This window comes from Mytilus edulis, chromosome 7 (genome assembly GCF_963676685.1).
Source record: "Mytilus edulis chromosome 7, xbMytEdul2.2, whole genome shotgun sequence".
Classification (NCBI taxonomy): Eukaryota; Metazoa; Mollusca; class Bivalvia; order Mytilida; family Mytilidae; genus Mytilus; species Mytilus edulis.
This window is the reverse complement of record NC_092350.1, coordinates 77,703,449-77,940,966: the sequence shown is the minus strand read 5'-3', so window position 1 is coordinate 77,940,966 and position 237,518 is coordinate 77,703,449. Positions and strand designations below refer to the sequence as shown.

Genomic DNA, 237,518 nt, shown 5'->3' with positions numbered 1-237,518 from the left:
GGGTAATTTTTATACGACCGCAAAAATTTTAATTTTTCATCGTATATTGCTATCACGTTGGCGTCGTCGTCTTGCGTCGTCCGAATACTTTTAGTTTTCGCACTCTAACTTTAGTAAAAGTGAATAGAAATCAATGAAATTATAACACAAGGTTTATGACCACAAAAGGAAGGTTGGGATTGATTTTGGGAGTTTTGGCTCCTACAGTTTAGGAATTAGGGGGCCAAAAAAGGGCCTAAATAAGCATTATTCTTGGTTTTCGCACAATAACTTTAGTATAAGTAAATAGAAATGTATGAAATTTAAGCACAGGGTTTATGACCATAAAAGAAGGTTGGGTTTGATTTTGGGAGTTTTGTCCCAACAGTTTAGGAATAAGGGGCCCAATGGGTCCAAAATTGAACTTTGTTTGATTTCATCAAAAATTGAATAATTGGGGTTCTTTGATATGCCGAATCTAACTGTGTATGTAGATTCTTAATTTTTGGTCCTGTTTTCCAATTGGTCTACATTAAGGTCCAAAGGGTCCAAAATTAAACTTAGTTTGATTTTAACAAAAATTGAATCCTAGGGGTTTTTTGATATGCTGAATCTAAAAATGTACTCAGATTTTTATTATTAGCCCAGTTTTCAAGTTGGTCCAAATCGGGGTCCAAAATTAAACTTTGTTTGATTTCATCAAAAATTGAATAATTGGGGTTCTTTGATATGCCAAATCTAACTGTGTATGTAGATTCTTAATTTTTGGTCAAGTTATCAAATTGGTCTACATTAAAGTCCAAAGGGTCCAAAATTAAACTAAGTTTGATTTTAACAAAAATTGAATTCTTGGGCTTTTTTGATATGCTGAATCTAAACATGTACTTAGATTTTTGATTATGGGCCCAGTTTTCAAGTTGGTTCAAATCAGGATCCAAAATTATTATATTAAGTATTGAGCAATAGCAAGAAATTTTCAATTGCACAGTATTCAGCAATAGCAAGAAATCTTCAATTGCACAGTATTGTGCAATAGCAAGAAATTTTCAATTGCACAGTATTGTGCAATAGCAAGAAATTTTCAATTGCACAGTATTGCACAATAGCAAGAAATCTTCAATTGCACAGTATTGTGCAATAGCAAATATTTTCAATTACTCAGTATTGCAATTTCAATTGGAGTTATCTTTCTTTGTCCAGAATAGTAGTTGAATCAACTTAAAATCTTTGTTTTATACAATATATATAATTAATATTTCAATTGGAGTTATCTTTCTTTGTCCAGAATAGTAGTTGAATCAACTTAAATCATTGTTTTATACAATATACAATGTATATTCACTTTTTCTACCAACTGATAAATTAAAACAATCTTTACCATTCAGTGATAACAAGCACTTTATTTTACATTTTAATATTTTATGATGTATTTAAATGAGTAGTTATTGTTGCAAACTCCATTAGAAATTTGAGTTGAGATCAGTTTTGAAAAAGGGAAAGGGGGATGTGAAAAAAACATGGGGGGGGGGTTAAATTTTTCTCATTTTAGATTTCATAAATAAAAGAAAATTTCTTCAAACATTTTTTTGAGAGGATTAATATTCAACAGCATAGTGAATTGCTCAAAAGTAAAAAAAATATTTTAAGTTCATTAGACCACATTCATTTTGTGTCCGAAACCTATGCTGTGTCAACTTTTTAATCACAATCCAAATTTAGAGCTGAATCCAGCTTGAATGTGGTGTCCATACTTGCCCCAACCGTTCTGGGTTCAACCTCTGCAGTCGTATAAAGCTGCGCCCTGCAGAGCATCTGGTTTTACATAAATAAGGCCGTTAGTTTTCTCGTTTGAATTGTTTTACATTGTCTTATCGGGGCCTTTTATAGCTGACTATGCAGTATGGGCTTTGCTCATTGTTAAAGGCTGTACGGTGACCTATAGTTGTTAATGTCTGTGTAATTTTGGTCTTTTGTGGATAGTTGTCTCATTGGCAATCATACCACATCTTCTTTTTATAAGATCTACAATTAAGTCAACATGACCAAAATGGTCAGTTGACCCTTTAAGGTGGTATTGCCCTTTATCATATGTTTAGTAGTAAATACAGTAGTTTTGAATATTTGATAAATATCCTGCTGTTTAATCCATATTTGGTGATGGTGATGTGTTTGTACATCTTACTTTACTAAACAGTCTTGCTGCTTACAATTATCTCTATCTATAATAAAATTGGCCCAGTAGTTTCAGTGGAAAATGTTAATTCAAATTTACAAATTTTATGAAAATTGTTAAAAATTGACCAAAAAGGACAATAACTCCTTAGGGGATCAATTGATTTTGGTCATGTCGACTTTTTTGTAAATCTTACTTTGCTGAACATTATTGCTGTTTACAGTTTATCTCTATCTATAACATGTATAATAATATTTAAGATAATAACCAAAAACAGCAAAATTTCCTTAAAATTACCAATTCAGGGGCAGCAACCCAACAACTGGTTGTTCGATTCATCTGAAAATTTAAGGGCAGATAGATTTTGACCTAAAAAACAATTTTACCCATTGTCAGATTTGCCCGAAATGCTTTGGTTTTTGAGTTATAAGCCAAAAACTGCATTTTACCCCTATGTTCTATTTTTAGCCGTGGAGGCCATCTTGATTTGATGGCCGGGTCATCGGACACATTTTTAAAACTAGATACCCCAAAGATGATTGTTGCCAAGTTTGGATTAATTTGGCCCAGTTGTTTCAGAGGAGAAGATTGTTGTAAAAGATAACTAAGATTTACGAAAAATGGTTAAAAATTGACTATAAAGGGCAATAAAACCTAAAGGGGTCAACTGACCATTTCGGTCAGGATGACTTATTTGTAAATCTGACTTTGCTGAACATTATTGCTGTTTACAGTTTATCTCTATCTATAACTAGAGGCTCTAAAGAGCCTGTGTCGCTCACCTTGGTCTATGTGACTATTAAACAAAGGAAGCAGATGGATTCATGACAAAATTGTATTTTGGTGATGGTGATGTGTTTGTACATCTTACTTTACTGAACATCCTTGCTGCTTACAATTATCTCTATCTATAATTAACTTGGCCCAGTAGTTTCAGTGGCTAATGTTAGTAAAAATTTACAAATTTTATTAAAATTGTTGAAAATTGACTATAAAGGACAATAACTCCTAAGGGGGTCAATTTACCATTTCGGTCATGTTGACTTATTTGTAAATCTTACTTTGCTGAACATAATGGCTGTTTACAGTTTATCTCTATCTATAATAATATACAAGCTAATAACCAAAAACAGCAAAATTTCCTTAAAATTACCAATTCAGGGGCAGCAACCCAACAACAGGTTGTCAGATTCATCTGAAAATTTCAGGGTAGATAGATCTTGACCTGATAAACAATTTTACCAAATGTCAGATTTGCTCTAAATGCTTTGGTTTTTGAGTTACAAGCCAAAAACTGCATTTTACCCCTATGTTCTATTTAGCCAAGGTGGCCATCTTAGTTGGTGGGCCGAGTCACCGGACACATTTTTTAAACTAAATACCCCAATGATGATTGTGGCCAAGTTTGTTTTAATTTGGCCCAGTAGTTTCAGAGGAGAAGACTTTCGTAAAAGTTAACGACGATGGACGCAAAGTGATGGGAAAAGCTCACTTGGCCCTTCGGAGCTAAATATACAAAACACACACAAAAATACAATTATAAAATATTTTTTAAAACAACAGCACGCAAATATAAGGTAACCTAGGTGCTTTGGATAAGTAATTGAGCAGTTCTATTTAGGCTTTTAAAACAAGACAAAAGTAGAACTGAAGGTTACCCAGTGCTATGGATCAGAAAACAGTTCGTATAATATAACTCTCCTGTTGAAATATATGATAAAGCGTATAAAACATGGCAAAATCTGTATCACATGCTGTATCACCCTCGACCAATATCATCCCTCGGGCCTGAAGGCCCTTGGGCTGATATTGGTGTCTCGGGATGATACGGATTTTGCCATGTATTATTCTCTATTTTATTGTTAATTTTTATCAATATTTCGTAAATTTTTGTAATCTTACAAAAATCTCTCTGAAACTACTAAGGTAAATGTTACCAAACTTGTCCACAATCATCATTAGGGTATCTAGTTTTAAAAAAATGAGTCTGATGACCCCGCCCGCGAATCAAGATGGCCGACATGGCAAATAATAGTACATATTGGGAAGGAAGATCTATCTGCCATGAAATTTTCAGACTAATCGGGCAACCCATTGTTTCTGCCCCTAAATTTGTAATTATAAGAAAATTTTGCAGCTTATGGTTATTATCTTGAATATTATTATAGATAGAGATAAACTGGAAACAGCATTATTGTACAGCAAATTAAGACTTACAAATAAGTTGACATTACCAAAATGGTTAGTTGACCCCTTAAGGAGTTATTGCCCTTTATAGTCAATCTAAACAATTTTCATAAATTTTGCAAATTTAAAATAAAAATTACACAAAATATTTTCCACTGTAACTACTGGGCCAAGTTCATTATAGATAGAGATAATTGTAAGCAGCAAGAATGTTCAGTAAAGTAAGATCTACAAACACATTACCATCACCAAAACACAATTTTGTTCTGAATCCATTGTTTAAAAGAGGGACGAAGGTACCAAAGGGACAGTCAAACTCATAAATCTAAAACAAACTGACAACGCCATGGCTAAAAACGAAAAAGACAAACAGAAAAACAATAGTACACATCACACAACATAGAAAACGAAAGAATAAACAACACGAACTCCACTAAAAACTAGGGGTGATCTCGGGTGCTCCAGAAGGGTAAACAGATCCTGCTCCACATGTGGCACCCGTCGTGTTGCTTATGTGATTACAAATCCGGTAAATAGTCTAATTCGGTAGGTCACATTCATGAAAGGGAAGGGGATTGTAGTTACGACGTAAGGAACATATCCGATATCATTTGTGAAACGGTTATTCCATAACGGTCAACCAACTCGTGATGGCGTCCGTAAAATTTACGAAGGGATGATTTCAACTTCACCATTTGGAACTCTTGGTTTAATAGCTTCCTTGTGAGCAGTAACCCTCTATCAAGAAAATCATTATAGGAAATGCAAGCACGGGAATATCGTATCAATTGCACATAGACCAAGGTGAGCAACACAGGCTCTTCAGAGCCTCTAGTTAATTTATACATGATCATGTTACCAGACACAAGTTGTTTCCTTTTTCCTTTTTCCTTTTTCCTTTTTCCTTTTTCGATATTCAAATTTTCAAACTGAAAAGTCCAAACTGAATTTGTTTTTCCCCTCAAAATTTTTTTTCACAATTTTTTTTTTTCTCAATTTTTTTTTCCTTAAAAATTTTTTTTCCTTAAATTTTTTTTCCTTAAAATTTTTTTTCCTTAAATTTTTTTTTCACAAAATTTTTTTTCCTCAAATTTTTTTTTTTCAAAAATATTTTCCTCAAAAACTTTTTCCTCAAAAATATTTTCCTCAAATTTTTTTTTCCTCTTTTTTTTCGTTTCCTTATTCGTTTTCTATTTCCTTTTTCTATTTTCATTTCCTTATTCGTTTTCTATTTCCTTTTTCGATTTTCATTTCTTTATTCGGTTTCTATTTCCTTTTTTGATTTTCATTTCCTTATTTGGTTTCTTTTTCCTTATTCGGTTTCTATTTCCTTATTCGATTTTCATTTCCTTATTCGGTTTCTATTTCCTTTTTCAATTTTCATTTCCTTATTCGTTTTCTATTTCCTTTTTTGTTTTTCATTTTCTTATTCGGTTTCTATTTCCTTTTTTGATTTTCATTTCCTTATTCGGTTTTTTTTCCTTATTCGGTTTCTATTTCCTTAATCGATTTTCATTTCCTTATTCCTTTCCTTTTTCGATTTTCATTTTCTTATTCAGTTTCTTTTTCTTTATTCGGTTTCTATTTCCTTATTTGATTTTCATTTCCTTATTCCATTTTCATTTCCTTATTCCATTTTCTTTTCCTTATTCGGTTTCTTTTTCCTATTTCAATTTTCATTTCCTTTTTCGGTTTCTTTTTCCTTATTCGGTTTCTTTTTCCTTACTTGATTTTCATTTCCTTATTCGGTTTCTTTTTCCTTATTCGATTTTCATTTCCTTATTCAGTTTTTTTTTCCTTATTCAGTTTCTGTTTCCTTATTCGATTTTCATTTCCTTATTCGGTTTCTATTTCCTTTTTCAATTTTCATTTCCTTATTTGGTTTCTTTTTCCTTATTCGGTTTCTATTTCCTTATTCGATTTTCATTTCCTTATTCGGTTTCCTTTTTCCTTTTTCGATATTCAAATTTTCAAACTGAATTTTTTTTCCCTCAAAATTTTTTTTCACAAATTTTTTTTTCCTCAAAATTTTTTTTCACAAATTTTTTTTTCCGCAAAATTTTTTTTCCTTGTAAATTTTTTTTTCAAATTTTTTTCCTCATTTTTTTTCGTTTCCTTATTCGTTTTGTATTTCCTTTTTCAATTTTCATTTCCTTATTTGTTTTCTTTTTCCTTTTTCGATTTTCATTTCCTTATTCGGTTTCTATTTCCTTTTTCGATTTTCATTCCCTTATTCGGTTTCTTTTTCCTTATTCGATTTTCATTTCCTTATTCGATTTTCATTTCCTTATTCGGTTTCTTTTTCCTTATTTGATTTTCATTTCATTATTCGATTTTCATTACCTTATTCGGTTTCTATTTCCTTATTCGGTTTCTTTTTCCTTATTAGGTTTCAATTTCCTTATTCGATTTTCATTCCCTTATTCGTTTCTTTTTCCTTATTCGATTTTCATTTCCTTATTCAGTTTCTTTTTCCTTATTCGGTTTCTTTTTCCTTTTTCAATTTTCATTTCCTTATTCAGTTTCTTTTTCCTTATTTGGTTTCTATTTCCTTATTTGATTTTCATTTCCTTATTCGGTTTCTTTTTCCTTATTCGATTTTCATTTCCTTATTCAGTTTTTTTTCCTTATTCAGTTTCTGTTTCCTTATTCGATTTTCATTTCCTTATTCGGTTTCTATTTCCTTATTCGATTTTCATTTCTTTATTCGGTTACTTTTTCCTTATTCGGTTTCTTTTTCCTTATTTGGATTTCTATTTCCTCATTCGGTTTAAGGGAGAAAAACATTTTGATGAGTTTAGTTTCTTTTCCCTTATTCGATTTTCATTTTCTTATTCGTTTACTTTTTCCTTATTCGGTTTCTTTTTCCTTATTTGGATTTCTATTTCCTTATTCGGTTTGCGGGAGAAAATCGTTTCGTAGTGCCGGGACACTACAACTACCATGGCATGCAGTCGTTTTGTATACTCGTTTTTCAATTATATTTGTACAAAACAATTAACAAGGGTTAGTACCATGTAATTTTCAGTATGTTTTTATCAATGTAATATTGAGTTGATATCAATTACGACACAATTTGTCCACTACGAAACGGTTTTGTAAACTACTAAACTCATCAAAATGTCCACTAAGTAGCATGAGACTAACTCATCAAAATGTCCACTAAGTAGCATGAGACTGAGTTGTTTCTTCGTATGTAAAGTACTGTCTAATACCGCAGTCCCACTAGGCCACGATCGCACTACGATCTGTGAAAAAAATGCAAATTTTGATGATCGTAGTACGATCGTGTAGATCGTAGTAAGGTCGTATCACGGTCGTGGTGAGGTCTTCAAGATCGTGATGAGCGTGGACAAGTTTGAACATGTTCAAAACAATCGTGTTGCGGTCGTGGCGAAATCATGTCGTAGTAGAAGCGTAGTGAGAGCGCGCTAAGCTAGGTCGCAATAAGATCGCAAAGGTCGCTGTACCATCGTAGCGAGAGCGTAGCGAAAGCGTGATTCTATTCGGAGAGAATGTGCTACGATCTCACAGCGACGTTATTACGACATCACTTCGACCATCACGTTCTCACGGCGACTACACCACGTTTACACCACGCTGTTCAAGACCATAGTACGATTATAGCACGCCCTTGTCGTACTCACCACGCTCTTCTTACGACCTGACTACGTGCATACTATTACCATCAATCTCGTTGTCATTTTCCCATAAAATATATTAAATCTCTCCCGATTTTGTTTGTCCGTATGTGATTAGGACTTCTTGTCCATTTTCTCTAACGGCTCAACCATGCTTCTCGTTTCTATTTAGATAAGACCGTTGGTTTTATACTAGTAATTTTTGGGGCCCTTTATAGCTTGCTGTTCGGTGTGAGCTCAAGCTCCGTGTTGGACACCGTACCTTGGCCAATAAAGGTTTACTTTTATAAATTGTTACTTGGATGGAGAGTTGTCTCAAACGCACTCATACCACATATTCCTATATATATTGACACATCTGTGTCATCTCTGGTATCGTTCACTAAAATATCGTCATTTGAGTTTTATGGACCAGCAATAGGTTGTAACTTGGGTTGGATTGGTCGGTCCGACATCTCTGCTGGATCAGGATTCGTTACTATTGGCAGAGACATGTATACTAAATGTATTTATATGTCTCTGCTATTGGAGCTTCCTCTGCCTCTACATCAACCCCTACCACCACGCCCACGTGTTCTAGTAAATTTTGGCGGCATGACTGTATTGTTTCCGCGAAATCTACGTATTAATCAGAAATAGAAGGAATGGAACTGTATTGATATGGAACACGATGTTGACGTTATTGCTGAGAACTTAGTAAGATCGCGGCATGAGCGTAGTATAATCGTGGTAAGAACGTGCTATAATCGCAGTAGAAGCGTGGTAAGATCGTGTTGCAATCGGATAACTCGTGGTATGGTCGTAGTGAGAACGCGATGAGCGTAGAAAGATCTTGATAAGCGTAGTGAGGTCGCAGAATAAGCGCGGTGAGAACGTAGTATAATCGTAGCGGGATCGTTGTAGAAGTGTAATGAGGACGTAGTAGCATCGTGAAAGCAACGGAAATTTACATTTTCATGCCACTCATACCGCGACCTCACCACGATCTGAATTTATTTTAGATCGCGGTGAGCGTGATATGGGATCGTGGTCTAGTGGGACTGGGGCTTAATCTTTATCGTTTAAAAATGGTTCTCCAATTCAGAAAAAAATTAGATCTTTCTAGTATACAATGAAAAACGACATGGAAAGTCTATATGAGACATTAAAATGATATATAAGATGTGCATTTAGAAGTTTGCCTCAACAAAATGTTATGAAACTTATACACAATCCGTATTACAACAAAATACATATCACATTTGATTTTGATGGCGTCATTTATACCATTCTAGGGTTATGCGCCTTAACAAATAAAAAAAAAATACTGATTTTTTCGTTTCCGTTTTCTTACCTAAGTTTGCCCGACACCAAAATCAAGACATATACAAAATAAATTTGCAGCAAAGAAACAGCGTCTAAGACGTTATTGCTGCCCTTCATCTTGACAAAATACAGTGGGATCTTCAACACAGAGAAATCATTCTCGTCTCAATAAAAGTTGCAAGACAGCCTTAGCACCGGTTTGAGCAGAATTGTTTGCTAAAGTCAATATCGTCACAGTTGTACGTGGCATAGAAGACACACAGATTTGAGGTAATACGAACAATTTAATATGAACAGCTGACAAAGAAAGACTAACAAATCTGTCATAGATTGCCCGACAATTTTACTTATACATTAATATAAAACGAGACACACTTAAGTGAAATACAGGGTAAGTTACTAGAGGTTGTATATATATATATAATCCCTCAAAAATGAAGTTTTATATGGTATGTATATATGATTAACCAAGTGTGTTCCGTCCTGCTTGTCGATTTGTCCATAGATCTGTAAAGTACTAGTAGTTACATTATGTAGGTGGTCTTTTTACCGAGCACAGAAAAAAAATCCATCATACATGTCATTTTTACCGCGCTGAAGTACGTCCATTATTCATTTTTCATTATTCAAAATTTAATAATGAATAATGGAATAGTTCACTATTCACTATTCAATGTAAATGAAATAGTTTAGGTTTCATAATTCAAGTTGGAGCGGTGAATAGTGAAATAAAAAAAAAAAATAACTGACACTATAGCTAAGTTCCGTATTTCTAAATTCGTCATTTTGGTGTTATCAATCGAACATTCAAATTATTATAAGAAAAAAATAAAAACACTGTAAATCTTTTATTTTATTTATCTATTTAGTTCAGGAGGATAAACTAATGGCTTTTCCTTAACTATTTTTAACAGAAATTAAAATTGAGAATGGAAGTGGGGAATGTGCCAAAGAGACAACAACCCGACCATAGAAAAAAAAACAACAGCAGAAGGTCACCAACAGGTCTTCAATGTAGCGGGAAATTCCCGCACCCGGAGGCGTCCTTCAGCTGGCCCCTAAACAAATATATACGAGTTCAGTGATAATAAACGCCAAACTAATTCCATGTATGGACAACCTTAATACCTAAACATATATATCAAAATACTCTACGTTGTCTTTTTTATTTCCCCTGGACCTTTGCTATTTTTCATCTTCTGATTAAAGATATAACAAGTTGATTGTGCAGCAATGACCTTTCGAGGGGTTACGGTGGACCTAAATACCAAAACACGCGTGAAAAAATAAGAAATAGCCAATTTTGAATAATGAAATGGATATTTTGAATAATGGAATGGACAAATACCGCATCTTCTTTTTTATATTAATATCGAAATACGCGTGAACGTTGAGAAGTAGCTTATTTGGAATAAGGAACGGACTGCTGCAACCCGTCAGCTCCTAATTCAGGAAAAAAATATACACCAAATTAAAGGTTATTGATAGAGGAATACATTGAGAATAAACGATATGTGCCGCAATGACAATTAGCTGGATTGCGGAGGCCTAAATACAAAAATACGCGTGAAAATTAAGAAATAGCAAATTTTTAATAATGAAATGGACTGCTATGACCCTTCAGCCCGTAAGTACAGATAAACCTTAGCTTATACCTCACTCGAATGCTTATTAAGAATGGAACAAAAGGTATATAGTCAATATGTTCCGCAACGCATATTAGAGGAGTACCGACGTGAACATTGAGAAATAGCTTAATTCCAATAATGGAATAGACTACTGCAAATCGTTTTATGACCCCTTCAAGCTGTCGTTAATTCTCTTTGACCTCGAATTTAAGCCCTTATATAAGTTGATTATTTGTCTTTATGTAGTATAGAACTTTATCAATAAAACGACATCAAAGATTCATCAAAGATGTAATTTAATATATGATATATAAAGAAACGTCGCACGTTACTGGTGTTACTTTGCTGAAATCACGGACAAGTCGCATTCATCGTATTAATTTTTCAACATAAAAATTGATATTATAAAGTGTTGTATATCATTTTAAAGCTTTTAAACTCTTCTTTCAGATTATTGCAATTTTGTCTATGTAACAGACCATTTTCATTTATTAAAACTCAATAAAACCTTTATTTTGCAATATGATTTCCTTGTCCCGCGTTACACTTTTAGTTTTGTGAAATTCTGAATACCGTAAAAAACATATAATTTTTTTTACCAAACGATATAAAAGTTTGTCTATAGAACAAGCAATTCATAATTGGCCGATGACATAATGTCGATTTTTCTCTCTCGAAAAGACGGAAATATAAAAAAAAAAGGGATCAAGATGATACAAATTTTGTGTCCCATGAACGAAACGTTGCCGTAATTTTTTTTAAATTGTCCCAAAAAATGGAATTTCAGAGCAATCCCCATGTCGAAAGTAGATAATTTTTATACTTGTATTTTGTACAAAGATCACACTTTCGCCTCATGCAATAATCAGGAATTTTTAAAACAAATTCTTTTTATTCGAGTTGAATAGCAATGTCCGACATTTTGTCCCCTTCAAACCAAATTAAACGTAGGGTTACGTTTTCTGTTTTTTCATGATGTTTATTTAATACAGTGCCATTCGCTACATAATTTTTTTTATAATGGATAAAAGTACACAAAATTATCTCTATTTTGATATTAAATTCCCATAAATTAAAACTAATATACGAGATATCAGATAAAACTAAAATGTCCGATACAATGTCCCCACATACGATTTTGACGTTATTTAATAAGATATACAGAACGTTCCGTCTAGATGTCATTATTGCGGTTTTCACAGACGATTTGGAATACGGCTTTTTAAATTTATTTGCTTAATAAGAAAACTTTAAAATTAAATATTTTAATGTTGAAGCTCTACCGATTCATAGATGAGGGGTGGGGAGAGAGATTTCCTCGCGGAACTGTAGTGTTTTGCGGACTATGATAGTTGGATCCGCTATAATACAAATTAATAGAAAAAAACAGCTATATAATGATTGTTCCCGCTAATTCCCTTGCATATATTTGTGCAGAACTGCCATGCTAGATATGCCGTAGTCCTTTCGCCTTGACATTCTGGAGTGCAAAAATTAGTGCATAGTTTATCCATAAAAAAAGAAATCGATTGCCTTTATAATTAAAATGTATATAAAACAAATGTTTTCCTTTTTTATTTTTAATTTGTTAATAAAACTAAAGCTTAACATCTTTTATCTAAGAACAAAAATTAATCCTTTCTTAGGAAAAAAAAATCAATCCTTTAAAATTTATTGTAAAAAGCCATCCGAACAACATGCATTCCAACGTTTTTATTTTGGCTTACATCTTTGAGTGTGTAACGTTAGGTAACACCAGTATCGTGCGACGTTTCATAACAAAAACAAATACCGATCACTCCAGTGACATTTAGAAATATAAATAGAAATATTTATGAAAAGCCAAAAAAGAAATGTACAGTGAAAACCTACCGCTTAGGACCGCTTAAATGATGTTGAGACCCCCCGGTCTTTCAATGTCCTAAATTTGACGAAATAATAGACTCTGTAATATATAAAACTTATACCAAATGGATGTAGATACACACGTGATTAAAAAGGAACTTGGGTTCTGGGTATTGTATTTATGTTAAAGAGCAACTTTGAACCTCTGTGGTGGCCAGACGGGCCCGGATCTCAGAAAAATATCTAAGTGGGAAATAGCCTAGGTCAATACCTTTGAAATGAGCTAGGTCCGGTTCAAAACTTTGATGTAGGGATATGCCGAATGTGTGGTTAATACGGAAAATTACGTTAAGGGTCACCTTTGAACCGAGCTCTGTGGTGGCCAGACGGGCCCGGATCCCCAAGAAATATTTCAGTGGGAAATAGCTAATGTCAATACCTTTGAAAAGGATTGACACAAGCTATTTCCCACTTAAATATTTTTCTGGGATCCGGGACCGTCTGTCCACCGTATTGAAATAAAACCGAATACGGAAACAGAAACCAAATAAGGAAAAAGAAACCGAATAAGGAAACAGAAATGCAAAAGGGAAATGAAAATCAAATAAGGAAATAGAAACCGAAAAAGGAAATGAAAAAGGAAAAAGGAAAAAGAAACCGAATAAGGAAATGAAAATCGAATAAGGAAAAAGAAACCGAATAAGTAAATGAAAATCGAATAAAGAAATAGAAACCAAATAATGAAATGAAAATCGAAAAAGGAGAAAGAAACCGAATAAGGAAAAAGAAACCAAATAAGGAAATGAAAATCAAAAAAGGAAATAGAAACCGAATAAAGAAATGAAAATCGAAAAAGGAAATAGAAAACGAATAAGGAAATGAAAATAGAAAAAGGAAATAGAAAACGAATAAGGAAACGAAAAATTTGAGGAAAGAAAATTTTTTGAGGAAAATGAAATGAAAATCGAAAAAGGAAAAAGAAACCAAATAAGGAAAAAGAAACCAAATAAGGTAATGAAAATCAAAAAAGGAAATAGAAACCGAATAAAGAAATGAAAATCGAAAAAGGAAATAGAAAACGAATAAGGAAATGAAAATAGAAAAAGGAAATAGAAAACGAATAAGGAAACGAAAAAAAAGGGAAATGAAAATCAAATAAGGAAATAGAAACCGAAAAAGGAAATGAAAAAGGAAAAAGGAAAAAGAAACCGAATAAGGAAATGAAAATCGAATAAGGAAATAGAAACCAAATAATGAAATGAAAATCGAAAAAGGAGAAAGAAACCGAATAAGAAAATGAAAATCGAATAAGGAAATAGAAACTGAAGAAGGAAAAAGAAACCGAATAAGGAAATGAAAATTAAATAAGGAAATAGACACTGAATAAGAAAATGAACATCAAATAAGGAAAAGAAACCGAATAAGGAAATGAAAATCGAATAAGGAAATAGAAACCGAATAAGGAAATGAAAATCGAATAAGGAAATAGAAACCGAATAAGGAAAAAGAAACCGAATAAGGAAATCAAAATCAAAAAAGGAAATAGAAACCGAAAAAGGAAATGAAAAAGGAAAAAGGAAAAAGAAACCGAATAAGGAAATGAAAATCGAATAAGGAAATAGAAACCGAATAAGGAAATGAAAATCGAATAAAGAAATAGAAACCAAATAATGAAATGAAAATCGAAAAAGGAGAAAGAAACCGAATAAGGAAAAAGAAACCAAATAAGGAAATGAAAATCAAAAAAGGAAATAGAAACCGAATAAGTAAATAAAATTTCGAAAAAGGAAATAGAAACCGAATAAGGAAATGAAAATCGAATAAGGAAATAGAAACTGAAGAAGGAAAAAGAAACCGAATAAGGAAATGAAAATTAAATAAGGAAATAGACACTGAATAAGAAAATGAACATCAAATAAGGAAAAGAAACCGAATAAGGAAATGAAAATCGAATAAGGAAATAGAAACCGAATAAGGAAATGAAAATCGAATAAGGAAATAGAAACTGAATAAGGAAAAAGAAACCGAATAAGGAAATGAAAATCAAAAAAGGAAATAGAAACCGAATAAGGAAATGAAAATCGAAAAAGGAAATAGAAAACGAATAAGTAAATAAAAATCGAAAAAGGAAATAGAAACCGAATAAGGAAATGAAAATCGAAAAAGGAAATAGAAAACGAATAAGGAAATGAAAATAGAAAAAGGAAATAGAAAACGAATAAGGAAACGAAAAAAAAGGGAAATGAAAATCAAATAAGGAAATAGAAATTGAAAAAGGAAATGAAAAAGGAAAAAGGAAAAAGAAACCGAATAAGGAAATGAAAATCGGATAAGGAAATAGAAACCGAATAAGTAAATGAAAATCAAATAAAGAAATAGAAACCAAATAATGAAATGAAAATCGAAAAAGGAGAAAGAAACCGAATAAGAAAATGAAAATCGAATAAGGAAATAGAAACTGAAGAAGGAAAAAGAAACCGAATAAGGAAATGAAAATTAAATAAGGAAATAGACACTGAATAAGGAAATGAACATCAAATAAGGAAAAGAAACCGAATAAGGAAATGAAAATCGAATAAGGAAATAGAAACGGAATAAGGAAATGAAAATCAAATAAGGAAAAAGAAACCGAATAAGGAAATGAAAATCGAAAAAGGAAATAGAAAACGAATAAGGAAATGAAAATCAAAAAAGGAAATAGAAACTGAAGAAGGAAAAAGAAACCGAATAAGGAAATGAAAATTAAATAAGGAAATAGACACTGAATAAGGAAATGAACATCAAATAAGGAAAAGAAACCGAATAAGGAAATGAAAATCAAAAAAGGAAATAGAAAACGAATAAGGAAATGAAAATTGAAAAAGGAAATAGAAAACGAATAAGGAAATAAAAATCGAAAAAGGAAATAGAAACCGAATAAGGAAATGAAAATCGAAAAAGGAAATAGAAAACGAATAAGGAAACGAAAAAAATGATAAAAAAAAATTTGAGGAAAGAAAAATTTTTGAGGAAAAAAAATTTTGTGAAAAAAAATTTGAAAAAAAAATTTTTAAGGAAAAAAAATTGAGGAAAAAAAAATTTGTGAAAAAAAATTTTGATGGGAAAAAAAAATTCAGTTTGGACTTGTAATATTTTTCAAAATTTGAATATCGAAAAAGGAAAAAGGAAACCGAATAAGGAAATGAAAATCGAATAAGGAAATAGAAACTGAATAAGGAAATAAAAATTGAAAAAGGAAAAAGAAACCGAATAATGAAATGAAAATCGAATAAGGAAAAAGAAACCGAATAAGGAAATGAAAATCGAATAAGGAAATAGAAACTGAATAAGGAAAAAGAAACCGAATAAGGAAATGAAAATTGAAAAAGGAAATAGAAACCGAATAAGGAAATGAAAATCGAAAAAGGAAATAGACAAGAGGCTCTCAAGAGCCTGAATCGCTCACCTTAATTCTTTTGGTTAAATCTCTCATCAATGATTATTTTGGCTTTTCAATTTATTTAAATGTTTTTTGGATCGTCCTATTTTCTTCAAAAGCCAAAAAAAATAATCATTTTCTCCTATGTTCTATTTTAGCCATAGGAGCTATGTTTCTTGACATACAAGGAAATAAAATATAAAATTTATACTAGATACTCTGAAACTCATTTAGCCTAAGTTTGGCTGAAATTGATACAGCAGTTTCAAAAGGAGAAGATTTTTTAAAGTAAGTCAACATGATGAACAAATTGTGAAAAAAAAGTCTTTAAAGGGCAATAACTCCTTAAGGGGTCAATTGACAATTTTGGTCAAAATGACTTAATTGAAGATCTTACTTTGCTGAACATTATTGCTGTTTACAGTTTATTTCTATCTATAATTATATTCAAGATAATAAACAAAAACAGCAAAATTTCCTTAAAATTATCAATTCAGGGGCAGCAACCCAACAACAGGTTGTCTGATTCATCTGAAAATTTCAGGGCATATAGAAATTGACCTGATAAACATTATTACCCAACGTCAGATTTGCTCTAAATGCTTTGGTTTTTGAGTTCTAAGCCAAAAACTGCATTTGACCCCTGTGTTCTATTTTTAGCAATGGCGACCATGTTTGTTGATAGATCATAACTTCGGATACAATTTACAAACTAGATACCCTAAGGAACATTCAGTTAAAGTTTGGAAGTATTTGGTCCAGTAGTTTCAGAGGAGAAGATTCTTGAAATAGTTTACGACGACAGACGACGACAGACGACAGACGACGGACGACGACGGACGACAAGTGATGGCATAAGCTCACTTGTCCCTTCGGGACAGGTGAGCTAAAAATATATATGGGGTATACGTCAATGAGACAGCAACCTAACAAGAAAGGTAAAGCAATGAAATCTAGAGGGCAACATATTCTTTTATAAACAGCCTTTAAATATGTACAAACACAATGGAGGGCCTTGTTGGCCAAGTTGTCTTAGTAGTTTATCTACTGTATCACTGAGATTGTGATTTCGAACCCTGCACATGGCAGATGTGTGTGACTCGGTGTGACTCCGATCTTAATTCACTAGGAATGTCACTTTTCTGGGCTCTCGGGCTTCCTCCACCAATAAAAATTGACTGCAACAATATATATATAGTACTGCAGTGCCGTTAAACAGCAATAAATCCATACAACTTGTCAAGCTTTAAATTTTCTCTAAAAGTTATGAATAAATTAAATAGATAGTATCAAAGAGCATCCACATACACCAATTCTCACATTAAAATGATTAACAAATAAAAAAACATTGAAATATGACATTATCCTATAGTCTATATTCTTTATTTTCAATACAATTGTTTTGATGCATACCAAAGAGCCCTTAGTTCATGATGTTCATACTAAATAATTACAAAACTACAGGGAACAACACTATTAGAGTCTACTACCTAATTAGGACATCAAAGTCAATGTTTCACCTGGTGGTATACCTTATTGAATAATTGACATACCTAGGGGACAGGTGAGATGATTGATCTTAAGGACTGTTGTCATACTTTACACTTAACTAGGGAGACTTCATTTATAATAGTTCTACTTTATCTTTACTGATAGGGGATAATAGCTACAGCTCATTTCTCCACTGTCTTATTTTCCCACTTATCCACAAAACCCTGATAATGGTTAAATTTATTGCTACAATTCAATGACTTAATGTCAATTTTTGTCACTACTTGGCATTATCTATAGAACATGTGTAAATAGCCCTTGATGAATGCATTTCAAATCTTACAATGAAAATTTGTCTTAGGATTTATTCTTTGTGTGAGACCCTCATGGGTAGTCAAGGTCGTTAAACACCCCCTCAGTAGCAATAGAACATTTATCCCTATGCCATTGAAAATTAACAACCCTTTCCCCCTCCAAAATAAGACCAAACAAAAATCAACACCATATTTGAAGTCCCCTTCTAAAAATATTCAATTGTCAAAGATGTTACTACGGTGACACTTTCATCTTTAAAATTGATTAATTGTGTGTCTCCACCTATTTCAAAAATGTACACAGACTTGAGTCACAAATATTTGGCCAATTTGAGGACAAACAGATTTTTTTAATCACAGATAAAAGGAATATTTTTTATTTTTAGGAGAAAATTATCTTTGTTTATTTATTCAGTATTCTACTAACAGTCAATTTATCTTGTACACAACTTCTAGAAACTGCAGTCAAATCTTGCACAAAAGTCCAACATTTAAATATTTAATTAGGTCTCTTTATTATAATCACAGATGCGACACTTCCACAAATATAATTCAAACACCATTTTAATTTTCCATATTTTGTCATGACGCTTATTGTATATATCATTAAGTACTTTACACTGAAAATATTTTTTCCATCAATTCACTGTACCAAATAGACCAAAAAATTCTGTTTCGAATATTGCCACACAAACATGACTACATTACAACCAGTGTGGTACTAACTTGATGAGTCCTAACGGTGGTGAATCCAGAAGGGGGAGGGAGTTCTGGGCTTGGAACCCCCCTTTTTTGGACGATCAATGCAATTGAATGGGGACATATGGTTGGAACACCACCGTATCCTGGGTTGGGAACACCCCCTTTTGAAAATGACAGGATCCGCCCTTGGACAATAAGACTTACTGGCATCTATGGATTATTAAAATATAGCACTACATTCAACCACAATATTGGTCTAGCTTAATACTATATTGCTCCATTAATAAACTTCAAACAAAATCGTATAACACTTTCTTTTCCTTCAAAGTACATCTTCTTTTTCAACATATTTTAAGACCTAGTGTTAAGTTGTATATAGATTTACAGATGCAAGTGACTACACTTCACGAATTAGAATGCAATATAGAATTATCAGATATAGGAAGTGTAATAACAAGAGGCTCTCAAGAGCCTGAATGGCTCACCTTAATTCTTTTGGTTAAATCTCTCATCAATGATTATTTTGGCTTTTCAATTTATTTAAATGTTTTTTGGATCGTCCTATTTTCTTCAAAAGCCAAAAAAAATAATCATTTTCTCCTATGTTCTATTTTAGCCATAGGAGCTATGTTTCTTGACATACAAGGAAATAAAATATAAAATTTATACTAGATACTCTGAAACTCATTTAGCCTAAGTTTGGCTGAAATTGATACAGCAGTTTCAAAGGAGAAGATTTTTTAAAGTAAGTCAACATGATGAACAAATTGTGAAAAAAGTCTTTAAAGGGCAATAACTCCTTAAGGGGTCAATTGACAATTTTGGTCAAAATGACTTAATTGAAGATCTTACTTTGCTGAACATCATTGCTGTTTACAGTTTATTTCTATCTATAATTATATTCAAGATAATAAACAAAAACAGCAAAATTTCCTTAAAATTACCAATTCAGGGGCAGCAACCCAACAACAGGTTGTCTGATTCATCTGAAAATTTCAGGGCAGATAGATCTTGACCTGATAAACAATATTACCCAACATCAGATTTGCTCTAAATGCTTTGGCCCAGTAGTTTCAGAGGAGAAGATTCTTGAAATAGTTTACGACGACAGACGACGACAGACGACAGACGACGGACGACGACGGACGCCAAGTGATGGCATAAGCTCACTTGTCCCTTCGGGACAGGTGAGCTAAAAACGAATAAGGAAATGAAAATCAAAAAAGGAAATAGAAACTGAATAAGGAAATGAAAATCGAAAATTGAAAAACGAAATAGAAAACGAATAAGGAAACGAAAAAAATGAGGAAAAAAAAATTTCAGGAAAATATTTTTTGAGGAAAAAAAAAAATTGAGGAAAAAAAAAATTTTGAGGAAAAAAAAATTTTTAAGGAAAAAAAATTTGAGGGAAAAAAAAATTTTTAAGGAAAAAAAATTTGAGGAAAAAAAAAATTGTGAAAAAAAATTTTGATGGGAAAAAAAAATTCAGTTTGGACTTTTTCAAAATTTGAATATCGAAAAAGGAAAAAGGAAAAATGAAACAACTTGTGTCTGGTGATCATGTTTGGGGTTCAGATTAGCAACTATCATTTTTATTTTTAATTAGATAATCATCTATTTTAATTATTCCATCACAATCCAAATTCAGAGCTGTTTTAAAGCTTACATGTTGTGTCCATAAATGCTCAACTGTTTAGCATTTGACCTTTGCATAAAAATCCTGTTTGCTGTCACTTGACAAGCAATAGGTCAACTATTATTAAAGTACTTGGTGTATGGAATTATTGTAAGGTGTACATGTATGTTCAGTTTAGTTTATCTGACCTTGACTTCATTTTTTTTCGGATAATGTTAAGTTTATGTGATAGTTGTAGTATAGCTTTATATTAAGGACCAACAGCATTAAATCAAAGGTTAGTAAAAGAAGGCAAGACATTTCAGCCTGTGCACTCTTGTTGACATTTTTACCTATTATGTCTGTTGTTTTGCTCATACATTATTGTCAATATAATGTAATTCTATATGACTGTCAAACAAGTATGAGGTTTAGCTAGCTATAAAATAAGATTTTATTCATTCACTCTTTTCTACATAAGGGAGCGCCTGTTTCAAGTCAAATATATGACAGTTGTTTTCGTTTGAAGCGTCTGAGCTTGTGATTTTGCAATTTGACAAAGGACTTTCCATTTTGAATTTTCTAGATGTTACCCAATCTTTATTTATAGTCATATCAGTAAAGACGGTTGGCAGGCAAGAACATCAAACATATTTTTGAACTCATGATGATAATTGTAGTCTGAAATCAGGTTGCAAATATATTTTTGAATAAATATCAGGAGAATTTGCTAAAGAACATAATACAACCAAAGTTAACCATTTAACCACATTAACTGTTGGAACCAAAACTCCCAAAATCAATCCCAACCTTCCTTTTGTGGTCATAAACCTTGTGTCAAAATTTCATAGATTTCTATTTACTTAAAATTTGCATTAAGCATTATTCTTGGTTTTCGCACAATAACTTTAGTATAAGTTAATAGAAATCAATGAAATTTAAACACAAGGTTTATGACCACAAAAAGAACGTTGGGATTGATTTTGGGAGTTAAGGTCCCAACAGATTAGGAATTAGGGGCCAAAAAGGGGCCCAAATAAGCATTATACTTGGTTTTCGCACCATAACTTTAGTATAAGTAAATAGAAATCTATGAAATTTAAACACCAGGTTTATGACTGTAAAAGGAAGGTTGGGTTTGATTTTGGGAGTTTTGGTCCCAACAGTTTAGAAATAAGGGACCCAAAGGGTCCAAAATTGAACTTTGTTTGATTTCATCAAAAATTGAATAATTGGGGTTCTTTGATATGCCGAATCTAACTGTGTATGTAGATTCTTAATATTTGGTCCCATTTTCAAATTGGTCTACATTAAGGTCCAAAGGGTCTAAAATTAAACTTAACAAACATTAAATCTTTGGAGTTCTTTGATATGCTGAATCTAAAAATGTACTTAGATTTTTGATTATTGCCCCAGTTTTCAAGTTGGTCCAAATCGGGGTCTAAAATTAAACTTTGTTTGATTTCATTAAAAATTGAATAATTGGGGTTCTTTGAGATGCCAAATCTAACTGTATGAAGATTCTTAATTTTTGGTCCCGTTTTCAAATTGTTCTACATTAAAGTCCAAAGGGTCCAAAATTAAACTAAGTTTGATTTTAACAAAATTTGAATTCTTGGTGTTTTTTGATATGCTGAATCTAAACATGTACTTAGATTTTTTTATTATGGGCCCAGTTTTCAAGTTGGTTCAAATCAGGATCCAAAATTATTATATTAAGTATTGTGCAATAGCAAGAAATTTTCAATTGCACAGTATTGCGCAATAGCAAGAAATCTTCAATTGCACAATATTGTGCAATAGCAAATATTTTCAATTGGAGTTATCTTTCTTTGTCCAGAATAGTAGTTGAATCAACTTAAATCATTGGTTTATACAATATACAATGTATATTCACTTTTACTACCAACTAATAAATTAAAACAATCTTTGCCATTCAGTGATAACAAGCACTTTAATATTTTATGATGTATTTAAATGAGTAGTTATTGTTGCAAACTCTATTAGAAATTTGAATTGAGATCAGTTTTGGAAAAAGGGAAAGGGGAATGTGAAAAAAAGGGGGGGGGGTTCAATTTTTCTCATTTCAGATTTCATAAATAAAAAGAAAATTTCTTCAAACATTTTTTTGAGAGGTTTATATTCAACAGCATAGTGAATTGCTCAAAGGCCAAAAAAATATTTTAAGTTCATTAGACCACATTCATTCTGTGTCAGACACCTCTTCTGTGTCAACTATTTAATCACAATTCAAATTTAGAGCTGAATGCAGCTTGAATGTTGTGTCCATACTTGCCCCAACCGTTCAGGGTTCAACCTCTGCGGTCGTATAAAGCTGCGACCTGCAGAGCATCTGGTTGGTTATTATCTTGAATATTATTATAGATAGAGATAAACTGTAAACAACAATAATGTTCAGCAAAGTAAGATCTACAATTAAGTCAGCATGACCAAAATGGTCAGTTGACCCCTTAAGGAGTTATTGCCCTTTATAGTCAATTTTTAACAATTTTTCGTTAATTTGGTTATTTTTTTTAAAATTTTTACAAAATATTTTCCTCTGTAACTAAAAGGCCAAGTTTATTATAGATAGAGAAAATTGTAAGTAGCAAGAATGATCAGTAAAATAAGATCTACAATTTTGTCATAAATCCATCTGTGTCCTTTGTTTAATATGCACATAGACCAAGGTGAGCGACACAAGCTCTTCAGAGCCTCTAGTTTTTATGACCTCAGTAAATGCATTTTATCAACACTGGTCAGCATGATGGGTTCCACTGGTGAAAAACACATGCATTCCAACTATGAAACAGTCTTCAGTTTCTATGTGCAATTAATTGCAATTCTGTCCTTGTGCTACTTCAACATCTAACTTTTTGTTCTCATCTCTTCAACATTAGCTTTTGAGCTAATTATGAAAATGAGTTTTCCTTTCTGTTTTTAGACATTTTAGCATCATAATATTGTGAAATTTGGTATTAAATTGTGTAGTTGTAAACAATTTTTATAACAGTCCTAGAACTACATAAAAAGGCCATAAAAAATGGTAAGATGGTGCATATGTAATTAATTTGTTCATCAACTGCTTGATAAACGAATTAAGTATTGACAATTCACTTGGAAACTCAAAATATACCCTCACGACACTTACCAAAGAGGAAATCCTGGATAATCATAGGTCTGTTCTATGTTCCTTTGGGATTTCAAGCAAAGATGAAGAACTGGATCTTCCATCACTGTATTGGATACATAAACTACATAAGTGTCCTTACAAACAACGGTATATTGCTGGGTCTTCCAAGTGCTCCACGAAACCTCTTTCTAAATTATTAACATCTATTTTATCAGCAATCAAAGACGGGCTTCAAAGTTATTGTGAAACTGCCTATTCTAGAGGTGGCGTGAATCAGATGTGGATACTTAAAAATTCAAAAGATCTTTTAGAGTACATACAATCTAACTCTCTTTCATTTTGTAACAGTATTAAAACATTTGACTTTTCTACCCTGTACACAAGTATACCACATTCCAAACTAAAAGACAAATTGAAAGAGTTGATATTACTTTGCTTCATAAAAAAGAATGGCCAACGTAGATACAAGTATATTGTCGTAGGGAGGTATAAATCCTACTTTGTAAAGAATCACTCTGATTCAAACAAAAAATTCTCTGAAACTGATATTATCAAGATGCTTGATTTCTTGATTGACAACATATTTGTTACGTTCGGAGGACGTGTTTTTCAACAGACTGTCGGCATTCCAATGGGAACAAACTGTGCCCCTTTACTCGCCGACTTGTTTCTTTATTATTACGAGGCTGACTTCATGCAGGAACTTCTTAGGAAGAAAGATAAGATGTTAGCAATATCCTTTAACTCTACTTTCCGCTATATAGATGATGTTCTTTCACTAAACAGTTCACAATTTGGTGACTATGTGGAACGCATCTATCCAATCGAACTAGAGATAAAGGATACTACAGATACAGTTAAGTCGGCTTCATATCTTGACTTACATCTAGAAATTGACAATGATGGTCGGTTGAAAACAAAACTTTACGACAAACGAGATGATTTCAGCTTTCCAATTGTGAACTTTCCATTTCTAAGTAGCAACATTCCAGCAGCACCTGCATACGGGGTATATATCTCCCAATTGATACGATATTCCCGTGCTTGCATTTCCTATCATGATTTTCTTGATAGAGGTTTGATGCTCACAAGGAAGCTATTAAACCAAGAGTTCCAAATGGTGAAGTTGAAATCATCCCTTCGTAAATTTTACGGACGCCATTACGAGTTGGTTGACCGTTATGGAATAACCGTTTCACAAATGATATCGGATATGTTCCTTACGTCGTAACTACAATCCCCTTCACTTTCATGAATATGACCTACCGAATTAGACTATTTACCGGATTTGTAATCACTTAAGCAACACAACGGGTGCCATATGTGGAGCAGGATCTGCTTACCCTTCCGGAGCACCTGAGATCACCCCTAGTTTTTGGTGGGGTTCATGTTGTTTATTCTTTAGTTTTCTATGTTGTGTCGTGTGTACTATTGTTTTTCTGTTTGTCTTTTTTATTTTTAGCCATGGCGTTGTCAGTTTGTTTTAGATTTATGAGTTTGACTGTCCCTTTGGTATCTTTCGTCCCTCTTTAATCATTTCAATGTCCAAAATGAAACAGCTCCTCTTCATTTATCCCACTACTAAATTCGACAGAAAAAGTTATACCTAGGTCTCCGAATAAAACTGAACCCGAAAAAAAACCTGATAAACATATCTTAAAAGAAATATAATGTCTACTATCTGAACACATTAATATTCCACTTTAAATCAATCCTTTATTCGTAAATATTTTTTCTTGGCCATTCTTATAATATCAGTCATAGGTTTTTCACTTTCGTTATTAACTTTTGGTATTCTCAGAGCTCTTCGGACCTTTGGCTGCTGAATAACCATATACTGTACAACACCATACAAACTTGATGTACACCAATACACACACAAACCCTGAAAACATAAAACATATGTATAAATTATATCTTGATAAAATATTCAGAAGTTCAATGTCAGCTAAGTATCATGATTTCATGTGCCTAACATTTCTTATTAACTAGTGTAAATTCAAAAATTATTGCATGCATTTATTATTGCCATTTTGTCATTATAGACCAATATGCGATTTTAATTTTTGCGATATTGAGAAAAATCCTATGAAAGTCATAAACTAAGTTTCAAAATGCCAGTTTAAATTATTGCGATTGTAATCCTGTCTCAATTTTCGCAATAATTTCTGAATTTACAGTATAATAATTAAACCTTGTCTGTTCATAATGATTAAACCTTGTCTGTCCATAATAATTAAACCTTGTCTGTTCATAATGATTAAACCTTGTCTGTCCATAATGATTAACCCTTGTCTGTCCATAATGATTAACCCTCGTCTGTCCAGAATGATTAACCCTTGTCTGTCCATAATGGTTAAACCTTGTCTGTCCATAATGATTAACCCTTGTCTGTCCATAATGATTAAACCTTGTCTGTCCATAATGATTAATCCTTGTCTGTCCATAATGATTAATCCTTGTCTGTCCATAATGATTAAAGCTTGTCTGTCCATAATGATTAACCCTTGTCTGTCCATAATGATTAACCATTGTCTGTCCATAATGATTAAAGCTTGTCTGTCCATAATAATTAAACCTTGTCTGTTCATAATGATTAAACCTTGTCTGTCCATAATGATTAACCCTTGTCTGTCCATAATGATTAACCCTTGTCTGTCCATAATGATTAAAGCTTGTCTGTCCATAATAATTAAACCTTGTCTGTTCATAATGATTAAACCTTGTCTGTCCATAATGATTAACCCTTGTCTGTCCATAATGATTAACCATTGTCTGTCCATAATGATTAAAGCTTGTCTGTCCATAATGATTAATCCTTGTCTGTCCATAATGATTAACCCTTGTCTGTCCATAATGATTAAAGCTTGTCTGTCCATAATAATTAAACCTTGTCTGTTCATAATGATTAAACCTTGTCTGTCCATAATGATTAACCCTTGTCTGTCCATAATGATTAACCCTTGTCTGTCCATAATGATTAAAGCTTGTCTGTCCATAATAATTAAACCTTGTCTGTTCATAATGATTAAACCTTGTCTGTCCATAATGATTAACCCTTGTCTGTCCATAATGATTAACCCTTGTCTGTCCATAATGATTAAAGCTTGTCTGTCCATAATAATTAAACCTTGTCTGTTCATAATGATTAAACCTTGTCTGTCCATAATGATTAACCCTTGTCTGTCCATAATGATTAACCATTGTCTGTCCATAATGATTAAAGCTTGTCTGTCCATAATGATTAATCCTTGTCTGTCCATAATGATTAACCCTTGTCTGTCCATAATGATTAAAGCTTGTCTGTCCATAATAATTAAACCTTGTCTGTTCATAATGATTAAACCTTGTCTGTCCATAATGATTAATCCTTGTCTGTCCATAATGATTAATCCTTGTCTGTCCATAATGATTAATCCTTGTTTGTCCATAATGATTAACCCTTGTCTGTCCATAATGATTAACCCTTGTCTGTCCAGAATGATTAACCATTGTCTGTCCAGAATGATTAACCATTGTCTGTCCATAATGATTAAACCTTGTCTGTCAATAATGATTAACCCTTGTCTGTCCATAATGATTAACCCTTGTCTGTCCAGAATGATTAACCATTGTCTGTCCATAATGATTAAACCTTGTCTGTCCAGAATGATTAATCCTTGTCTGTCCATAATGATTAACCCTTGTCTGTCCATAATGATTAAACCTTGTCTGTCAATAATGATTAACCCTTGTCTGTCCATAATGATTAACCCTTGTCTGTCCAGAATGATTAACCATTGTCTGTCCATAATGATTAAACCTTGTCTGTCCAGAATGATTAATCCTTGTCTGTCCATAATAATTAACCTTTGTCTGTCCAGAATAATTAATCCTTGTCTGTCCAGAATGATTAATCCTTGTTTGTCCATAATGATTAACCCTTGTCTGTCCATAATGATTAACCCTTGTCTGTCCAGAATGATTAACCATTGTCTGTCCAGAATGATTAACCATTGTCTGTCCATAATGATTAAACCTTGTCTGTCAATAATGATTAACCCTTGTCTGTCCATAATGATTAACCCTTGTCTGTCCAGAATGATTAACCATTGTCTGTCCATAATGATTAAAGCTTGTCTGTCCATAATGATTAATCCTTGTCTGTCCATAATGAGTAATCCTTGTCTGTCCAGAATGATTAAACCTTGTCTGTCCATAATGATTAAACCTTGTCTGTCCATAATGATTAACCCTTGTCTGTCCATAATGATTAATCCTTGTCTGTCCATAATGATTAAAGCTTGTCTGTCCAGAATGATTAATCCTTGTCTGTCAATAATGATTAATCCTTGTCTGTCCATAATGATTAACCCTTGTCTGTCCAGAATGATTAATCCTTGTCTGTCCATAATGATTAATCCTTGTCTGTCCAGAATGATTAATCCTTGTCTGTCCATAATGATAAACCCTTGATTGTCCATAATGATTAAACCTTGTCTGTCCAGAATGATTAACCCTTGTCTGTCCATAATGATTAATCCTTGTCTGTCCAGAATGATTAACCCTTGTCTGTTCATAATGATTAATCCTTGTCTGTCCATAATGATTAATCCTTGTCTGTCCAGAATGATTAATCCTTGTCTGTCCAGAATGATTAATCCTTGTCTGTCCATAATGATTAATCCTTGTCTGTCCATAATGATTAATCCTTGTCTGTCCAGAATGATTAACCCTTGTCTGTTCATAATGATTAATCCTTGTCTGTCCATAATGATTAAACCTTGTCTGTCCATAATGATTAATCCTTGTCTGTCCATAATGATTAATCCTTGTCTGTCCAGAATGATTAACCCTGGTCTGTCCATAATGATTAATCCTTGTCTGTCCAGAATGATTAAACCTTGTTTGTCCATAATGATTAACCCTTGTCTGTCAATAATGATTAACCCTTGTCTGTCCATAATGATTAACCCTTGTCTGTCCATAATGATAAACCCTTGATTGTCCATAATGATTAACCCTTGTCTGTCAATAATGATTAACCCTTGTCTGTCCATAATGATTAACCCTTGTCTGTCCATAATGATAAACCCTTGATTGTCCATTATGATTAACCCTTGTCTGTCCAGAATGATTAACCATTGTCTGTCCATAACGATTAACCCTTGTCTGTCAATAATAATGATTAACCCTTGTCTGTCCATAATGCTTAACCCTTGTCTGTCCATAATAATAATGATTAACCCTTGTCTGTCCATAATGATAAACCCTTGATTGTCCATAATGATTAAACCTTGTCTGTCCATAATGATTAACCCTTGTCTGTCCATAATAATTAACCCTTGTCTGTCCATAATGATTAAACCTTGTCTGTCCATAATGATTAACCCTTGTCTGTCCATAATGATTAAAGCTTGTCTGTCCATAATGGTTAACCCTTGTCTGTCCATAATGATTAACCCTTGTCTGTCCATAATGATTAACCCTTGTCTGTCCATAATGATTAAAAAATGTCTGTCCATAATGATTAACCCTTGTCTGTCCATAATGATTAAACCTTGTCTGTCCATAATGATTAACCCTTGTCTGTCCATAATGATTAAACCTTGTCTGTCCATAATGATTAACCCTTGTCTGTCCATAATGATTAAACCTTGTCTGTCCAGAATGATTAAAGCTTGTCTGTCCATAATGATTAACCCTTGTCTGTCCATAATGATTAAAAAATGTCTGTCCATAATGATTAACCCTTGTCTGTCCATAATGATTAAACCTTGTCTGTCCATAATGATTAACCCTTGTCTGTCCATAATGATTAAACCTTGTCTGTCCATAATGATTAACCCTTGTCTGTCCATAATGATTAATCCTTGTCTGTCCATAATGATTAATCCTTGTCTGTCCAGAATGATTAATCCTTGTCTGTCCATAATGATAAACCCTTGATTGTCCATAATGATTAAACCTTGTCTGTCCAGAATGATTAACCCTTGTCTGTCCATAATGATTAATCCTTGTCTGTCCAGAATGATTAACCCTTGTCTGTTCATAATGATTAATCCTTGTCTGTCCATAATGATTAATCCTTGTCTGTCCAGAATGATTAATCCTTGTCTGTCCAGAATGATTAATCCTTGTCTGTCCATAATGATTAATCCTTGTCTGTCCATAATGATTAATCCTTGTCTGTCCAGAATGATTAACCCTTGTCTGTTCATAATGATTAATCCTTGTCTGTCCATAATGATTAAACCTTGTCTGTCCATAATGATTAATCCTTGTCTGTCCATAATGATTAATCCTTGTCTGTCCAGAATGATTAACCCTTGTCTGTCCATAATGATTAATCCTTGTCTGTCCAGAATGATTAACCCTTGTCTGTTCATAATGATTAATCCTTGTCTGTCCATAATGATTAATCCTTGTCTGTCCAGAATGATTAATCCTTGTCTGTCCATAATGATAAACCCTTGATTGTCCATAATGATTAAACCTTGTCTGTCCATAATGATTAACCCTTGTCTGTCCATAATAATTAACCTTTGTCTGTCCAGAATGATTAATCCTTGTCTGTCCATAATGATTAATCCTTGTCTGTCCAGAATGATTAAACCTTGTTTGTCCATAATGATTAACCCTTGTCTGTCAATAATGATTAACCCTTGTCTGTCCATAATGATTAACCCTTGTCTGTCCATAATGATAAACCCTTGATTGTCCATAACGATTAACCCTTGTCTGTCAATAATGATTAACCCTTGTCTGTCCATAATGATTAACCCTTGTCTGTCCATAATGATAAACCCTTGATTGTCCATTATGATTAACCATTGTCTGTCCATAACGATTAACCCTTGTCTGTCAATAATAATGATTAACCCTTGTCTGTCCATAATGCTTAACCCTTGTCTGTCCATAATAATAATGATTAACCCTTGTCTGTCCATAATGATAAACCCTTGATTGTCCATAATGATTAAACCTTGTCTGTCCATAATGATTAACCCTTGTCTGTCCATAATAATTAACCCTTGTCTGTCCATAATGATTAAACCTTGTCTGTCCATAATGATTAACCCTTGTCTGTCCATAATGATTAAAGCTTGTCTGTCCATAATGGTTAACCCTTGTCTGTCCATAATGATTAACCCTTGTCTGTCCATAATGATTAACCCTTGTCTGTCCATAATGATTAAAAAATGTCTGTCCATAATGATTAACCCTTGTCTGTCCATAATGATTAAACCTTGTCTGTCCATAATGATTAACCCTTGTCTGTCCATAATGATTAAACCTTGTCTGTCCATAATGATTAACCCTTGTCTGTCCATAATGATTAAACCTTGTCTGTCCAGAATGATTAAAGCTTGTCTGTCCATAATGATTAACCCTTGTCTGTCCATAATGATTAAAAAATGTCTGTCCATAATGATTAACCCTTGTCTGTCCATAATGATTAAACCTTGTCTGTCCATAATGATTAACCCTTGTCTGTCCATAATGATTAAACCTTGTCTGTCCATAATGATTAACCCTTGTCTGTCCATAATGATTAACCCTTGTCTGTCCATAATGATTAACCCTTGTCTGTCCATAATGATTAAAGCTTGTCTGTCCATAATGATTAACCCTCGTCTGTCCAGAATGATTAAACCTTGTCTGTCCATAATGATTAAACATTGTCTGTCCATAATGATTAACCATTGTCTGTCCATAATGATTAAACCTTGTCTGTCCATAATGATTAAACCTTGTCTATCCATAATGATTAATCCTTGTCTGTCCATAATGATTAAACCTTGTCTGTCCATTATGATTAACCCTTGTTTGTCCATAATGAATAACCCTTGTCTGTCCATAATGATTAAAGCTTGTCTGTCCATAATGATTAACCCTCGTCTGTCCAGAATGATTAAACCTTGTCTGTCCATAATGATTAAACATTGTCTGTCCAGAATGATTAATCCTTGTCTGTCCATAATGATTAACCCTTGTCTGTCCATAATGATTAAAGCTTGTCTGTCCATAATGATTAACCCTCGTCTGTCCAGAATGATTAAACCTTGTCTGTCCATAATGATTAAACATTGTCTGTCCATAATGATTAACCCTTGTCTGTCCATAATGATTAAACCTTGTCTGTCCATAATGATTAAACCTTGTCTGTCCATTATGATTAACCCTTGTCTGTCCATAATGATTAAAGCTTGTCTGTCCATAATGATTAACCCTTGTCTGTCCATAATGATTAAACCTTGTCTGTCCATAATGATTAAACCTTGTCTATCCATAATGATTAATCCTTGTCTGTCCATAATGATTAACCCTTGTCTGTCATAATGATTAACCCTTGTCTGTCCATAATGATTAACCCTTGTCTGTTCATAATGATTAACCCTTGTTCTTGCATACAATTAATAACTGTTATTTGTATGTTTAACCCCAGAAAGAAGGCTTTTAAATTGAATCCTATTAGATAATCTGTACCTGTGCAAAGTTGTTTATCTCCAAGTATTAACACTAACTTTGTAAGTACTTACACTTGGTAACATTGATGAAATGTACATCAAATATATACTGACAAAACGGAAGAAAAACTTCATCAATTTCATAGGCAATGGCTCTGCTTCTAGTTTACTTTGTAGTGATAGCAAATGCATCTGAAAAGAAACACCTTTTCAATCATAAAAGAACTAAGCCTTTGTCTATTGTCAACATTTCTTTTGCTTATTTAGAGGAGCATCATTACATAATAACATTCTCCACAGGTATCAGTATGAAAACAGGCAAGATCAAGTTATTTTAGATATCCATATTTGAACCTTGACATTATTTTACAATAAAATGCAGGGTGCAGCTTGATAAAACCACTGAGGTTGAACCATGAACAGTTGGGGAAAGTATGGACACAACATTCAAGCTAGGTACCGTTCTGAATTTGGATTGTGATTAAATATTGAACACAGAATAGGTCCTTAAAACTAAATAAAAGTGGTCTAAGAGCTAAATAAGTAACTTTATAAAGGAACATAACTCAAGAACTGTAAAAGTGATAATACCTAATTTTGTACTTGATCTGACATTTGTGGTAATAAGCATTGTGTATATGTTTCATAACATTTAGTTGAGGCAAACTTCAGTTGGAGAACAGAAACTAAAATTTCAGCAATGCTTCCTTTCATAAAGGGAAGAACTATAGAAAGGAAAAATTGACACCACCAAAATTCAAAATCAATTGTGTTTTTAGTAATTAGTTTTGTGTATAGGTTTCATAAGATTTGGTTGAGGCAAACTAAAATTAGAACCAGATGCTCCGCAGGGCGCAACTTTATACGACCGCAGAGGTTGAACCCTGAACGGTTGGGGCAAGTATGGACACAACATTCAAGCTGGATTCAGCTCTAAATTTGGATTGTGATTAAATAGTTGACACAGCATAGGTTTCTGACACAGAATGAATGTGGTCTAATGAACTTAAATATTTTTTACCTTTGAGCAATTCACTTATGCTGTTGAATATTAATCCTCTCAAAAAAATGTTTGAAGAAATTTTCTTTTTATTTATGAAATCTGAAATGAGAATTTTTTTTTCTTCACATCCCCCTTTCCCTTTTTCCAAAACTGATCTCAATTCAAATTTCTAATGGAGTTTGCAACAATAACTACTCATTAAAATACATCATAAAATATTAAAATGTAACAAAATGTGCTTGTTATCACTGAATGGTAAAGATTGTTTTGATTTATCAGTTGGTAGTAAAAGTGAATATACATTGTATATTGTATAAAACAATGATTTAAGTTGATTCAACTACTATTCTGGACAATAAAGATAACTCCAATCAATTAAAAAAAAATTGCTATTGCACAATATTGTGCAATTAGATATTTCTGGCTATTGCGCAGTACTGTGCAATTGAAAATATTTGCTATTGAACAATACTGTGCAATTGAAGATTTCTTGCTATTGCGCAATACTGTGCAATTGAAAATTTCTTGCTATTGCACAATACTGTGCAATTGAAGATTTCTTGCTATTGCTGAATACTGTGCAATTGAAAATTTCTTGCTATTGCACAATACTTAATTTAATAATTTTGGATCCTGATTTGAACAAACTTGAAAACATAATCAAAAATCTAAGTACATGTTTAGATTCAACATATCAAAAAAGCCCAAGAATTCAATTTTTGTTAAAATCAAACTTAGTTTAATTTTGGACCCTTTGGACTTTAATGTAGACCAATTTGAAAATGGGACTAAAAATTAAGAGTCTACATACACAGTTAGATTTGGCATATCAAAGAACCCCAATTATTCAATTTTTGATGAGATCAAACAAAGTTTAATTTTGGACCCCGATTTTGACCAACTTGAAAACTGGGCCAAAAATCAAAAATCTAAGTACATTTTTAGATTCAGCATATCAAAGAATCCCAAGGATTCAATTTTTGTTAAAATCAAACTAAGTTTAATGTTTGACCCTTTGAACCTTAATGTAGAACAATTTGAAAACGGGACCAAAAATTAAGAATCTACATACACAGTTAGATTTAGCATATCAAAGAACCCCAATTATTCAATTTTTGATGAAATCAAACAAAGTTCAATTTTGGCCCCTGATTCATTAAATGTTGGGACCAAAACTCCCAAAATGAATCCCAACCTTCCTTTTGTGGTCATAAACCTTGTGTTAAAATTTCATAGATTTCTATTCACTTTTACTAAAGTTAGAGTGCGAAAACTAAAAGTATTCGGACGACGACGCCAACGTGATACCAATATACGACCAAAAAGTTTTCAATTTTTGGGGTCGTATAAAAAGGAAAAGAAAGTTTCAGCAATTTATGTGGTAATAAGCATTGTGTATAAGTTTCATAACATTTGGTTTAGGCAAACTAAAGTTAGAGAATGGAAACCAATTTTGGGATGTATGGAAGGACGTAAAGACTGACACGGGTAAAACTTAATGCCCCTCCTCTATAGCGGGGATATAAGGTAGGGGCATAAAAATTTGAAATTTGTCATTTACCTCATATGGTCCAATAACCAAAATCAAAATACATGGTAAAATTCAGCATATTAAAGAACCCCAAATACTGTAAATTCAGAAATTATTGCGAGGTTGTTATTATTGAGAAAAATGCGACAGAGTTGTAAACGCAATAATTTAGGTAAACTCGCATTTTGACGTATTTTTTAGGAATTTTTGATCCTCAATGCTCTTCAACTTTGTATTTATTTGGCTTTTTAACTATTTTGATCTGAGCGTCCCTGATGAGTCTTATGTAGACGAAACGCGCGTCTGACGTATAAAATTATAATCCTGGTACTTTTGATAACTATTTACACCACTGGGTCGATGCCACTGCTGGTGGACGTTTCGTCCCCGAGGGTATCACCAGCCCAGTAGTCAGCACTTCGTGTGTTGACATGAATATCAATTATATGGTCATTTTATAAATTTTCTGTTTACAAAACTTTGAATTTTTTGAAAAACTAAGGATTTTCTTAACCCAGGAGTAATTACCTTAGCCATATTTGGCACAACTTTTAGGAATTTTTTATCCTCAATGCTCTTCAACTTTGTATTTATTTGGCTTTTTAACTATTTTGATCTGAGCGTCACTGATGAGTCTTATGTAGACGAAACGCGCGTCTGGCGTATAAAATTATAATCCTGGTACTTTTGATAACTATTATATGAATTAATCAGGATTTTTCTCAAAATCGTAAAAATGAAAATCGCATTCAAGTCTAAATTGACAAAATTGCAATAATAAATGGATGCAATAATTTCTGAATTTACAGTATTGAATTTTGGATGAAATCAAACAATGTTTAATTTGGGACCCTTCGAACCTCATTGTGAACGAACCTATTTGATAACGGGAGCTAAATCTAAAATCTAGACACAAGGTTAGATTCAGCCCTACAAAGAACCACATAAATTCAATTTTAAGTTTAATTTTGGACCCGTTGGAACTTAATGTGGACCAATTTAAAACAGGACAAAATATTAAAAAACAAAATACATGGTCAGATGCGGCATGACAAAGAACTCCAAGAATTCAATACTTTAAATTAATCAATTTGATCTTTATTTGGATAAGTCAAGAAATAAGCAATTTAAACAAAGTATTAGAAAAGTGTTGTTTTTTACCTAATTTTGGTCAAAATTCCAAAACAGTAAGAGCCATAACCCCAAAAATCAATCCGAAACTTCCTTTTGAGGTACGGAATTTTGCGATCCAAACACTTATATACAAGTTATTATTCTGAAACCAAAAAAAAGGTAGTTTTTTGCCCCTTTTTGGTTCCTGATTTCTAAACAACCTTTTTTCTTTTGTGATATGAAACGTTTTGATATAATTAGTGTTGTCAAATCGTACACTATTGCCTAACCGGTTATTCGGATAATCGTTCGACCGATTAACCGGTAGTTTAAGTTGGTGTTTGAAAGCCTTATATCTTTAGTACCCTACACATAGCTATAAGATGTGGTGACAACCTTCCATCAAAGTCATAAATTTTCGCTTTTTGTCCTTTAGCATTATAAGGCTTGTTTGTGAGGATTCTTTGCGAAGTTTGACTTTTAATATTCATATACACCGTATCAACTATGGCGTTTGTATCAACTTCAGATTGAAAAATAGAAAAAAAAACTTCTTGATATCGTAGACGCGAATATGTCTGAAACCGATAATTTTTTCCTTTTCTCTTGTCTCCGATATTAATGTGGAGTGTTTCAATTTGAAATGATTAAGCATGTTACTCGTACTATCACGTATACCTTAGTACATTCACATTGATTTGCATTTCACAATATTTTAGTTAACATTTCGTTTAAAGTATATCAAAGTCTTACACGACGGAGGTTGCACATTTAAAAGTAGGTCTACACGCTTTTAGATCAAAAATAAAATAATGAAGTAAATCGTAAAATTTAATCGTATTCCTGATTTAAAGTTACTGTTAAAATAACAAGTATACTAATTATGTTTCATTAAGATCTTGCCCCAAGCTGAGCGACAATTTCTAATTAATTTTATGTTTTTCGGATTAACAATAGCAATCAATAGGCTGGACAATTGATCTGTCAAATTAATTACCGCGACGACATTTTTTAAATAAAACATAACTATTTAATGATTTCGATACAAATTTATATCATATCTATTAAAATTGATAAAAATGTCCGGTTAACCGGTTAGTGATTTTGGTATTCGGTCGTTCGACCGGTTAACCGGTTAATCGTTGACAACATTAGATATATTATAATATTGTACATAATGAGGCATTATCAAAATAAAAAGAACAAACGATCTTCTCCTTTAACTAACATCTAATCAAACCATAGGTGGATCCAGGGCGGCCCGGGCCCCCCTTTCGTGGGAAAACTTTGGTTGATTATATAGGGAATTATTGAAGCATGACTGGAGGGAGCACCCCCTTAGATCAGTCAGCAGCCCCCCCCCCCCCTTTAGGAAAAGTTGTGGATCCGCCACTGCAAACACATCATTTTCTGTCATTAAATTGTGATTTTATGATAGATCTGACAGGTCTGTACATGCATTAATGCATGCAATTGATTGAGGTTACATGTATACAATAGCATAACTGATGAACCATTGATTGAGGTTAAATGTATACAATAGCATAACTGATGAACCATTGATTGAGGGAACGTGTATACAATAGCATAACTGATGAACCATTGATTGAGGTTAAATGTATACAATAGCATAACTGATGAACCATTGATTGAGGTTACATGTATACAATAGCATAACTGATGAACCATTGATTGAGGTTAAATGTATACAATAGCATAACTGATGAACCATTGATTGAGGGAACGTGTATACAATAGCATAACTGATGAACCATTGATTGAGGTTAAATGTATACAATAGCATAACTGATGAACCATTGATTGAGGTTACATGTATACAATAGCATAACTGATGAACCATTGATTGAGGTTAAATGTATACAATAGCATAACTGATGAACCATTGATTGAGGGAACGTGTATACAATAGCATAACTGATGAACCATTGATTGAGGTTAAATGTATACAATAGCATAACTGATGAACCATTGATTGAGGTTACATGTATACAATAGCATAACTGATGAAACATTGATTGAGGTTAAATGTATACAATAGCATAACTGATGAACCATTGATTGAGGGAACATGTATACAATAGCATAACTGATGAACCATTGATTGAGGGAACATGTATACAATAGCATAACTAACTGATGAACCATTGATTGAGGGAACATGTATACAATAGCATAACTGATGAACCATTGATTGAGGGAACATGTATACAATAGCATAACTGATGAACCATTGATTGAGGGAACATGTATACAATAGCATAACTGAGGTTACATATATACAATAGCTTAACTGATGAACCATCTATGTGGTTACCGCTGTAAATAACATGTGGTAAATAAATTGCTTTGCTGAGCGCAGCCTGACACGACTGCAGAGGTCAAACCCTGAACAGTTGGTGCAAATTTGGACACAATATTCAAGCTTGATACTGTCTGAATTTGGATTGTGATCAAATTTTTGACATGATATAGGTTTCTGACACACACAAAATGTGGTCAAAGATCTTACAAATCTATTGCGCAATACTATGCCATTGAATGCTTCTTCTTTCTTCTTGAAACTTGAAATTTGAAAAATTTTGAAAAAGATATGAATCCCTTAAAAAAATCAACCCCCCACCCCCCAAATATTGGATATATATAAAATTGAATTCTTTGATTTGTCGTTTTTACCCCATGACGGCTGACAAATTGGAACTCGTTATTTTAGTATTATAGATGTTCCTTATGATATAATCTTTTTAATTTTAATGCCAAATTAGAGTTTTTACTCCTTTCACCTGATAAATGTTTAACCGAAGAAAGCTACAAGTCAAACTTATATATAAGGGTATATATACTTGATAGGATCAGAGGCGGATTAAGGAGGGGGGCGGGCCCCCCTTTTTGGGAAAAAATTTGGTTGCTTATATAGGGAATCACTGGAGCGGCCCCCCCTCCCCCTTAGGCAGTCAGTGGGCCCCCACTTATGAAAATTTCTAGATCCGCCAGTGAGGATATACTGAAAATTTCACCCCATTACATCTAGAATGGTAAAAGTGACGCCAACAAAATTCAAACTTGACTTGTGTTTTGTGGTTATAATAATTTCTACAACACTTATCTTTAGCTTGATCTCGGTCTTGATACACTGAACTATAATATTCTAAGAAGTAGATGATTTATATAGTTTCAAAATGAAGTTTAATTCATCTGAATTGTCGGTGAACATTCATTCCTTTTTTATTCAAGCTGAAATCTTTTCAAAAGAGTAGCAACTCAAAATATCCAAGAATCAGAATTCGATCACTAGTACTACATTATCTTGGAGCAGAACATTGCGATAGTCTGTCTCAACGGAAGATGAGACTGACGCCTAAGGCAGCAACCCAACAACGGGTTGTCCGATTCATCTGAAAATTTCAGGGAAGATAGATCTTGACCTGATAAACAATTTTACCCCCATGTCAGATTTGCTCTAAATTCTTTGGTTTTTGAGTTATAAGCCAAAAACTGCATTTTACCCCTATGTTCTATTTTTAGCCGTGGCGGCCATCTTGATTTGATGGCCGGGTCATCAGACACATTTTTTAAACTAGATACCCCAAAGATGATTGTGGCCAAGTTTGGATTAATTTGGCACAGTAGTTTCAGAGGAGAAGATTTTTGTAAAAGATAACTAAGATTTATGAAAAAATTGACTATAAAGGGCAATAACTCTTAAAGGGGTCAACTGACCATTTCGGTCACTTGACTTATTTGTAAATCTTACTTTGCTGAACATTATTACTGTTTACAGTTTATCTTTATCTATAATAATATTCAAGATAATAACCAAAAACAGTAAAATTTCCTTAAAATTATCATTTTACGGGCAGCAACCCAACAACGGGTTGTCCGATTCATCTGAAAATTTCAGGGCAGATAGATCTAGACCTGATAAACAATTTTACCCCTTGTCAGATTTGCTCTAAATGCTTTGGTTTTTGAGTTATAAGCCAAAAACTGCATTTTACCCCTATGTTCTATTTTTAACCATGGCGGCCATCTTGGTTGGTTGGCCTCGTCACCGGACACATTTTTTAAACTAGATACCCCAATGATGATTGTGGCCAAGTTTGGTTTAATTTGGCCCCGTCGTTTCAGAGGAGAAGATTTTTGTTAAAGTTAACGATGACGGACGACGCCGGACACCGGACGCCGGACGCCGGACGCACAGTGATGGGAAAAGCTCACGTAGCCCTTTGGGCCAGGTGAGCTAAAAAGAATGCTAATTAATTGTTAAAAAACTAAAATTTGCTGAGGGGCTGCTGAATTTTACTTGAAAGAAGAAAAATATAACACATAGAAGCAAATTATTTCTTACATGAAAATTGTGGAATAAAATTACAAAAACAGTGTACAATTAAAGACAAAAGCAAAAACTTGGAAATGATCACTGTAATGTAAAAATGAACACTGTAATGAGGAAATGATCACTGTAATGAACACTGTAATGTTATCTTTAATACAAGCTTCTTTTGAGAAACAGTGACACCACAATTGATCAAGATATAGAGTGGACACAATTTGTTAAGGACGGACGGACGGGTAGACAGAGTGATCACTAATTCACTTTAGGACAACCTGCCACTAGGTGGGGCCCAAAACAATAATTTGTTACAGCTCAACATTATCAAGCTACAGACCAAATACCAAATCATCCCATTTCATAGAAAACAAGAAAAGTGTGAAAGGGTGAAAGTTTTCCTTTGAACAGATGGACAGATTGAGAGACAGGGTCAAGCAATTACTTGCAGTGCTTCTGCCTTTGGGAACACAGGTAAAAAACAAGCTATTACATTATCAGCAAAAATATTATACTCTTATAGATAATCATACTCATATTTTATCTGAACAAGCATTCTGAGAGTATTGCATGGCAATACATAGTCCCCTTCCGGTTAAGAATTCATTGTACTAGAACAAAATGCTAACTTGATCTATAACCTGGCATGGTGTAAACAATACAGCAAATATCAGGTCATTTTCTTTCAGCATGACGAAAAAAAGTGAGGAAAACGGATTATTTCAGTGAATTTTCCAAGTTCAAGGACCATAACTCTACACAAAATCATCAGACTGAAACAAAATTTTACCTTGATCTGTAACTTGTCATGATAAAACTATAAACCAATTATTAAATTAATATCTTTGAGCATTACAAACTAGAGGCCCTAAAGAGCCTGTGTCGCTCACCTTGGTCTATGTGAATATTAAACAAAGGAAGCAGATTGATTCATGACACAATTACGTTTTGGTGATGGTGATGTGTTTGTATTTCTTACTTTACTGAACATTCTTGCTGCTTACAATTATCTCTATCTAACATGAACTTGGCCCAGTAGTTTCAGTGGAAAATGTTAGTAAAAATTGACTATAAAGGACAATAACTCCTTAGGGGGTCAATTGACCATTTTGGTCATGTTGAATTATTTTTATGCGACCGCAAAAATTTTAATTTTTCGTCGTATATTGCTATCACGTTGGCGTCGACGTCGTCCTGTGTCGTCTTGCGTCTTGCGTCGTTGTCCGAATACTTTCAGTTTTCGCACTCTAACTTTAGTAAAAGTGAATAGAAATCTATGAAATTTTTACACAAGGTTTATAACCACAAAAGGAAGGTTGGGATTGACTTTGGGAGTTTTGGTCCCAAAATTTTAGGAATTGGGCCCAAATAAGCATTTTCTTGGTTTTCGCACTATAACTTTAGTTTAAGTAAATAGAAATCTATGAAATTTTGACACAAGGTTTATGACCACAAAAGGAAGGTTGGGATTGATTTTGGGAGTTTTAGTTCAAACAGTTTAGGAATTAGGGGCCAAAAAAGGGCCCAAATAAGCATTATTCTTGGTTTTCGCACAATAACTTTAGTATAAGTAAATAGAAATCAATGAAATTTAAACACAAGGTTTATGACCACAAAAGGAAGGTTGGGATTGATTTTGGGAATTTTGGCTCCTACAGTTTAGGAATTAGGGGCCAAAAAGGGGCCCAAGTAAGCATTATTCTTGGTTTTCGCACCATAACTTTAGTATAAGTAAATAGAAATCTTTGAAATTTAAACACAAGGTTTATGACCATAAAAGGAAGGTTTGGTTTGATTTTGGGAGTTTTGGTCCCAACAGGTTTTTAGGAATAAGGGGCCCAAAGGGTGCAAAATTGAACTTTGTTTGATTTCATCAAAAATTGAATAATTGGGGTTCTTTGATATGCCGAATCTAACTGTGTATGTAGATTCTTAATTTTTGGTCCCGTTTTCCAATTGGTCTACATTAAGGTCCAAAGGGTCCAAAATTAAACAAAAATTTAATCCTTGGGGTTCTTTGATATGCTGAATCTAAAAATGTACTTAGATTTTTGATTATTGGCCCAGTTTTCAAGTTGGTCCAAATCGGGGTCCAAAATTAAACTTTGTTTGATTTCATCAAAAATTGAATAATTGGGGTTCTTTGATATGCCAAATCTAACTGTGTATGTAGATTCTTAATTTTTAGTCCCGTTTTCAAAATGGTCTACATTAAATACCAAAGGGTCCAAAATTAAACTAAGTTTGATTTTAATAAAAATTGAATTCTTTGGCTTTTTTGATATGCTGAATTTAATCATGTACTTAGATTTTTGATTATGGGCCCAGTTTTCAAGTTGGTTCAAATCAGGATCCAAAATTATTATGTTAAGTATTGTGCAATAGCAAGAAATTTTCAATTGCACAGTATTCAGCAATAGCAAGAAATCTTCAATTGCACAGTATTGTGCAATAGCAAAAAATGTTCAATTGCACAGTATTGTGCAATAGCAAGAAATATCTAATTGCACAAAATTGTGCAATAGCAAGAAATTTTCAATTGATTGGAGTTATCTTTCTTTGTCCAGAATAGTAGTTGAATCAACTTAAATCATTGTTTTATACAATGCACAATGTATATTCACTTTTACTACCAACTGATAAATTAAAACACTCTTTACCATTCAGTGATAACAAGCACTTTTGTTACATTTTAATATTTTATGATGTATTTAAATGAGTAGTTATTGTTGCAAACTCCATTAGAAATTTGAATTGAGATCAGTTTTGAAAAAAGGGAAAGGGGGATGTGAAAAAAAAATGGTGGGGGGGGGGTTTAATTTTTCGCATTTCAGATTTCATAAATTAAGGGGGGATTAATATTCAACAGCATAGTGATTGTTCAAAGACAAAAAAAATATTTTAAGTTCATTAGACCACATTCATTCTGTGTCCAAAACCTATGCTGTGTCAACTATTTAATCACAATCCAAATTTAGAGCTGAATCCAGCTTGAATGTTGTGTCCATACTTGCCCCAACCGTTCAGGGTTCAAACTATGCGGTCGTATAAAGCTGCGCCCTGCGGAGCATCTGGTTAGGTCTTGCTTTGCTGTACATTAATGCTGTTTACAGTTTATTTCTATCTATAATAATTAGAAAACGGCAAAATTTCCTTAAAATTACCAATTCAGGGGCAGCAACCAAACAACCGGTTGTCAGATCCATCTGAAAATTTCAGGGCAGATAGATCTTGACCTGATAAACAATTAAACCCCATCAGATTTGCTCTAAATGCTTTTGTTTTTGAGTTATAAGCCAAAAACTGCATTTTACCAATTGTTCTATTTTTAGCCATGGCTGCCATCTTGGTTGATTGGCCAGGTCACCGGAAACATTTTTTAAACTAGATACGCCAATGATGATTGTGGCCAAGTTTGGTTTAATTTGGCACAGTTGTTTCAGAGGAGAAAATTTTTGTAAAAGTTAACAACGACAGACAATGACGACGGACGATGGACGCAAAGTGATGAGAAAAGCTCACCAGGTGAGCTAAAAAAAGTGCGAAAAACTGATTTTTTGAGTGAATTTTCTAAGTTCAAGGACCATACCTCTGCACAAAATCATCAGACCAGAACAAAATTCAAACTTGACCCTGTAACTTGTCATAATAAAACTATATACATATTATTAAATCAATATCTTCAAGCATAACAAAAATAAAATGCTTCGCTGAGCGCAGCCTGATATGACCGCAGTGGTCAAACCCTGAACAGTTGGTGCAAGTTTGGACACAATATTCAAGGTTGATACTGTCTGAATTTGGATTATGATCAAATTTTTTACATAACATAGGTTTCTGACACAAAAGAATGTGGTGAAAGATCTTAAAAATTTGAAATGGGTTGAAATATTTCTATATATTTTCTATAGAAGATTTTTTGCTATTGCACAATACTGTGCAAAATAAGATTTCTTACTTTGGTGCAATGTTGTGCTCTTGCACAATAGTGTGAAATTGAAGATTTTTTGCAATTGCGCAATACTGTGCAATTGATTTGAGGATTTTTTGCTTATGCACAATATTGTGCTATAGTGCAATACTATGCAATTGAAGATTTCCTGTTATTGCACAATACTTTATATATGATTTACATATCATAGTTAGGGGGTAAATCCTGCCATATCAGTATTTTTTCCATTCATATATAAATAAGAACAATAAATCATTGGAAAAACGTAAAATTTTAAGACAAAAAACAAAATTAAAAAAAAAAAATTTACCCCCCCCCCCCCATTTTAAAATAAAAACTTTCAGTAATTACCCACAAACTCAATCCCAGCTTTCCCTTTGTGGTATGGTAACCTTGCTGTACAATTTCAGAGAGATCCATACACTTGACCTCAAGTAATTGTCTGGGAACTAGAAAAATGCTGGTTTTTTTGCCCCCTAATTCCTGAACGTTTGTGGCAATTACCCCCAAAATTCAATCTCAGCATTTCCTTTGTGTTGGGATACCCTGCATTACAATTTTAGAGAGATCCATACACTTCAACACAAGTTATTGTCTGGAAACTAGAAAAATTGCTTGTTTTTGCCTCTTTTTTGCCCCTAATTCCTGAACCATAGGGGCAATTACCCCCAAACTCAATCCCAACCTTCCCTTTGTAATATGGAACCTTGGTACAATTTCAGAAAGATCCATACACTTAAACACAAGTAATTGTCTGGAAACTAGAAACATTCTTATTTTGACCCCTTTTGGGCCCCTAATTCCTAAACTGTTGGGACGGGACCATAACCCCAAAAATCAATTCCAACATTCCTTAAGTGGTTATAAAATTTGTGTTAAAATTTTATTGCTTTCTATTTACATATACTAAAGTTATTATCCGGAAACCATCTGTCTTCAGACAACGCGATACTAATATACGACCAAAAAATTAAATTGCGGTCGTATAAAAAGTACGGAAAACTGATTATTTGAGTTAATTTTCTAGGTCCAAGGACCATAACTCTGCACAAAATCATCAGAGTGAAACAAAATTTGAACTTGATCTGTAACTTGTCATTATTAAACTATAAACCAATTATCAAATCTGTTTTTAAGCATGACAAACAAAAATGTGGAAAACTGATTATTTGAGTGAATTTTTTAAGTCCAAGGACCATAACTCTGCATAAAATCATCAGACTGGAACATAATTCAAACTTGATCTATAACTTGTCATGAGAAGAGTGCACACACTGAAATGTCTCGCCTTCTTTACTAATCATTGATATTATGTTGATACTCCTAAATATAAACCTTTATTGACTGTCACATAAACTTAACATTAACCAAGAAAACTAAACATTTATCAATGAACCATGAAAATGAGGTCAAGGTCAGATGAACCATATGCCAGGCAGACATGTACAGCTAACAATGCTTTCATACAACAAATATAGTTGACCTATTGCTTATAGTTTAAGAAAATAGACCAAACACAAAAACTTAACACTGAGCAATGAACCGGGAAAATCTGGTCAAGGTCAAATAAAACCTGCACGACTGACATATAGATCATAAAATATTTCCATACACCGAATATAGTTGACCTATGACATATAGTATTAGATAAAAATTAAAAAGACCAAAACTCAAAAACTTAACTTTGACCACTTAACCATGAAAATGAGGTCAAGGTCAGATGACATCTGCCTGCTAGACATGTACACCTTACAATCATTCCATACAACAAATATAGTAGACTTATTGCATAAAGTATGAGAAAAACAGACCAAACCACAAAAACTTTACTATAACCACTGAACCATGAAAATGAGGTCAAGGTCAGATGACACCTGCCAGTTGGACATGTACACCTTACAGTCCTTCCATACACCGAATATACTAGACCTATTGCTTATAGTATCTGAGATATGGACTTGACCACCAAAACTTAACCTTGTTCACTGATCCATGAAATGAGGTCGAGGTCAAGTGAAAACTGTCTGACGGGCATGAGGACCTTGCAAGGTACGCACATACTAAATATAGTTATCCTATTACTTATAGTAAGAGAGAATTTAACATTACAAAAAATCTGAACTTTTTTTCAAGTGGGCACTGAACCATGAAAATGAGGTCAAGGACAATGGACATGTGACTGACGGAAACTTCGTAACATGAGGCATCTATATACAAAATATGAAGCATCCAGGTCTTCCACCTTCTAAAATATATAGGTTTTAAGAAGTGAGCTAACACCACCGCCGCCGCCGTAGCCGGATCACTATCCCTATGTCAAGCTTTCTGCAACAAAAGTTGCAGGCTCGACAATAAAACTATATACCAAATTTCAAATCAATATTTTTAAGCAGGAAGAGAAAAAATCAAAGAGCTGATAGCTCTGAGGTGGAAGAAGGTGAATAAAAGGTAATTTGAATTACCATAAAGGCAGCCCCACTAAACCAGGCTGCTTTGTTCCATTATCGTTATGATGTATTTTTTTCTTCAAGAATGTGTAATAAGTACATGGATTTCCCATCCGTACAATCATTTTCTATGTTCAGTGGACTGTGAAAATTAGGTAAAATCTTTAATTTGACAGTAAAATTAGAAAGATCATATCATAAGGAACACATGTGTACTAAGTTTCAAGTTGATTGGATTTCAACTTCATCAAAAACTACATCGACCATAAACTTTAACCTGAAGCAGGACGGACAGACAGACCATAAATATAATGCCCATAAATGGGGCATAAAGATAGTAAGACTTGTTACATACCCGCCAATGGGGTATTTTAGTGCGCAACAACAATTTCAAACATTACAATTTTTAGCAAAGTATTTTGCACGATCTGGATTGTCTAGAAAAAGTGTCATATTTGTATGATGAACTTACATGCCTTTTTCTTAAGTCTGTTTGCATGATTCTAGTTATTTAATCGGTAGAAAAGATGAACAAGAAGCTAGCAGATCAGGGTTTATTTATTCGTGTAAGAATATTAGATGCTTGTTGAAATTTCCAATTTTGAATTATGCACAAAGATGGACCTTTAACAGGTTGGGAACAACACACCAAATGAGGGGTAACCCTCATTGGAAGAACATTACAACCCACTGTAAAAAATGAGCACCTTTATATTCATATTATTTGATGAAACTTTTCCCTAAAAACTATGCATCTATTAAGTATTAAATGGGGGTAAATCCTGCCATATCAGTATTTTTTCCATTCATATATAAATAAGAACAATAAATCATTGGAAAAACGTAAAATTTTAAGACAAAAAAAAAAATTAAAAAAAAAAAATTTACCCCCCCCCCCATTTTAAAATAAAAACTTTCAGTAATTACCCACAAACTCAATCCCAGCTTTCCCTTTGTGGTATGGTAACCTTGCTGTACAATTTCAGAGAGATCCATACACTTGACCTCAAGTAATTGTCTGGGAACTAGAAAAATGCTGGTTTTTTTGCCCCCTAATTCCTGAACGTTTGTGGCAATTACCCCCAAAATTCAATCTCAGCATTTCCTTTGTGTTGGGATACCCTGCATTACAATTTTAGAGAGATCCATACACTTCAACACAAGTTATTGTCTGGAAACTAGAAAAATTGCTTGTTTTTGCCTCTTTTTTGCCCCTAATTCCTGAACCATAGGGGCAATTACCCCCAAACTCAATCCCAACCTTCCCTTTGTAATATGGAACCTTGGTACAATTTCAGAAAGATCCATACACTTAAACACAAGTAATTGTCTGGAAACTAGAAACATTCTTATTTTGACCCCTTTTGTGCCCCTAATTCCTAAACTGTTGGGACGGGACCATAACCCCAAAAATCAATTCCAACATTCCTTAAGTGGTTATAAAATTTGTGTTAAAATTTTATTGCTTTCTATTTACATATACTAAAGTTATTATCCGGAAACCATCTGTCTTCAGACAACGCGATACTAATATACGACCAAAAAATTAAATTGCGGTCGTATAAAAAGTACGGAAAACTGATTATTTGAGTTAATTTTCTAGGTCCAAGGACCATAACTCTGCACAAAATCATCAGAGTGAAACAAAATTTGAACTTGATCTGTAACTTGTCATTATTAAACTATAAACCAATTATCAAATCTGTTTTTAAGCATGACAAACAAAAATGTGGAAAACTGATTATTTGAGTGAATTTTTTAAGTCCAAGGACCATAACTCTGCATAAAATCATCAGACTGGAACATAATTCAAACTTGATCTATAACTTGTCATGAGAAGAGTGCACACACTGAAATGTCTCGCCTTCTTTACTAATCATTGATATTATGTTGATACTCCTAAATATAAACCTTTATTGACTGTCACATAAACTTAACATTAACCAAGAAAACTAAACATTTATCAATGAACCATGAAAATGAGGTCAAGGTCAGATGAACCATATGCCAGGCAGACATGTACAGCTAACAATGCTTTCATACAACAAATATAGTTGACCTATTGCTTATAGTTTAAGAAAATAGACCAAACACAAAAACTTAACACTGAGCAATGAACCGGGAAAATCTGGTCAAGGTCAAATAAAACCTGCACGACTGACATATAGATCATAAAATATTTCCATACACCGAATATAGTTGACCTATGACATATAGTATTAGATAAAAATTAAAAAGACCAAAACTCAAAAACTTAACTTTGACCACTTAACCATGAAAATGAGGTCAAGGTCAGATGACATCTGCCTGCTAGACATGTACACCTTACAATCATTCCATACAACAAATATAGTAGACTTATTGCATAAAGTATGAGAAAAACAGACCAAACCACAAAAACTTTACTATAACCACTGAACCATGAAAATGAGGTCAAGGTCAGATGACACCTGCCAGTTGGACATGTACACCTTACAGTCCTTCCATACACCGAATATACTAGACCTATTGCTTATAGTATCTGAGATATGGACTTGACCACCAAAACTTAACCTTGTTCACTGATCCATGAAATGAGGTCGAGGTCAAGTGAAAACTGTCTGACGGGCATGAGGACCTTGCAAGGTACGCACATACTAAATATAGTTATCCTATTACTTATAGTAAGAGAGAATTTAACATTACAAAAAATCTGAACTTTTTTTCAAGTGGGCACTGAACCATGAAAATGAGGTCAAGGACAATGGACATGTGACTGACGGAAACTTCGTAACATGAGGCATCTATATACAAAATATGAAGCATCCAGGTCTTCCACCTTCTAAAATATATAGGTTTTAAGAAGTGAGCTAACACCACCGCCGCCGCCGTAGCCGGATCACTATCCCTATGTCAAGCTTTCTGCAACAAAAGTTGCAGGCTCGACAATAAAACTATATACCAAATTTCAAATCAATATTTTCAAGCAGGAAGAGAAAAAATCAAAGAGCTGATAGCTCTGAGGTGGAAGAAGGTGAATAAAAGGTAATTTGAATTACCATAAAGGCAGCCCCACTAAACCAGGCTGCTTTGTTCCATTATCGTTATGATGTATTTTTTTCTTCAAGAATGTGTAATAAGTACATGGATTTCCCATCCGTACAATCATTTTCTATGTTCAGTGGACTGTGAAAATTAGGTAAAATCTTTAATTTGACAGTAAAATTAGAAAGATCATATCATAAGGAACACATGTGTACTAAGTTTCAAGTTGATTGGATTTCAACTTCATCAAAAACTACATCGACCATAAACTTTAACCTGAAGCAGGACGGACAGACAGACCATAAATATAATGCCCATAAATGGGGCATAAAGATAGTAAGACTTGTTACATACCCGCCAATGGGGTATTTTAGTGCGCAACAACAATTTCAAACATTACAATTTTTAGCAAAGTATTTTGCACGATCTGGATTGTCTAGAAAAAGTGTCATATTTGTATGATGAACTTACATGCCTTTTTCTTAAGTCTGTTTGCATGATTCTAGTTATTTAATCGGTAGAAAAGATGAACAAGAAGCTAGCAGATCAGGGTTTATTTATTCGTGTAAGAATATTAGATGCTTGTTGAAATTTCCAATTTTGAATTATGCACAAAGATGGACCTTTAACAGGTTGGGAACAACACACCAAATGAGGGGTAACCCTCATTGGAAGAACATTACAACCCACTGTAAAAAATGAGCACCTTTATATTCATATTATTTGATGAAACTTTTCCCTAAAAACTATGCATCTATTAAGTATTAAATGGTCAAAACATGTCGAAAGAGTTTTGTGATGTTTCTAAACTTATAATATCTTCTTTATTATTTTGACCCCTCATTTAGAAAAGTTGTTCCAAATATAATGAATTTTCCCACTTTTGAGTTAAAAATCTTAAAAATTTTCTTTCTTTATGGTAGTACAGTAGACTCCGGCCAATCGGATACCCAAAATGTCAGCTAAAAATATCTGAATACCCGATATATTCAATCAGACGATGAATGTATATTCATTGAATATTCTGCAATAATAAGTAGATCTATTGCTTAATATGTGAAAGGGCTGGAGGATTGATGGAGTGATTTTTATCAGTTACATCACCACGATGGTTGCGTAAAAAATTATCAGCTGATTAATGATTAAATTTGTTTGCACTTGCAGTTTTTAAATCCTATATTTATTAAAATAAATCAAATGTCATGAAATATTTATGTGAATTATTATCTTCCATACATAGTTTGTCTTTACTTGTTTAGTAAACAAATTAATGTCCATTATTTACATTTTCACACAGGTAAACTAATTTGGCTATAAATAGATCAAAGCATGTCTGTGAGAATCTCTAATCTAAAATCGTAATTGTTATAATTTTATTTCTTTAAATAATCAAATTTAAATTTATGAAAATAATCATGATTGATAAAATAGTATTGCATAAAGTTTACGTTTTCGGAAGACTATTTATGTTTAGGTCATGGTTCTAGAGGCTTCTTATCAAATTTGTAAACAAACCAGTATGGCCGCCACACATGATTACCTTTGCACATGTGAAAAAAATATTTCTGACAAAAGTCAGATTTCTCTTGTCAAAAGGGATTTATATTTATATTTATATTTTATATTGCAATAAATTATTCAGAAGGAGGTACATTCAGTTTAGATTATATTTCTTATTCTATGAGCATTTAGAGTTTAATCAAAATTCTCCCAACAGCAACTTACTGCTCTTGTCAACTGAGTCTTGAATAATTTTATGAATAGATTCAAACCATTTGAAGTATAAGGGCATCTACTTCACATGACAAAGGAAAACAATGAATATTAAAAGACAACAATTTAATACGAAATAGATCCTTTTTATTTATCAAAAACAAAATCTTCGTGTCTGCAAAATTCGCAAATTCGTAACTTCAAGGGCGAACATGTAAACAGGGCGAGTTGTCCCGGTACCAAATTCACGCATGCGTACTACAAATATCTACAGTAAAAACATCCGGTTACAAGTAAACAAATAATTTCATGTAGATGAGATGAAATCTAATAATTAACATAAATAAAAAGGTACATATTTACGATAGTGAATGTTTTTCAATCCTAATTTACAAATTAAATGATTCAGATGCATAATAATGTGTTAAAATCGGTGTCAGGAATCAGAAGTTGTTATGAAATTGTAATACACAGAAACGAATGCGGCATACGGAGGATTAATGATTTTAAAGTCGGCACCATTGGCCTTCAGAAGACTTGGTCTTCTTCCACCAAAAAGTCTGGAAAACTGATTTGCGGGACAGATGGACAGACAGACAGACAGACAGATGGACAGAGTGCAAACCTAAAGTCCCCTTCGACTTATTTGGTAGGGGACTAACCGAACTGTAGGACTGAATTTTTGTTTCATTATAACGTTCAATGAGTTTCCAATCATTCAAGCTATTGGAATAAGTGTGTATTATTCTTAAAGTTTACCTCAGTTAGTAAAAGATTACTAATGCCAATCATGACAGGAAGTATGAAGAATGGATCTGGAATTGTTAAGTCTGTCAACCACAGAATACCACCTCCACTGGTAAAACCCTCGTAGATACTTGTTGGGTCATCTAAAACATACAATACCAAATTATCACAAAGTTTATGTGTGTCATATTTTCAAGTGGATTTAAAATCAAAGTGCTTGTAAGCACTGAACAGTGAAGATTGCTTCAATTTATCAGCGGGAAGTAAAATTAATTATTGCATTGGTTGTAGTTGATTTAACAGCAATTCTAGACAAAGGAAGATGACTACAATTTTTTCAAAGATGATTTTAACAATGACATCATTCTATTTTTAGAACAGATATTAGATTTCTGCACCTTGCAAAAGTTATGTAATTTTCTTGACAAGTGTAACATCATTTTGTGCCTTGAATATCTGAGCATATATTACATTGATAAATTTTTGATAAATTTCTGGAAATGTTCATGGATAGGATGTATAGAATGTTTTGATCAATGCACTATATTTTGTGTATCAATAAAGGTAGTGATAAGTCTTGGAACATTTAGATATCAAGTCAGTCCCACAAGGTTTTGATTGCATTTCATGCAAGCTTTACCTAAAAAAAATGTTGTCTATAATTTTTTAATCCAAATTATTTCAGCTCAGTCGTCCATAATTCTAATTCAAATTTAAAACCTAAAGGGAAGATTCACACAACCACTTTCACTCACTCACTCTGACCTCAAATATTCTCCATCTAAATAAAAATGTACACATTGGCAATATATATATAATTCAATTTGTTTCTGATAATTATAGATTATCATTGATCATCTCAACAAGATTGATTTTCTCGCTTGAGCCAGTACAGCAAACAGAAGAAAAGCAATCGACTTAAGATGACCAAAGATAATCTGTTTATCGCTATTTTACCTATAACAACGTTGCTAACTTTATGTTAATTTCATTAACAATGGCACATATGCTCCCTTAGTTTCTAGCGATAATTTTTTATATCACTCGACTGTGATGAGAAAGAAAATTATGAGTCAGTATGATCAAAGGAAAATGTCGTAAAATAGCAATAACAATTGTATAATACAATGTAGTATTATTTATTATGTTTCACCAATTTTTTGGGATATTTTCATATTTCTTGAGCGGTGTCAGAAAAATATTTCTCCTCACTAGTGACATATCTGTTCTCAGCAAATATAGTTAGTCCAAATATTTTAAATTGTGTTGTTTTTGTTGGATTTCTCCTGAATTCCCTATTCTGACATCATGAAAAAGGGCTACCATGTCTGATGACATCACACATAAAGAACACAACTTTCTGCAAATCTTTGAAAAGGAAGGATAACAAGCATTCTGTGAGTATTGCATAGCAATACATAGTCTCAGACCTATTAAAAATTCATTGTATTGGAACAAAATTCAAACTTGATCAATAACTTGTCTTGGTGTAAACTAAACAAATTTCAGATCAAAATCTTTAAGCATGACGAAATAAAGTGTTGAAAACTGATTTTAGGTGAATTTTGTGTAAGTCCAAGGACCATAACTCTGCACAAAATCATCAGACTGGAAAAAAATCCTAACTTGAGCTGTAACCTGTCATGATGTCATGAATGTATATACCAATTTTTAATCAACCTCTTCAATCATGACAAACAAATCAGCGGAAAACTGATAATTTGAGTGAATTTTCTGTCCAAGGACCAAAACTCTGCACAATAACATCAGAACAGAACAAAACTCAAATTTGATCTGTAAAAGAATACACCAAATATCAAATCAATATCATCAAGCATAAAGAAACAAGAATGTGTCCAAAGTACACGGATGCCCCACTCGCACTATCATTTTGCATATTAAATGGACCGTGAAATTTGGCATTAAAATTAAAAAGATCATACCATAGGGGACATGTGTACTAAGTTTCAAGTTGATTGGACTTCAACTTCATCAACCAGATGCTCCACAGGGCGTAGCTTTATACGACCGCAGAGGTTGAACCCTGAACGGTTGGGGCAAGTATGGACACAACATTCAAGCTGGATTCAGCTCTAAATTTGGATTGTGATTAAATAGTTGACACAGCATAGGTTTCTGACACAGAATGAATGTGTTCTAATGAACTTAAAATTTTTGTTTTCTCTTAGAGCAATTCACTGTGCTGTTGAATATTAATCCTCTCAAAAAAATGTTTGAAGAAATTTTATTTTTTATTTATGAAATTTCAAATGAGAAAAATTGAACCCAATTTTTTTAATCACATCCCCCTTTCCCTTATTCCAAAACTAATCTCAATCAAAATTGCTAATGGAGTTTGCAACAATAACTACTCATTTAAATACATCATAAAATATTAAGATGTAAAAAAACTGCTTGTTATCACTGAATGGTAAAGATTATTTTAATTTATCAGTTGGTAGTAAAAAGTGAATATACATTGTATATTGTATATAACAAAGATTTAAGTTAAGATATTTCTTGCTTACTATTCTGGACAAAGAAAGATAACTCTAATTTAAAAAAAATTTGCTATTTCACAATATTGTGCAATTAGATATTTCTTGCCATTGCGCAATACTGTGCAATTGAAAAGACTTGCTACTGCACAATACTTAATATAATAATTTTAGATCCTGATTTGGACCAACTTGAAAACTGGGCCCATAATAAATCAAAGAGCTGATAGCTCTGAAGTGGAAGAAGGTGAATAAAAGGTAACTTGAATTACCATAAAAGCAGCCCCACTTACCCAGGCTGCTTTGTTCCATTATCGTTAAAATGTATTTTTTTTCTTCAAACAAGAAAAGGTCATAAGTACATGGATTTCCCATCCGTACAATCATTTTCTATGTTCAGTTGACTATGAAAATTAGGTAAAATCTTTAATTTGGCAGTAATTAAGAAGATCATATCAAGAGGAACACATGTGTACTAAGTTTCAAGTTGATTGGATTTCAACTTCATCAAAAACTACCTCGACCATAAACTTTATAACCAGAAGCAGGACGGACGGACAGACTAGAAAACATATTGCCCATAAATGGAGCATAAAAATAGTAAGACTTGTTACATACCTGCCAACTTTTGAAAGTTCCCATATGGGTTTTTACTGCACAACAATTTTAAAGGTTACAATTTTTAGCGACATATTTTGCAAGATCTGGATTGTCTAGAAAAAGTGTCATATTTGTATGATGAACTTACATGCCTTTTCCTTAAGTCTGTTTGCATGATTCTAGTTATATATTAAATCGGTAGAAAAAATATACATGAAGCTAGCAGACCAGGGTTTATTTTCCAGATTAAGAATATTAGATGCTTGTTGAAATTTCCAATTTTGAATTATGCACAAAGATGGACCTTTAACAGGTTGGGAACAACACTCCAAATGAGGGTAACCTAACTGGAAGATCATCACAACCCACTGTAAAAAATGAACACAAAATAGAATTTTGCAATAAAATGCTGAAAATAGGCTTTAAAGTATTAAAATGCATTGCAAAAAAACAAATATTTCATTAAATAAATTTAAGTAGAATATTCCTATGATATTCCTTTTCATATTGGATACAAATTTTATTGAGTCTACTGCAGACACTTTGTAGTCAAAGTGTTTCAACTGAGGTACTACACAGGCGTCAAAAGGCGTCATTATGGAGTAAAGGGGGTGGCGTCAAAAAGCGTCATTATGGAGGAAAGGGTTAAGTACTGAATGGTCAAAACATCATGTTTTTTTATCGACATAAATGTAACCAAATGATGTAGAAATTGTGTTTTTTCTTCAAATTTCCATCAAATTGTAATGTTTATAGTTCCATTATTGCCTCTCTATTTGAATAAAATAAATTAATAAGAAGAATCTGTTTCTTGTTTTGTTTTGTTTTGTTTTTGACAAATGATTGTTCACTGCTAGCAAATGAATCATTATATTTATATATCTTATCTGTATATATTTTTATTCATGTCTTCATCTCCTTATCATTTGTAAATGTATAGACAAATAAGAAAGAAATAAGCTCCACATATATATTTGCAACATCGTAAATTAATTAAAAAGAACATTCTGTTGTAAACAAAATTATGATATAAACTTCAATTTAATCCTTGAAAGGAGGTCTAGATTGCTAAAATAATTTATAAATTTTAATTTTTTTATTTGTCCAAAATCATTTAAATTCATTTAATCAACATCCTGTTATGATTATTTGATTAAAATATTAATCATTTATAGTCTTTTTACAATTTATATTTTTAAAAGCAAAATAACTGAAAACAGGATAAAACAAAGGGAAGTAACAAAAAAGTATTTCAATATTCCCAATACACATCGTTTTGATAACACAACGGCAGTTAGCCGGAGGTAAATATCGTTGATTACCAGTATGTTTGACACCCAAGCTGTCAAGTGAAGCCATATAATTATAAATCTTCTTTGATGTTCAGGTAAAATTTAACACAGGTGTCAATTACACCCGTACAGTAGTAAGAAATGATCAAATATGGCGTCTGAAAAATTTCATACACGGGAGTTTTTTTCTCCTAAACAGGAGGTTCACATGTATGTTACGAAGGGCATCTAATTCACATGACAAAGGAAAACCATGAATAAAGACAACACTTTATATATCCTTTTTATTTATATAAAAACAAAATCTTCTTGTCTGCAGGATTGCAAATTCGTAACTTCAAGGGCGAACTTGTAAACAGGGCGAGTTGTCCCGATACCAAATTCACGCATGCGTAATACAAATATCTACAGTTAAAACATCCTGTTACATGTAAACAAATAACGTTCATGTGGATGAGATGAAATCTAATAATTTACATAAATAAAAGGGTCATATTTACGATAGTGATTGTTTTAAAATCATAATTTACAAATTAAATGATTCAGATGCCTAATCATGTGTAAAAATCGGTGTCAGGAATCTAAGTTGTTTTGTTATTGTAATACACGAAATGAATGCGGCATACGGAGACTCAATGCCAATGGTCAGCCCCTTAAGTCTTCAGAAGACTTGACGTCTTCTTCCACTAAAAATCTAAGTACATTTTTGGATTCAGCATATCAAAGAACCCCAAGATTTCAATTTTTGTTAAAATCAGACTAAGTTTAATTTTGGACCCTTGTTATATATTTAGCTATATATTATATGTTTATGTGTAATTCAGTTTATATGTTTTACGGAACTGTACAAGTGATGTCCGGAAACGCCTTTTTGTTTTACTCTCTCTTTTATTATAAAATGTCGTCAACGTAAGACGTGTTTTTATTGCTTGAGCTAGTCCCAACCCAAAACTTATAATTAAAACGAGGCGATATCGTTACATGGTGGAGTGACCCTAAAAAGATTAATAGGAGACTTTTAACAATTTTATGAGAATATTTGCTGTTTTTAAAAGACATTTTAATTATTTTTGAAAATGTGACTCCCGTTGATAATACATGTAGACCCCATACACGAGGACGACACACGTGGTTGATTCGTCAATATGGATACATTATGAGAGCATTAGACTAGTGAATTATTCGAACAAATATTTATTTTAAAACTATATATCCAAACAAACATAGAGACATTTATTTTAATACATTGAATCGTCATTTATACATAGTAGATGATTCTTCCCCGTGTCAGAAAACATCATGGACGACCGTGGGTATATTCAAATATATATATATGGTCTTCTATAGACGGAATAAATTGGAATAATATGAGATTGCAAAAATAAAGATTTATTATAGTATGCATTGCCTGTATTTATTTTCGTTTACGTAGAATGTGAGATTTATCTCATTTCTGCTCGTCTACTTACAGCTGAGCGTACAGTATGTGAGATTTTTCTCATTACTGATTTTTCCGTGTGATATATATAAAACATTGTATTTTTATTGGGTAAATGTCGGAATCTGACAACGAGTCTGTATTTACAGACGATTTTCTATTATATAACCAAATAACAGACGACATAGAACCCGATATTGGCTATTTATTGCAACCACCGGCTTCTCCACTACAGTTAAATACTTCGTTTAGTCTGCCAAATGTAGAGACACCAATTACCCCTGCCTGGACACAATTTGATAAATTTCAAACCTCAGATTTTACCAATTCTAGTACGCCAAATACCGTAGTTTCTTCAACACTTGACGACGAAGTTCAACCTTCCACATCAAATTTTAAACATAAATCTTTTCACAAAATGGAAAAGTTAGCCAATTGCCGTAAATTTGGGGGATACCCACATGAAAATGCATTTCAGTTTTTGAGTGAGTTTGAGTCTTATGCCGTGTTACATCATATATTACCGGAAGAGGATGCTAGAAAAATTGCCGCTTTTCATTTACACCTTTGTGGCCCAGCTCTTACTTGGTTCAATACTCTTCCAGCCGACAATAAGCAATTATGGCAAACTTTTGAACAGGTTTACAAGAAGCAATATATTGATATTGATTTTCGAAGTCCAACTATACTTCTTGAAGGTGAAATATTTGAAACATTAAAACTTTCAAAAGGGCAATCAATTGACGATTTTTATGCTCAACTACTTGAAAAAGCAACAATTTTGCACAAGAGTGATCACGAAATATTGATTAAATTTATAAAGGGTTTGCCTGATCAACTCGCCTTTTTTGTTCGGGCAGGTCACCATAGTGATAGCGCAAATTGCCTAGCAGCTGCCAAAATGGGCGAAGCTTACGGTTATCGAAAGGACGAAGCACCACTTGTAGCTGCTGTTACTAAATCTGCCAATAACACACCCGCTGCGGTGAAAGATTTAAACAATTTCAAAACCGATGTAGTTAGTGAATTACAAGGACAAATAAACAGTCTAACCCAAGCCGTGTCAAAACTTGCCACAAACTTTTCACAGCAACTAGATAATTCTCGTGATGTAAAAGAAAACGATCGGTTTTCTCTTCCACGAAATCGAGATCGTCAAGTATATCAATATGACCGTGGACTGTGCCGTAAATGTCAAGCGCCAGGACACTTTGCACGTGCCTGCAATTGGAATGAACAGGGTAATATAGATTCCTCATTTATTTGTCATATTTGTGGCCAAACGGGCCATAAGAGTCCACAGTGTGTAAACTATTCGGGAAACCGGAGGAACCCGGGGTTCACAGGGCAGGACCCCCGGGGCGGCATCTAGATAAAATTTCTGTACACGCGTCTGCCCATGTTAACATTTCTGATAAATCGGTAAATTATTCAGAATCAACTGAATGTACAAGTGACGACGATTCAACATTTGTTTGTAAATTTTTGTATATGCCTGTGCGAATTGCAAATCAGGAAATTTCAGCATTAATTGATACAGGTAGCTCAATAAATGTCATGTCTTCGCAACTTTTTAATTCAATACCCGATTCCATGAAGTCCGAGTTTAGTGCTACGAGTGACAAAATTACTTTAGCGAATAACCAAACAGTGCAAATTTATGGAACTGCTAAGGTTAAGATTACTGTGCCTCAAGGAAAGCACTGGATTCATGTATATATTTTAGCGCAAACATCGCATCCTTTAATTTTAGGAACGCATTATTTGTATTCCAAGAATATCGTTCTTGACTTTAGTGATTGTCGCATAAGATCTAAACATTTCAAGGTTTTAACTCAAAGTCCCGCTTCTATACCTCCGAATTCAGAAGTCCTTATTTGGGGACACGTAAATGGAAAAGTGCAATATGGAATGCAAGGTATATGTACTTCTAAAATATCTAAAGACCGAGGAATCATAATATCAAAAGCTGTAGTGACAGTAAATCGAGAGAAACAAGTCCCGATTAAAATTTTGAATTTTACTAATGAAACTGTACATTTGAATAAAGGACAGATTTTAGCGGAGCTTGAACCATTTTCTAAGGATCATGTATGTATGCCTTTGAGTGAAAATAATGACACTCATTTTGTTCAAAATATTCAATTGTCGACTGAACCGGTGAATAAAGATACTGAGATCGACTCTAAATTTATCTCTTATTTTAATATTCCTGAATACTTAACTGAAGTACAGAAATCGACATTGATGGAATTTTTACATTCTAATAAAGAATTATTTGTAACCGAGGAAAACCCTGACTTAGGCTTTACCAATGTTGTTCAACACCAAATATGTTTGAAGCCCGACTTTAAACCGAAACACCAACGTTCATATCGTTTAACTCCTGAAAAGAAGGATATTCTAAGACATCATTTAGATGAACTTTTGAGACAAGGTGTAATTGCACCGGTAGACGAAACAGAAGATGTCCCTATTACAAGTCCGGTTGTACTTGTGTCGAAAAGAACGTACCAAAAAGGCAAAGCAAATGCTTCATCGAAAGAGACTAGTTTGTCAAAATTTCGTTTCTGTTGTGACTTTAGGTATTTAAATTCCATGACTCAACACTTTTCTTATTCAATTCCTGATTTACAAGATCTCACTGAATCGTTTTCTACAAAAACACCGAATTTTCTAACTTCAATAGACTTATCATCTGGATTTTTTCAGTTACCGATTTCAAAAGACAGTCAACGTTACACAGCCTTTAATACCTGTTTTGGTACTTTTAAATTTTTAAGATTACCGATGGGACTGAGTTCATCTCCAGCATCTTTTCAACTGTTGATGGATAAAGTACTTAAAGGATTAACTTTTAAATCATGTTTGTGCTATCTTGATGATATCCTTATTGCATCCGAAACATTCGATCAGCATATTGAAGATTTACGGAACGTTTTTCAAAGACTTTCGAATGCTGGTTTAAAGCTGGGACCCAAAAAGTGTACCTTTGCTCAGAACTCTTGTATATATTTAGGTCATAAAATTTCAAATAAAGGAATTGAGCCGCCACCGGACCGTGTTCAGGCCATCGTTGATTATCCTATACCAAAAAATGTGAAAGAGTTACGCCGCCTTGTTGGTTTATTTAATTGGTTTCGGAAATACATCAAAAATTTCAGTGCTGAAATGGAACCTCTGACGAGACTTTTAAAGAAATATGAATGTTTTATCTGGACCGATGAACAACAACGTGCATTTCAGAATGTTAAATCACTCCTGCTAGATTCTCCTATTCTAGCCTTTCCAAACTTCAATTTACCATTTAGACTTGCTGTAGACTCTTGTTGTAAGGGGATTGGTTACGTGCTATATCAGAAAATGAGCGAAACTGATGAAATTCGTGTTATACGATTCGGTTCTAAGGCACTTAGTAAATGGCAGAAATCATATGGCCCAACAAAGCTAGAATTACTTGGCATGGTTACCGCCGTTTTAGAATGTTCATCATACCTACGTACACAGCCGTTTGTTATAGAATGCGACCACCAAGCGTTGAAACCGCTATTTAGCAACCAACTGAAAGGCGCCATTTATGAGCGATGGATTGCTATTTTGCAGCAATATAATTTTGAAATTCAATACAAACCTGCGAGGGAAATGCAAGTTCCGGATGCTTTGTCACGATGTACGCAAGAGACTAATAACGCCTTTGAAAGTCCAGACGAGCAAGATCCGTACTTCCCATATGAACCGGAAAATACAGGTCAAATAATTGTTCCAGGAGGTATTCAATTGACCACTTTATTACATGACTCGGATACTAGCGACAGTAAAAATTTACAATTGAACAATATTTGTCTGCCTGCGCCAGTTCCGATGTACACCGTCGATAATAGTGTTCCACGCAAAAATGTATTGTCACAGGCACAAAATGAATATGATGCCGACACTGAAGACATTGATCAACAGTTTGCACGTGTAGCAAAGAAACGTAAACCGCGAAAAACGATACAACTTTACCCACGAAAGAAATATAACGTAGTGAAAAAATCAGAACCTTTTAATAAACTGACCGATTGTGACTCAAAGCATACTCAAATATCGATTTCTGATCAGTTGAACCAGTTTGAAAAAGTTTATCAACAAATCAATCAGTCGACTAATTTACCAAAATCGGATCAAATATTTGATCAAAGTACTGATAGTGCTACTTCTCAATGTGATGCAACATTTTTCAATCAAAGCACTGAAAGTTCTCAAAATGAAGAGCCAGACAAAATATTTAATCAAAGCACTGCAAGTGATAATGTACAGGATTCGGACAAAATATTTGAGCAAACTACTGACGTTAATGAAACGCAGGTTACTTATATAAGTGAAAATGAAATCACGAACAATTATACCAACAAACGAGACTCTGATACTGGTATTGATAGTGATCCAAATGTAAATATTTTGAAATCGATTGACATTTTTAGGGAAAAAGGATTTAGTATAGAGTCGATACATGAATTGCAGCGCAATGACACAAACTGCAGACCTTTAATTCAGTATCTTGAAAGAAACGAACTACCAAAGCTGCAGAAAGAAGCCCGCAGACTTCTTTTATTAATACCAAATTTTCACTTGATCAATGGAATATTATTTCATACACGAAATAGGAAATCAGTGCGTGCAAAAACAATGAATAATTTTCAGCTAGTTGTCCCGGAAATTTCATTGAAAACAATAATTGCATTACATCATGATTCGACATTAGGTGGACATTGTGGTATACAAAATACTCTTGATTTAATCCAAGAACAGTACTATTTTCCGAATTTGAGTGAAAAAGTAACTGATTATATTCGTTCATGTCATGAATGTCAAAGCAGAAAAAATACCACTCTAAAAACAAAAGCGTCCATTACGTCATTTCCTACGCCATGTGCACCATTTGAAGTTTGGGAAATGGACCTTCAATATGGACCCGTTCCTGTCTCTCGAAGTGGCAATTCTTACATTTTTACTGCAATTGACTTATTTAGTAAATACATGTTTGCAGAGCCGATACCTAACACTGATCCGTTAACAGTCGGAAATTCTCTTTTTAGATTAGTCACGCAATTTGGAGTTTGTCGAACTATCGTTAGTGATCAAGGATCGGAATTTATTGGTAAATGTTTCCGAGAAGTTTGTCGTTTATTGGATATTATTCAGGAATATACCCCTAGCTTCGCTCATCATTGTTTGGGAGCATGTGAGAGACCTCACAGAACTTTATCGGAAAGACTAACACCGTTTATTGTAAAAGGAAAACCATGGGAGGACGTATTACCGGGAATAATATTTTCGATGAACAATACGCCAAACCAAAGTGTTGGATTTTCGCCTTTTGAAATAGTGTTTGGGAAAAGACCCCAATTTCCGTTGTCTCTACATATTAAGGACACCGACTTTTCGTCTGTACCTAAAGATTGTCATTCGTATCTGAAACAGCAATGTGAAAAATTAAACATTATACGTACTGAAGTCGAGAAAAATGCTATCAATTCAAAAGTTAAAATGATGGACCGAGTAAATAAGGACAAAATATCAAATATTTCATTTAATGAAAACGACTATGTTTATTTGTTGAAAGAGCCAACCGGGTCAGGACAAAAATTTAAGAATAAATTTGCCGGTCCATATGTGATTTCTGCAGTAAATAGCCCTCATATGTACACCCTGAAGGACCCACACACGAACAAAATTCTTTCAAAGCCAGTGCATATCAATAGACTGAAATCTGCGTATGTGAGAAAACCAAATCCGTCAAAATATTTTATGGACCCTGTTCATACGAAACTAGACGATGTTGAAGTGCAAGATTATACATCTATGGATGAGGATAATACGCCTGTTAAGGACAACCAGTACACCAGTTATGACAATGTATCTGAAAATACTCCCGATTCTGATAATACAAGAAAATCAGACAATATTTTGATTGTTGAAAATAGTACAGCCATGTCTCGCCCAAAGCGCACTAAGAAATTACCCGCTAGGTTCAAAGATAATAATTTCATTCATTTTAGTGAGGTTGACGTATCTAGCGAATCAACGTCTGCAAGTCAGTTAAAAGTGAAAAGATTTCTAGCGCACAAAATTATGAATGGAAAAAGAGCGTATCTTGCTCATATAGTTGGTGAACCAGCCCAACACGCTATGTGGCTTCAAGAACATCAGCTTGGACCGAAAGCAAAGGCCAAATTAAAATCTCGACCTCCGCCAAAAATTTAAACATTTTTATTGTCATAGCATCATCTTTATTTAATTAGCGTCCACCATTTATATACTCGTTAGATTTATCTCATGAGTACATGCGCGATACAACTGTATATATATATATTCACAAGTAGACTATTTGTCTGTGAGAGTTTTCTCATGGCTACATGCGCAATACAACTGTATATATTCACAAGTTGCTATTTGTCTGTGAGATTGATCTCATGACAATTTAATGAAGTAGCTATGTACAACGTAACATTTATCGAAATTTGGAACATCGACTCATGATATTAATAATTTGTCAAGGATCTGTGTTTGCCGTCTGTATTTTATTCTTTCGCAAACTTACTTGTGAGATTTATCTCATAGTAAGATATCCGTTATACTGAATATCCGTAAACATGGTAAATGAAGACCAACAGGCAAAAGAAAAGAGAATTGTGAACATTTATTGTGTGTTCCCTATTATATTTTGTATTATTATGCATTGATGTTTTATTATATCATTCCGGCATCACTTACATATATGATTATTGCAATATTTTGTATTGATTATTGATAACATGAATAATTTTGTTTGATAAACATGTTTTTTTTTGTAATGAAGCTTTTATTAGAATTTAAAGGCAGTTAGCCTAAATTACTTTTGAAAGGCAAATTCATTGACTTTAGAACATGTAGTTAAAAGAAGGGTTTTTTTTGTGGTTTTTTTTTTCATTTTGAATATAGGATTTTGCGTATCGTATAAAACTTTTGTTTGTAATTTCGAAAGTTGCAAGGATTAGTTAAAGACTTAATCGTATTGTCAAAACTTTATAAAGAAAACTACACTTTATTTTAAGAAATGAACATTGTTTTTTCTGTAGTGCGAATTGTTAGTGAAATAAGTTTAATACCCCCAAAACATGGAAATTGGAATAGTAAGGCATAGATAACCAAATGAGATTGTATGAATACCTGTCAGTGACTTTTATATGTTAATCACGAATAACCTGAGTAGTATTGCTGTGAATAGTATGGTTCACGAGAAATTCAGAGTGCATGAGAGTTTTATGATCTGGTCTTATATTGTATTTTTGTGTGAGACTCTTTGAAAGTGTGCATATTTTATCACGTTTAGCATTTATCTACAAAATAAGAGTAAGGTCTCTGGTGATTTCATAGTAATTTTTATCATATGATATTAACTGTCACGTTTATGACGAACAAGATATTTTCTATACATGTAGTACTCTGCAATTTGTTACAAGATGCTTATTCCACAAAATTATCCATACCAGTTACTTGTTTGTTTTTATATATTGAAAGTTGAGAGAATTTTGAATATTATGAAAGTTAGAAAGATATATTGGTATTATTGATCATGTATTTTATTTGATTATGGTATGAATTCCACATATGCAAAAATTCATTGGGAATTTTCTTTCTGCCGGGGGATGTTATATATTTAGCTATATATTATATGTTTATGTGTAATTCAGTTTATATGTTTTACGGAACTGTACAAGTGATGTCCGGAAACGCCTTTTTGTTTTACTCTCTCTTTTATTATAAAATGTCGTCAACGTAAGACGTGTTTTTATTGCTTGAGCTAGTCCCAACCCAAAACTTATAATTAAAACGAGGCGATATCGTTACACCCTTTGGACTTTAGTGTAGACCAATTTGAAAACAGGACTAAAAATGAAGAATCTACATAACCAGTTAGATTTGGTATATCAAAGAACCCCATTTATTCAATTTTTGATGAAATCAAACAAAGTTTAATTTTGGACCCCGATTTGAACCAACTTGAAAACTGGGCCAATAATCAAGAATCTAAGTATATTTTTAGATTCAGCATATCAAAGAACCTAACTGATTCATTTTTTGTCAAAATCAAACTAAGTTTAATTTTGGACCCTTTGGACCTTAATGTAGACCAATTTGAAAACGGGACCAAAAGTTAAGAATCTACATACACAGTCATGACAGTTAGATTCGGCATATCAAAGAACCCCAATTATTCAATTTTGATGAAATCAAACAAAGTTTAATTTTGGACCCTTTGGGCCCCTTATTCTGTTGGGACCAAAACTCCCAAAATCAATACCAACCTTCCTTTTATGGTCATAAACCTTGTGTTTAAATTTCATAGATTTCTATTTACTTATACTAACGTTATGGTGCGAAAACCAAGAAAAATGCTTATTTGGGTCCCTTTTTGGCCCCTAATTCCTAAACTGTTGGGACCTAAACTCCCAAAATCAATACCAACCTTCCTTTTGTAGTCATTAACATTGTGTTTAAATTTCATTGATTTCTATTTACTTAAACTAAAGTTACTGTGCGAAAACCAAGAATAATGCTTATTTGGGCCCTTTTTTGGCCCCTAATTCCTAAACTATTGAAACCAAAACTCCCAAAATCAATCCCAACCGTTCTTTTGTGGTCATAAACCTTGTGTCAAAATTTCATATATTTCTATTAACTTAAACTAAAGTTATAGTGCGAAAACCAAGAAAATGCTTATTTGGGCCCTTTTTGGCCCCTAATTCCTAAACTGTTGGGACCAAAACTCCCAAAATCAATACCAACCTTCCTTTTGTGTTCATAAACCTTGTGTTAAAATTTCATAAATTTCCATTCACTTTTACTAAAGTTAGAGTGCGAAAACTAAAAGTATTCGGACGACGACGACGACGACGACGACTCAGACGACAACGACGACAACGACGACGACGACTCAGACGACGACGCCAACGTGATAGCAATATACGACGAAAATTTTTTCAAATTTTGCGGTCGTATAAAAACTACCTTGACCAAAAACTTGTACCTGAAACTCCCATTTTCATTTTCTATGTTCAGTGGACCGTGAAATTGGGGTCAAAAATCTAATTTGGCTTTAAAATTAGAAAGATCATATCATAAGCAACAAGTGTACTAAGTTTCAAATTGATTGGACTTCAGCTTCATCAAAAACTACCTTGACCAAAAACTTTAACCTGAAGCGGGACGAACGGACGGACAGACTAACAGACCAGAAAACATAATGCCCTTCTACTATCCTAGGTGGGGCATAAAAAGTGTGGAAAACCGATTTGCCTGACTGAAACTGACAGACGGACGGATGAATTTTGGTCCAGGTGAGCTAAAAAGGGGGAAAGGCACATGTCATGAAGACTCACCTCTCCTACTAATGGTAAAACCACATAGGTTTCTGATTCCATATGACATAAAAATCCAGGCAGGAAACTGCACTGCTACAACAAGAGTTCCTCTGGCTGGATGACAGTTATGTTCTTCTATCTTCTTTTTCAGCTGTTTTCTCACCTATGAAGTATTAATTATATAATTTAAAAATAACATCCCTGATATGTTACCAAATTGATCGTTTTTTATAGTTTTTAATTATTTTTTTACAATTCTAGTCTTGCTCTATAATTTTTGCTTAATTTGTCTTTCTTTTATAAATTTCAAGATAACTGTAGGCAAAAACACTAAGGTATAAGGCAAAACAATGCCAAAATTTGTATAAACATCTTTATTAAAGGTCAAACCCTCCAGTCATTGGAGGATTTTAAAGTTTCTATCTATCTATATTAGTTTTTCCAGATAAAAGGTAAAAATTAAAACCAGATGCTCCGCAGGGCGTAGCTTTATACGACCGCAGAGGTTGAACCCTGAACGGTTGGGGCAAGTATGGACACAACATTCAAGCTGGATTCAGCTCTAAATTTGGATTGTGATTAAATAGTTGACACAGCATAGGTTTCTGACACAGAATGAATGTGTTCTAATGAAATTAAATTTTTTGTTTTCTCTTAGAGCAATTCACTATGCTGTTGAATATTAATCCTCTCAAAAAAAAATTTGAAGAAATTTTATTTTTTTATTTATGAAATTTCAAATGAGAAAAATTGAACCCAATTTTTTTAATCACATCCCCCTTTCCCTTATTCCAAAACTAATCTCAATTAAAATTTCTAATGGAGTTTGCAACAATAACTACTCATTTAAATACATCATAAAATATTAAGATGTAAAAAAACTGCTTGTTATCACTGAATGGTAACGATTGTTTTAATTTATCAGTTGGTAGTAAAAAGTGAATATACATTGTATATTGTATATAACAAATATTTAAGTTGATTCTGGACAAAGAAAGATAACTCCAATTATTAAAAAAAAATCTTGCTATTGCACAATATTTTGCAATTAGATATTTCTTGCTTACTATTCTGGACAAAGAAAGATAACTCTAATTAAAACAAAATTTGCTATTTCACAATATTGTGCAATTAGATATTTCTTGCCATTGTGCAATACTGTGCAATTGAAAAGACTTGCTATTGCACAATACTTAATATAATAATTTTAGATCCTGATTTGGACCAACTTGAAAACTGGGCCCATAATAAAAAATCTAAGTACATTTTTGGATTCAGCATATCAAAGAACCCCAAGATTTCAATTTTTGTTAAAATCAGACTAAGTTTAATTTTGGACCCTTTGGACTTTAGTGTAGACCAATTTGAAAACAGGACTAAAAATGAAGAATCTACATAACCAGTTAGATTTGGTATATCAAAGAACCCCATTTATTCAATTTTTGATGAAATCAAACAAAGTTTAATTTTGTACCCCGATTTGGACCAACTTGAAAACTGGGCCAATAATCAAGAATCTAAGTACATTTTTAGATTCAGCATATCAAAGAACCTAACTGATTCATTTTTTGTCAAAATCAAACTAAGTTTAATTTTGGACCCTTTGGACCTTAATGTAGACCAATTTGAAAACGGGACCAAAAGTTAAGAATCTACATACACAGTCATGACAGTTAGATTCGGCATATCAAAGAACCCTAATTATTCAATTTTGATGAAATCAAACAAAGTTTAATTTTGGACCCTTTGAGCCCCTTATTCTGTTGGGACCAAAACTCCCAAAATCAATACCAACCTTCCTTTTATGGTCATAAACCTTGTGTTTAAATTTCATAGATTTCTATTTACTTATACTAACGTTATGGTGCGAAAACCAAGAAAAATGCTTATTTGGGTCCCTTTTTGGCCCCTAATTCCTAAACTGTTGGGACCTAAACTCCCAAAATCAATACCAACCTTCCTTTTGTAGTCATTAACATTGTGTTTAAATTTCATTGATTTCTATTTACTTAAACTTAAGTTATTGTGCGAAAACCAAGAATAATGCTTATTTGGGCCTTTTTTTGGCCCCTAATTCCTAAACTGTTGAAACCAAAACTCCCAAAATCAATCCCAACCGTTCTTTTGTGGTCATAAACCTTGTGTCAAAATTTCATAGATTTCTATTAACTTAAACTTAAGTTATAGTGCGAAAACAAAGAAAATGCTTATTTGGGCCCTTTTTGGCCCCTAATTCCTAAAATGTTGGGACCAAAACTCCCAAAATCAATACCAACCTTCCTTTTGTGGTCATAAACCTTGTGTTAAAATTTCATAGATTTCCATTCACTTTTACTAAAGTTAGAGTGTGAAAACTAAAAGTATTCGGACGACGACGACGACGCAGACGACGACGACGACGCCAACGTGATAGCAATATACGACGAAAATTTAAAAATTGGTAAAATTTGTCATTTCAGGCAAGAACTACTATAAAAACTCTTTTGACAGTTTTAATGCCAAATGGACATTAGGTAGAACATAATGTCATTTTTAGCAGTTTTGCCTACATCAGATTTTCTCTATTTATAGTGTATTTCAAGATAGCAGGTTCTATTAAAAGCCATGTTGGTTGAAGGAGTGGGGGTTATTTAACACTTTTTTATAAATAAATACTCCATGATGATTGTGGCAAAGTTTGGTTAAATTTTTCCTCGTAGTATCAGAAAACTTCAATACACTATCATTATGCAAATTTTGCCTTTTTTTTAGCAAGAAAACAAGTTTCTTATAAAGACCTCATTTTTCTTTTATGTTCAAAAAGCACATTATATAATGCATTATAAAAGCTATCATCTCATATCATGCATATTCTATTTTAAAAAATTTACACAAAAATATTGTATCTGGCACAACCTGAAGCTTGGAAAAATGCTCCATGACCTACAATTTTCATTTCATTTTTTAAAATGCATATTATATATATAACTACATTTTTGCAATGTATTAACAATGTACCTTAAAATCTAAAAGATTGTGTTGCTCTTTTATAACTCAGTTGTAATGTCAACACAAGAAACATTTAAATTAAATTTACATTTCTAGCCAATAACATCTTGGATTCATTCTGTGTCAAGTTATGCTTCCTGCTATAATGAAATACTTCTCCTCTCAAGGTCTTGGCTACTTCTCCCATTTCTTGGTTGACAGCAGCATATCGAGCCATGTTTCTCTGTGATACTATAAACAGGGGCAGCGTTAAACATGTTCGCAAAAGAATTGTACTTAGTATAATGGTTGCCCACCAGGGCAGGCCAGTATAGTGATGAACTGATATTATATAGTCAGAAGCTACACGAACTGGGGCAAATTCAGTTGATGTGTAATAAGCCCAACTTGCTTGAGAAAAGCTTCGTGTATTAGAAATTGCTAAACCTGGAAAAATATTCCTATTCAGCAGACTTTTGCTGAATTTAGGATTATTATGACCATCTAAATGCCTTGGTTCATTAAAAACTGAAAGATATCTAAACTTATTGACATAACAATATTTGCATCTATTTAGCTGGTAATTTTTTTGGATGAATGAAAAGCCTTTCTGTTGGTAAGCAATGCAAGGTAAAACAGCTGACATATTTCTGCAGCCAACTTGTGTCCATTTAATTCTTTGCACATTTAGAATATGATCAATTGACTGTGAAGACCTTTTAAGAAATACCATTCTCATCTGTAAAATATCAAAGAAATTACTGGTATTACAAAATTACACAAATCGAAATGGGAAAGGTTAAAGGTTATTTACATGCAGGCGCGTAGCTACATTTACGCCAAAACGCCAGGGCGTACACTTGAATTTTGATTAAAAAAAAACAAATCTGAATAAAATCAAAAGAACTTGTTAAATGCACATCAGCCGCGCGCGTACATTTCTTTCTTCAAATGCTTGTAATACTGTATGCGAACAAAAGGGACCAAATATACATTTTTTATCCAAATGATATCGTATCATATATATATTTCTTCAAATTCTGTAATACTAAAAGTATGAAATTACTGTGAGTTCGGAGTACTTTTCTTTTGTTCAAAGAAATGCATTATATGGGTTGCGTTCAATATCGTAGCAGCTACATAAATCTGCGTAGAGATACGTGGATTTTTAAATCTTGACAGCAGCAAGGTTAGCTACACGTTCAGTAGTCAAAAATGTATGTAGCCCTTATACATGTATGTTACTGCTACAAAATTGAACGCATCCCCGATGAGATTCGATAATTTATGTGGTTTGAACTTTTGTCCAGCCTTTGATTTATGTCACGAAAAGGGAAATTGGCGACACTAAATTTTCGCCGGCGGCGTCAGTTTAGTTTCAGTATGTGGTTAAAGTTTTTTAAATATAAATAACTTTGTAAAATTTTTGTGAAACTTTACGGAAGTTGCACAGAAACTGTTTATGATCAAAAGATTATCCAGAGCTTAATAATAGAATTAATGTTTAATTTTCCCGTATTTTATTGAGAAAAGAATTTTTTTGCAGGTAAAAAGTAGTTACATTTTGGGGTTAATGTTTATTATACATCAATTACTGTGTCAATTTTGGAAGAAGCTTTATTATGATTTTATGATTAATATTTAAAGCCAAAATTTTGAAAAATAATCGTACATTTTTCAGTACCAAACTGACAGACTTATCTTTACGCAATTAACAAACGTCTCGGATTTTGTTAAGGGAGCTACAGTTGATTTTTAGGGGGAAAAGGGAGGGGGGGGGGGGTGCTAGGATGAAAAATGTTGTCCTGTATTTTTTTTAGTCGTAATCTCTGTCCTTCATTGTATTTTTCACTTTTTCTACAGAACTCTTAGAATGCGAATCATAGTTAATATTGCACCAGAAAAGTTCTGAAAATTAATTATTTCAAGTTCATTAACGATTTTTTGGTTGTTGATAGAATGCTTGGCTCAACAGCCCCTTTTACTTATATTTGAAAGTAATTGGTTTGGACGATTTCTCTAAAACCAATGACCGTTAGATTCTAAATTAACACGATGAATAGATTATACGTAAAAAAAATCATTTAGATTCTGAGCACAGTATAATAATATTGATGATTATTTAGTGACAGGAATGGTATCTCATTCTCGATACAATATTGCTTTCGTGGGCTTTGTCCCCTCACTTGGACCGACTACCGGCAGGTCCTTAGACTCCTCGCCGAAGTTCGGGCGTACACGTAAAAATGACCTAGCTACGCCACTGACATGTACGTGTAAGTATAAATAACTGCCCTATATATCTTGTATATCAAAATCATGCAACTTAAACATGTATATCTAACACATCAAAAGAGGTTCAAAAATCAAATTTGTCTGCTGACAGAATGATTTTTTTCAGATTGTATATTCATTTTCATCTGTTGATGTGAATGCTTTACTTTTTTCCACAGCTTTGCTGTGTGGAAATTTTTTTTAAACTTTAATACACAATTTCCTGCATTTTATGATGCAGTCTTGTGACCTTTTCATATTCCTCCTATGGAATTAACTAGCAATTAAATAGTGTAATTTATTATGTCGCAGAATCTCGTCTTAGTGTTAAAAAGGAGGGACGAAAGATACCAGATACATGTATAGTCCAGGGGCGGATCCAGCCATTTTAAAAAGGGGGGTTCCTAACCCAGGACAAAGGGGGGTTCCAATTACATGTCCCCATTCAAATGCATTGATCGTCCAAAAAAAATGGGGGGTTCCAACCCCCGGAACCCCCCCCCCCCCCCTCTGGATCCGCGCCTGTAGTCATATGAAACTTTAAATTTAAAAAACAACAATTTTCAGGACATTTAAGATGTTGATTTAATAAAGCTGACAAAATAAAAAATGAATTTTCAGTGTGTTTTGAGTTTGTCTGAATGTTGATTGTCTATGAATCAGATATTTTATATATGTACAGGTTTAATAGTATTCTTGTAAAAGAACATGACACAGTTATCAAAATAGTCATATTTTTTGTTTTAAATCAATTATTTGTTTTATGATCTTCTGTGAAAATAATCTACCTAAAACTAAAGATAATAACAGTTTTATCCAAAAATATTCTTGTCATTATAGGGCAAATTGACGTAACACATTCAATGGTACTAGTTTCAAACACTATAAATCATGTTGATGGTATTCTGAAAATTAATGTGAGCCCTCAACCACATCTGTATGTCAAAAATATGTGAATGATTTAAGACTTCATGTAAAATATATGTCTAAAAATTGGGCTTCTCAGAATGACAGTAAATAATTCCCATACGAAAATTTCAACAGGAGTTCAACTGGACTTCAGCTGGACTTGAGACGTATTCCAGTCTGACTTTGAAAAGTCCAGTCTGACATCAGCAGTACCCGTACTTTTTCTTATACTTCGGTTATTTGCCAGCCGGTATTTTCTTAAAAGTCCAACCGCACTTTTTGTAATTCTGACAAGAAATAACCACGGCTGGAGTTTTGAGGAAAATTATCCCTTCTGTAGAATATCAGCAGGATTTTTGTCTTAGAAAATTTTACAGTCATTTATGAGCAGGAATTCAGACTTAGAAAATTTTTATCAGCCAAATCTGCCCTTTATTATAATACAGAAATAAAAAGTTTGCCACTAGGAAAGTTTAATTTTGGAAAAAATTGAATCCTTGGGGTTCTTTGATATGCTGAATCTAAAAATGTACTTAGATTTTTTATTATTGGCCCAGTTTTCAAGTTGGTTCAAATCGGGGTCCAAAATTAAACTTTGTTTGATTTCATCAAAAATTGAAGAATTTGGGTTCTTTGATATGCCGATTCTAACTGTGTATGTAGATTCTAAAATTTTGGTCTCGTTTTCAAATTGGTCAAAATAAAAGTCCAAAGGGTCCAAAATTAAACTTAGCTTGATTTTAACAAAAATTGAATTCTTGGGCTTCTTTGATATGCTGAATCTAAACATATACTTAGATTTTTGATTATTGACCCAGTTTTCAAGTTGGTCCAAATCAGGATCCAAAATTATTATATTAAGTATTGTGCATAGCAAGAAATTTTCAATTGCAGAGTATTCAGCAATAGCAAGAAATCTTCAATTGCACAGTATTGTGCAATAGCAAGAAATTTTCAATTACATACAGACTTGGGGTAATTGTAATTGTAATCGTTAATCAGCTGTAATTGATTACAATTTTTCAAGTAATCAGTGTAATCATTAATCAGCCAAAAATCTGATTACATGTAATTTAATTTAATCAATTACTTTTCAAAATACCCTGTAATCCTGATTACTTTTTGATTACATTCTGATTACAATGAAAAAAATCTTAAACTGTGTTTATGGTCAATAAATGAACCCTTTTGTTATTTTTATTTTATAATTATTTAAGATAGTTTGGTCTACTTTAAAAAGCATGTTAATGCATTTGTATACTTCAGTAAAAAATAAACTGTTACAGTATTGAAAAGTCATCATTAATATTCTAAGAATATATATATATATATGTACAATAATTGTATTATATGTCTCCCTTAGTAAAATATATTGTACATATATTCACAATTTAAAGATGAACATATATTTATTTGATAATAACTGTTTTCAAGTTATACTTTTCTGTTACCCTGAATTTTAATCTTTTGTTATTAATATTGTGATTTTTGTCAACTTTAAATTGACAGGTTGGAAACCAATTAAGGTTTGTTTTTATTGCAATTACCAATTGAGTATAGCTGTAGGACAATATATTTGATAAAAGATTAATCAGACATGTGAAAATTTATCTAATTAGCACAAACTAAATCAAAAGTTGGACACATATCTTGTTTTAAATAAGCAAATTTTTGTATGTATTTGGACTGGACATGAAAAATGCAATGATTTTTAGTACTTGTATTTTGTTTACAATGTGAATCACAATCTTATTAACATTTTACATAGTTTTTAACTGGTAACTTTATTTCATCCATATTTTAACTTCCATAAACTGCACCTTGAAACACATATAAAGTCTGGAATAGGTTAGAAGACAAACTGCAAACTTTTTATAGAGCTATATTCAATTGAAGTCAAAATAATTCAGAGATCAATGATCATTATGATAATAAAGTGTAATGGGTCATGATAACCAGTGACACAATGTTCATGTATGTATGTAGTGAACTTTTGTGGTTTATTAAATAGATGAAGTTTGTAGTTATCATTTTATAATATATCAAACAAAATCCTTTCTGAAAAAATGCTATAGTAATATTAAACGTTTATTCATTCACATCATTCGAATTGTGTGCTTTTTAAACAAATTCATTGTAATCAGATGTAATCATGATTACTTTGCCAATGTAATCATTAATTTAATCAGACACTTTCAGAAATGATGTAATCATTAATTTAATTTAATCGTACAAATGACAAAGTAATTGTAATTTAATCAATTACATTGAAAGTAATCAGACCCATCTCTGATTACATAGTATTGAGCAATAGCTAGAAATCTTCAAATTGCACAGTATTGTGCAATAGCAAATATTTTCAATTGCACAGTATTGCGCAAAAGCAAGAAATATCTAATTGCACAATATTGTGCAATAGCAAGAAATTTTCAATTGATTGGAGTTATCTTTCTTTGTCCAGAATAGTAGTTGAATCAACTTAAATCATTGTGTTATACAATATACAATGTATATTCACTTTTACTACCAACTGATAAATTAAAACAATCTTAACCATTCAGTGATAACAAGCACTTGTTTTACATTTTAATATTTTATGATGTATTTAAATGAGTAGTTATTGCTATTTCTTCAATTTTTTTGAGAGGATTAATATTCAACAGCATAGTGAATTGCTCAAAGGCAAAACAAACATTTTAATTTCATTAGACCACATTCATTCTGTGTCAGAAACCTATGCTGTGTCAACTATTTAATCACAGTCCAAATTTAGAGCTGAATCCAGCTTGAAAGTTGTGTCCATATTTGCCCCAACCGTTCAGGGTTCAACCTCTGCGGTCGTATAAAGCTGCGCCCTGCGGTGCATCTGGTTGTGTATTGTAATATATTCATAAAACGGAAATGAAGATCAATTTATTAAATATTTAAATTTTAAACAGTTGTGAATAAAAATACTTGTGTTGTTTTCAATTCAAAAAGCATGATTTTAAATCCTTGCAGCTCACAACAACCGTTAAAATAATTTACAATAATCACAACTAAATTTAATTTCAACCATAATGTTGATTATTTTATACTGTTAGTATGGATTTAGAAGTCTTTGCTTATGTTTTGTATAGCAAGTAATATATTCACATAGTAGAATGTTAGAATTTAAAAAAATATTCATTCGATAAATAAAATGTCCATCCGTAAATACTTGACGTTCGTGTTTATTGATATTACTAGAACACACCCGTGATATCACGGGTCCGTTACTGAATTAAAGTATAGAACTATGCGTATTATCTGATAAAGTCATGCCAATTATAAGATGCACAGTTTTCTCTGCTTTAAAAAGCTTTCTGTTTGAACCCGTCGACTTTTAACTTATCAATTATTGGTAATATTAATTATTTGGAAAACAAAAGTGCCTGGAATGGAGTATTTTTTAATCAACAGCATTGTCCTATATTAGTTATTTGATCTTTGATTCGCTGTTTTACGTCATTCCGGCTAACAAATTGAAATCTGTACCTATACGCCTTAATTTAAGTCCAAATTTTTAGTATTCGTATTGTCATCTTAGAAAGTCATACTGATTAAAATACTACAATAGGGAACAATGTGACAATGGTTGAATTAAGTAGTGTCAACCCTGTGGTTATGACCCGTGTATATAGCAAAATCCTAAATACACAAATTGGACCTCGTCATTTTAGTATTATAGATATGTAATATTCAAAAGAATTTGAAAAAAAACAAACAGGAACGTTAATTTATTATAAAATTTTAATTCGATTTTTGTTTTTTTTGTTTTAATAGTTTAACCTTATAGCATCTACATCTTTGTACTATCATGGTACGATTTTGAAAATTGTATTCATTGTGTGTTCAACTATCCTACACGTCTTGATTCATTTGCATTATAGATCACATTTCAAAAGCACACTATCGGTTTGCGTTCTCAAAAATTCCGGATAAAATGTCAATGAATCCGGAATCAAAACATTTAATGTAGGCCGTTTGACATTCGAATTCAATATTAGATTAAGATATGTGGACGCAAATGCGTATTCTTTTCCTGAGTATCAGTGAGATGCTTTCTATTTACAATTTCGTGCGCTAAAATACTACTTGCATGTAATACTATTAAATTCACTCGTGAAAGCTTATTTTCGTTTTTGTTATCTAAATTCAGGACACGGCAGAAAGAGCTTTACATGTGACTTTCAAGCACGGTCATCATTACTAACGGTATTCTGACCTCGAGTTGTTTCTCTTTTGTTTCCTTTTTTAGTCACTGTCCTATTATAACGTTTGACCTTTTCGAAAAGCTAAGGGTTGTCTACCCAAGGAATAGATTCCGAATAGATTCCTTAACTTTGTAATGTATTTAGCCTTTTAACTTTTTTCATTCGAGCGTCACTGATGGTTTTTTTTGTGAACGAAACTCATGTCTGTCATTTTTGATATCTACATACCATACCTTTTTATATACATTGGTTATTTTGAAAGTGTGTACAGGTATTCATAAACTTCTGAATTAAGAAATTCCATGGCAAAACTAAGTTTCCCTGTATAACGTTTGAATTGATTTCTGTAAAATCAGGAAAAACTTAAAATTTGAGATGTTTTATGAATCCAAAATAAGTCTCTTCATAAGAGGTCCCAATCAATTGCATGCCAAGACAGCTTCACAGTGGCGTAGCTTGCCTTCTGTTTATACCGAGGCAGTGGCGGATCCAGAACTTTTCCTAAGGGGGGGCCCGCTGACTGACCTAAGAGGGGCCCCGCTCCAGTCATGCTTCAATGATTCCCTATATAATCAACCAAATTTTTCCCACGAAAGGGGGGGGGCCGGGCCCCCCAGGGTCCCCCCCTGGATCCGCCTATGCAGCAGCCCCCCTGAAGCTATAGAGGTTTTTACAAATTGAACAAGAAAAAATCGTTAAAAACAGTTGCTGTTCAATGTTATTTCATCATAATAATGTTAATTATATGCCTTAAGCTTACTATCTATACTCAAAGCTATATAAAACTAGAGGCTCTAAAGAGCCTGTGTCGCTCACCTTGGTCTATGTGACTATTAAACAAAGGAAGCAGATGGATTCATGACAAAATTGTATTTTGGTGATGGTCATGTGTTTGTACATCTTACTTTACTGAACATCCTTGCTGCTTACAATTATCTCTATCTATAATGAACTTGGCCCAGTAGTTTCAGTGGAAAATGTTAGTAAAAATTTACAAAAATTGTTGAAAATTGACTATAAAGGACAATAACTCCTTAGGGGGTCAATTGACCATTTCAGTCATGTTGACTTATTTGTAAATCTTACTTTGCTGAACATTATTGCTGTTTACAGTTTAACTCTATCTATAATACTATTCAAGACAATAACCAACCAGATGCTCCGCAGGGCGTAGCTTTATACGACCGCAGAGGTTGAACCCTGAACGGTTGGGGCAAGTATGGACACAACATTCAAGCTGGATTCAGCTCTAAATTTGGATTGTGATTAAATAGTTGACACAGCATAGGTTTCTGACACAGAATGAATGTGTTCTAATGAACTTAAAATTTTTGTTTTCTCTTAGAGCAATTCACTATGCTGTTGAATATTAATCCTCTCAAAAAAATGTTTGAAGAAATTTTCTTTTTTATTTATGAAATTTCAAATGAGAAAAATTGAACCCAATTTTTTTAATCACATCCCCCTTTCCCTTATTCCAAAACTAATCTCAATTAAAATTTCTAATAGAGTTTGCAACAATAACTACTCATTTAAATACATCATAAAATATTAAGATGTAAAAAAACTGCTTGTTATCACTGAATGGTAAAGATTATTTTAATTTATCAGTTGGTAGTAAAAAGTGAATATACATTGTATATTGTATATAACAAAGATTTAAGTTGATTCTGGACAAAGAAAGATAACTCCAATTAAAAAAAAATCTTGCTATTGCACAATATTTTGCAATTAGATATTTCTTGCTTACTATTCTGGACAAAGAAAGATAACTCTAATTAAAAAAAAATTTGCTATTTCACAATATTGTGCAATTAGATATTTCTTGCCATTGCACAATACTGTGCAATCGAAAAGACTTGCTATTGCACAATACTTAATATAATAATTTTAGATCCTGATTTGGACCAACTTGAAAACTGGGCCCATAATAAAAAATCTAAGTACATTTTTGGATTCAGCATATCAAAGAACCCCAAGATTTCAATTTTTGTTAAAATCAGACTAAGTTTAATTTTGGACCCTTTGGACTGTAGTGTAGACCAATTTGAAAACAGGACCAAAAATGAAGAATCTACATACACAGTTAGATTTGGTATATCAAAGAACCCCATTTATTCAATTTTTGATGAAATCAAACAAAGTTTAATTTTGGACCCCGATTTGGACCAACTTAAAAAACTGGGCCAATAATCAAGAATCTAAGTACATTTTTAGATTCAGCATATCAAAGAACCTAACTGATTCGTTTGACCCTTTGGACCTTAATGTAGACCAATTTGAAAACGGGACCAAAAGTGAAGAATCTACATACACAGTCTTGACAGTTAGATTCGGCATATCAAAGAACCCCAATTATTCAATTTTGATGAAATCAAACAAACTTTAATTTTGGACCCTTTGGGCCCCTTATTCTGTTGGGACCAAAACTCCCTAAATCAATACCAATCTTCCTTTTATGGTCATAAACCTTGTGTTTAAATTTCATAGATTTCTATTTACTTAAACTAAAGTTATTGTGCGAAAACCAAGAATAATGCTTATTTGGGCCCTTTTTTGGCCCCTAATTCTTCAACTGTTGAAACCAAAACTCCCAAAATCAATCCCAACTGTTCTTTTGTGGTCATAAACCTTGTGTCAAATTTCATAGATTTCTATTAACTTAAACTAAAGTTATAGTGCGAAAACCAAGAAAATGCTTATTTGGGCCCTTTTTGGCCCCTAATTCCTAAAATGTTGGGACCAAAACTCCCAAAATCAATACCAACCTTTCTTTTGTGGTCATAAACCTTGTGTTAAAATTTCATAGATTTCCATTCACTTTTACTAAAGTTAGAGTGCGAAAACTAAAAGTATTCGGACGACGACGACGCAGACGACGACGCCTTACTAAATAAACGTGATAGCAATATACGACGAAAATTTTTTCAAATTTTGCGGTCGTATAAAAACAGAAAAATTTCCTTAAAATTACCAATTCAGGGGCAGGAACCCAACAACGGCTTGTCCGATTTATCTGAAAATTTCAGGGCAGATAGATCTTGACCTGATAAACAATTTTACCCCGTCAGATTTGCTCTAAACGCTTTGGTTTTTGAGTTATAAGCCAAAAACTGCATTTTACCCCTATGTTCTATTTTCAGCCATGGCGGCCATCTTGGTTGGATGGCCGGGTCATCGGACACATTTTCAAAACTAGATACCTCAAAGATGATTGTGGATAAGTTTGGATTAATTTGGCCCAGTAGTTTCAGAGGAGAAGATTTTTGTAAAAGATTACTAAGATTTACGAAAAATGGTTAAAAATTGACTATAAAAGGCAATAACTCCTATATGGGTCAACTGACCATTTCCGTCATGTTGACTTATTTGTAAATCTTACTTTGCTGAACATTATTGCTGTTTACAGTTTATTTCTATCTATAACAATTTTCAAGATAATAACCAAAAACAGTAAAATTTCCCCCGATTTATCTGAAAATTTCAGGGCAGATAGATCTTGACCTGATAAACAATTTAACCCCGTCAGATTTGCTCTAAACGCTTTGGTTTTTGAGTTATAAGCCAAAAACTGCATTTTACCCCTATGTTCTATTTCTAGCCATGGCGGCCATCTTGGTTGGATGGCCGGGTCATCGGACACATTTTTAAAACTAGATACCCCAAAGATGATTGTGGATAAGTTTGGATTAATTTGGCCCAGTAGTTTCAGAGGAGAAGATTTTTGTACAAGATAACAAAACTTCAAGAAAAATTGACAAAAAATGACTATAAAGGGCAATAACTCCTTAAGGGGTCAACTGACCATTTTGGTCGTGTTGACTTTTTTGTAGATCTTACTTTGCTGAACATTATTGCTATTTACAGTTTATCTCTATCTATAATTATATTCAAGATAATAACCAAAAACGGTGAAATTTCCTTAAAATGACCAATTTTGGGGCAGCAACCCAACAACGGGTTGTCCGATTCATCTGAAAATTTCAGGGCAGATAGATCTTGACCTGATAAACAATTTTACCCCATGTCAGATTTGCTCTAAATGCTTTGGTTTCAGAGATATGAGCCAAAAGCTACATTTTACCCCTATGTTCTATTTTTAGCTGTGGCGGCCATCTTGGTTGGTTGGACGGGTCACGCCACACATTTTTTAAACTAGATACCCCAATGATGATTTTGGTCAAGTTTGGTTAAATTTGGCCCAGTAGTTTCAGAGGAGAAGGTTTTTCTAAAAGTTAACAATGACGGACGACGACGGACGACAGACGACGGACGACGAAGACGACGGACGCAGGACGCAAAGTGATGGGAAAAGCTCACTTGGCCCTTTGGGCCAGGTGAGCTAAAAAAAAGATATGTGAAGGTATCACATTAGACAACCAATGAAAAGTCAGTTTACTGACTTGCTAGCAGTTACAGAAAGCAGGAACATATATATATACATTGACATACTGTTCCCAGCAGAAAGCCAGCTCAAATGCTTAATGGCTCCCAATATATTCCCAAGCCGTAGTACACTCTAATATAGTTGGCTGTACCTCACACGTCACTCATATCACAAGAAATCATGACCTTGCTCGGTGGATTGAAGAAACCTGTACAAAATGTTCACTACAGAAAAAAAAACCAAACGCAAATATTAAGGTTTATTTGTAAAAAGTTTTGTGATGATCATTTATTTGGTCGTAGGTCACCCATCAACGAATTATAGATAATCACCACAAAATGGCAGCTGGATTGAACAAACGAATTTCAGGATAAACTAGGAGAAAAACATATGCTACATCATCATGTAAAGTGTAGCACAGCACTTGTTTTAGTGGTGTATTCCTTCGAAGGTCTTGAAATTACATATTGAATGATTTTTAACTTTTTTTTCATTAACGATGAACATGACAACCGGCGAATAACTAACATTTACTTTATTCTGAAGTCTTCATTATAAATGAACAGTATTTGGTTGATATTTTTTTTTAATATAAACTGACATTATGTATTAACTAACTTAGTTAGTAACAGACATATTTCTCTGGAATTAGTGATTCCTTTAAATATTTTAAATTCCCTGCTTGTGAAAACGTACTATGAATTTAAAATAGCGAGAATAAAACTTGAAAACCACAACATATAAATTATTTTCTGTGCACTATAATATATAAATGCATATTTTGTTTTGTTTAGTACTAAAGTCAATGAACATAGTCGTAGGGGAACATGTCAACGGTTATAAATGAGGGTTTGAATGCTAAGAATGGGATTATCAAATATTTATTTTTTAATCATTGTCGCTCATAATTTGATTTTCCTTTATTTTATAATCTAGCACCATTTTAAATCCATATTCTTTTAAATTTAAATTAATTTCAGGGCCGATTTTTCTGTTTTCTTAAAACCTCACCCAGGCCCTCATATACTAGAAATTATTCTGACACAAAATTAACTAACTGACCTAAGGAGTAGGTTCAGTAAGACCCCTTTTTGGCCCCAAAATATAGCAGTTTTACAAAATTGTTAAAATGTAAACCTTTAGTTATTTATTGGACAGTAGAATGCTTCTGCTACATAAAGATGGGCTGTTTTTGACAATACAATGCACATATATCCGGTACTAGCACCATTTAGTCATGCTAAATTACTGAAATCCTCATAATTCTAGCATTTTAGTTAAATTTTAGACTGTTTTCGTGTAAAACGAAAGCGGCCGCATTCGTGTTCATCCTTAATATTGAAATGTAAGTTGTATTTTATGATAATACATAACATATATAAAGGTTGAGGATGAACACGGATGCGGCCACTTTCATTTTTACCAAAAACCATCTGAAAAGTGACATTTTTCGGCATATTAGGTAGATTTTTCATATTTGAGCTTGAATCGGATCGTTTTTAATGACTAAATCTGTTAAAATCTTTCACATAAACTAATTAATTCAAATAAAATAGACACTTAAGTGTTTAAAAAGTGGTCAAAATCTTTCGTCAGATGAACCTGAAATTTGAGGCCAAAATCGGTCCTTACCGGACCTACTCCTTTAATGGTAAAGTGATTTGATCGGTGACTCGTGAGTTGCATCCTCATCTATTCTACTCGCTGTTTTCGCTTGCAATGGGGTAGGACAAAATAAATATGTTGTCCGATTTCCTTTTACTCTGACAAACTTGAAATACAGAAATCTACCGTAAAGGGTATTTACAAGTAGAGGAGGGAAAACTAATTCAAATGTTCCCATAAGTCTTGAATAATTCGTAAAGGGTATGAATCAATAACCGCGCCAACAAGACATAACAAGTTGCTACATTATAGTTTAGTAGCCAGTTTGCTGCAATAATCATTTAAAAGAAAATACAGTGAAGGAAAATATCTTCTTTTTTTTTTACCGAGGCAGTTAGTTGCCTCGGTTGCCTCAACGCAAGATACGCCCCTGTAAGTAAAAACAAATATACACATATAAGTAAATTTGTAGGATACTTATACAAGTGAATTTTATTTACTTGTATAGGTAAAAAAAAAATTGGCTTAGTTATGTCTCTTAGGCATTCAGAATTTTTTACTTGTATAAGTAAAAAAATCATCCTTTCTTCTTTTCTTGAATTCTTAAGATTTCTTTGCTCTAATAAAATTTTCAATTGTGTACCCTTTACAGATGTCTTTATTAATCATTTAAGGTTCATCATAACAAACGGACAAATATGGCTGTATTTACATGCCAAAAATTACTCTGAGTACAGACTTACCTGTGAACGTGGAAAAGTTTTAATGCCTGGCATCCACTAGATATAATAAAGTTAAATGCATTTTGAGTTTCAGAAAGATAAAATCTCTTTTGGATTTTGATGGGCATTTTTTTTCCTTCATGCAGAAGGTGTGAAAATTAACTAAGTTGTGGTACAACTATGAGATACACCCTCAGGTAAAAAGCTGGTTTGTATTGTTTTGATTGTCCTTAATTGACATGGACAAGAGGTATCTTCACATTTATAGGTGAGTTTAAGAGTTTATCTGAGTCAGCTGTGAGTGGACAGTATCAAAGTAATTCAGGTGTTTGTTTATTTTTGCACCTTCTGCAGAAAGGGAAAAAAATGCCCATCAAAAACCAAGAAAGTTTATCTTTCTTAAACACAAAATGGATTTAACTTTTATATATCTAGTGGATGCTAGGCATTAAAACTTTCCAAACAGCACAGGTTAGTCTGTACACAGAGTAGTTTTTGAGGTGAAAATACGGCCATATTTGTCCATTTGTTATGATGAACCTTAAGTGTAATTTCAATCATGGACAATGAAAATCCCATTTGTCTAGCTGTTATCTTCATAACACTGCTCATTTGCAAGCCTCAAAGGAGCAATTTTTGATTGCCTTGCCTAAATATACAAGATCTTTGCTCAATCAGTTTCTTTGATGAATTAATGAGATGAAACATTGAACTTTAAGGTTCATCATAACAAATGGACAAATATGGCCGTATTTTCAACTCAAAAACTACTCTGTGTACAGACTTACCTGTGCTGTTTGGAAAGTTTTTATGCCTAGCATCCACTAGATATATAAAAGTTATATGCATTTTGGGTTTAAGAAAGATAAAATCTTTCTTGGTTTTTGATGGGCATTTTTTTTCCTTTCTGCAGAAGGTGTAAAAATAAACAAACACCTGAATTACTTTAATACTGTCCACTCACTAACTCAGATAAACTCTTTAACTCACCTTTAGTTGTGATGATACCTGTTGTCCATGTCAATTAAGGACAATCAAAACAATACAAACCGGTTTTTTACCTGAGGGAGCATCTCATAGTTGTACCACAACTTAGTTAATTTTCACACCTTTTGCATGAAGGAAAAAAAAATGCCCATCAAAATCCAAAAGAGATTTTATCTTTCTGAAACACAAAATGCATTTAACTTTATTATATCTAGTGGATGCCAGGCATTAAAACTTTTCCAACTCCACAGGTAAGTCTGTACTCAGAGTAATTTTTGGCATGTAAATACAGCCATATTTGTCCGTTTGTTATGATGAACCTTAAGGTTCATGTGGACCCAATGGCTAAAATGGCCGTATTTTCACCTCAAAATTTACTCTGAGTACAGACAAACCTGCACATCTGTAAAAAAATTCAGGCATAGCATGCCCTAGATAAATGACTTTTAAGTATGTTTTATGTTTTAGAAAAATAAAAACTTACCAGGATTTTGCTGTGCACTTTTTTTCATTCCTCCAGAAGGTGCCAAAATAAACTAAGTTGGGAAACAGGTTTGAAAACTTCCCCACAGGTAAAAATTAAAGTGAGCATTTTTAATTGACATGGACATTAGATGGACAATAGATACCTGACAATAATTGGTTATTTAAACTGTGTACCTGAGTGGACCATATCAAAGTTAACTCAACTAATTGTTAATTTTATCATCTTCTGCAGAGACGAAAAAAAGTGTACGGCAAAATCCAGTTAAGTTATGAATTTTCTAAATCATACAATGCATTTGAATTCTATTTATCTAGGGCATGCTATGCCTTAAAACTTTTCCAGATGCACGGGTTTGCCTGTACTCAGAGAAAATTTTGAGGTGAAAGGCCATTTTAGCCATAGGGTCCACATGAAAAAATTTGAGCAAACCTGGGAAAAATCTTAAAAGGCATGATTTTACATCTCAAAACTTCTTCTTTCACGTTATAAACAGTATTGAGTCTACCCATTTATTTCTCACTACAGTTTGTAAAGAATAAAATAAACCATTGTCTTCTAACCATAAACTTACTTTGTTTTTGAGGGGAGAATTCAAGTCGGGGGAAAGAGACCAATGTTATATTCTTCAATATGTATTTCCTTCCAATAATGGAACACCTCCTCAACGGATACGAATCGCCGTTTTATATAAGTGCACTTCTGCATAGTTTCTCTGTTTATAATGAAAATAAAACGGCATCTTCGATATACTGTTCCCAGATACCTCCCAGATAGAAATAAAAACAAATACACCAAAATAAAATCAAAATAAAATCAGTTATCTTTGACGGACGCGCAAGTTATTTTTTAGGGTTAAAGAAATAAATATTAAAGTTCGATCGTAATTATATATAACAAGAAGGGCCATAATGAGGTTTACAGAACATAACTTGAATCATTGGCAAACAATGAAGAAAAACAGCTAAAACTTTGAAATAATAAGAAAAGGTGCGTTCAAAACAAGCTAGGAAATAACATGAATAATAAGGTGGTAAAATATAAAGAAAAGAGAAAAATAGGCCAACTCAGTTTTACTGGTTTTTCCTATTGTATGTATTGGTACAATGTATTTCTTTTTCTTCCTGCGCATGCGTAAACTATTTGCCACTGGAAAACTATACAAATTAAACCGATTTATCAATCGTTGTAGCAGTTAAGGAAACACTCTTCATGATAAAACATTCCAAATCAGTTATTTTCAGTGTATGTTCAATTGTGTAAATTTGCCCTTTGAGTTAAGCCATTTTAATTGATACTTTATAATGTTAAATTAAGAAATTGACGGAAATGGGAAATATGTGTCTTCCTATGTTGTGGTGTTACACTATTGATAAAAGCCCTTAAACCCATATAGCATTTCTTTGCACATGTCCGCATTCAGGAATGTTCAGAAGTTCTCGTTTCTCTGGGTTTTTTTTTTCATTTTTGGACAGATGAGACCGATGATATGATTTTCCCGTTTGAATGGTTTTCTTTAGTCATTTTTAGAACCCTTTATAGTTAGCAGTCCGGTGTGAACCAAGGCTTCGTATTGAAGTATGTACTCTGACAAATAATGGTCTACTTTTACACATTTTGACTTGGATTGATAGTTGTCTCATCGGCGCGCTCATGCCACATCTTCTTATATATATTTTGTCGCATATATTTGTACTGTGACCAGTCAATCTATATTCACGTTGAGGAACCACAAACTTTGGGTGACTAGGGAATATAAATTTGATCCGACTTTGTTAAGACTTCTTCCGATCGTAACTTAAGTAAAACCCTTGACAAAGTAGGCCTTGTAAAGAGAGTCCAAGTCTCGCTGCAAATTAAGGACCCTAAAGTTTAAATTTCCTTGCATATCCAATTTTACCCTGGTGTTTCCATTGGAAGACCAAATTTCCATCATGGTCGACCCCAATTACTGGACTTTTCTGTTGTATGTGTTTTCATTATGTAATTTGTTCTCGTCCTGAACATGCGTAAACTATTTGCCACTGGGCATTCAGCAGCCATATAAACAAGTAATAAACAACCTTCTTTATATCATATAAATGATAGTTCATGAAAAACATCATGATTTTACGGAATCGAATTTTTTTTACTAACAACACAACTTCTAGGTTATCTACGTGCATAAATAAACGTATTGGTAATGCCACTACAGGCAGATTATTTAACAAAAATGCACGTGGATATCCACAAATGTTCCCGTGCAATGCCAAAAAAATGACTAACCTGTTTTAGATTAACTTCTCAAAATACTATAAGGTCAACACTGAACGGGATAACCTTTTCGCTCTCTTTTTCTTGTGATATTACCTGAAAAACTCAAAACCTAATATGTTTGGTAACTTGAACCCAACCTAAGTGTGGTATTGAATATGTGGGACAGACGGGACGAGAGTATTACAGAATAAATCATGAACATCTCTACCGCTTTCGTAGACCCCAAAAATGCAAAAGTTTTCTCTAAAACCAATGACCGTTAGATTCTAAATTCTAGGTCATTTTTACGTGTACGCCCGAACTTCGGCGAGGAGTCTAAGGACCTGCCGGTAGTCGGTCCAAGTGAGGGGACAAAGCCCACGAAAGCAATATTGTATCGAGAATGAGATACCATTCCTGTCACTAAATAATCATCAATATTATTATACTGTGCTCAGAATCTAAATGATTTGTTTACGTATAATCTATTCATCGTGTTAATTTAGAATCTATCGGTCATTGGTTTTAGAGAAATCGTCCAAACCAATTACTTTCAAATATGAGTAAAAGGAGCTGTTGAGCCAAGCATTCTATCAACAACCAAAAAATCGTTAATGAACTTGAAATAATTAATTTTCAGAAATTTTCTGGTGCAATATTAACTATGATTCGCATTCTTAGAGTTCTGTAGAACCCTGGTTCTCGCCTGGGATTTCCTGCAGCAAAAAGTGAATCCATTTATCGGTCCTTTACAGCAGTTAAAAAAGATCGATCATTATTTAAGATATTTTTTCTTAATCTGGAATATTGACCTCTGTACAAGTGTCATTACCATCTATGCAGGTTTCAAAGTTAAGGAAGCTACCATTTAAATTATAGACAGGACAGGGGTTTTGAGTAAACAAAAAGGTAGGATGATCAACTAGGCAAAAAAAGAAAACAAGAAAACAGCATGTCAATTTATGTAAAATAAAAATTAAAAAACCCGGTATACTAATAAAAAAGGCAGGACCGAAAAAAAGTGAAAAATACAAAGACAGGACAGAGATTACGAATTAAAAAAAATACAGGACAACATTTTTCATCCTAGCACACACACACCCCTTTTTTTCCCTCTAAAAATCAACCGTAGCTCCCTTAACAAAATCCGAGACGTTTGTTAATTGCGTAAAGATAAGTCTGTCATTTTGGTACTGAAAAATGTACGATTATTTTTCAAAATTTTGGCTTTAAATATTAATCATAATAAAGCTTCTTCCAAAGTTGACGCAGTAATTGATGTTCTATTATTAAGCTCTGGATAATCTTTTGATCATAAACAGTTTCTGTGCAACTTCCGTAAAGTTTCACAAAGATTTTACAAAGTTATTTATATTTAAAAAAACTTAAACCACATACTGACACTAAACTGACGCCGCCGACGAAAATTTAGGGTCGCCAATTTCCCTTTTCGTGACATAAATCAAAGGCTGGACAAAAGTTCAAACCACATAAATTATCGAATCTCATCAGGGTTGCGTTCAATTTTGTAGCAGTAACATATAAGGGCTACATACATTTTTGACTACTGAACGTGTAGCTAACCTTGCTGCTGTCAAGATTTAAAAATCCACGTAGCCCTATACGCAGATTTATGTAGCTGCTACGATATTGAACGCAACCCATATAATGCATTTCTTTGAACAAAAGAAAAGTACTCCAATCTAATTAAAAACCGATCTCTCATCGCTCCTGTTTCTGATATGTCGCGGTGGGAGATCTAACGAAACCGGCTTTGAGGTCACATGTGAGTGAACTAAAAGTCATGAATTTATAAAGATATGCAAATGAGTTGACGACCTATTAATAAGCCAATCAAAAAAGTTTATGAATTATTTTGACTGACGATTTCGTCGTAAATAAAATGAGTTACATCCCTTTGCCTTACGTTAAACTTCCAAGATCGTGGAAGACTCAATTTCATTGGTCGAAAAAGACACACCTACGAGGTCACTCACATGTGACCTCAAAGCGGGTTTCGTTAGATCTCCCACGCGACATATCAGAAACAGGAGCGATGAGAGATCGGTTTTTAATTAGATTGAAAGTACTCCGAACTCACAGTAATTTCATACGTTTAGTATTACAGAATTTGAACAAATATATATATGATACGATATCATTTGGATAAAAAATGTATATTTCGCCCCCTTTATTCGCATACAGTTTACAAGCCTTTGAAGAAAGAAGTGCACGCGCGCGGCTGATGTACATTTAACAAGTTCTTTTGATTTTATTAAGATTTGGTTTTTTTTAATCAAAATTTAAGTGTACGCCCGGGCGTTTTGACGTAAATGTAGCTGCGCGCCTGACAATGTTGATAATGAACAAGTCTCATTTTTAAATGATAATGTAGATCCTAGTAAGCTTAGAGTTGTATCTGCTTTAAGACGGGTGAGCACTAAACAGTCCCCTTACTTTAAGGCATTTTATAAACATTTCCCGCTTGAGCTAACACTAGATACGGGTGCTGAGGTGAGTATGATAAAAGCTTCTTCCGCGGATTACATCGGCGTAACAATCAAGAAAAGCAACCATTCGGCTTTACAAGCTGACGGTGTTACCCCGTTAAATATGGTTGGTGAATGTCATTTCACACTTTCGAGAGACGGAATCGAGTTACAGTTAGAGGCCCTAGTAGTGAACGACTTGGACGTTGATATACTCGCCAGTATTAATTATATTCCTTTCATGTCATCGAACGACATCGCGATTTTCCCTAGCAAACATAAAATCGTAATACGCGACAAGGTAACTGTTATGTATGGTACCCCAAACGAGGAACTTAACTCTAGTAAAACTCGCGTACGTAGAACACAGGCCTTTCTTATTCGGGCTCCATCAGCAAGTTCAGTAGTTTGGCCAGGATGTTACGGCGAATACGACATCCCATCGGAAATAGAATCGGATTGCATTCTCGCGATCGAGCCTCACACTAACGCTTCTCGTACGAAAGATTGGCCCAGTCCCCAAATTGCTCAGTCCGTCGAAGGCAAAATACGCATCGTGAATAACACGTCGGTACCGCAGTTCATACAACGAAATGAACATTTTTGTCGAGTACGACTTGCGACTACCATAGACAACGCACCAGAGGCTCCGGACAATATCCGTGACATAAAAACAACAAACTACATAGACTCAACACATACTTCCCAAATTTTCAAACAAGTCTCTGTAGACCCAGATAATTTACTTAGTCCAGATCTCCAAACCCAGTTTAATGAACTTCTGCGAAAGTTCAGTGAAGTTTTTAGTCCTAACTTTTGAAGGATATAATGGGGAAATAGGTCCTTCTGACGCATCTGTTAATATGGGTCCTGTCCAGCCTCCCCAAAGGAAAGGTAGAATGCCACAGTATTCAAAAAATAATTTGGTAGAACTCCAAAACAAATTTGACGAATTGGAATGTTTACTAGTTTATTAGAGAAAACTCAACCGCAGAAGACTGCGTAACAGGAGCATATTTATATACACAATATTAATTACAACATAGTTCATAATACAAACAGAATACATTTTTAAATTATACATCTTCAGAAATAAGTTTGTGTTTATTACAGTTTTAAATTAGACAAGCATCTTTTCTACCTTTTGAATAAAAATTGACAGCTTAGACAGCACATTACTATTACTATATTTAAGCATGCCAAGTACTTTTTTTTCATTTGGATATTTTAAATAATATGGAGGTATGAACTTCCCCCTTAAATCCTTAACTTCACAGTTGGTACATTTACATATATAGTGGTATACATCTCCAAGACCAGCTTTACAGAGTGGACAAATCCTATCATTTCGTGGTACATTTCTCCATCTTCCTGTTTCGATGGGAAACTTTGTATTACATACCCTTAATTTACATATGTTTACTCTATGCCCCCGTCTTAATTTTAACAGATATGTTTCCAAGCAAAACTCTTCTTTAAAGTGTAGATAAAACTCCCCCCTTGATGAATTGTTTATATCTGAGAACCATTTTTGAATAAATTGGTCCTGGAGACGCTGCCTTACATTAATTTTAATATAATTATAATCAACTTGCTCCGGAAAATTATATAGTTCACAAAAGCCACAATCATTGAACATAGATTTTACATAGTTAAACCACTTAAAATTACTATCTTCATGCTCATGCATGTACCAAAGTAACTTATAAAGTTTACCCGATAGTTTTTTATCATTTGTTGCTAGCTTGTGCCAAAAACATACCATTTTTAACTTGATCTGCAGTTCAAGTGGAAATCTTCCAAGTTCCTCATATACCATAAAATTTGGCGTAGATGATCGCACACCCAAACTGCGCTTACAAAACTGTAGATGTAACTTTTCAGTATTGTTTTTATTTTCAAACCCCCATATTTCCGAGGAATAGGTCAAAATAGGAACCACCAACGCATCAAATAATTTTAGCTGTAGATCAATCGGAAGCGAGATATTTTGTATCTTCTTGTAAAGAGCATAAAGTGCTTTTTGAGCTTGGTCTACCAATTTTTTACGAGCTTGAAAGAAATTTCCGTTGTAATTAAACAGCAGACCAAGATAAACATATGAATCTTTAATTTCAATTATTTCATTACATAGTTTAAAAGTAACATTCTTATTATACTTTCTCTTTGAAAAAATTACAATCTTTGTTTTTGTAACATTAACAGTGAGTTTCCACTCAAAACAATATTGCTCAAAAACATCCAGAGCTTTTTGTAACCCTTCTGCCGACTCCGCAAAAATAATTGTGTCATCAGCGTACAGAAGAATAAATAACTTGATGTACAAATCAAGATTCTCTGTAAATTTTCCATTAATAAATTTTAGACCATCCACAGCGTTTTCATCCAGATATTCCCCCAAGTCATTAAGGTATAAGGCAAAGAGAAAAGGTGACATTTTTTCTCCCTGTCTTACACCTACCTCACACGGGAAAAAATCTGTTTTCAGTTCTCCATTTTTAACACAAGACTTAATATCTGTATACATGCTCAATATAACTTTAAACATTTTCCCACCAATATTATATTTTAATAGTTTTTGCCATAGTCCCACCCTCCACACTGTGTCAAACGCTTTTCTAAAATCTACAAAAGCGCAAAATAATTTCTTTCCCGAACTTAAATATAGTGAAATTAGAGCATGCATGATAAACATACTATCTTGGACAGAATACCCCTTACGAAAACCACCCTGGCATCAGTTATAATCCCGATCTCGTCTGACAGAGCATTAAGTCTTGAATTAAGTATAGAGGTGAACACCTTTCCTAAATTCGATGTAAGACAAATAGCTCGGTAATTATCCAAATTATTTGGATCCCCCTTGTTTTTAAATAACGGCTTAATGATACCAATAAGCCATGAATTTGGAACGATTCCAGAATCAAACACTAAATTGAATAACTTAGTGTAAATAGGCAAACATTGATTCACCGTGCTTTTTATATATTCGTTGACAATCTCATCTTCCCCTGGGGCTTTCCCATTACATAACTTTTTAACAGCTGACAGTATTTCGTCCTCTGTAATTTCCTGATCTATAATTTCAATAAAACCCTGATTTTTTATACTATTAGCTAAATCCTCAAAATCAATATCATCATCTGGAACATCGCTTTTATTTAATGACTTAAAATACTCATATAATTGATCAATGTAAAGGAGTGTTCCGTAAACCCGAAGACGTCGGAATTTCAGTCGAGTATATTAACCCTTCATTTCTTGTCAAGAAAGCTTCCGGTGGTTTCCGACTTGTAACAGCATTTGCCGATGTTGGCAGATATAGTAAGCCGCAACCCTCTCTTATGCCCGACGTAGATTCCACACTCCGTACGATCGCACAGTGGAAATATATAATCAAGTCTGATCTTACGAGCGCATTTTACCAAATCCCCCTGGCAAAAGATTCGATGAAGTATTGCGGTGTCGCGACCCCTTACCGTGGAGTTCGCGTATATACACGTTGTGCGATGGGAATGCCTGGTTCCGAAACGGCTCTTGAAGAACTAATGTGTCGTATAGTAGGGGATTTCTTACAAAAAGGTTGCGTAGCTAAGTTGGCAGATGACTTATTTTGTGGCGGTAATACCCCGGATGAGCTTTTATACAATTGGGAGTGCGTTCTTCAGTCGCTACAAAAATCAGGAATTTGCCTATCACCTAGCAAAACTGTTATTTGCCCAAAATCGATAACAATCCTAGGTTGGATTTGGTCACAGGGTTCAATTTCCGCTAGCACACACAGAGTAGCAACACTAGCCTCGTGTCCCGCACCAGAGACTGTGCGGGGTCTTCGCTCATTTATCGGTGCGAACAAGATGCTAAGCCGCGTCATTCCGAATTGTTCCAACTTAATAGCACCATTAGAAGAGAAAATAAGTGGTATGAAATCAGCTGACAAAATTATTTGGTCTGACATGCTAAGAGAACATTTCGAGTTTGCCCAAAAGTCTCTGAGCTCCCGTAAAGCCATCCCGCTACCTAAATGCAATGATCAACTGTGGATAGTCACAGACGGATCCGTCACTAAACGCAGTATCGGAGCGACCCTATACATAAATCGGGACGGTAAAGTGTACTTAGCAGGATTTTTCAGTGCTAAGTTGCTTAAACATCAAGTGTTGTGGCTACCGTGTGAAATCGAAGCGCTTTCCATTGCCGCAAGTGTCAAACAGTTCAGTCCCTTTATTATTCAGTCAAAACTGCAAGCTAATGTGTTGACAGACAGTAAACCATGCGTACAGGGATTTGAAAAACTATGTCGCGGTGAATTTTCGGCCAGTCCGCGTGTCACATCGTTTCTTTCCGTTGTAAGCCGATACCAGGTCAGCGTCAACCATTTATCCGGTCGTGCAAATATTCCATCCGACTTTGCAAGCAGAAACGCACCCGTTTGTACAGAGCCTAATTGTCAGGTTTGTTGCTTTATATCGCGTACCGAAGATTCTGTCGTTCGAGCCGTAAGCATTCAAGACGTTCTCAATGACGAATTTCGCTTACCTTTCACCACCAGGTCGGCCTGGATTAATATTCAATCAGAATGCCCTGATCTTACACGTACTCATGCTCATTTAAAACAAGGCACTCGGCCCTCCAAAAAACTGACAAACATCAAAGACGTCAAACGTTTCCTGAATGTTGCATCAATCGCCAAAGACGGTTTGTGAGTTGTTCGGCGTTGTGATCCTCTTGCTCTACACAACGAATTGATCATTGTTCCACGTAGCGTTCTTGATGGACTCGTCACCGCCCTACATATTAAGTTGGACCATCCGTCAAAACACCAATTAAACCTCATCTTAAAGCGCCACTTTTACGCTTTAGATATGGGGGGGGGGGGGGGGCAAGGGGGGTCCCCATAACAGCAAAACAGTGAATTGATTTGGTTAAAAACAGATAACAAGGAATTGAAAAGGGATAATAACAGATAACAGTAATGAAATATGAAATTAAATCCAGTAGATGACTCGTAGATCTTAGTATAAAACTTGTGGTATGGACCTAGAAAATTTGTGTAAACAAGAAGTTTCGGCCGTTGAGGCAGTTCTGCCTTGTTTGATTATTTTCCGTAATTTGTGCAATAAGTTATAGTATGGATGTTGAATTTTTCTGAACGAAATTACTAGTTTCTGATTTTGATATAGGGATATTTTTAATCTAGGGCATTTGAGGGATCAATGTTTCAGTAATGATTTAGGTTTTTTTATTTCATTTTTGAAAATAGTGCAGCCAGTGACACTTTATTATCAATTTGATTTTTAGATTATTTTTTTTTCTGAAAAGCAATATATATACTTTACAAGTAATAAAAATATCATTGATGCACAATATATTTTTTTAATTTAATGACCTCATGATAAAACTTACTTATAAAATACAAAAATACCCAGATCAGTGGAGACAGGACATGTAACTGAAACACGCATGCCAGTTGTGGTTATTCTGATAATAGAAATTGACTCAAGTGACAATTCTGATAGAATAGAAATCGGACCTAGTGAAAATTGGATGACACCAAGTGAATCACCAATCATGTATCTTATGTGAAATTATAGAATACGGAAAATTTGGGTACAGCATTGGAGAAGCTGTAGGATTTTATAAAGGGTATTTGTCGAAAAATTAAACTGAAGACACATCTGTATTTGCATCAATGGTTTCTGAGTTTCAGTCAATTTTCGCCATGTGAAGCAGCTAAAAAGCTTTTAAAAATATGGTGATCAGGGTTCTCTTTCATGTAAATGAAAAGAGAGGGAGTAGCACTTATAATATAAATGCTAAAAGAAAAAGATGTTGTATAATTCTCAAAGCCATAATTCAAACCCACACCACTTAGTAATGTAAAACAATTCAAAGGAGAAAACTAACTGCCTAATTTATCCACAAAATAGTGAACGAGAAACTTAATAACACAGTAACAAACTACAACCACTGAATCCAGGCTCCTGACTTGGAAATAGGCACATACAGAATGCGACTGCATCAACTTTAGCATGCTAGTTGGTGTCCAATCCTCCCCTAATCAGGGACAGTGGTGTAATAGTACAACATAAAGATTATTATGTGGTCATTGAATAAAAAAATCTATAGGGTGTACCAATGCCTTTTTTATAACAAAATCCATACTATAAGTTATTGTACAAGTAATACGTGAATTATAATTTGTACAAACTGCTACATGTTCACAGACGATGGAATTTATTACAAAGGATAATAATAATATACACTGGAATGGTCCTGGGTCCAATTGATTTTATATGTTTATGTGATGTATGTTACTGAAATTCTTCTGCAAATACAGGGCCACCCGATATTACCAGTAGAAAGACCCCAATAGATATACATTGTAAGAAGATGCGGTAAGCGTGCCAATGAGACTATTATCCATTCAAATCACAATTTTCAATTATCTTCAATTTCGACGGAAGATTGGCTGTCAACAGTTAACAGCAAATAGATTCTCACAATAACAGATAACAAAATAGATAATAGTCCTATAACAGCTAACAAAGAATAAGACAATAACAGCTAACAGTAAATATATTTTCAGAATAACAGATAACAAAGAATTAAAATGCGCCATAACAGCATAACAGTTAAACCCCTTGCCCCCCCTCAGATATGCCTAAGGCGGCCGAACAGGCTAGTGATCCCTGTCACACATGCGCGTTTTTAAAACGGTTCCCTAAGAGCCTCGTCGAGCAGTCTTCAGAAGACCCACCGGACTTGGTTGGCATATCTTACGTGGCCGACGTTCTTAAGAGCAACCGTCAACTCATACTGGTCGTCAGAGAAACTGTAACGTCGTACACTAGTACATGCTTTAACAAAGACGAAAAACTGGGTAGCTTGCGAGATGGGCTAATACACTTATTGATACCTTTAAAGCCTTTAAACGGTCCCAGTGTTGTTGTTCGAGTTGACCCGGCCCCGGGTTTTCGCCCTTTATGTGACGATTCATACTTAAAGCAACTCAACATATCAATTGAAATTGGCCGTGTTAAAAATCGGAACAAAAATCCAGTTGCCGATAAAGCCATCGCTGAGCTCGTAGACGAGTTACTTCGTGAGGAACGCGATCATTCTCCTCTATCTGAAAATACACTAGTTATTGCTACTACGAGACTTAATTCTAGGCTTCGTCAGCGTGGATTGTCCTCCCGCGAACTTTGGACTCAAAAAAGTCAGTTTACTCATGAACAATTGCCAATTTCTGACATGAACCTTATTCGCGCACTCGAAATAAAAATCACGGATTTAGCGAAAATTCTAAATGCAGTCGACCCGGTCGTCCGACCCCTGTTATTAATATAGGGGATTTGGTTTACCTTTATGCCGACAGGTCAAAGACCCAATCGCGAGATCGGTACCTTGTTGTAGCCCGTGATGGCGAATGGTGTTTCGTCAAAAAATTCTCAGGCAATCAACTCCGCGCCTCGTCCTACAAAGTAAAACTTTCGGAATGTTATAAAGTTTTAAACACTTTAAGTGCCCAGCAAAATCCAAGATATTCTCAGAATGTGTACAATCAGGAGTCTGATTCAAATGACCATGACGAAGATAGCCTTCCTGGGCCTATCCGTGACCTAACACCAGATCGCGCGGAGCCCCCACCTATTCTTATTTGCGAAAATATCGACGATGTCAAGTTGAAAATCTGGACGAGCCGACTGCGGAACATGCATATGATAATAGTCTCGAACATGACTTGACACTTAGTAACTCGAGCACTGAGCAAGATAATAAGCGCGTTCACCGTAAGCGCTCCGAATTGAAAACGCCAGCGCGGTTTAAAGATTTCATTTCCTTTTAAATTTAATGCTCACTCGTCACCTTGGGTTAATTTTTTACTTAGAGATACGTCGTATTTCATTTACTGCTCATTTTAGGGCCCCCCCTTTTTTGGAAAAAAATTGGTTGCTTATATAGGGAATCACTGAAGCGTGACTGGAGCGGGCCCCCTCTTAGGTCAGTCAGTGGGACCCCACTTATGAAAATTTCTGGATCCGCCACTGATATTACAATGTATATGCACAGTATTTTAACTACTTATATAATAATATGCATTCGATGAAGATATATAGAGACTTTAAAGGAGAAAAAAATGTCAGAATTCTTTTGTTTCTTATTGATAGTTATGTGTTTAGTTTATGCATATTGATAACATTTATTTTCATTCATGTTCTTACAATAACAGAGATTATTAGTTGACAATTGTAAAGAGAGAGAGACAGAGAGACTTTAAAGGAGAAAGAAGTTGCGCGAATGTATTGTATTGATTGTCACATGTATTATTCTGTATTATCTCCCTTACTCCATGTGTCATGATTATACATGTATGATTGATGGGTTATTTCCCTTTACTGTTTGCCGCCTCACGATCATTATTAAATGTGCCTCTCTAACGATCACATGTGTTATGTTTTCTCTGCTTACTGGCGTATAGCTTAATACCTGCATATTATAATATAGAACAACCTATTATTTCGTATTCTTATTAAAAAAAAAACGAGCAGACATTTGATTTTAATCATACGTCGATTACAACAGACGTCAATATAGAAAATTATGTTCCTTGCTTCCACTTGAGACTTTTACGAAACATCTAGTTTTAGATATATATGTTCCCTTTAGTCATGTTATTACAGGAGACCTCAACATCGTCGAAGACCGTGAGATCATAACTTTTCCAAAGAAAGGAGAGAAATACCGTCCTCCACGAATGACCGAACAACACTTATTATCCGAATAACACATGTAATGACCGAATAACTCTTCAAATATCAATATTAACACATTTGAGTGACTTTTAAACATATATTATTGAATAAAATTATAATAGAAGTGTATTTTATAACTTAAAAATAATTTACAAGTTGCAGGTAAGTTAATATTGATCATTATAAATTTATGGATATCGGTGTGTATACTTCCAAGATGGCGACCAAGGAAATCGTATAAAATGAATAAAAGAAAGATTGCATACAATCCCTCAACGTGTCCATCTTAGACCACCAAAGTGGAGCCCTCACGTCAAGGCAATGAACAATGTGAGGGTGGGCCTTTTTAAAATAAAATATGGAATAGTAAACTGTTTAAATTAGTTTTTGTTTTAATTTTAGTTAGTTATTAAAACAAGAGTGCACACGCTGAAATGTCTCGCCTTCTATACTAATCATTGATATTATGTTGATAGTCCTAAGTATAAAGCTTAGTTTTATTACAACTGTCTCATAAACTTAACATTAACCAAGATAACTAAACAAAGACCAATGAACCTTGAAAATGAGGTCAAGGTCAGATGAACCATGCTAGGCAGACATGTACAGCTAACAATGCTTCTATACAACATATATAGTTGACCCATTACTTATAGTTTAAGAAAAATAGACCAAAACACAAAAACTAAACACTGTGCAATGAACCGTGAAAATGAGGTCACGGTCAAATAAAACCTGCACGACTGACATAAAGATCATAAAATATTTCCATACACCAAATATAGTTGACCTATGGCATACAGTATTAGATAAAAAGACCAAAACTCAAAAACTTAACGTTGACCGCTGAACCATGAAAATGAGGTCAAGGTCACATGACATCTGCCCGCTAGACATGTACACCTTACCATCATTCCATACAACAAATAAAGTATACCTATTGCATATAGTATGAGAAAAACAGACCAAAACACAAAAATTTAACTATAACCACTGAACCATGAAAATGAGGTCAAGGTCAGATGACACCTGCCAGTTGGACATGTACACCTTACAGTCCTTCCATACACCGAATATACTAGCCCTATTGCTTATAGTATCTGAGATATGGACTTGACCACCAAAACTTAACCTTGATCACTGATCCATGAAATGAGGTCGAGGTCAAGTGAAAACTGTCTGACAGACATGAGGACCTTGCAAGGTACGCACATACCAAATATAGTTATCCTATTACTTATAATAAGAGAGAATTCAACATTACAAAAAATTTTAACTTTTTTTTCAAGTGGTCACTGAACCATGAAAATGAGGTCAAGGACATTCGACATGTGACTGACGGAAACTTCATAACATGAAGCATCTATATACAAAGTATGAAGCATCCAGGTCTTCCACCTTCTGAAATATAAAGCTTTTAAGAAGTGAGCTAACACCGCCGCCGTAGCCGCCGCCGCCGCCGGATCACTATCCCTATGTCGAGCTTTCTGCAACAAAAGTTGCAGGCTCGACAAAAATTATTATCTTTATCATATTATTATATTTTTAATTTAGAAATGGATGTTAACCAAGCCCCTTTTAAACTCTAAAATTACAACTACTAAGATATCCTGCACAAGGCACGGGCTTATCTGACATAGTCCGCGAAAATACTTTATTTAGAATTTATTGTAAAAAATTTATAACTACTAAGATATCCTGCACAAGGCACGGGCTTATCTGTCATAGTCCGCGAAAATACTTTATTTAGAATTTATTGTAAAAAACACAGGCACAGGCTTATTAACAAAATTATAGTTACTTGTAAAAACATTTATATTTGCCAATGAAAATCTTTAATTTAGTTTTGAGAAAATTTTATTAGAACAAACATACGAATCATACATTCAGAAGCTTTGTTTTTATTAAAACAATCAAGTATAATATTTTTTTTAATTAAATTAAATTTGAATTGAATATGTTATTCGGTCATTACATGTGTTATTCGGATAATAACAGTGTTATTCGGTCATTCGAGGTACCGCTCCATCTATAATAGATTGGAAACAGTGTCGTCAGGTCATTAAAGACGCTCTGCTCTGTCTGCCTACTGTAAAAATTGGTACAAACGTAAAAAATCTAATAAAAAATCTTTAGACAGTTATTTGAATAAAATTATGAATACTGTTAATATTTAAATATCTCATTTAAAAAAACCAATATTGAAATTAATAATAGAAACCATCTATTCCCATTTCTAGAATAAAAAATTAACTCAAGGTACTCGCAGAGCGGTTTGTGTTCGTACCGGCAGACAAGACAGCCAATAATGGAGTGGTGGTGTGACGCAAATACTACACGGAAGTTCTTCAAAACGAAATTATCAATTCCTCTACATTCAGGTCAGTGCGCACCACAGAGAGTCAAATCGTTAACAAGCATACCACTGCCTGGCACTACCCAGCTTAAAGCATCTTCAGAACAATTAAAAGTCCCTACCATGTATTGGTTACCAAAATTACACAAAAAAATGTTTAAATTCCGTTTCATCTCCGCTTCCAGTAAGTGTTCTACTACTAATCTATCAGTGCTTCTAACTACCTCCCTTACTACTATTATTATTCTGGTTATTAATTTTTGTAATATTAAAGCTTATGAAAATAATGGTATTAATTATTTTTGAAGTGTTAAAAATTCTTTAGAGGTTTTAAATAAAACACATGCTTTTGGTGGCAGTTATGATTTTTCTACTCTGTACACTACACTTCCACACAATCTTATAAATGAATTTGTTTTCATCATTATGATCCTAGACAGTCTTTGTTTATTCTCATTTCGCCTTAGCTGTCAAAATTATTATATAAAATTAATCCCAGTTTGCCTTAGTATAACTAATTAACTAAGGCAAAATGGGAGCTTCTATATAAACAATGTAATTAAGTTATGTTTTGTTTTTATTGCAATTAGTTGATATTTGTTATCTGATGTCAAATTCTACCATGTAATACTATTTAAAAGAAGATATTTTTTTTTATTTTTTGTGTCCCACTTTTTAAATATTTTTTTTTAAAGTTGCTCTTCTTTTTCTGAAATTGTATTTTGTTTTTACTCATGTGTTATATTTTGTAAATAAAGTCTTTTTAGAGATGATAAATTGGCTATGGATATTTCATATTTTAATAAATAAATAAAGACAAATATCAAAATATTTTATTTCTGAATCAGCACTGAATTCAAAGCACAAGTTATAAATAATACCATGAGAATAAGCACTAAAACATAAAACTTAAGAATTATTTCAAAATTGCTATGGCGTAGTGGAACAAACAACCTTTGAGTTCTGCGTTTGGAAAGACATGAGAAACTGCATTTATTGATGCACATTCAAAGTCGAGGCTAACTCTGTCTGGCTGAAAGTTGAGGTTATGTTGGTTGGTGATGTTTTTCAGGAGATTGAAGAATCTTATATAAGTGTAAGCATCTCGCTGTCGAAGCAAAGAATACACCAATGGAATCATGGCTGTGCCAACAAATACATGAAAGAGTGATGATCTCTTACTTTCGAATGTAGGCAGTTTTGGGGCAGTCTCCAGGGTCTGGGCATCCTTACTTTCGAATGTAGGCAGTTTTGGGGCAGTCTCAAGGGTCTGGGCATCCCATGGTGCATCTCTGAGTTTTGTTATTTATTCATCATAAATTGATGGTATAGGTACCGTGTAGTTTCTGATCTGCATCTAGATCTAATTGATTCTAATATCTTTCTACTATTGACTGAATCAGATGCATGGTCTGGTAGGTGATTGTGTGGTTGGCCAATCTTTGAAGGTATGTCATTTCTTGTGCATATTGTAGCCCTGCAACTTCTGTCTATGGACTTCCAACAGATCCAAGTATCTCTTTTGTTGTTCTGGTGGTGTGTGTAGCCATTGCATTTCAGATGGTTTGATGGGAATACATTTTTTTTTTAACTTTTTGTGTTGCACGATGGGAAGGATAATTGAATTATTAAGAATTTTCTAATTGCATAAAATTCATACAACTGAAACTTTTATGAAATGAAGGGGAAAAAAAACTTTCCTACTGACTAATGTTTTATTGTAGAATTTGTTTTGATTTCACAATTTTTTAAATCATAAAAAGTGTATTTTTATAAATAAATATTAAATGGTAATCCAAGAGAATAAAAATCCCTGATTACATGTTGTTTATATTGTTATAAAACACAGAGGTTTAACTTGTTTATTTAATTTTTTCATCTAATTCACATTTCGCCTTAGTACAATTCCCATATCGCCTTAGTATTTTTTTACCTTTTTTACCTGGAATTCACAACTAAGGCGAAATGGGAACACACCCTTAGCAGATGTAAGTACATTAGGTAATTACATTTAGTTTCCATAAAAAAAAGTTTTATGGCACCGGGTCCCGAACCTATAATCAAACTTTCAGAAAATTAGGGTATGAATTGTACATATGCGAGCGCTTAAAATGCAGTTCTCAATATAATTATATTTCTAAGGAGCACAACTCTTTAAAAATTAATTGAAAGGCACTATTTTTTTTAAATCGTACAAGACATTGCTAATATAAACCTATGATGTAAGTTTCATAACATACTGGCAATAGTTGTAAATTTTAGAGTGCTAACAATAAAATGTTTAATATAACTAATGTTTCCAAGGGGCATAACTCTTTTAAAAACAAATGATCGGCACTGTTTCCCAAACTAGCCCAAATTATTACTAAAAACTATGATCATATAAATTTCATAAAAAAATCCGACAAGAATTGTAAACTGGAGGGATGAACGCACAGACGGACGGACGAAAGGACAAATAACCAATATTTCTATTGACCCCTCAATGCGTTGAACGTGGTACAAAAATAAATAAATGTACGTTTGTCCGTTTTCACCCATCAAATTTGGTCAAAAGGCATTTTTTTTTCTCTTTAGTCAATGATCGTCAATTGTGTTACTTTTGTTTTTCACAATCGCCTTCACACAAACTATCAATATTAAGTGCCACAATCCATGACAAATGTAATCAAAACCAGGACGAATTTCTAGACTCTTAACCGAACCATACCAATTTGGATATTTTGGTTATCCTGCGTTAAATTCTTTTAAACAACAATTTCAATTTAGACAGTTTGACTTACAATATATATTCAAACATTTACTTTCCTTTTTATTTGCTCATTTGAAAAGAACTAATGCAATCGTTTTGGGAAGTAACATAACTTATCCATGACCAACTAATCCAAACTATTACAAAATCACTGTACTAAACGCTCCTCTATATGACGACCTTACTACCCGTGAATATTATATGAAACATGGCTGCCAAACTAGCATACCAATTACAGTAATCCCATACACCACATATAGTTATCCTACAGGTTACAGTAATGACAGTATTTGAGAAAAGGAGGATGTAGAAAAATTTGGCGGTAAGTTTTCTCCCTGAATTGTTTTATACATGTCATTTAGTGGCCTTTATTAGCTGACTATGCGGTATGTGCTTTGCTCATTGTTGAAGGCTGTACGGTGACCTATGATAATTTCATTTTTTTGGTGTCATTTGGTCTCTTGTGGAGAGTAGTCGCATTTGCAATAATACCACATCTTTTTTTTCTTTCTCACAAACATTCCCGACATGTCATTGCCATATATTACAATTAATGTTTTAACATAGTTTAATACCCGCATGAACTCTCATACATTCATGACATTGTCATATCATAATAAATGTTTTAACATAGTTTAATACTCATTGTTGAAGGCTGTACGGTGACCTATGATAATTTTTTTTTTTTTGTGTCATTTGGTCTCTTGTGGAGAGTAGTCGCATTTGCAATCATACCACATCTTCTTCTTTTTTCTCACAAACATTCCCGACATGTCATTGCCATATATTACAATTAATGTTTTAACATAGTTTAATACCCGCATGAACTCAACATAGTTTAATACCCGCATGAACTCTCATACATTCATGACATTCGGTCCTACTAAAAAGCGCCCGGGAGCGCCCGGAAAAAGAAAAAGCGCCCGGGGAAAAGAAAAAGCGCCCGGAGAAGGAAAATTAGCGCCCGGAGAAGAAAATTAGCGCCCGGGAGAAGAAAATAATAATATTTTATAACAATTTTTTTTTTCCTTAAAAAATAACTAATCATTGCTTGTTTTGTCCTTAATATAAATGGGGATATGTACGATGCTACATCTAAAGTGTTGTTGCACTTTTACATTTTAGATTTCAAAATTGTATACAAGTTAGTAAATAAATATAAATAAGAGTATATAGAAGAATCATGAAAGACATTGTCCTCGATCAAAATGTATATTTTGTTATTTAAAAATAATCGGTGCCTGAGGTCTAATATTTTCGCAACTGCATGGTGAACACTTTTTTATACAGATGCTGAGCTAGATTTATTATATCATTTTATAAAACTAAAACTGCTTCAACATGTTCAATGGCTATGCTTATCAGGGTTTTAATGCTTAGACTTAAATTTAAACCAAACACCTGTTTTTTACCCCCTTGTTTTAACTACGGTACATGTATAGTACTGCTTTTTTTCATGTGCTGATTTATTATGTGTACCTCTTTTAATTTTTGATTAAATTAATATTTATCTGTGAAATTTGGGTTGTCTTATACATTTTTTTATTTTGATATCGTTTTTGAAAAACATGTCTTTTGATGTCTGACATTTTATAAATCTTCCGCATAAACTGTGATCCATTGTTATCAATCTTTCGAAAAGTATTCATATATTATTGTTAAAATTGAAATATTCATACTTGTTTTTGTGCTTTATTACAAATGTCTATTATCTGAATTTGCAAATTAATTGTCTAAAATAAAAAAAAAATCAATTTTCATATCTTAACAAATTTGGCTCATGCCAATAAAATATCTATATATTTTCCCCGGGCGCTTTTTCTGTTCCCCGGGCGCTTTTTCTTTTCCCCGGGCGCTTTTTCTTCACCCGGGCGCTCCCGGGCGCATTTTAGTAGGACCCATGACATTGTCATATCACAATTAACGTTTTAACATAGTTTAATACTCGGATGAACTCTCATACATGCATGACATTGTCATACCACAATTAAAGTTTGTACATAGTTTAATACCCGGATGAACTCTATCATATATTCATGACATTGTCATACCACAATTATTGTTTTAACATAGTTTAATACCCGGATGTACTCTCTCATATATTCATGACATTGTCATATCACGATTAATGTTTTAACATAGTTTAATACCCGGATGTACTCACTTATATATTCATGACATTGTCATATCACGATTAATGTTTTAACATAGTTTAATACCCGGATGTACTCACTTATATATTCATGACATTGTCATATCACAATTAATGCTTTAACATAGTTTACTACCCGAATGAACTCTCACACATACATGATATTGTCATATTTCAATAAATGTTTTAACATACATGTAGAGTTATACCCGAATGAACTCTCACAAGGAGTTTGTAATCCCAAACTCCATACTCCGATATTTTTCCTGGTGTAACACCAGGAAACTCCGACATCCCTCCCAAAATTCTCGGAGAAATTTGGGAGTATTCCCTCCGACTTCCGCGTAAATCCGCTACCTTTTGTTTATTGTATTAGCGACATCTCTCCCAGTCTGGTGTGACACCAGGTAATTAATTGCCCTAATCCGTCTGATCTATGCCGGCACGCGACAGTCAAGGTATGAGAGATTTCTAATGTAATTAAACAATTGTATTTCCTGTCTATTGATTATCAGGTTATATCTGATTGCTTGAAACAAATGAAAGATTAAAATAAAAAGCAAAACGTTGTTGTTAATTCTTTCAATTACTCTGTACATTAAAATCGAGTTTTTAAACAACTATATTTGATTTTGACTTCCGTTTTTTTTATCAGTAAATAAATATTTAATTTACTAAAAGAGATATAATTGTGCAACAATAAACGGAGACTAACGCTGAATAAATCAGGGCAGTTTAAAGAAAAATTACAAGTCTCAAAGTTTTTTATACTACAAGTAAAAAAGAAAATATTATTCCTTATCTGTTATGCTAATAATTCTACGCCATTTCCATTTTACGATTACAAAATAAAAGTTTTAAAATCCAAAACGTTGTTGTTAATGCTTTCAATTGCATTAAAGTTTTATAAAAAAAAAAATTTATACTTGATTATGACCTCGTTTTTTATTTATCGGTAAATGATATAACTTACGAAAAGAGACATACTTGCGTGAAAATAAACGGAAACTAACGCTGAAGGTATAAAATGTGAGCAGTGAGTTTAATGAAAATTACGTGTCTTAAAACTTGTATATGCAAGTAAAAAAGAAAATACTATTCACCATTCGTTATGCTTAAGAAGTCTACGGCATTTTCTCTTCACGATTAGCATTACTTTAGGATATAATACATTTCGGCTACAACAGGAATACTTCTATAGCTGCATCAACTCGTCGTTGCATAATATTCATTTACGCACAATGAATGTAAACCTTTGTGTTGTATTTAGAACAGTTATCTTTAAATATTTTTAAAACAATTAATTGCCGTGGGAAGACGACACGCATCTCAGTGATCAACAGTGCGTGGTTGAACTTGACTTCGCTCACACTATTGAATGCTAAAAATAGTGACATCAATTTTGTCCACGAGATTTTTATTTGGCGGGAAATAGTATCATGTAACAGTAAACTCAGGTGACCTTTCTGGATAACCGTGGGAAAATTCATGTAATGATTGACATTTGTATGCGTTAAGATTGAGGCTCTAGAAGGTCCTTTTACAATTGATTAACCGGATTCTAAATTTTATTCCTTTTCTGAATAAACGAACATCCGCCTTTTATTTATACGTTTCTCAGTCAACAGAGGACATAAACCTGGACATTATTTATACTTCCATAGTCAACACTATACATTAATGGTAGATGAAAACAGGATGCATGTCGTTCAGTTCCTGATGGGCGTTGGTAGAGATCCTCTGTGAAAATGTGTCGATCGTAAAAATCCGATCCACATTTTTTTTTACATATTTCTTTCTTGTACGATATAATTTCATTTTAATCTTCTATAGTATAAATTGTTGAAATACTTCTTTTTATATTTCGCCGAGGACTTTTAACAGCAGTAAAATACGGATTGCGCCAATCCAATTTTATTTTAAATAATAAAAGATCAATAACAGATCATAACAGATAAAAAACACATGATTTTATTTCTTCATATAATTAAATAAGGTTGTGATTATTGTGTTGTGTCTTGGCGGGGAATTATCTCAGTATTTATGAATATAGGGCTGCCACATTGCATACAAAACTATTTGTCACCTTTCTTCTTTCTTGTGTATTAGCTTCCTATCTAAGGAACACCCCGCAATGGGTAATCAGGAGTATTTACATTAGTGGGTTAATCGAAGATTTATTTTATATTTTTAAAAGTTAATTACAATAGGGTTAAAAAGTAAAAAAAAACAAAAAAAGGTAAAAATAATCGACAAAATTAATAATGTAAAAAAAAAAAAAAAAGGGCCAGTAGACGTGCTCTGTACATATGGTGGAGAGGTTAACATGGTTAAGAGATAAAAATACAAATAAATTTGGGATGGAAAAATATTCACAGGATTAGAAAAATAAAATGTACATGTTTGGAGGCATAAAATCTAAAACCCAACTTGTCCATCATAAGTAAAAAAGTAAAAATTGCTTAGGTACAAAAGTTACTAAAGTACATTGTCTATACTAATCATTCCTAGCATTCACATATTTCCATTTGAATTTCACTTGTTTTCTAAGTTCTTAAGAAGCTGTAAGCGGCAGATATGTATTTTGTAACAGAAGTCTCTAGTCAGTGACTCGACATTCATCTTCTGGGTTTTACTGAGGTTTTGCATACTGTGGAAAACTGAGAAATCTAGCAAAAGTGCTACAATGTTTTGGTTAATGTTAAAAAGTTGTTCCCATCCTTTGCAACCTATGATATTTGTGACCAGGATTTTGAGAGGAAGGAAATACTTCATACGAGTTTCCCTTAAAGCTGGACAGAATGTTAAGACATGCGTTAAATCTTCGTCCTCCCTCTGACACAGCAGGCATGTTGCATTTATCTTGTGCCTTACAGTTTCTTTTTTAAATTCAAATATTTCAAGTCGGTAATCTACCGAGGTAGTGAAACATAATATTTTACATTTCAAAATAAATTGAAAGTAACAGAGTTCACTTGTTGGTCCGATAAATTAACTCTAGGGTTTGATTTAGATTGGACAAATTACCGTAAAAACAACATTTTGTTTTAAGCCAGTTGATATTAATTATATAATATTGAACTATTAATGAACCGGATATTCACTGAGTAGGTCATAAAAGGTTCTAATTGTGGTAAAATCATCTTTGTTGAAACTTTGTTGAAAAAACAAAAATTATGACCTGATCGGACTATAATGAAAATACTAAATAAGTGTTTTATTCGTATTTTTATACGTTTTTACGTTTTATTTAATATGACAATGACATGGGCATATACATACAAGAATAATTATCTTATTTTAAATAAAAATGTCACACTTTTATCTGACAATGAATGGACATTTAAATAACGTATTTTAAAGCACACAGGTGCAATCAAGATCGATTAAATGTACAAAGGTAATAAATCTGGCTAATCCGATTATGTTGTCACGCGTCATTAATTTTCAGTTCATCCGATGGGCAATAAACCAATTAACAGCCACGCGGTGTTGGGAGAGAATCTTTGGAGGAAATTGGGAGTAGAATCCGTGATTCGCGGTGTCACACCGCTACACTCGGAAATCGGTGATAAAAGTTTGCGATTACAAACTCTCTGGGCGTACTGTACATGACATTGTCATACCACATTTAATGTTTTAACATAGTTTAATACCCGATGAACTCTCATACATTCATGACATTGTCATATATCACAATTAACGTTTTAACATAGTTTAATTATTACCCGAATGACTCTCATACATTCATGACAGACATTTTCATACCACAATTAAAGTTTTAACATGGTTTTATACCCGAATGTACTCTCTCACACATACATGACATTGTCATATTACAATTAATGTTTTAACATAGTTTAATACCCGATGAACTCTCATACATTCATGACATTGTCATATATCACAATTAACGTTTTAACATAGTTTATTACCCGAATGAACTCTCATACATTCATGACAGACATTTTAATACCACAGTTAAAGTTTTAACATAGTTGGGGGTCATAGTTTATTACGATGAGAGAGTACATCCGGGAATTAAACTATGTTAAAACATTAATTGTGGTATGACACTATCATCAATGTATGAGAGAGTACATCCGGGAATTAAACTATGTTAAAACATTAATTGTGGTATGAAAATATCATCAATGTATGAGAGAGTACATCCGGGAATTAAACTATGTTAAAACATTAATTATGGTATGACAATATATTCAATGTATGAGAGAGTACATCCGGGAATTAAACTTTAATTCCCGGATGTACTCTCTCATACATTGATGATATTGTCATACCACAATTAATGTTTCGCTATAGATAAATTCACACTGTGACAGATGAACAAACTTTCACGAATATAATCCTTAAACAAATAAATAACATTCATTTGGTAAACAATATGTTATAAAATACAGTTCAACTTTTATCCTTTGCATTATCAAATATTTATACATGTACATGTAAATCACTTCAGAAGGGTTAGATTCTAATGAGTGCATCCACTACATATATCACAGTTTAAGGACTATCTCTATGTGTCCTATATATCTCTAGGTGTTCTTATACATTTCTAGATGTTCTATGAGTCATCATTTCGAATAATGTTTGGTCCATAATTTAAACCTCACACGTACAGAACTGGGGTATATAGATGAAAGAGTCTGTCAGTTCCCATTATCATACAAGTTCAACAGTCTCCGGGACAAGTTTGCAATTCCGCTGAGTGCAAAAGTTGTCACCTTAATTTTTGGAGTTAAGTCAAAACAAAGTTGATAACTTGGTTGGTATTGGTTCCCTGATATTTGTCCTAAAATTTTTTGGATCTAGCACCACTGTTGAAAAAGTTATGCCCCTTTTTTCAACAATATTTCCTCAGAGGAAAAGTACTTTTCCTCAAGGGAAATCAAATTTCCCTGAAGGAAAAAGATTTTTCCTCAAGGGAAATTGTTTTTTCCTCAAGGGAAAAAGATTTCCCTTAGGGAATTTGCTGCATAATTATTTCCTTTGAGGAAATTCTATTTCCTTAGAGGAAATTCTTTTTCCTTAGAGGAAATTCTTTTTCCTTAGAGGAAATTCTTTTTCCTTAGAGGAAATTCTTTTTCCTTAGAGGAAATTCTTTTTCCTTAGAGGAAATTCTTTTTCCTTTGAGGAAATTTGCAGCTTCAAATTTTCCTTGGAGGAAATACTTTTTCCTGTGAGGAAATTTGTAGCTTCAAATTTTCCTTGGAGGAAATACTTTTTCCTGTGAGGAAATTTTTGACAAACACTTTTCCTTGGAGGAAAATTCAAGACAACAAATTTCCTCTAGGGAAATCATTGTTCTTCAAATTTCCTCTAAGGAAATTTCTGAAGATCAAATTTCCCTTAAGGAAATGTTTTCCCTTATTTTTACTTGTTGAACATTTCTTCACTACACCATGTATACAAACAGTATGAATATAATTATTACAAGACTGTATAATTGATGCAAATGATATTTAAAACTTTAATAAATGTTTGACTCAACATTTTAATGACATTGAAAATAATACAGTCTGACTGTTTAGATCTAGGTATTGTTTATACTTTTTTTTATAAATTTAACTTTGATTTATAATTTTTTTTGGAGCAAATGCTTCTATTTTCTTTGTAATTGTTTCAATGCGATACATTAATAAGCAACCAATTTGAATGTCATACCATTTGTGGTGTTCTAAAGAATTTGTTTATATATTTGCAGATTAAATAATAAAATAAACACTTTTCGTGTTATTTTAAATTAGAATTTCTTCTGTTTCAGCTTGTGTACAGTTATTCAATCCACTACGTAAGAATTCAGTGAATACATTATTCCATTCACTAAACAATTCCCTTCAATTCTAAGAGAAATCATTTTTGCAAATTGTTCTTCAATGATCTTCTTCTGTATATTTGATATGAGGGAGCGAAGTAAATGAGTGGATAAAACTGGTGTTCCTTTTTTCAACAACAAAATAGTATTTGTTCAGCATTCTCCTTTCTTTTGATTAAGATATGTTGTTGCTTTTATGCAATAGTGTTTTTGTGTATCTATGATAGAACTCCATTTTGTTTATGGTCATTATCATGTGATAATGTTGAAATTTCCTATTTCTTTTTTGCAGGAAAGCACACATTCCATTTCAAATTAATCCAATTATGCACTATGTAAATAAATTTCAACTATAAGTTTCCTCTTCAGTAATGACCTATTGATCATGAAAACCAAGATGTCTGATCACCTATAAATACACAAAATAAACAAATAAAATTTTATAAATGGAGAGAGAAACAGCAATAAATGTTTTTCATGTGTATCTTTCCTTATTAAAATACATTAAGTAAACTTGAACTCGAGAAAAATAAATAACTGCGATGTAGACTAGAAAGTATAAAATGCCAAATAAAGTATTCACGAAAAATTAGTTGATTTACAGAAGTCAAGTCCGTGTTTGCATGAAATTTACATCATTGGTTGTCTGGTGGAGAGTTGTCTTATTGGCAATCATACCACATCTTATTTTTATATAACCTTGCCATATTCCTATTGTGCCTGTCCAAAGTTCAGAGCCTGTAGCTTTTGTCAGTTTAGTCTGACACTAAAATTTAGTGGTTGTTGTTGTTGTTGTTTCATACCGGTCATATTTATTTTTTGTAATTTATTTTGTTATAAACTAGGCAATTACCATGATTAGTTTTACAGTTTGGATTGTTTCAATGTTTCATCTTTAGGTCTTTTATAGCTGCCTACTTTGACTATAGTATAGGGTATGGATTTTCTCATTATTGAAGGTTGTAACAGGCCTACAATTGCTTTCTCAAAGCCATGATAGTTTTCATATTTAATATACCACATCTTTTAATTTTTATAGTAATCATGATACTAGTAATCATCTTTCAAGTTCAATAACTTTTTTAAAATTAAAAGGTGCCTTACCATTTAGGTTTAGTTGGCTTCTGCAAATTTTACATTGCCTATCATTTCTGCTGTATATAATTTCTCTGTATCTTCTATAGTTCTTGTCCTATACATAAAAGAGTAAAAGTTGAATGACATCTTGCATCAATTTTTTTTCTCTGTTTAATGTACATTATGTATATTAATGTGTGTTTAATAAAAATCTAAACCATGAGTGCTTGATAAGCTTCTTGCCCTTATAGCTGGTCTTTAAGCTTTAAATGAATTTTAATGATCGACTAAAAAACTATGAGCACTGTGCAAATAAGACCCCTGCCCTCCAAAAAAAACAAAACATGCACAAACAGTGGTATTTATTGACATAGAACATGTATATAATTTGGCTCCATTTATAGATATATATCTCAAGTGACTATAAGTTTAAGGCTGTGATTTTTTTAACAAATCCATAAATTTCTAAAACCTTTCAAAGTTTTTGAAAATGGACAATTTTAAAATAACTTTGCAACAACTAAAGTTCCTTAACTCTGCATCTTATAAAAAAATATACATGATAAATAGGGAATGATACTCCAGCTTGCATATTATTCAAAGTTTTAAAGGGGCACTAGCTGTCAAATTCATTGTAACCGATTTGACTCAAATTCTCATATTTGGTTTATAACAATGTAAAACATTTATCCAAACTATCAAAAGTCTAAAATAAACAGTTTACAGAGCATGGGGTAGATTATATATAGGTTCGTTTCGTGTGTATTTTAGTCCAGACGCCATCTAATTAACTATCGATTTGACCTCAGATGACCATATAAGCGATGTAAACAAAAAAAAAGATACGAATAGATTAAACCAACACGTGCAATTGTATTTTTATAGGTCTGTTTGATTTTATTTTATAGATTAAAAATAGATGTTTCTCATTCTTTTTAACCATATAAGAATGATTTTATGTGCATCGAATTAGTAATCAAATGGTTTACCGTAGTTTCACTTTCGTTGTTGACATTCTTTTTCTTTAAATAACCTGTACACGTACAATGCATGCGTTGTCAATCTCTAGTTAGGGGTTAACTTGAAGTTCACATGAATACCGGTTAGCATGATGATGACGTTTTCACTTGCAAGTGAATCAGTCAAAAATTATGTTTAATCGCTTATTTCAACAAAATTAAAGGAAATTGATTGCTAAAAGCAAATTATTATTTCATTATTCCAATTTGATTAATGATTGATCTAAAAAAAATCATACTTTATTTTTTTATATATATCGTAGCTAGTGCCCCTTTAAAGGAACATAACTGAAGAACGGTAAAAGTTTTACTACCAAAATTTGAAATTGATCTGATTAAAATTGTGATAAAAAGTATTTTTTTAAAGTTTAATAAAATTTGGTTGAGGGAAACTCAAGTTAGAAGGCCGAAACATTTTTTTCCATTTTTAAAGAACATAACTATAGAATTTAGTAAAAGAGACACTACCAAAATTCAAACTTAATCTGTATTTTGTGATGATAAGCATTGTGTATTGATTTCATAACATTTGGTTGAGACAAACTAAATTTTAGAGAACAGGAAACCAAAAATTCAGCATATTTTCCCCATTTCTAAAGGGGCATAACTCTGATACTCTAGTACAGTAACACTGACATCACCAAAATTCAAACTTGATATGAGAATTGTGATAACAAGCTTTTGTAAAAGTTTAATTGAATTTGGTTGAGGCAAACTAAAGTACTGTAAGAGAACAAAAAACAACTTTGGGACAGACGGACAAACGATCTGACAAGTGTTAAACATTATGCCCCCTCCACTTTGGGTCATAACAATAAAAAGGGAGTTTGTCAAGATATAAAAACAATTCACCAAAGTTTCATAAAAATTTGTGAAAGCATTCTTGAGACTATCCTAATCCCAAGTCATGATAGTACAATGACATAAATCAGATTTTTTTTTAAATTAAAAGGAAAATTATCATGTTTTTGTTATACAAAAATAATTCACCAAGTTTCATGAAAATTGCTCAAAGCATTATTAACAGTATACGTACTGGAAAAATCCCCCCTTTTATGAATAAAATCCCTAACTTTAAATTAAAAATTTAAAATCCATAAAAATTAAAAAGGAGCTTAATTATCATGATTATATCAATAGATAATTCACCAAAGTATTATGAAAATTTTATGATTAATGTATTCTAATTCCAAGACTATCTAAGACATGGTTTGTTTGAATTAAAAAAGTTGGAATAAAGTACCTGCTAGAATTCAGGAGAATTAGACCAAACAGACTATCTTCTAGATTATCAGACAATTGACTGTACATAGAAAAGGAATTTTCTTTTTTCTTTTTTCTTATTTAGCTATTTGTTATCTCTGTCCTTAATATATACTGAACTAAGCCATTTTTTCACATATTTTTTTTGTTTTTTCTCTCTTGTGACTTGTTATTTAACATAACAAAAAAAAAACAAAGGCAATGAAAGAGAAACGGACAATGCCAAGGCAAAACATAAGATGCAGAAAAGAAAAACAAAACAAAACACTAAGCAACACCAACATCACCAAAAAACTAGTGTTGAATTCATGTGCTCAGTCAGTCAGTGAGAGTTCGCAGATCCTGACCTACTATATCTATGCTTAAAAACCTAAAAATCATATAGTTCTTAACATATTTTGTAAATTTATACTTGATTAAAATGTTGTCATAAATAGCATAGACACCTCTGAGTTTTGAGAACCACATGTGTTAATTGTGCGAGTATAATCATTGATAATCATGCACAAGATTGACTTTTAAAAGCCTATATATATTGAAATTTTCTGAAAATATTGCATGCATTTATTAATATGACCAATTTCAAGAAATGCACAAAGATGTGAGATGATTTATATAATTGTAATTTCAGGAATTTACAGTAAAGGCTTTTATCCTCACTGCATTTTGCACTTTTCCTAATTCAGGAGCCAGAAGTTATGGCCTTTGTGACCTTTGTATGATTTTTATTTTAGTTTCTTTTTTTTATATTGAAGAGTTTAGTATGACGTCCATTATCACTCAACTATTATACATTTTTGTTTAATGGCAAGCTAAAGCTCACAGGCACGGATCCAGGGGGGGCTGAAGGTTGGACATGTTGGAACCCCCCTTTCTTTATTGGACGATCAATGCATTTGAATGGGGACATGCAGTTGGACACCCCCCCCCCCAAAAAAAAAAATTGTCCTGGGTTAGGAACCCCTCCTTTATATGACTAGATCCACCCCAGTCTCAGGTTGCGGAATTTCTCGTTGCAATGAAGACCCATCGGTGACCTATGGCTGTTATCTGCTCTTTGGTCATGTTGTTATCTCTTTGATACATTCCCCATTTCCATTTCCATTTTCTTTTCGGTTCTATTATAAATATTAGAAACGAGTTTGGCGCCTTTACAAAAATATAATTGTCTGTGCTGATAGGGGAGTATGTGTGCATACCAATATTTAAATTTTCTAGGCCTTCTTTTTGAATATTTTGTGCATTTCTTGGTAAAATACTGTCAGACCTCGAGTGCTGTTGTTTTACAAAAACGGTCAAGTAATGTAGGGGAAAGAAACTAACTAAAAAGACCAAAATAAGCCACAACTAATGGGGGTCTCATTGGGGGTTCTGTTCACGGATCCCGCTTAGTTTCTACTTATTTTTTTAGATTCTCGCATGATGCCATCCCGCGTACACTATGTAAGTGAACAATTCTGCTATTTTTGTAATTTCCCATGTCCCGCTAAACTTCATTTCGCGTTTTCACGACACAATAATTTGAGGGAGGATAGGACCTTTATCGGGACTGCGGGGTCGGGTGTTTTTAAGCTCTGGATTTCGGGATTGACCCTTTCGGGATACGATAATTCTTTTTTTCGAATTTCGGGACCTCTGGATTTCGTGTTTTTTAAGCCCGGGATTTCGGGATTTCGTGTTTTTAAGATCGGGATTTCGGGATCAGTACCCCTCCTACCCTCCCTCATAGTGTCACGTTTACAAAAAATACGTCTCGACAATCCCGAGTCCCGCTCAGACCCCCATTATAGGTACATAATGAATAGTTTTACTATGTAGTCAGTAGTCGGGTCAAATACACATGTATACACTTTTAGACGACCTTAGATTCATTTCACAGCGAAAATACTCATTAATGTTGAACATTTTAGATCACTGTACATTTAGATTTTATAACTTTTAAAATAAAGACCATATAGATTTAAGATCATTTAATCGAAAGATTATAATTTGTCAATGCGCAACTGTAACCAGGTACTGCATTTTTGTTTGCATGCGTTAAGTTAAAAGTGCCGGGAATAGAAAAGCAAGTTAAACTTCTCATCTGGACTTTTTAATAAGTCTGTATACCGGACCTCTTCTCTATTTTGGGATTGAAAAAAAATCTAAAGTTAAAAATGCGGTTTTGAGCCTATTTCTTCTTTTTAATTTGGTAACACGTTAAGCCATTAGTGACACTAATATGGTATATTACCAATAATAAGGCCATATATTTCGGTGTGTAGAAATACCGCAAAAGATATCTTAGTGCACTAAGAAGAAAGTTTTTTCATGAAGGACACTAAAACGATGTTTTAAGATCACAGCGAACATGAATATAAGAGGATATGATTAAATACCTCAAATCTATAAAGTTAGGTATCAATAGATTTTGTAATTTTGAAGTTAAATGACTTTTTAATCAACGCCTGCCACTCGCCACGTGACCAACGGTTTATTGCAGATTCCCGAATCATCATGTTCAATCAACCTAATCCAATAAACAATTGTCTTTTGATCGTTACTTATTGATTAATCAATGGTTGTTAACCTAACGATTTAGCGTGGTATAAATTCAAGTTTATGAAAGAAAAATAAAAAATAAATTTTGTGTTTTAAAACTTTGCCTTTGTTATATATATTTAGTTTTTAAGGAAATTGCTATGCAAGCTTTTTTTTTTTATTTAAAGAACCCTATTTTGAGATAAAAATTGAGAAACAAATGCTTTTGATATTTCATTTCCTTACTAACAACACAAGAGTTTACATACTATCATTATTCCTTGAAAGACATTTGAGAGTATGTGGTGTCCATGGGGTTCTTCAAAATCCGATTACAGAAGTAACATATAGAAAAACTCCAAGAGGTAAAATTATATTACGTTTTAAAAAGAGAATTATAGAATAAATCATAACTGTAATCTATGAACGATAACTTTAAACTGGTGTCAATGCTTTTTTTTTTTAACAATTCATCTTTATTTCAACAATTGAAGATGAATACCATTTTATTTTATAATGTAATAAGCACTATGGGCAGGCGCGGATCCAGAGCATGAAGTGGGGGTTTGGGGAGGGGTTATGTGAGAAATGTTTAAAACACTAGAGAAGTTTTCATGTTATACCAAACCATATGTTTTTCAATAAATGGCACACTTTTTGTTCATCCGGCATATGGTTACTCTAAATAAAATTTTAAGTATTAATTTTATAAGGTTAATTATTTGATTACAGATCGTATCTACCCGTTTTGCAATTGTTGTATCACTCTAAGGGAGGCTAATAAAGATATATATAATAAAATATAGAGATAGCAGCCTTGGATTGTCTTAATTAAATCCTTTGGTCCTCTAATTATCAAGTTACCCTCTGGCCAATGTTATTATGACTTGTGTATATTTAAAGAAGTGTAGCGACAACGTGTCACCCTATTCAGTGCTAGATATTCAAATTATAGTAAAGATAACATTAAAACAAGAAGTGGTTAATACAAAAAATATTTTAAGATTTTCAACCGGGGGTGGGGGGGGGGAGGCTCGCTTTAACCCCCTAAATCCGCTAATGATGTGGGAAAATTAAATTAATTAGTTAACTTAATCATATGACTCTTAAGCCCGTTCTGCCATTATTAAGAAACGCTAAAGAACGGAAATGTATGATTTTAAGATTTGGAAATAAATGAAATTGGTGTCACAAATGGTATGTCTGCTTGTATTTAAAATATTTTATAAATAGATATAATGCTCATATACATAATTATTAACGGTTGTTTTACTTCGCTTATTTATAGCATTTAACAAATAACTTCGTATTCCTATTTTCGGCATCAAATAAAAATAATGGAATAAATATATTTTAAAAGACAAGGAAAGTGAATTAAAAAATATATACAACAAAAATAAGCGAAAGGAGATGTGGTACGGCTGTCAATGAAACACCTATCCACAAAAGTTAAAAATGAAGAAGATGTCAGAAATAAATTGGTCATAATTTATTTACAGTCTAAAACATCGAAGGGACTAAACATCAACCTATACATATTTATACTTGTAATGCATTTGTATATAAACATCGAATCAGAAATATGTTCCTTTCCTAAACATGTTTAAAAACATTGCTGTGATAGTTATCAAAAGTACCAGGATTATAATTTAGTACGCCAGACGCGCGTTTCGTCTACACAAGACTCATCAGTAACGCTCAAATCGAAATATTGATAAATGGCATAGTTCTTAACATTAGAAAAATGAATGAAGTATTGGCAACTGGACGTTAAGCAACCAAATATCAATCCTCACTTTTCCGTGAAGTGTTCACAATTATTTGTCTTTTTAAAATTAAAAGGATGAAAAATCCCAAACTGAAAAGAGTTGAAAATACGCTATTAATTTAGAAGTAAAAAATATAGCAGACAGAATAAATACGGCAAAAACAAACAAATGAAAAAAAAATAGAGAACAATTTGAAATACCATATACATGTTTAATCAGTATACTAGTAGATTATTCACGGGCCAAGGTTGAGCGAACATGAATTGCTATTGATTATACTAAAGGTGACAATCAACTTTTTGAGGCACGTGTCGAGAAAACATTAGAAAAAATATAATTTAAAATTATGAAAGGAGTAGGTCCTTAGTGCACATTTTTGTTCTTAGTGCACTAAGGAGGTCCTTTGCCACTGGTATTAAAGAGATAATAGTAACTGCAATTACGATTATCCCAATATGGCGACGGTAGATATAGGTAAAATCTTTACACTCATTTTTCTTAAATGTAGTATGCTTTTGTCAATAGTTACTCAGCTGCAAGGTTTATCTATACCATTACATCATATTTGAATCGTAACGGTGCACTGGAATCGTCTGAGCGCTTTGAAAATTGCCGTTGAAAAATTCGGTATGATAATCGTAACTCTATGGTATTTTTCTTCTTTGATAATCGTAATTTTCTTTATCGGATAATAGTAACTGAAACATAATAAATGTGTCTTTCAGCATTTCAATGGTATTTTGTGTGTTAAAAATGCAAATGTCAAGTTTAACGATGACATAAACGCATATAAAAATAAATGAAGAAACTTATGTACAGGTTAATATCTAGGACAAATTTACCTATATATATATATATATATATATATATATATACAGTCATGGGACTAAAGTGAGTTCCCAGTAAAAAAAAGTCCTATCATTTCAACTTGTATATCTATTTATAACTGACAACAATATGCATAACCTTTTAGTTTAAACATATTTTACTTGCAAAAGTAGCAAAAGGGATTGGACACAAGTTATAACAACATTAGAGACGTCCTCTCCCAATATAAATATAAACACAAAGTACATTAGATAATGGCGAAAAAAACACAACATAGTAGTAATGCATGTAATACATACTTCAAACAAAAATTAGAAATAAAAAGAAAAAAGAAAAAAAAAATACAATATAATAAGGAATAATAATGAAACAACTAGACTGAAGTGAAAGGTTGTAAAGTAGAAATTTAGAATGTTAATTGACTGCTTTAAATCTTTGTGTTATTCTGATATAAGATTGTACGGACTCAAAATGTCTTTGTTTTGCTGAAAAGAAAGGTCACCGTCACCAGCTAAAAGAAGCTCAATGGATATAGCATAACTTTCTAATTTTGAAAACAGTATTTCTCTGGCTTCGTTGTGAAGAGCGCACTGTAAAAAATAGTGTATACTATCCTCAACAGGGTGGCCACAGCTGCATGCGGGACTGGGTTTAATATTAACACGATGTAAATCTGAATTTAAAGAACTGCACATATTTCTCAAACGTGTATGAATGATATTAATTTTCTATCCCCACAACTAAAATAGGAAGGTGGCTGTATCAATTTGGACTTCATCTTTCGTTTAAAAATATTTATGTTTTGGACGTACGTATGTCGGGGGGAAGGCTATTCCATTCAAAAGTAGTGGATGGGAAAAAAGGATTTTCTAGTTATGTCTAGTCTATAACCGGGTACTACATAATTATTACTGTTTCCCAAATCGTAGTTAGATACTTGACCAAAAAGCGGGGGCATTAAATCACAGAGATAATCAGGGGCAGTCTCATTATGTATAGAATAGAACATATTGAGCATTCTGGATTTTCTTCTGTTCACAAGCAATTGCCAGCCAGTTTCAAAATATATAGCTTCCCGACTAGCAAACACGGGCAACCCAGTTACTAACCTCCCTGCTTCTAACTGAACATGTTCTAAATTGTCGGCTTCTTGTTGAGTACAACCATCCCATAACTCACATGCATATTCCATAACGGGTCTTATAAAAGTTAAATATATACGAGCAAGATAATTTCTATTCAATACATATTTCAATTTTTTAAGAACATTTAATCTCGTGCTTGCACACTTTAAAATATTTTCTATATGTGTATGGAATTTATCATTGGAATCAAAAGTAATCCCTAAGTGTTTATGACAGGAGACAAATTCTACTAATTGGTTTTGAAATTCTATTTCAATATCGTCTGGGGAAGTATGACAGGAGAATATCACAGCCTTTGTCTTATTAGGGTTAAAGTTAATAAGCCAATCTTTAGACCATACTGAAATTTGTTCTAAATCGCTATTTAAGACATCCTCTATAGTGTAAGGGTTATTGCTGGAATAAGAAAGAGATGTATCATCAGCAAACAATCGAGTTAGACTTGTCAAATTATCAGCTATGTCATTTACATAAATATGAAATAGTAGGGGACCTAATACAGAGCCTTGCGGAACTCCTGCATTAGTATTATCAAAAGGCGAATAGGCATTTGAAACGAAAACGCTTTGTTTTCTATTTGAAATATAACTTTCAAACCATTTATACAGATTTCCATCAATACCATACGCTTTTAGTTTTATTAAGAGGCCACTATGCCATACCCTATCAAAAGCTTTCGAGGTATCACATAATATAAGAGATGTTATACAGCGATCATCAAGTGACATGCATATCCTATAATAAATTTCTATTAGCTGGTGAACCTTTTGATATATACATGTACCTGTTAAAGATACGGAAAATGAAGCAGCTGTCGAGACAGCTATTGTGGTAAGTAGATATTTTGATTTTTTTCAAAGTTTCAATGTTGTGTGCGCGTTTAAGTCCGTTTTTGTTTGTTTTTTTTAGGGGGAGGGGGAGGGGGATTAGCTATATCCCATATCCCAAAAGTGCAATCCTTTCAATTCATTGCACAAAATGAAAGTCACGTATACCACATTTTCATATGTCATATATATGTTTTGCCTCCAATATCACGTTTATATTAAAATTCTGCGCGAAATGAACAAAAGTTTCCGTCAATAACTTTATAACTGCATTATCGGATTTAACAGTTGATACCTTTATCGGTAGATATGAGTGTTCATATTTCCCTTTTCCTTATAATTCAATAAATATAGCCGTCCATTTTTTCCCCTTTGATTCCCTTTTTTCTATTTTATACTGATATAATATATGATTTTAAAAATTTACTTCAAATGTTTTGATCAAATACCCATGTATTTTAGGACGTTTCTTTAAACAGTGTGTATGGTAAAGGATCTAAAATAGTTACAGTTTATTGTTACTATTGTTTATTGTGACTTTTGTTTATTGTTACTTTTGTTTATAGTTACTTTTGTTTTTTTGTTTTTTTAGCCTTACCTATAGTCTTAATACGAAGCACTTGACGGACTGAAAAAAACACACACAAATATGTATATTGATAAATTACATCAGAAGGCATAACATGTACATCATCACAGTCGGAACTTGTTTAATTACAAAGATTTTTATAGATTTTACAACAAATATTTTGTGCTTCAGAAAAATACATGACATTTAATAGAAAATAACTTATTGTATGGCAAGTATGCAAATACAAAAATGTTCCTTGTTTAGTACCTTCAATATTTGTCTCTACAATATCTTCCATGCATATGTATGCATCATACTTTTCATATACCGAGTATTTAAGAATTTTCAAATTAGTTTGTTTCTAATATTGCGGAATATGCGTTATTTTATTCTCCACTTTGCAGTCATTCTTTGAATAAGTATTCCTTGTAAGACAATTTAAAGCCACATCAACTTCAATTCTTCATTTTCGGGCTTTTGGCCAAACTATAAGAGAACACAAATCCATGTTTGTCAAAGAACTCCACATTACTTAATTTCATAATACACAAAAAATCCCAACCTTTCTCTATTCTTATATAGCATTAACTGTTTAAAGGATGTCATATTGTTATAATTCAAAATTAAATTTGTGTTGTTTATAGTTATTTTCTGAGATATCGAAATTTCAGTGACAGTCATGAAGTAGCTAAAATGCCAAAAAAAATATGGTATGATTAACAACGAGACAACTTTCCACAAGAGACCAACATGACTCAGATATTAACAAAAATAGGTCACCGTACGGCCTTCAACAATGAGCAAAGACCATACGGCATAGACAGCTATAAAAGGCTCCGAAATGACAATGTAAAACACTTTAGACGAGAAAACTAACGGCATTATTTATTAAAAAAACTAAATTTTATGATATACTAGTATGTAGATATAGGAAGATGTGGTGTGAGTGCCAATGAGACATGCAACTCTCTATCCAAATAACAATTTATAAAAAGGTAAACCATTATAGGTCAATGTACGGCCTTCAACACGGAGCCTTGGCTCACACCGAACAACAAGCTATAAAGGGCCCCAAAATTACTAGTGTAAAAAAACAATAGCATAACATCACAACATAGAAAAACACACGTTAAAATATCAATTGGCAGACTTAACTCAATCAAAAAACATAAATTAATACACATATGTAGCTGTTTTCCTAAGAACTGTTAATAATATATGCATAAAAAGAAATGTCATAAGATGTTGGAACGTTTCGTAAATAATTCATCGACATAACTTCATTATATGCTATTAGATATATGTTTTAAGTGTCAATATCAATAAAACACTTTCCAGTTACGATTATCTTTCCATTTTTAAATACCATAATTACGATTATCTTTTTTTCCGAGTTACGATTATCATCCCGAATTTTTCGACGGCAATTTTCAAAGCGCTTAGACTAATCCAGTGCACCTTTACGATTCAAATATGATGTACTGGTATAGATAAACCTTGCAGCTGAGTAACTATTGACAAAAGCATGCTACATTTAAGAAAAATGAGTGTAAAGATTTTACCTATATCTACCGTCGCCATATTGGGATAATCGTAATTGCAGTTACTATTATCTCTTTAATACCAGTGTTTGCGGTGTTTCTACGGACCCCATATATTTGAAGCTGTTCAAAATTCTGTACATTAAAGGTACGTGTATCAGATCGGACAATAATTTTCATATATATAAAAAGAATTACTGTATAAGTTATCTAGTATGAAATATGTCCACTGGACCGACCGTGTAAGTGCTATATATATTATATCATGTATATAGCCAGTCAAAAAGATGTGGTATGATTGCCAATGAGACAACTATCCACAAAAGACCAAAATGACACAAACATTAACAACTATAGGTCACACAAGGTCGTTAAAAACTTCCATTTGTTGTTGTCCACTGAAAATAAGCTCATAAAAACACGAATCCCCGTTTACTCAATTCCACCTTTATTTGTTAATATTTCTTTATCTTTTTCTTTTGATTTTATCATATCTTTTTTGTGAAATATTTTGTGTGGTCGAACATGAAATTGCCTCCGATGCTACAAAGAAAATTTGTTTAATGTCATCTGTTGCAATATATGCTAAGTACTACACGTGGACAGGATGTTCCCCAGAAAATAAGTTATACACACCCCGATATAACCCCGAGGGTACACGCTACTGTCATATGGAAAATTACTGGGTCACCTGTAAGATGGTAATCAGCCATGCAACTAATTAGGTTACTGACCATGTCACTTCAATTTAAAAAGTTTATCGTTAGATATCAAAATGATAAATTCATTTTAATTAAAAATTTAAGAACTAAAGGATTTATCATTAAAATGAAGTGAAATAATTCAACCAAATCGTATATAGATTATATACATATTTTTTTTTTTATCTATGCCGGAAAGAATTGAAAAACTGTATTTATAATTTTTGATTTGTTTTATAGAAATCTGTGTAGGTCTCATGAAATGGAACTCACGCAACGCATGCCTAATTAAGATTTATAAATTTATTGAAAAATATAACAAAAATTTAGTTTTGATATTAAATTAAAGTTATCTTTCCGCGCTGTAATTTATTTGATATGACATGAATCAAGCAATTTTTGTTGAGGGATTTATGGGTTTGTCCATACAACGTATAAAAAAAGAAGTGTATGTTATTAGTATTTCACATGCCTTGTTTTCGTCTTGAAGCTCATTATTCAGAGTGTTTCAGACAAGATGATGAAAATAACGTGCAAGATACTTTTTTCGATCATCGTGAAGAGACAATTTTAATTCCCATTCCTCGATGCACTCTACCCCTGTTGAATTGTATATTTATAATTCCTCGTGCTTTTAATTAGCCCCACCCCTTTCGTGGTTACCGTTATGCCAACAAATACCCGGGGCTTGATTTACATGTAAAATCATGGGCGGATCCAGCCATGATAAAGGGGGTTGCAACTACATGTCTCCATTAAATAAGGGTTGTCGTTGCCGCTGGTTTTCTGTTACCCCACCCTTTTCATATAATTTAGATTTCAAAAGTGTATACCTTATTCATATATTGTGTAGGTTAAAATGTTATCTTTTCCCATATTGTTTGCGTTTTGATAGGTGTGTAATGCAACAGTGCAATACCTAAGTGTCAAAAGAGAGTTTTTCCCGACCTATTCACATATTTTTAAGGTTCCTATATACAAGGTGATAGGACGTTCGGTTCCGTTGGAATAGGTTACCTTTTCACGCTATGCCTTAAAACTTTTCCTGATGCACAGGTAACCTATTCCAACGGATTGTATATAGGAACTTGAGAGGATTCCCGAGGTTATCATTTATGCAATGATTGCTCACAAAATGCTAGGGGAGGCCAACCCCGGATTCCATCCCCTTCGACCCGCCACAGAATACAGATATAATTGATAATTGTTATTTAAAAGTCATATACTATAGCCACTATATAGTACTAGAACCGAACACCTGTTTTCGGATATATATATATATACATACACTATATACATACACCACATCTTCCTATGTCTATATTGCTGATTTACCGTAAATAACTGCGAGAAAATGAATAATACACAAGTTGATAATTGTCTCTTCTCTGCTAATTTTAATGTGCATGCAATATTCACTCTGATTTACTTGTGAGACCACCGACACTAATAATAATTACCTACAAAATAATAGGTGCTCCTTTACTGGGAAGAACATTTCGGATCCGATCAATTTATTGGTTCCATTCCCCCATTCTACACTTCTCCTTAGAAAAAATGCCTTGCAATGCGTCATAATTATCTGGACTACTAACTTACTTCCATATAACTTCGAAAACAGACTATAATCTATTTCACTGGATGAGATTGGGCTCACGGATTTTTTAATGGATTGGTAATTTTTATTTATAGCACAAGTTTACAAAGCAAGATTAATCACATTTTTCACCCGGCCTACAAATCAAATGGTTGCCTCCTTACTGACTTACACCTACACAAGCTAAAAAAACATATTCATGGGGGGGGGGGGGAGTTCAGATGGGGGATGCTTGCCTCAGTCATGTTTCTGTGATTCCCTATATAATCAACAAAATTTTTCACACAAAAAGGGGGGCAGGGATTTCTCCTTAATCATGTTAATAAGAAATCTCTATTTTCAGCATAAGCTCATATAAATTTGCCTTTTGAAGAACTGAAATAAATATGAGACGGCTAATGATTTTTCAGATGCTTTACATTAAAATACATCCATGTGACATTCACAATTATATATAGATCCAAATTTAAAAAGCTATTTTTTTCAATATTTAAATAATGTAGGATCAAATCTTGATACATGTATGTACATTGTAGTTGAAATTGTTAGCCTTAAACATGTTAAACATTATAAAATGAACACCCAAAGTTTAAACCACGTTTAAACATAAGAATGACCATGTAGTCTTAATGTATGCTATTGCTATGAAACTAGGTCATTGTAGGTAAACTGTCATCTATTCCCTTAAATCTTTGTTCCCAGTCACCCCAAGTTTGATTTAAATTAGTCAAGTATATCTACTCTATTAGGTCTCTAGTTTGGATAGTTAATAACTTGCAAATTACAAATGAATTAAAATCATACTCCTCCCAAATTTATTTCTTTAAATATTATGGATGAAATACATGTAGCAAGTAAGGGATGAAATTAAATTGGATGAAATGTGGCATTTTTTTTTTGATAAAGTAGTATGTCGTCTGATGTTGTCAAACTTAATTATAGACCCTTAAGGGGCGGATCCAGTCATTTTAAAAAGGGGTGGGGGTGGGATTCTAACCCAGGACAAAAGGGGAAGGGGGGGGGGGGTCCAATTACATGTCCCTATTCAAATGCATTGATTATCCAAAAAAAGGGGGGGTTCCAATCCCTTGAACCCCCCTCTGGATCTGTGCCTGCCCTTTAAAAATAAAATTATCCTTATTTTGAGTTAAAGCTTATAGATTTTTCTATAATGCTTCTCAGGGGCGGATCCAGCCATTTTAAAAGGGGGGTCCCAACCAAGAGCAAAGAGGGGTTCCAACTATATCTCCCATTCAAATGCATTGCTCGGTAAAAGAAAAGGATTCCAACCCTCAAATCTATGGTCAGGTTGTTGTCTCTTTGACACATTCCCTTTTTCCATTCTTAATTTTATCATGTAGTCGTCGTTGTCCCAGGACATTTAGTTTTCGCTTAATAACTTTAGTACAAGTAATAGAAATCTATGAAATTCAAACACAAGGTTTGTGACCAGAGTTTTTGTTCAGAGTTTAGGAATTACATGAATTAGGGGCCAATAGGGGCCAATATTAAACTTTGTTTGATTTTATAGAAAATTGAATTATTGGAGTTCTTTGATATGCCAAATCTAACTGTGTATTTAGATTCCTAGTTTTTTGGTCCTGTTTAAATTGGTCTACCTTAAGGTCCAAAGGGTCCAAAATTAAACTTATTTTGATTTTAACAATATTTAAATTCTTGGTGTTCAGATTAATATGCTGAATCTGAATATTTACTTAGATTTTTTTATTATGGGCCCAAATTCAAGTTGATCCAAATCGGGGTCCAAAATTTTACTTTGTTTGATTTCAACAAAAATTGATTATATGGGGCTCTTTGATATGCTGAATCTAACCATTCATTAAGATTTTTGATATTTTGACCCATTATCAAATTGGTCCACATTGAGTTCTAAAAGGTCCAAAATTTAACTTTATTTGATTTCACCAAAAAATGAATTATTGGGGTTCTTTGATCATGTTGATATGCTGCATCTAACCATGTATTGAGATTTTGAATATTGGACCATTTTAGAGGTTAATTGTCAATTTAAAATTTTTAAGTACTTGGACCGCATTCATTCTGTGTCAGAAACCTATGCTGCATCAACTATTGAATCACAATCCAAATTTAAAATTCAGAGTTGTATCGAGCTTGAATGTTGTGTCTATACTTGCCCCAACTGTTCTGGGTTCAACCTGTACGTTTGTATCAAGCTGAGCCATGCATAGCATTTTTATCTGATTTATATATTAATTTGAAATTTTGACAAGTGAGACACATACATATTATACTGTTAACAATATTTCAGAGTTTAACGTAGTCAAGCGAAACAAATTTTAGAAGAATAGTTGAATCATGTCTTTGTTGTCAAATGAAAAATTAGTATGAACACAAAGAAAAAGTATGGGAATGTTTGTTTTTTAAACTATTGACCAGGGTGAAAGTCTTTGAAAGTCATGACTGGCAAAAAGTTTGTGAAATGAAATAGCACAAATATTCCATTCTTTTTAAATATAACTGAATATAAAGAAAAACACAAACTGATGTTTTATAATAGTTTTTACCCTTTTTATGTTTTATAGGACAAGAAATATAGAAAAATGATGAAAAATATAAACAGTTACAATAGAAATGAGCGCAAAACAAGATAAACAGAATACAACAAGGCCTAAATGGTAAGACCACTTCTATATACTTTCAGGGAAGGGACAACTTATTGTGATTACAAAAAAAATCTGCATAAAGATCTATATAGTTACATGATATATATATATATATGTTTCTGTTATCAAAATATGATTTCTTATTTTTGCGATACTCACCCAGTCACATTATTCGCATTACTAAAAAGTTTCGATAATTTCTGAATTACAGTAATAAAAGAAATTGCCTTTGAATGATGACTCATATAAAAATAAGAAAATGTGGTATGGTAAATGAGTGACTTATCCACCAGAGTTCAATGAAGCGGATGCAAGAAATTAAAGGCCAATCATGGGCCTGCCTTCAATAATGAGAAAACACTTCCTTTATAGGTCATCCATTAAAGATCTCAACATATAAAGATTTAAACAATCCAATTTAGTTCAACATGTTCAAAGTCAATAACAATTAATAAAAAAAAATCATGCCTAATATAAAATATTGTTTGTTTCTCCAATCCTGACCGACCCTGCAAAAATGGCCCTACTCATAAAATTTTATTGTCAAAACTAAGCCAAATATTATTTTATTCATTTCTGATTTTCGGGCTTGACGGATCATCCGATAATATTCAGGCTTTTGGGAAAAATAAAATTATTTACCTACCTACCTACCCACACCTGGCTTGTCAGAATAGGGATTAGGGAAACAAACAATATATTAATTTAGGCCTGGTGTCTGTGAGCACTCAACCTGACCATAATATAGGACAGTGGTTCAAATATTAACACAACATATGAACATTCTATAACAACTATTGCAAGTGGCTCAACTTTAAATATCACTGCAAGGCACTAAACAACGAATATTAAATCTTGGACACAAAGCACTGAAATAAGAGAACTCATAAGCATGACAAGTAAGAATATCAAATGAAAGTTTCTCAAAATGTTCATTAAAACATGATAAAATAAGCTTATTTATATTGCTGTTTTTTACTCCATTTATAACATTTTTTTTTTATTTTGTGTATTTATAGGTCAGATATCTTGGTTTTTATGATCATCAACAGGTCCTGCAGGTCTATACTGAAGAGGAAACTTAATTGTTAATACTTTTCTACATAATGTGCTAATTGGATTATTAATGTGAAATGAACTCAACTGTGTGTTTTTCTGGAAAAAGAAATAGAAAAAATCCTACAAAATTGCTATAAACAAAATGGAGTACTATCAAAGAACACAATTGTGTAAAATGTAACAACTTACATTCATATTAACTGATGGATTATGGAGAAATTAAGAAAAAAAATAGTATCTTTGTCATGTTTGTTGTCGAAATAAACACCTGCTTTATCAATTCATGTACATGGCACCATCATATCAAATATACAAAGAAGATGTTTGAAGAACATACGTTGCCAAAATTTATTCAACCAATTGAAGGAAGATGTCTTGTGGATTGAATTATTTATGCACTGAACTGTTATGTAGGGGGTCGAATACACAGCAGCTGAAACAGAAGACAAGTTAATTTGACATGAAAAGTGTTTATTTTATTTAATATGCAAATATGAGCACAATATTATTAACATCACAAATGGTATGATATTCATAGCATTTTGCTTATTATTGTATTGTCTTAAACATGCTAAACAGTCAGCCTTTTGTTTTTGTATGTTTAATACTCACCATGAAAATTTGTATTACAGTATTAAAGTTTTAATTATCTTTTGTATCAATAATTCAGTCTAGGAGAAAATATATTAATACTGTTTGTACTGTTATGAAATTTCCACAGAGGAAAAACATTTCCTTAAGGGAAATTTGATGTTCAGAAATTTCCCTAGAGGAAATTTGAAGATCAATGATTTCCTTAGAGGAAATTTGTTGTCTTGAATTTTCCTCCAAGGAAAAGTGTTTGTCAAAAATTTCCTCACAGGAAAAAGTATTTCCTCCAAGGAAAATTTGAAGCTACAAATTTCCTCACAGGAAAAAGTATTTCCTCCAAGGAAAATTTGAAGCTGCAAATTTCCTCAAAGGAAAAAGAATTTCCTCTAAGGAAATAGAATTTCCTCTAAGGAAATAGAATTTCCTCAAAGGAAATAGAATTTCCTCAAAGGAAATAATTATGCAGCAAATTCCTTAAGGGAAATCTTTTTCCCTTGAGGAAAAAACAATTTCCCTTGAGGAAAAATCTTTTTCCTTCAGGGAAATTTGATTTCCCTTGAGGAAAAGTACTTTTCCTCTGAGGAAATTGTTAAAAAAAGGGGCATAACTTTTTCAACAGTGGTGCTAGATCCAAAAAATTTTAGGACAAATATCAGGGAACCAATACCAACCAAGTTATCAACTTTGTTTTGACTTAACTCCAAAAATTAAGGTGACAACTTTTGCACTCAGCGGAATTGCAAACTTGTCCCGGAGACTGTTCCAACCCTCTTCTAAATAAATTACATATATAAGCTTTAACAGTAATTTCCAGTATGTGTCTCTTTACTGCATTTCTTAAGCTTCTGAAAACAACTTTTCAGCATGTACATCATATTTATGATGTTTGTCGCAAGTATGTGTTCTGTGCAAGTCATGAAATATTTTATGAAATTAGATTTTTCTTGATTTAACTAGTATGTGTTTTCATGTGTCTAGATGTAAATACAATGTATCACTCACACTGACCCTCAACGACAGTCATTGTGAATGTTATCTGATTTATCGACAATATGTATTCTCATGTGTCTCTTCAAACTATCAAGCCTACTAAACTGTTTACCACATACATCACAATCATGATGTGTGTCACCTGTATGTGTTCTTATGTGAGTCTGTAAATTATTAAGGTGACTAAACCCTTTACCACATACATCACAATCATAAGGTTTATCACCTGTATGTATACTCGTATGTCTCTGTAAATTAAAACGATGACTAAACCCTTTACCACATACATCACAGTCGTGAGGTTTATCACCTGTGTGCGTTCTCATGTGTCTCTGTAAATTAGCAAACTGACTAAACCCTTTACCACATTCACAACATTCATAAGGTTTATCACCTGTATGTATTCTCATGTGAATCTGAATATTACCTTTCCCACGAAATCCTTTACCACATATATCACAGTTATAAGGTTTATCATCTGTATGTATTCTCATGTGAATCTGTAAATTACATTTCTCACGAAATTCTTTACCACATACATCACAGTTATAAGGTTTATCACTTGTATGTGTTCTCATGTGACTCTTTAAATGAGCAGGCTGACTAAACCATTTACCACATGTATCACAATGATGATTTTTATCTTCTGTATGTGTTTTCGTGTGTCTCTGTAAACTACCTTGCTCACTAAACCGTTTACCACATACATCACAGATATAAGGTTTATCACCTGTATGTATTCTCATGTGACTCTGTAAATTAACAAGCTGATTAAACCCTTTACCACATACATCACAGTTATGGGGTTTTATGCCTGTATGTGTTCTCGTGTGTCTCTGTAAACTACTAAGATAACTGAACTGTTTACCACATACATCACAGCCATGTGGGTTATCTCCTGTATGTGTGCTCATGTGGGCTTTTAGTTGACTTCCTTGAGAAAATTCACTAGCACAAACATCACATTTATGAGGTTTTTCACCAGTATGTGTTCTCATATGTCTCTTTAAGACACTACTTTGACTAAATTCTCTAAAGCAAACATCACATTCATTAGATTTTTCACCTGTATGTGTTCTTACATGTCTCTTTAAGCGACTACCTTGAGTAAATTCTCTAGCACAAACATCACATTTATAATGTGTTTTACCAGCCAGTGTGTTTATGTGTCTCTGTAGAGTTCCATTGGTTGTGATTAAATCCTCTTCTCCCTTTAACATCTTATTGTCAATGTTACTTTATCTCCAGTATGCAAGTTCTTGTGCAACTCTGTAAGGAACAAAAACAAATTTAGACATATATATGTCTAAGAATATAACTTAAACACACTAATTAATACATTAAAAAGTTCTATTAGATGTTAAATAGAAATACGCAATATTTCGCTAAACAAATTAGCTTCATCAGGCGTGTGCATCTCTCAAGGTGAAATCGGATGCATGACAAAAAATATTTTTGTAGCTAAAGCTATACAAGAGTTGAGGAAAAGTGTAACATATTGATCGATGTTGCATAAAATATGTTTGTAGCTACAACTACATGAACTTGGAATAAAAGTTTAACACATTTATAGATGTTCGATTAATTGTATGAATTTCTATAAATTAATTTGTATGATTTCAAGATAATTATGGTTTTGATTTGTTTTTAAATCTTTTTTCGTCTCTCTCAGGCCTAAATTAAAATATTGTTTGTTTCCCCAACTCTCATTGAGTCCATCAGGTTCAAGAGTTCGTAACTGGTGCATCCAAAATCTCTCTCTTTTTTGTCTTCCTTGTGTATCCCAATTTTGATTTTTCTCAATGATTTGAAATGTGACGTTTTCAAAATCATGTCCTGCTCTTAAAAGGTGTCTTGTAATTGGGCAGTTCCTTTCTTTTGTATAAAATGACCGATGGTTATTTAGTCGGATGTTAAATGGTGTTTCTGTTTCACCAACATATTGTATTTTGCAAGTTCCACACGTTAGAACATAAATGCAATTTTGCGTTTTGCAATTTGATGTTTTGAATATATATATATGTTGTATTTTTTCTTTGTGACTGTGCTGACGAATTGGGTTTCGATAGTGTTGGTTGGTGAAACAGAAACACCATTTAACATCCGACTAAATAACCATCGGTCATTTTATACAAAAGAAAGGAACTGCCCAATTACAAGACACCTTTTAAGAGCAGGACATGATTTTGAAAACGTCACATATGCATAAACTTACTTTTGTTTGTTTTGAAGGGAGCATTTAAGTCGGGGGAAAGAGACCAACGTTATATTCTTCAATATGTATTTCCTTCCAATAGCGGATACTTATCGCCGTTTTATATAAGTACACTCCTATATAATTTCTCTGTTTTTAATTCAATTCAATTCAATTCAATTCAAATCTTTATTGTCATAAAACTACATGTTTATAGTTGTGACACAACATAACAAAATACAAAAAATAAAAATAACAACAAGATCATAATATACTGTACCCGCGTCACAATAAAAGTAAATGAACATAAAACATTACGTCTTCGATGTACTGTTTCCAGATAGAAATTAAAATAAATACCTAAAAAAATAAGAAAATCAGTTAGCCTAGTCGGAGACGGATTAATATAAGGGAAACCTTGTTTCCGGAATCCCTTTGTAATAATATTGAGGGGGGCAAGGGGGGTCCCAATAACAGCAAAACAGCAAATTGATTTGGCTCATAACAGATAACAAGGAATTAAAATGGACAAAAACAGATAACAGTAAATAAAATATTAAAATAATTCAGTCTTTGACAAATCAGTATTTCTTATTAAGGATATAATCCTTTGTAATGAGTAATGCATTCCATTTTCTATGACTATGTTTTTAGTATTAATTTATGTATCTAGAATGTGTTTAAATTACTACTCAATATATTATAATATTTTTTTATACGCTCGTTTACGGAACGTATTATGGTATACTGTTGTCCGTCTGTCGTCAACATGTCGGTATTATTAACTCAAAAACTCTTTAACCAATTTGCATTAAACTTTGGGAAATTGTTTATATCTATTGACGTGAGCTCCCTTTTTTTTTTCTTTTTTTTTTTTTTTTATAAATTTTAGATTTAAGTTTCTGGGTAATGGGTTTTTATTGTCGAGCCTGCAACTTTTGTTGCAGAAAGCTCGACATAGGGATAGCGATCCGGCGGCGGTGTTAGCTCACTTCTTAAAAGCTATATATTTTAGAAGGTGGAAGACCTGGATGCTTCATATTTTGTATATAGATGCCTCATGTTACGAAGTTTCGGTCAGTCACATGTCCATTGTCCTTGACCTCATTTTCATGGTTCAGTGACCACTTGAAAAAAAAGTTCAGATTTTTTGTAATGTTAAATTCTCTTTTACTGTAAGTAATAGGATGACTATATTTAGTATGTGAGTACCTTGCAAGGTCCTCATGCCTGTCAGACAGTTTTCACTTGACCTCGACCTCATTTCATGGATCAGTGAACAAGGTTAAGTTTTGGTGGTCAAGTCCTTATCTCAGATACTATAAGCAATAGGTCTAGTATATTCGGTGTATGGAAGGACTGTAAGGTGTACATGTCCAACTGGCAGGTGTCATCTGACCTTGACCTCATTTTCATGGTTCAGTGGTTATAGTTAAGTTTTTGTGTTTTGGTCTGTTTTTCTCATACTTTATGCAATAGGTTTACTATATTTGTTGTATGGAATGATTGTAAGATGTACATGTCTAGCGGGCAGATGTCATCTGACCTTGACCTCATTTTCATGGTTCAGTAGTCAAAGTTAAGTTTTTGAGTTTTGGTCTTTTTATCTAATACTGTATGTCATAGGTCAGCTATATTTGGTGTATGGAAATATTTTATGATCTATATGTCAGTTGTGCAGGTTCTATTTGACCTTGACCTGGTTTTCACGGTTTAGTGCTCAGTGTTAAGTTTTTGTGTTTTGGTCTATTTTCTTAAACTATAAGCAATAGGTCAACTATATTTGTTGTATGGAAGCATTGTTAGCTGTACATGTCTGCCTGGCATATGGTTCAACTGACCTTGAACTCATTTTCATGGTTCATGTTAAGTTTATGTGACAGTCGTAAAAAAGCTTTATATTTAGGAGTATCAACATAATATCAATGATTAGTAAAGGAGGCGAGACATTTCAGTGTGTGCACTCTTGTTCAATAAAATTGGTGGTTTTTTTTTCCAGTTTTCTGATAATATCTCAAAAATGCTTTCACAAAGCAAGGAATTTTGGTGAATTGGTTATATCTATTAACATGAGGTCACTTTCAATTTTTTATAAATTTTAGATTTTACGTTTCCGAGTTAACTGGTTTTATTAATTAAAAAGGGGGTATTTTCCAGTTTTCAGACATTAACACAAAAATGTTTTCAGCAGTTCTCATGAAACTTCGCTGAAATGTTTATATCTATTGTTGTAAACTCCCTTTCGATTTTTATTAATTTTAGATTTTATGTTATTGAGTTAAGGGATTTTATTCATTAAAAAAAGGTGGTATTTTCTAGTTTTCAAAAATAACTCAAAAATGCTTTCAGCAGTTCTCATGAAACGTTGGTGTATTGTTTATATACATGTATATTGACTGAAGCTCCCTTTGTTGCTAATAAAAAAAATGACCTAAAAGAGTTTGATTATTCCGACTTTTTCTTAATGACCATTTAATGAGGTGTGTGATTTTTTCTTAATAAGACTATGAGGCAAAGTGGTATATAGGGTAGCAAAATGAAAAGCACCAATTATAAGCATGCAATTTATCAAGTACTTCGAACTAATTTTGACACGCCAAAAGCAATTTATTCCACTATTTTCAAAGGCCTTATTTGAACAATTTTTTATCAGCTGAGGTTTTTGATTGTACCAAGTGTACTAGTAAGTAGAATACATAGTTTAGTAGGGAAACAATAGCTTGAAACAAAAGAAATCTTTGTTTGTAATGAGTTATGTGCAGCTTTGGACCCAAGTACATGGTTGGAACTTTCATTGTACAATGCATTTGGTTCTGCTTTGAAAAGAATCAGAGCTGAGTCTATGTACCATATTATATAAAAGGTTAACTGGTTGTTAGGACCTAGTCCTTAATTGAGATCCTTGTCAGATATTCCTGGCCATATGTTTTCCTTTTTGTCATATTAAGAATTATTTTTAATTTAATATGTTCGTACGGGAAACAAGGAACATTATTCTCATACAAAAAATTAAGATAATTCTAAGTACACATTCATAAAAAAATGGAATTTATTACAAAGGATTATCATAAGATATACTTGAATTGTCCTGGACCTCACTTCTGTGATGGGTAAATGTTAATGGAATCCTTCTCTGAATACGGGACAAACATATTAGTAGTGGTAGACCCCAATGTCCAATGATCTTCAATTTCTACCAAATATTGGCTGTCAAAAAAAAATGCTAACATTCCAATTTTCAATAACAGTTAACAGCAAATACATTATCACAAAACAGATAACAAAAAAACTAAAAGCCCAATAACAGCTAACAAAGAATAAGACAATAACAGCTAACAGCAAATATATTTTCAAAATAACAGATAACAAAGAATTAAATTGCCCCATAACAGCATAACAGTTAAACCCCTTGCCCCCCCCCCCCTCAATATTGTATCACTGTATTTATATGTGTATGTCATGTACATGATTTTTTGAAATAAAATATGTTTTAAAGTAGCTTAGTCGGACACACAAGTTGTTAAGGGACAATAAATCAAAAGATGGTTAAATTTGTTTTATTTATTTATTTACATGATGTTACACTATTGGTTCAAGAGAGGATAAAGGTTGGTACCTATATAAACGTTTAAACCCACAGCATTAGATCTGTTTGCACATGTCCTCAATCAGGAACATGGTGTTCAGTAGTTGTCGTTTGTTGATGAGGTTCATAAGTGTTTCTCGTTTCTCTGTTTTTTTAATTTTTGGACAGATGAGACCGATGATATGGTCACCGTTTGAATGCTTTTCTCTGGTCATTTTTAGGACCCTTTATAGTTAGCAGTCCGGAGTGAGCCAAGGCTCCGTGTTGAAGTCCGCGTACTTTGACCTATAATGGTTAACTTTAACAGATTTTGACTTGGATTGAGAGTTGTCTCATCGACACTCATGCCACATCTTCTTATATTTATTTTGTCGCATATATCTGTAACAATCAATCTATATATTGAGGAACCACATGGGTGGGTGACTATGGAAATTAGGGACCCTTGAATATCTAAATTTCCGTGCATATCTTACTTAACCTGATGTTTCATTGGAAGTCCAAATTTCCATCATGGTCGACTCATATTATTTGACTTTCCTTTTGTATGTGTTTTCATAATATAATTTGTTCTTGCCTAAATGATCTCGTCCTGAACATTCGTAAACTATTTGCCACTGGACATTCAGCAACTATACAAACAAGTAAGAAAACATCCTTCATGATAGCACATGATAAACTTGTATACAAAAAAAATCTTATGTCGCATATGTCTAATACCATATGATTTGTAATGGGGAGGGGGAGCTTGGATGTTAAATTTTGTACTGCATTTTTTTTAATTGTAATCTTTGTCTTGCCTTTTTATTTTACACTCTATTTGGTCCTGCTTTTTCTTCACATAATGATAGCTCCCTAATGTAATAAAACGGTCAGTCTTGGAAAAATCTATTTTTTTTTTAATAAGTTTTGAACTGGTCAGTATATATGATTGCGTTCATATGTCTCTCTGTGAGTGCTGGTTCTCAGTGAAACCTTGAATACTTACACTACCGTTAGTAATGTTTAATAGCTACATTGGCTATGTTTATCACCATGCAGCATGTATCCACATGTCTCTCTGTTGGTTTCGGCGGTCAATAAAACGTTGTACATTTACGCCACATTGATTAGTTTTATCACCAGAATGTGTCAACATTTCTGTTTATGAGTTATGGTGGTCAGTAAAACATTAACCAGATGCTCCGCAGGGCGTAGCTTTATACGACCGCAGAGGTTGAACCCTGAACGGTTGGGGCAAGTATGGACACAACATTCAAGCTGGATTCAGCTCTAAATTTGGATTGTGATTAAATAGTTGACACAGCATAGGTTTTTGACACAGAATGAATGTGTTCTAATGAACTTAAAATTTTTGTTTTCTCTTAGAGCAATTCACTGTGCTGTTGAATATTAAACCTCTCAAAAAAATGTTTGAAGAAATTTTCTTTTTTATTTATGAAATTTCAAATGAGAAAAATTGAACCCAATTTTTTTAATCACATCCCCCTTTCCCTTATTCCAAAACTAATCTCAATTAAAATTTCTAAAGGAGTTTGCAACAATAACTACTCATTTAAATACATCATAAAATATTAAGATGTAAAAAAACTGCTTGTTATCACTGAATGGTAAAGATTATTTTAATTTATCAGTTGGTAGTAAAAAGTGAATATACATTGTATATTGTATATAACAAAAAAATTAAGTTGATTCTGGACAAAGAAAGATAACTCCAATTAAAAAAAAATCTTGCTATTGCACAATATTTTGCAATTAGATATTTCTTGCTTACTATTCTGGACAAAGAAAGATAACTCTAATTAAAAAAAAATTTGCTATTTCACAATATTGTGCAATTAGATATTTCTTGCCATTGCGCAATACTGTGCAATTGAAAAGACTTGCTATTGCACAATACTTAATATAATAATTTTAGATCCTGATTTGGACCAACTTGAAAACTGGGCCCATAATAAAAAATCTAAGTACATTTTTGGATTCAGCATATCAAAGAACCCCAAGATTTCAATTTTTGTTAAAATCAGACTAAGTTTAATTTTAGACCCTTTGGACTTTAGTGTAGACCAATTTCAAAACAGGACCAACCAGGTGCTCCGCAGGGCGCAGCTTTATACGACCGCAGAGGTCGAACCCTGAACAGTTGGGGCAAGTATGGACAAAACATTCAAGCGTGATACAGCTCTGAATTTGGATTGTGATCAAATTTTTGACATTACATGTTTTTTTTTTACACAAAACAAATGTCAAGATTTTACAAATCAATTAAAGATTTCTTCTTCAAACTTTTTAAATCTAAAATTAAATAGTTGACACAGCATAGGTTTCTGACACAGAATGAATGTGGTCTAATGAACTTAAAAGTGTTTTTTTGCCTTTGAGCAATTCACTATGCTGTTAAATATTAATCCTCTCAAAAAAATGTTTGAAGAAATTTTCTTTTTATTTATGAAATCTGAAATGAGAAAAATTTAACCCCCCCCCCTTTTTTTCACATCCTGTTTCCCTTTTTCCAAAACTGATATCGATTCAAATTTCTAATGGAGTTTGCAACAATAACTACTCTTTTAAATACATCATAAAATATTAAAATGTAAAATAAAGTGCTTGTTATCTCTGAATGGTAAAAATTGGTTGGTAGTAAAAGTGAATATACATTGTTTATTGTATAAAACAATAAAAAAAACTTCATCAGGAACATTTTATATTGGCAAATTTCCAATGAAGTTATTTACATGAAGTTATTGGCAAATAAAAATAGAAAATGACATCATAGTCATGTCTGGCAAATGTCCAACATACATTATCTAAAAACATTTTAGATAAGGAAAAAAAGCTACATCAGCAACATTTTATATTGGCAAATTTCCAATGAAGTTATTTACATAAAGCTATTGGCAAATAAAAATAGAAAATGACATCATAGTCATGTCTGGCAAATTTCCAACGTATATTATCAACTACTATTCTATACAAAGAAAGATAACTCCAATTGAAAATTAATTGCTATTGCACAATATTGTGCAATTAGATATTTCTTGCTATTGTGTAATACTGTGCAATTGAAAATTTCTTGCTATTGCACAATACTTGATATGGAATCCTGAGCCCATAATTAAAAATCAAAGTACATATTTAGATAAAGCATATCAAATAAGCCCAAGAATTTAATTTTTGTTAAAATCAAACTTAGTTTAATTTTGGACCCTTTGGACCTTAATGTAGACCAATTTGAAAACTGGACCAAAAATTAAGAATCTACATACACAGTTAGATTTGGCATATCAAAGAACCCATTTATTCAATTTTTGATGAAATCAAACAAAGTTTAATTTTGGACCCCCATTTGGACCAACTTGAAAACTAGGCCAATAATTAATAAATAGTTGACACAGCATAGGTTTCTGACACAGAATGAATGTGTTCTAATGAACTTAAAATTTTTGTTTTCTCTTAGAGCAATTCACTATGCTGTTGAATATTAATCCTCTCAAAAAAATGTTTGAAGAAATTTTCTTTTTTATTTATGAAATTTCAAATGAGAAAAATTGAACCCAATTTTTTTAATCACATCCCCCTTTCCCTTATTCCAAAACTAATCTCAATTAAAATTTCTAATGGAGTTTGCAACAATAACTACTCATTTAAATACATCATAAAATATTAAGATGTAAAAAAACTACTTGTTATCACTGAATGGTAAAGATTATTTTAATTTATCAGTTGGTAGTAAAAAGTGAATATACATTGTATATTGTATATAACAAAGATTTAAGTTGATTCTGGACAAAGAAAGATAACTCCAATTAAAAAAAAATCTTGCTATTGCACAATATTTTGCAATTAGATATTTCTTGCTTACTATTCTGGACAAAGAAAGATAACTCTAATTAAAAAAAAAAATTGCTATTTCACAATATTGTGCAATTAGATATTTCTTGCCATTGCGTAATACTGTGCAATTGAAAAGACTTGCTATTGCACAATACTTAATATAATAATTTTAGATCCTGATTTGGACCAACTTGAAAACTGGGCCCATAATAAAAAATCTAAGTACATTTTTGGATTCAGCATATCAAAGAACCCCAAGATTTCAATTTTTGTTAAAATCAGACTAAGTTTAATTTTGGACCCTTTGGACTTTAGTGTAGACCAATTTGAAAACATGACCAAAAATGAAGAATCTACATACACAGTTAGATTTGGTATATCAAAGAACCCCATTTATTCAGTTTTTGATGAAATCAAACAAAGTTTAATTTTGGACCCCGATTTGGAACAACTTGAAAACTGGGCCAATAATCAAGAATCTAAATACATTTTTAGATTCAGCATATCAAAGAACCTAACCGATTCATTTTTTGTCAAAATCAAACTAAGTTTGGACCTTAATTTGAAAACCAAAAGTTAAGAATCTACATACACAGTCATGACAGTTAGATTCGGCATATCAAAGAACCCCAATTATTCAATTTTGATGAAATCAAACAAAGTTTAATTTTGGACCCTTTGGGCCCCTTATTCTGTTGGGACCAAAACTCCCAAAATCAATACCAACCTTCCTTTTATGGTCATAAACCTTGTGTTTAAATTTCATAGATTTCTATTTACTTATACTAACGTTATGGTGCGAAAACCAAGAAAAATGCTTATTTGGGTCCCTTTTTGGCCCCTAATTCCTAAACTGTTGGGACCTAAACTCCCAAAATCAATATCAACCTTCCTTTTGTAGTCATTAACATTGTGTTTAAATTTCATTGATTTCTATTTACTTAAACTAAAGTTATTGTGCGAAAACCAAGAATAATGCTTATTTGGGCCCTTTTTTGGCCCCTAATTCCTAAACTGTTGAAACCAAAACTCCCAAAATCAATCCCAACCTTCCTTTTGTGGTCATAAACCTTGTGTCAAAATTTCATAGATTTCTATTAACTTAAACTAAAGTTATAGTGCGAAAACCAAGAAAATGCTTATTTGGGCCCTTTTTGGCCCCTAATTCCTAAAATGTTGGGACCAAAACTTTCAAAATCAATACCAACCTTCCTTTTGTGGTCATAAACCTTGTGTTAAAATTTCATAGATTTCCATTCACTTTTACTAAAGTTAAAGTGCGAAAACTAAAAGTATTCGGACGACGACGACGACGACGATGACGCCAACGTGATAGCAATATACGACGAAAATTTTTTCAAATTTTGCGGTCGTATAAAAACTTATACACCACATTGACTATTTTTATCACCATCATGTGATTATTGAGGTTTCTACCAGTTCGTGTTCATATAACTAGTATATGTGCAAGTTCTGAAATGTTTTTGCATTTCAAACTGTTACTGCCTCTATTAAGTTCTGACTGTTGTCATGCTTCTTTAAGTTCTGACTGTTTTAATTTGCGTAAGCTGCTTTTATTTTCACGTCTATAAGTTCTGACTGCTTTCATGTCTGATTTAGCTCTGACTGTTTTCATGTCTATGTTAGATCTTCCTGTTCTTATGTCTATAAGTTCTGACTGTTTTCATGTCTATATAAAGTTCTGACTGTTTTCATGTCTATATAAAGTTCTGACTGTTTTCATGTCTATATAAAGTTCTGACTGTTTTCATGTCCATATAAAGTTCTGACTGTTTTCATGTCTATGTAAGTTTTGACTGTTCTTATGTATATAAGTTCTAACTTTATTCGTGTCTGTGTAAGTTTTGACTGTTCTCATGTATATAAGTTCTAACTTTTTTCGTGTCTGTGTAAGCTCTGATTATATGCATTGAATCAGATTGATTGTTATCAGATTTTAGCCAAGAAACGATTTCTCCCATACTCCCAAGACAACAGATACTCTATTTCAAATCAATCTTCTTTATATTTTATTTTACATAAGAAACAAGTAAAATTGTTGTCAGAATTATTTCAATATGTATTGAAGATTGGACTTTTCCCCGTTTGCATTGATATGCATTTTGACACGTGTGTGTGGTGGAAAAGGGGGGGGGGGGGGGCTTTATACCTGCCAATGCAGTATAAGTTTTGCTAATGGTTGAGGCCAGACTTTAATATAAGTTTTCTTTTCGCTGTAAGTTTCAACGGTCGACGGTCAGTTTACACCTTCATCACACGTGTAATCCCTGTGTACTCTCGCGTGACTTCAAGTTTCCTATATATAAAACCTCAATTCTCAATCACACACCTATTTCAATACCGGTAGTTTAAATCCAAAATGCATTCGACTTAAACCTTAATTGACTAGGTGTGTCTATAATTTCTACCGAAGGTCGTTCAGATGGTTTACTCGGGGGACACCGCGGCTTCTTCAACCAATAACAGAGTACACATGATGAATGTCTCGCCTGCTTTATTTATCACTAAATTCATGTTGAAAGTCTGTAACATGAAGGTGTTCACAAGTGTCACGTACGCTTACATTATTAATGTGCTATGCTTATGAGGTCATGGTCAGATGACCAAGGCAAGACAGACATGTAAACCTTACAATTACTTCATTCACCAAATATAGCTGACATATAACATCAAGAATTTAAAAAACCGACTGAAACACAAAAACTTAACATTGACCAATGAACCATGAAAATGAGGTCAAGGTGATCAGATGATACTGGCTAGAACTACATGTATACCTTACTAGCATCTTATACATTAAATAATGTTGACCTATTACCATGATTACTAATATGGTACTTTTGAAAGTAGACAAAAAAAATTAATTTAGCAATGAGGCATGAAAATAAGGTCAAGGTCATGTGATACAGGTTAGAACTAGTTCGTTTTTTACTTTACAATCATTCAATACACCAATTATAGTTGACCTGTTGATTATATAACTTGATAAAAAAAACCAGACCAAAACACAAAACGCTTTATAACATTGACCAATGAACCATGATAATATTAATTGATTATATGTACCATTGCAGTTATTCCATACACCAAATATAGGTGACCTACTGCTTATACATGTTATAGTATTTGAGAAACATACCTTGTACATAAATTTGGTGGTTAGTTTTATCGTCTGAATTGTTTTATATGTCATTTCGAGGACTTTTATAAATGATTATGCGGTATGAATTTTGCTCATTATTGAAGGGTGTACGGTGATCTATGATAGTTTCTTTTTTATTTCTGTGTCATTTTAAGTCTCTATTGAAGATTAGTCGCATTTGCAATCATACCACATCTTCTTTTTTTTTTTATCTCACAAACATTCATAACATTGATTGGCATATCAAAATTAATATTTTAACATAGTTTAATACCCAAATGTACTCTCATATATCATGTATATATTTATGATATTGTCATACCACAATTAATGTTTCAACATACAGTTTAATACCTGGATGAACTCTCAAACATTCATGACATGTTCAATTAATGTTTATATAGATAAATTCACAGATGAACTTGCATAAAAAAGATCCTTAAACAAAAAATAACACTCATTTGGTGAACAATATGTCATGTATGTAATTATAATTCAACTTTTAACAAATATGTATAGTTTTGTATACACTGTTTACATATTTGTTAAAGTTAAATTAAAAAGCATATTATACATGTTATACATGTAAATCACTTAGATGTTTTTTGAATGGTTAGATTCTAAAAAAAGATTCACTACATACATCAATATCTCTATGTGTTCTTATATATCTCTATCTCTATGTATGTGTTCTAATATATCTCTAATATCTATGCATGTGTTCTCATACATCTCTAGCTCTATGTGTTCCTATACATCTTGATCTTTATGTGTTCTTATACATCACTATTTCTATGTGTTCTTATACATCTCTGTATGAATCATCATTTTAAATAATGTTTCCCCAATAATTCAAACCTCATAGTATATGTTTTTATGTGTCTGTCATGGTCAGTTTTCATTATCATACAACCCTCCTCTAAATACATCATATATAAGGGTAAACGGTTAATAGTTATTTCCAGAATGTTTCTCTTTAATGCATTTCTTCTGAAAACAACTTTTCAGCATGTCAGTCAGGGGTACTACTTATACAAGTTAATTTTATTTACTTGAAGAAGTAAAAAAAAAATATACACATATAAGTAAATAAATAATGTTTGAATAATCTCCCCTTAATTTTCTCAAAAATTTACTTGTATAAGTAAATTTTTCTTACAATCCCACAAAAATCCTCAAGTTTTGAGATGAAATATCATGCCTTTAATGATTTTTCCCAGGTTTGCTCATTTTTTTAAATTAAAGTTCAATGTTTCATCTCATTAATTCAACAAAGAAACTGATTGAGCAAAGATCTTGTATATTTGCGCAAGTTTTGAGGTGAAATATCATGCCTTTAATTATTTTTCCAAGGTTTGCTCAATTTTTTTTATTAAAGTTCAATGTTTCATCTCATTAATTCAACAAAGAAACTGATAGAGCAAAGATCTTGTATATTTGCCCAAGTTTTGAGATGAAATATCATATGCCTTTAATTATTTTTCCCAGGTTTGCTCAATTTTTTTTTATTAAAGTTCAATGTTTCATCTCATTAATTCAACAAAGAAACTGATTGAGCAAAGATCTTGTATATTTGCGCAAGTTTTGAGGTGAAATATCATGCCTTTAATTATTTTTCCAAGGTTTGCTCATTTTTTTTTATTAAAGTTCAATGTTTCATCTCATTAATTCAACAAAGAAACTGATAGAGCAAAGATCTTGTATATTTGCCCAAGTTTTGAGATGAAATATCATATGCCTTTAATTATTTTTCCCAGGTTTGCTCAATTTTTTTTTATTAAAGTTCAATGTTTCATCTCATTAATTCAACAAAGAAACTGATTGAGCAAAGATCTTGTATATTTGCGCAAGGCCTTTAAAAATTGCTCCTTTGGGGCTTGTAAATGAGCAGTGTTATAAAGATAACAGACAAATGGGATTTTCATTGTCCATGAAATTACACTTAAATGATTAATAAAGACATCTGCAAAGGGTGCACAATTTAAAATTCTATAATTATAAGAGCAAAGAAATTTTAAGAATTCAAGAAAAGAAGAAAGGATGACTATTTTACTTATACAAGTAAAAAAAATCAGAATGTCTAAGGGACATAACTAAGCCAATTTTTTTTACCTATACAAGTAAATAAAATTCACTTGTATAAGTATCCTACAAATTTACTTATATATATATATGTGTATATTTTTTTCACTTCTTCAAGTATATATTTAAGTCATATTTATGATGTTTGTCACAAGTGTGCATTCTCTGCAAGTCTGAATTTATGGAATTTGGTACGGAATTTGATTTGCCTTGATCATGTTGATTTGACCATGTTGACTGGTACAATATATAAATATAAAAAATAATTGAATGTTATCTGCTTTATCCTCAGCATGAACTCTCATGTGTCTCTTTAACCTATAAAGCCTACTAAACCCTTTACCACATACATGTACATCACTGTCATAAGGTTACAACCTTGTATGTGTTTTCATGTGTTTCTGTAAACTACCTTGCTCACTAAACCCTTTACCACATACATCACAATCATAAGGTTTATCACCTGTATGTATACTCGTATGTCTCTGTAAATTAAAACGATGACTAAACCCTTTACCACATACGTCACAGTAATAAGGTTTATCACCTGTATGTGTTCTCATGTGCTTCTTTAAATCACTTTGATCACTAAACCTTTTACTACATACATCACACTCATAAGGTTTTTCTCCTGTGTGTATTTTCAAGTGTCTCTGTAAATTACTATGCACACTAAACCCTTTACCACATACATCACAGTCATGGGGTTTATCACCTGTATGTGTTCTCATGTGTCTCTGTAAATCACGAAGATCATTAAACCCTTTGCCACATACATCGCAATCATAAGGTTTATCACCTGTGTGTATTCTTATGTGTCTTTGTAAATTACCACGATGACTAAACCCTTTACCACATACTTCACAGTCATGAGGTTTATCTCCAGTATGCGTTCTCATGTGTCTCTGCGAATTGCCAAGGCTACTTAACTTTTTACCAGATACAGCACAGTCATAAGGTTTATCAGCTGTATGTGTTCTCCTGTGTCTCTGTAAATTACTATGTTGACCAAAACTTTTACCACAAACATCACAGTCATGTGGTTTATCTCCAGTATGTATTAGCATGTGTTTAGTTAAGGAAAATTCACTAGCACACACATCACATTTATGTGGTTTTTCACCTGTATGCATGGTTATATGTTTCTTTAAGTCACTACCTTGAGTAAATTCTCTAGCACACATTGTCATCACATTTATTCAGTGTTTTACAAGCCTTGGTGTTTATATATAAATGTGTCTCTGTAGAGTACCATTGATTTTGACTAAATCATCTCCTCCCTCTAACATCTTATTGATAATGTTTATGTCCAGTATGTGCGTTCTTGTACAACTCTGTAACGAACAAAAAAAAAGACATATATATATATATATATTTGGTGTAATTTTCAGACTTATATATATATATATATATATATATATATATATATATATATATATATATATAAACCTTTTGATACCTTTCTGCAATTTACACATATATCATGTACAGTAAAACGAATGTAGGACAAAAAGTCACAGACAAAAAGTCTTTCAATAAGACATGTTGATTTCTACAAAAATATTTTTGTATTTTTCTTGAACTATTGTATATAGACCAACTTTGTAAACCAGATGCTCCGCAGGGCGCAGCTTTATACGACCGCAGAGGTTGAACCCTGAACGGTTGGGGCAAGTATGGACACAACATTCGAGCTGGATTCAGCTCTAAATTTGGATTGTAATTAAATAGTTGACACAGCACAGAATGAGTGTGTTCTAATGAACTTAAAATATTTTTTTTTGCCTTTGAGCAATTCACTATGCTGCTGAATACTAATCCTCTCAAAAAAATGTTTGAAGAAATTTTCTTTTTATTTATGAAATCTGAAATGAGAAAAATTTAACCCCCCCCCCCCTTTTTTTTCACATCCCCCTTTCCCTTTTCCAAAACTGATCTCAATTCAAATTTCTAATGGAGTTTGCAACAATAACTACTCATTTAAATACATCATAAAATATTAAAATGTAAAATAAAGTGCTTGTTATCACTGAATGGTAAAGATTGTTTTAATTTATCAGTTGGTAGTAAAAGTGAATATACATTGTATATTGTATAAAACAATGATTTAAATTGATTCAACTACTATTCTGGACAAAGAAAGATAACTCCAATCAATTGAAAATTTCTTGCTATTGCACAATATTGTGCAGTTTGATATTTCTTGCTATTGTGCAATACTGTGCAATTGAAAATATTTGCTATTGCACAATACTGTGCAATTGAAGATTTATTGCTATTGCGCAATACTGTGCAATTGAAAATTTCTTGCTATTGCACAATACTGTGCAACTGAAGATTTCTTGCTATTGCTGAATACTGTGCGATTGAAAATTTCTTGCTATTGTACAATACTTAATATAATAATTTTGGATCCTGATTTGAACCAACTTGAAAACTGGGCCCATAATCAAAAATCTAAGTGCATGTTTAGATTCAGCATATCAAAAAAGCCCAAGAATTCAATTTTTGTTAACATCAAACTTAGTTGAAAACGGGACCAAAAATTAAGAATCTTCATACACAGTTAGATTTGGCATATCAAAGAACCCCAATTATTCAATTTTTGATGAAATCAAACAAAGTTTAATTGTGGACCCCGATTTGGACCAACTTGAAAACTGGGCCAATAATAAAAAATCTGAGTACATTTTTAGATTCAGCATATCAACATGATCAAAGAACCCCAAGGATTCAATTTTTGTTAAAATCAAACTAAGTTTAATTTTGGACCCTTTGGACCTTAATGTAGACCAATTTGAAAACGGGACCAAAAATTAAGAATCTACATACACAGTTAGATTCGGCATATTAAAGAACCCCAATTATTCATCTTTTGATGAAATCAAACAAAATTCAATTTTGGACCCTTTGGGCCCCTTATTTGTAAACTGTTGGGACCAAAACTCCCAAAATCAAACCCAACCTTCCTTTTGTGGTCATAAACCTTGTGTTTAAATTTCATAGATTCTATTTTCTTATACTAAAGTTATGGTGCGAAAACCAAGAATAATGCTTATCTGGGCCCCTTTTTGGCCCCTAATTCCTAAACTGTTGGAACCAAAACTCCCAAAATCAATCCCTACCTTCCTTTTGTAGTCATAAACCTTGGGTTAAAATTTCATAGATTTCTATTTACTTTAACTAAAGTTATAGTGTGAAAACCAAGAAAATGCTTATTTGAGCCCTTTTTGGCCCCTAATTCCTAAAATGTTGGGACCAAAACTCCCAAAATCAATCCCAACCTTCCTTTTGTGGTCATAAACCTTTTGTTAAAATTTCATAGATTTCTATTCACTTTTACTAAAGTTAGAGTGCGAAAAGTAAAAGTATTCGGACGACGACGCCGCCGCCAATGTGATACCAATATACGACCAAATTTGCGGTCATATTATAACAAAATTTATCAAAAAAATATCAAAGATGATCAAATAACTGTTACAAAAACAAAATGTCAAAGTGGCTTGGTACTTAATAGGCAAGACATCTTTCTTTTGCATGATTAAAATTAAATAAATCTTCATTTTTCAAGTTTAATGACACATTTCCTAAACTATCGTGACTATAATATGAATATATGTATTTTACTATTGTTAAATAGTTAATATTTCATGATATTTCTCTTATATATTCAAACAATTGTCAACAGATTATTGGTGACTTTTTGTCCTACCTAATTTGTGACTTTATGTCCTGTGACTTTCTGTCCGTTTACCCAGTAAAAACTGTGTTAAACCGAAACCCTACATAAAACTAAAACCTATTATTACCAAACACGTTCTTATGCGCCGTTATATCAAAATATATGCGCTATGAAACCTGATAACACCGAACAAAATTTTGAGTTCTGAACATGCTGAAGAGACGTGGTTTAGCCAGTTTTCACTGTATACAGCATATCTATAAATTTGACATTCTCTCTATAAAATAATAAATAATGCATCTGTATGTTTGAGTAGGTATGTGTATGTATAGATTATAACATGCCTTTTTCTATATTGGCCCTGGTATTAGCCGAGGGCCGATATGGGTCGAGGGATGATACCCGGGCCAATATGGAAAAGACATGTTATAATCTTTTTATCACATATTTAAGTTCTGCAGAAAAGAGAAAAAAGTTCAATTATAACAATTTAATGATACATAAAAGGTAAAATCTTAAACAATTTATTAAAAACGTGTCGTTCAGGATGCAATGACGTCACGTCATTAGGTACAGGGCACAATATGGATACCTCTTTTTTGCCCCGGGCAATTTTGAGGTTATTGCATATGCAAAACCTAAGGTATTCATAACAAATATGTGATAAATAGACTATACAAATCCTTGGTTTGACTAATTCTAATTCTGAATCCATACTAAATACAACATGTAAAAGAAGCATATATGCGTACTGCCCCATTGATGTTTACCTCACATCTTCTTTATTCATAAGGACAAGAATGCTGGTACATGTAAATGTCAACATAATTACTGGGCTCAGTGTTGACATGATTGAAGGCTGTACTTCAACCGTAGTCCAAATAATTATGATGTCTGGCAAGGTTATTTTTTTTCCGAGAAGCTGTCACAGAAAAAATAAAGTACATGTAACCTTTTCAGACGTCATAATTATTTGTGGATTTAATAATTATCATGATCAAGATGATTATTTCATTATTACAATCAAGATTATAGGTCCAAGAAATCCACATAATTATGATAGTCTTGCTGTCCCCCCCTCCCCCCCAAAAAAAACCCAACAAAAAACAAATTATCCTTGCCAGATGGCATAATTTAAATTATTTGGACTAGCAGGAACAAAACGTTAGATATACTGTTCCCAGGGACTAGATAATTGTTAAACTTTTCATGCATTGTAACATAAATTGGATTTTTCCCTTTGATGTTTTAATGAAATAATTTGCTTAAAAAGTGTGTAACTGTTGAGGTAAAACCATGGTATATTATCTGAAATTTGATGTTGTACCATACTTTGCTAATTAAATATGCAACTCAACTAGAATCCAAAGGAAAGAAGGCGGAGCTATGGTATAGCATATGACTCTACAAAATATTTAGGCCTTACTCTTCAATCAAATTTAAAATGGGACAAACATATAGATAACATGACATCAAAAGCAAATCAGACCTTGGATTTATTCGTAGAAACCTAAAAATAGCCTCACCCAAAGTTACCAGTCAGGGGACTTACTTAAATGAGTGATTTTCTAAATCACTGATTTAAGTAACATTATTTCCATAAAGGTTGGAAGTTAGAGTTGTCTTTCTTTAATAATCACCTATTTAAGTAGTACAAAATAATCACTAGAAGAAGTGATTTAATTTTACTGTAGCTTTAAATATAGAATACTAATGATCCAGGAACTAATTATGTTTCTAAACTTATCAGAACCAACATCTGTGTTGTCTAGGATGGCCAGGTCATTTCAGGTGATGACCTTGTACTGAATCTAGGATAATGACATAAAAATCACTTGTGTAAGTATCATACCTCAATTTCCTTCCCAAAAATCACTTCTTTAAGTATCATTATTTTAATAACCCCCACTAATTTCAACACCCCTGAACAGTGAAATTTTTATCGTGAACAGTAGAATTTTATTACATAATCTGAAAGATGAAACCTTGAACTTTACAGGAAAAATACTTCCACTGCTGAGAAAAATCTTTTAAGAAAGTATCAGTTCATTATGTAAAGCCATTATTACAGCATTTTTTCAACTAAAATAGATTTTTTTTTAGCTAAATGATAGCATCAAAGGCATAAACCTTGCTACTTAAAAGAAGCAAAAAAATCATTTTTTTTTAATTTTACAAATGAAAAGATATTATTTAAACCTATGTGTGTTAAAATTTTGGTAAAACTACAAAATAACAATTTGTGACAAAACTTCAAATTTGCTACTCAAATAAGTGATTTAAAAATCACTTATTTCAGTAAGTCCCCTGACTGGTTACAGCACATGCATATAAAGCTCTTGCTGACCAAAACTAGAGTAATGCTCAACAATCTGGGTTCACATCAATAACAGCAAATTACACAAATCGAAAAAGTTCAGAGCTTCTCATGCAACCGCTTCCATAACACCAGCTCAGTTACTGAAATGATGACAGACCTAAATTGGTACCCACTCGAAATTAGGTGTTTACGATACAGACTTGTTTTTTTTACAAAATTATTCATGAAATTGTTGCAGTCCCTACACATAACCTTTTGATCCCACTAGACAATAGAACCAGACATAGCAACACTCAATTAGGCAAATACAAACATCTAAAGACAGTAATAACTTATAAATATTCATTTAAGAATTGAATGCTTCTTTTTGTAACTTCATTGGGGTGTAAAAGCGTTGACCGAAGTACATTTTGTATGAAGCACGGAATCGCTTCATACTAAAAATGTGGGCACGGTCAACGCTTTTACAACCCTAAGAAGTTACAAAAGGAAGCATTCAATACTTATAATTACATTTTTTAGCTATGAGGCCGTAGTTTTTTTATTTTTAGTTTTACGAACCCTCCTATCCTAATTTTTGCCAAATAGGAAAAAAAATAAAATTAAAAATGTTGATTTTTATTTTTTTTTCTCCTCCGACCCAGTGTTTTTCATGCAAAAAAAAAAAAATTTAGTTCATAACTGCATGAAAGAATCTAATTTATGCTCTTGGTGATTTAGTAAGTTGTTGCACATTGATTTTCAATTCAAACCTTTTCAAGAAAAAAAAATAGTTGTTACACTAGTAGAAAATCTCCTGGTGAAATAAAATTTTTTTTTTTTGATATTGACGGTTGGTATTAAAAAAAAAATCAGCAGCAGCAGCAGTTTTTTTTTTTTTTTTTTTCGTTCTCCTACCCATTGGTTTTGTCAAAAAATTTCGTAAAACTAAAAATATAATAACTATGGCCTGATCATAAAAACACGAATTTTATAATTGTTTTATTTAATTCACCTGTGCACTTTATTGTGGGACCAGTGTTATCATGAATGAAAAGTTTTATTGAGTGATGCAATTGCTTTAGGAAAAACATGTGATGTGCAGTTTGCCAATCAGAATAAAGTATTATGATGAAACATACATCTAATGTAATATTATTTTATCCATGAACAATTATTAATTGGAACTATCTGCCACAACAAATAGTAGCATGTAGTACAGTAGAGGGATTTAAGAGTATGATCACAGAATTCTAGCGAGGGATAAAATTAACGAATATCACGGCCCAGGCCATGTGTAAATTTCCAACAATCTATGGCTTCCATGAATTATTTCGATTCTAATAGGACAAATACGGTCATTAAACAAGAGTGCACACACTGAAATGTCTCGCCTTCTTTACTAATCATTGATTTTATGTTGATAGTCCTAAGTATAAAGCTTGATTACAACTGTCACATAAACTTAACATTAACCAAGATAGCTAAACAAAGACCAATGAACCATGAAAAGTAGGTCAAGGTCAGATGAACCATGCCAGGCAAACATGTACAGCTAACAAAGCTTCCATACAACAAATATAGTTGACCTATTACTTATAGTTATAGAAAAATAGACCAAAACACAAAAACTTAAAACTGTGCAATGAACCGTGCAATTGAGGTCATGGTCAAATAAAACCTGCGGGACTGACATATAGACCATAATATATTTTCATACACCAAATATAGTTGACCTTTGGCATATAATATTAGATAAAAAGACCAAAACTTAAAAACTTAACTTTGACCACTGAACCATGAAAATGAGGTCAAGGTCAGATGACATCTGCCCGCTAGACATGTACACCTTACAACCATTCCATGCAACAAATATAGTAGACCTATTGCATAAAGTATGAGAAAAACAGACCAAAACACAAAATCTTAACTATAACCACTGAACCATGAAAATGAGGTCAAGGTCAGATGACACCTGCCAGTTGGACATGTACACCTTCCAGTCCTTCTGTACACCAAATATACTAGCCCTATTACTTATAGTATCTGAGATATGGACTTGACCACCAAAACTTAACCTTGTTCACTGATCCATGAAATGAGGTCGAGGTCAAGTGAAAACTGTCTGACGGGCATGAGGACCTTGCAAGGTACGGACATACCAAATATAGTTATCCTATTACTTATAATAAGAGAGAATTCAACATTACAAAAATTTTGAACTTTTTTTTCAAGTGGTCACTGAACCATGAAAATGAGGTCAAGGACATTGGACATCGTAACATGAGGCATCTATATACAAAGTATGAAGCATCCAGGTCTTTCACCTTCTAAAATATAAACCTTTTAAGAAGTTAGCTAACGCCGCCGCCGGATCACTATCCCTATGTCGAGCTTTCTGCAACAAAAGTTGCAGGCTCGACAAAAACTGAAGCGAGGGTGGGTATGCTGTGTATGTGGCTGTTCTTTTTTTTTTACTCCCTGTTAGATAAAGCTCAAATATCTTTATAAATATGTAACTTGCGTAGGTTATTTCGAGAATAACTGCTAGAAAAAAACTTTTTCATTTTTAATTTACATGTTTTTCTCGTAAGCTTCCGTCAAATCAAAAGTTGACATTTTGTAACTAAGGAGCCGCCATGTTGACTTGCTGAAATGGGTAAATATGCGAATAATGCAGTAGAATAGAAAATAAAACAAAACCTACCTAAAAAAATCAGTTTTAATACAATATCATATGAATTCCGATGGTTCACATAACAGAAAACTTTCAAGTTTAGCGGTTTCATTTGTATGACGTCATGTTTTGAAATGACTTAAATGTACCAAAAAAATTAATAGACTTTCGAGGAATTTTATTTAATTCTATTTTGTTGATTTCTCTGAGCTTTTGTGCATTACTTCTTTTTATTATGCATACGAATAAGAATAAAAGTTATTTTGTCTTTTATAATTGCACTTTTTAAAACAATAAAATCGCCAAAGGATCTGCAAATAGGCTCCAATACATGTAGATTTACGTGGGAAGGGTATTGTAACAGCCATTATTATGCACATCTCTGAGTCTGCGCTAAGTATATTTTATTGAGAATTTTATCACAGTGTTGTTTACAAAGCTAAAGAAGCACGTCATATTAAAACTCGTAAGAACTATGGTATATCAAGGAATTGGGCTATAATAAATAAAAGGTTTGTTTGCCCAAACTCTACCTACCCAGAAAAAAGCTGCTAACTCAAATTCTTTTATTGTCCTGATTTGAAGAAGTTTTTTTTTTAATCAAATGGGCATGAAGACTAATAAACATCTGATACTTCAATATCTTTTTTTCAAAAAAAGAAAAGAAAATGCCTACCTACCAACCCACTGTCTCAACCTTTGGGTAGGGTTTGGGCAAACCAAAATATTTTTAAGTGTGGCCTTGTATATTTAAATATATACAATTCCTTGGTATATATAGTACTAGACCGAATTCTTCTGTCCCTACATGTATAATGCATATATTTCCTAATTTACATTTGCTTTTTATTGATTTTGCTCTTTTCTATTTTTATTTTTCATTGTGCAATATATAGACTGGTTCGCCTGTCTAGATCAATGTGCATATTTACATATTTCATATATCAAGACATATTTAAGGTGATTATATATAGCGGGATCCCAGTCTATGCAATATAGAGACAGAAAGCAGTGCCCATTTATCAAAACAGGAGAACGCGGACAATTTGTTTGCGCTCATATTGTCGCTTTTTCTGCACTTTTCAGACATCCGTACATGAATACACTAATATATTTACGGTTGTTCTACATTTTCATGTGCCTTACTATGATCAAAGACCTTTCTGAGTCTGGATAATCCACTTTTGTCAACATTCAATTCTTTCTACTTTCAATTTTGGCAAGTTAGACATCTTGAAATATCTCGACCAATCAACGCTTATTTCCGGTTACTCGGTTCTTCTTTGCTTAGTTTATAATTAGATATCACGTGTTATTTGTATGCCCTTCGTCATTCGGCAATCCTCGGTAGAATCCGCTACTCTCCTTACGGAATCGGCCGAGTTGAGACGAATGGCCCTTCGTCTGGCGTACAAAAAACACGTGATATCTAATTAGAACGGGTTACACTAATGTCCTGACAGAAATGAAAAGGCTAAATACTTTTTTTTTTATTATTGGAAGGATTTACTTGAAATTTGGAATCAAGCAAGATGAGAACTTATATTTAATAAATATAATTTAAAAAAAATAAAAAAATATTTATAAGAGTTAGAAAACTTGACCTGACCAATTTGACTTTGAAACTACTATAATGTGCTGACCGAAAAGAAACGGATAAAAAATGTTTGATTATTGACAAGATAGACATCAAATTCGATACGAAGGAAGATTAAAACATTCGAAAAACTTCTCATAATTAGACAGTTTTCACAGAGCCCCATCGATTTCGGCATTTTGCCTTTCATTTTCAAAGATTGTCACGTGACCACGAGAAAACAGTGATGATTTATGCAAATGACCATAATGTAACACCTCGTTCATTTACGATGCAAGTTATCTAAATGTCCGAGAGTTTTCGATTGTAACATATCCAGAAATCAACGCCACTTTGCTCATTTGAATAGAATACTAATAAAATCGGATACGGGTCACGGAAATTATATTGAAATGATAGGGATTTTAAAAAAAATGTCTATTTTAACTTTAATTTAAGCGATAGACAGGTTAGAAATGTGTCCGCGGGTGACCCGGCCAACCAACCAAGATGACCGCCATTGCTAGAAATACTGAGAACATAGGGATAAAATGTCAAATTTGGCTTATATCTCTGAAGCCAAAGATTTTCAGTTAGAGCAAATCTGACATCTGCTGTTTACTAAGTCAAGATCTATCGATCCCTTAAGGAGTTTATTAATTTTCTGTATATTCAATTTTTAACAATTTTTCGTAAATTTTTGTAATCTTTTACAAAAATCTTCTCCTCTGAAACTACCAAGACAAATTTAACCAAACTTGTCCACAATTATCATTTATAGGATATCTATAATACTAAAATTACGAGGTCCAATTTGTCAGCCGTCATCGGGTAAAAACGACAAATCAAAGAATTCAATTCTATATATAACTAACATAGGACAATGGTGTAGATTATAAATTACACCACTCCAGACCCTTTTGTTTTCCACATAATTAATATTGCCAATAATTAACAAGTTCCGGGTCGAATCCGATACCGATACCAATAGTATATTCACCTGTTAGCTATTACCTTATCTGTACGTTCCGCATTTGACAGGCGCACCACCAAACGGTGTATTTAGGATTTTGCTATATACACGGGTCATAATCAAAGGGCTGACACTACTAAATTCAATCATTGTCAAATTGTTCCCTATTGTAGTTTTATTCAGCAATCAGCAAAACTTTCTAAGATAACTAATATAGGACAATGCTGTTGATTAAAAAATACTCCATTCCTGGATAGCCAGGACCTTTTGTTTTCCAAATAATTAATATTACCAATAATTGATAAGTTCCAGGTCGACGGGTTCAAACAGAAAGATTTGAAAGCAGAGAAAACTGTGTATCTTATAATCGAGATGACTTTATCAGATGACAATACCAATTACTAAAACAAGGCTTAGGCATAGTTATATAATTTACTCAGTCACGGACCCGTGATATCACGGGTGTGTACTTTAAAATTGTGTCCGACGACCGAGTCCGCTAACCAAGATGGCCGACATGGCTTAAAATAGTACAAAGGGAAAAATGCAGTTTTTGGCTCATGATATCTCTGAAACCAAAGCATTTAGAGCAAATCTGAGATAATTGTAACTTAGCAGCAAGAATGTTCAGTAAAGTCAGATCTCGGCCGCAAACACGTCACCATCACTAAAACACAATATAACTAAATGAATCCATCTGTGTCCTTTTTTATATATGCACATAGACCAAGGTGAGCGACAGTCACACAGGCTCTTAAAGAAGACTACTAGAAGTGGAAGAAGAAACAACAATACTGAAAGCAAATTGTGACACCTTAAAAGAACAAGGAATGATAGAGAAACGAGTCAATGAGGTCTTCTATAAGGATGTCAAGAGAAGCCATGACCATTGGTTAGATATCAGAGATAAGAGGAACTTTCTCTACTCAGAACAGCGAGTGAAAGACATTGAAAAGCTAGCGGAACAGAACAATTTGTATTTGAAATTATTTAAATAAAGGGCGAGATAAGCCCAGGCCCTATTAAATTGTTATATTTTTTTTGTTAAGGGGGCAACAAATGCCTACCCAAAGAAAAAAAAAGAAAAGAAAAAAAAAAAAGTCAATAGTCTCAAACATTTAAGAATTACATTAAATTCTAGTGTTTGATGATTGTAGTGGTTTTTTTTCTCAAAAAGTAAAGCACATAAGACTGAGTTACACAAATTTATAAAACTCTTTAAAAGTGCAATGAAATAATATTTAATAAGATTTAAAATGACTTAACAAAGTGAACATGCATTGATGTTTTGGTATCTTTGATATACATTATAAGAAAATCTACCATAAATACTGAAATTCAGCTCGAAAAAGTTCGTACGCGTTATGACCTGAGATTTGATTCTTCAATGCAGGTCATGACCTGCATTTTCATCGTCACAGGTTGACAGGTATGCTCTTTAGAGCCTCTAGTTCATGTCCTACTGGTTCATGAGAACAGGGTCGCTTTTTCATGCCCTGCTGGTGCCGAGAACAGCACCTTTTTATAACCAAAGTATAGTTGTCTAGAACAGGATCGCTTATTTAACTTGGCAAGATACAGTCTAGAACTCGGGTCTAGAACTGCATCTATATAACTGCATCTATTTCATACGGTCTAGAACAGGGTATGCTTTTCAATATTTTTGTTTAAAACAGGGTATGTTTTTCAATGTTTTCTGGTTTAGGGTATAATTTGAAAAGTGCTGGATGCACAGTTATACCTGAAAGGATAGTCAGTACCCCCCCCCCCTGCGGATCGATCTCGAGAGCCAGATTGATTCCAGATTGGATCTTGTGTTCGAGGCGATCCGGCTGGCAAAAATGATCGTATCACTAACATCGTTTCTCTCCCCTGTACCTCGTTGGCCCTCTTTTCGACTTTCTCAGGTATATGAAATGGAATGCATTATTTAATGATCTTTAATTTTCTGATCGATATGAAAGATAGGCTAATGAAATTTTTTTAGAATTTTTTTCCAATTTTTAAAAGTGATATAGAAATAGTATCTTGAATAAATCGGAAGACATAATTTCATTGAGAATTTCATGCTTGCATCACAGCTGAAAATTGACCAACCTCTGTAATTCCACCTTTAATATGTAATAATGCTGTATTTTGATTGGATGAGAAACGTGGTATTTTTAACCAATTTCTATATTTTCTTTTCCTCTGCCGGGGTATTTGCCATTAGGGAATTCCATGTGCCCGGATATCAAATACCATGGCAGATGGGAAATACCCTAGCAAATACCATGGCAGATGGGGAATACCATGTCTAAAATTATTTCAATGACTTAGTTCTATTCCAATATGACAAATTCATGGTCATTCTAAATATATGGTTCCAGATGAAATATTTAGGATAAAAAGCATCATCAGATCATTATTGAATTTCAACCGAATGATGTAAAAATTCCGGGAATGACGTCATAAATAAAACTGAACGGAAACGAATTGTCAACCAGTCACATAAAACTGGAATCCACTTGTATTACGCTTCACTAAAACTGATGAACAAAGTGTAGTAGTCAACCGAGAACCAGGTTATTATCATCATGATCATAAAAAGGGAGATATATATACAGTCAGTGACTGTACATAAAAAAAATGATAAGAAATGATTATACGGTCAATGCAATTTGACTGCACAAATAGCACAGTTGCAGTGTATACAAAAATTATACATTCAAGTCGAAATTTCATATGATACCTGACTATAATAAACTTTCTGAGGTGGAACATTCGGTGGAATTAAACAATTATATCATGCTTACAAGGGGTATTTACCAAAAATACCGGTTTCGAGGTAATCAAATTTCCCTCGCCTAACGGCTCTGGAAATTTGTACCTCTCAACCGGTATTTTTGGCAAATACCTCTTGTAGTTCTAAATGGATATTCTGATAACCTGATGAAATATGGAATATCCATAACAAACAAAAATGAACATAAACATGCATGAATAGTTTTTTATGAGTAGCATCATGATTTTATAACTTATTACATATCATGAATTTCTAAGGACCATACTTGCAAATGGTGTCAAGGGAGAGTTGAACATTCAGTCTCTGAAATGTTGTCCCCAGAACGGGGATCGAACCAGAAACCTTTTTGTTAGTAGTCATATATTTGGTTATAAATTAATACTAAGATGTAACACCTGGTCATGCTGGTGATCGGCAATCCAACGCAATCATAGGTTTGAATGTTGTGTATATAATTATGTATATTAGATATATAAAATATCTGGATATCAGTCAACAATCTTTCTTACGACCGCCCTGGATCCTTACAAGTAACGATACATATACACTGTAAATATTTATAGCACTTGTCCAACATAACATAAGGTACATTTAAACAAAATGTTGATCTGTTACACATAATAATGTTTTGTTTTGTGTATATACATGTATGTCATGCTGCCAATCAAGGGCCCTTTATTGAAATAATAAATATTCTTATTCTTATTTATTGTATTTCATTTCGTTTCACTTTCACATTTTTCAGGGTTATTTTAAGATGGTTTTCCTAACTTTACCTAATATCTTTGTGAGTCTGATGTCATATTCTTGTGGATCTGTACCATCTATATACATGATCAATATATATATTGGTTTATTTTAACTTGCATTTTCTTAGATAACATTGTTTATACCAATCCCTGCATACAAAGCATATGCAAAATTTGTAATTAGTTAACATTTGAATTTTTGTTTCACATGTGTACCCACTAAACCCAAGGACGTATATATGTTAGTTATACGTCCTTGACTAAACCTAAGAAAATTTGTATCCAATGAATATATGAATATTGAGTATGTAACAGAAGAAGGTAATTAATACAATGTTTTCTCTAATGTATAAGGGCCTTGTTGAGGTCTATTTGGGCGATACTTATTCAAACTTTAGTATTTGGTTTTATCACTGTGACAATTGAATTAATCCAGAGTTAATCTGAGTAGTATATATATCCAATTTGTTTTCAATTATTTCATTTTGTTCCCATTTTCTTGAGTTCTTTATTACTAAAGCTGGTGGTTGATTATTGCTTGAAAGCTAGTCAACTCGTGGTAAACACGGTAAATCAATATAAGTTAAATTCAACTTGAATAATTTCTTAAATAACTTTTTTGGAAAGATTTGAACTTAAGTCCCATGGCAATATTAGCCTTCCAAACAGGAAGTAGCCAGATCTATATACAATCTGATATATAATTCCCAATAATTCTCTGTAAAACACCTACGCATATCAAAAGAAAACTTTTAGAGCAGTTTATGCAATCATGCAAGTATGTTCATTTTAAGTTTTGTCAATTTACTTGTGTTTTGTAATTTTTGTCTTTCCTGCAACAAAAGTTGCAAAATGAAAGACAGCATTAGCAGTGAGATAAATTAGTTTTATAAAGGTTTATATTTCAGAAACTAGAAGAAATTACTTGTATATAGCTTTTTAATTCAGAAGGTAGAAAAATTAGTTTTATAAAGGTTTATTTCAGAAGGTAGAAGAAATTACTTGTATAAAACTATATCATTCAGACATTTGTCAGAAGGTAGAGAAACTAGTTTTATAAAGGTTTATATTTTAGAAGTTGCTGATTATATATTTTCAAAGAGTTAGGCCCCTTGAAAACATTAATTATATGGAAAATTACATCATTTGCACTCTCATTCATGTCATTTGTACAATTCTTGCCATATTTGTTTGAAACTATGTATGTGACTGTTAATAAACCTCATTAGAAAGTGTCATTGACTCTGAAAAGTTTGTTTAAAGATATAAGAAGATGTGGTATGTGTGTCAATGAGACAACTCTCCATCCAAGTCATAATTTGTAAAAGTAAATCATTAGTTTGCATAGAGTTTTCCCTTACCTTTTTGATTAATAAATTCCATGTATTTAAAAAAAATATTTTCAATTTTTGAATTTCACAACGCCCACTTTAGATTCTTTTGAACATATAATTTTCTTTTGTAGAAGTTATGATTGATCCAAGTATATGAAATAATGGACAACAATACAAATCATCTTAAATTCAAAAATATTAGTGTGTATATTGGTAATAAACAGATTTTACATGATGTTAGTGGCATTGCAGAGCCAGGAAAGTTATTGGCCATTATGGGACCCAGTGGTAAGTTGTTGGCTATCATGGGGCCCAGTGGTAAATTATTGGCCATTATGGGGCCCAGTGGTAAGTTGTTAGCTATCATGGGACCCAATGGAAAGTTATTGGCCATTGTGGGGCCCAGTGGTAAATTATAAGCTATTATTTGGCCCAGTGGTAAGAGATGTGTTATTCCCAGGACTGGTAGGAAGTTATTGGCAATCATTGGGCCTAGTGGTATTTAGGTATAAGCTTTTATGGGGCCCAGTGGTAAGTTAGTTGTTATCGTTAGGACTGGTGGGAAGTTATTGGCAATCATTGAGCCTAGTGGTAAGGTATAAGCTTTTATGGGGCCCAGTGGTAAATTAGTTGTTATTGTTAGGACTGGTGGGAAGTTATTGGCAATCATTGGGCCTAGTGGTAAGGTATAAGCTTTTATGAGGCCCAGTGGTAAGTTAGTTGTTATTTTTAGGACTGATGGGAAGTTAATGGCAATCATTGGGCCTAGTGGTATTGTATAAGCTTTTATGGGGCCCAGTGATAAGTTATAGGTTATCGTTAGGACTGATTTGAAGTTATTGGCAATCATTGAGCCTAGTGGTAAGGTATAAGCTTTTATGGGGCCAAGTTATAAGTTATTGGCTATTGTTAGGACTGGTGGGAAGTTATTGGCAATCGTTGGGCCTAGTGGTAAGCTATAAGCTTTTATGAGGCACAGTGGTAAGTTAGTTGTTATTTTTAGGACTGATGGGAAGTTAATGGCAATCATTGGGCCTAGTGGTATTGTATAAGCTTTTATGGGGCCCAGTGATAAGTTATAGGTTATCGTTAGGACTGATTTGAAGTTATTGGCAATCATTGAGCCTAGTGGTAAGGTATAAGCTTTTATGGGGCCAAGTTATAAGTTATTGGCTATTGTTAGGACGGGTGGAAGTTATTGGCAATCGTTGGGCCTAGTGGTAGGGTATTAGCTTGTATGGGGCACAGTATCATTAGTTCTTCTACAACGAACCCAACCCACACCACATTGCAAGGAAGAAGGTCTCAACATGATAAGATGTAGAATAATTCAAACAAGAAAAACAACTGCCTGATAAATGTAAAACAATTAATGAAAAACAACTGCCTGATAAATGTAAAACAATTAATGAAAAACAACTGCCTGATTAATGTAAAACAATTAATGAAAAACAACTGCCTGATTAATGTAAAACAATTAATGAAAAACAACAGCCTGATTTATTTACAAAACAATTAATGAAAAACGAAAATGATCGACATTGCCAATTGTAACAACCACTGAATAACAGGCTGCTGACTTCATGGACTTGGAAATGTGACAGGGATAAACATGTTTGCTTGACTCTATCCCTAACTTGGGACAGATACTTACAGAATGTGGCAGAGTTAAACATACATGTTTATGAGCACTCAATCCTATCCCTAACCTAGGACAACAAAAGAAAGACTAAAGGAATGAAAATCTAGTTAAAAGCATAAAACAGCTAATGAATAATGAAGTTTTCTCAGACAGCAAGATCAAACATTACACATACATATAGTAACCATAGTTATCATGAACAATAGAGAACCAGACAGCAAGATCAAACATTACACATACATATAGTAGCTATAGTTATCATGAACAATGGAGAACCAGACAGCAAGATCAAACATTACACACACATATAGTAGCTATAGTTATCATGAACAATGGAGAACCAGACAGCAAGATCAAACATTACACATACATATAGTAGCTATAGTTATCATGAACAATAGAGAACCAGACAGCAAGATCAAACATTACACATACATATAGTAGCTATAGTTATCATGAACAATGGAGAACTAGACATCAAGATCAAACATTACACATACATATAGTAGCTATAGTTATCATGAACAATGGAGAACCAGACAGCAAGATCAAACATTACACATACATATAGTAGCTATAGTTATCATGAACAATGGAGAACCAGACAGCAAGATCAAACATTACACATACATATAGTAGCCATAGTTATCATGAACAATGGAGAACCAGACAGCAAGATCAAACATTACACATACATATAGTAGCCATAGTTATCATGAACAGTGGAGAACCAGACAGCAAGATCAAACATTACACATACATATAGTAGCCATAGTTATCATGAACAGTGGAGAAAACATGAACCAGATTATGTTAGAGGGGGGATAGGACCTTTATAGGGACTCCGGGATCGGTTGTTTTTAAGCTCAGGATTTCGGGATCCGGGAATTCTATTTTTCGAATTTCGGGACTTCGAAAATTTCATGTTTTTAAGCCCGGGATTTCGGGATCAGGACCCCTCCTACCCCCTCATGTTACAATGCAAAAATATAATGGCATGATGTCTGACTGCAAGTGTTCATAATTTATACAATAATCTATAAATAGTTATATTTTTATTTATTATATATTTTACAAATAAAACAAAATATACTATGGATTTATTATTAATTCTAATATGACGTGCTTCTTTCGCTTTGTAAACAACACCGTGATAAAATTCTCGATATATCTATACTTAGCGCAGACTCCAAGATGTACACAAATGGCTGTTTAAATATGCCTCCCACGTAAATCCACATGTATCGTAACCTATGTGTAAACGGTTGTGGATTTCGCTGTGTTAACAATTACAATTGAATAAAACCCTACAGAACATTTATTCTGATTCTGATGCATAACAAAAAGAATTTACACATTAGAGAACGGAAAATGGACAAAAACAAAACAAATTAAAATTCCGCGAAATTCCAGTAATGATTTTTGCGCATTAACGTCATTTCAAAACATGACGTCATACGAATGAAAACGTCAAAGCTGAAGGTTTTTCTATTGCGTTTACCTTCTAAACTCGAATACAATTGCATGAAAATAAAGTATTGAGGTAGGTGTTGCTTGTTTTCTGTTCTATTGCAATATTCGCTTATTTACTGATTTCAGCAAGTCAACATGGCGGCTCCTTGGTTACAACATGTCAACAGTGAATTTGACGGTAGCTTACGATAAAAAATGCAAATCTGAAATTGCAAATGTTGGGTTTACTGAGAAGAAAAAAAAGTAATCACATTTTTTTCTAGCGGTTAGTTAAGAAATCATTCATGCAGGTTTTTTAGATTTGTTTTACATTTATCGAACAGAGGGTAAAATACAATAGAACAGCCACACACATGGTATACCCATCATCTCTTCAGTTTTTTAATGATCGTATTTGTCCTATTAGAATCGAAATAATTCATGGAAGCCATAGATTTGTTGTAAATTTACACATGGCCTGGGCCGTGATATTCGTTAATTTTATCCCTCGCTAACGCTCAGGATAAAATTCGAATATCACGACCCAGGCCATGTGTAAATTTCCAACAAATCTATGGCTTCCATGAATTATTTCTTAATCCTTTAGTACTCATTTTTGCTGCCAAAGTGGAATGATATTTTAAAACAGTAAAAAAAAACTTGTTTAGAAATTCAAAAAGGGAAATTAGAATTGAAATTAGAAGACTTATATATTACAACAATCAGAACATTTCCAGAACCTTGTAAGCAAAGGAAGTCACTGGATCTGCATCCTGCTACAACTGAATGTTTTTTAGACTTCTACCCTTAGGCAGCAACCATTTGATTTTCTGGGGGGGGGGGGGGGGGGGGGGGGGGCTATTTTTTTTTTGGAAAAAAAAGTTTGTTTCCAGTTTTAGGAGAAAAAAAATAATTTGTTTTTGATTCTGAGAAAAGAAATTGTTTGTTTCACCCTCAGCTGCCACTATATTATGTTATGCTAAAATTGAAAGAAAAAAATTGTTTTCGACTTGTCGCGAAAAAAATAGATTGTTTTTCGCCGCAGGCGAAAAAAAGGTTTGTACAGAAAAAAAACCATAGCCCCCCCCCCCCCCCTAAAATCAAATGGTTGCTGCCTTAGACATGTTAGAAAAAGAGCTTTAACAGTCAATATTGATTGATTCAAGTGTTCAATTGTTTATTTACAGGAGCAGGAAAAACCTCATTGTTAAATAGCTTGGCAGGTAGACAGACAATAGCATCAGGGGAAATAACTCTCAACCATTCACCATTCACCAAAGATTGGAAAAGGAGGATCTGTTATGTACTACAACAGGATGTTTTCTTTGAGACTTTGACACTGAGAGAAACTCTACAAGTGAATATTGATTAAGTTTATTTCAAAGATTTTCACAGCGCAAATAATCTTAAGATTATACTGGCTTGAATTACTACACATGTTATAATATTCTCATTCTTCTTTTTCACGTTATTCTTATATTGGTATGTTGTTGTCTTCGTTGTCATCGTCATTGCTGTTATCATTGTCACTTTTATCGTCTGAAGACATTTGGTTTCCGGCCAATAACTTTAGTATTAGTGAATAGAAATCTATGAAATTTATAAACAGAAGTTCTATAACCACAAAGGAAGGTTGGGAAGGATTTTGAGGGTTGTGGTCCTAACAGTCTAGGAATAAGGGGCCATTAACTTCTGGAAGGATATATGGATCTTTTTTTTTTTTTTTTTAAATGAAAAAAAAAAAATTATTTGGCGCCGGGGAAGGGGGGGGGGGTCAATTCTCAACAGCATGGTGTATTGCACAATAGCAAAAAATCAAATATAAATTCTAATCATAATTCTAAGTTCTACAGTTATTCTGTGTCAGAAACCTGTTATGATTCAAATATTTAATTACAATCCCAATTGTGACCTGCATCAAGTGCGAATATTGTGCCCATTTTTGCCCCAACTGCTCAGGGTTGGACCCCTGTATCCAGCTGCGCCAGGCAAAGCAATTTATTATATTTTTTCCTTTGAAATAAAAGAATAATATTAACTTTACATACATTTTTGCTGTTCTGAAAGAATAAAAGTAGAACTTAAATTTTGTAAAATTCTTTAAAAATTGAAGTTGATTAAAGCTACAGAATTTATTTTTTTCTTTCAAGTTTGTTGCCAATATGAGATTACCAGACAGCCTTACCAACGAAGATAAACAGAAGTTTTTGGATGGCATTATCAATGACTTACACCTGAACAAGTGTCTAGATACATGTAAGATAATTACCTTCAGAGGACAATGATCTTTTCTCTCAGACGACAGTTTTACTTTCTTACAGCTGAACTATTTGTCTACTTCACGCATACACATTCAGATACTTTGTTTGTTAATGTACCATGACTTTTCACTATCTACTGTAAAATATAGACACAAACTTTTCCTATTATATGATTATCTGGTTTCTTAATCTGCTTTTGTTTGTTGGTGATGCAAGTATAAACAACTAGAGATCTGTTTTTGTTGAGCCTGCAATTTTTGTCGCAAAATCAAGACAGCAATCCTACATTCCGTTGTCGCCAACGGTGTCCACAAATATTCAATCTGTGGTTAAAGTTTTTGAAATTTGAATAACTTTCTTAAACTTTCCTGGATTTCAACCAAATTTAGACAGAAGCCTGTTTATAATCATAACATTGTATTCAGAAGTAATTTAAAAAAAAAGAAATCCTATTTATCTGTGTATTTAACTTTTCAATGGAATTAGTTTTTTCTGCCAGTAAACACTCTATGGTTAAAGTTAAAATTTTAATAACTGTCTTAAACTTCTGATTAAATACTTTTGTAGTAGTTGGAGGTGGAATGATACCAGGTTTATCTGGTGGAGAGAGAAAGAGAGCCAATATTGCCTGTGAAATGTTAACAGATCCTTCCCTCATTTTACTAGATGTAAGTAACTTACTTAACAACAAAGTCAGCTTATTGTGTCGTCTGCCTAACATAAGTTTGCTGGAGAAATTGTAAACAGAAGGTCTGTTTATTGTGTCATCTGTCTAACATAAGTTTGCTGGAAAGATTGTCAACAGAAGATCTGTTTATTGTGTCATCTGTCTAACATAAGTTTGCTGGAGAGATTGTCAACAGAAGATCTGTTTATTGTGTCATTTTCCTAACATAAGTTTGCTGGAGAGATTGTCAACAGAAGATCTGTTTATTGTGTCATCTGTCTAACATAAGTTTGCTGGAGAGATTGTCAACATAAGGTCTGTTTATTGTGTCATCTGTCTAACATAAATTTGCTGGAGAGATTGTCAACAGAAGATCTGTTTATTGTGTCATCTGTTTAATATAAGTTTGCTGGAGAGATTGTCAACAGAAGGTCTGTTTATTGTGTCATCTGTCTAAAATAAGTAAGGTGGAGAGATTGTCAACAGAAGGTCTGTTTATTGTGTCATCTGTCTAACATAAGTTTGATGGAGAGATTGTCAACAGAAGGTCTGTTTATTGTGTCATCTGCCTAACATACGTTTGCTGGAGAGATTGTCAACAGAAAGTTTGTTTATTGTGTCATCTGTCTAACATAAGTTGGCTATGGAGATTGTAAACAGAAAGATTGTTTATTGTGTCATCTGTCTAACATAAGTTTGCTGGAGAGATTGTCAACAGAAAGTGTTTATTGTGTCATCTGTTCAACATAAGTTTGATGAAGAGATTGTAAACAGAAGGTCTGTTTATTGTGTCATCTGCCTAACATAAGTTTGCTGGAGAGATTGTCAACAGAAGGTCTGTTTATTGTGTCATCTGCCTAACATAAGTTTGATGGAGAGATTGTAAACAGAAGGTTTGTTTATTGTGTCATCTGTCTAACATAAGTTTGCTGGAGAGATTGTCAACAGAAGGTCTGTTTATTGTGTCATCTGCCTAACATAAGTTTGATGGAGAGATTGTAAACAGAAGGTCTGTTTATTGTGTCATCTGTCTAACATAAGTTTGCTGGAAAGATTGTCAACAGAAGATCTGTTTATTGTGTCATCTGTCTAACATAAGTTTGCTGGAGAGATTGTCAACAGAAGATCTGTTTATTGTGTCATTTGCCTAACATAAGTGTGCTGGAGAGATTGTCAACAGAAGATCTGTTTATTGTGTCATCTGCCTAACATAAGTTTGCTGGAGAGATTGTCAACAGAAGGTTTGTTTATTGTGTCATCTGTTTAACATAAGTTGGCTATGGAGATTGTAAACAGAAAGATTGTTTATTGTGTCATCTGTCTAACATAAGTTTGCTGGAGAGATTGTCAACAGAAAGTTTGTTTATTGTGTCATCTGTTCAACAAAAGTTTGATGAAGAGATTGTAAACAGAAGGTCTGTTTATTGTGTCATCTGCCTAACATAAGTTTGCTGGAGAGATTGTCAACAGAAGGTCTGTTTATTGTGTCATCTGCCTACATAAGTTTGCTGGAGAGATTGTCAACAGAAGGTCTGTTTATTTTGTCATCTGTCTAACATAAGTTTGCTAGAGAGATTGTAAACAGAAGGTCTGTTTATTTTGTCATCTTCCTAAAATAAGTTTGCTGGAGAGATTGTCAACAGAAGGTCTGTTTATTGTGTCATCTGTCTAACATAAGTTTGCTGGAGAGATTGTCAACAGAAGGTCTGTTTATTGTGTCATCTGCCTTACATAAGTTTGCTGCAGAGATTGTCAACAGTAGGTTTGTTTATTGTGTCATCTGTCTAACATAAGTTTGCTGGAGAGATTGTCAACAGGTCTGTTTATTGTGTCATCTGCCTAACATAAGTTTGATGGAGAGATTGTCAACAGATGGTCTGTTTATTGTGTGATCTGTCTAACATAAGTTTGCTGGAGAGATTGTCAACAGAAAGTCTGTTTATTGTGTCATCTGTCTAACATAAGTTTGCTGGAGAGATTGTCAACAGAAGGTCTGTTTATTTTGTCATCTGTCTAACATAAGTTTGCTGGAGAGATTGTCAACAGAAGGTTTGTTTATTGTGTCATCAGTCTTAAATAAGTTTGCTGGAGAGATTGTAAACAGAAGGTCTGTTTATTTTGTCATCTTCCTAAAATAAGTTTGCTGGAGAGATTGTCAACAGAAGGTCTGTTTATTGTGTCATCTGTCTAACATAAGTTTGCTGGAGAGATTGTCAACAGAAGGTTTGTTTATTGTGTCATCTGCCTAACATAAGTTTGCTGGAGAGATTGTAAACAGAAGGTCTGTTTATTGTGTCATCTGTCTAACATAAGTTTGATGGAGAGATGGTCAACAGAAGGTCTGTTTATTTTGTCATCTGCCTAACATAAGTTAGATGGAGATATTGTAAATAGAAGGCCTGTTTATTGTGTCATCTGTCTAACATACGTTTGCTGGAGAGATTGTCAACAGAAGGTCTGTTTATTGTGTCATTTGTCTAACATAAGTTTGCTGGAGAGATTGTAAACAGAAGGTCTGTTTATTGTGTCATCTGCCTTACATAAGTGTGCTGGAGAGACTGTCAACAGAAAGTTTGTTTATTGTGTCATCTGTCTAACATAAGTTTGCTGGAGAGATTGTCAACAGAAAGTTTGTTTATTGTGTCATCTGTCTAACATAAGTTTGCTGGGGAGATTGTAAACAGAAGGTCTGTTTATTGTGTCATGTTCCTAACATAAGTTTGCTGGAGAGATTGTCAACAGAAGGTCTGTTTATTGTGTCATCTGTCTAACATAAGTTTGCTGGAGAGATTGTAAACAGAAGGTCTGTTTATTTTGTCATCTTCCTAACATAAGTTTGCTGGAGAGATTGTCAACAGAATGTCTGTTTATTGTGTCATCTGTCTAACATAAGTTTGCTGGAGAGATTGTCAACAGAAGGTTTGTTTATTGTGTCATCTGCCTAACATAAGTTTGCTGGAGAGATTGTAAACAGAAGGTCTGTTTATTGTGTCATCTGTCTAACATAAGTTAGCTGAGGAGATTGTAAGCAGAAGTTTATTGTGTCATCTGTCTAACATAAGTTTGCTGGGGAGATTGTCAACAGAAGGTCTGTTTATTGTGTCATCTGTCTAACATAAGTTTGCTGGGGAGATTGTAAACAGAAGGTCTGTTTATTGTGTCATCTGTCTAACATAAGTTTGCTGGAGAGATTGTCAACAGAAGGTTTGTTTACTGTGTCATCTGTCTAACATAAGTTTTCTGGAGAGATTGTAAACAGAAGGTCTGTTTATTGTGTCATCTGTCTAACATAAGTTTGATGGAGAGATTGTCAACAGAAGGTCTGTTTATTTTGTCATCTGCCTAACATAAGTTAGATGGAGATATTGTTAAAAGAAGGCCTGTTTATTGTGTCATCTGTCTAACATCCTTTTGCTGGAGAGATTGTCAACAGAAGGTCTGTTTATTGTGTCATTTGTCTAATATAAGTTTGCTGGAGAGATTGTAAACAGAAGGTCTGTTTATTGTGTCATCTGTCTAACATAAGTTTGCTGGGGAGATTGTAAACAGAAGGTCTGTTTATTGTGTCATGTTCCTAACATAAAGTTGCTGGAGAGATTGTCAACAGAAGGTCTGTTTATTGTGTCATCTGTCTAACATAAGTTTGCTGGAGAGATTGTAAACAGAAGGTCTGTTTATTGTGTCATCTGCCTTACATAAGTTTGATGGAGAGATTTCAACAGAAAGTTTGTTTATTGTGTCATCTGTCTAACATAAGTTTGCTGGGGAGATTGTAAACGGAAAGATTGTTTATTGTGTCATCTGTCCAACATAAGTTTGCTGGAGAGATTGTCAACAGAAAGTTTGTTTATTGTGTCATCTGTCTAACATAAGTTTGCTGGGGAGATTGTAAACAGAAGGTCTGTTTATTGTGTCATGTTCCTAACATAAAGTTGCTGGAGAGATTGTCAACAGAAGGTCTGTTTATTGTGTCATCTGTCTAACATAAGTTTGCTGGAGAGATTGTAAACAGAAGGTCTGTTTATTGTGTCATCTGCCTTACATAAGTTTGATGGAGAGATTGTCAACAGAAAGTTTGTTTATTGTGTCATCTGTCTAACATAAGTTTGCTGGGGAGATTGTAAACAGAAAGATTGTTTATTGTGTCATCTGCCTAACATAAGTTTGCTAGAGAGATTGTAAACAGTAGGTTTGTTTATTGTGTCATCTGTCTAACATAAGTTTGCTGGAGAGATTGTCAACAGAAGGTCTTTTTATTTTGTCATCTGTCTAACATAAGTTAGCTGGAGAGATTGTCAACAGAAGGTTTGTTTATTGTGTCATCAGTCTTACATAAGTTTGCTGGAGAGATTGTAAACAGAAGGTCTGTTTATTTTGTCATCTTCCTAAAATAAGTTTGCTGGAGAGATTGCCAACAGAAGGTCTGTTTATTGTGTCATCTGTCTAACATAAGTTTGCTGGAGAGATTGTCAACAGAAGGTTTGTTTATTGTGTCATCTGCCTAACATAAGTTTGCTGGAGAGATTGTAAACAGAAGGTCTGTTTATTGTGTCATCTGTCTAACATCCTTTTGCTGGAGAGATTGTCAACAGAAGGTCTGTTTATTGTGTCATTTGTCTAATATAAGTTTGCTGGAGAGATTGTAAACAGAAGGTCTGTTTATTGTGTCATCTGCCTTACATAAGTGTGCTGGAGAGATTGTCAACAGAAAGTTTGTTTATTGTGTCATCTGTCTAACATAAGTTAGCTGGAGAGATTGTCAACAGAAGGTCTGTTTATTGTGTCATCTGTCTAACATAAGTTTGCTGGAGAGATTGTAAACAGAAGGTCTGTTTATTGTGTCAATTGTCTGACATAAGTTAGATGCAGATTGTAAACAGAAGGTCTGTTTATTGTGTTATCTGTCTAACATAAGTTTGCTGGAGAGATTGTCAACAGAAGGTCTGTTTATTGTGTCATTTGCCTAACATAAGTTTGCTGGAGAGATTGTCAACAGAAAGTTTGTTTATTGTGTCATCTGTCTAACATAAGTTTGCTGGTGAGATTGTAAACAGAAAGTTTGTTTATTGTGTCATCTGCCTAACATAAGTTTGCTGGAGAGATTGTCAACAGAAGGTCTGTTTAGTGTGTCATCTGCCTAACATAAGTTTGATGAAGAGATTGTAAATAGAAGGCCTGTTTATTGTGTCATCTGTCTAACATAAGTTAGCTGGAGAGATTGTCAACAGATGGTCTGTTTAGTGTGTCGTCTGCCTAACATAACTTTGCTGGAGAGATTGTCAACAGAAGGTCTGTTTATTGTGTAATATGCCTAACATAAGTTTTCTGGAGAGATTGTCAACAGAAGGTTGGGTTATTGTGTCATCTGTCTAACATAAGTTAGCTGGAGAGATTGTCAATAGAAGATCTGTTTATTGTGTCATCTGCCTGACATAAGTTTGCTGGAGAGGTTGTCAACAGAAGGTCCTTTTACAGGAACCAACAACTGGTTTAGATATCAGTATTTATAACAAGGTTTACTATTACAGGAACCAACAACTGGTTTAAATATCAGTATTTATAACAAGGTTTACTATTACAGGAACCAACAACTGGTTTAGATGCCAGTACAGCTTACAGTTTGATTCAGACTCTCAAGACATTGGCACAAACCAAGAATAAGACAATTGTAGCAACCATACATCAGCCATCTTCTAAAATGTTTTATCTTTTTGATAAACTTCTGCTGTTATGTAATGGACAGGTATTAGTTATTTTGGTTAATTTTCATGAACTTGGTAGGAAAGAAAAGCTTTTAACAAAATTTGAATAGTAGTTTTCTGTATAAAAATATATAGATATGGATATGGTACGATTGCCAATAAGACAAATTTTTACCAGAGTTTTGATATGAAGATAAAAGTTAATATAGGTCACTTTACTTGCTTCAAAAATGGAAAAAAATATCATACAGTATGAAACGGGATGGAAACGGGATGGAAATGGGCATCATCATAAACTCAGGTGTAAATATAAGGATTCTTTATTGAAACTCTTAGGAAAACAGTTGTCTCATATAAAGACCCTACAAAACGTAATCATAAAATACTTTAAATACTGGTGCAAAGAAAGATAACTCTGATATGTTTATGAACAAGTACATTTCACTGTATAACATTCTAAATAGAATAATATTTTCATTCTCTTTTACATCTATATTTCTGTCTCAAAGACTCAACTTAAAATTGTGTCTTGCATGTGTTAATATACTCTACATGAATTCAGTAAATAGTAATAAACTAAGCAAAACAGTTAAGCATTTAAATATCTACATGCAGCAACTAAACAAAGTAAAGTAAACAAAATAAGCAAATTATTAACTAATTTGAAAACAACATAATAAAACTCTTTGCTTACCTCAAGTGCTAATTTGAAGGTCACAAGACTAACATCATATGTGTATGGCTACATCAAATAATAACCTAAAGATAAATATTAATTTATAACTAATGTGTTCCATGTCTACAATATGACTTCATAATATGAACACAAACCAAAAATAAGAAAATATGTTCCCTAAGATACTCAAACATAATAAAGGTTTAAAATGAATATTTAACTATTTAATTACTTCTTATTTATACACAAGAAAACTCTTTCTTTCTAATAAATGTTATGGTTAATTAAATGTATTTATCATTCATAAATGTCATATTTACACTACAGATTCATTTCTCCATTCAATCTAATCAATCTAACTAAATCTTGCATACTCTGTTAAAAACTATTGGAGAAAAGTATATACAACTGACCTGTAAAGTAGTAAATCTGAAAAGATTCAGCAATAAATATAACAATAAATGTACATCAAGCCAATTTACAAACTCCAGAATTGTGAAAAATAACTGCTCAATTTGACAGTTGAAATGAAAGTGAGCAGAATAATAGAATTTCCCTCCATAAAAATACCCTTATTTAAGCATAGAGTTAAACAGAAGTTGAAGGAACAAAAATAACATGTGACAAAAATCACTATCAATAAGAAATATAGACTTAATTAAGATTCTAGTCAGCTATAAAATAACCCGACTGGAAAATTAGAACACAAGAACTGAAAAGATAATGGCCTAATTTAAACAATTAGATTCAAGAAAAACACATATGCCAGACATGAACCAATGACAACCAATGAATTACAGGTTCCTGACTTAGGACAACAGAGTTGGGTGGGTTAAACATGTTGGTGAGTGCTTCCTCCTAACCTGGGACAACATAGTTTGGTGGGTTAAACATGTTGGTGAGTGCTTCCTACTAGCCTGGGACAACATATTTGGGTGGGTTAAACATGTTGGTGAGTGCTTCCTCCTAACCTGGGACAACATAGTTGGGTGGGTTAAACATGTTGGTGAGTGCTTCCTCCTAACCTGGGACAACATAGTTGGGTGGGTTAAACATGTTGGGGAGTGCTTCCTCCTAACCTGGGACAACAGAGTTGGGTGGGTTAAACATGTTGGTGAGTGCTTCCTCCTAACCTGGGACAACATGGTTGGGTGGGTTAAACATGTTGGTGAGTGCTTCCTCCTAACCTGGGACAACATAGTTGGGTGGGTTAAACATGTTGGGGAGTGCTTCCTCCTAACCTGGGACAACAGAGTTGGGTGGGTTAAACATGTTGGTGAGTGCTTCCTCCTAACCTGGGACAACATAGTTGGGTGGGTTAAACATGTTGGTGAGTGCTTCCTACTAACCTGGGACAACATAGTTGGGTGGGTTAAACATGTTGGTGAGTGCTTCCTCCTAACCTGGGACAACATAGTTGGGTGGGTTAAACATATTGGGGAGTGCTTCCTCCTAACCTGGGACAACATAGTTGGGTGGGTTAAACATGTTGGTGAGTGCTTCCTCCTAACCTGGAACAACATGGTTGGGTGGGTTAAACATGTTGGTGAGTGCTTCCTCCTAACCTGGGACAACATAGTTGGGTGGGTTAAACATGTTGGTGAGTGCTTCCTACTAACCTGGGACAACATAGTTGGGTGGGTTAAACATGTTGGGGAGTGCTTCCTCCTAACCTGGGACAGTGGTGTTACATTAATGATCACAACTTATTGTGAAATGGCCAAACTCAATAGATCAGTGTGAAGCACAAATATACCAACTAAAATATTACTGCCACATAACTCCTATAGCAAACCAAATCACTAGGTACTCTGTAAAACATGGAGGACATTGCATAGTTTGTGTTGAGTGTCATATCCTATTGGTAGTTATTAATATTAACCTGAGTTTTCAAGTTTTCTGAGTAGTGGTGTTTTGCTGAGATTCTAATATACTAATCAATCTAAATAGTAGGTTTTGACTTTTTTAGACTGGATTTGTCTGTTCAGGCTTGTTTTGATTGAGTACTTATGGCAGATAATTGAAATTTAGTTTATCCCAGTTCTTTCCCTCATCATCTATTTGGAACTGGAACCAAAGTATTTTCCCATTTTTTCAATGCAATTTTATCACAATTGAGGGACAGATTTGTTATTCTCTAAATTAGACTCCAACATTTCAATTGCTTTTAATAATAGAAGTCCCCTTCATGGTCTCTTGGATAGTTCTCCAAGATTCATGACCAGCATCTAAGAGAGCAATACAATTTTGAGTATTGATCAAGTTATTTTATCAACTGGCTAAAATGGAACATAAATTTGGGCCCATTTACTCAGACAATCAACCATCAATATATTTTTGAATCACTTAGAATTCAACAGAAGTTGAAGGATGGATGTATACCCTTATTTAAGCATAGAGTTATCCAGAAGTTGAAGGATGAATGAATACCTTTATTTAAGCATAGAATTTAACAGAAGCTGAAGGATGGATGTATACCCTTATTTAAGCATAGAGTTAAACAGAAGTTGAAGGATGGATGTATACCCTTATTTAAGCAAAGAATTTAACAGAAGTTGAAGGATGGATGTATACCCTTATTTAAGCATAGAATTTAACAGAAGTTGAAGGATGGATGTATACCCTTATTTAAGCATAGAATTTAACAGAAGCTGAAGGATGGATGTATACCCTTATTTAAGCAAAGAATTTAACAGAAGTTGAAGGATAGATGTATACCCTTATTTAAGCATAGAATTTAACAGAAGTTGAAGGATGGATGTATACCCTTATTGAAGCATAGAATTTAACAGAAGTTGAAGGATAGATGTATACCCTTATTTAAGCATAGAATTTAACAGAAGTTGAAGGATGAATGAATACCCTTATTTAAGCATAGAATTTAACAGAAGTTGAAGGATGGATGTATACCCTTCTTTAAGCATAGAGTTAAACAGAAGTTGAAGGATGAATGAATACCCTTATTTAAGCATAGAATTTAACAGAAGTTGAAGGATGGATGTATACCCTTATTTAAGCATAGAATTTAACAGAAGTTGAAGGATGGATGTATACCCTTATTTAAGCATAAAGTTAAACAGAAGTTGAAGGATGAATGAATACCCTTATTTAAGCATAGAATTTAACAGAAGCTGAAGGATGGATGTATACCCTTATTTAAGCAAAGAATTAAACAGAAGTTGAAGGATGGATGTATACCCTTATTTAAGCATAGAGTTAAACAGAAGTTGAAGGATGAATGAATACCCTTATTTAAGCATAGAATTTAACAGAAGTTGAAGGATGAATGTATACCCTTATTTAAGCATAGAATTTAACAGAAGTTGAAGGATGGATGTATACCCTTATTTAAGCATAGAGTTAAACAGAAGTTGAAGGATGAATGAATACCCTTATTTAAGCATTGAATTTAACAGAAGTTGAAGGATGGATGTATACCCTTATTTAAGCATAGAATTTAACAGAAGCTGAAGGATGGATGTATACCCTTATTTAAGCATAGAATTTAACAGAAGCTGAAGGATGGATGTATACCCTTATTTAAGCATATAATTTAACAGAAGTTGAAGGATGGATGTATACCCTTATTTAAGCATATAATTTAACAGAAGTTGAAGGATGGATGTATACCCTTATTTAAGCAAAGAATTTAACAGAAGTTGAAGGATGGATGTATACCCTTATTTAAGCATATAATTTAACAGAAGTTGAAGGATGGATGTATACCCTTATTTAAGCAAAGAATTTAACAGAAGTTGAAGGATGGATGTATACCCTTATTTAAGCATAGAATTTAACAGAAGTTGAAGGATTGATGTATACCCTTATTTAAGCATAGAATTTAACAGAAGTTGAAGGATGGATGTATACCCTTATTTAAGCATAGAATTTAACAGAAGTTGAAGGATGGATGTATACCCTTATTTAAGCATAGAGTTAAACAGAAGTTGAAGGATGGATGTATACCCTTATTTAAGCATAGAGTTAAACAGAAGTTGAAGGATGGATGTATACCCTTATTTAAGCATAGAGTTAAACAGAAGTTGAAGGATGGATGTATACCCTTATTTAAGCATAAAGTTAAACAGAAGTTGAAGGATGAATGAATACCCTTATTAAAGCATTGAATTTAACAGAAGTTGAAGGATGGATGTATACCCTTATTTAAGCATAGAATTTAACAGAAGCTGAAGGATGGATGTATACCCTTATTTAAGCAAAGAATTAAACAGAAGTTGAAGGATGGATGTATACCCTTATTTAAGCATAGAGTTAAACAGAAGTTGAAGGATGAATGAATACCCTTATTTAAGCATAGAATTTAACAGAAGTTGAAGGATGAATGTATACCCTTATTTAAGCATAGAATTTAACAGAAGTTGAAGGATGGATGTATACCCTTATTTAAGCATAGAGTTAAACAGAAGTTGAAGGATGAATGAATACCCTTATTTAAGCATTGAATTTAACAGAAGTTGAAGGATGGATGTATACCCTTATTTAAGCATAGAATTTAACAGAAGCTGAAGGATGGATGTATACCCTTATTTAAGCATAGAATTTAACAGAAGCTGAAGGATGGATGTATACCCTTATTTAAGCATATAATTTAACAGAAGTTGAAGGATGGATGTATACCCTTATTTAAGCATATAATTTAACAGAAGTTGAAGGATGGATGTATACCCTTATTTAAGCAAAGAATTTAACAGAAGTTGAAGGATGGATGTATACCCTTATTTAAGCATATAATTTAACAGAAGTTGAAGGATGGATGTATACCCTTATTTAAGCATAAAGTTAAACAGAAGTTGAAGGATGAATGTATACCCTTATTTAAGCATAGAATTTAACAGAAGCTGAAGGATGGATGTATACCCTTATTTAAGCATAGAATTTAACAGAAGCTGAAGGATGGATGTATACCCTTATTTAAGCAAAGAATTAAACAGAAGTTGAAGGATGGATGTATACCCTTATTTAAGCATAGAGTTAAACAGAAGTTGAAGGATGAATGAATACCCTTATTTAAGCATAGAATTTAACAGAAGTTGAAGGATGAATGTATACCCTTATTTAAGCATAGAATTTAACAGAAGTTGAAGGGTGGATGTATACCCTTATTTAAGCATAGAGTTAAACAGAAGTTGAAGGATGAATGAATACCCTTATTTAAGCATTGAATTTAACAGAAGTTGAAGGATGGATGTATACCCTTATTTAAGCATAGAATTTAACAGAAGCTGAAGGATGGATGTATACCCTTATTTAAGCATAGAATTTAACAGAAGCTGAAGGATGGATGTATACCCTTATTTAAGCATAGAATTTAACAGAAGTTGAAGGATTGATGTATACCCTTATTTAAGCATATAATTTAACAGAAGTTGAAGGATGGATGTATACCCTTATTTAAGCAAAGAATTTAACAGAAGTTGAAGGATGGATGTATACCCTTATTTAAGCATATAATTTAACAGAAGTTGAAGGATGGATGTATACCCTTATTTAAGCAAAGAATTTAACAGAAGTTGAAGGATGGATGTATACCCTTATTTAAGCATAGAATTTAACAGAAGTTGAAGGATTGATGTATACCCTTATTTAAGCATAGAATTTAACAGAAGTTGAAGGATGGATGTATACCCTTATTTAAGCATAGAATTTAACAGAAGTTGAAGGATGGATGTATACCCTTATTTAAGCATAGAGTTAAACAGAAGTTGAAGGATGGATGTATACCCTTATTTAAGCATAGAGTTAAACAGAAGTTGAAGGATGGATGTATACCCTTATTTAAGCATAGAGTTAAACAGAAGTTGAAGGATGGATGAATACCCTTATTTAAGCATAGAGTTTAACAGAAGTTGAAGGATGGATGTATACCCTTATTTAAGCATAGAATTTAGCAGAAGTTGAAGGATGGATGTATACCCTTATGTAAGCATAGAATTTAACAGAAGTTGAAGGATGGATGAATACCCTTATTTAAGCATAGAGTTTAACAGAAGTTGAAGGATGGATGAATACCCTTATTTAAGCATAGAGTTTAACAGAAGTTGAAGGATGGATGTATATCCTTATTTAAGCATAGAATTTAACAGAAGTTGAAGGATGGATGTATCCACTTATTTAAGCAATGAATTTAACAGAAGTTGAAGGATGGATGTATACCCTTATTTAAGCATAGAATTAAACAGAAGTTGAAGGATGGATGTTTACCCTTTTTTAAGCATAATTTAACAGAAGTTGAATGATGAATGAATACCCTTAATTTAAGCATAGAGTTAAACAGAAGTTGAAGGATTAATGAAGCCCTTATTTAAGCATCTTTACATTTTTATCTTGGTACAATATCCCATTTAAAAGATGATAAATTTATAAAGCGACTTCATTCCTGGATACTCTATATACTGCTATTTCATTTATTCTACTAACAATGTTGCCAAAATTTTTTCTTTAAAAATTTCTTCACAAACATATTTGCATATTTTCTGCACATATACTGGTATTGGAACAGAAGTTAGAGAAATGCTAGTAGAACAATACTTTTGTAGGAAATATTTTTGTTTTTCTATAGAGACTGAAAATAATAATGGAAGTTGATGCCATACCTTTAAGCCCTAGAGGATCAGCCATTTTTCGGTGACTTTGAAGCATCTTAAGACGATATAAAATATGGAGATGTGATATGATTACCAATGGAACAACTGTCCACCAGAGACCAAATATCATAAAAGTTAGGAAATATAGATCATTCAGACCTTCAGCAATGAGCAAGATAGCAACTATAAAAGGTTATAAAATATAAAACAATTCAAGACACGAATATCATCAGCCAGATTTAGGCTCAAAACAACCATTGAACAAGAAAAACTTTTAAATAGCACTATCAGCTATTATACCGTCAAAACATTATTTTTTACAAAAACTGTTCACGTAAAATTAGGCCATTCATGCAGTTAAGTATAAATTTATATATAAATTAAAAAATCAAAAACTGCATGAAGAGAGCACAAAATTGTGATTTACAAGTAAGATGTAAAAAATGTGAATTAAAGATGGAAAGGAATGTTTCTGCTTAAAACCCTAAAAAATATTAGAAATGAAAAATGGAACAGTAAATCCCAAATTGTCAACTAAACGCCACTACCATCAAATGAATCACATGTAAATGTTTTAACAAACCATAGTTTGCTTTTAATTTGATTATTCTTTGCCTTGATGCACATTCCATTGAAACTTGATATCATCCAGTTTGTTTTTCAAATGACAGACCTATTTTTTTTAAAGGAAATAATTGTGGGTAAATATATATATATATCAATATATATGATCCTGGCACTTAATTTTTTATTTTAGATGATTTTCATTTAATTCAATTGGTTTTTGGAAAGTTTGCTATAGCTTGCTATAGCAATAAACTTTCTTAAGGCATCGGCCTCTAATCAGAAAAGAGACAGACTATCTTACTTTAGGAAGTGTGTCCTACTTCTAGATAATGTAGTACTGGTGTTTGAAAACTAATAATAGAAAGATGCTTTCGAAATTTTGAGCTCTTCTATTTTAATAGCATACAGCTTGAATTAAAATGTACTGAATTTTCATCGATAAATCAAATAATTCAACTTCATTTGAAAATGACGAACAAACACTACTTAGTGGATCTGCGCTACGCGGAAAGTAAAATCAATACACACACAAGACTAAATTATGATTTTATCGGTATGTCAGATCCATATATGTGTGCCTCCAAACGGGAGTACTATAATCCCGGTTTCAAAGGTTTCCTACCTTCCTCCGGTTGAAGAGAAAATTAATACCGTGTTTAAAATATTTCATGAATGAACATTTTTCGTCACTTACTACGATTTTTACAAATGTTTATGCAATAGATAAAAGCCCGAGAGTATCTCATTTCATCTCAGCCCACAACAAACTTGGACTATAATAAACTCTGCCTTTTACATATTCCGCATTAGAAATCGGACTTTGACAAAATTCGTAATTATACTAATTGCTATTAAGACTCCTCAGAAACTTACAAAACCTTTGAATAGACTTATTAAGAAGGGATATAATTACGATACTTTTGTCAAGTCATTAAAGATTGCATATTTTGGTGTTAATATTGAGTCACTGATAAGGTCTTTGCATCGGAACTAAACACATTTTTTTTTTTTTTTAAAAACAGTTGTTGGCATGACACGGGTTATGTTCTTCTCATATATGTTATGATGGTATGATACTAAACCCCTAACGGGAAGGATTGTGCCTGATGTTCATATGATGAAATCATAATCTTTCAGTCAGTTTAATTGAAGTCTGGAGCTGGCATGTCAGTTAACTGCTAGTAGTCTGTTGTTATTTATGTATTTTTGTCATTTTGTTTATTTTCTTTGGTTACATCTTCTGACATCAGACTCGGATTTCTCTTGAACTGAATTTTAATGTGCGTATTGTTATGCGTTTACTTTACTACATTGGTTAGAGGTATAGGGGGAGGGTTGAGATCTCACAAACATGTTTAACCCCGCCGCATTTTTGCGCCTGTCCCAAGTCAGGAGCCTCTGGCCTTTGTTAGTCTTGTATTATTTTAATTTTAGTTTCTTGTGTACAATTTGGAAATTAGTATGGCGTTCATTATCACTGGACTAGTATATATTTGTTTAGGGGCCAGCTGAAGGATGCCTCCGGGTGCGGGAATTTCTCGCTACATTGAAGACCTGTTGGTGACCCTCTGCTGTTGTTTTTTATTTGGTCGGGTTGTTGTCTCTTTGACACATTCCCCATTTCCATTCTCAATTTTATCCTAAACAAAGTTTTAGCTCAGTTCTTATTATTTTTCTTCATGGGGTCTATTTAGTTGTATTTTGAGGGGCCAACAGAAGGGAGCAATTTACTATAGAACCCTATGGGATTTTTCTTTAATTTTCAATAACAATAATAATTTTTAAAACTTCAAAACAGTATCAGTGACAGACACACATGGTTTTCAGTATTGGTCACAAGACCATAATACAACTCAAATTAATTAAATTTAGGTTGAGTTCATTGTGTCACCCCACCCAACCCCTCATGTTTGAGAACTTAAAAACAGTCAGATCCCCACCCCTAAACCATATATATTCTTATACGTTACAATAAAACAAATCAAATGAAATAAAAGGCGAGTCCCCTGGGGTCACTCTCACCCCCTGGTTGTTTGAGATCTTGTTTACAGTTGAGATCCCCACCCATATACCATATATATTATTGTATGGGACAATGAAATAAATCAAATGAAATATAGAGGAACTCCAGAGGGGTCAGTCAATCCACCCATTACTTTTTGAAAACTTGTAAACGTTTGAGATCCCCACCCCTAAACCAAATATATTTTTGTATGTGGCAACAAAATAAATCAAATGAAATAAAGTGAGAGTTCCATTGGGTCAGCCCCACCCCGTCATGTTTGAGAACTTGGAAACGGTAGAGATCCCCACCCCTAGACCATATATATTTTTGTATGGGGCAACAAAACAAATCAAATGAAATAAAGTGGGAGTCCCTTTGGGTCAGCCCCACTCCCTGTTGTTTGACAACTTGGAAATGGTCAAGATCCCCACCCCTTAACCATATATATTCTTGTACTGGACAATAAAACAAACCAAATACAAAAGAAGGCGAGTCCCCAGGAGTCACTCCCACCCCCTTGTTGTTTGAGAACTTGTAACCTGTTGAGATCCCCACCCAAAAACCATATATACTTTTGTATGGGACAATAAAATAAATCAAATGAAATATAGAAGAAGTCCACAGGGGTGACCCCACCCCCTTCTTTTTGAAAACTTGTAATCGGTCAAGATCCCCACCCCTAAACCAAATATATTCTTTTATATGGGGCAACAAAACAAAACAAATGAAATTTAGTGGGAGTCCCTCTGGGTCATCCCCAATCCCTCATGTTTGAGAACTTGTAACCGTTGAGATCCCCAACCCTTAACCATAAATATTCTTGTATTGGACAATAAAACGGATAAAATGAAATATAAGGAGAGTCCCTCTGTGTAACACCACCCCATCCTGTTTTGAGAACTTGTAAACAGTTAAGATCCACCCCTTCTTTTCGAAAACTTGAAAACTGTTGAAATCCCCAGACTGAAACAACATATATTCTTGTATGGAATAATAAAACAAATCAGATGAAATAAAAGGCTAGTCCCCTAGGGTCACTCTTACCCCTACCTCCTGCCTGTTTGAGACCTTGTAAACTGTCTATATCCCTACCCCTAAATAATGAATATTACTGTACATGATTTCAAGAAGATTTGAATGACTTACAGGTGTAATACTTAGACTTCACTTGTGCATATCACTTTACTAGACCAGACCCATTTGTATTGGACTTTGCTTAAGGTCAGGCGACCGTGGGAATGACTTATTTTGAGAGCTTTGTTTGGGAGACTTCGTAGCAGCATCCTGTTACAATTATTTCTTGATTAAATTTTTTTTTCTTTTTTAAGTAGGAAAAAAAGTTAACCATGCAATCTACACATTTGCAATCTATTTGAAATATTACAATCTACCGTTGCAAACTTTCCACAGGTGCTATCCAGCACTTTGATTTAAGTTAACACTTGAGAAGTGGAAATGAAGATTAAAAGTATACATTTATCATGTTTATATTTGAATTTAGTTTATATTGAAATTGATAAAGTCTTACTAATTACAGATGGCATATTTTGGTGAAACTAGACTTGTTGTGGATCATTTTGAAGATGCAGGAATTCCAGTGCCATCGTGGTACAACCCAGCTGACTTTATTAGTAAGTGGACATTTAACTTCTTTACCTCTGTTTGTCCATCAGTCAGTGGTACTGTTTGTCCGTCTGTCAGTGGTACTGTTTGTCCGTCTGTCAGTGGTACTGTTAGTCCGTCTGTCAGTGGAACCACAGGAATCGGAAGTTCTATCAATAAAATTCTGTAAATAATAAAGTCGACCTCTCTACCAGAAGCTCTATTGATAGTCCACTTTATTATTTACAGAATTTTATTGATAGAACTTCCGATTCCTGTGGTGGAACTGTAAGTCCATCTGTCAGTGGTACTGTTAGTCTGTCTGTCAGTGGTACTGTTAGTCCGTCTGTCAGTGGTACTGTTAGTCCGTCTGTCAGTGGTACTGTTAGTCCGTCTATCAGTGGTACTGTTAGTCCGTCTATCAGTGGTACTGTTAGTCCGTCTGTCAGTGGTACTGTTAGTCCGTCGGTCATTGGTACTGTTAGTCCATCGGTCATTGGTACTGTTAGTCCATTGGTCAGTGGTTCTGTTAGTCTGTCTGTCAGTGGAACTGTTAGTTCGTTTGTCAGTGGTACTGTTAGTCTGTCTGGCAGTGGTACTGTTAGTCCATCTGTCGGTCCCATCAATATTTTCATCTTATCTTTCTCAGTAACTACTTGACAAGGATTTCTGAAATTTAGTTTCAGCATACCTGTCAACTGACTTGTATTCTGCGGGTGTGACCCGAGATTTTCACAATTCTGAGGGATCACCTGGAACACCCACCGGGTCATTGAAATAACCCGGGAATTCCGAAAATGACCCGATTTCACCCGTATTTCTTAGCCTTGAGAATGATTTCATAAGTAATATTCCTTTGAAATACCGGCAAATTCGTAATTCTTCCATGAACAGGAAGCTCATCTAGCTATGTAAACTGTCAAATTAAGTGACCCATTAAGTGCATGGCTTCACTTGACAGCTTTGGTGTCAAACACACTGTTAATTAACACCAATTACATTAGCTTTAGGTCGTAAATAAATTGCATCATTGGTTTACAAACTGAACTAGAGTTACTTCCCCTTATTTGTCACCATTTAAAATTATTCCTTATATTTACGTTTTATTTGAGAAAAAGATTAAATCATAAAAATTTAAAATTCAAATACATATTGAAAAATAACTTTTCATTATTTTTATACCTTTATACAATTTTTTAAAAAAAGTTGAAAACTATTTTTTATATTTATACTTCCTTTAACTGTATTACTATATTTTATCATAGTCTAATTTCCTTGTAAAATGAAAAATATTTAAGAATTACATACAATTCTAGTGTTTGATGATTGTACTATTTTTTCTCAAAAAGTAAAGCACATAAGACTGAGTCACACAAATTTATAAAAATCTTTAAAATTGCAATGAAATAATATTTAATAAGATTAAAAATGACTTAACAAAGTGAACATGCATTGATGTTTTGGTATCTTTGATATACATTATAAGAAAATGTACCATAAATACTTAAATTCAGCTCGAAAAAGTTCGTACTCGTTATGACCTGAGATTTGATTCTTCAATGCAGGTCACAGGGGCGGATCCAGGAATTTATTAGGGGGTGGTCACCTTTTGAAATCTTAAATTAAAATTCAATTTTTTTATGGCCCCTTATAGGAAGATTCTGTTTGCCACAAAGCAAAACACACTTGCATATAGATTTCAAAACAGTTCTGTTTGCTTTTATACGTTCATTCATTGCTTTATCAATAAATGTTTGAATATCAGTAGTCCTTTGCTCAATGTTGTCAAGAAAAAGTTGAGCTTTTGCTCTAGCTTCAGTATGACTTTTTTTTACATGATTTCTCATCACGGCCGAAATGATCGTTAAGTCTTGTCGTTGGTACTTCAGAGGGGGCTGATTTGTGGCGTTTCCTGAAGGAAAGAGGGTATAATTTACTAAAAAATTGGAATGAACGAAACTTTTAGACAAAACAGTTGATGGAACGGGGGTATCATTCAATATAGAATATTTATGTGACTTTAAAACTTTAAAATTATTTTTGAATTTTGGCATCACAGTAAAAAAAATATTATTGGTCGAGAAAAGTTATTATACAAACTTTACAAATTTAGATAAACATAATGTAAAAAAAGTATAAATTACCTGCTAAAAACATCTAAGATTGAGGACTGTCTCTTCATTTTTACACCTTAACATCAAAGAAATCGACCAAGTAATTAGCGATTGTTGATTACATGTTCATTGTATAAACATACCTGTCAAGGTACAAGTATTTAGCTTTAAGGTAAGTAATGACAACTTTATGATTGGTGATTACGATAGACAAATTGATTTGATCGACGATTTTATTTTTCAAAATGTTCAAGGTGCACTATTTTTTGGTACATGGTGCACCATTTTTGCAAACCCAGGGGGTGGTCACCGGCACCGGATAACCACCCCCTGGATCCGCCTCTGGGTCATGACCTGCATTTTCATCGTCACAGGTTGACAGGTATGTTTCAGGGTTCATATAAGTCAGCTATACCATGTGATGTGTTTTTAGATTCATTACTCAACAACTTCCTGTTTATTACAACAATTAATACTTTATTTAAAAAGGGTTACATAGTTAGCTATACAACTTATCTTCCCCGAGGCCCTCATCATAAAAAAAAATCATGAACAAAATGCAAACATATACATTCAAATTACATTGCATAAATTTGAATTGTTTTACACTAGTAATTTTGGGGCCCTTTATAGCTTGTTGTTCTGTGTGAGCCAAGGCTCTGTGTTGAAGGCCCTACATTAACCTATAATGGTTTACTTTTATTAATTGTTATTTGGATCGAGAGTTGTCTCATTGGCAATCTTCCTATATTTTTTAAGGATGTTAGCTTGTCATGTTTTTTTATTTTTGTCAGATTTTCGGAATCCTCTGGTTTTATCCATTTGAATGCTTTAAAAAAATTTGCCCATTGACCCCAATTTTTCTTTTTATAAATCTTTTATATGTATGATTATAAACCATCTGTAAAAGTCTTATAAAATGGCTGTTATTTTTTAATAGTTTTTGAGAGCTTTAACCTAAATTAAAGGGGCACTAGCTACAAGATATATAAAAAATCTAAAGTTTGATTGTTTTCTGTTCAATCAATAATGAAAGTGAAATAGTGAAATAACAATTCGCTTTTTGCAGCCAAAAAGGTTCAAATTTGTCAAATTCTGCTAAGAAACATTGATAATTAGTTATTCACTTGCAAGTGAATGTGTCGACCTCTTTAAATCCGTATTCATGTGAACATCAATTTAACCCCTAGTTAGAGATTGACAACGCATGCATTGTACGTGTACTGGTTATTTAAAGAAAAAGAATGTCAACAATGAAAGTGAAACTACGGTAAATCATTTGATTACTAATTCGATGCACATAAAATCATTCTTATACAATGAGAAACATCAATTTTTAATCTATAAAATAAAATCAAACGGACCTATAAAAATCCAATTGCACGTGTTGGTTTAATCTATTCATATCTTTATTTATGTTTACATCGCTTATATGGTCATCTGAGGTCAAATCGAGATGGCGTCTGGACTAAAATACACACGAAACGAACCTATATTTTATCTACCTCATGCTCTGTAAACTGTTTTTTTTGGACTTTTGATAGTTTGGATAAATGTTTTACATTGTTATAAATCAAATATGAGAATTTGAGTGAAATCGGTGACCATGAATTTGAAAGCTAGTGCCCCTTTAATGTTTTGCTCTTTTGGTTCCTTTATTAAACCCCTATCAATATATACTTGTGTTATGACAAGCTTGTTATTTTGAAACTGAGTAGCGAACTTCCTTAATATACAAGTCAAGTATGAAATAATGTTCAATACAACTTGATAAAATGTTAGTGATGACATTATCAGTTTTTAATATTTTTTCAACAGGTTGATTTCAATAAATAATCTATTATTTTGTATATGAAAGAATTAACATTTGTGATTTTTTTTATCGGTATACGTATTAGCAAATTATTCCACAAGTATGGTCCAGAATACATAACAGATTTATTTTATACGAGACTAGAGATTTAAGTGACTCCTGTTATTAGAAGTAAATCACAATAGAATATTTTGCTTTGCTTAGCTAAATCAGTAGTGAATCAAGGAAATTAAAAAAAAACAGTTAAAGTCAGTCAGTCAGCAACCTAGCACAAGAGGTTAACATACAGAAACATCTTGGTTTGCCTTTCACTTTAAGAAAATTGTCCCCCTTTTTCCACCCAGACACTCATATGCAAACACTTTTAAATCTTATCATTATCATCAAGCTGAAGAAAGTGACCATTTCCAGCAAGATCTGTATATAGTAAGTGGAGATAAAGTTTGAATCCCATCCTCTTCAAACTTTTATATAATTTTGCAAACTCTTTTCATATAAAATACTAGATATGACTATGTTCACGTTACATATACTCCACACATTCTGAAATTATGTCTAAAACATGTATATGTACAATATGAAGTAAGGACTAATTTTTTTAAATTTAAAAAAAAACAAAAAACACAAAAATAAAAATCTGTAAAATAAAAAAAAATGCTAGTGGCTTAATAATCAATAATTTATTTAACAATAATTGAACTTTACCTTGAAACAATTTGACCATATTTCTAAAATGAGCAAATTGCAACAAATGTATGTGTCTTTTTTCTAGATAAATAATCCTTTTTTTAAAAGCATAAATTATTGTATCTTTCAATACAGGACATATGTTTTTTTGCAATAAAGAAAGGAACCCCAGTTTTATAAAAAAAAAAGAAAAAAGAAGTTAATTGCTAGTTCTTGTTCATATTAAAAGCCTTTTTCTTCAAAATTTGAGGACACAGTTGGAAAAAAATGCTTCACACAATCCTTTTGAATTTTCCTGTTTCCAACCACCTAAAAATCATTGATGACAAAATCAATAAGCAAAATAATAAAAGATGGATCAATAAATGTCTGTTGCACTAGCTATAGATGACATCATTAACATTGATGTATTTGACCAAAAGAGGTAATTTTATGCATGGTTTTGCCCAATAAGATACTTTAAGTTCTTTGTCAAAATATAAGTCATATTGTCTCACTTTTGAATATTTTTAAAATTAGACTTTTAGGGATATTTTGCAGTTGAACTTCATTCATGAGCTATGACTTCCTAATGCAAATGCTTCATATACAATTAAAAGTATGAATTCTGACTTTAAAGCCTTGTTAACATCTCCATTATATTATTTCACACATTTTTATTTTCAATTTTCAAAAGTGTGGCCTTGAACAAAAAACTCAATAAGGTCAACTTTACCTGAGGTATAAATGTGACCTTAGTAATTAAGAAATATATCAACAAAAGAGTGAAGAAATGTCCATATTTTATAACATTATAAAAGTGTAAGCTCTGACTACTAGGCTTAAGATAGCCTTTATATAAGTGTAAGCTCTGACTATTAGGCTTAAGATAGCCTTTATATAAGTGTAAGCTCTGACTACTAGGCTTGAGATAGCCTTTATATAAGTGTAAGCTCTGACTACTAGGCTTAAGATAGCCTTGGGGTCTTACAGTCCAGCAGCAGTTGTAAATGACCAAAGCACATGGGTGGATAATGAGTAGGTGCAGTGTCATATAGGTCCCAAATATTATGAATATACTTTCCATGAAACACATATACAGTCTAACTTATAAACTTATAAAGATTTTAGTTTCATAGATATCATTGTTACTACTGTCTATATAAAAAAAAGATGTGGTATGATTGCCAACGAGACAACTGTCAACAAGAGACCAAAATGACACTGACATTAACAACTATAGGTCACCGTACAGCCTTCAACAATGAGCAAAGCCTATACCACATAGTCAGCTATAAAAGGCCCTAATATGATAATGTAAAGCAATTCAAAGGAGAAAACTAACGGCCTTATTTATATAAAAAAAATGAACTTACAAACTCCTTTACAAACTTAATAAGTTTCTAGTTTCATATTGAGGGACATGAAAAACAAGAAAAAGGAAAATAACTGTTTATATATTTTTTTCAGTGGAAAAGATGAAAGAAAGTGGTGATGTGGAGGACAAAATAATTACTGCAGGAAAGAAGATAAAGTGAGATTATAAGGGTGGTTGCTCCTCATAAGTCTACTTTTCCATAATATTCAGTAGCCTTTTTTACAAAAAATCTTAAGTGTAAAATTTATTGTAAGTCTAAAATATTCCTTAACCATTCAACTAAATATTTTTATCATAAGATTAATTTAACACTTAGATTTTTTGTGAAAAGGGCTACAGGTTTTTTCATAGGCTATGTGTTTTTGTTAAAATTTGCCCAGCAAGTTCTGTATTTAACAATATGGTTTCAGATTTTACATCTCAAGTACATTTCAGATAAAAGGTTTTGCAATTCTTACTTATTTGTTTGTAACTTTTAAATTGAATTTACATAGCTTCATTGAAACAGAACTTTATCGATTGATCCAAAGTGGAAGGGGACGGTTTGCACTCTGTCTGCCTGTCCATCCATTAGTCCAGCGAATCAGATTTCCACATTGATTTTCTTCCTTCTTGACAATATTGGTTTTATATTTAATGTATTGCTTTGAAATGATATGTTACAGATCAATTTCGAATTTTCACGGTCCATTGAACATAGAAAATGATAGTGTGAGTGGGGCATCTGTGTACTATGAACACATTCTTGTTAATACATATTTGCAAATTTGAAATAAAAAACATTTACCTTTTAACTTTGTTATACCAGACTGAGGTAAATTGTTTGTTTAGTTCATTCAAAGTTATTATAAATTATCAGGTTTAACCTTAGCTGTCAATTCATGGATGTGGACAACAGCAAGAGCAATATCTCATGGCTTTCCTTCATTAGTATAATGTAACCTTAACTTTTTATAACTAATTTTATGTTTTTCCAGGAACATGTTAAGTTTTGAAGAGGAAACCTACAGTAATGATCCAGGCTCGCCCTCAATGGATGGAAAATTTGACTTTGAATTTAAAGCTCCTTCAAAGACAGAGAAAGTAAAATTCTGGAAGAAGAAATCTCAGAAAGAAGGTTGGTATATTAGATATGCCTAGCCTGATTGATTGATTGATAATTATTTCATAAGTATATTTTATTTTGGAAACAAGACCTTATAAAAAAAGTGAATTTAGTGACTCTGAATCCTGCCCCTCCCCTCGATAAACCAGTTAAGACATCCCTATTTAGCTTACCTGTTCTAATATATAATGTGAACTATGTTGAAGAATCTCAATAATGCATTGTGTTTTCTATGTACATTTTATCGTTGTGATAGCTAATGCATTTACAATAATGTCAAACAGTATAGCATTATGGTTACAACGTTACCATAGCTTAATTTTTGTACTTCGCATATTTTCCGACATTCTGGTGGCCGACAAAAGTGATAATATGTAACGAAAATATTTAGAAAATGTAAATTCACAATATAGATAAAAGAAATTTAAAATTAATGTCCATCTCAAATAAAATAATCTCGTTCCTTAACATTGACTGAACACAATTAAAGTTTATCTCTTCGACCATTCATGAATGTTTCTTCTGGCACACACAGCGGCTTCACAAAACAGTGATTCTCTTTATGCGTTATTAGTTCCTGTCCTGTATCTATGTGGCTTCTTGCACCACCAGTTGAGGGTGTGTTCGTGTGGACGGTCTTGGTGACAATTTACTTTCTTTGAAAATTTCCTCAAATGGGTTCATACCTGAAGGTATATCATCTGGATGGTCATGTTCCCATGGCAACTTTGTCGTGGATTTTCCTTTTTCATTGTCAATAGCTGTGTTCTTGTGTGAAATGTCGTTTACAAGAACTGTAGATGTTTCTATTGATTGGTCCTAATAATAGATATCTTATCTTTCACTGAACAGTGGTGGGTCCTTTTCCTCTGATAACTTTATCCTCGATAATGTCCCAATAGTGGATCGGTGCCTATGAGTAAGTCGATTTCAAGACATTCTGTACTTTGCGCAGAATGTGCAAATTTAAGTTCTCTTAAGTGTGGCAAGCTCCTTGTAGTCTGGGAAATATTGTTCTTAAGTGGGACGGCAATTTCTGGAACAACAAGTGTGTTTATATTGACCTTTTCTCCTGTGTAGGTCTGTAACTGTACTGTTGTAGTGTCTATTAAAGTTGCATCCTTATGGAATAAATCTCTGAACACAGACAGGTGAATGCTTACTTTTTCTGTAGGTTTTATTTCTAATTTTCAGCTAATTTCTGAGTTATAAAAGTACGCTGTGCGCCCTCGTCAAATAAGATGTTACAGTCTACTTCTTGGTCGTTATATGGGCGTTTTTCAATAAAAGCATGAATTTCAGACCTAAAATAATGGAAAATCAACTTGTCTAAAATTTTATTTCAAGAGTTATTTTGAATACCTCTGTTATAGACCTGTTTGTAAACAAAAAGTGCAATCTTGAATACTCTTTAAAATGATATTATTTTCATAATTTATGTACTGTTTCGTAGGGGACATTTGTCCACTACGAAACTGCTTCTAAACACACATCTTATTGCAATTTTAAATGTCTCCTATAGACATTCCAGTTTGTTTTACTTTCGTAGTGGACAAAAAGTTTCGTAGTTGACATCAACCCTAATCTATGTTAATAAAAGCATACTGAAAATTACATGAAACTAACCCTAAAAGAGTAAAAAAGACTGCATGGTAGTGGTAGTGTCCACTACGAAACGTTTTTCTCCAATACTTGTTTCGTAGGTGACCGTTTTGTAGTGGACATATTCCCATGTTTTATTTTTTTCCCACAATTCCTATATTGCAATAGAAACAAGACTGATTGTATTCATCAAATTAAAGCATGTATAAAGCTGTACACTGATATTTTTTTCATAATTTTAAAACCGAATACTGAAGGAGATTTAACCGGTTTTGTAGTGGAAATTAACAAAAATACGGTTTCACTCAGGTCCATTTGATGTTCTCAATTTTTATGCCCCACCTACGATAGTAGAGGGGCATTATGTTTTCTGGTCTGTGCGTCCGTTCGTCCGTCCGTCCGTTTGTCCGTCGTCTGTCTGTCTGTCCATTCGTCCGTCTGTCCCGCTCCAGGTTAAAGTTTTTGGTCAAGGTAGTTTTTGATGAAGTTGAAGTCCAATCGACTTCAAACTTAGTACACATGTTCCCTATGATATGATCTTTCTAATTTTAATGCCAAATTAGAGTTTTTACCCCAATTTCACGGTCCACTGAACATGGAAAATGATAGTGCGAGTGGGGCATTCGTGTACTGAGGACACATTCTTGTTTTACCAACAATTTAACTGCCTTTATAAAAGCATCACTTCTTTTGTAAAACCCTAATGTTTATATATCTCTTGCAAACAAAATTACATTGATTTTATAAAACTGTTTATTAGCAAAATTTAATGACATCGTTTCGTAGGGGACATTTTGTCAGGGACACATCTTCTAAAATTAAACCAGATGCTTCGCAGGGCGCAGCTTTATAGGACCGCAGAGGTCGAACCCTGAACGGTTGGGGCAAGTATGGACGTATTCAAGCTGGATACAGGCCTGAATTTGAATTTTTATTAAATAGTTGACACAGCATAGGTTTTTGACACAGAATGAATGTGGTCTAATGAACTCAAATTTTTTTTTGAGCAATGAGCAATTCACTATGCTGTTGAATATTAATCCTCTCAAAAAAAAATATTTGAAGAAATTTTCTTTTTAATTTCTGAAATCTGAAATGAGAAAAATTGAATATCTATTTAATAGCATATAACGTCAAAAGGGACATAACTTTAGAACTGTAAAAGTAAAGCTGCCAAAAAATGAACTTAAACTGAGTTTAGAGGTAATAAAAATTATATACACATTTCATTAAATTTAGTTAAGACAAACTTAAGTGAAGAGAACAGAAACTAAAAAATTCTTTAATTTTTCCACTTGTAAAGGGGCAAAACCCTAGAATGGTAATCAAAGTGCTTGTAATCACTGAATGGTAAAGATTGCTTTAATTAATCAGTTGGTAGTAAAGTGAATATTGCATTGTATATTGCATATAGCATTGACTTAGTTGATTCAACTACTATTCTGGACAAAGAAAGATAACTCCAATTTTCAAAGAAGATTTCATGAAGTATTGGTTTTAGGTGATTCAACAACCATTCTTGACAAAGAAAGATAACTCCAATTTATTGTCTTGAAACTACAAAAATGCTTGTTTTTTGCCCCTTTTTTGCCCTATATTCCTAGACTGTTTGCCAGATAACCCTTAAAATATATCCCAACCTTCTACTTATGGTATTAAACATTGTGGTACAATTTCAGAACAATTGAAATACTTATACACAACTTATTGTCCCGACACTAGATAAATGCTTGTTTTGGGTCCCTTTGGGCCCCTAATTCCTAAACCTTAGGGACCATAACCTCCAAAATCAATCCAAAGCTTCCTTTTGTGGTTATAAACATTGTGTTAAGATTTTATTGATTTCTATTTACTTATACTAAAGTTGTCCTGACACTAGATAAGTGCTTGTTTTGGGCCCCTTTGGGCCCCTAATTCCTAAACCTTAGGGACCATAACCCCCAAAATCAATCCCAAGCTTCCTTTTGTGGTTATAAACATGGTGTTAAAATTTTATTGATTTCTATTTACTTATACTAAAGTAATTATCCGGAAACCACCCGTCTTCGGACGACGTGATACAATATACGACCGCAAATTTTTTTGCGGTCGTATAAAAACCTCTGTCAAAAGCTGTTTATTAAAATAAGTTGGCTTTTAACATACTTTTGAATTATTAAAGAACTCATATTAAGTAAAAATAACATTTATTTCTACCTTTTTTTACAATATTTTAGAGTATGAATGTTGAACAGGCAGTCTAGGGACATGCCATTTTCGTTATTTTGGACCATGCAGGAATCAATATCTTATCAATCCCTTTAAATATAGATTTTGACTTTTACCGTTCAGGAGTTATGGTTCTTGAAAGATTGAAAAATTGAGTTTCCAGTCGTTTTTGTGCATTTACGCATGAACTATTCTACCAAAGCTTCCTAAATTTTAATATGTTGTTACTGATGACAGAATGGAGGTCAAGTTCAATAATGACGATTTTGACTTTTACCGTTCAGGAGTTATGGTTCTTGAAAGATTGAAAAATGGAGTTTCCAGTCATGTCCGTGCATTTATGCATGAACTGTTCTACCAAAGCTTCCAAAATTTTAATATGCTGTTACTGATGACAAAATGGAGGTCAAGTTCAATAATGACGATTTTGACTTTTACCATTCAGGAGTTATGGTTCTTGAAAGATTGAAAAATGGTGTTTCCCGTCGTGTCCGTGCATTTTCTCATGAATGAACTATTCAACCAAAGTTTTTGAAATTTTAATATGATGTTACTGATGACAAAATAGAGGTCAAGATCAATAATGACGATTTTGACTTTTACCGTTCAGGAGTTATGGTTCTTGAAAGATCGTAAAATGGCGTTTCCATTCACGTTGTTGTATTTACTCATGAACCTTTCAATCTAAGCTTTTCAAATTTTAATATGTTGATACTGATGACAAAATGGAGGTCAAATTTGATATTGATGATTTTCACTTGCACCATTCATCAGTAATGGTTCTTGTGATATTGCCAGGACACAAATAAATGTTAATAAATCCGGTTTGCTGTTGTTGTGACAGCCTCTTGTTAACCCATGTTTCGTAAATCTTAGTAATCTTTTACAAAAATCTTCTCCTCTGAAACTACTGGGCCAAATTAATCCAAACTTGGCCACAATCATCTTTGGGGTATCTAGTTAAAAAATTGTGTCCGGTGACTTGGCCTTCCAACCAAGATGGCCACCATGGCTAAAAATAGAACATAGGGGTAAAATGCAGTTTTTGGTTTATGACTCAAAAACCAAAGCATTAAGAGCAAATCTGACATAGGGTATATTTGTTTATCAGGTCAAGTTCTATCTTCCCTGAAATTTTCAGATGAATCGGACAACCCGTTGTTGGGTTGTTGCCCCTAAATTGGTAATTTTAAGGAAATTTTACTGTTTTTAGCTCACCTGGCCTAAAAGGCCATGTGAGCTTTTCTCATCACTTGGCGTCCGTCGTCGTCGTCGTCGTCGTCGTCGTCGTCTGTCGTCGTTAACAATTTTTCAAACATCTTCTCCTCTGAAACTACTGAATGGATTTGAATGAAACTTAACATGATTGTTCCTTAGTATATCCTGCACAAAATGTGCGCTTCGATTTTTGATCCGTCAAAAAACATGGCCGCCGTTACTTAAAATAGAACATAGGGGTCAAATACAGTTTTTGGCTTATATCTCAAAAACGAAAGCATTTAGAGCAAATCTGACAAGGGGTAAACATGTTCATTAGGTCAAGATCTATCAGCCCTGAAATTTTCAGATGAATCAAACAAACCATTGTTGGGTTGCTGCCACTTAATTGGTAATTTTAAGGAAATTTTGCAGTTTTTGGTCATTATCTTGAATATTATTATAGATAAAGATAAACTGTAAACAGCAAAAAAGATCAGCAAAGTAAGATCTACAAATAAGTTAATATGACCAAAATTGTCAATTGACCCCTTAAGGGGTTATTGTCCTTTAATGACAATTTTTCACAATTTGTTCATCATATTTGCTAACTTTAAAAAATCTTCTCCTCTGAAACTACGGAATGGATTTGGTTAAAACTTAGCATGATTGTTCCTTAGATTATCCTGCACAATGTGTGTGCTTTGATTTTTGATCCGTCAAAAAACATGGCCGCCGTTACTTAAAATAGAACATAGGGGTCAAATGCAGTTTTTGGCTTCTATCTCAAAAACGAAAGCATTAAGAGCAAATCTGACATGGAATAAAAATGTTCATTAGGTCAATATCTATCAGCCCTGAAATTTTCAGATGAATCAAACATCCAATTGTTGGGTTGCTGCCACTTAATTGGTAATTTTTTTGGAAATTTTGCAGTTTTTGGTCATTATCTTGAATATTATTATAGATCAAGATAAACTGTAAACAGCAAAAATGATCAGCAAAGTAAGATCTACAAATAAGTCAATTTGACCAAAATTTTCAATTGACCTCTTTAGGAGTTATTGCCCTTTAAAGACTTTTTTCACAATTTGTTCATCATGTTGACTTACTTTAAAAAATCTTCTCTTTTGAAACTGCTGTATCAATTTCAGCCAAACTTAGGCTAAATGAGTTTCAGAGTTTCAGAGTATCTAGTATAAATTTTATATTTCATTTCCTTGTATGTCAAGAAACATAGCTCCTATGGCTAAAATAGAACATAGGAGAAAATTATTTTTTTTTGCTTTTGAAGAAAATAGGACGATTCAAAGAACATTTAAATAAATTGAAAAGCCAAAATAATCATTGATGAGAGATTAAACCAAAAAAATTCAGGTGAGCGATTCAGGCTCTTGAGAGCCTCTTGTTGGTTATTATCTTGAATATTATTATAGATAGAGATAAACTGTAAACAGCAATAATGTTCGGCAAAGTAAGATTTACAAATAAGTCAAACTGACCGAAATGGTCAAATGACCCCTTTAGGAGTTATTGCCCTTTATAGTCAATTTTTAACCATTTTTCATAAATCTTAGTAATCTTTTACAAAAATCTTCTGCTCTGAAACTACTGGGCCAAATTAATCCAAACTTGGCCACAATCATCTTTGGGGTATCTAGTTTAAAATATGTATCCAGTGACCCGGTCATCCAACCAAGATGGCCGCCATGGCTAAAAATAGAACATAGGGGTAAAATGCAGTTTTTGGTTTATAACTCAAAAACCAAAGCATTTAGAGCAAATCTGACACATGTTTATTTCTTTATCAGGTCAAGGTCTATCTGCCCTGAAATTTTCAGATGAATCGGACAACCTGTTGTTGGGTTGCTGCCCATAAATTGGTAATTTAAAGGAAATTTTACTGTTTTTTGTTATTATTATCTTTAATATTATTATAGATAGAGATAAACTGTAAACAGCAATAATGTTCAGCAAAGTAAGATTTACAAATAAGTCAAACTGTCCGAAATGGTCAGTTGACCCCTTTAGGAGTTATTGCCCTTTATAGTCAATTTTTAACCATTTTTCGTAAATCTTAGTAATCTTTTACAAAAATCTTCTCCTCTGAAACTACTGGGCCAAAATTAATCCAAACTTGGCCGCAATCATCTTTGGGGTATCTAGTTTAAAAAATGTGTCTGGTGACCCAGCCATCCAACCAAGATGGCCGCCATGGCTAAAAATAGAACATAGGGGTAAAATGCAGTTTTTGGTTTATAACTCAAAAACCAAAGCATTAAGAGCAAATCTGACACAGGGTAAAATTGTTTATCAGGTCAAGATCTATCTGCCCGGAAATTTTAAGATGAATTGGACAACCCGTTGTTGGGTTGCTGCCCCTAAATTGGTAATTTTAAGGAAATTTTACTGTTTTGGGTTATAATCTTGAATATTATTATAGATAGAGATAAACTGTAAACAGCAATAATGTACAGCAAAGTAAGATTTACAAATAAGTCAACATGACTGAAATGGTCAATTGACCCCCTAAGGAGTTATTGTCCTTTATAGTCAATTTTTAACAATTTTCATAAAATTTGTAAATTTTTACTAACATTTTCCACTGAAACTACTTGGCCAAGTTCATTATAGATAGAGATAATTGTAAGCAGCAAGAATGTTCAGGAAAGTAAGATGTACAAACACATCACCATCACCAAAACACAATTTTGTCATGAATCCATCTGCTTCCTTTGTTTAATATTCACATTGACCAAGGTGAGCGACACAGGCTCTTTAGAGCCTCTAGTTTATGTATGTGCCTGTCCCAAGTCAGGAGCCTGTTATTCAGTGGTTGTTGTTTGTTTATGTGTTACATATTTGTTTTTCTTTCATTTTTTTATATAAATAAGGCCGTTAGTTTTCTCGTTTGAATTATTTTACATTGTCTTATCAGGGCCTTTTATTGCTGACTATGCGGTATGGGCTTTACTCATTGTTGAAGGCCGTACGGTGACCTATAGTTATTAATGTCTATGTCATTTTGGTCTCTTGTGGACAGTTGTCTCATTGGCAATCATACCACATCTTCTTTTTTATAGTACATGAGGCCACTCTGTGTGACCCAAACTATAACTGTTTCTGTTTTACAATTTGATTTCTAGTGTTTGGGTCTGTTACTTCAGAGCACTCCGTTGGATAGTGCTCACCTGAACAAAAAATACATGTACGGGTATTTACCTTCTTCTTTGTGTCAGTTAATTTACCGTTGTTGTTTGATCTTTGTTGTGTACCTGTGAAATGTGCTGTGGTGTGCAATCTGTCCGATTCCATGACTCCCTGTCATTCCTCAAGTATTTCAATCCCTATAGTTATAGATTTGCGTAGATTATTCAATATCAAATTGTCTCTTCCTTGTTCTCTTGCAATAGATTTTTGTATGTCAATCGGTAACTTGTCCAAAACTACTGGTACCAAAAGCTAACCATACATCTCTGGTATTTGACCAAGTGACTCTAATCCACGCACATACGATTCTAATCTGTCTCTGTAAGACCTCAAGCTTAATGCATCATTTGTTGGTGTGGGTATGTTCATAAGTGATTTCATGTTAGCATGTATCAGTTTGCTTGGTTGTCCAAACTGATCTCTGAGAAGGTTGAGCTTTAAGATAGTTAAACTTTATGATTAGAGTAAGACTACTATTAAAATGTATGGTAGATTTGCTCCTCTGCAAAACATCCCCGTTAAAATGTTGCAAATCTAATTTTGGTAATCTATGGTTGTTACTAAATACATTTGGTAGTTGGGCTGGTGGTTGTATATACGAACATACTTCTTGAGTATTGTATGATTGTAAATTCGAGCCAGTAAAGTTGCGTGATTGATTTCTGGTATGATTCCCTCCAATGGAATATTCTCTCTAGTGTTTAACCTGTAAACGGCTGATGTGTTTATATTACTAGTGTTTGATCTAGGTATATAGCATTCAGCGTTAGCGCTCATTGTTGACTTTTCTTTTAAATAAGAAGTATTGTTTGAAGAATTGATTGTTTGCGTAAGTTTTTGTATTTGCCTAAGTTTACTGTCTAAATTAAACATATACTCATCCAAGTCATTAGTCTGTAATTTCAAGAATATAAAGGTTTTTCTAAGATTTCTCTTCTTCAATCAATCATTGAATAAATTATCCTTATGGTATCAAGGCGAAAATTATTTTTGTTTAAATTTTGATTCAACAAACATGGTTGCTATGGCTAAAAATAAAACATGGGGTAAATGCAGCTTTGCACCTTAGGTCTATATGGAAAGTTGACTCAATGGCAATCATATGACATCTCCTTCTTGTGAAGCCTGCAACATTTATGTAAAGTAAGCAAGACATAGTATTCATAGAATCGATATCACAAACTAGTCAAAACATTTACTAAATTTTATCATCGGTATAAGGACATCATTCGTAAATATAGCTCAACATGCAGACTTCTTATACGTTCAGGTATTTCACATCCAATTTTTTATGGAAATATTCTTTATAAAGCACAAAGGTGTCAGTATTCACCTCAAAAACTAACAAAACCTTTGAATAGACTTATTAAGAAGGGATATAGTTACGATACTGTTGTCAGGTCATTAAAGATTGCATATTTTGGCGTTAATATTGATTCACTTATAGGGTCTTTGCATCGGAACTAAACACATTTATTCAAAAACCAGTTGTTGGCATGACAAGGGCTATGTTCTTCTCATATATGTTATGATGGTATGATACTAAACCCCTAACGGGAAGGATTGTGCCTGATGTTCATATGATGAAATCATAATCTTTCAGTCAGTTTAATTGAAGTCTGGAGCTGGCATGTCAGTTAACTGCTAGTAGTCTGTTGTTATTTATGTATTATTGTCATTTTGTTTATTTTCTTTGGTTACATCTTCTGACATCAGACTCGGACTTCTCTTGAACTGAATTTTAATGTACATATTGTTATACGTTTACTTTTCTACATTGGCTAGAAGTATAGGGGGAGGGTTGAAATCTCACAAACATGTTTAACCCCGCCGCATTTTTGCGCCTGTCCCAAGTCAGGAGCCTCTGGCCTTTGTTAGTCTTGTATTATTTTAATTTTAGTTTCTTGTGTACAATTAGGAAATTATTATGGCGTTCATTATCACTGAACTAGTATATATTTGTTTAGGGGCAAGCTGAAGGATGCCTCCGGGTGCGGGAATTTCTCACTACATTCAAGACCTGTTGGTGACCTTCTGCTGTTGTTTTTTTCTATGGTCTGGTTGTTGTCTCTTTGGCACATTCCCTATTTCCATTCTCAATTTTATGTGTTAAAATTTTGGACCCGTCTGTGTTTAAGGTTTTTTAAGGCATCAATAACTTTGTCAAACCTTCGTGGAATCTTATGAAATTTGGACATTAGCTTGTTTATGACCAACATACTGTATCCAGAGCCAAATTTTAAAAATATTTATTTTCATTTTTAGCTCATCTAGCGTCGTCCGGCGTCGTCGCAGTAAACTTTTTACATTTTGAACTTCTTCTAGAGAACCACTGAATGGAATGAATCCAAACATGGCATGAATGTTCCTTATGAGGTGCTGACCAAGTGTTTTTACTTTGTAGCCGATCCATTATCCAAGATGGCTGCCAGCGGGGGACTTAGTTTAACATAGGACCCTATGGGAAATGCATACAAATGACTTCTTTTAGAGAACCACTTAATGGAATGAAACCAAACATAGTATGAATGTTCCTTATGGGGTGGTGACCAAGTGTTGTTACTTTATAACCGATCCATAATCCAAGATGGCCACCAGCGGCGGTCTTAGTTTAACATAGGACCCTAAGGACAATGCATACAAATGACTTCTTTTAGAGAACCACTGAATGGAATGAAACCAAACATATGTGGAGCAGGATCTGCTTACCCTTCCGGAGCACCTGAGATCACCCCTAGTTTTTGGTGGGGTTCGTGTTGTTTATTCTTTAGTTTTCTATGTTGTGTCGTGTGTACTATTGTTTTTCTGTTTGTCTTTTTCATTTTTAGCCATGGCGTTGTCAGTTTGTTTTGGATTTATGAGTTTGACTGTCCCTTTGGTATCTTTCGTCCCTCTCTTATAATACGAATGTTCCTTATAAGGTGCTGACCAAGTGGTGTTACTTTGTAGCGGATCCATCATCCAAGATGGCTGCCAGCAGGGATTTAGTTTAACATAAGACCAAATGGGAAATACATATAAATGTCTTCTTTAAGAGAACCACTGAATGGAATGAAATCAAACATAGCAGGAATGTTCCTTATGGGATGCTGACCAAGTGTTGTTACTTTGTCGCCAATCCAACATCCAAGATGGCTGCCAGTGGGGTGACTTGGTTTAACATAGGACCCTACGGGAAATGCATACAAATGACTTCTTTTAGAGAACCACTGAATGGAATGAAACCAAACATAGCATGAATGTTCCTTATGAGATGCTGACCAAGTGCTGTTACTTTGTAGCCAATCCATCATTCAAGATTGCCGCCAGCGAGGGGCTTAGTTTAACATATGGGAAATGCATACGAAAGTCATCTTCTAGATAACCACTGAATTGAATGAAACATAGCATAGCATGAATGCTCCTTTCCTAATCAAGTGCTGGCCAAGTGTTGTTAACTTGTAGCCAAATTTTATCTTTTCATACGCCCGTCAAAATTTTGACGGGACGTATTATGGTATACACATGTCTGGTGTCCGTCCGTCTGTCCGTCCGTCTGTCCGTCCGTCTGTCTGTCCGTCTGTCTGTCCGGCGTAAACATGTCGCACCGTAACTTGAGAACGACTTATCCAAATTTCATGAAACTTAATATAGTTGTTTCTTATGATGGTCAAATGATCTGTATACTTTTTGGTGAAAATTAGATTTAAACTTTTTGATTTACGGCACTTTGTAACTAAAACAGGGGTGTGTTTTTTTTCACATGTCGCACTGTATCTCAAAAACGATTCTTGATTATGGCTTAAAACTTTAAACACTTCTTAGTTATATTAATCTTAATATCTGGTGATGATTCAAAATTTCATTTGTGAGTTATTGAGTATTTTGTAAAAAAGGGGGAGGGTTTTTTTACATGTCGCGCCATATCTCAAAATGGATTTATGATTATAACTTAAAACTTTACACATGTCTTTGTTATATTAATCTTAAGATCTGTATATTTTTTTATGATGATTCAAATTTTCATTTTTGAGTGATTGAGTATTTTGTAAAAAAGGGGGAGGGTTTTTTTACATGTTGTGCCCTATCTCAAAAATGATTTATGATTATTGCTTAAAACTTTACACACTTCTTTGTTATATTAATCTAAAGATCTGTATACTTTTTGGTTTTGATTCAAAAATTTTATTGATATTTAGTTTTTTGTAAAAAAAAAAAACCAGGGTGGAGGGTTTCGCGCCGTGTCTCAAAAACAATATATGGTTATTGCTTAAAACTTTCTCAGAAACTATTTATGATTATTGCATATAACTTCCACATAAGACGTTGGGCGTATCATGCGCTCATGGCGCAGCTGTTAAAAATTTCATTTTTGAGTTTTTGAGTATTTTGTAAAAAAGGGGGAGGGTTTTTTACATGTCACGCCGTATCTCAAAAACGATTTATGATTATTGCTTAAAACTTTACACACTTTCTTTGTTATATTAATCTAAAGATCTGTATACTTTTTGGTGATGATTCAAAATTTCATTTTTGAGTTATTGAGTATTTTATAAAAAAGGGGGAGGGTGTTTTTACATGTCGTGCCGTATCTCAAAAACGATTTATGATTATTGCTTAAAACTTTACACATTTCTTTGTTATATTAATCTAAAGATTTGTATACTTTTTGGTGATGACTCAAAATTTTATTTTTGAGTTATTGAGTATTTTGTAAAAAAGGGGAGGGTTTTTTTTACATGTCGCGCTGTATCTCAAAAACAATTTATGATTATTGCTTGAAACTGTACACACTTCTTTGTTATATTAATCTAAAGATCTGTATACTTTTTGGTTTAATTCAAAATTTTATTTTAGTGATATTTGTAAAAAAAAAACAGGGTGGGGGGGGGTTTCACATGTCCCGCCGTGTCTCAAAAGCAATAAATGGTAATTGCTTCAAACTTTCTCAGAAACTATTTATGATTATTGCATAAAACTTCCCCACAAGACGTCGGGCGTATCATGCGCTCATGGCGCAGCTGTATATTTTATATGATTTCAAAAACCAAAGTAGAGTCAGGTGAGCGATACAGGCTCTTGAGAGCCTCTAGTTCTGTTTACTTGCAAAAAAGTTATAGAAAAACTGGTCATGATCCTGATATATAGACTGCCTACAAGACAGTGTTATTAACTAAGACAGAAATAAAGACTGAGCCATAGTCGACTGTCCCAGTCAATACCACTGTCCTATTGGCAGTCCATGTATCACGATTATGACCAGTTCTTCAATTACTATTATATAATGTTTAGGGTAAGGGTTAGGTTTAGGGTTTAGATTATATGTTGGGTATGGAATATACTTCACAGCACTAGCATGGTTAGTGTTAGGGTTAAATTTAGGGTTTAGATTATTAATTGTGTATGAAATCTCCCTCACAGCACTTAAAATGGTATAGAGATAGGCTTAGGTTTAGGGTTAAGATTATTTATAGTGTGAGAGTGTATGGATCTCTCTTATATTGTACCACAAGGTTTCATATCCTAAAAGGAAGGCTCGGATTGAGTTTGGGGGTAATTGACCAATTCATGCAGGAATTAGGGGCCAAAAAGGGCCAAAAACAAGCATTTTTCTAGTTTCCAGACAATAACTTGTGTTTAAGAAAATAAATCTCTCTGTAATCGTACTACAAGGCTCCATATTACAAAGGAAAGGGGTTATTTTCCAATGTGGGATTCAAAAAGTTAGGAGTGTTCCAATTTTTTAAGGGGTTCAAAATAATTTTTTTCAAATTTCAATTTTTTTCAAATTTTCAAGAAGAAGCGTTAATTGCACAGTATTGTGCAATAGATTTGTAAGATCTTGACATTAATTTTGTGACAGAAACCTACACTATGTCAAAAATTTGATCACAATCCAAATTTACCACAACTGTTCAAGGAGGGGGGAGCAATACCTTTTTTGTGTTAACCTGTTATGGCCCTCTTCAAGGTGTTGTTAACTGTTATCTGAGATCAATTTAAGCTGTTAACTGTTTTCATCCCACTTTGTTAACTGTTATCAGCATTTATGCATTTTTTGTTAACTGTTTTTGCCAAAATTGAGGTGTTGTTAACATGTTAATATGTTAATATTGCCCCCCACTTCAAGGTTCAACCTAAGCGGTTGTATCAGGCTACACTCAGTGAAGCATTTTATTTGTGTAAGAAATCTCCTTCACAGCACTAGCATGTTTAAGGTTAGGGTTATGTTTAAGGTTTAGATTATTTATTGTGTATAAAATCTTTCTCACAGCACTTAAAGTGGTTAAAGTTAGGGTTGGGTTTATGGTTTAGATTAATTATTGGGTAAGAATTTTCAGTCACAGCACTAGCATTGTTAGGGTTAGGGTTAGGTTTGTGGTTTTGATTAGTTATTGGGTAAGAATTTTCCATATCAGCACTTAAATGATTCCAGCATTGAGTAAAAAAAAAAAATTTTTTTCCAGAAAATGTCCATTCAAGTTTAATGGAAATAGATAAAGATTCCAAATTGAACATAGAAGAGACTACAAAATGGCCTACAGGATTTTTTACACAGTACACTAATTTGACAATTAGATCATTTAAGTTGTCAAAGGGCAGAATTCTGGATAAAACAAAGATAATAGAAAATGTTATTATCTGTGCTATAGTTAGCCTGATTTGGTTCCAACTTCCAAGATCTGAAGACACACTAAGAGACAGAATGGGAGCAGTGAGTATAACTGGAGACACACTTTGAAACACTTAGTTTTCTGACAATAACTCCAAACTGCTTTCAGTCGGTCTCATGAAACTTTGGTGAATTGTTTATATCTATGTAAGCTCCCTTAAGATTTTTTATTAATTTCTGATTTGACTTTGAGAAGTTATTGAACTTCAGTCTTCTTGAAAACAAGATGGACATATCAAGCGCTCATAGCGCTGCTGTTTATTTATATACCTGGTAGCTAATTCCCATTTAATACATGTATATAAATTACATGAATGTATGAATGATCTTCAGCTAGAACAAAGTGCTTGCATCTGTATAAAACACCAAATCTGAAGAAATAAACAATTAAATTTTATAGTTTATACAATGTAATCATGCATAATCTGGTTCCCAATTGATTTATTTACTTTTGTCATTCCCAAAATATGAGCTGGTTCCCCTTTATGTTATGCAATATCATATATAGAAAACAAATAATTTGTAATGATGTATTTTATGTTGATTTTAATCAGTTGATATTGGATTTTTGATTAAAATTGCATCCTATTGACAATAGCACTTTAAAAAGTAAATTGCATCTTTTATTGTTGACATATTTTGCTGATTAGATGATTAGATGGTCATCAGCATAAAGTATACAAAATTAAAAACCCTGAAGTACAAAACAATTGGTATATTGTATGTGACTTGATAATTGTCTATTGTTAATGTTACTATAGGATATTATATATAATTATGTGATGTTTAACAAAAAAAGAATCAAAAATAAAACATTACAAATGATGTTACTAAATTTCGTAGTACATTTTCAGTAAAACATGGTAGAACGTAAACAAACCTAGTAAAATCAAGTTTTTGACTTTTTTCTTGTTTATCATGCTCTGTTATCTGCTCTTTTATCCGCACCCTGCCAGTTGAAAGATATCTTTCATCAGGATGTATCAGATTTTGTATGAATTGAATTTAGATCAGGCTTCACTTATTAGGCAATCTTATAACTATGGTTTTGAAGACATTTTGTAAATGTGTTGAATATTTAATTTATGAGAGTATTTTTGCAGGTATTTTTTATTGGAATGCACTGGGGATTTATTCCAATGTTTGACGCTGTTACTTCATGTAAGTATCAAATGATCACAACAAGAGATGAGTACTTTGTTCACCTAAATTTTGATGTTTACTCACCAAAGGAACATTGTATACTATTTTGATTGTGTGATTTCATTGTGAGTCAGACTATTGTGTGATGTCATTGTGAGTCAGACTATTGAACAAAATTGCAAAATGCCAGTTTGGTCTAATCTCTTAATTTTAAGATAAACAAATGTCAAAAATGAAAAACATTTTTTGACAAATGCAAGAACAAACAATATATTTTTACAAATGTAAAACTAGACACAAAAAAAATGAACAGAAAGATGCCTTTAATCTTTTGATGAATATAACAGTCCAATCAATTTTTAAAAGTTCTATGATTTTGTTAAAGTCATAATAAATGAGTGACCGGTGAAAAATAATGTTATTCCAATTCTTGAACCAATGCATACAAGCATCATAAACTTAGTCTTCTGTGCACAATTTTATAATTTTTTTCGCATAAATTTCGAATAATCGTCATTTTTTTTTCAATCGGTCAGTGTTGTTGTGAAAATATGGCAGGTAATTAAATTTGTGTTTTGAAGCTGAAGTTTAACAATTGTCTGCTGGTTGTCAACAATTAACAAAGAAGCATGGATATTGAGCACGTGTTTAACATGTACAATCAGATAATAGTTTATTTAAGGACATCCATGCATATTGCGATCACCAGATTTTTACGAGAGGGGTCACACTGAGGTCACTTTGCATACAGAAAATATGTCCGGGATTTGCTTCCTGGAAGGAAGCAATTAAAATAAAGTAAACTTCTTCTAAATATGAACAAATTAAAGAATTTTCTTCAGAAAAAAATATATGTACATAAGTTTTATGATAAAAACTATCCATTGAGTTATAAAAAATCATATGCATTATTTTTTTTTTTAATTTGAGGTTTCTTATGACCATAAGACAGCAATGACATATTATATACAAGTAAACATTACTCACCAAAGTGAACAACTCAATAGCTGCTATCAAGAATATTGAGATAGGAAAAATGGTTTCCCACACAGCTACTTGTATCTGTTTTAAGCACAACCCTTGTAAGTTAAATTCATATTTGTTAATGCTAGTCCAGTTTGTACAGTGGTAGTTACATGTGATACCTATCTGAGTGGACATATATAAAATATCTTTCAAAGACATTTTTATACGACCGCAAGAAATCGTATATTGGTATGACGTTGGCGTCGTCATCGTCGTCGTCTGAAGACACATTGGTTTTCGCACTATAACTTTATTTTAAGTATATAGAAATCTATGAAATTTAAACACAAAGTTTATGACCACAAAAGGAAGGTTGGGATTGATTTTGGGAGTTTTGGTCCCAACAGTTTAGGAATTAGGGGCCAAAAAAGGGCCCAAGTAAGCATTTTTCTTGGTTTTTGCACAATAACTTTAGTATTAGTAAATAGAAATCTATGAAATTTAAACGCAAGGTTTATGAACACAAAAGGAAGGTTGGGATTGATCTTGGGAGTTTTGGCCCCAAAAGTTAAGGAATTAGGGGCCAAAAAGGGGCCCAAATAAGCATTTTTCTTGGTTTTCGCACCATAACTTTAGTATAAGTAAATAGAAATCTATGAAATTTAAACACAAGGTTTATGACCATAAAAAGAAGGTTGGGATTGATTTTGGGAGTTTTGGTCTAGGAACAGTTTAGGAATTAGGGGCCCAAAGGGTCCAAATTCAACTTTGTTTGATTTCATCAAAAATTGAATAATTGGGGTTCTTTGATATGCCGAATCTAACTCTGTATTTAGATTCTTAATTTTTGGTCCCGTTTTTAAATTGGTCTACATTAAGGTCCAAAGGGTCCAAAATTAAACTTAGTTTAATTTTAACAAAAATAGAATTCTTGGGGTTCTTTGATATGCTGAATCTAAACATGTACTTAGATTTTTATGCCCCACCTACGATAGTAGAGGGGCATTATGTTTTCTGGTCTGTGCCTTTGTTCGTCCGTTCGTTCGTTCGTTCGTCGGTTCGTTCGTACCACTTCAGGTTAAAGTTTTTGGTCAAGGTAGTTTTTGATGAAGTTGAAGTCCAATCCACTTGAAACTTAGTACACATGTTCCCTATGATATGATCTTTCTAATTTTAATGCCAAATTATAGTTTTGACCCCAATTTCGTGGTCAACTGAACATAGAAAATGAAAGGGCGAAGTTCAGGTTAAAGTTTTTGGTCAAGGTAGTTTTTGATGAAGTTAAAGTCACAACTACTTGAAACTTAGTACACATGTTCCCTATGATATGATCGATCTAATCTTAATTCCAAATTAAAGTTTTGACCCCAATTTCACGGTCCACTGAACATGGAAAATTATAGTGCAAGTGGGGCATCCGTGTACTATGGACACATTCTTGTTTATTATTGGCCCAGTTTACAAGTTGGTCCAAAATCAAACTTTGTTTGATTTCAACAAAAATTGAATCCTTGGGGTTCTTTAATATGCTGAATCTAAACATGTATTAAGATTTTTGCTTATGGGGCCGGTTTTCAAGTTGGTCCACATTGAAGTCTAAAGGGTCCAAAATTGAACTTTATTTGATTTCATCAAAAATTGAATTCTTGGGGTTCTTTGATATGCTGAATCTAACCATGTATTTAGATTTTGGATATTGGACCATAATAGGTAAATGCATGTCCAATTTAAAAATTTTAAATTTAAGTTCTTAGACCACATTCATTCTGTGTCAGAAACCTATGTTGTGTATTTAATCACAATCCAAATTCAGAGCTGTATCAAGCTTAAATGTTGTGTCCATACTTGCCCCAACTGTTCAGGGTTCGAACTCTGAGGTCGTATAAAGCTGTGCCCTGCGGAGCATCTGGTTATAATGTATACTGACCAAATGTGTTTAATACTATTGCTAAAGCTATTTAACATTGTGGGAATCAGTTACATGTTTTTTTTTCATTTACAGTTCCATTAGAGAAAATTGTAATAAACAAAGAGAGGGCAGGAGGTTGGTATAGATTGTCAGCTTACTTCCTTGCCAAGTGTACCAGTGAGCTCCCCTTGATACTATTACAGCCACTGTTCTTTGTCACAGTGGCATATTGGTGTATTGGACTAAGTGGTGTGGCTAAATTCTTTGCAACCATGGGCACTGTGTTCATAACAGCTTTAGCTGGCCAGGTATGGTAATGACATCAGATTTACATATAAACAATTTTGTGCCTGTCCCAAGTCAGGAGTCTCTGGCCTTTGTTAGTCTTGTATGATTTTTAATTTTAGTTTCTTGTGTATAATTTGGAGTTTAGCATGACGTTCATTATAACTGAACTAGTATACTTATTTTTTAAGTGGCCAGCTGAAGGACGCCTCCGGGTGCAGGAGTTTCTCGGTACATTGAAGACCCATTGGTGGCCTTCAGCTGTTGTCTGCTCTATGGTCGGGTTGTTATCGCTTTGACACATTCCCCATTTCCTTTCTCAATTTTAAGTCTAAATTGAAAACAACGTTCAAACCTATGATTGTGAGTTTTGGTGTAAATAGCATTATGTATAAGTTTCATAACATTTGGTTGAGGCTGGCTCAAGGGTATAAAAATTTAAGAAAATAATAAAACAATTTTTTTTCGTACATATTTGTTAGCTCACCTGGCCCGAAGGGCCAAGTGAGCTTTTCTCACCACTTGGCGTCCGTCGTCCGTCGTCGTCGTCCGTCGTCGTCGTCGTTAACAATTTACATTTTGAACTTCTTCTAGAGAACCACTGAATGGAATGGAACCAAACATGGCATGAATGTTCCTTATGAGGTGCTGACCAAGTGTTGTTACTTTGTAGCCGATCCATCATCCAAGATGGCCGCCAGCTGGGGACTTAGTTTAACATAGGACCCTATGGGAAATGCATACAAATGACTTCTTTTAGAGAACCACTGAATGGAATGAAACCAAACATGGCATGAATGTTCCTTATGAGGTACTGACCAAGTGTTGTTACTTTGTTGCCGATCCATCATCCAAGATGGCTGCTAGCCGGGGACCTAGTTTAACATAGGACCCTATGGGAAATGCATACAAATGACTTCTTTTAGAGAACCACTGAATTGAATGAAACCAAACATAGCATGAATGTTCCGTCGTCGTCGTCCGTCGTCGTCCGTCGTCGTCGTCGTTAACAATTTACATTTTGAACTTCTTCTAGAGAACCACTGAATGGAATGGAACCAAACATGGCATGAATGTTCCTTATGAGGTGCTGACCAAGTGTTGTTACTTTGTAGCCGATCCATCATCCAAGATGGCCGCCAGCTGGGGACTTAGTTTAACATAGGACCCTATGGGAAATGCATACAAATGACTTCTTTTAGAGAACCACTGAATGGAATGAAACCAAACATGGCATGAATGTTCCTTATGAGGTACTGACCAAGTGTTGTTACTTTGTTGCCGATCCATCATCCAAGATGGCTGCTAGCCGGGGACTTTGTTTAACATAGGACCCTATGGGAAATGCATACAAATGACTTCTTTTAGAGAACCACTGAATTGAATGAAACCAAACATAGCATGAATGTTCCTTATGAGGTGCTGACCAAGTGTTGTTACTTTGTTGCCGATCCATCATCCAAGATGGCCGCCAGCGGGGGACTTAGTTTAACATAGGACCCTATGGGAAATGCATACAAATGACTTCCTCTAGAGAACCACTGAATGGAATGAAACCAAACATGGCATGAATGTTCCTTATGAGGTGCTGACCAAGTGTTGTTACTTTGTTGCCGATCCATCATCCAAGATGGCCGCCAGCCGGGAACTTAGTTTAACATAGGACCCTATGGGAAATGCATACAAATGACTTCTTTTAGAGAACCACTGAATGGAATAAAACCAAACATAGCATGAATGTTCCTTATGGGGTGCTGACCAAGTGTTGTTACTTTGTAGCCGATCCATCATCCAAGATGGCCGCCAGTGGGGGACTTAGTTTAACATAGGACCTTATGGGAAATGCATACAAATGACTTCTTCTAGAGAACCACTAAATGGAATGAAACCAAACATAGCATGAATGTTCCTTATGGAGTGCTGACCAAGTGTTGTTACTTTGTAGCCGATCCATCATCCAAGATGGCCGCCAGCGGGGGACTTAGTTTAACATAGGACCCTATGGGAAATGCATACAAATGACTTCTTCTAGAGAACCACTAAATGGAATGAAACCAAACATAGCATGAATGTTCCTCATGGAGTGCTGACCAAGTGTTGTTACTTTGTAGCCAATCCATCATCCAAGATGGCCGCCAGCGGGGGACTTAGTTTAACATTAGACCCTATGGGAAATGCATACAAATGACTTCTTTTAGAGAACCACTAAATGGAATGAAATCAAACATGGCATGAATGTTCCTAATGTGGTGCTGACCAAGTGTTGTTACTTTGTAGCCGATCCATTATCCAAGATGGACGCCAGCAGGGGACTTAGTTTAACATAGGACCCTATGGGAAATGCATACAAATGACTTCTTTTAGAGAACAACTGAATGGAATGAAACTAAACATTGCATGAATGTTCCTTATGCCGTGCTGACCATGTGTTGTTACTTTGTAGCCCATCCATCATCCAAGATGGCCGCCAGCATGGGACTTAGTTTAACATAGGACCCTATGGGAAATGCATACAAATGACTTCTTTTAGAGAACCACTGAATGGAATGAAATCAAACATGGCATGAATGTTCCTAATGTTGTGCTGACCAAGTGTTGTTACTTTGTAGCCGATCCATTATCCAAGATGGCCGCCAGCAGGGACTTAGTTTAACATAGGACCCTATTGGAAATGCATACAAATGACTTCTTTTAGAGAACCACTGAATGGAATAAAACTAAACATTGCATGAATGTTCCTTATGAAGTGCTGACCAAGTGTTGTTACTTTGTAGCAGATCCATCATCCAAGATGGCCGCCAGCAGGGGACTTAGTTTAACATAGGACCCTATGGGAAATGCATACAAATGACTTCTTTTAGAGAACCACTGAATTGAATAAAACCAAACATGGCATGAATGTTCCTTATGAGGTGCTGACCAAGTGTTGTTACTTTGTAGCCGATCCGCCATCCAAGATGGCCGCCAGTGGGGGACTTTTGAATGAAATTAAACATGTTCCTTTCCTTATCAATGAGGTTGTGTTGTCACTTTTAGCCAAATTTTATATTTTTTCATATGATTTCAAAAACCCAAGTAGAATCAGGTGAGCGATACAGGCTCTTGAGAGCCTCTAGTTTTATTACTTATTAGTTGTTACTTTATCATATGGTACAAAATCATTAAAAAAGATCAATTTGTTTTAGCCCTTGACTACTTTTAAAGCGTATATATAATTGAAAAGCTCCAAATTATCTTCCTTTGGTGCAAAAATGCCACATTTTGGCATTAGGTGACCTATATTTTAATGCCCCCCCCCCCTACGATAGTAGAGGGGCATTATGTTTTCTGGTCTGTGCGTCCATTCCTTCGTCCGTCCGTCTGTCCTTCCGCCTGTTCGTCCCGCTTCAGGTTAAATTTTTTGGTCAAGGTAGTTTTTGATGAAGTTGAAGTCCAATCAACTTGAAACTCAGAACACATGTGCCCTATGATATGATCTTTCTAATTTTAATTCCAAATTAGTGTTTTGACCCCAATTTCACGGTTCACTGAACATAGAAAATGATAGTGCAAATTTCAGGTTAAAGTTTTTGGTCAAGGTAGTTTTTGATGAAGTTGAAGTCCAATCAACTTGAAACTTAGTATACATGTTCCCTGTGATATGATCTTTCTAATTTAAATGCCAAATTAGAGTTTAATCCCCAATTTCACGGTCCACTAAACACAGAAAATAATAGTGCGAGTGGGTCAGCCGTGTACTATGGAAACATTCTTGTTTATTTTCATTTTCAAATAAGCTGTACTTAAACTAAACTAAACTATAGTAAATTTTTTGCAATTTCTGTAATTTATAAAAAAGAAGATGTGGTATTATTGCCAATGAGACAACTATCCACAAGAGACCAAAATGACACAGACATTAACAACTATAGGTCACCATACGGCCTTCAACAATGAGCAAAGCCCATACCACATAGTCAGCTATAAAAGGCCCCGATATGACAATGTAAAACAATTCAAACGAGAAAACTAATTTAGTTCTTTATTTATTTCAAAATTACCTCTATTACTCATGAGAAAATGTTGATTTTAAAATACTCCTATTAGTTCAACAGAAAAAAAGTACATTTACAGATATCTATGCTTCTTTGGAAGGCAGATTGTGAGTGTAAAGGAACGGTGACTATATTTTTATGCCCCACCTACGATAGTAGAGGGGCATTATGTTTTCTGGTCTGTGCGTCCGTTGGTTCGTCCGTCCGTCCGTCTGTCCCGCTTCAGGTTAAAGTTTTTGGTCAAGGTAGTTTTTGATGAAGTTGAAGTCCAATCGACTTCAAACTTAGTATACATGTTCTCTATGATATGATCTTTTTAATTTTAATGCCAAATTAGAGGGTTTACCCCGATTTCACGGTCCACTGAACATAGAAAGTGATAGTGCGAGTGGGGCATTCGTGTACTGGGGACACATTCTTGTTTTATTTTATTTTTCTATTAAGTATAAGATAAAGTTCATTTATAGTAAAATATAGCGAAATCTTATATTGGGAAAAAAACTGATTTAGACCCGCAAGCCCTCTAAGTAAGAAAACAAAAAAATCAGCAATTTTTCCATTTGTAAAGGTGCATTACTCTACAACAGTCTAATTGAGACAACCAAAATACAAGCTTGATATGTGTTTTGTCATAATAAGCATTTTTTATAAGTTTCATAACATTTGGTTATGGCAAACTAAAGTTAGAGAGTGGAAACCAACTTTTGGACAGAAGGACGTACATACATACATAAGAACCTCCCAAAGTTGGTTTCTGGTCTCTAACTATTGTTTGTCTTATGCAAATGTTATGAAAATTATAACAATGCTTGACCGTTCTAGAGTTATGTCCCTTTACAAATGAGACAAATTCCAGAATTTTTCTTTTCCATTCTTTAACCTTAGTTTGCTTCAACCAAATGTTATGAAACTGATACACAATGCTTATTACCACAAAATACAAATCAAATTTGAATTTCAGGTGTGTTGCTTTATGGTTCTACAGTTATGCCTGATAACAAATAACGTCTGTGCCTCATGAATACATGAGACATATAAATAAATGTGGAGCAATATGAAATCATTAATTTATTGACAATGAATTGAATTTACATCAATATTTAATATAAAATGAAAAATTTGTAAATTGTGTCTTCACTTAGGGCTCAAATAACAATGTTTTATCTCTATGTTTTGTGTGCTCTATCACCTCCTTAGCTATGTGTTATTTATATAACCTGTATAATGATGCCATTATACAAAAGAAATATTTCTGATCATGTCAGTTAAAACTCCTGTAGTATTTTTCTTACACATAATTTGATAATGCAATGTTAACTTTGTAAGAGCTTTGGTAGAAGAGGGTTTTCAATTAAAATAACAGCATTCCAAAAATTTGGTAAAATTTAAAATGAAAAGACCTCATTCAAACTTGTAGTTGACTGGAAAAATGTCGTCAATTTTGCACGCCTTTATAGGGTCCTTTACCAGATAGAAGTGACCACCTGTATTCTTGCACTATTTCCGTTCATCAAGCGGGAGGTTAAGCCTATTTTCACTTTTCCTTTTCAGGAGTTATGGTTCTTGAAAGTTTGAAAAATGGTGTTTCCAGTTATGTCATTGCATTTTCTCATGAATCGTTCAACCAAAGCTTTTCAATCTTTAAAATGTGATTACTGATGACTAAACTAGGATAATGACGATTTATCACTTTTACTGTTCAGGAGTTACGTTTCTTAAAATATTGAAAAATGCTTGAAAGATGTCTTTGCATTTACTCATGAATTATTCAACCAAAGCTTTTCAAATTTTAAAATGGAGGTCAAATAGGATAATGACAATTTTCACTTTTACCGTTCAGGAGTTATGGTTCTTGAAATATTAAAGAAATGTCGTTTACAGTGGTTTCTGTGCAAAATGTAATGTCTGCAGGAAAATCTGATTAGCTGTCTTTCTGACAGCCTCTTGTTATGATCTTTTACCACAACTATTTTATGTCAAAATTCACAGTAGAAACATTCATTTTCTTGGGGTGAAAATTTAGTGGTTTTGTCTCTATATAAGATTTCTAGGGAATTTAATTTCTAGGTCTCCAGTAAATGGAAGTGATATTATATGTAGGTAAATTTTTGTGGAGGTTTAATTTTATGGATGTATTCTTTCCACCAAATAAACGAAATTAAATTTTATCCAAATATTTCTGCTTTTACAGTATAGATATGCAAATTTGCAATACCAAATTAACAGATCTAACATTGTTGGGCTGATGTTTAGAAAAATTATATATATATATTTATTGCTATTTTACGAAATTTTCCCTTAATCTTACTGACTAATGATTTCCTTCCTCAGCACAGTAAAAAGTAAAATCACAAAAATACTGAATAATAATAGTAATAGTGATTACGAAAAATGATTGCCTGAAACTAAGGACGCACATGCAATGTAAATTTCAATGTTGTCATAGGTATAATAGCAATGATTTTCATTTCTCATCACATCTTGATTGTTTTCCTCATTCTATCCCATCAATAGATTTTCATTTGTCATCACATCTTGATTGTTTTCCTCATTGTATCCCATCAATAGATTTTCATTTGTCTTCACATCTTGATTGTTTTCCTCATTGTATCCCATCAATAGATTTTCATTTGTCATCACATCTTGATTGTTTTCCTCATTGTATCCCATCAATAGATTTTCATTTGTCATCACATCTTGATTGTTTTCCTCATTTTATCCCATCAATAAAATTTTTGATGAAGTACAAAAAAGTATAATTTTTTACACTTATACTTAAAGTTATTGTCTGGAAACAAAATGTCTTCAGATTATGACCACATCAAAAATGAGTGATCATACAAATAAAGAAAATAAATATCAATAATGGCTTATATCATGTATATATTGCTTATTTCCTTTGCTGTTTTAAAACCTAATGGAATCAATTATATGTGAATTTATTTATTTGAAATAAAAAAAACAGACAAAATAAAATGAATAGGAATAAGGGGAAAAGGGCGGGGGATTTAAAATCCTATTCAAAGCATTTCTTCCTACTTCTTACAGGAGCTTAAGGTAAAAACATGTCAATACAGTTTTACATTGGACCTTCTCAGAAAATATTCGTATAAAATATTTCAAAATGCGAGTTGAAATTATTGCTTTTACAACTCTGTCGCATTTTCGCAATAATAAAAACCTCGCATTAATTTCTGAATTTACAGTAGTATAGATATTGATAACAGAAACATTATCATTTTATGTTTTGATAATTTGTACTTTATATTTACAGAGTATAGGTTTATTTCTTGGTGTAGTTAACACAGAAATGAGACAAGCCATTACAATAACTATACTTATTCAAATGGCCATTATGTTGCTAGGTAAGTAGTATATCAAGATAAGATACCAATGGCAGCTTTAAAAGGCCTGGAAATGACCAGTAAAACTAATTTCAAACAAGAACTAACAGCCTGATTTTTGTAAAAAAACAATTAATGAAAAACAAATATGATGAACAGCAACACTGAATTACAGGATGACCACTTTTTGGATCTTTCAGATACATAGAAAATGATAGTGTGAGTGGGTCATCCATGTACTATGGACACATTCTTGTTTTTACAATCAAATGAAAACTGACAATCATAAAAACATTAGAGGAAGGATAACACAAGGTTTAGTAAAGTGTTCTTTGTAAAAATCTTTAGGACAGACAAAAGTCAAATTCTGGAAATTAACCATTTGCAGAATGAGTTGTTATTTTATTGAATTGTACAAAGCAATTCTGATTTCTTTCCTCAAAGTCTGTTATGTATTTATGAATATTGTTGGGTTTTTTTCCCCAAAGTTTGTTGTCATTAATACATATTTATTTATTTTTACAGGTGGTTTATTTACTCGAACATTACCATTGTGGTTAGATTGGACAAAATATTTATCCTTTATACATTATACATTCCATTCACTAATGTATTTAGAATTCAAGAATGGTCCAGCAGTCAGGTAAATTTTCTTAACTTTTTAAAATTCAAGATTGAATGATTTTGATTATATTTTAATGGTGCTTTGCTTTTTGACCAATTACCATTTGCACCACAAACCATATTTCATTTGTGCCAATAATACTGGTAAAAAAAGTTTTATGGTTTAAAACAATACATCAACTCTAAAGAGATTTTTAATTATTAATAAGTGCCTTAACTTTAAAAGAGTTATTTGGCTTAGTGAAACATATGCATCCAATATCAATCATCATAACCATGATAAAATAAAGATCTTAAAAAGAGACTTCATAATAATGTCACAGTTCCTTAAAAAATTAAATTCATTAAACCTTAAAGAAAGCACTGTACACTGGAGTAAAACAATGAGTCTGTTCTAAGTACTATTCACTAGAGTAAATGAAAACTTGTAAGCAACAGTCTGGATATACTCATGAACAATGTTCATTAGATTATATTTTGTGGTCATCAACAAGTACAGACTTATTTCCTATATATAAAAATAAGGAGGTATGGTATAATTGCAAATTGCTATTGTAGGCAGCTGTGCACCCTCAACAATTAGACAAACCCATATCATATAGTCAGCTATAATAGGCCCTGACATGAAAATTTGAAACAATTCAAATGAGAAAGCCAAGTTAACAAACTGTTTGTCCCAGAAATGACAATGTCCATCTTGACATTTCCACCATGTGAAAACTATAAATTGTTAAACCTAACTTATCATCAATTTTACATTAAAAAGGAGACACAATGAACTCACATAATTATCAAAGGGGAATATTCCTTAAAAATCTTATTCACCATATAGCAATGAATATTAAACTTTTCTGTTATATATGTAACCTGTAAAATGGTGTAGATGTGTTGTTTTTTTTGCACAAATAAAATATACCCTTGTGATGTAAATGAAAGATTGGATTTAATAAATGCATTGCCTGCTTAAAGCTAACAATTATGAAAGTATTTTTATTTATTTTTGGTGTATTTACCATTCTTTGTCCTTTTGTCTTAAATGGGCAGTTATCATAATGGAATTTATACCATGTCTCCTTACTTATATGCCAAGCCCAGTGTACCAGATATATGACAGTGACGTATGTTTTCCTGTATTTTTCTGTTTCTTACTTTGTCTGTCTATCCTGAGTCATGTTGAATATTGTGTTTGTGATAGTTTACCAAGTGGTCTCATAAACTTGGAATCAGTATAAAAAATAAGTATGACAGGATTTTAGAGTTATATGACATACTATAAAAAAGAAGAAGTGGTATGATTGCCAATGAGACAACCATCCAGAAGAGACCAAAATGACACAGAAATTAACAACTATAGGTCACCGTACGGGCTTCAACAATGAGCAAAGTCCACACCGCATAGTCAGCTATAAAAGGCCCCGAAATGACAATGTAAAACAATTTAAACGAGAAAACTAACGGCCTTGTTTATATAAAAAAAATAGTCGTATATCTTCAGTAAAAACACAATGTGTGTTATTATTTCTGTTTCTGTGTAAACATACTTAAGTAATGTACATGTTTTGAGGTAAATTCTACTACACAGATATTTCCATATATATTTCAGAGTTATGGTGTTGGGAAAAAAAGATTGAAAATTTCAGTTTTATTTTTTTCTAAAAATCAGAAAACTTGGTTTGGGGGTCTGTGAACCAACAAATTCAAAAACTTTTGCCTCAGATATCCTGTTCATTATGATTTGAACTCTTATTTATATAAGATAAATGCCTAATTTGGGGTTTCCACTCAGATTTCCAAATTAATGTACATGGATATGGGATAGATCAAGTGGGGCTTGGTGTCCCATTGTCAAATATTCCTTGAAATTTAGTAAGCTATATCTAAACAACAAAACACCAGTCATCTTTTTTTTTTAAATCAACCAAAAACCTAAAGAGTATAGATATGTTTCTAAGATATGTTTCAATAAAATGCAAAAACTGGGCAAGTAGTTGCAATTTGTGGCCTGATCAGATGTAGATTTTCTTCATTAAAATTACCTAATGAATTTTTATTTTTATTTTATAAAAAGTAAAAATAAAATAAAGTGTTTTGAAACCATTCAAAGCTTCTCTTTTTATTTCATTAAACACAGTGTAAGGTTTTACAAGATTCTTTCCCCATATTTGATCACTATCAATAGTAGCTGCAATAATGCAGCTCTTAATTTCTTATAACATTTTTTACTATTTGCGGTCCGCAAATAATCAAAGAATATCATAAGGACCTAAGAGCTATGGTTCTGCAGCTAAATCAAAAGCAAATGATTGATCGACATTATTGTCAAGAATTTAATACCTAAAGTAATGAACTTTCAACAGTCTTAAAGGGAAATTTCACAAAAAAATCAAAAATTGATATTATGTCCATTCTGTATAGAAATGCTCAAATTTATAGATATTAAAGTTTTATTCCGCTAGATAAGAGATCACCATCGATTTTAAATTTAGAGTATCAATTCTCTGCGTTCTACCATTTTGTCGTCTTCCCCGATTAAAAATCACGATATGTCTATTAACCACAAAGGACCAAAACTACAGTATTAAACCGATGTAGTAGTAATTGCGTGTCGATATCTTGTCAATCGTACGGTTGTTTTTATCTGACAAACTAACTTGATACGGAAAATGTTCTTAATTTTTTTAAATAACCATAGTCTGATATTTTTGAACTGTTAATATTGAAATTAGTTAAAAAGTCAAAGTTTAAATCATAAATAAGTGTTCCGTGAAAACTGTTTTCGTAAATCTAATTCGTTTATAATTTTTTAAAGTAATAAATTTTATTCAAATAAATTCGGATCTTCCCTCATTTGATCACCAGCATGACTAAAGGTATTACTCCCAAAGGTATTGTGAGGGGTGTGAGGTGACACGTCCAGGTATTCAAGTGATTTCCTGTCGGGCTTGCAAGTTCATGCATTGTTTCACTTCTGTAGGTATTGATCAGTGTACACAGCCGATAACTTATAACTCTACATTTTGAACTATCAGGTGTATAATAGACATCTCTGTCTTGCGTGTCCGAAAGTGATATAATATACTAGTCATTACTAAACTCATTCGCTTGTTTATAAATAACATTACTGGTGTAAAGAATATTATTTATAAAAATATAAATAAAAAAAAAAAAAAAAGATTTGATGAAATAAAAATCTATTTACATTTTTTTTCCAAGGTTTAATTTGGGAAAATGTAATATATACTCGTTGTCAATAGTAAAGAACAGATTGGAACATACCAGAAATATTGATTTAAAAAAATGTACGCACTTGTCGACGATTCGTTTCTACGCCTGGATAGAAAGTTACGGAGCTATATCACAATTTAAAATCTATACATGTATACATTGAACATAAGAAAGAAACAAACATTTTGTGTAAATTGGGGTAACAGTTTTGTAAATAGACTAGTCCACGTATGCCAACAGTATGTAATCATCGAATTCGATAGACTATTGTATACCAAAAGAAGAAGAAGAAGAAGAAGAAGAGGACCAATTTGATTTAAATACAGGTCGATATAATAACTTGCTTCGGTTCATCGAAGTTATGAACATAGTAAAATCACAAATATATATATATCAATTAGATCGTTCTCCAATGAAGGAAAAATTCAACATCATCACAATTGTTCCGACATTCATGTAAAACATATGCAACTGGACGTACACTAATAAACCCCAAGGGATGTGAATATTTTCTAGGAAAACTATTGAGTATAAAAGTTTCAAATTGATTTCGGGATTTATTTTCATTCTTGATATTCAATGACAGCAATTTAAAGAATAAACTGCTTGTCCGCTTTAGGGGTATTCTTGCCAGTTGAACAGACTTATAATTACATTCAAAAATAGGGAAATTAAGATGGCATTAAATTTGTTGTCTTTTTTTTTTTAAACATCGTTGGTCAAATAGCTAAAGTATTATTCGTTGTTAGAAGAAGACTATTTTAATAAGGACGCTCCCGATTATGAATAAATTTGGTTGACGTTTTTCACACTTGAAAAGAATATCTATTCCTAATTTTTCGATTCCATTCCAAGAGGATCCTTAAATTTCCTGTCAATTTTTTAAAACATCTTTTTTTTCAAATAGCTGAAGTATTCATGCGTTTTGAGATTTAAAATATTTGATGAGAACATTACTTCCTAAATAGGTAAATAAAGATTGCTTTGGATGGACTAAAATATATAATTGCAATCTGTTTGAAATATTAAAGGTTGCCGATTCTTATTTTAAAAAGTACATTTTTTAGTTCATACACTCGTGTTTAGAAAGCTATTTTTATTTATAAATTTATTCAATTAAAATAGTTCAGTATTTTATCGTTACAAAAGTAATCAGAAGTCATAATTCATTTAAAAGTGAGCTTATGCAAAATATATAAAAATATACAACAGCTATCCAGTTATTGTGCGACCTTATTTCTCCCGTAAATTCATTTTTATTCTTTTTCTTACATTTCTGTGTCTAAAAGTATAACTGACTCCCGTATATCGTTCATACGAAATGTTGTTCACACCTGAAATGGTGAACTGTGACGCCTAGGTGTCACTGAATGAAGATCAAAAGATTAGAATTACATAATGCTAATCTTTTAATTACCTTGAGTTAAACTACGCATTCAACATTCACTAAGTGTCACAAATTAATACACATTTAATTTCCACAGTACAAGCAAGTGAAAATGTTTTCTGGAATGAAGCAAAAAGTTCAGAATACAAACATGTATTTTTTAATACACTATCGATCGTGTCAGTTTCATATGTTTGTTTAAAGTATTTAAAGAAAAAAAAATCATAAAAATGTTCTATTGTATTATTTACTTTAATTACTAGAATTCTTATAAAAAATCCACACATGAATCCTACAATCTTATTTTAAAAGTTGCATGGCTATCACTTACTTTTCGTTGGTTAATAGCTACACCAAAAGTCGTCGATGCGCTTTAAATAGCGTTATTATATGGTTAACGAACAAGACTTAAATGAGATTAATTTCACTCCCGGCATGCTCAAAGACTTAAACTACGTCACATAAGTCAGGAAGTTTGATAAAATAAAATTAATAATTCCCAATTTTCTTCTTTATTACTTTTCATATCGAAATAAAACTTGGTGAATATGTTTTTTATGGTATTATGAACATAATTAGATGAAAAGTGAAAAATCGCGAATTATCCCTTTAAATAAGTAAGAGGATATAAAGGTCTCCCTACTTGTTATTGTACTTAAAAAATGATAGGGTTGAGAACTAACAGAACTTGGTCAAACTGATTACATTTTAATATGCATATCTTGAGTCAGAAATCAAATGCACACGTACTCTATTTAAAACTGAGTAATTGTTATCTATGTCAGTGATTGGTTAAAGGTTATTGCTAGTCTCCAAAACTTATTCACAACTTTTAGAGCTTAACCTTTATGAGGGGGGTTAGGAGGGGCCCTGATCCTGAAATCCCGTGCTTAAAATCCCGAATTCCCGAAATCCCGGGCTTAAAAATACGAAATCCCGAGGTCCCGAAATTCGAAAAAATAGAATTCCCGGATCCCGAAAGGGTCAATCCCGAAATCCCAAGCTTAAAAACACCTGATCCCGGAGTCCCGATAAAGGTCCTATCCCCCCTCCTTTATATTGGTGACATTTCTTTGCTCATTGTTAACCTTTAGATTACCCTTTTAGTGTTATTTTTTTGGTCCAACATACATACAAATGTGCTGGACTGGAATTGCAAAAGACAAGCATAAAATAATCAACTTTTCTTTTCAGATGTTCGTCACAGCTTAATTCCACCGTATTTCCGGTATGCAGAGAAGCAAATGATACAATGATCCCATCTGAAATCCTCCTTGAATATTATGGTATTAGGTGGAATTACTGGCAGTATCTCCTTCCATTGTTAGCTATTATAGTAGTTTTCAGGTCTTTGTGTTATATAATATTAAGATATGTCCACAGACCGGTGTGATACAATTTAAGTATTTTCTGTATGTATACGAATTATCTTTGAGATATATATATCAGGGTTTTTTTTATCATTCTTAGAATTATGATACTGTAAATGATTAGGGGTGCCAGTTTTATAGGATTCAATTAATCCAAAATACACACAAAGAGCTACAAACCTTTCAATGAACTGTTTTGTTGAAAACCATGAATTAATAAATGCACAAGAAAAGGATTTAGTTTTAGTATAAGATATTTTCATAAGATCTAAAACTATGTACAAAATTTGATATTAAGGGCTTGCACCAGGATAGTAGAACCCTATATTTTTCACTTGGTCTGTTTGTCAACAATTTTTGTGTAAGCAAAAACGCCAAAAGTGTTGATAGGACTCAAATGAAAACATGTACAGTTTTTGTTCATAATATTTTAATGTGCATATCTTTTTATTGTAAAACTGTTTTTGTTAATGCTACAAAGTTGACAATCAAAATTTTTTTTAAAAGTCTCATTCTGAAATAATATTTGGCTATAGGTAGTCAGACTTCTTTCAGTCGGGTGATAATAAGCTTAAAAGATCAATGACGTATTATTGGCTTGCAAGACAATATTTCAACTCATTTGAATCTTTATTCATGTTATACATTTATTCATTTTATACTTGCCAACTTCAATTTGACCCTTCATTTGGATGTACTAATCATGTTTAGTTATTAAAAAGACAATAAAAAAGTCAAAATTGAAAAGTGAAATACTCAGAATATCCCTTCTTTCATAGAGTTGTATTTGCCAATAAAAAATCTTTCAAATACTGTTAAAACAATGATTTACATTATACAGCTTAGGGGGCATTAAGATTGACCCTTGTCCGTCTGTAGGTACGTCCATACATCCCAAAAATTGGTTTCTGTCCTCTAACTTTAGTTTGCCTGAACCAAATGTTATCAAACTTGATATACACAATGTTTATTTCTACAAAACACAGATCAAGTTTGAATTTAGATGGCGTCACTTTAACTGTTCTAAAGTCATGCCCTTTATAAATCTAAAATTTTGCAATTTTTAGTTTCCATTCTGTGGCTTAAGTTTGCCCCCAACCAAACATGAAATCTATACAGTACTTATTACCTCAAAACTAAGATAAAGTTCAAATTTGGGAAGTGTCACTTTTATTGTTCGAGTTATCTTCCTTTATAATGTTGTATGCAAGCGGGGGTATCATCTGTGTCAATGGGGACACATTCTCCATTATTTTTTCAAAAATCTATAACATTTGATCAAGTAGACTTAGAAAGTTCATCATTATTCAATTGCATGTGCTTGCCAGTGTATTTATATTTATATATATGTATTATATGTTAACATCAGGTATATGACCTACAGAATTCTTTGGAGATCATAAAAGGGTATTATACTGTCATGTTCCTGTTCATTGATTTGACTCAAAATCTCATATTTATTTACACCTTGCTAAAACTTATATATCAAAGAAAACAATTCATTGATGGTGTTGTTATGTAGCTATTTTTTGTCGAGCCTTTGACTATTGTCTCAGAAAGCTGGACATAGGGATAGTGATCTGGCAGTTATGGCCGCAGCGGAGGGTCGGCGTGAACTTTACTTCTTAAAAGCTTTATATTTTAAAAGATGGAAACCTGGATGCTTCATACTTAGAAATAGACGCCTTATGTTACATAGTTTCTGTCAGTCACATGTCCAATGTCCTTGACCTCATTTTCATGGTTCAGTGACTAGTTGAAAAAAAAGTTATAAAGTTTTGTAATGTTAAACTGCCTCTTATTATAAGTAATAGGATAACTATATTTAATATGGGCATACCTTACAAGGTCCTCATGCCCATCAGACAGTTTTCACTTATTTCATAGATCATCGAACAAGGTTAAGTTTTGGTAGTCAAGTCCATATCTCAGATACTATAAGCAATATGTCTAGTATTTTTGGTGTATGGAATGATTGTAAGGTGAACATGTCTAGCTGGCAGGCGTCATCTGACCTTGACCTCATTTTTATGGTTCAGTGGTCAATAAGTTACATTTTTGAGTGTTGGTCTTTTATTCAGTCGCACAGGTTTTATTTGACCTTGACCTTATTTTCAGGGTTCATTGCTCAGTGTTCAGTTTTTGTGTTTTGTCTGTTTTTCTTAAACTATAAGCACTAGGTCAACTATATTTGTTGTATTGAAGAACTGTTAGCTGTACATGTCTGCCTGGTATGGTTCATCTGACCTTGACCTCATTTTCTTGGTTCATTGTCAATGTTTAGTTTTCTTGGTTATTGTAACTTTATGCGACAGTTGTAATAAAGCTTTATATTTAGGACTATCAACATAATATCAATGATTAGTAAAGAAGACAAGACATTTTAGCGTGTGTACTCTTATTTCCTATCTGCCTGAATTTTTGTTAAGGTTTAGCTGATTCTTAGGTCTCATGTCTACTATACTCCTCATATATTGTCTGTTGTCTTGCCATACTCTGTTGTCTGTTTTCTTTGTGGCTCATTTGAAACCTAACTTTTAAAACTATAAAAACCATTTGAATTATTTTTAAGTTCAATCACAATTTATGTAAAAAGAATCTCAATTTATTTTTATACTGTAGCTTTTGTTTGCCCATACATATGAATATTTACAGTACTAGTTCTATGATAATATGTTTACTGTCCAAAGAAATAAATCACAATACCCTCAATCTTAAACTATCAAACCCTATAAATATTAGTGTTTTTGTCGTCTGATAGATGAAAGATAATTAATTGTGCAAGAATCCACATCACAAGCAATGACCAAGACCTTGAAAAAATTTTGTTGTTAGGTACACTTAATTTGTGTCAGCACATATAAACTTGACCACGAAATAGTGATCATGTAAAAGCAGGATATTTTAAGGTTTAAGTTTTAGGTAGTTCCCCATGAGGTAATTTCCCCATGAGGTAATGGTCACATCCACTGGAAACTTAGTTCACATGTTCATTATGATGTTAGCTGTTTAAATTACAAATGTATATGTCATATTTATTATATCATAGTTCACTGAACATGGAAATGTGGTACTGTTACACATATTATTGTTTTATAAGGGTTGATATCATATCATTAGATTTAGAGTTTAAAAAAACATCAGAGTTGTAAATTTGATATTCTAATGCAATTCGCTTGTAACAATAATTTTCATTGGACAAATATTTTGGAGGGTTAGATTCAACGTTCTACCAGTCCATAACTTAGAAAGCAATCATTTTGAATTTTGATTTTTTATATTTGTTTCTAAAAAAATAAACTAGAGGTCACATTTTGTGCCTCAAAATCTTCATTTTGACAATATTAAAACCATTGAGAAGTATACAAAAAATATAGATATGTCTGACTAGTGTTTGTTTGACATAAGGAGTAAACATATGATTATTTATTATGTAGCATTAGAATGGACTTGTATTTTAAGCTTGGCCTTCGCAAAACTTGATTTTACTGTAACAAATATCTGTTTACATAGCTCTGCTATGTGTTTCTAGGTACACTTAATTTACATTTTATGATGGCCAACCTTTAAATACATTACTGTTACCTCCTAAATATTTACTAAAGTAATTTTTTCCTACATAATTTTATGGGCTTTTTTTTCTTATTCTTCCTTGTGGTTTGTAGTAAATCAAACTTACTTATATTTTTTTTAATTGTGTTTCCATATACAACCATTGCTTGCTTTGTTTGCACCCAAAGATATATTTAAGACTTTTAAAGCTGTGACTAATCAGTCAGAATTGATTGGGGGATATGTCAACCATGTTATGTACACACTCATGTTATATTTTGATATTTTCTTTTAGCCAATGATGTCTTACTCCTTGTTTTAGCATAATATGTTTTTAATTATTTACTTTATAAAAAGAATTTATATGTTGTTATTGAGATTACAATAAATTTATTACTACATATATATATATATATAATGATACTCAAAATGGACAACAACACTTCAAGTGGTCTGCAATTTTATTTACTATGGCCTACATGTTTCGCATGCAATCAGGCTTCATCTGATCAGGACAATTTTCATACAGAAATTAATTACTGAATTACTCAAAGTGGAACATTGAATTTGACATTGTCATGGTGAGAGAATCAATGAAAAGTGAAAGTAGCAATACAGAGTTATAAATATCGAAAAATATAGTTTGTTTACAATGTAATTTGAGTTTGTTATTCTTTTTTATGATTTATAACATTGTTCTAAAGGCTTGGTATCTAATTGGACGAATTTCCCATGGTCACTACCACTTCGCAAAGCTTCTCTTCCAAGTTGGCCATTTTTGGAGGTTACTACTTCCTGGTGCGTAGGCAACAATGGGAAGATTTTGGTCACTGCCATTGGAGAATAAAATTGTCAAAAAATGTTCCCTTGTTAATTATTTGGGGACTCTTATATAATTTTTTGATTGTTTCTTTGCTACACGTGCAGATCTACAGGCCACCTTCATATACATGGACCAAGGAATATTCCATACATTGGACAAAATAACAACTGACCCAAGATGCCCAAGTCCGATATCAACTTACATACATGCCACAAAATAACTACTAAACCCAGATGTCAAAGTCCGATACCACCTTACATACATGAGACAAAATAACAACTGAACCCAGATGCCCAAGTCCAATACCACCTTACATACATGCGACAAAATAGCAACTGAACCAAGATGCCAAAGTCCGATACCACCTTACATACATGTGACAAAATAACAACTGAACCAAGATGCTAAAGTCCTATACCACCTTACATACATACGACAAAATAACAACTGAACCCAGATGTCCAAGTCCGATACCACCTTACATACATGCGACAAAATAACAACTGAACCCAGATGTCCAAGTCCGATACCACCTTACATACATGCGACAAAATAACAACTGAACCCAGATGTCCAAGTCCTATACCACCTTGCATACATGCAACAAAATAACAACTGAACCAAGATGCCAAAGTCCAATACCACCTTACATACATGAAACAAAGTAACAAATGAACCCAGATGCCCAAGTCCCATACCACCATACATACATACGACAAAATAACAACTGAACCAAGATGCCCAAGTCAGATACCACCTTTCATACATACAATAAAATAACAACTGAACCAAGATGCTAAAGTCCTATACCACCTTGCATACATGCAACAAAATAACAACTGAACCCAGATGTCCAAGTCCTATACCACCTTGCATACATGCAACAAAATAACAACTGAACCAAGATGCCCAAGTCCCATACCACCATACATACATACGACAAAATAACAACTGAACCCAGATGTCCAAGTCCCATACCACCTTACATACATACGACAAAATAACAACTGAACCCAGATGCCCAAGTCCCATACCACCTTACATACATACAACAAAATAACAACTGAACCAAGATGCCAAAGTCCCATACTACCTTACATACGTGCAACAAAATAACAACTGAACCCAGATGTCCAAGTCCCATACCACCTTACATACATACAACAAAATAACAACTGAACCAAGATGCCAAAGTCCCATACTACCTTACATACGTGCAACAAAATAACAACTGAACCAAGATGCCCAAGTCCCATACTACCTTACATACATGCAACAAAATAACAACTGAACCAAGATGCTAAAGTCCTATACCACCTTGCATACATGCAACAAAATAATAACTGAACCCAGATGTCCAAGTCCTATACCACCTTGCATACATGTGACAAAATAACAACTGAACCCAGATGTCCAAGTCCTATACCACCTTACATACATGTGACAAAATAACAACTGAACCCAGATGTCCAAGTCCCATACCACCTTACATACATACGACAAAATAACAACTGAACCCAGATGTCCAAGTCCCATACCACCTTACATACATACGACAAAATAACAACTGAACCCAGATGTCCAAGTCCTATACCACCTTACATACATGTGACAAAATAACAACTGAACCAAGATGCCAAAGTCCGATACCACCTTACATACATGTGACAAAATAACAACTGAACCCAGATGCCCAAGTCCAATACCACCTTACATACATGCGACAAAATAGCAACTGAACCAAGATGCCAAAGTCCGATACCACCTTACATACATGTGACAAAATAACAACTGAACCAAGATGCTAAAGTCCTATACCACCTTACATACATACGACAAAATAACAACTGAACCCAGATGTCCAAGTCCGATACCACCTTACATACATGCGACAAAATAACAACTGAACCCAGATGTCCAAGTCCGATACCACCTTACATACATGCGACAAAATAACAACTGAACCCAGATGTCCAAGTCCTATACCACCTTACATACATGCAACAAAATAACAACTGAACCAAGATGCCAAAGTCCAATACCACCTTACATACATGAAACAAAGTAACAAATGAACCCAGATGCCCAAGTCCCATACTACCTTACATACATACAATAAAATAACAACTGAACCAAGATGCTAAAGTCCTATACCACCTTGCATACATGCAACAAAATTATAACTGAACCCAGATGCCAAAGTCCTATACCACCTTACATACATGCGACAAAATAACAACTGAACCAAGATGCCCAAGTCCCATACTACCTTACATACATGTGACAAAATAACAACTGAACCCAGATGTCCAAGTCCTATACCACCTTGCATACATGTGACAAAATAACAACTGAACCCAGATGCCCAAGTCCTATACCACCTTGCATACATGTGACAAAATAACAACTGAACCCAGATGCCCAAGTCCTATACCACCTTGCATACATGCAACAAAATAACAACTGAACCCAGATGCCCAAGTCCTATACCACCTTGCATACATGCAACAAAATAACAACTGAACCCAGATGTCCAAGTCCTATACCACCTTGCATACATGTGACAAAATAACAACTGAACCCAGATGCCCAAGTCCTATACCACCTTGCATACATGCAACAAAATAACAACTGAACCCAGATGCCCAAGTCCTATACCACCTTGCATACATGCAACAAAATAACAACTGAACCCAGATGCCCAAGTCCTATACCACCTTGCATACATGCAACAAAATAACAACTGAACCCAGATGTCCAAGTCCTATACCACCTTGCATACATGTGACAAAATAACAACTGAACCCAGATGCCCAAGTCCCATACTACCTTACATACATATGACAAAATAACAACTGAACCCAGATGCCAAAGTCCTATACCACCTTACATACATACGACAAAATAACAACTGAACTCAGATGTCCAAGTCCGATACCACCTTACATACATGTGACAAAATAACAACTGAACGCAGATGTCTAAGTCAGGATACCACCTTACATTCATGCTACAAAATAACAACGAACACCAGATGCCAAAGTCCGATACCACCTTTCATACATACGACAAAATAACAACTGAACCCAGATGTCCAAGTCCGATACCACCTGACATACATGCGACAAAATAACAACTGAACCAAGATGTCCAAGTCCAATACCACCTTTCATACATGTGACAAAATAACAACTGAACCCAGTTGCCCAAGTCCCATACCACCTTACATACATGTGACAAAATAACAACTAACCCAGATGCCCAAGTCAGATACCACCTTACATACATACGACAAAATAACAACTGAACCCAGATGTCCAAGTCCCATACCACCTTACATACATACAACAAAATAACAACTGAACCAAGATGCCAAAGTCCCATACTACCTTACATACATGTAACAAAATAACAACTGAACCCAGATGCCAAAGTCCCATACCACCTTACATACATACGACAAAATAACAACTGAACTCAGATGTCCAAGTCCGATACCACCTTACATACATGTGACAAAATAACAACTGAACCCAGATGTCCAAGTCCGATACCACCTTACATACATGCGACAAAATAACAACTGAACCCAGATGTCCAAGTCCTATACCACCTTACATACATGCAACAAAATAACAACTGAACCAAGATGCCAAAGTCCAATACCACCTTACATACATGAAACAAAGTAACAAATGAACCCAGATGCCCAAGTCCCATACTACCTTACATACATACAATAAAATAACAACTGAACCAAGATGCTAAAGTCCTATACCACCTTGCATACATGCAACAAAATAACAACTGAACCCAGATGCCAAAGTCCTATACCACCTTACATACATGCGACAAAATAACAACTGAACCAAGATGCCCAAGTCCCATACTACCTTACATACATGCTACAAAATAACAACTGAACCCAGATGTCCAAGTCCTATACCACCTTGCATACATGTGACAAAATAACAACTGAACCCAGATGTCCAAGTCCCATACCACCTTACATACATACGACAAAATAACAACTGAACCCAGATGCCCAAGTCCCATACCACCTTACATACATACAACAAAATAACAACTGAACCAAGATGCCAAAGTCCCATACTACCTTACATACGTGTGACAAAATAACAACTGAACCCAGATGTCCAAGTCCTATACCACCTTACATACATGTGACAAAATAACAACTGAACCAAGATGTCCAAGTCCTATACCACCTTACATACATGTGACAAAATAACAACTGAACCCAGATGTCCAAGTCCCATACCACCATACATACATACGACAAAATAACAACTGAACCCAGATGTCCAAGTCCCATACCACCTTACATACATACGACAAAATAACAACTGAACCCAGATGCCAAAGTCCCATACTACCTTACATACGTGCAACAAAATAACAACTGAACCCAGATGCCCAAGTCCCATACTACCTTACATACATGCAACAAAATAACAACTGAACCCAGATGTCCAAGTCCTATACCACCTTGCATACATGTGACAAAATAACAACTGAACCCAGATGTCCAAGTCCTATACCACCTTACATACATGTGACAAAATAACAACTGAACCCAGATGTCCAAGTCCCATACCACCTTACATACATACGACAAAATAACAACTGAACCCAGATGTCCAAGTCCCATACAACCTTACATACATACGACAAAATAACAACTGAACCCAGATGTCCAAGTCCTATACCACCTTACATACATGTGACAAAATAACAACTGAACCAAGATGCCAAAGTCCGATACCACCTTACATACATGTGACAAAATAACAACTGAACCCAGATGCCCAAGTCCAATACCACCTTACATACATGCGACAAAATAGCAACTGAACCAAGATGCCAAAGTCCGATACCACCTTACATACATGTGACAAAATAACAACTGAACCAAGATGCTAAAGTCCTATACCACCTTACATACATACGACAAAATAACAACTGAACCCAGATGTCCAAGTCCGATACCACCTTACATACATGCGACAAAATAACAACTGAACCCAGATGTCCAAGTCCGATACCACCTTACATACATGCGACAAAATAACAACTGAACCAAGATGCCAAAGTCCAATACCACCTTACATACATGAAACAAAGTAACAAATGAACCCAGATGCCCAAGTCCCATACTACCTTACATACATACAATAAAATAACAACTGAACCAAGATGCTAAAGTCCTATACCACCTTGCATACATGCAACAAAATAATAACTGAACCCAGATGCCAAAGTCCTATACCACCTTACATACATGCGACAAAATAACAACTGAACCAAGATGCCCAAGTCCCATACTACCTTACATACATGTGACAAAATAACAACTGAACCCAGATGTCCAAGTCCTATACCACCTTGCATACATGTGACAAAATAACAACTGAACCCAGATGCCCAAGTCCTATACCACCTTGCATACATGTGACAAAATAACAACTGAACCCAGATGTCCAAGTCCTATACCACCTTGCATACATGTGACAAAATAACAACTGAACCCAGATGCCCAAGTCCTATACCACCTTGCATACATGCAACAAAATAACAACTGAACCCAGATGCCCAAGTCCTATACCACCTTGCATACATGCAACAAAATAACAACTGAACCCAGATGTCCAAGTCCTATACCACCTTGCATACATGTGACAAAATAACAACTGAACCCAGATGCCCAAGTCCTATACCACCTTGCATACATGCAACAAAATAACAACTGAACCCAGATGCCCAAGTCCTATACCACCTTGCATACATGCAACAAAATAACAACTGAACCCAGATGCCCAAGTCCTATACCACCTTGCATACATGCAACAAAATAACAACTGAACCCAGATGTCCAAGTCCTATACCACCTTGCATACATCTGACAAAATAACAACTGAACCCAGATGCCCAAGTCCCATACTACCTTACATACATATGACAAAATAACAACTGAACCCAGATGCCAAAGTCCTATACCACCTTACATACATACGACAAAATAACAACTGAACTCAGATGTCCAAGTCCGATAGCACCTTACATACATGTGACAAAATAACAACTGAACGCAGATGTCTAAGTCAGGATACCACCTTACATTCATGCTACAAAATAACAACGAACACCAGATGCCAAAGTCCGATACCACCTTTCATACATACGACAAAATAACAACTGAACCCAGATGTCCAAGTCCGATACCACCTGACATACATGCGACAAAATAACAACTGAACCAAGATGTCCAAGTCCAATACCACCTTTCATACATGTGACAAAATAACAACTGAACCCAGTTGCCCAAGTCCCATACCACCTTACATACATGTGACAAAATAACAACTAACCCAGATGCCCAATTCAGATACCACCTTACATACATACAACAAAATAACAACTGAACCAAGATGCCCAAGTCCCATACTACCTTACATACATGTAACAAAATAACAACTGAACCCAGATGCCAAAGTCCCATACCACCTTACATA

At 33.2% G+C, this 237,518-nt stretch overlaps 3 protein-coding genes and 2 long non-coding RNA genes across 9 annotated transcripts; 2 read left to right on the top strand and 3 right to left on the bottom strand.

Moving 5' to 3' along the window:
- Positions 1-25,127: 25,127 nt before the first annotated feature.
- Positions 25,128-134,560, bottom strand: LOC139482323 (zinc finger protein 45-like). Of its 3 annotated transcripts, none has more exons than XM_071266147.1 (6): positions 134,481-134,520; positions 70,050-70,679; positions 66,992-67,136; positions 51,772-51,902; positions 31,954-32,073; positions 25,128-25,316 (listed from the first exon to the last, which is right to left on the bottom strand). In XM_071266147.1, the coding sequence occupies exons 1-6, from the start codon at positions 134,502-134,504 to the stop codon at positions 25,140-25,142; spliced, it is 1,227 nt and encodes a 408-aa protein (XP_071122248.1). In that variant the 5' UTR covers positions 134,505-134,520; the 3' UTR covers positions 25,128-25,139. The 3 variants fall into 3 exon arrangements, with proteins under 3 accessions (XP_071122248.1, XP_071122249.1, XP_071122250.1); XM_071266148.1 differs by lacking the exon at positions 134,481-134,520 and adding an exon at positions 86,118-86,206; XM_071266149.1 differs by lacking the exons at positions 25,128-25,316; positions 31,954-32,073; positions 51,772-51,902; positions 66,992-67,136; positions 70,050-70,679 and adding an exon at positions 132,045-133,534 and having other exon boundaries at positions 134,481-134,560.
- On the bottom strand, positions 111,751-116,870 carry LOC139482277 (uncharacterized). The gene is made up of 3 exons (XR_011654819.1): positions 116,681-116,870; positions 113,227-113,314; positions 111,751-112,531 (listed from the first exon to the last, which is right to left on the bottom strand). It is a non-coding gene; the product is annotated as an uncharacterized lncRNA (long non-coding RNA).
- Positions 126,714-131,335, top strand: LOC139482325 (uncharacterized). The gene is made up of 3 exons (XR_011654835.1): positions 126,714-127,058; positions 129,545-129,637; positions 130,645-131,335. It is a non-coding gene; the product is annotated as an uncharacterized lncRNA (long non-coding RNA).
- A 10,735-nt stretch (positions 134,561-145,295) lies between the features above and the next one.
- LOC139482324 (zinc finger protein 436-like) lies at positions 145,296-157,073 on the bottom strand. 2 transcript variants are annotated; one of them, XM_071266151.1, is made up of 2 exons: positions 156,929-157,073; positions 145,296-148,458 (listed from the first exon to the last, which is right to left on the bottom strand). In XM_071266151.1, the coding sequence occupies exon 2, from the start codon at positions 148,312-148,314 to the stop codon at positions 147,496-147,498; it is 819 nt and encodes a 272-aa protein (XP_071122252.1). In that variant the 5' UTR covers positions 148,315-148,458; positions 156,929-157,073; the 3' UTR covers positions 145,296-147,495. The 2 variants fall into 2 exon arrangements, with proteins under 2 accessions (XP_071122252.1, XP_071122253.1); XM_071266152.1 differs by having other exon boundaries at positions 156,942-157,064.
- A 3,071-nt stretch (positions 157,074-160,144) lies between these two features.
- LOC139482275 (uncharacterized) lies at positions 160,145-230,820 on the top strand. 2 transcript variants are annotated; one of them, XM_071266072.1, is made up of 15 exons: positions 160,145-160,238; positions 163,331-163,487; positions 167,481-167,650; positions 168,444-168,549; positions 169,122-169,222; positions 174,803-174,964; positions 186,314-186,407; positions 192,442-192,505; positions 193,327-193,466; positions 208,118-208,365; positions 209,427-209,484; positions 212,435-212,649; positions 219,935-220,025; positions 220,530-220,647; positions 226,435-230,820. In XM_071266072.1, the coding sequence occupies exons 2-15, from the start codon at positions 163,361-163,363 to the stop codon at positions 226,631-226,633; spliced, it is 1,893 nt and encodes a 630-aa protein (XP_071122173.1). In that variant the 5' UTR covers positions 160,145-160,238; positions 163,331-163,360; the 3' UTR covers positions 226,634-230,820. The 2 variants fall into 2 exon arrangements, with proteins under 2 accessions (XP_071122173.1, XP_071122174.1); XM_071266073.1 differs by lacking the exon at positions 174,803-174,964.
- Positions 230,821-237,518: the final 6,698 nt, after the last annotated feature.

Excerpts from the sequence above, each read along its gene's own strand:
- LOC139482323 (XM_071266147.1), bottom strand. The coding sequence starts at position 134,504 with ATGCTCCCTTCAAAACAAACAAAA. Across the intron at positions 70,680-134,480 it reads TCCCTTCAAAACAAACAAAA|ATGAGAATGGTATTTCTTAA; the intron begins GTAAGTTTATGC and ends GATATTTTACAG. Across the intron at positions 67,137-70,049 it reads AGATGTTATTGGCTAGAAAT|GTGAGAAAACAGCTGAAAAA; the intron begins GTAAATTTAATT and ends AATACTTCATAG.
- LOC139482324 (XM_071266151.1), bottom strand. The coding sequence starts at position 148,314 with ATGACAATGTGTGCTAGAGAATTTACTCAAGGTAGTGACTTAAAGAAA.
- LOC139482275 (XM_071266072.1), top strand. The coding sequence starts at position 163,361 with ATGGACAACAATACAAATCATCTTAAATTCAAAAATATTAGTGTGTAT. Across the intron at positions 168,550-169,121 it reads GAACAAGTGTCTAGATACAT|TAGTTGGAGGTGGAATGATA; the intron begins GTAAGATAATTA and ends ATACTTTTGTAG. Across the intron at positions 192,506-193,326 it reads ACTGCAGGAAAGAAGATAAA|GAACATGTTAAGTTTTGAAG; the intron begins GTGAGATTATAA and ends ATGTTTTTCCAG.